The sequence below is a fragment of the Ursus arctos genome, unplaced genomic scaffold, assembly GCF_023065955.2.
Source record: "Ursus arctos isolate Adak ecotype North America unplaced genomic scaffold, UrsArc2.0 scaffold_19, whole genome shotgun sequence".
Classification (NCBI taxonomy): Eukaryota; Metazoa; Chordata; class Mammalia; order Carnivora; family Ursidae; genus Ursus; species Ursus arctos.
This window is the reverse complement of record NW_026622863.1, coordinates 54461644-54695868: the sequence shown is the minus strand read 5'-3', so window position 1 is coordinate 54695868 and position 234225 is coordinate 54461644. Positions and strand designations below refer to the sequence as shown.

The window sequence follows — 234225 nt, the reverse complement described above, 5'->3', positions numbered from 1 at the left end:
ATAGGCAAATCCACACAGATGGAAAGTCGGTTAGTGATTGCTTGGGGCTAGGACGGGCTGTGGGGGGCGGTGGGGGACGGCGACTGGCTAAGGGGTGTGTGGTCCCTCCTCAGACTAACGAGCATGCTCTGAAATGGACCTAAACTCGATAGTTGCCCTATTCTGTGATTATAGCTAAAAGCCACTGAGTGGTACACTTTCCATGGGTGAGGTACGGTATGCGGATTCTATCTCAACAAAGCTGCTGAAAAGAAACCAGATATATGCCCTCTGAAACAAGCAGTCACAACGTAAAGTCTATCACTTACTGCCACAAAATTAACCAATAGAACTAAGAATATTTGTAGGGGGAGGAAGGGAGGGAAAAGAGTGAGGTCGACAGGAGTTAAATCGTTATCTGTCAGAGGAAAAGAATCTGTAATGTATAAGGCTGACGCATCCAGGAGGTAATTATCATTTAGGGATGGAAAGGCAAGTAAGAGAAGAAACAGCTAACAACGTTAAGGGGCTTTTCCAAAAAGGAGCAGGATTTGAGGTGGGACAGACTGAATTCTTTTTTATCATAACCCCTTGCCCCTGGCATGCGGCGGGTGAGGGCAGGGTGCTGGACATCCCACAGCGCGCAGCGTGGTCCCCACCACCGAGAATTACCCCGCAAGCGTCACTAGCTCCGAGGTTTAGAGACCCTGGCTTGCTTTATTGGCCTTGTGGTCGTTTTCACCCTTTGGAAGTTTCTGGTTTTGTTGTTTATTTTTAGCAGAGAAAACAGCACGGGCTCTAGGACCTGAAGCCTCGGCCCTGATTGCAACCACTTCCTACCTTGGGGATGTGCTTCCCTCTCTCAGTCTCAGTCTCCACATCTTTAAAATGGGGGCTAATAACAGAAGCTGGAAGACCGAGTCAATGCCCGCAGATGACTCCGAGTCTGTAATATTCGGCGCTCGACTGATACCGGTTACCATTACTGTTTGCAGCTGCGTCCCTCTCCCTGGCAAAAGAGCAGAGGCGGAACAAATAGTTCTCGAATGAATGAATTCCAGGCCCCGTCCCCTGAGGCTGGCGTTTCTTTGCTTCCAAACAAGGGGTGTCAGAATGCTTCTCTAAACTCCTTTCCCCGTGGGCCACGGTGAGAATTAAATAAACTGACCTTTAGAAACTCCAGTGGAAAGGAGAGATGCCGGGTACAGAAGGGTATGGCTCCTGCAGGGGGCGGGGATTGGATGTGTGGGGAATACAGGTTTTCTCTGTCTCTGCCAGTCCCCCAAGGGAGGAGCTGGCCCCAAAATGGCATGTTAAGTGGCTCTAAAGTTCACCTATTGCTGTCCGCCCGCCCCTGTCAAGCCCCACAAAGAGGCTGCTTCGTCTCCAACTCTGCCTTTTATTCCCTGAGCGATCTGGGTACATGGCGATACATCTCTGAGCCTCAGTTTGCTCATCTGTAATATGGGAACATCAGTGCCCACGTCGTCGCAAGGATTCTGTTAAGAATTCCACAAGACATCGAAGCATGCAAACTACCTAGCCCAAGTCTGTGGTCATGGCTAGCTTTCAGTTTTGGTTAGCATTTGCAGGAGGACGCAGGCTTGAAGTGACTGCCTATCTAGAGCAGCGAGTAAAGACCTTTTCTCCGTTCATTAGAGGCAGCTTTTGTTCCCATTACAACTGAGTCTAAAAAGGAGGGAATGTTTTGCCCAAGGTCACACGCTGGCTACAGGCATCTCTAAGATTTGAATTCAAAACCAAACTTTCTGACTCTCATCTCAGACTTTCTGCCTCGAGTTTTCCCACCCCCTGCCCACTGGCTAGTTCTGGAACTCCACAATCATTGTTCTGAAAACTTGCAGAGCTGTCCCGCCCTGCCTCAGGCAGATTTCTTGAAGACTTATTTCCACCAAGTTTCTCACCTCTTATTTGCCCCGCTCCCATTCCCATCTTGGGGGACTCTAACTCCTGGAGTAAGGGGCGGCGGGTAGGGTGGGGGGGAGGTGAAATGTCAGTGAAACTAAGGGCTTGCTACCCTCTTAACTTGAATAGAAGAGAATTTCATTCTCAGGGGCTCTTTGCCCTTAGCAGTTGTGGGGGGTGGGAAGGCCCAGGGAGGTGGAGCTGTCCCTTGGATTTGGGGAAAGGGGACAGCTCCTGGGGTCCTTTTGGAAAGGCCCTCCCCTCATTTCCGGCGCTGCTGCCAGCCTTGGCTGGGCGCCTGGATCCTGTTGCTATGACGACAGGAAGAGGCGGTGGCGGCGGCAGGCGATGCTGTGGAGAGATGGAGGCTAGTGGGGGTGGGGTGGTGGCTTTGAAATGGGGATGGGGGTAGGGATCGGGGCAAGGGATGTGGTGGGGGAGGGGGCGCGGGTGTCCTCAATCTCTGACCTCCTTCATCCATCGGAGCCTGGCCCCTCTCCTGTTTTCCTCCTGCTTCCTTCTGATGCCTCCTCAGTGTCTCTCTGTGTCTCGTTCCCGGGGTCTCTCCCAGTCAGGCGCTCTCCACCTATCTCTCTGTTTGGGTCTCTCTCCCTCCTTCTGCACCTGCCTTTCCGTGTCCAGCCACCTTCTGCCACTCAGAGCCTTCTCCCCTAAATTTCTCTTATTATTTACTCTCGTGTCCGTTCTCTCTCTCTCTCCATCTTTTTCTCTCTCTAAAGCATCCTTGTCTCTAATAAGACCTTGCCCCCACCCCCCCATTTCTCTCTCCCTTTCTCCCTTTTCTCCCCCCCCCCAGTCTCTGTCTGTCTCTCCCCATCTGTCTCTCCTCCCCCTCTCTGGATGACTCTGTCCCTGTCTCTTCTTTCCTTCTGTTACCCATTCTGACCCCCCCATCCTCTCCCTTACCCCATCCCCCATCTGTCCCCCAGTCTCTTGGTTTCTTTCTTTGTATCTCTGTCTCTGTCCCCTTCTCTCTCTGGATATTTCTCTGTGTGTGTCTCTCTCTCCAACTTCCTTCTGCTACCAGCCGCTGCCTCCCCCAAATTTCTCCCTCCCCCATTTCTGTTTCACAGTCTCTGGGTTTCTCTCTTTCCGCTTCTCCTTGTCTCTCTCTGTCTCTCTCCCTCCCTCTCTGGGTCTCTCTCTCTCTTTTTCCTCAGCTTCGTTCTGCCACCCAGACCCTGCCCCCCAATCCTTTCCCTCCCCCCACCTCCTCTCCGTGGCTCCCCCATCTTCAGCGGCTCCCCTCCCCCTCCCTCCCTCCTCCCTCCCTCTCTCGTCCTCCAGCTCCGCACTTTACCCAGCGACACGAGAACCAAATTGTCTCCTCACCTTTTTTTTCATCCCGACCCCCACTCCCTTGGGGCCCGGGCTCAGAGCTGCCCCTCAGCCTCCCCTCCCACCTCCACACCCTCGTTCCCCATACGCCTCCTCATCTCCACCCCCCCAACCAGGTCGGACGCCTGGGTCCCTCGCTGCTGGGGGAGGGGGAGCAGTGAGAACTGGGAGCCACAAGGGTTTTTCTGGGGGGGTGCAGACAGGGGGGCTCATCGTCCCCTCCCCAGTGCATCGGAGAGTTGACCTATCGTTAACAGAGGTGAGACAGATCTTTTTATTAATCGGAGGTGGGTGGGTGTAGAAGGAAGGTTCTGTGACCCCCCCCCCCAATTCTGGAGGAAGGAGCCAGCCCCTTCAGAGGGAGAAGGGCTGGTGACCCCTCTCCTATCCGGAAGCTTTAGAATTGGGGGTCCCCTGCTCCCTCCACCTTTGCTGCCGCTGACAGATGGACTAAAGGAAGAGTCCCTAAAACCAAACAGATTGCCCCTCAAATAGACAAAATGAAAAAATCTTCAAATCTTTTTTTGATGGAGAATTTCCCTCACTTACCCCGTTTCCATCCCCTGCTTATCTTGGGTTGTGGGGGGCCCAGCAGGGGAGGGGTACAGCTCGGGGTCATGGGCTCACCCCGGGGTGGAAACAGAGATTTGCTAGGACAGTGGAGGTGGTGGTGCTCGTGGTGAGGGGTACAGATGGAGGGGAAGAAGCCAGGAGATGAGGAGAGGAAACTCGGCATTTGTCTGGAGAGGAAAGAGGAAGGGGCCAGAACCGAGGACAGGGGCTGGGGGATGTCAGTGTCCAGTGGGCTGATGAATGGGGACCGGTAGGGGCTGTGTGTGGGCAGGCTAGTGGAGGTGGGGGAGGGAACACATGTGTGGGGCACTAGGCCCAGTTGCCATGGAGACACCCCCCATAGACAACCTTTTCAGCAGCCCCTCCTAGGAGCAGACCCAGGCAGGGCCAGCTGATGGAGGTGGAAAAGGCCAAGGTCACCCTGGTACTAGGACCCAGGGGGGGGTTCTCCTTCCAGGCTCTGAACTGTCACAGGGGGTTTGGGGAAGAAGCCTAGGAAACAGTGAGTGGTGGAAGCAGGTAAGGGTCGTGTGCCTCGAAGGAGGGTTGGGGTGGAGAAGGCAGGGCTGGGGGTGTGGTGGTGGGCATGCTATGGAAGTGGGAAATGAACAGACACGGGGGTTGCAGAGTGGGAAATTGTTCCCAACTAAAAGAGTTTGTAGCCTCGTGGATGAAATTCTTCTGAGGGGCACTGTCTATGGGGGGCTCCCTTTACCTTTGGAAGAAAGTTGGCTGCAGAGCGTGTCTGTGCACAGGTGGAAGAGTAAGGGGAGTTGAGGGGGTTCCCAAGAAGGCGAGTTGGTGGGGGCTCCTGAAGGGAATTCTCCTGAGTAGAGGAGATGTTGGTGGAGGAAGGGGATTCTTGGTGGTGTAAGAGAAGTCAGGTTAGGGGGAAGGAGGGAGGCTCTTGTAAGTTGAAGAGAGTGGGAGGTCCAAGTGAGTTGGGGAGATCTAGAGTTGGGGGGTTCATCGGTGTAATGAAGATAACAGGGAACCAAGGCTACAGTCAGGGGGTCTGGAGGCAGTGGAAGACGGTGGAAGGGCAGAGGAATGGGGCAGGGGGGATGCTGGGCAGAGTGGGGGGCTTTCCCTGGACAGCAGTGGGAGTTTGGGTCAAACATCGGGAGATTTCTGAATGGAGAGGAACTGGGGGTCTGGGGGAAGGGATTCCTGTGAGTAGCTCCTCCGTGGAGCTCATGGAGGAAATTTTTCTTAATGGAGGAGGAGAAAGTGATAGTTATGATGAGTTTGCCTAAGTTGTAGAGACAGTGGGGGCCAGATTCAGAAGACTTCTTTAAGCAAAGCGGAGGATGGGGGATTTTGCTTGAGTCCAAGATGTAGTAGGGGATTGGGGTTGGTCCAAGGGAGACAGTGTGGGCTGTAGAGTGAGTATGAGGGAGCTGGGGGCATTCTTCTAAACCACAAGGTCCGGCGTGTTGCTTGCCCATTAGAACCCCCCAGGGAACTTTGAAACACCTAGATGCTCCGGGGCCACACCCCAGACCAATGAAATCGGCATTTCTCTGATAGGGCCCAGGTGGGGCTCAGGTGGGGCTCAGGTGGGTATCCTAAAGATCAGGTATCCTGATCTTTAAGGTCCTTTGGTGATTTCAAGATGCGCTTGAAGTGGAGAACCTTGGTCCAGAGACATAGGGGTCTGAGAAGGGAAGGGGGTTCCTACCCAGAAGAGACTGTGGGGGGTGGGGGTTGTAGTCGTGGTAACCATGTGGTTCCCCTTAGTTGTGCAAACAGTAAGGATTCCTTGGGAAGATTTTTGTTAGCAGAGGAGAGATTGAGAAATGTATGTTTCTCATACATTTAGACATAGTAGGTGAGGAGGTGAAACTTGCAGGGGACGTGGGGATCCGGCAGAACTGGGAGAGATAAGAATGGTGATAGGGATCTTGTAGGTTTCCTTGGGAGGAGAAAGCCCTGGGGCCAGAGGGGGGGGTGGCCTTCCCGGTGGGGAAGACTTGAGGACCAGGGGGAGGAGCGGGAAGGCAGGGGAGGAGTGTCTACTGTGCCAGGCCACGGTGGGGGGGGGGGGGTAGTGGGAAGACTGCCTGCCCCGGGCCGAGGGAGACTTTTTCAGAGAGAGGGAGGCAGTGAGAACCCGAGTGTAAGGAGTTTCTTCAACCCAGGAAATAGTGGGGGTTCTCTGTGGGGCGGGGGCGGCGGTGGGGGAGGCACGGAGCTCCTTGACTAATCCTTTATCTGCTCCCCGCCCCCACCAGCCGGCGACCATGGCCGCCCTCTGACCCCCTCCCGGGCCGCGCGTCCTCCTCGCCGCCCCCGCCCAGCCCGGCCGGCCCCGGGCCCCCACTTCTGCCTGCGCTGTGCCCCCCCCCAGCCGCCGGCACGGCCCCGCCCCCGCTGCCCCGGTGGTGGCCCACGGCCCCCCGGCTGCCCGTGGTCAAACTGGAGTCGCTGAAACGCTGGAACGAAGAGAGGGGCCTTTGGTGCGAGAAGGGGGTGCAGGTGCTGCTGACCACGGTGGGCGCCTTCGCGGCCTTCGGCCTCATGACCATCGCCATCAGCACCGACTACTGGCTGTACGCGCGGGCCTTTATCTGCAACACCACCAACCTGACCGCCAGCGACGACGCGCCGCCCCACCGCGGGGCCGGCGGCTCCTCCGAGAAGAAGGACCCCGGCGGCCTTACCCACTCCGGGCTCTGGAGGATCTGCTGCCTGGAAGGTAGGGTGCGGGGGGGCCCCCGCCTCGCGCCCCTCCTCCCCTCCAGACTCGGGGGCCGCCCTCCTGCCCACCGCTGCCCGCCCGCCCTCCCCCACCCTTTCACCTCTCCGGGGACCCCGGCCCCCTCTCGCATCCCCCGCCCCGCACACTCTCCCCTCCCCTCTGGCCCTCGCGTCCTGTCCTGCCTCCCGGGCGCCTCCTGCCCTTTCCCGTCCCTCCCTCTGCCTCCTCCCTCCAGGGCGCCCTCTGCGTTCTGTCTTCTTTCCTTCTCACTGTTCCGTGGACCCTCCCCTCCTCTCCGGGGCAGTCTCGCCTCCTCCAGTCCCCTCTCACCTTCTCTCCACAGACACCCTACCCCAGCCAGTCCCCTCCGTTCCCCTGCCCCCTCTTCCTCCTCTTTGGCTGTTTCTCCCGCAAATGTCATGGTCATGCCCTGTCTGGTCAGAGCTCCTGACCCTCTCCTCTCTTCCCTCTTGGAGTCTCCAGTCACACTTGGCTCTCCCTGTTAGATTTCCTCCAGCCTCCTATCCTGGCCCTAGGCCTCTTCTGCTTCATCTTCTGTCCACTCACACCTCCTTCCACGTCTTCCTCCTCCTTGAACACCTCACTTCTGGACCCTAAGGCCACTGCCTCTTCCAGTCTCCATCTCTGGTCTGCCCTTGGGTCCTCTCCCTCTTGCAGCCCTTCTCCTAGCTCTGGCCCTCCGCCTCAACCTCCACTCACCTGCCCACTGCTGCCCTCTCCCTCCCCAGCTCCTCCTCCCTCCCACTCAGCTCTGCTTCGCCTTTGCACAGCCCTGGGCCGCCTCTGCACAGCTCTGGGCCACGGGGCTGGAGGCAGGAGACCTGGGTCCCAGGCCCACCATGCCTCGGTCTCCTGTGTGATCGATATCTCTCACCTCCCTGAGCCTCACAGCTCCCATCTGCAACTACACAATCCCAAACCTCTCCTCCAGCATCAAAAAGACCAAGATCCCTCCACTTCTTCATCCCTCTCTTTTCCCATCCTTTCCTCCTCTCTTTTGCTGAGCACTCGCCGTGAGTGAGGAGTGCAATTGTCTCGTTTAATCCTATGAGGCAGGTGCACCCTCCTGTCCGGGATGAGGAAACCAAGGCTCAGAGAGGTTAAGCCACTTGCCCAAGGTCACCCAGCTGTGATTGGGGCAGAGCCAAGAGAACTCAGGTCTGAAGGATGGGATGTGCAGATATGCTTTGTCTGGTGTGCCAAGTGTTTAAAACTGAAACCAAAATCTGAATCAGTTGCCAACATTTAAAAATAGGGAGACTTCACATTGAAAATCTGATTTCCGGCTTTTTTTGAACTAGCAGAAGATCTGACAACGCAGGGCCTCATTCTGCAGTGGCCACGACTGGCCAATTCAAGCAGCAGCTGCTCCTTCAGATCAGGCATGCGGTCTGCCGGTCCCCACTGTCGCCTCTGCTCCCTATGGCCTCACACCTGTCCACTCTCTCATTATGGTACTTCCTTCCTCCTGTGGGCATTCGAGTCCACGTCCATTCACTGGTCTGACCAAGCGCCAGGCACCAGCCACGTGTGGGGGCTTGCCTCCCGAAACTCCTAGGACAGCGCACAGCGTATAGTAAGAATGCCATCCACCATCCATCCTTCCATCCATCCATCCACACGACCGACACTTATTGAGTTTATACTATGCACCAGGCACTGTTCTTGATTGCGGGGCTATGGCAGCGAAAAACGAAAGATCCCTGTTTATATGTGTTCTATTCGGAGGGAGAGATGAATAATAAGAAAGATAAGAAAACAGAACGCTTAGGGTGTGAGCTGGCATGAAGTGCTAAGCAGGACAGGGGAAAGGATGCAGTGTGTTAGGACACACTGGGAAGTGGCAGGCGAGGAGACCAGGATGGGCTTCACTGAGCCCGTGACCTCGGAGTGGGAGATCTAAAGCAGGAGCTGGAGCCACACGGCTCTCCGGAGGAAAGCCGGCCGGCCGCAGCGAAGGCCCTGAGGTGGGAGCCTGTGTGTCTGGCCCCCCGCAGAGTGAGTGAGGGGACGTGGGGGGAGGTGCCATGGAAGAGAGGACAGGCCTGATTTCACAGGTTCTCGGTGCTGGCATGTGACTTGACTCTCCCGGCCAGAGCTCCTGAGCCGAGGAGTAAGGAGAGCTGACTTGCATTGTGGACAGGAGTGCTCTGGCCGCCCTGGAGAGAGACTAAGGGGCAGGCAAGAGGGAGTTCGGGCGGAGGCTTGTCTGGACTGGGGGCGGGTGGAGTTGGAACAGTGATTTGAATTCAGAGCGTGTCCCAGAGCTAGAGTGGGGTGGGGTTTGCGGCATCGCTGGCAGCGTGGGTGTGGGAGGTGAGAGAGAGAGAGGTCGGGGTGTCTCTAAAACCGCATCTCTCAGCCTCAGCGCTGTTGACACTTTGGCGGGGACGGTTCAGAGCCGTGGGGGCCGGCCTGCGCATTCTAGGGGGCTTGGCAGCACCCTGGCTTCCACCTTCTCTTCTCTGTGCCGGGAGCAGTCCCCATGTTGTGACAACCTAAATTGTCAACTGTCTCTGGTCCGGGAATAAATTCGTCCCCGGTTGAGAGTCACTGCTCCCAAGGCTGCGGCCTGAGCACCTGAGAGTGGTGCAGGGGTGGGGGGGTGAGGGAGGAGGCCTCCGGAGGATGGCAGAACGGGCGTTTTCTTTTATTTATTTTAATTTTCTCTGATCTAATGTATTGTGAGGAGAGCTATCAGGAGCTCAGTTTTGGACGTGCTACATTTAGGATGCCTATCAGAGATCCCACCTAGGACAGGGGTGGGCATAGCAAAGTGCCACACAGTCAATATTTTAGGCTCTGTGGACCTGTCCCTGTCACAGCCACTCCTGAAAACGACGTGAGTGAATGAGCGTGGCCGCGTTCCAGTTAAACTCGTGTATGGACACCAACCTCTGAATTTCGTATCCTTCTCACATGCCACGAAATACTCTCCTTTGATATTTTTTTTCAATCACTTAGGAAATGTAAAACCCGTTCTTCGCTGGATTTGGCAGGCTGGGTCTGGCCCACGGGTTGTAGTTTGCTGACCCCTGATCTAGGCTGTGAGTGATACGATGTACGAGGCCAGAGTTCAGGGGACAGTCTGGGCCGGAGATATAAATTGTGGGGGGGTCACTGCATATGGATGGATGAGGTCACCTAGAGAATGCGGAGAGAGAAACATACCGAACAATTAGTGGAAGGGCTGCAGCCTGAGCTAGTCCACTATTATGAAAGAGATGAGAGAGGCCAGCAAAAGGAGCTCAGAAAGCAGGAGCCACAGAGTTTTAGGGAAAATGAGGTAAGTGGGTGTCCCGGAAGCCAAAGGAAATGTTGTATACAGGAGGGTGTAAATGAAGGCCGGCTTCATTGTTACTGTCATTGTCATGTATTTGCCACAGAATGCTCACAATAGCCCTGTGTAATCTGTACCCCTATTATCCACCTTCTAGAAATGGAATCGAAGGCTCTGAGAAAGTGAAGTGACTCCCCCAATGTCACACAACTAAGAGGTGGTAGAGTCTGGATTTGAATCTAGGTCTGTTTTATTTCCTAGGAGAACAAAGCAATGCATCCACCAGCCTCTAGCCCACGGGGGACCCAGGCATGTAGAAACTGAGCCCCGTGAACCATTGCCTCCTGATGGCACTGTATCCCCGGGGATTTTCGGGTTCCGTCTCCATGTCCCTGTGAGTCTCCCTGATAGACGCAGTAGGTGTAATGACTGAGACCCAGCCTTTGGGACAAGACTGGGATCGGGTTTGCCTCCTGTCTGCCAGGCACAGCAGGGTGACCTCGGGCCACACAGTGAACCTCTCCCTGCCTCATTTCCATCCTCCAAGGACTGGGGATAGCAATAGCCCCTAACCCATAGGGATTGTGGAGGATTCCGTGAGCTGCAATTGAAAGGCATTTAAAAGGCTTGAAGGCACAGAGTAAGGGCTAGATCGTGTCGTTACATTTTGTTGTTGTTGTTCTTCTAAGTATTCCGAACTCAGGTGACTGCCCTGAGCAACCCCTTCCTTGATCACCCAGAAATCCCAGCCTCTTACCCAGCACTGCCCAATACAAACATCACGCAAGCTGCATATAGGATTTAAATTTTTCCAGTAGCTACATTCAAACAAGGAAAGAAGAGAAGGGTCAATGAATATAATTTAATAAATAGAATTCATACACTATAATAAATCAATATAAAGGTTAATAGTATCTTTTATTTAACCAAGCATAACCAAAATATTATCATTTTAATATGTAATCAATATAAAAAATTATTGACGGAATATTATGCATTGTTTTCATACTAAGTCTGAAATTCTGTGCGTATGTTATGCTCACACCTCATCTCAATTGCCATGTTTCAAGTGCCCAAGAGCCCCCCAGGGCTAGTGACATCTGCTTGGGTGTAGCCCCCTCCTCAGGAATCAAGACTCTGGACCCACAGCTCCATTTATTCAAGCCAGTCATCTAAAGCCCCTGTGCTCAGCACTTTGCATATCTTATTATCCTGAATCTCCCAGTTGTGCCGAGGGGAGTGGTATGAGGAGGAAGCTGGTGGCCAGCAAGGGAAGTGAGTCAGCCACATGGTCACCCAACATGTGAAAGGCAGAGCCGGCTGGAACCCACTTCCCCATGCACCCTCACTGCAGCACACCCCCCCCACCCCCGCCCCCGCCTACCCTGGTCTGTGCTAGGCAGGCTCTGGGGAGACCCAGGGACACATTACTGCTGTCCCTGCACATAAAAAGCTCCTGGCTCAGCCCAGTCAGGCCAGATAATATGCAGAAGCATGTGGCATAGTCCCCTGTATCCTGCACTCGACTCCGTGTTTCATCGAACTCTTACCAAACCCCGTGAGGTCATGTCCTTGTCCTCATTTCCCCAGTGAGGAAGCTGAGGCTCAGGGGCATTCAAGTCCCAAAAGCCACACAGCTGGGAAGTGGCCGTCCTGGCGTGTGAGTCCAGCAATATGATTCCAGGGACCACGCTCCACGGTCTTAAATACGCTCACCTCTGAAGCCCAGCTGCACTGCGTCTCCTCCCCGCGACTTACCGTCTGCATGGGACTGAGCAACTCCTTGCACTCTCTGCTCAGTGTTCTCATCTGTAAAGCAGGGACATCATTATTGTCCAGTATCCCTAGGGTTAGTCATCATGATCGAGAGCATTAATCCCAGTGAGAGGCTCAGACAGGTGCCTGGTGTGTGGTTAGCCCTTGGTAGCGGGTGCTCGTTGTCACTACTGCTGTCGTCACTAATCTGGGTGCCATGCGCTTTACATGCTCAACTTCATTTAATTATGGTTAATGTTTTGAGAGACGTACTGTGATCCCATTCAAGAAAGGAGACGGCTTGAACCCACGGTCTTACCGACCGCACCGTAACGATGTGCTGATGGAGAAGAGTTTGCATGCATTCATTTTTTAAAAATTGTGGTAAAATAGAACAAACCATAACATTAAATGTATCATCCTAACCGTTTTTAAGGGTGCAGTACGGCAGTGTTAAGTGCACTCGCACTGCTGTGCACCCGTTGTCCAGACGCTTCATTTAGCAAAATGAAACTGTCCCCATTGAACGAAAACTCCCCATGCCCTTCCCCCAGCCCTGGCACCCACCGCTCCACCTTCTGTCTCTATGAACTTGACTCCTCTAGATGCGTCATACAATATTTGTATTCATGTGACTGGCTTCCTCCACTCAGCGTGATGTCCTCAAAGTTCATCCGTGTTGGAGCACATAGTCAGAATTCCCTTACTCTTTAAGGCTGAATAATACTCCATTGTATGTATAGACCACATTCTGTTTATCCGCTCACTCACCAATGGACACTTGGGTTGTTTTTGGCTGTTGTGAATAATGCTGCTACGAACATGAGTGTACATGTGTTTCTTAGAGACCCTGCTTTGAGTTCTCTGAGTACATACCCAGAAGTGGAATTGCGGGGTCATATAGTAACACTGTTTTTAATTTAAAACATTTTTAATTAGTTAATTTATAAAAGGGTAGGAACTGGCACCATTTTCTGTCCCCACCAACAGTGCACAAGGGTTCCGGTTTCTCTACTCCTCATCAATGTTTGTTATTTTCTGTTTTGCTTTTTTTAATAGTAGCCATTCCAGTGGTATGCGGTGGTAGCTCATTGCAGTTCTGATTTGCATTTCTCTGATGATTAGTGATGTCGAGCAGCTTTTCGTGTCCTTGGCCCATTCAATCATATGCTCATAAAAATATTTATTAAGCACGAAGTGCTAAGCACTGTTCTAGATTCTTGGAAGACAGTGGTGAACAGGCCATAGCCTTATATGCCAGTAGGGCAGACTGCTGTGTGTTTTAATTCTGCTTTCACCACCCATCGGCTGTGAATTGATGAATCCTTTCTGTGACTCTTCTTCCTCATCTGGACAATGGGTAGATCGACTGATATCAACTGAGCACTTAAGTATGTTCCAGGCAAAGTGCTCAGTTTCTTTACCTGGATTCAATCCTCACAACAATCCCATGATGTAGGTCCTATTATCCCCTTTTATAGGTGAAAGGACTGAAGCAAATTGGCCTAAGTAACACCAATGAGGTCACAGAATCGGGACATGATGGAGCTGGGTTTCATTATCAAGCAGTATGAGTCCAATTCCCAACGTTTGGTCACTGCACAACACCAATAGCATTCTCTATTTCATGGGACTCTTGGGAGCTCCGGATGAGTTAATCTACCTAGGAAGCACTTAGCAAATGTTAGCTGTTAGTGGAATTACTCACTGCCTTATATTCCTTCTTCCCAATCCTTTCCTTTATCCTTATTACTTTCCCTGTCATCTTCTGCCTCCAATCTCCCCTTCTGCTACCCCTATATTCATTCATAATTTCACTCATTCATTCAACACCCATTTCTTGAGGCCTCCTTTGTGCCAGGCAATGCTAGGGACACACAGAGGAATTAGACTCCGTGCCTTCCCCCTGCAGGAACTCCCAGCTTGCTGAGGAAGAAGAAGCTTATAAAGCAACCCTATGCATGCCAAAAAAAAAGGGGGGGGGTACTGCAGGGAGCTGTTCCACCCTGGAGGGGGATACTGACCCACCTTTGGGGGGAGGCGTGTGCGTGCGCGTTCACGCGCACCCGCACACTGGGAAAGCTTCCTCAAGCAGGTACCCTGTGAGCTGCCCATTTGCAGGGTGAGTTTTTCATCAGTGAAGAATGTGAACGGAATCCACAGCATAGGCAAAGGCCTGCAGGTTGGAAGGAGCCTGGAGAATCAAGGAAACTAAGTGTGTTTATATTTATATTTATTTACATATCAATCTCCAGTTATGTGATAGAGGTAGTAGAATAGGAAATGTCCCCAAAGGTGAGAAGATGGGTCCCCAAAGGGTGTGAGGATGAGGATTCTGGGACGGAAGAAGGGGGTGAGACTGCATGACGCCTAGAGGCATACCTCCTCACATGCCTCTACTTGCTCCAGCCACTCCATCTCCTTCCAGAGGATTCCAGGTAAGAGACAGAATCTCTCTCCCTATAGGCAGAACAGAAGAGACTACAACTCCCATGGTCCACTGGGGCTGCGCTCTCACAATTGGACTCAAGACTTCATAGGGCCTCATGGGAAATGTAGTCCTCGCCTTCTGTGCGCTCCTTCGTTTTCCCACGCATTTTCAGACCCGTCGACAAGCTCAGAGTTGCAGAGCGCCTTGACATTGCTGAAACCAGCGCCTTCTTTCTTATAGCGGGGGGGAAAACAGAAGGCCAGAGAGGTTGAGTGTCCTAGCACGGGTTACAGGGCAAAGGTCTTTGTGGCCTTTTAGTGAGTGTTGCATGGGTTTCTTTCTTTCTCTTTCTTTCTTTCTTTCTTTCTTTCTTTCTTTCTCTTTTTTTCCCCTTTTTTCTTTTTTCTTTCTTTTTTTAACTGATGGGAAAACTGAGGCCAGAGAAGTTTAGGGTTTGTCCCAGATACTGACAGGCTCAGGAGCCAGGATTTCCTGTCTCCCAATAGGCCCAGAGAGGAGGGGTTTGGGGACGGAAGGGGTCTTCTCTCACTGGGGGTTCTCCCAACTCTTAAGTCCCCCCCCACCATCACCCCCATCCCCCTCCAGGATTGAAAAGAGGCGTCTGCGTGAAGATCAACCATTTCCCGGAGGACACGGACTACGACCATGACAGCGCGGAGTATCTGCTCCGTACGTGGGGATCTGAGTCAGAGTGGGGAGGAGTGCTGGGCCTGGGCCGGGGGCCGGAGCGCGGAGAGGGGACTGGGGAGCAGCCCTTAGATCGACACGCAGGGATGAACTTGCCGGCCAATCCAAATCCAGATGCTGAGATCCTCTGGACCCCAATTCGTTCGGTGATCCCTCGCCCGCCCCCTCCTCTCACCTTGGGGCGGGCCGAGGGGCGATCCTGGGAGGTAATTGGCCTCCGTGCTGTCCCGGGCTCGCGGCAACACTGCTCCGTGACTGGTTGTCGGTTTCTGGGCTGGGATTGGCCACTGCGCCCTGGGCTGTGGGGCAACCTGCGGCGCGGACTGGCCACTCTCGCGAGCTGGCTGGGGAAGCCGGTGGTGCGATTGGTAGCTACCCCGAGAACGCGGCAAATCCTGAATTATGATTGGCTGCGGCCTCCGCGGGGCTCAGAAATCGCAAAATCTCTTTGCTGGGGGTCTGGAGGGTGGGTGGAAAGGACTGCAGAGAGACAGACGGACAGACAGACACACACACACAAGCGAAGCCCAGAGCAATAGATGGAGCCGGGCAGAAGGACAGGGGGTGGGGCACAGAGGGAGGAAGGGCGGGGAACCCAGAGAGATAGATGAAGCCGGGCAGAAAGGGGGTGGGTAAGATACTACGAAATTTGATAAATCTAGAGAAAGGAAATAAATACGCGGAGGAGAAGGAAAAAGAGAAAAAGAGGGAGGGTCCACAGAGAAGTTCAGAGAAAAACAGAGAGGGAGAGTGATTTTGAGAAATAAAAAGGAAAAAAAAATGTGCCAGGAGAGAGAAAGGCCGAGGGAGAAAGAAAAGAAGGAAGAAAAAGGCGGGAGAGAAGATCAGACCTAAAAATTGAGAAATTTTAAAGAGGAGAGAGAACGAAAGAAAAAATGAAATGACCAGAACACAGAGAGGGAGAATTGGAGGAGTCTAGCGAGAGAAGCGGAGACGAAAGCGGGCAGGAGGCGCAGCTCCCGAGAGGCGCAAAGGGCAGCATCTGACGCCCTAGCTCCCATCCTTTCTCCCCTCCTCTCCTCTCCTTCGCAGGAGTCGTCCGGGCCTCCAGCATCTTCCCCATCCTCAGCGCCATCCTGCTGCTGCTCGGGGGCGTGTGCGTGGCGGCCTCCCGGGTCTATAAGTCCAAGAGGAACATCATTCTGGGCGCAGGGATCCTGTTCGTGGCAGCAGGTGAGAGGCAGAGGGAGGGGGCGGCCGGATGGGGCGGCCACCTGCGCGGGTGCACGTGTGTGTGTGTGTGTGTGTGTGTGTGTGTGTGTGTGTGTGTGTGTGTGTGTTCGCGCGCGCGCGCGCCGCGCGTTTGCAAAGACACCCTGCCCCAGGCGCCTGCTGGGGCCTGGAGCCTTCCTAGGCTCTTCCTAAGCTCCATCGCCACCCGCTGGGCAAGGTAGGTGTCGCCTTAGCGCCGTCTTTGGGGGGAACAAGCCCAGCACTGACACGTGTCTAGCGCGGAATCAGGGGTGCGGGGAGCTTAGGTTCCAAAGCCCGCCGTTCTGCAGACGGAAGGGGCGGGGCTTAGGGGAGGGGTGGGGCCTGGAGACAGCTGGGGTCTTGAAGATAGAAGGGCGGGGCTGGCATCCCGGAGACCGAGCGGGAGAGGGAGAAAGATTTGGCGGCAGATGGAGGGGAGGAACCTGTTTTAGGGGGCGGGGCCTCGTGAACTCTGGTAGATCCAAGAAAAGGCTGGTCCTTGGGAACCATCTAGACGAACTTCGAGTGAGGTTTCCCCACTCGCTCCTCCCCACGCACCCCTCTTCCCCGCTTTTCTACATGAAATGAGTAGTGCTGGGAAATTCCAGGGGACAGAATCCAGAGAAGGGGGAGGATTTAGCATAAAGAGCCGGGGGTGCTTTGGGGATGGGTCAAGATCTGCTTTTGAGCCAGAAGACTCAAAGGCGGGGGACATGAGAGGAGCCGCGTCTGGACCTTCAGAGGGCGGGGCTTGATAATTTGGAGGCGGGGCTTAGGGTTGAAGGGGTCCTGATCCAGTAAAGGCGAATTTTAGACCAGCTGGGGCAGGGCCTAGGCTAGATAACCAGTCTGGATTGATCTCCTGAAAGGAAGAGTTTAGATCAGCAAGGGACCGAGCCTAGAGAATCAGAGAGGAATTAAGACATAAACAGTTTAAACGGGTGTAGGACTCAGGAGAAAACCCAGGTTTATAACGTTAAGGCTTGAGTTACACTAGCCAGGGTAGGGCCTGGAAACCCACGGGCAGGGTTTAGACCAGACCAAACAAGGCGTGGACCAGCTGGGGCCTGGTTTACACCAGACTAGAGGAGGTGGGGCCTGGGCTAGCGGGGAGTGGGGCTTCGACCTTCTAGGGGTGGGGCCTACGTCAGGTGGGAAGGAGTTTAGACCGTTAGTGACAAGGTCTGGGCCAGCGGGGCCTGGACCACTGACTGGGGCTGTGATCCAGAGTAGGCTGTCTTGGGGCAGGGCCTGGATTAGCCAGAGAGCAGTTTAGAGCACCAGGGAGGGGACAAGGACCACCCAGGGAGGGACGCAGAGTATTTGGGGGCGGGGCCTAGATCACCCGTGGGTGGAGCTTAGACCAGAGTGAGGAGGAGGCTGGGCCAGCTCGGGAGGAGTTTAGAGCGCCTGGGACAGGACAGGGCTCGTTTGGGGCGGGGCCTAGACCACCCAGGGGCGGAGCTTAGACCAGCGCGGGGCGGGGCCTGGGCCATCTCGGGAGGAGTTTAGAGCACCTGGGAGGGGGCTCGGACTGTCGGGGCGGGACCGCGGGGCGGGGCGGGGCGGGGGCGGGGCAGGGGGTGGCCTCCAGGCTCCCGTCTGACCGTCCCCCGCCCAGGCCTGAGCAACATCATCGGCGTGATCGTGTACATCTCGGCCAACGCGGGCGAGCCGGGCCCGAAACGGGACGAGGAGAAGAAGAACCACTACTCGTACGGCTGGTCCTTCTACTTCGGCGGGCTGTCGTTCATCTTGGCCGAGGTGATCGGTGTGCTGGCTGTCAACATCTACATCGAGCGCAGCCGCGAGGCGCACTGCCAGTCTCGCTCGGACCTGCTCAAGGCCGGCGGGGGCGCGGGCGGCAGTGGCGGGAGCGGCCCCTCGGCCATCCTCCGTCTGCCCAGTTACCGCTTCCGCTACCGCCGCCGCTCCCGCTCTAGCTCCCGCTCCAGCGAGCCGTCGCCGTCGCGGGACGCGTCTCCCGGCGGCGCCGGGGGCCCGGGCTTCGCCTCCACGGACATCTCCATGTACACGCTCAGCCGCGACCCGTCCAAGGGCAGCGTGGCCGCGGGGCTGGCGGGGGCCGGCGGCGGCGGCGGCGGCGGTGGCGGCGGCGCGTACGGCGGCGCGGGCTCGGGCGCGGGCGGCGGCGGGGCGGGCGCCGAGCGGGACCGCGGGGGGGCGCCCGGCTTCCTCACGCTGCACAACGCCTTCCCCAAGGAGGCGGGCGGCGGCGTCACGGTCACGGTCACCGGGCCGCCCGCCGCGCCCGCGCCTGCCCCGCCCGCGCCCGCTGCGCCCGCCCCCGGGACCCTGGCCAAGGAGGCCGCCGCCTCCAACACCAACACGCTCAACAGGAAAACCACGCCGGTGTAGGGGCGCGCGCCGGGGGGCGCCGAGGGGGCGTGTCCGGGGCGCGTGCGCGGGCGCGCGTGCAACGAGGCTGCCGGGGGGCGGGGGCGCCCCTCCCTCCCCGCGAGCGCGCTGGAGACTGCTTGGCCTTCCCCGGCGCCCCGCGCTCCGATCGGGGACCCCCCGAGGGAGGGGGCCGCTGGGAGGGGGCGTCGTGTTTTATTTTTTTGTGGGATGGGGGGAGGGGGGAGGGCCGTGGAGTTTTTTTGCAGTTTTGAGATGTTTTCTTTTTAATGTTTTGCTGTGTGCATGTGGGGGCGGGGCGGGGGGAGGAGGGAGGGACTCCCAGCCCAGCCCAACTCCTGGAGAGGGGCCCATAACACATGAATATATAGTTATGCCTACAAACTATATATATGCCCTATGTAAAGAGACAGAAAGGTAAAGAGAAGGCTTGCAGAAAGGCAAAGTAACAAGGAATGGACGTGGGCATTCATTCACTTTTTCATTCATTATTCCGCAAGGGTTTATTGTGTTGTGTACCAGGAAGGTACTGGGGAGGGAACATAACCGGCACAGTTACTCGTTCATTCGTTATCCGAAATTTATTTGTATACCTAAGCACTAGGCATTGTGCTGGATGCTGAGCCTACAGAGGGAAGGAAGACAGACAGGGTTCCCCAATGTCCTCATAGAGTTTGCATCTTGTGCAGGAGACAGACGTTAATCAAAGAATTGTATATACGAACAGTAAGTTACAGTTAGAACACAAATGAGCAAAATGCTTTGAAATGCCCTGCCAGGGAGGTGTAACCCAGTTTAAAAGGAAGGAATATTTTAGCTGACATTGAAAGGATGACAAGACACCAGCCTGGTGAAGCTGGGGGATGTGTCTCAGCCAGGGAACACTCACCCAGGGCATATGCAAAGGCCCTGGGGCAGGAAGAGCTTACAGGGAGGGCTAAGGTATAGTGAGTCAGGTGCAGATGGGGCAAGACAAAGCTGGGGATGTAGACAGAGCCAGACTGCCCAGGGACTTGTACCTTAGGTCAGGAGTTTGGATTTCACTTGGAGGGTGGCAGGGAACCCTGGAATGGCTTTAAACAGGAGTATAATGTGAATAGAGTACAAAAGGGAGGCAGGAAATCAAAGAGGAGAGTGAGAGGCAGAGGCAGGCTGAAATTCAGCATCAAACACAGGCACTGGCTCTTGAAACTCACATTCCTGGGAGGAAGCAGGTAATCACACAAAGTCCTAAAGCACAGGCAGGTGTCTGGTATACAAGGGAAGCTCAGTGGGACTTAGATATTTGTGTTTCATTCATTCATTCATTCAGCCATTCACTCGTTGACATTTCTGTGTCTCTGCTAACATCCCAGGCCGTGTGTTGGAATCAGGATCCCCCGAGATGAAACAGACCCTACGCCTGCTGTTGAGGAGTCGTTAAAACCCGTAATGCAGGCAGGGTGATTGGTGCCGTGACAGGGACCATCGATGGGTAGAGAACAGAGTGACCGAGCTCCAGCAGTGGGCGGTACTCAGGGACACTTCCTGGAGAGGAATGCCCAGCATAAAAAGGATGCGTAGGAACCTGTCAAGTGATGAAGGGGGTGACTCAGGCAAAAGCCAGGGGGAGTGACATAGTGCGCTGTATTTGGGACAGAGTTCAAAGTTCTAGCATGCTGGAGGACAGGGTGGGGGTGGGAGGTCAGGTCAGAGAAGCAGCCAGAAGCCAGAGTTGAAAGGTGCTGGAGTTCCAGGCAGAGGAGTTTGGGCTTTATTCTGAGGGTAGTGAGGAGAGACGGGAGAGCTTGGAGCAGCAGAAGTCCAGGACCGGATGTGGGTGTCAGAAGGAGCCACTTGGGAAAGTGGTGAACAGGAGGCTGACACTGTGGGATAGGGGAGAAGAGGGTGGCAGGCGAGCTGAGCAAGGGCTGTGGGGGTGGAGGGGGATGGATCCGAAGACCACTGAGGATATAGAAGGGACGGTGCTTAGTGGACGTGCCTTCATTTGCTCAGTAAACAACTCCCCAGGTCTCCTGTGTGCCAGGCCCTGTGCCTGGCAGTGCTGGGGGTTGGAGATGCTTCAGACCCTGCCCTGCCCTCTAGGGCTCCCAGTCTGGTGGGAAGACAGCGTCGGACATGAATGGGGAGGAAGGGGTTATTGGTGGTGCCAGGGACTTCAGCAGCCTCTGTCCTGATGATGTGAGGCAGCAGAAGGAGGGATGGGGTCAGACTGGGTGTTGGGAGTTCCCCCCAGAGGCCCTGTGGGTGGACTAGAAGTAGGGAGAACCTGGAGGGCAAGGGACCAGGGAGGAATTCCCTGGGAGCAGTTTCAGGGAGAGTGGATAGAAAATGTGGGGGAAGGAATACAAGCCGGGAGAACAGAGTGCAGGGAAGCTAAATGGAGAGGCGAGGACAGAGAGAGGCAGAGTCAAAAGAGACAAGCTGGGTGGGAGGGGGGGGTTCTTTGGTGGAGCAAGGGGTAGAACTGGTTGGGAGGAGTGGATTCTAGAGTCCAAAGGCCAAATATATAGCAAGAAAGAGGTGGAGTTGGGCAGAAGGGGGGGAGGGGAGATGGGGAGGAGTGGAGGGATGGGAAGAGGGGGGATGGGGAGGGAAGAGGATAAGGACATAAGAGAAAACGGGGTGAGTCACAAAGACAGGGAGAGTTGAAGACACTGAGGGTGACCCAGAGGGGCAGAGAGAGAGGGGCAGAAGTACACAGGTCAGAGGAGGGATGTCTCAGAGACACACAAAACCACACAGACACGGAGAGGTGGAACCACAGAGAAAGATCCAGAGATCTGTCCAGAAGCAAGTGTGGAGCAGACAGGATAAGAATGACCCACTTCTTTTGTGTTCAGTTCTAGTATGCAAGAAGTATTTATCGAGCGCCAACCTGTTCGGGACCCAGGCTAGGCCTAAGGAATGTATCAAGGTCCTGCTGTCCTGGATTCCCAGGAGAGACAAACGATAAATACCGCGGTTACCGAGAGGTGCTTTAACACTAAGCAGGATGTGGTGACAGTGACAGTGATGGGACACAGGTGACCTCAGACGAGGTGCCCTGAGAAGACCTCACTGCAGTGGCACCATGTGAACAGATACGGGACTTGTGACAAGGGAAGGGGTCAGGACTAGCATCCAGGCCACCCAAGGCAGCACAGAAGCCCCGGGGGTCACAGGTTTGGGAGGAGGCCTGGTGGCAGGAGGATTAACAGGGGTGAGCACATCGGGGCGAAGTCGGAGTGTAGGCTGGGTGCCCATCCTGCAGTCCCGGGAAGAAATTCGCATTTTTCTAGATTTCGTGTGAAGCCTTCGGAGGGTTTTGAGCACAGGCATGACGTCACATTTTTATTTTTAACAACAACAACAACAACAACATAACAGAACTGCATGGTTGTGCTGAGACTAGGAGTGAAGAGTGGAAACAAAGAGCTAGTAGCTGTTGTCCTTGTCCAGTCGCGGCTGACAGTGGCCTGGACCGAAGTAGAGTCAGTGAGGATGGGGAGAAATGGAGGACAGGGTCTGGGAGTTTGGAGGCAGAGCCTACAGCGGTGGCGAGTGAAGAGTATGCAGCAGGACGCGGAGTGAGAAGCCCAGTGACAGAAAGAGGAACTCTTTTTTTTTTTTTTTTTAAGATTTTATTTATTTATTTGACAGAGAGAGACAGCGAGAGAAGGAACACAAGCAGGGGGAGTGGGAGAGGGAGAAGCAGGCTTCCCGCTGTGCGGGGAGCCCTACGCCTGCTCAATCCCAGGACTCTGGGATCATGACCTGAGCCAAAGGCAGAAGCTTAAGGATTGAGCCACCCAGGCGCCCCAAAAAAGAACTCTTAATTGGGCTTGCGCAGCACACGGTGTGTTGCCTGGAAGGGGGCTCCCAGAACAAGGAATCAGGATTTGGGTGGGAGGGACCAAGCGTTCTCCTTTGGATATGTCAACTTGGAGATGCCTGCCAGAAACCCAGGTCAGGGTATCCGGTAACCCGTTGGATATGTGAGCTTCGGGGAGAAGCCATGGCTGGAAATATAAGTTCTGGAAACGTCAGCATATAGGAGACATGGAAAGCCACAGGGGCTGGACGGGGTGACCTAGAGGGAGAGTGTCGACAGAGAAGTGACCCTGGCTAGAGGCTAAGGGGCATCTGTGTCAGGGGAGAAGAGGATGTAGCAAAGGGAGCCACAAGGGGTGACCACAGGGTAGGCAGAGGCCAGGAGGAAGTGGCCAGTGGGGCTGAGAACTGCGGAGAGAGCCCAAGAGGCAGAGGGCGCGAGGTTTGACCTGGTAAGAGGTTACTTCAGTGCAATGGTGGAGACCAGAGCCCTGCTTGTGTGGAAGGAAGAGGGGCAAGCCATTTTTTTGGCATGAAAACAAGAGCTTTCATATCAAGGGAAGTTCATACTCTTTCTGGGAAAAGAGTGCAAGGGGAGGGAAGACAGACTGTGCACTCTGAAGTAAGTTAGCGCAGGCGAGGTACGGATGGGTGGGCAGGTGGGCGACTGGGCCAGGAGGGGAAGATGGAGTTGCGATGGCCAGTGTGCTGCAGGGGGTGGTGTCTGCTCAGAGGCTCTGGTTCCCCTCTGGGTCCTGTCAGGGCTGGGGAAGGAGAGAACGGGAGTCACTCATTTAAGAAGGAGTGCCAGGCCTTCCAGGAGCCTGGCCGTGCAAGCTCACAGCTGCTGGTCCGGAGAAGTGTAGCAAGGCCGGTTAGGATGCAGAGGGAGGCACGACCCGATAGGGGCACCTTCCCCTCGCTTGGGAGGACCTGTCTGTGTGTCACATCTCGCTTCATCCATCTGTCCATCCTTTTGAGTCACCTGATGCACATCTCCCAAGGCCTGTGCTCCCAGTCCTGGGCTAGGCGGTATGGAGGACAGACATGAGCTCCTCCTGTACCCCGGCCCTGCCCCAGGCTGGGGGAGAGCTGGACACATGCACACACACACACACACAAGCCACACAGGGTGCTGTGAGCGTCCACAGCAGGGTGGACAGACAGGGCCACGGTGCACCGGAGCAGCCACGGACGAAGGAGGTGCTGGAAGGTGGGTCCCACCTGGCCCGTCTGCACGAGGGCTGAGGGAGGGGGTGAAGGGGTGAAGTTCAGGCCCTGCTGCCATTCCACATGGCTGTCCCGTCCCTGCCCCCGGGGAGCTGAAACTGCATGGACAGTCCCCTGGGGGTGCCCTGTCTAATAAACTCAACGACGAGGACTGTGGCTCTGGTTCTAGTGCCCCTGACACCCCACCTCTCCCTGAGGCCTGCCCTTTCCACTTCTGGGGAGCTGAAGATGCCAGCACCAGAATGAGCTCTTCCATCCATCAGGACCCAGGGATCTGGGCCCAAGTTTTCTGTCCCAGGGGTTCCGGCTCCCAGTCCCCTCCTCCCTCCCATCCAGGAGTCCAGGCCCCTGGCCCCTCCTCCCTCAGCCCCAGGAGTTCAGACCCCAGCCCCCTCCTCCTTCAGACCCAGGAGTTCAGACCCCAGCCCCCTCCTCCCTCAGACCCAGGAGTCCTGAACCCCAGCCCCTCCTCCCTCAGACCCAGGGGGTCAGGCCCCCCCAGCCTCTCCTCCGTCAGACCCAGGAGTTCAGACCCCAGCCCCCTCCTCCCTCAGACCCAGGAGTCCAGACCTCTCAGACCCAGGAGTCCAGTCTCCCAGGCAGGCCTTCTCCGGACCCAAAATCCAGGTGCCCTGCCACCTTGGAGATGGGACCCTTGGCTCAGACGCTTGCCCCTTAAGGAAATAAAAGTCCCCTCAGGCTCCAGTCGGGTCAGGACCCCGCCCCCAGGCCCTCCTCCCGGGGCAGCCTCCCTTCCTCCCCCCGCGTCCCCTTAAAATACCCGGGGTCCCTATGGCAACAGGCGCGACAGGTGCGGGTGTTATTTACGGGTCGAGCCTGAAATAGCCCGGGAGGGCGAGGGCGTGGGCGGGGAGGGCGAGGCCGCAGCGAGCCCAGCGGCGCGTCCGGGCGGAGCGGGCGGCTGCGTGCAGGACCCGACGGCTCGGAGGCTGCGCGGAGCTGGGGCCTGCGCGGTGCGGAGGCAGGAGAGCGAGAGGGGGCCCTGCCCGGGAGACCGGGGTGGGAGGCCTGCGGGAGGCAGCTGGCCTGGAGCTGAGCCTGGAGCGGTCCCGGCCCGGCAGGCCCTGGGAGCCCGGGGGAGGGGGAGCCGAGTGATCCCAAAGGGACGCAGAGTCCCTTCCGGGTCCCAGTTGTCCTTCGAATCCTGGGGGATTTAGTCCCTGTTTCCTGAGCCTCAGTGGGGACCACAGCCCCTCCCTCTAACCCAGATAGAGACCCCAGGTCCCCCTCCTGAGCCCGGGGGGCGTCCCCTTGCCCCCTTCTCTGGACCCCACTCTGTCTCTGAGCCACTAGTCCCCTCTCTCAGACCCACGGAGACGTTCTCCGATCTCTCTTCTCTAAATGGCCAGGGAGACACCCACCCCCTTTTCCTGAAGCCAAGCCAGGACGCCACTGTCCCCTTCTGTGAATATTGGGGGTCCTATTGCTTTTCTGAGACTCAGAAGGAGTTCTGATATCCTCTTCTGAACCCCAGAGGGAACCCAGCTTCTCCCTCCTCAGACTCTGAGCCCAGAAGGAACCAGGAGGCATCTCCTCTCAAACACTCCGAGGACCTCAGTAACCCTCCCTGGGTACCCCAAGCTCTGAGCCTTAGTGGGGTGCTCAGATCCCTTTCCCCAGGACACCCAGTGTCCCTCTGGTGATTTCTCCCCGTGGGGACCCAGAGCAGCCCCTCAGAGCCTCAGTCGGAGGTTCTCCTTCTTCTGGAGCCCCGAGGCCCCCCTCCTAGAGACACAGCTTCTAGCTCTGGGCCTTGGGGGTACCTTGCTTTTCTTCTGGGTCCCCCCTTCCTTGCGGAGTATCTGTGGCCTCCCCAGGCCCTCCTCTGAATTTAGAGGGTTTCCGGGCCAGAGGCTCCTTTTTTTCCCCTTCTAAGCTCCAGAGGCGACCTCGACTCCCCCACTGGAGGTTTCAGGGAAGATTCAGATCTTCCTTTCTCAGAATCGGGTGGAAACTGAGCCCCTAACCTCCTTCAGGACCCCAGGCGCTCCCCTCCCCCCTCCCGCCCTCAGGACCCCTCCTCAGCTCTGCCACCTTTGCACCTGTTTTGAGCCCCATCGGCTGCTGCGGCCTCTAGGATGATGATGTGGTCCAACTTTTTCATGCAAGAGGAGGACCGGCGGCGGCGGGAGGCTGCGGGCCGGCGGCGGGCTCAGGGGCAGCACCAGCTGACGCCGGAGCGGGAGGGAAAGATCAAGCTGGGGCTCCTGCTGAGCGCCGTGGGCGCCACGCTGGCCGTGCTGGCGGTAGGCACCGAGTTCTGGGTGGAGCTCAACACCTACAAGACCAATGGCAGTGCCATCTGCGATGCTGCCCACCTGGGGCTGTGGAAGATGTGCACCAAGCGACTGTGGCAGGCCGACGTGCCCGCGGACAGAGACACCTGCGGCCCCGCAGAGCTGCCTGGAGGTGAGAAGCCACGCCCCCAGCCCGGGGATTGCACCCCAAGATAGCGAGAGTGGTCGGGGTCAGGGGAACCCATACCCCAGAGGGAGCCTGAGCCCCAAGAAGAAAACTTGCACCCTCAGAACCAGCCCATACCCACATCAACTTGTGCTCCCCAGACACTTACTGTGTGTGTGTTGGCGGGGGAGTAGGGGGTAAGGGAGAGAGAGAAGAGAGAGAGTTTGTACTTCCAGACTAGCTTGTAACTGACAATCCTGTACCCACCTGCCCCCCAAGCAGCCTGTCCCAGTTATTTCCTGTGCCCCAACCTGCCTGTACCCCCAGACTTGTCTGTGCCCAAAACTAGCCCATACCCTTAGACCAACCTGCACCCGCAGGCAGCCTCTGCCCCCAAACCAGCCTGTACCCTTAGACCAGCCTGTACTCCTAGACCAGCCTGTACCCCCAGACCAGCGTGTGCCCCTAGACCAGCCTATACTCTCAGACCAGCCTGCACCCTCAGACCAGCCTGTGCCCTCAGACCAGCCTGTACTCTCAGACAAGCCTGTGCCCTTAGACCAGCCTGTACTCTCAGACAAGCCTGTGCCCCCAGACCAGCCTGTGCCCTTAGACCAGCCTGTACTCCTAGACCAGCCTGTATTCTTAGACCAGCCTGCACCCCTAGACCAGCTGTACCCTCAGACCAGCCTGTAACTTTAGCCTGTACTCCTCAGACCAATCTGTACCCTCAGACCAGCCTGTACTCCTCAGACCAGCCTGCACCCTCAGACCAGCCTGTACCCTCAGACCAGCCTGTTTCCCTAGACCAGTCTGTACCCCCAGACCAGCCTTGTCCCTAGACCAGCTGTACCCTCAAACCAGCCTGTACCCCTAGACCAGCCTGTACCCCTAGGCCAGCCTGTACCCCTAGGCCAGCCTGTACCCCTATACCAGCCTGTACCCCTAGGCCAGCCTGTACCCTAGACCAGCCAGTACCCTTAGACCAGCTTGTATTCCTAGCCCAGCCTGTACCCCCAGACCAGCCTGTACCCCCAGACCAGCCTGTACCCCTAGACCAGCCTGTACCCCTAGGCCAGCCTGTACTCCTAGACCAGCCTGTACCCCTAGGCCAGCCTGTACCCCTAGGCCAGCCTGTAACCCCAGACCAGCCTGTACCCCTAGACCAGCCTGTACCCCTAGACCAGCCTGTACCCCTAGGCCAGCCTGTTCCCTAGGCCAGCCTGTACCCTAAACCAGCCTATACTCCTAGACCAGCCTGTTCCCTAGGCCAGCCTGTATTCCTAGACCAGCCTGTACCTCCAGGCCAGCCTGTACCCCCAGGCCAACCTGTGCCCCCAGGCCAGCCTGGACCCCTAAGCCAGCCTGGACCCCCAGGCCAGCCTGTGCTCCAGATCGTGCTCTGACCTCCAAAGCTCCTGTACGTCCAGCACAGCATGCGATCCCGGACATTTCTGTGTCTCCAGACCAGCCTGTATCCCAGAGAGAGCCCGTGTTCCCTAGCGAGATCTCGTACCCCCTGCATGCAGCCTGTGTCCTGACACGCAGCCTGAGCTCCACTCACAGCTGGTAACCTCAAGCCCGCATTCCCCAGAAGCACCCGCACTTACCAAGACAGCCTGTGCCCCTGGAGAGGGAGTTTGCGCTCCTGGGGTCAGCTTGCTTTTCCCACACTGGAGACAGGCCGCACTCCCATCCTGCGGGCCCTGGGGAGACAGACCATTTTGATGCCAGCCCCCAGATGGAATCTGTGCCCATTCCCCACCACCGATTCCGCCAAGCAGAGCCCTCTCCAAACACCCCCCAACATCCTAGCGGAGACCTCGTGCTTCCGGGAAACGTGCTTCTCCATTTCCTGTCCCTCCCACTCTGGAATGTCCAGACTGGACCCTCCGGTCTATCTTATTTTCTCTTACAGACACCCCACAGCCCTCACTGTCCTGCCGAATGGCCTTTCACCCCTGGCGGTGCCAGAGAGCTATCCCACACCTCTCTCTCTCCCCGACAGGACATGCCATGCCCTCCACGTATACCTGCGGGACGTCCTCCACCCCTCGGGGGCAGGAGCGGGCTCTAGCTCCACATCTGACACCCCTCACCGCCCAGCCGGGGTGTCACAGGCTTGATCACCCGCATGAGATCTCCAACGCTCCACTCTCCCGATGATGTCCCGTCACCTCTGTGCCCCTCAAAGAAGATCTTCTGTCCCTCTGGGCTCCAGATGGGATTTCCCTCCTCCCTTATCTAGATATGATATCTTACATCCATGGGTTCCCAAATAGGATGGCCCAAATCCTGATGGCAAGGTGGGATGCCCAGCACCCCTTGTTGTGTGAGTCCCCCACCCACCCAGGGTCCGGATTAAACACTCACTTCTGCAGATGGGCTAGATTTTTTTGCCCCTCAGAGCCTCTGGCAGGAAGTTCCCAAACTTTTGCAAAATGGGATGCCCTGGTAACCACACGCTTGTGTAATATGTTTAGATGCTTCTGTGGTACCCAGGCTCTGTTCGAAGTACTTCACGTGCCTGAACTCATTAGTCCTCACATCCTCATAGCAACCTTCTGAATAGTTATTACTTATCATCCCCATTTTGCAGAAGTGAGAAATGAGGAGTGAGGAAGGTTGAGTGGCTTAACCTACGTACCGAGGCTAGTCATACGGGATTCGAATGCCGGTTGTCTCTGTTCTTAACAGCCGCACTATATCGCATCTCCTTAGTCTGCAAAGATGTCCCAAAGGTCCTCGCTGCCCTGGAGGGGATGCCCCCTGCCCCAGCCTCACTGCATAAGGCAGATTCCACATCCCTCGATGTCCCCCTATCGTTCAGCAAGGACTTCAACCTCCTCATTGGACCGTCTCCATCATCCCCCAGTCCTGACCCTCCAGGGGACCCTCCAGAAGCTCACAACTTCCATTATCTCAGAAATATCCCACATATTGCCCTACCCATCGAAGGACATTCCATATTTCCCCAGGTGGCATGGGGAGAGGGTGTGTGACCCATCCCACTCTTTCCCAAATGGGATATGCCATCTGGAGTCAGAGGCGAGCTGTCCTCAATCATCAGTAGCCAAAACGGGAGCCCGGACCCCCCACACTCTCTCAGACAGATGTACCCCACCTTCTTACTCTCTAGACGGGACTCCACATTTCCCTCATGGATGAAGACCCTGGGTCCCCCCCCCCCTCCGACCGCCACAAATAGCATCCTCACCCTTTGCTCTGCTGCATGAAGCATCCTTTACTTCTTGCTGCCGCAGGATTGCTGCTGCTGCGGAGTAAGGACTCCCGTCCCACTGCTTCTGATGGGACCCCTCCGGCCCCTCTCCTTCCCTTAGGCCACGGCTGCGGCGTCCCCCCACCTCGCCCGACTCACAGTCTATTTCTTGTCCCTCCACATCCTCTTCAATTTGGAAAGTTCCTTTCTCCTTCTCCAGACCAGCCGGCCCCTCTCCTACTTCTTGTACCCCTCTTACTGTCTACCTCTCTTCCCCCTTCCTGTGCCTCAGTTTCCCCATCTGTAGACTGAGAGCACGGGGCCAGGTGAATTTTGTGGGAAGTGCTGGCTTTGAAATGCAGTTCAGAAAGTGCCCCCGCCTTCTTGAAGTTTAGGTTTCTTTGCACCCCAGGAACATAAAGTTGGATGAATCTTGCTCTTTGGTTTACACGGCAGTTGTCACCGGCCTTCCCAAGATCCTTCTCGTGCTTTATTTTACGTGATATTCTTTTCCCCCTTCCTTCCTAACTCAGCTCTTTCATGTGTTTGCTATGCATCCACAAATATATATGTTAACTTGGAAACATGTAGCATTATTTATATCTGTCTGTTTTAATTTACATAAATGATATCACGCTGTGGACTTTTTCCTGTGGATGATTTCTTTTTCTCAACACTTGCTCAGATCTCCCCACATTGCTTTGTTATTCTTTTTTTTTTTTAATAATGATTTTTTATTATATTATGTTAGTCACCATACAGTACATCCCCGGTTTTCGATGTAAGGCTCGATGATTCATTAGTTGTGTATAACACCCAGTGCACCATGCAATATGTGCCCTCCTTACTACCCATCACCGGTCTATCCCATTCCCCCACCCCCCTCCCCTCTGTAGCCCTCAGTTTGTTTCTCATAGTCCATAGTCTCTCATGTTTCATTCCCCCTTCTGATTACCCCCCCTTTCTTTATCCCTTTCTTCCCCTACTGATCATTCTAGTTCTTATGTTCCATAGATGAGAGAAATCATATGATAGGTGTCTTTCTCTGCTTGACTTATTTCACTAAGCATTATCTCCTTCAGTGCCGTCCATGTTGTAGCAAATGTTGAGAACTCATTCTTTCTGATTGCTGAGTAATATTCCATTGTATATATGGACCACAACTTCTTAATCCAGTCATCTGTTGCAGGGCATCTCGGCTCCTTCCACGATTTAGCTATTGTGGACATTGCTGCTATGAACATTGGGGTGCATATGGCCCTTCTTTTCACTACGTCTGTATCTTTGGGGTAAACACCCAGTAGTGCTCCACATTGCTTTGTTATTCTAGTTCACGGCTGCTATGTGCTGCAGAGATCTGCCCAAGAGGGCATCCCTCCCACTTACGAGATCCCCTAGGGATGGATGCTTGGGTTATTACGAGCCGTGTTGCAGCGAACACCCACATATATGTTCCTGCTCGTAGTTTTTGTCTGGAAACACACCCAGAGATGGAATTGTTGGGTTATTGGGTCTAAACGTACTTCATTTCATAAAGTACGTCAGAGTGCTTTCCAAAAAAGACTAGTGTATACTCCCAGCTGTTTCCTCTTCTCTCCAGTGCTTGCTATTATCCTTTTAATATTTGCCAGTCTAATTGATGGAAAGTGGCGTCCCCTGCTGAGTGAAGCTGCATGTCTGTGATCCCTGGCGAGGTGGGGCATCTCTTCATATGCTTGTGAGTCATTCAGACTTCTTCTGCTATGAATGGACTATTCCTGTCCTTTGCCCATTTTTCAATTGGTTTCCCTCTCTTTTCTTGCTGACCTGCAGGAGTTCTTTGTGCGTTCCAGCTAGGAATTCTCTCTGAGATTGTTCCCTGTATCTTGGTGTCCTTTGTTGAATAAAGCGATCGTGGTTTCTAATCCCACTTGACCCTCAGCAAACCCATACGGTGGAGTCAGGAATGAGACTATTATTTTATAGACAAAGATTCAGAGGCCCCGGAGCGGTCAGTGGCCCTCACAAGGCCACAGATCTGGACCTCAGAGCTCCAGACTGGAATCCCAGCTCCTGTAGAGCTGGGGGACTGCAGGTGGTTTTTGCTTCTCCGAGCATCGTGGGTCGCCTGGGTACGTCAGGGATGCGGATGTCCTATTTTTACGCTGCTGTGAGTGATGGTAAATGTCCGGTCCTGCGCTTACCCCAGCAACTTCCATATAATCACCCGTTTCTCTCTCCTGCTCCCACAGAAGCAAACTGCACCTATTTTAAATTCTTTACCACGGGGGAGAATGCACGCATCTTCCAGAGAACTACGAAGAAAGGTGAGAACGGCACCGCGGGGAGGGGGAGGCGGGGGGGGGGTGTGCCGACCGCGCCAGAGGAGTTCTCCATAGCATTGTCTTCTCTGCTTTGCCCTGGGAGGGTCCCATCTTTGGGGGCAGGCGGTTCTGCCGAGCCCCGTGCCCGATGCTCCTGCCCCAGCTTTGCCTTTGCCGCGTGCTGTGTGACTTTGGGAGAGTCGCGGCCGCTTTCTGGGGACAGTACTTAAGCGTCTTCAAGATGCCACGTGCTAAGGCGTTTCCTTGACAAGATCTCCAGTCCCTTGCACGACCCTGCGGGGCACCTGCTTTATCTGCATCATCCACACGAGAAAACGGAAGCCCAGAATTGGTTACATTTACTTTTCCTGGGAAGTGGCAGAGGCAGAGTTCAAACCCAAATAACCCTGACTATGGTCTCCTATGGAATCTTCCGTGAAATGGAAATGCTGTCTATCTCTGCTGACCAGTGGGGTCGCCACTGGCCCCATGTGGCTGCTGGGCACTTGCAATGTGGCTAGTGTGTTGGAGAAACTAAGTTTTTTTTTTTTTTTAAAGATTTTATTTATTTATTTGACAGAGAGAGAGAGAGAGCATGAGCAGGGGGGAGGAGCAAGGGGAGAGGGAGAAACAGGCTTCCTGCGGAGCAGGGAGGCTGATGCGGGACTCAATCTGAGGACCCCAGGAACATGACCTGAGTAACTGACAGAGCCACCCAGGCGCCCGAAACTAAGTTTTTAAAATTTGAGGTGTTTCTTTGTTCTTAAGTAGGCTCCGTGCCCAGCATGGGGCCCAATATGGGGCTCGAACTCACGACCCTGAGACCAAGACCTGAGCTGAGATCAAGAGTTGGATGTTCAACCCACTGAGCCACCCATGCACCCGTAAATTTTGTTTTAATTTCAATCCATTTAAAATTAAAAGACTACACATGGCTAGTGGCAACCAGACTAAACAATGGGACTCTTAGGACTTTACCCTTTCTGCTATACCCGCAGCCTCTCCATCACCCCAGGATCTCAGTATCCCTCCCCACCAGTAAAGGGATTGCGATCATGTCATGACTCTGATCTGGTCTTTGTAAGGATTTGGTGAGATGGTGCCGCTACAACAGACAGTGTGGCTCCTGGTACATAGTAGAGCGGTCTCCCTCTTTCTCTCTCGTTTCTGTGCTCAGCGAGCCCGGGCAAGTCTCCGTGCCTTTCCGGGATCACAGTGAGCGTGTTTGGCACATCTGCTGTGTGCCAGGTGCTGCCCTGGGCACTTTACATAAGCGATTTCTAATCCTCACAACAGCCCAATCAAATAGGGATTTCGATCCTGATTTTCTAGAGGAGGAAACCGAGGCTCAGAGAGGTTTGGTGACTTTACTACAGCTTTCCAGCGAGGAAGTGGCCGGGGAGAATTCAGACTCACACCGTTCCGCTGTAACACACCGTCTTCTCTGCTCTCACCCACACACCCACTGCCTCAGCGGCTTCACCTGTAAGCAAACAGGGACCGGATCACAAGTAGTGATGGGCAGTTCCCATTCCCTTCTCATCCTGGCTGTGTCTCCTCTTTGCTCTGTGGCCTCAGGCAAATCACTGACCCTCTGTGAGTCTTAGTTCCTTCAACAGTGTAAGCAAAATACTGGACTGGATGATCTACCTGAAAATCCCTGTCTCGTTCTGAATCTGCCATCGTCCCGGCTCCTATAGGGGAGTTCCTCCCACTGCCTACATCCCGTGTTCTCAGCTTCTTCCCCTTCCTCTCCTTGCAGAGGTGAATCTGGCAGCTGCAGTGATAGCGGTGCTAGGCTTGGCAGTCATGGCCTTGGGGTGCCTCTGTATCATCATGGTGTTCAGCAAGGGTGCAGAGTTCCTACTCCGAGTTGGAGCCATCTGCCTTGGCCTCTCAGGTGAGGGTTGGGAGCCTGGAGACTGAGGGAATTGCATGCTGAGAGGTAGGATCTCCAAGCATGTTGCATGCTGGGAGGTTGGATCTCCATGCACTGTTGCATGCTGGGAGGTTGGATCTCCAAGCACTGTTGTGTGCTGGGAGGTAGGGTGTCCGAACACTGTTGCATGCTGGGAGGTTGGATCTCCATGCACTGTTGCATGCTGGGAGGTAGGGTGTCCGAACACTGTTGCATGCTGGGAGGTTGGATCTCCAAGCACTGTTGCATGCTGGGAGGTAGGGTGTCCGAACACTGTAGTATGCTGGGAGGTAGGGTTCCCAAGCACTGTTGCATGCTGAAAGTTGAGGGAAACCCATGGGCTATGTGGGCTCAAAAATGGGACAATTCCAAGCTTTGTTGTTGCCCAGGGATTAAAGGGTCTCCAAACACTATATTAAATTTGGACCACGGGTCTCCAAGGATTGTTGCATGTTGGGTTGTACGCTGGTGATTGGAGGAAGCTCCAGCATAGAGGTCTCAAACATAGGAGAATTCTGAGCCCTGTTGTTGGTTAGGAATGGGGGGGTGCGTCTCCAGTTTGAATCTAGGGTCTTCAAGCGCTCTTGCATGCTGGGAAGTTGGAAGACATCTCCAAGCACTGTTGCATTCTGGGAAGCACAAGGGCTGTAGTAGGTTCAAATGTGGGAATTCTAAGCCCTACTATTACCTGGGAATTGGAAGGTCTCCAAACACTCTTTTAGATTTGGAACTGGGGTCTTCAAGGACTATTGCATTCTTGGAGTTGATGGTCCAGAAAAAAAAAATAGTGCATCTTGCTAATGCAGTCCTCATTGGATCAAATGTTTTCTAAGGTATATAGAAAGGTCATCAATTATATACACTTCATTTATTTATCCTTTGTGTATTTACTGAGCATCTGCTATGTTCCATGTGCTGTGCTAAGGGCTGGAGATACAAGACTAACAAGATAGTGTCTGCCCCTCGCAGAGCCTAGATTTTGACAGAATTAGACAGTATCCAGGGGCACCTGGGTGGTTCAATTGGTTAAGCATCTGCCTTCAGCTCAGGTCATGATCCCAGGTCCTGGGATTGAGCCCCACATTGGGTTCCCTGCTCCGTGGGGAGCCTGCTTCTCCCTCTCCATCTGCTGCTTCCCCTGCTTGTGCTCTCTTGCTCTGTCAAATAAACAAAATATTTTTAAAAAGAACTAGACAGTAACCAGTAATTACACATATAATAATTCAACCATAATTGTGATGAGAGTTATGATAAGGCATATTAAGGGTACGCTTTGCGGTGAGAGTGTGTCCGGGAAACTCAGAGAAGGTGATATTTAAGCTGGTAATTGAAGGATGAATAGGAATCATCCAAAGTGTTGTGGTGACAGTGGTGGGGGCAATACCGGTGATGTTTGTTGCGGTGGTGATGGTGACAATGATGGTGGTGATAACGGTGATGTTGTTGGCGATGGTGGTGGTGATGCTGGTGATGCTGGTGATGATGGAATAGCACGTACAGAGGCTGTAAAAGACTTAACAAGTTTGAGGAACAGAAGGAAGATCAGAGCATAAAGCAGGCCAAATCTTGCACAAATGTACATGGTAGCCTTAACCAACAAGGGAGTTAGAACCTGGTGCAAGATAAGAGAGACACGCCGAGTCTTCAAGAGCACGGACACATGAATGGAAAAAATAAGGACCGATTCTTATTATTTCGTTGCCTTAGACATCTTCCTAAATAAGGGGGAGAATTCAGTCTTCCCCTTTCCTTTCTTTCGTTAATTCACGTATTCGTTTTATTCATTGGTACGCACACAGTTATCCGCAACACATTTGTATGTGACCGTAGATGTCATCTCAGAGTGTACCAGACAGAAAGGTGCTTTCCCGTATGGAGATTATCATCTGGTTAAGGACACAGAAGTATCACAGGTCGCCCCACAACTACAGACTTCTAGGTGCTATAGAGGACAAGGAGAAGTAGATTTCTAGGAGAGTACATAATGAGAGCGCTTGACTCGAAGCAGAGAGTTAGAGAGGGCGTCCATGCGTAACCAAGCTAGACAGAGTTTGGTGAATTTAAGGTCTTGAAAGAAAGCCTGTGTGGCTGGAGCATGGAGAGTGAGGAAGATACCGGTATAAAAGATGGAGCAGGAAATCAACCGGGAATCAAAAGATCTGGGTTGGAATCCCAACTTTTGAAGAGTTGTGTGATCTTGGGCAGATCTTTTTTTAAAATTATTTTTTAATGTTTTCAATCTCTGAGCTTAAGTATTCTTATATCCCTGAACTCACTCATCCAAGTATCCATTTGTTAAATATCCATCCCGCTCATCCATCTGTCCACCCCATCCATTCATCCATTGATCCATTAATTCCCTCCCACTCTCTTCTCTTCCTCCTTTGCCATTCTCCTTCCCTTTCTCCCTCTCTCCCTCCATCTGTCTGTTTTTCCATCGGTTCATCCATCCAATTATTCGACAAGTATTTTTGATATTTAGTTAAGGGCTAGATGCTGTGCCAGGTACCACTGGGGATGGAATGGTGAATGAGGGTTAAGACGTGGAATTTATAGCGTGGCAGGGATCTAGTGCTGCTGTTATTACTGAACTCACACCCGGGTTATTCCTGGGGGTGCCATGAAGGTGTGGATATAAAAGTGTTTTATGGAAGTCTCAGGCATGACATTTTTCTGCAAATCGTACAACCAAATGAAAGTGAGGGGTGGATTTCATGCTGTGAGGACTTTGGTTATATGGGGTATCAGGAACTGGGCAGATTGTGCTTTTAAGGTCTCCGTAGATAAAGGGACATATTTGGATTATATAGTTTCTCTCCATAAAATACATACATCAGGTGTTGTTCATGTTCTAGAGATATGAGACGGACAAGCTTCCTGCCCTCGTGGATTTATGGTTTAGTGAGGGAGATAGTAATCGGCCAGACAGACAGTGCTGATATAAATTAATATATGTTAATAATTCCAGCTGTGATAAATGCTAGAAATGAAAAGAGTACGAGGGACATGTATAACAGGGAGATCTGATATTGACTTAAGTGGCAGAGCTCAGGGAAGGCTTCTCAGAAGCAGTGTAATGTAAGTAGGGGTGCACACAGCTCTCCAGGCTTGAAAGAATTTGGTGCATTTAAAGGTTGGAAGAGGGGCGCCTGGTGGCTCAGTCGGTTAAGTGTCTGCCTTCGGCTCAGGTTACCATCCTGGGGTCCTGGGATTGAGCCCCACATGGCACTCCCTGCTCAGCGGGGAGCCTGTTTCTCCTTCTCCCTCTGCCCCGCCCCCCACTCCTGTTCTGGCATGCTCTGTACTCTCTCTCTCAAATAAATAAATAAATAAATAAATAAATAAATAAATATCTTTAAAAAAAATAAAGGCTGAAGAAATTCCTCGTCCCTACTCTATTTATTTGACAGAGATAGAGACAGCCAGCGAGAGAGGGAACACAAGCAGGGGCAGTGGGAGAGGAAGAAGCAGGCTTCCAGTGGAGGAGCCTGATGTGGGGCTCGATCCCAGGACCCCGGGATCACGCCCTGAGCCAAAGGCAGACGCTTAACGAGTGCGCCACCCAGGCGCCCCACTCCCTACTCTTATAGGGTGGGAAGAGCAGCTGAAAGGAGGCTGAAGAAGTTGGCAGGGGCCAGGTCATGTGGGCCCTTCTGGGTCATACCAGGGATGTCAGGCTTGATCAGGGAGGAGGTACAGAATGGTCTACGGAGTAGGTCTGGCTGGGCTCAAACCCAGACTCCCCTTCTCCAGGCTTTAATGTTCCCATCTATATAGTGGGGATGATAATAACATGACCTCATACGGTCTAGTGGGAAGAGATGAGATGTGAGAGCGTCTGGTTAGATTCTTGGCACAAAGCTAGTGTGTCAAGGCCAGGGGTCTGCAGACTACAGCCCACGGCCAAATCCTACCTTCCTTTGCTTTGACGTTAGTCATATTTTTAAACCATAAGTCATATTGTGGCTCCTGCCTAGTTCAAAAGCCAATAGAATGACAATAAATTATGCCACTAGAATAACATGGCTCCAAGGTCTTATATGGCCTGGCTCCTGGCTACGTGGGACTTCATCTCTTACCGCGTGCTCCATCCATTCTGGCCACGTTGGCTTCTCCGCAGTTCCTCAGATACTCCAAGCTCATTTCTCCCTCAGAGCATTTTGAACTGCTGTCCCCTCCGCCTGGAATGTTCTTCTCCTAGATATCCCATGTCTCATTTCTTCATATCATTAAGTCTCTGATCAAATATTACCTCCTCGGAGAGACCACTATTGACCACCTTGTCTAAAGTAGGCCCATTACCTGCTGTGTCCCTACCTTGTCCTTTTTCCCTCCATAGAATCGATCACTACCCCAAAATTACACATTTACGTATGTGGTCGTTTGCTCAGGCTGCCATAACAACGTACCATAGCCTGGGGGTGAGGAGGGGGCTTAAAGAACAGAAATGTATTTTCTCACAGTTCTGGAGGCTGGAAGTCTGAAATCCAGGTGTGGGCAGGGCTGGTTTCCTCCGAGACCTTGAGGCCTCTCTCCTTGGCTTGTAGATGGCCGTCTTCTCCCTGTATCCTCACGTGGTCATTACTCTGTGTGTCTGTGTCCCGATCACCTCTTCTTGTAAGGACACCAGCCATATTGTCCTCCATATGGGATTCGGGCCCTGTTGGCCTCATTTACACTTAATTATTGCATTAAAGACCCTATCTTCAGGGGCGCCTGGGTGGCTCAGTTGTTAAGCGTCTGCCTTCCGCTCAGGGCGTGATCCCGGCGTTCAGGGATCGAGCCCCACATCAGGCTCCTCCGCTAGGAGTCTGCTTCTTCCTCTCCCACTCCCCCTGCTTCTTGTGTTCCCCCTCTCACTGGCTGTCTCTCTGTCAAATAAATAAAATCTTAAAAAAAAAAATAAAGACCCTATCTTCAAATATAGTCACATTCTGAGAAACCGCAGGGTCAGGATGCCAACACATGAACTTTTGGGGGCACGATTCAGCCCACAACAATACATTTACCTGATTATCGTCCAATTCTCCCTCTGGGTTGGAGCTCCAGGAGAACAGGGCCTTTGCTAGTCTTGTTTATATATTTTACAAGGAGAGCTCAGTTAAGATTTGTTGGATGAATGAAAGGTGCATGAATTAGCAAAGGAAGAAAGGGGACTGGAGAGTGAGCGTCTCCTCCTTGTCTGGATGCTCTTGCCCCTCCAGTGCCCTAAGCTGAGCTGCATGGGAGGCCAAGGAGGCCTCAGAGGGGAGCCAGGAACAGGACACAGATTCCTGGCTGCATTCCCTAGGACCCTGATTAAAAACCACATGGGGAAGTGGAGTGCCAGGAGGAAGGAGGATCTGGGACTGAGGTTGGGGCCAGAATCTGAGACAGGAGACAGCTAGGACCCATGACTCATGGATGACCATCAGATGGTCCTACATGATCTGACCCCAGCTTCCCTCTCCACTTCCATCACCCACCACTCTCCCCTCCCCACTCTCTTTGCTCCAGCCACACCGACATTCTTTCCCCCAAACACACTGTATTCATTCTACCACAGGGCCTTTGCACCAGCCATTCCTTCTGCTTGAAACAGCCATCTCTTAATTTGGTGCGTGGCTGGCTTCTTTTCATCCTCCTGGTCTTACTCAAATGCCTTTCCTGGTGACATCATCTTAAAGTCCATGCTCCACCCCTGGATGTCACTCCCCTTCCCATCACCCTGTTTTTATCTCCTTTCCCAGCACACATCACTCTCTGAAATTATCTTGTCTTCTCATGTGTTTACTTTGGAAGTTAGAACCTGGCAGCCCGCAGCCAGCAATGACCCATAAACGTACTTTGGCAGACAGTGCATAAGGATTTCTCTGAGCAAATATTTAAAGGTTGGGTGAATTTCCATAAAAATCATCATCATTAAAAAACTCCAGCTATCCTTGAAAAATCAGAAGGTCTGGCAATGTAAGTCCCCATTTCTGAAGGGCTGCCATTGGCCGAAGGTGCGTTTTGGCCACTCTCTGTCGTGTTTCCTGCCTCGTTGATTTATGCTTTCTTGTCGCCTCCTGCAGGCATCTGAGTTTGGCAAGCTTGGTTTCTGTCTTGTCCAAGCAGCATATAAGCTCCCTGAGGTTAGGGTCTTTGTCTTGTTTTTTCTTCTTTTCTTGCTGTTGTTGTTTTTAATCAAATTGCACTGCACCTTGACTGCCTTTTTTTTCGTTTTGTGACCCCTCATCTTTATTGCGGTGTGATTAATGAGCTTTACTGGGGGATGATTGATGAGCGGAGATTGTAGATCGTTAAGGAGTATAACCGGACGTGTTGGTGTACATGCACGCCCTGAAATGATCGCCGCAGTCAGCCTCCTTAACACCATCCATCACCTCACATGGCTGCCTTTGTGTGGTGGGAACTCTGAGGATCTAGTCTCGTAGCCGATTTCCAGTGTATGATACAGTGTTGCTAACTATAGTCGCCCGGCTGCACATCAGATCCCCACAACTCATTCGCAAGGCCTTGCGTGGTTGAATTCTGTGCCCTTTGCCCCACGTCTCCCCATTTCCCCTCCCTCCAGCCCTTGGCAACCGTGTTCTACTCTGTGCTTCTATGAGTTGGGCTGTTTCAGATTCCATCATCACTCTTTCCAAAAGCCTTGATGGAGTTGTTGTTGTTGTTGCTTTTAAGTAAGCTCTACACCCAACATGGGGCTTGAAATCACAACACCCCCCACCCCCAGATCAAGAGTCGCCTGCTCTACTGACTGAGCCAGCCAGGCGTCCCTTTTATTTTTTTTAAATATGTATTTTTCTATGGAGTCTTCATTTGATTTTTGCTATGCTTGATTCCAGGGTTTGCTTTATTTATTTATCTATTTATTTGAAAGGGGGGGCAGAGGGAAAGAGAGAATCTTAAGCAGGCTCCATGTCTAATGTGGAACCCATTGTGGGGCTCGATCCCACAGCCCTGAGATCATGACCTGAGCCTAAGTCAAGCCGGATTCTTAACCGACTGAGCCACCCAGGCGCCCCTGCGTTTTTCTTTTTTAAGGCTATAAAATGCACATAACGTAAAATTTACCCTTTCAACCATTTTTGGGTTCGGTGCCGTGACGTGAAGTATGTTCCCGCTGTGAGGCAGCCAGCCCCGCCGTCCAGCTCCACGACTCTTCCACTTGCGTGTTTCCCCGGCTGCTCTGTCCCCACGAAGCAGCAGCCCCCGTTCCCCTGGCCCCTCGGCCCCCAGCGGCCACCATCCTGCTTCTGTCCCTATCCGTTTGGGTTGTGTTCCTTCTTTGTCTCCAGCTTCCCAACTGTGCGTGCTGCATAGTAGGGTTTAGTAAGGAGCTGTTGTTGGCATGAGGTGGGGCGGTTGCTGCTTGAGCGAGCACGGGATGGGGTGTGTGAGGGGAACGCTCAGACCCGGGCCGGGTCCCCAGGGGCCTGAGCACCGCGCCTGTCCTCTCCCCACAGGCCTGCTGCTCCTGGTGAGCCTGGAGGTGTTCCGGCATTCCGTGCGAGCCCTCCTGCAGAGAGTCAGCCCTGAGCCTCCCCCGGCCCCAGCCCTGGCTTACGAATACTCCTGGTCCCTGGGCTGCGGTGTGGGGGCCGGCCTGGTCCTGCTGCTGGGGAGTGGGTGCTTTCTCCTGCTCACCTTGCCTGCCCGGCCCTGGGGCTCCCTCTGCCCCAAGCAGGGGCACAGGGCCGCCTAGAGCCACCACCGTGCCTTCTGCAAACTCCTTCTAAACCCTTCTTTTTCTCCATTTTATCTCCCCAAATCTGCCCCCCCCCAGCCCCCATCCCGGAGAAAGTGTTCTCCTTGTTGTGGGGCACATGTGGTTTGCACAGACCTGCCTCATCTTTTCCCTCTGTGAATGTGTTCTTCTCCGTGGCTGAATTGGGATGCTTGGGGGTAGGATGCGGAGAGGCTTTTTGCAAACGAGGTTCCCCAGGGAAGGCTGGGGGGGACCTGATGGGGTTACTAGGGAGTGGGGTGGGGGGGGTCTTGGGAGGGAGTTGGACCGATTCATTGCCTGGATCTGGATGTGTTCAGTTGTGGGAGAGACCTCTTCCAACTAATTTGAACCTTGGGGAAACAGGGGAGGGGGCGGGGAAATCTTTGGGTCTGACCTTGCTATGGTCAGTTTGGGATTAAAGGTTTGGAAATTTAACAGCTTTTATTTGGAGTCTGTTTGGGTGTGATTGTGCGTCTCCAGAAACCTGTGGCATGCTACTTGGCGGCCCCGGAGTCACATGTCCAGAAACCCAGATAGTGTCAGGAAAACGCAGCAATTCAGAACACAAACATTGTGGGTGGAACTGCATCCCTCCCAAATGTCTGTGTTGGGCTCCCACCTTCCAGGACCTCAGCACGACCCCTGATCTACAGAGAGGGTCTGCCCAGAGCTGATTAAGCCCTAGTCCAGTGCCTGGTGTCCTCCTACGGAGGGGAGATTATGACGCAGACAGGCCCGAGGGAGAGAGGGGGAGAAGGCGGCCAGTCACCTCTGAGCCCAGGAGAGCGCCCGGGGCAGATCCTCCCTCATGGTCCTGGGTCCTCAGAAGGAAAGAGCCCTGAGACATGCCAACCCGGGCTCCCCGCTTCCAGAACCCAGACAGTGCTCTGTGTGCTCTGTTAGGGTGGCCCCAGCTGACCAGCTCGGAGTCCGGGACCGGGGAACGGGTGCTCAGCAGGAGCATGGGGCTCTGGGACGGTCCGAGAGAGGCTGAGGACCGCCGAGGTGCAGGACGGAAAAGCCTCCATTGTCTCCAGGAGACTGTGGGAGGGGATGCGCATTCCCAGGGCTCCGAAGAAGGAGGCAGGAGAGCTGTCCTCTCGGGGAATGCAGGGATCACATGGACAGAAGGCTGGGAGAAGCTGGAACAGCCCCTGCGGACAACAGGGGGGAAGGAAGACCTGGGTCCAGGGTTCCCATCCTGCCGGCCAAAGGGCTGGCCTTGAGCCTTGTGAAGACCAGGTATGTATCAACCCAAAAATCATGCCCCGAGGGCATTCTTCAGTTACCCAGGAATAGCCGAAGAAGTTATTTCTCAATGGCCAAAGTCTCTTAAACATTTAAAAATACTCAGGGATTTTTAAATACATAGGGATGCCTGGCTGGCTCAGTGGGTGAAGCATGCAACTCTTGATCTTGGGGTGGTGGATCTGAGCCCCACGTTTGGTGTAGAGATTACTTGAAAATAAAATCTTTTTTTAAAAGATTTTTATCTATTTGAGAGGGACAGAGCGAGAGAGAGCGAGCACAAGTGGGGGGGAGGGCAAAGGGAGAGGGTTCTAGAAGCAGACTGTGGGTCGATCCTTGGCCTCTGGGATCATGACCTGAGCTGAAGGCAGGCGCTTAACCAACTGAGCCATGCAGACACCCCTAAAAATAAAATCTTAAAAAAAAATTTTAAAATCGGGACTGTGTGCTGGCTTATGAATACAAATGTGTTAATATCCAAAGTTTGATTCTCTTAAATGTTGCTATATTTAATAATAAATTATAAATACGATTACATATATAATATTTATAGTATACCAGTATTACATATAGCATATGATTTTATTATAATCACTTTGTTATTATATTAATAATACTATGGATATTGTATTTAATATGTTAACACTCTCTTAAGCATTTCTATATTTAATTATACATTGTAAATACAATTATATATTCTATAACTATATAATGTAACATCATCATATACTATACTCGACTTTATATAAATATTATATTATTAGCGTATCATGTTAAATACAGCATTCATAATATTACATATATGGAACCTAATATATAATATGTAAATATAATATTTATAACATGTAGCATAATATTTATATAGCATGACGTGTTATAGGACATAAATAATTATGCATATGTAATTACAATCATCCCAGGGTTCCCAGCAGCCTCCTCACTGGCGAGATTGGTTTCCGTCCAGGAAACGTGGGGTGGCCTGTTAATTCGCTGAGACTACACCCCGTCTCGGACTCAGTGAGGCACTCTTTGGCAAGACACTCTCTTCATTTCTTTATGTACTGACGTCAGCATCATGCTGAGGATGGGGGGTTCCTGTCCTCTTTCGACAGGTAGAGGAGGCGTGGGACAGTGGTCGGGGGAAAAACCCTCGCTCCACCTCCCACCGCCTGAGCAAGCCGATGGACTGCTGGGTTTCCACTGGTCATCCCTTCAGAGAGCTCCTCTCAGGGCTTACCTTCTAGAGCCATCACCAAGCGTCGTGCTGTCCTAATCCCTGCGGAGCCTTGGCACCCGGGCATGACTCGATCAGCCCTGCTGCTCTTATTATCGAGTGGTGCTTTGGGCACGGCATACAGTAGAGAGCAAAAATGGGACCCCCGAAGAGTTGACAGTCTGGTGATGGAAACAGATATTAATCGCATAATCACACTAATGAACGTGTAATTATAAACTCAGATAAAAGCCAGGGAACAGGATCAGCAACATGTTTTTTTTTTTTCTACTTGACTTTGAGCCCAGCCTGCTCGGGGCGGCTCTGAGAGATGTCCGCCTTCAGGCGGAGAGACCTCTGGTCTGGGGATGGCTCTTTGCGCAGGGGTCCGTATTCTGCACCCTCTTTCCTACCCAGAGTGTCCAAGACCAGTAATTGGAACCACATCGTACTCTGGGATAAGTTGCCAGAACATTAACTTGCATCTCTTCACCTTATATTTTTTGCAGTAAAGGAAAATAGAAGCTTCTTGAAATCTACAATCCTGTCCTTTCTAAATACATTTTAAAACTTTTTGAACATCATTTCAAAGTGACAGAGAAGTTGCAAGAATCAAGATAACGCGCAGAAGACCCACATACTCTTCGCTCGGTTTCCCCTGTTGCTAACGTTTTACCCTACGTCCGAATGTGTCTTTTTGAAATTCAGCAAACATTTATTTTTAAATGTGGAATGCATCCTATATGCAAAAGCGTGTGTAAGAACCCAACATCCCATTTAAAGAATCAGAATAAAAAACACTCGCTTTCTCAGAACCCTGGCTGAGAAAAAGAACTCGGATCTTGAAAGTTGCCCTTATGTTCTTGGCTGAGCTCACTCTCACCTCAGTTCCCGGCTCCGAGATTACGAACCACAACCTGGATCTTGTGTAAATCCCTCCCTTTTCCTTGTAGTTTTGCAAACTATAATTCCGCTCTTTAAAGAAAGCGTTGTTTCATTTTGCTCATGTTTGAACTTCATGTAAATGGAATCTAACCCTGTATATTTTTCTGTGTAATGTTTGTCTTTTTATTTTTTTTAAAGCCCGAAGAAGATTCAAGCTCATGGCCGGAGGGACAGACAAGACCCACAGATGTATTTGTTTAGCCTTCACGATGTTTACAAGGTTATTTACTTATTTAATCGAGGGACAATTCATACAATGTAAAATTAACCATTAGCCATTTTTAAGCAAACAATCTGTCAACATTTAGTACATTCTCGGTGTTGTTCCAAGATGTTTTATGCCCCCAAAGGAAACCCTGTCTGCGCCAAACAGCTACTCTCCGTTTCCCCCGTCCTCCCGGTCCCTGACAGCCGCTCAGCTACTTTCTGTCTCTGTGGATTGACCAGTTCCGGGTGTTTCCTGTAACTGAACACAGGTCTTCAGACTACGGCTTGTACGTGAATGTTGTCTGCGGGGAGTCAGAGGAGGGCACCATGCAGAACCTGATGAGATCAGCTCTAAACATTCTTCACTACCTCCTGGAGGAGAAACAAGGAGCCCTCAAGGGTGAGATGGGAAAAGCCAAAGATAAGATAAGGAGGGCTTAGGAATGTGCTTGTCTTCCTTCTCAGTGTTGTGAAGGCATTTTCCATGCTCTACTTCCTTTTTCACTTGGGTAAAAATTCAGATTTCTCATGAGTCTGTGTGATCTGGCTTTGTACCTTTCCTCCTGTGCTTTGTTCTGACCAGCGTACTTTGCCCCAGCAGCACTGGCCCCGTGCTCAGTTTTTAGAGCTAGAACATGCCAACTCTACCCTGCCTCAGGGCCTTTGCACTGGTTGAAATTCTGACGGAGTGGCATTCCCTTTACATTCCTCATGGCTGGATACTTTGCAGTCTTTAAGTCTTGTAAACACGTTTCTTCCAAGCCTTCCCTGCCTCCCTTCCTGAAGGGAAGATCTACCCTCCCCACACCCATTATGTGACATTGTATCACCCTGCTTATAGCCAGCCTAACACTCATCACAATCTATAAATATTTACTTGGTTATGCCTGTCTTTCCAAGCAGAATATAAGCTCCATGAAGGTGGGGATCTTGGCTACTTTAAAACAAAACAAAACAAAACAAAACAGTAATAGCTCTTCCAAAAAAAAAAAAAAAGCCTGGTATATCGTAGGTGCTCAATAAATGTTTGTTAAATAGATAGCTGGATAAATAAACAATTCCAGAAATGGGTGGGGCTTGCTCAAGACAGGGAGCCTGCCCCAGGCTTCTGTCTCCTGCCTCCCAGACCAGGGTCTGACCGTTGCAGGTACAATGCCTGCCTAGAGCAAAGAAAGCCCTAAAGTGGACTGACTCAGTGTCATAAAGTCCATTCATGTCGTTGTCCACCTCCAGAACTTTGTCTTCCTAAACTGAAACTCTCTATCTATGAAGCAGTCACCCCCACTCCCCTCTCCCTCCAGCCTCTGGCAGCTACTTTCTGTCTCTATGAATCTGACAACTCTAGGAACCTCATCTAAATGGAATCATCCAGTGTTTGTCCTTTTGCGTCCTGGCTTCTTTCACTGAGCATGGTCTCGAGGCTCACCCATGTTGCAGCAAGGGAAATGTACAAGTTCCTTCCCTTTTAAAGGCTGCGTAATGTTCCATTGTGTGGTGTTACGGACTGGATCTGTCAGCCCCAAATTCATATGTTGAGGCCCTCACCTCCAATGTGACTCTATTTGAAGATAGGGGCTTTAAGGAAATCATTAAGGTTTAATGAGGTCGGAAGGATGGCGCTCTAATCTAATGGGACTGCTATCTTTATAGAAGAGACACCAGAGCTCGCTTGCACTCTCTCTTTCCTCATACAGAGTACAAGCCACATGAGGACACGGTTGAAAAAGTAGTCATCTGCAAGCCAGACAGAGAGCTCTCCCCAGAAACCAGCCCTGCCGGCACCTTGATCTTAGCTTTCTAGCCTCCAGAACTATGAGAACACGAATTTCTGTTGCTTCAGCCACCCAGCTATGATATTCTGTGATAGCAGCCTGAGCTGATTAATACCCATGTACATGCCACATTTTGTTTATACATTCATCCGTTGATGGGTTGCTTCTACTTCCAATGCTGCTGTGAACACGGGTGTGCAAATACCGGATACAAATATGCCCCTTTGAGTCCCTTGCTTTCGATCGTTTCGGGCACATGCCCGGAAGCAAAGCAGCTGTAGAACACGGTGATTTATTTTATGAGTTGGAATCTGACGGTCTGAATTTTTGTTGTGTCAGTGAGGACTCACAGCGAGAGCTGCTCGGGGGGGGGGGGGGATGGCTTTGGGGAGCGTGATGTTGTAATAAACTATATTTCATTTCCTGAAGGGTCAGCAAAAGACCAACTGTGGGGCAGAAAACAGAGCAGGAGAGAGAGTGTGAGCTCCCCAGCTTCCCTCCCGTTCTCCAACTGCAGAACCGGAACCGGGGGGCTTTGGAACAGGGCAAAGGGACCCCTGCGTGTGTGATCCCTGCTGCGCTTTGGGGAGCCCCGTGCGGCTGAGCAAATGGCGTGAGGCTGGAAATGAGGGTACTGGGGTGGAGACATGCAGGATGGGACTGGGTTTCTGTAAGGAAATCACCATTGCAGTGCTCAGCGCTGTTGTGTTGGACATTAGACTTGGGGCGAGAACCGTGGGTGTCTTGCTTCTTCTCCATCTTTCTTTGGCTGGAGACAATCATTGGCCGCCACCTAGCTGCAGAAACTGGCAGCAAGTGGGGGCCATGGGAATAAAGGCTTTCACCACCTCATCGGCCACCCGCTCCTGGAGCTGATTCTCTGTTCTGGTTACCTATCGGTTTATGGCAAAACCTGAATGACAGAGAGAGATGTGGGTGGCAGGGTCCGGGCATCCAGCCCAGTCATCCTCTCCCTGGTCCCAGGCTCTGCACTCACGCTGCTTTCTCTCACCCTTTAACAAGTAGACTTTTAATTTTAGAAGGGTTTTAGATTTACAGGAACATTGCAAAGAGAGTACAGAGATGCCCATTTATTCTATGACCTGCTGCCAATCCCCCCTCTTGTTAATATCTTATGTTAGTGTGATGCATTTGTTACAATGATTGAGCCAAGCTCGATACATTGCTGTTAACTGGAGTCTGTGCTTTGTTCAGATGTCCTTAGTTCTTACTTTGTGTCCTTTGTTCTGTTACAGGATTCAGGACACTGATACACCATGCCTCCTCTTGACCCCAACGGTTTCCGGACTCTTGTTTTGAATGACCTTGATGATTTGAATGACCTTGATGGTTTTGAGGAGTGCTGGTCAGGTGTCAGGGGTGGGGTTCATGTTCACCGGAAGGTGTGGAAAAGCCGTGTCGCAATTGGAAGAGTTGTGTTGTTTTCAGGAGCTGTGAGTCCTCACGTAGGAGGGTAGCAAGCATGCCAGTTTCTCACTTCAAGCTTTGAGGGGGAAAGCTTCCACTGGAACTCAGAGCATTTGGTCATGGGGTCAGGGCAGGCTCAGAGAGGAATGGAATCCAGTTTCAAACATCTCCTAAGGGCTCCAGATCGCCGCCCACAGCTCTGGAGACGTTTGGGACCGAACGGATGAATCAAGTGTCTTTTGTGCTTTCTACCAGCGCCACCTGGAGGTGGAAGGTGAACCTTGCAGCGAGGCTGGAAATGGACTGATGGACCCCAAAGACAGAGCAGGAGGTCCTTCCGTGAGCACCCGGAGGAGACGCGTTTACAGGCATCGGGGGACTGCAGGTGAGAACAGTGGCCTGGGGAGGGGGAGAGGGGAGCAGAAGCTCCAGGTGGGGAAATGAAGAAAAAGCTGACCATGCCCACTGCAGCTGCAGGCAACCTGCCAAAAGCATTTCAATTACTGAACTGACACTATTTTTCCCTTGCATGTGACTAATTGGACACCTTTATTACCTAAGATGACTGTGAAGGTCAGGAGACTCGCCTTAGATGTCTCCCAAGGGCACAGACCTGTGACGTGGGTGTGTTAGGGTAATGGGGGCGGGAGGAGAGAGCCGATGTTCTTATCACGCCTGCTTACCGCTCCCACGCTTACAATGAGGGTGAGGAACGAACTCGTTCCCGTTTGCCCAGGGCTCTCTCAGTTTTCGCCCTGAAATGTCCATGTCCTGTGAAACTCCTCGTTCCCACATCCTGGGGCAGCCCCCGCCCCAGCCCCAGTCCTGGGGAAACTGGGAAGGTGGGTCCTACTACTGGCACCAACCCTATCCGATATCTGCCTCTCTTTATGGTGAGGACGCGGAGTCCTGGCGATTTTAAGAAATCTTCCTTAGGTTCACATAACCCGAATGTATACCCAACGAAATTTTTTTTTTTTAAATTTTATTTTAATATTAATTTTTTATTCTAATTTTTTTTGGAAAAACATGGAAAGACACAAGTTAGGAAAACACCAGTGGGCGACCCTCGTTATACTGCGTTTGGAATTTTAGCAAATATGAAAGATGCACTGTCGTGACTGAGGGTGAATACCAGAGTGGATGTCCGTAATGATATGTGAGGAGCCGCGATTTTAACGGTATTTGTCCAGACTCTGTTCAAAACAAAATCCCTTCTCCGACTAGCTCCGACTCAAAAAACTTTTACCAGCGCCACCTGGTAAAAACACTTTTTTTTTTTTTTGGCTCAGAGGGCTCCCAGAATGATGGAACAAGAAAGCTGCACGGAGAGGGGGGATGCTGCGTGTTGGAAGCAGTCAGAAGAAAACAAAAGCTGCAGGGCTCCGTCTCCTCCACCGAGGCTCTGAGTCATCTTGGTGTTTCTCGTTAAAGACCGGCTTCCTCCACATGGTGAGACAGATGGCCACCAAGAGCGCCCAAGTTTTAAAGAGAATGACTTCCCCGACTAGAGGAACAGAGGTAGCGCTCCCCCGCCCACCGACTCCCCCAGGGGCTTCAGCGCCTCGTCAGTGGCGGGCTGTGCGGGAGCGGAGGGCAGCAAAGGGGCTACGCAGGCAGGTGCACGGATCCCTGGAGCTGCTGGCTGGTGCTGGCCGCCCGCTCTGCCAGCTCCCAGGCCGTGCAGGCCGTGCGGCCAGGGCCGCGGGGCCTCGCCTTCAGCAGGGACCCTGTGCTTGGGGCTTCATGCCCGCACTCACCGTCTTGAAGTTCTTAGTCATTTATCTTGGGATCTGTGTTTTGCTGATGAATTCCTACGGGACAGCATAGCATCTGCCGGGGGCTTGGAACCATGCTCACCTCCTGCTAGCCGGCCTCCTGCTGCCTCCCTAGTTCCCTGGGTTTGCCTGTTCTCCCAGCTGCTGTCACAAAGCGGCACAGACCGGGGTGGGGGGGTGGTGCTTAAACAACAGAAGTCTATTCTCGCTCAGTTCTGGAGGACAGAAGTCCAGAATCGAGGTCAGCAGGCTTGGTTCCTTCTGTCTCAGGCCTCTCTCCTGGCTTCTGGGGCTTCTCGGCTTGTAGATGCATCACCCCGATGCTCACATGGTCTTCCCCCCTGCGCATCTCTGTGCCCAAAGTTCCCCTTCTTAGAAGGGCAGAGTTGTATGGGATGAAGAGCCCGCCCGCCTTTTTAATTAGGTCTGCAGTGACCCCATCTCCACATAAGACCACCTTCTGAGATACAGGGGGGTTAGGCCTCACATGTATGAATTATGGGAGTAGACAAAGTGGAGCCCACAAGAGTGTGAGTTGGCGTGTGTGATTGTGCACGTGTAGAGGGTCTGTGTAGCTCTCTCTGGGGGTGTCTGCATAGAAGAGTGTGTACGTGTGTGTGTGTTATGGACTGAGTCTCTGTGTTCCCCCAAAATGCATTATGTTGCAGCCCTAAACTGCCATGTGGCTGTATTTGGAGATGGGCCTCTAAGGAAGTAATTTCGGTTAAATGAGGTCCTAAGAGTGGGGCCCTGGTCTGATAGCATCAGTGTCCTTATGAAAAGAGCCACCAGGGAGTTGGCCCTCTCTCTCTGTCTCCGTCTCTCTCCGTCTCTCTCCGTCTCTCTCCATCTCTCTCCATCTCTCTCCATCTCTCTCTGTCTCCACCCACCGCACGAACACAGAGGGAAGGTCATGTGAAGACACAGTAGAAAGGTAGAAAGAGAGCTCTCACCAGAAGCTGAGTTGGCCGGCACTCCATTATGGACTTCCAGCCTCCAGAACTAAGAGAGGATAGATTTCTGTTGTTTAAGCCCCTCCCCACCCCCCATGTTTTAAATCACCCAATCTACTGGGTGTTACTGTGGCTGCTGGAGGGATCTAATAGTGTGTGCGTGTGTGTGTGTGTGTGTGTGTGTGTGTGTGAGAGAGAGAGAGAGAGAGATACAGAGAGAGAGGGAGTCAGAGAGAGACTCTTTGTAGAGCAGAGGCCCCTGTAGCTTCATCCTGTGGGCCTTTCATGGAAATCCAGACTGAGCCTCCTTTCCCTTCTTCCAAGCTGACTGACCCCTCACTCTCCTCTGCTTTCTGTCCTCACCCCCAGAGTGCCCCCCCAACCACACACACGTGCGCTGAGAGCAGAGAGACTGACACACCCAAGGGGGAATCTGGAACAGGCCAGGGCCCCAAGATACAGGTGGCCTCTCTGTTCTCGGGCCCCTTCACCCTCTTCCCAGCCCAGTTGCCTTGACTGCACTTTACAGACTGACTCAGGCTATCGAGGTGAAGCCACAAGCTGCAAAGTTCCTGGGAAACAAGCCCCATCCTGGCTGCAGAGCCAGCTGGGTCTGTACACAAAGAGATGTCGGTTGGGCCCCCTCCCTTAGGTGAAGCCACCTCTGCAGCAGGATGGATAGTCCCAGAAGGTCAGCACCCCAAGCAGAGAGGACTCCAGAAACCATCCTATCGTGCTTGTTTCCCACTTTTACAGATCTGAAAACTGAGGAAGGAGCAAAAAAAAAGCCTTCCATTGCATCCTAGAGTACGTATTCCCTGGCTTAATTCAATTCTTATCCTGGTGATTCATTCAGATTTCAAAAAGCGTTGGTCTAGAATGGGTGCTGGCAATAGGCCCATTACTTGTGTTTGTAAATAAAGTTTTATTAGAATACAGCCCCACCTATTTGTTTACATAACAGATATGGCTGCCTTCATGCTTCAGGAGCAGAGATGAGTTGACATAGAGATCTTATGGTCCGCAAAGGCTGAAAATACCAGCCTCTGGTCCTTTTCAGAAAAAGTTTGCTGACCTCTGGTCTAGGACTTGGCAGGCCTGGGTTTTCTGTCTACCGTGTAGACACATAGATGAAAGATGCTAAACCATATCCTCTTATTATTCCTAATCAGGTGGGCATGCATTAGCCAAAGATAAGACTTGGAGGTTTTCTTCTTTACGTATTAGTTGTAGTAATGTATGAGTTGAAGCTTATCCTCCTCAACTCTGTGGTTGTGCTGAGGTCCAGGTTATAAATGAAAGGCAAGATAAATGCTTGATTTCTTTCCTCTGTGCTTAAATCTTTTGTGAGTGAGTTTCTAGCATGTTCCAAAGGTAGCCAGTAATATCTTTTTCTAAATTGATCCAGTAAGTGAAAGCCCGCCTTACCTCTTTGGCTAAAAGTCTGCAAGGCTGTGAGCCTAGAATTGTCACTGTCAGTCCCAGACTCCTCAGGACAGCTGGTCTGAATAATAATGATAACACAGAAATAGAAACAGGGATGAGAGATACAGAGAGGAAAAGTCTAAGTGATATTTGAGCCTGTGGATGCAATTGTCTGAGATATCTCTAGCTCTTTCTTTTCCTTAGTTAGGTTACATGACTCAGTTTCTTCTTTCTTTCCCTCCCTCCCTCTCCCCCCCCAGCTTTTTTTTTTTTAATGTAATCTCTAGGGGCATCTGGGTGGCTCAGTTGGTTAAGCATCCGACTCTTGGTTTCTTCTCAGGTTATGATCTTAGGGCCTTGAGATCAAGCCCAGTGTCAGGCTCTGTGTTCCCTGGGGAGCCTGCTTGAGATTCTCTCTCTCCCTCTCCCTGCCCCATGTGCATGAGTGCTCTCTCTCTCTCTCTCTCAGATAAATAAATAACTCTTTAAAAAAAATAAATGTAATCTCTACAGCCAAGGTGGGACTTGAACTCACAACCCCAAAGTCAAGAATCACATGTTCTATCAATTGAGCCAGCCAGGTGTCCCACCTCTTCTTTATTGTTTTCAAGTCTTTTCAAATCAGGTTTCTCCTTTTGTCACTTCCATCCAAGAGTTTGAAGTTCACTAATAATGGAAGGCAGTGCAGATGAAATAGAAGTGAGCATATTTCATCAGATTAAAGACACAATTTGAGTGAAAAAGAATGGGTCTTTCAATAAAAGGTACTAGGGCAATTGGTTATCCAAGTGGAAAAATTAGATCCCTACCTCACACCTTAGACAAAAATTAATATCAGGTGCATTACATATGAAAAGCAAAATTAAAACATTTTAATTTAGAAGATATGAGAGAGTATATTCATCATGTAAAGCCAGTCAAGATGATGAGAAGTCCCTCAACATATAAATTAAAAGATGAATTATCTTAAGTAGCTAACATTAGAAGATACAGAAGGAATGAAAATAAGTCACAGTCTTCAAGGAGATGTTCGCAGCATACAGCTTACAGAGGAAAGGTATGCCTGCTATATATATATAAACCAGAAAGGAGAAGACCAACAGTTCAGCCAAAAAGTGAACACTGGATAGAAATCATCAATTTACAGAAAAGAAACCCCAAATGGTCAATAAGCCTCACTCATAATCAGGAAAATGAAAATTAAAGCAACCATGAGATATCTTTATATAGGCAGCTTAAAGTGGGTTATGAGTTCATCTATTTTAATCAGCAAAAATTATCAAGTTTAATATATTTCTGAATTGGCAAGGACGTGGGGAACTGGGAACTTATACATCCCTGGTGGAAGTATAAATAGGGAAAACTACCTTACTTCTCAGTTTGGCTCTCCTAGTGGGATTAAAGGCGTGGACATCACAAAAGACAGATTTTACTTCTAAATATGCCATCGAGAGATCACACTTGTGAAGGGAACGTCTACTGTAACATTTTGCTGATAGCACAGCCCCGGAAACAGCCCAAACATCTAGCCGTTGAGGAAAGAAGGAAAGACAAGCCATGGTTGGTCCATCCAACCAGTTCTTTTTACAAATTTGGATTATTGAGATATAATTCACATACCGTAACATCTATGCTTCTAAAGCATTACAAGTCAGCATATTTTTAAAAAGGTATATTCACAAAGATATACAACCATCACCAGTTTCTAATTCCACAACATTTCTCTCACCCCCGGAAAAGAAGCCCCATGCTCATTCTCCCTTCCCTCCACCCGTTGGCATGCATGAATCCGCTCTTTGGGTCTGAGGGTTTGCCTGTACTGGGCATTTCACAGAAATGGAATCCTACAGTATGCGTGTCGCTTTTTGTGACTGGCTTTTTTTACTGAGCGTAATGTTCTCAAAGTTCATTCATGCTGTGGTGTGTCACGGGGCTTCTTTCCCTTTTGGGGCTGAGCAACGTTCCAAGGTACGGCTAACAGCCGAATTCTGTATGGCAGGAAATGAGCTAGACACACAAAATTCACCTGGATGATTTTCAACAGCATAATATTGGGGAGAATAAAAAGTCACAGAACTATAATATATAATAGGATTCCATATATATGTGTGTATGTTAATAGCACATCGAATATTGCTGTATATTGACTATCAATACATGTCTGTGTAGTAAAAGTATGAAAAAATGCATAAGAATTACATATAACAGGGGCGCCTGGGTGGCTCAGTCGTTAAGCGTCTGCCTTCGGCTGGGGTCGTGATCCCGGCGTTCTGGGATCGAGCCCCGCGTTGGGCTCGCTGCTCAGCGGGAAGCCTGCTTCTTCCTCTCCCACTCCCCCTGCTTGTGTTCCCTCTCTTGCTGTGTCTCTCTCTGTCAAATAAATAAAATCTTAAAAAAAAAAAGAATTAAATATAATAACATGGGTAAAGCTCACCTCTGGGGAAGAGAGAAAGGACAACAGATTGGGCGTGGTAGAGGTGAAACACAGCTAAAAATGTCTAGATTTCCATTTATATAATGTGGTGTTTTCCTTTATGGTCAAATTAGTTCATAATTAAAAACCTAAAAAGAGACAAGTGACCCAGCCATGTGCTTGTGAGTTAAGAATATTTATATGTGCATCCCAAATCCTTATACTTTCGTTCATTCACGTATTAAAAAATGACTTTCAGTCCTGATCGGGTGACATGACTTTGGAAGCAGAGCTCATTTATTTGTGTTTGTATGTAGCTGGCCATTCTGTGTCATTGTCACAGAAAAAAAGTCCACGCTCAGAAAAATCCTTACAGGGACGTAATAACATCAATTAATGAAGTTATGGGTGCCAAGTGACAAAATCCACATGTTTTTGGATAACCAAATATATTTGGAAGTCTAGCTTCATTGCATCCTTTGATTTTAAAGAAATAATATGAACAGCAATATGATGTCACTGAGAAAACTCTTGCATTCATGTCAACAAGGAAACTGGTCTTGGGTTTAAGACTAGAGGGCTGCCCAGCACAGCTTGGAAGGATCATGAGCCCAGCACCGCTAGTGGCTTACCCTCGTGCACGCCACTGAGGGTCGCTTTGCTGGTCCACGGTTGAGTGTTCATTTTGTGGCTTGTATCTTGTGCTTCTTTTCTTTTCTTTTCTTTTCTTTTCTTTTCTTCTCTTTTCTTTTCTTTTTTCTTTTCTTCCCCCTTCCTCCCTTCCTCCCTCCCTCCCTTCCTTCCTTCCTTTCTTTTTAAGATTTCATTAGTTTATTTTAGAGCGAAAGAGAGCACGAACAGGGGGAGGGGCAGAGGAAGAGGGAGAGAGAGAATCTCAAGCAGATTCTGCACCGAGCGAGGAGCCTGATGTGGGGCTCGATCCCACAACCCTAAGATCATAACCTGGGCTGAAACCAAGAGCAAGACACTCAACTGACTGAGCCACCCAAGTGCCCCTGCTGTGCTCCTTTTCAAAATCCCTCTGTCTGTGGGAGGCCTCACCCAACAGCAGCCAGTGGACTTTTCTGGGGAACAATCTTTCTACTTATCGGGTGCCATTCAGAATCCCCTAAGTGGGTATTATAGTACCATCAGCCCATAGACAAAGGACATGTTTTAAGTCAATCTGTACTAAAGTCACACTCCGGACTTTAGGAAAACCCAGCCAGTAATTCTTGAGAGGTGTTGAAGCAAAAAGTTAGAAACTTAATTTTATTACTATGAATTAATGAGCCAAGGACGCGGAGTGACCTGATTTCCATGTGTCCAGTCATCCCACCATCTTAACCCCATGTTCTCCTTCCTCCAGGGCTCCGGCTGTCCTCCTTCACCTGCCTCATTGCACATTCACAGATCCTGGGGGCTCCTCGGCGGGGGACAGAAGCTGCCTCAGGTATAGATCAGCATGGCTCACTCCGTGGGGGTCTTTCAGTCTTTGGGGGAAAGAGATGGGCATTTAGAGCTTACTGTTCAGTATGGTACCTACAAGCCACATATGGCGACTTACGTTTAAGTGAATTAAAATTACATTTAATTCAAAACTTGGGTCCTCAGTCGCACCAGATGCATTTCGCACGTGGAATAGCCACGTGTAGCCAGGGGCTGTTGCATCGGACAGCACAGCCGTAGGGCACGTCCATCATCGCGGGCAGTCGTACTGGACAGCGCCACTCCAGGAATGGCTGTGTCCCGGGGGGGATGAGGGTTTTGACTCCGGTTTTAGTAACACGATACGAATAACTACGACCTGTGCTAAGAACAATCATTGCAAATGTATGGTGTTGAGAATAAGAACCACCATCCCAGAAGAATACCTACTGGTTATGTAATATTAAGCTATTTTAAAAACAATTTTATTGAGATATAATTTATATAGCATGAAATTCCCCCAATATAAGTGTGTGATTTGATGACATTTAATGAATTTGCAGAATGATGTAGACTTCACTACAATAAGTTTTAGAACATTCATCACTAAAAAAGTTCCCATGTGCTCTCCTGGCTCCTGCCATAGATAGCTATTGATTTTTCTAGAAATTTTCCATAAATGGGACAATAGACAGTCTCCTGTATCTGGCTTTTTTCATACCTTAGCAGTGCATCCATTTACCGCATGGATCTGTCACTCGTTTCCTCCTTTTTTAATTGTTGAATAGAATTTCAGTGTATGGAGGCATCACTTCATAATATTATGTTATTATAATATTATTATTATCAACAACTTGTTAATCAATGTCATTTATCCAACATTTAAAATAGACTAGATTTGTTCATTGATGGTTCATTTGCGAACCCGCAAACTATGTTTTTCCATACCTTTAAAAAATATATGTATCTAAATGCCATGTGCATAGATATTTTTAAAATACAATAGTGAACAATTTGCACCTTTTGCTAATGCCTCTTTTTACTTTCTTTGGCATAAAGAATGAACCAGTGAACCTCTGTATCCTATGGAAAGACGCATAAATGTCACCTGATAAAGGTTCTTAGAGGTAATGGTAATTCATGTTAAATCACAAAGAAGCAGTCTTTTAAATAGAAAAAATTGATTGATGTACATTGATTAACATTGGCTAACTGATGCTTTCATGCCATCCATCTGACATTTAAAATTTGCCAGAAATTCCAGCAAACCCTTTATGTTTCGTGCCTCCCTGGATTCACACAGCCCTTTTCATGGGGTATTTTGATCCCCATTAGATAAGGGAGGGAATGAAGGGTCCAAATCACAGGGGTCTCGTGAGCTGTCTCAGCCCAGACTGGTGATAAACAGTAGCCATGGGGAGTTGGAACCCAGCTACTCTGGAGTACGGAGCACATATTTCTTTGTTGGATTATTGAGATATAATTGGCATGTAACGTTGTATGGGGCTAAGGGTACCGCGTGTCGATTTGGCACATCTATATGTTGCAACATGACCGCCACCGTGGTGTCAGCAAACACCTCTATCCTGCTGCATCATTACCATTTTTTTTTTTTTTTTTTGCAATGAAAACAATTAAGGTCTAGTCTCTTAGCAACTCTGAGGCGTGTGATCCAGCGTCGTGAACGACAATCACGGTGCTGTGCGTTACGTCCCTACGACTTACTTATCTACTTGTTGCAAGTCTGTGTCCTTTGACCAACATCTCTCCAGTTCTCCCACCCCTGGCAACCACCATTCTCCTCTCTCGCTTTATGAGTTTGGTCAAAGCACGTGTTTTTAAACACCATGTTAATTGGCCTCTTGTTGTGTGAGCTGGGGGTATCCAAGTGACTAGAGTATGGGCTAAACCAGGGGGCAGACGGGGTCACCTGTGGTCTTAAGTGACCTCGTGGGGAGAACTCACCGAGACAGATATCCTATCCAGGTTGGATAAATCTGCATGTGAGTGAAAGGGGAAAAAAAAATCAGGTCTCAGATTGCGGGAAGGAGACTTATTCTTTCCATCCCACAATTCCCTTGTGGTTTCTTCCCTTACCACTCACCTGTAGCCTCCTGCTTGGGAAATTCAGAATGGCTGGTTCTGAGAGACAGAGACACATTAAAGTATGGGATCTGAAGACTGAGGGAGAGGAGAAGGCTTTGGAGAGAAGAGGCGTGGGAATCACAGATGTGCGAACAGGGTCTCTGAAGAAGGGAGGGGCACGAGATATGTCAAGTATACCTACCTCCTGGTGGATTCTTCATGTGACGAGCCTACAAAACAAAAAAATACAGGGAGGAATTGGTATAACGAGAAGATCCTTCAATTCATTCCCCTTCCCCAGCGTTTAAAACCGGTGCTTCCCTGGGGCGCCTGAGTGGCTCAGTCGGTTAAGCGTCCGACTCTTGATCTCAACTCAGGTCTTGATCTCAGGGTCTTGAGTTCAAGCCCTGCGTTGGGCTCCATGCTTACTGATGAAACAAGCCAACAAACCAACAAACCGGCGCTTCCCTGAACTCACCGTGCTGGGCGCATCTGTTGATGAAGACGACAGAGAGGAAGAGGATCGAAATGGAGAGGCGGCTGAAGGTGGCAGCAAAGATTAACCCATTGGCTGGTGGGAGGGGAGCAGGTCGGAGAATCAGCTTGGCCCCTGAGACACCCTGATCGAGCTGAGCCCAACAGGTGTGAGCAGCCAGACAACTTGGCTCCCAAAACTAGCAGCTGCCACTTCTGACCTGGAACTTGCAGTGACTATGGGAATTTCCTTAATCTGTCTGACCTTCTGTTTCCCTGTTCAAAGTGAGGGTCAGAACAGTAGCTGCTGGCCTGGATGGCAGGGGGTTAACTGGGTGGGCGCTTGCAGAGAGGGCCTCGCACGGGGAAATCCCCAATAAACCTTTCAGCCATACCAATAATTCTGATTATTTATCGTGAGCCTCTCTGTGCTAGACGCTTCATGCGTGTTCTTCTCATCTTGACAAGAAGCACATGAGATGCTGGGAATGTACGTTGGTGCAGACACTCTGGAAAACAGTGTGGAGCTTCCTCAAGACGTTAAAAATAGAGCTACCTACCCTGCGGCCCAGAAATTGCACTACTGGGTATTTACCCCAAAGATACAGATGTAGTGAAAAGAAGGGCCACATGCGCCCCAATGTTCATAGCAGCAATGCCCACGATAGCCAAACAGTGGAAAGAGCCCGGATGCCCATCCACAGATGACTGGATAAAGAAGATGTGGTTCATATATACAATGGAATATCACTCAGCCATCAAAAGAAATGAAGTCTTGCCATTTGCAATGACGCGGATGGAACTGGAGGGTATTATGCTAAGTGAAATAAGTCAGAGAAAGACAATTTTCATATGGCCTCCCTGATATGTGGAGTTTAAGAAACAAAACGGAGGGGGCGCCTGGGTGGCACAGCGGTTGAGCGTCTGCCTTCAGCTCAGGGCGTGATCCCAGCGATCTGGGATCGAGCCCCACATCAGGCTCCTCCGCTGGGAGCCTGCTTCTTCCTCTCCCGCTCCCCCTGCTTGTGTTCTCTCTCTTGCTGGCTGTCTCTGTCAAATGGATAAATAAAATCTTAAAAAAAAAAAAAAAAGAAACAAAACGGAGGAGCATAGGGGAAGAGAGGAAAAAATGAAACAAGAAGACACCAGAGAAGGAGACAAACCATAAGAGACTCTTAATCATAGAAAAACAAACTGAGCGTTGCTGGAGGAGAGGGGAGGAGGCGTGGGGTGAATGGGTGATGGGCATGAAGGGGGCACGTGATGTAATGAACACCGGGTGTTATGTAAGACCGATGAGTCACTGACCTCCACGTCTGAAACTGGTAATACATTGTATGTTAATTAATTGAATTTAAATAAAATAACATTAAATTTAAAAAAAAGCACACAAGATAGCTTTATGTTCCCATTTCATTCCAACGTGAACCAAGTATCCAGAAGTTAAGGGAACTGCTCAAAGTCACACAGCCGGGATGGACTTCACATCCTGGTACGTGTAACCTTTTCGGCCGGTCGGCCACAGATCCGGGCAGCTCCGTGCTGGCCTCTGGGTGTGGAAACCCCAGAGAAGTGACCTCACGATCTGGGGAGATGCACGTTTACCCAAATAACTGTGATGCTGCCGAGGGAACAGTAAGTCCCATCCGAGATGAACGAAAATCCAAATTCTCTCCCAGTTCAAGAGTAGTTTAAATGGTATATATACTGGAATATTATTCGGCCATAAAAAAGTAGAAAATCCTGCCATCCGCGACAGCACAGATGAGCCTGGAGGGCGTTATGCTAAGTGGGGTGAGCCAAAGGCAAGTACCACGTGATTACATTGCACTTACACACGGAATCTAAAACAAAATAAAAAAAAAATTGAACTCGTAGAAGCAGAGTGGAGTGGTGGTGGCCAGGGGCCGAGGGCAGGGGGAGGAGGGGAGAGGCTGGTAAAAGGCTACCGGCTTCCAGTGAAGAGATGAATGATGTCTGGAGATCCAGTGCACAGCATGGTGATAATGCTTGACAACCACAACTGAAATTCGCCAAGAGTCGGTCTTACACATTCTCATAAAACCAAAGGTAAACCCGCGAGGGGAGCGCGCGTTCATTAACTGGATCCTTCCACGGCGTGCACATGTATCAAACCAACACAGTGTACGCTTCCGTCAGTTATAGCTCAAGCAGACGGGGTGAGAAGGAGAGGCGCGGGGTGAGAGCACCGAGCTTGCGGGGCTGCGTGGTGATGGAAAGCGCTGGCTTCAGAGCACAGAGCCTAGAATCTGACTCATTGTGTAGGATAATGAGATTGCAGTGGTAATGATTATTTTCTCCCCCGATATCCCACCCACACCTGTCTCCCTCTGTAACAAATGATGCCAGCGCGCCTCCACCCCTGCTCCCCCAGATCCCTTTGCCATTTTTATGCACTCGGATCATGGTTTCTTTCACTCCGCAACGTGAACATTTGCATCTCTTTGGCGGGGGACTGCCAGGAAGGACCCCAAAAGCCTCAGGATCTACGTATCGCAGGGACTCTTCTTCACCGCGACTGCCATTTGTGGGAGCATGGATGCCCTAGCCCGGCACTGAGCCAAAGACACCGCGGAGGGATGCGCACATGCCACTCTTGCTCCGTCCTTTTCTTCTCAGCCCTCCTTCCCCTGCACCCCTACAATGTCCCTTTCACATTAGTACTTATTGGAGTCTTCTGGAAGCACTGAATCCAAGAGACCCTGAAAAGCAGCAAACTATCAGCGCATCTCCAGGGACATAAGAAAGCAGGGTGGGAGCAGCTGTTCCCAGACTAGGGGACCCCGCAAGGCCCTGCCTTACCCTTCATCTCGCTGGTGGCTTCTCTCACACAGCAACTCACTAGAAATGAGAAGTAAGCTATCACAGGACTTTCCCCTTCATACGTCGCCACAGCCTGCTGATCTGAGTTCACCCCGAGATGTCCCCATTTCCTGGCCAAATTTCACATCGGTCTTTGCAGACTGCCAGAATAGATTACAAAGAGTCTCTGGTGTCAGTGTGAAGGAATCACACGGAGCAGTGGGATACAGCTTGCCAGGGGGTCAATGAGGTCACAGGCCACAGAGAGGAAGCCTGGCCTCGTGTGCCCATACACATCTGTGTATACGGCTGCGGGCATCACGTCTGCGCTTAAAGACTTTATTCCGTTTAGAATTGCTATAAATAATATAAATATATTTCAAATATAAATTTGAACTCAGAAAGTACATCTCAAGAAATGATCTACACGCCCACTAGGATGTCTATAATAAAATAAAAGGAAAATGAGGGTTGGCAAGGATGTGGAGATATTGGAACCCACATGTATTACTGGTGGGAATGTAAATTGGTGTGGCCACATTGGAAAACAATCTGGCAGTTTCTCAAAAAGTTAAACATAGAGTTACCATATGTCCCAGCAAATCTACTCCTAGGTGGATATTCAAGAACATCGGAAGCAGGGACTCAAACAGGTGCTTGCCCACCAATGCTCAGAGCAGCATGAATTGCGATACCCGGAAGGTATGAACAACCCAAGTGTCCATCATGGGGATGGGAATGGGGAGAGATTGCTTATGGGGAAGGAGATTTCATTTGGGGGTGATGAGAATGTTCTGGAATTATAGAGTGGTGATGGTTGCACAACGTTGTGAACGTACCAAATGCCACTGGATTGTGTACTTTAAAAGGGTGGATTTATGGGATGTGAATTATGAATCCATAAAAAAGAAAGAAAATAAGTAATGCGAGAGCTAGAAGCATGAACGCTCCTCTTCCCCTCTCACCCATCACTAGACGCCTTATTTCCGATACTTCCACCATCTTTGACTCTATCAGATTTCAGATCTCTCCCAGAAAACAGTCCTGGGGTGAATTATGTTCATAAAGCTGCAGTAGAAATCATTTCCCAAGTCTGCTAATACTGCATAAAAACATCTTCAAAGGCTAGTACTTAGGCGAGGACATTTTGGGAGATACCTTTAAAAAAACAAAACTGGTTATGCCAGCATAGACTCTAATGACAGCCTTGAACAATTTTGGCTCTTGGAGCAGATTACAGGGAGGTTATGAGTTGCAGAAATTAAGGATGAGTAAGCAACTAGATGCCAACTTACATTATATATTTGGCCATTAAAATCTGGATGAGCTCCTGTTTTTATCCAAAGATGCCAAAAGCTCGAAGTTTTACAAGCATCTCCGAGGATAGACTCTTAGTCAATTCCTCATGGAAAAGCAACATCAGAGACAAATAACTTCATATTCGCCTGTTTTTGAGAACTTTAAAGCTTTAGCAAACCCTTGATCACACACGTTCCCAAAGTGCCTGGGCTCCATGGGTCCCCATCCCATTGCCCAAACCAGACACACAAGCTCATCCCCATTCTTCACAAAACTCCGCCATGGTTTTTCATTATGTGAAATAACAAATGACAACCTCTAGTCGTTTTACTCATCAGCTTTTCCTTAACCCATGAGGAACTTGGGGGTCATCTTCCCAGAAAGGCAGTCATTCTCCCAGTCACCGTGAGAAAGCAGGCGTCAAGAATCTTCTGTGCCTTTTAATCAAAAGGGACTGCCTGCCTTATAAGGTGGATATAATTTGGAAAAACACCTCTCAAATTATCTTACCATTTTTTACTTCAGTAGCTCCACGTCCATCGAGGTCATCTAGAAAACAGGATGCAGGGGGAAAAAGGTCACAATGATAGAGTGGAAACCTTGGGGACCTAGGTCCTCATATTCTGTTTATGGACTGTAAGCCCTCTTTGGGAAGCGGAGAATGTCTTTTCCACTCTTGGGATGCTCACTGAGTCCCCAAACCAGGGCCAGAACGTTAGATGGCTCTTTTTTTTTCTTTTTAAAGATTTTATTTATTTATTTATTTATTTATTTATTTAGTTAGTTAGTTAGTTAGTTAGTTAGTTAAGGGGTGGGGAGAGGCAGAGGGAGAGAATCTCAAGCAGACTCCATGCTGAGCATAGAGCCTGACACGGGGCTCGATCTCATGGCCCTGAGATCATGACCTGAGCCGAAGTCAAGAGTCAGATGCTCAATGACTGAGCCACCTAGGTGCCCCCGGACGGCTCTTTTTCATACTCCTGGAGTTTGATATTATTTTTAATAACAAGAACATTTATAAATGATCCCACTAATTTCCCCCTTCCACTCCTCTTCTTTGCCAGTCTTCCCTGTCCCAGGAAGGAGCACCCCCATTTTGCAAATATTTTCTCCCATTTGGTAGGTTGTCTCCTCATCTTGCTGACTGTTTCTTCTGCTGTGCAGAAGCTTTTTGCTTGATGCCATCCCACTTATTTATTTTTGCACTTGTTTCTTGTGCTTTGTGTATCATATCCAAAAAAAAACTATTGCCAAGATCACGCAAAGGAGCTTTTCCCATTTTCTTCCAGGAGTTTTATGCCTTGGCATCCTACGTTTAAGTCTTTAATACATTTTGAGTTAATTTTTGTGAGTGGTGTAAGATGAGGGTCCGATTTCGTTCTGCGTGTGGTTATCCAGTTTCCCAACATCATTTATCGAAGAGACTGTCCTCTCCCCACTGAGTATTTTTGGCTCCCCTGTCAAATATTAGTTGACTGTATATGTGAGGGTTTAATTCTGGGCTCTTGATTCTGTCCCATTGATCTGTGTGTCTGTTTTTATGCCAGTGCTGTACCGTTTAGATTACTATAGCTTTGTAATATAGTTTGAAATCACGATGTGTGATATGCCCAGCTTTGTTCTTCTTTCTCAGTATTGCTTTGGCTATTCAGGATCTAACAGTTTTTTTGTTGCATCTTTAGGATTTTCCATATATGAGATTATATCATCTGCAAATAAAGACAGTTTTACTTCTTCCTTTCCAGTTTGGGTGCCTTTTATTTCCTTGTCTTGCTTGATTGCTCTGGCTAGGACTTCTAGTACTATGTTGAATAGGAGTGGGAAGGGTGGACGTCCTTGTCGTGTTTCTGATCTCAGAGGAAAGATTTTGACCTTTCACCTTTGAGTATTAGGCTAGCTGTGGGCTTGTTGTGTATGTCCTGTTATGTTGAGATGCATTCCCTCTATACCTGATTTGTGGAGAGTTTTTAATCTTGAAAGGACGTTGTATTTTGTCAAATGCTTTTTCTTTTTCTTTTTCTTTTTTTTTTTTAAAGATTTTATTTATTTATTCGACAGAGATAGACACAGCCAGCGAGAGAGGGAACACAAGCAGGGGGAGTGGGAGAGGAAGAAGCAGGCTCATACGGAAGAGCCTGATGTGGGGTTCGATCCCATAACGCCAGGATCACGCCCTGAGCCGAAGACAGACGCTTAACCGCTGTGCCACCCAGCGCCCCTGTCAAATGCTTTTTCTGCATCTATTGAGATGATCATATGATTTTTGTCCTTCATTCATTAATGTGGTCTATGACATTTATTGTGTATGTTTTTGTTTTTTTTGTTTTTGGTTTTTTTTTCATTTATTGTATATGTTGAACCATCCTTGCACCCCAAGGATAAATCCCACTTAACCATAGCATATGATCTTCTTAATGCACTGCCGAATTTGGTTGCTAATATTTTACTGCGAATTTTTGCATCTGTGTTCGTCAGGAATATTGCTCTGTAGGTTTTTCCTAGTGTTGCTATCTGGCTTTGGTATCAGGATAATGCTGGCCTCATGAAATGAGTGTAGGAATGTTCCCTCTTCTTCAGTTTTTTTTTAAGTAGGCTCCACATCCAACGTGGGGCTTGAACTTATGACCCTGAGATCAAGAGTCACATACTCTATCAACTGAGCCAGCCAGGCACCCCCACGTCTTCATTTTTTAAAATAAGAGTTTGAGGAAGATTGGCATTATTTCTACTTTATTTTTTTTTAAAGATTTTATTTATTTATTCGACAGAGATAGAGACAGCCAGTGAGAGAGGGAACACAAACAGGGGGAGTGGGAGAGGAAGAAGCAGGCTCATAGCGGAAGAGCCTGATGTGGGGCTCGATCCCACAACGCCGGGATCACGCCCTGAGCCGAAGGCAGATGCTTAACTGCTGTGCCACCCAGGCGCCCCTGGCATTATTTCTACTTTAAATGTCTGGTGGAAATCACCAGTGAAACCCCTGGGTTGTGGGCTTTTCTTCATTGGACTTTTTGATTATTGAGGCAATCTCCTTAACTGTTATTCTTACCCATTTCTCTATTTACCACATATTTTCTGAATTTGACACTTTGATATCTTGGGACCTTGCTGACCCTGGAGAGATCCCCCCCCCCAAGGGTATCCACTTCCCCAGGTGCACCTCTCAAGTGCAAACCAACCAATCCAGAGCTCATACTCCCAACCACCTCCTCTATGGCTCTCATATCTGGGTCACCATTCCCTTGCCCTAATCACTCCAGGGCCAGATACCAGACAATCAGGGATAGCCTGTATACCCCAGAGCCAATCCTAAGCCTGTTCCTTCCCATAGAAACCACAGTAAAGGCGTTTGTCCTGTCTTATCCCTCCCTCTGCTTCCTGACTGACCCTGGTGCTTCTCTATGGGGTCCTGCATGCCATGGCTATACCCCTCTTCTTGGGAACGCTAACAGACTATCTCTCTCTCTCTTTTTTAAAAAAGATTTTATTTGAGAGAGAGAGCACAAGAGAGAGCACAAGCAGGGGGTGGGGCAGAGGGAGAGGGAGAAGGAGACTCCCTGCTGAGCAGGGAGCCTGACACGGGGCTGGATCCCAGGACCCCGGGATCATGATGCAAGCCAAAGGCAGACACTTAACTGACTGAGCCACCCAGGTGCCCCCAAACTATCTTTTTCTCAATGACAATCATCTCTTCATCTTTGGCTGTACTCTACCTCAAATTTTCTACTAATACCTATATTCTTTTTAAAAAATATTTATTTATTTATTTGACAGAGAGAGAGAGTACAAGCAGGGGGAGTGGCAGGCAGAGGGAGAGGGAGAGGGAGAAGCGGGCTCCCCGCTGAACAGGAAGCCCAATGTGGGGCTCAATCCCAGGACCCTGGGACCATGGCGTGAGCTGAAGGCAGATGCCTAACCAACTGAGCCACCCAGGCGCCCCTAATACCTATATTCTAAAACACTCTCCCACATCCACCTCATTGATACACACTCAGAATCTCCGATGAGAGCCTGTCCCCACACTCATTTCCCATTTCCCCCATACTTTACGCTCGAGTGGTCACATCTGTCTGTTTCCTGGACTCTTCCTTCCCCAGCCAACTTCCATCACAGGAGAAGGGAGATGAGCCTCAAGAGCAAACCTGAAGCTGCCTTTCTCACCTTTTTTTTTTTTTTTAAGATTTTATTTATTTCTTTGACAGAGACAGCGAGAGAGGGAACACAAGCAGGGGGAGTGTCAGAGGGAGAAGCAGGCTTCCCGCCAAGCAGGGAGCCCGATGCGGGGCTCGATCCCAGAATGCTGGCTGGGATCATGACGTGAGCGGAAGACAGATGCTTAATGACTGAGCCACCCAGGAGCCCCTGCCTTTCTCACCTTTGACCTCCAGCTGGAGGTAGTCACTCTCCCCTGACCACTCCTGGGAGTCCATTGTCTTGTAGGCGCAAAAGTACATCCCAGCATCCTTCGGCTCCAGGTGAGTGAGGAGAAATTCAGCCTTGTGTCCTGTGGATCTCTGTTCCTGCCTGTACCCGGAGTCCTGCAGCTTCCCCAGCGTGAATGTCACATTCTGGAAGTGAGACTGGCACCTCAGGGTCACGTTACCTCTGTGTCCAACCACTGAGCTGGACAAGGCACTGAGGGAGGGTTTGGGAAGCGTCTCTGGAAAGAATCGAGAGTTAGTCTGACTCTTCTCATGATGACCACCAGTACCCTCCCAGAATTCAGAGGATTAAAGAGAAAATTTGGGTTGCAGGAACAGATAGAGTTTATGCAAGAAAACTCACCATTCTTTTTCTCATCTCCAAAGCCCAGGCTAAGCCCTGGAAGAGAAACCCTTATGAGACATGGATTATAGACTCATCTTTGAGTACATATCAGGCAGAGAATGCACGACTGATTTGTTCAAGATCCATCCTATTTCTTGAAGATACGACCTTGGATTGATTTTTTTACCTTTTACTTATGTCTCGTTGTTTCTCATTCAGGAGCTATGTTTACGTACAAAATCCCAGCAACCTTTTCTGATTTACCACGTTGCTTTCCCGAGCAAGCTTTCTTTTACCATCTAGACATCATTGCATGTTTACCTGTATTTTCCTCTCCTGCTTTCTATGACTGCCCTTTTCCCCCTTTGCCACTTCAGTAACACACTGGTTATTTACTGTGGAGTGTGAGCAGAGGGTTTCCTCCCTGATTCAAACGGAGAGAAGTCGCTCTCTCTGATCAGGTTCTTTTCACAAGGAGTTCAAGACATCCGTGGTCCTAAAGCGTGCGGCTTCGATCTTCACACACGTCAGGCCCTACCTCTCCTGTGTTCTGTTCTGTGTGTTTCATCCTGGGATAGGAAGGTCATCCCTTAGATGGAAATAATGGGAAACCAGTCTTGGGTCTGTCAAGAGGTGAAGCTAGAATTTCTCTAGATGCAAGAGTATCAGGGCGTCTGGCCCTTGTTTAAACTCAGGGGTCAACTCACAACACGGACCCCCCAAGTTTCACCCAGAAGGAAGGAGGTGGGGGCCTGAGGGAGGCACTTTCAGTGACGGTGGCTGGGACTTGTAGGTAGGAAGTCATCCCCTGGGTGGTCAGGGGGTCCTAGGTCTCATGGTCCCTTTTTAGGCCTCTCCCCACAAACCTGCTTTTAGACTCATGTTGTCTCAGCTCCGGTATCAGCCAATATTCTGCTCAAACAGTGATTCTTTTTTTTTTTTTTTAAGTAAGCACACAGGTGACGTTAGTTCATTTTGCCTTACCATACTGGAGAATAGGGTATAAACGTGATGGAGAGGTTCTCTTTCTTTAACAAATAAAGCTGTATCTACTTGAGTTTCACAACGTGATGATCTGTATAGACACATGTAGAATGATCGCCACAACCAAGCCAGTTAACACGTCCCTCAGCTCAGAGACTTACCCTGTATGTGCGTGTGCGTGTCTGTGATGAGAACACAGAATTATTAACTACAGTCTCCACACTGTGCACTGGATTCCTCAGAACTTGTCCCTCTTTCCCAACAAGGGACCCCCGTGGACGTAGACAAGGAGGACTGGCCACACAGAGGGAACTGTCGTTGAGGGGAATGCAGGATAACTTGCAAAACACATTTCTCCGGAAAGAAGTACAATAAACACCCACCAGTTATCAAGTGTCTGTCATTTGGCTGACCCTTTACAGACAATGACCACTGACATGCTTGTATTCTTGTCTGCGTTGGCAGACAGCTGTCATCTACCCTGCGGCTCCCTGCTCCGAACAGTCTCCAGCCTTGTTAGGTGCTAGCACCTTCCCTGAGATAGGAAGGCATGGGGACACTGGAAACCACAGCTCCCTAAACACTAATGTGATACTGTGATTTACGATAAGAAACACACATTTGGTCCTTGTCCTGGTTCCTGGCACACGGCTGCTAAAACCCTTGGAATTTTCTTAACCATGCCTTTTTTAAGTCTATTTATTTATTTATTTTAGTAACCTGTACGCCCAACGTGGGGCTCGAACTCACGATCCCGAGATCAAGGGATCATGCTCTTGTAACTGGATCAACCAGACACCCACCCTTGGAATTTTCTAACCTGTTGAATGCAACGCAAGTGTCTTTCATTATGTTAATGAAGGGAGTTTTGGATTACACCTAAGGATGAGGGCTGGTTGCCAGGGGCACCAACCATCTGATGACAAGGTTAGAACATTCGATTCTACCTCCTGGACCTCTGGGAAAGAGAGAGGGGTTGGAGATGGAATCAATCATCAATGGCCATGATTTAATCAAGTGTGCTTATGTAATGAAGCCTCTGAAAGGGTGGGTTCAGAGAGCTTCCGGGGTGACGAACAGGTGGAGGTGCAGGGAGAGCGGTGTGCCTGGAGAGGACGTGGAAGCTCTGCTTCCTCTCCCCATACCTGGCCCTCCACGTCTCTTCCATCGGGCTCTTCCTGAGTTATACCCTCTTATAATATACTGCTAATCTATTAAGTTAAGTATTTCTGTGAGTTCTGTGAGGCTCTCTAACAAATTAATGGAACCCAAAGAGGGGGTCATGGGAACTGCTGATATACAGTCCGTTGATCAGGTGACAACCCAGATGTACCGTTGGCATCTAAATTGGGGAGGCGGCAGTCTTGGGGGCACTGAGCCCTTGCCTACAGGATCTGACGCCAACTCCAGGTAGATAGTGTCAGAAGTGAGGTAAGTTGCAGGACACCCAGCTGGCGTTCAAGAGCCGCTTGGTGGTGTCCGGGCCCCACCCTCACACTTCGGAACTGGGCGCCAGAACTGGATCCCTAGGTTACTGTTAAATCACAATTTAACTCATCTTTTGAACTTGTCATCTGGAAAGCTTAAACATTTTATGTAAAACCTTATTGAGATTATGTTATATAAAATATCCTATTCTATTTTAGAAAGAAACGTAGCAGTGATACATCATGGATGGACCTCAAGAACATCATTCCAAGAGAAAGAAGCCGGACAAGAAAGGTCACATGTATGGCTCCATTTACATGGTGTACCCAGAATAGTGCATCTGCAGAGACGGAAAGTAGGTGGGTGGCTTCCCCTCCCAGGGAAGGGGGACGGCGAGTGACTGCTTTGTGGGCACAGCATTTCCTTTACGGTGATGAAAACATTTGTGGTGGTTACACAACATTGTGGATGTCTAAAATGCCACTTGATTGTCTCCTTTAAAGTGGTTACTCTTATGTGAACTGTATCACAATACGTTTTTTAAATTTTACGTAAGCTGGATACACGTACCCTCTGTACTAAAGATGTGTAAAGATTCACATATCAGAAGCGTGCCCGAAATAGGATGAAGTGGAAATGACTAGTTATGTGAGTTTAGGCAAGCAGACTGAGTTAAGTGCAACGGTGGCTCTGGCCTCCAGAGCAGCCTGACCCAGGGATTCAGTGCTGTTGGGGTCTTTTCTCTCAGCTGCCAGGTACCATTCCCTCCGAATATATTCAGGACAGGACCAGGAGCCTGGAAGCAGGGCTGTAGGCAGCTACACTCTAGCATCTTTGGAAGCTCACACTCAGACCAGAATTTATCTGCATCCCAATGCCAGTTTGAGAAACTTCCTGAGAGAACTGGACAGGCTTGCTTTTCATCATGGACCCATCCCTGGAATAATGAGTATTTGTGTTCCCCAGAAGGGTACGTTCCAAGTCCTCAACCCCAGAACCTGTGAATGTGAAGTTATTTGGAAATAGCATTACTTGGGAGTAGGCTGGTGCCATAATTCAGTATGACTGGCATGCCCGTAAGAAGAGGTGGAGAGGTGTAGACAGATGCAGAGGGAAGCTGGCCACCCGAAGCCATGAGGCATTGCAGCAAAGCCTCTGCAAATAAGGAACCCAGGGACCGCCTGCCATCCCCAGAAGCGAGGAGAGCCTGGGACAGATTCTCCCTTGGGGCCTCAGAGCCCTCAGAAGGAACCAACTGTGCTGGCACCTTGATCGTGGGCTTCTGGCCTCCAGAACTGGGAGAGAATAGATTTCCGTTGTTGAAGCCACGTGGCGTGTGGCACTTTGTCATGGCAGCCCCGGGAAATGAATACGGGCAGGACGAGGTCAGTCTCTTGACTGCCCAACTGATTCTCCCGTGCAGCTGGAGCTTTGCGGTATAGTGACTGACAGCCACCCCCAGAGCTCAAAAGTCTGGGTGGGAGCAGCATTACCCCAAAGGAAGGGCTGCATTCCAGAAGAAGGAAGAAGGAACTGGGGCAGATGACAAGTCCTGATTTCCTCTACACGCACCGCTCAGCCCCACCTCACGAAAGAGGAACTGGGGCTTGGTCAGTGGGGCTGTTGGTGTACAGTCGAGAGCTCCTATGAGACCAAGCCAAAGTCATAATCCCGGGTCTTCCTTTTTACAGGCTGAGGTCCCTTTGATGACATCATGTTCAAGTTGAGGACAGTTAAAATCAGGAGAGCATAGGGCTGATCAGAAAATTTTCTTTTCATCCATTGTCTCCAGACATAGCCATTCTCTGTAATCTTGGTCTGTACCCAAACCCACAACTCCACAGCCTACGTATCTCGCCCTCCTCTATGCCCACAAACATTTATGGCAAGACCGGTATGTGGATTAATCAGGTTTGGAGACCTCATGGGAGCTCTGCATTTCTCAGCCGAGTAAACGAGGGTGTCACCCCACATCTCTGAACCTCACCTCCCTGTGTCCTGTGTGCGAGCACCAGAACAGAGGCGTGTCATACCACAGCCCACGAAACTCTGACAGGTAGCATGTGTCCAGTACAGAGAAGACATCATTTCACATCAACCCCCGCTTCACCGTGAATTTTCTCATCCACCCAAACCCATCTGTCCCAGTCCTGGAGACTTACCAAGGCAAAGCAGGGACAGGAATTCTGTGAGCATCGTGTCCCTTCCACCCAGACCAAGATCCCGTCTTCGGTTTTACAATTCAAAGGAAGAAGGGGGACTGGGCCATCTCAGGTCCCTCCTGCTCACTTTGTCCCCAGGTTGTGTTGGTAGAGGTTTTACTCTGACACTTTTGTTCTCCACTGCCTGGTGTACAGTTGCCTTATCACAACCAAGCCAGGAAACCATCAATGACAACACCTCCCTCATAAATCTGGGGAGTGTGTCTCTAGCTCCACCCGCCCTGAGATCTGTCCTATCTCATCTGAAGTCCTGACCAAGACATTTTCTTTAAAAAAATAATAATTGTTTTGGAAAATGTTTTATTAGAGTTGCAAAAAAAAAAAAAAAGTAGAGTTCCCATGTACCCATCAACCAGCTCTCCTGATGGTAATAGTACTGCGGTACACTACGAAAACCAGAAAGTTCGCATGGGCACAATACGATGGCCAGGCAAGCACATGGTAACATCTAAAACATCCTGTGGGAGTCTCTGGCAAAAGCTGGGCACCCACTGCTCCTGAGAGCAGGGTGGCCAACAAGAAAACAGAAATGGATGTCTGTCTTTGAGGCTAAGCAACTTGTCTTTTGGTAAACCTTGACAAATTGGTCACACTACATCAGATTTTTGCTGTGCATTCTTCTACAGAAGAGAAAGTAATCAAGGGAAATTGGAAAACTTCCATTCAATTTTTTTCCCAAATGGGAAGAGTATAATCCCATTTTCCAGGAACAAAGGAGGAAATATTGGTGAATTAAGGGAGCAAATTACTATCTAGTAGTACAACACTCATCTTTCCTTCCCAGCTTCTCATTTCTTCCCAAGTCCGTTAAGAACTCTTGTTGATTAATGATTGCCTCACATAACTGAACACTAGAGTTGTGATGGGTTCAAGCATGGGTAGATGCAAATATTCAAATAATGGTACTGGGAATCTGTCTTTTTCCATGTCTAGGTGCCACTTTCCACTGTGTAGACTTAACTCTCAGATTGGTTCTTTTCATATGCTGGGAAGATATCCACCAGCATCTCCAGGCAGAAATAGTGTGCTAGCACTAACACTTGCAACAAAACTCATAGGGCAGACTCAGCATTGCTTGCATGTCCATTTCTAAATTGATCAATGTAGCCAGGGTGATGGATTGCACTAATTGGCCTTTCTGGGACACGTGAGCACACCTGCAGGTAGAAAGCTGGATTAGTCTCATTTAACCACCAAGAGTAAGTGACAGGTGGCTAGTGTCCCAGTCAAGATAGTCATACCAGGATATACTGCATGTGAATAGCTGGACATGCAAGAAGTCAATACTGTACACTGTGTGCTTTCATCTGCCCATGTAGGCTGTGCCCAGGCACATCGAGTCCTGATTTTTATTAAGATTTGAAATCACCAAGGTTCAACACTAGCTAGTAATAGGAATGTGTGTGTGAATGCACACGTGCACACATGCCCTCCCCATCTCCCAGACCCATTCATTTCTGGTCCAGCTCTTTCTGCATTCAGATGGGGCGACTTGGCTCTAGTTCACATGTCCTTCATCTTCCCCCTGAGAACAACATGCTAGCTTTCACATGTTCTTCTCGTGGAAATGGAAGATGCACAGGGGCTAAGTCAAAATATGCCGTGCCCCTGAAGACCTGGGCTGGAGTTAAAATATTGCCATTTGCATCTTATCCTGTTGACCAAAGAAAATAACACAGTTGAATCCATAGTCAAGGGGTTACTAAGGCGTTGTACTACTAGAGAGTAATTTGCTCCCTTAATTCACCAATATTTCCTCCTTTGTTCCTGGAAAATGGGATTATACTCTTCCCATTTGGGAAAAAAATTGAATGGAAGCTTTCCAAGTTCCCTTGATTACTTTCTCTTCTGTAAAAGAAAGCACAGCAAAAATCTGATGTTTGTGACCCATTTGTCAAGGTTTACTAAAAGGCAAGTTGCTTAGCCTCAAGGACAAACATCCATTTCTGTTTTCTTGTTGACTTCTTGGCCACAGTTATTCATATCCATCCCATGTACAAAATATGCTCACTCCCATCCCAGGACATGCTCCCCCGGATTTCCATCCAATCATAGCATCAGGCTTTAAATCCAGGATCTAGTGATCATTATCAAGTCTATAGGTGGCTCTGCTGGATCCAGGACTCATGAACTAAAAACACAAAATAGATGGCCCATACATCTGCCATATGATGACAAAGCAGAAGTGGGGTAACCACAGGACTCTCACTTGAAGAAGCTTCCTCCTTATGTTTGTAGGTGACACAAAGCAGTCACTGGTTTGCAGCAACTTCAGAAATCACTCTGGGAAAGTGCTGCTAAATGCCACAATTCTGGAAGTGGAAATGTTCCTTCATAAAGTTTCAGTTCTGTTCTCTATGAGGAGCTCCTCAGCCCACTCTCCTGTGAGGTCTTGGTTCCTCCCTCTGAGATGTCTTTGTTTTATCAATCTTCCTGTCCACTTCTGAAGACGATCTTGGAGAATATGGCCCTCTTGATGGATGGCCCAGTTTTTCTCAGCTTGCTTTCTGCACATTGAAGGTTGAGCCTTCAAGTCTTTGTATAATTTCTTTAAGCTTGTGATGGCAGCCATTTTGCCAGCGTAGCTCTCAAAACTGTTGTGGCTTTCGGGGCACCTGGGTGGCTCAGTTGGTTAAGCCTTAGACTCTTGATTTTGGCTCAGGTCTTGATCTCAGGGTTTCTGGAGCAGAATTCAGTGATCACTTACATACAACACCTAGTGCTCATCACAACAAGTGCCCTCCTTAATCCCCATCACCCATCTAGCCCATCCCCCACCACCTCCCTCCATCAACCCTCAGTTTGTTCTCTCTCATTAAGAGTCTCTTATGGTTTCTTTCCCTCTCTCCTTTTTTTCTTTTCCTCCTTCCCATATGTTCATATGTTTTGTTTTCTAAATTCCGCATGTGGGTGAGATCATATGGTATCTGCCTTTCTCTGACTGACTTATTTTGCTTACCACAATACACTCTAGCTCTATCCATTGCAAATGGCAAGAATTCATTCTTTTTGATGGCTGAGTAATATTCCATTGTATATATACACTACATCTTCTTTATCCATTCATGAGTCGATGGACATTTGGGTTCTCTCCATAGTCCAGCTATTGTGGACATTGCTGCTATAAATATCGGGCTATGTGTGCCCCTTCACATCTGTATTTTTTTAAAGATTTTATTTATTTATTTGACAGAGAGAGAGATAGTGAGAGAGGGAACACAAGCAGGAGGAGTGGGAGAGGGAGAAGCAGGCTTCCCGCTGAGCAGGGAGCCTGATGCAGGGCTCGATCCCACGACCCTGAGATCATGACCTGAGCCGAAGGCAGATGCTTAACAACTGAGCCACCCAGGCGCCCCTCAAATCTGTATTTTTGTATCCTTTGTGTAAATACCTAGTAGTGCAATTGCTGGATCATAGGGTAGTTCTATTTTTAATTTTATTTTAGATTTTATTTATTTATTTGAGAGAGAGAGAGCACACGCGCGCATGAGTGGGGGGAGGGCAAAGGGAGAGGGAGAAGCAGTCTCCCTGCTGAGAAGGGAGCCCGATGTGGGGCTCAATGCCAGGACCCTGAGATCATGACCTGAGCCAAAGGCAGACACTTAATCGAATGAGACACCCAGGCACCCCTATTTTTAACTTTTTGAGGAACCTCCAAACTGTTCTCCAGAGTGGCTGCACCAGTTTACATTCCTAACAGTGCAAGAGGGTGCCCCTTTCTCCACATCTTTGCCAATACCTGTTGTTTCTTGTATTGTTAATTTTAGCCATTCTGACAGGTGTGAGGCGGTCTCTTATCCTGGTTTTGATTGATATTTCCCTGATGATGAATGATGCTGAGCATCTTTTCACGTGCCTGCTGGCCATCTGTAGGTCTTCTTTGGGAAAATGTCTATTCATACCTTCTGCCCATTTCTTATCTGGATTATTTGTTTTTTGGGTGTTGAGTTTGGGGAGTTCTTTATAGATGTTGGATACTAACCCTTTATCAGATATGTCATTTGCAAATATCTTCTCCCGTTCTGTAGGCTGCCTTTTAGTTTTGTTGACTGTTTCCTTCACTGTGCAGAAGGTGTTTATCTTGATGAGGTCCCAATAGTTTATTTTTGCTCTTCTTTCCCTTGACTCTGGCAACATGTCTAATAAGAAGTTGCTGTAGCCAAGGTCAAAGAGGTTGCTGCCTGCCTTCTCCTCTAGGATTTTGATAGTTTTCTGTCGTACATTTAGGTCTTTCATCCATTTGGAGTCTACTTTTGTGTACAGTGTAAGAAAGTGGTCCAGTTTCATTCTTCTGCATATTACTTTCCAGTTTTCCCAACACCATTTGTTGAAGAGACTGTCTTTTTTTCCATTGGATATTCTCTCCTGCTTTGTCAAAGATTAGTTGACCATGAAGTTGAGGGTCCATTTCTGGGCTCTCTATTCTGTTCCGTTGATCAATGTGTCTGTTTTTGTGCTAGTACCAGACTGTCTTGATGATTATGGCTTTGTAATACAGCTTGAAGTCTGGAATTTGATGTCTCCAGTTTTGTTTTTCTTCTTCAGAATTGCTTTGGCTCTTCAGGGTCTTTTGTGGTTCCATACAAATTTTAGGATTGTTTGTTCTAGCTCTGTGAAAAATGCTGGTGGTATTTTGATAGGGATTGCATTATAAGCGAAGATTCCTTTGGATAGCATAGACATTTTAACGGTGTATCTTCTTCCAATCCCTGAGCATGGAATGTTTTTCCATTTCTCTGTGTCCTCTTCCATTTCTTTCATTTCAGTAGGTTTATTACTAGGTATCTTATTGTTTGGGGCGCAATTGCAGATGGGATCCATTCCTTGATTTCTTTTTCTGCTGCTTCGTTGTAGGTGTATAGAAATGCAACAGATTTCTGCACATTGATTTTATATCCTGGGACTTCGCTGAATTCATGGATCAGTCTTAGCAAGTTTTTGGCAGGGTCTTTGGGTTTTCTGCAAAGAGTATCATGTCACCTGTAAATAGTGAAAGTTTGACTTCTTCCCTGCCAATTTGGATGCCTTTCCTTTCATTTTATGATCTGATTGCTGAGGCTAGGATTTCCAGTACGAATGTAATGATAAGAGTGAACATCCTTGTCTTGTTCCTGGCCTTAGGGGAAAGGCTCTCAGTTTTTCTCCCGTTGAGGATGATATTAGCTGTGGGTCTTTTGTATATGGCCTTTATGATATTGAATTACGTTTCACCTATCCCTATTTTGTTGAGGGTTTTTATCAAGAAAGGGTGCTGTATTTTGTCAAATGTTCTGCACCTATTGAGAGGATCATATGGTTCTTATCCTTTCTTTTTATTAACGTAAGGCTCACCTTCTTTAGAAATATTTGGGGGTGATATATCTTATACAGGATATCTGATACAGGATCATACGAACACACACACATATGTATTTCTCAATTAAACATTCCCTTTAAACACAAGGAATGAATTCTAAATATTCATAAAGATGAATTAAAAATGAAATCCCTTGGGGCGCCTGGGTGGCCAGCGGTTAAGCGTCTGCCTTCAGCTCAGGGCGTGATCCCGGCGATATGGGATCGAGCCCCACGTCAGGCTCTTCTGCTATGAGCCTGCTTCTTTCTCTCCCACTCCCCCTGCTTGTGTTCCTTCTCTCGCTGGCTGTCTCTATCTCTGTCAAATAAATGAATAAAATCTTTTAAAAAAATGATTATGGACAACCTTATCTTTTGGACAACCTTAATTATTGTAAATCTTTTGGAAAACCTTAATTATCCTCAGGGTAACCCACTGAGATTTAAACTCCCAGATGGAAGGCTATGAATGTTGTGTGCAGTGGTGAGGGGAGGGAGATAAGCTTCATAACTTAGTGGCCATTTAGTAAAGAATATTGATTTGTCATCCTAAAAACTGATGATGCCCATGTAATTTTTCCAGATTCTATTCAACAGGACATGTTAGCATTAAAACCTTTTTATCAAATAGAGAGTGAAAAGGCATCTTTTACCTTTCCTGGGTTTGATTGCTTGGGATGTGAATGTCTTTCTTTTCTTTCTTTGTTTTGACTTATTATTATTATTTTTTGACGTGGAATGCAGTTACTGAGAGAGATGTGTTAAAAGATAAAATGTGATTATAGGTTTAAGTCCTTTAATAGGTCAACAATTCTTTTATGGATTTTTGTATCTATGTTAGTAGGTGCATACAAAGTTAGGATTATTATGTATTTCCCTTGTATTGACTCTTTTATCATTAGGAAGTATCCCTCTTCATATCTAATGCTATTTCTTGCCTTAAAATCTACTTTACATGGGGGCGCCTGGGTGGCTCAGTCGTTGGGCCTCTGCCTTCGGCTCAGGGCGTGATCCCGGCGTTCTGGGATCGAGCCCCACATCAGGCTCCTCCGCTGGGAGCCTGCTTCTTCCTCTCCCACTCCCCCTGCTTGTGTTCCCTCTCTTGCTGGTTGTCTCTCTCTGTGTCAAATAGATACATTTAAAAAAAATCTACTTTACATGATACTAATATAGCCATATCACTTTTCTTTTTCTGGTGTTTGCATGTTATGTCTTTTTGGACTTTTTTTTTTTTTTTTTTTTTGCTTTCAACTCATCTGTGCATATACTTCAAGTGTTTCTCTTTATTTTATTTTTTAGAAGCGTTTCTCCTTAAAAGACAGCATATATTTAGGTCTATTTAAAACACCTAGTCGAATAGTCTTTTAATTGCCTTTTTGAGTCCATTTACATTTCGTGTAATTCTTATTTGTAGGATGTAAGTTTATCATCTTGCTAATCCTTCTGTCTGAGCATCTCTGTTATGTTTCCTCATTTCCAATCTCTCTCTCTCTCTCTTTTTTTATTAAAGATTTTATTTATTTATTCGACAGAGAGAGAGAGACAGCCAGCGAGAGAGGGAACACAAGCAGGGGGAGTGGGAGAGGAAGAAGCAGGCTCATAGCAGAGGAGCCTGATGTGGGGCTCGATCCCAGAACGCCGGGATCACGCCCTGAGCCGAAGGCAGGCGCTTAACCGCTGTGCCACCCAGGCGCCCCATCTTTTTTTCTTTTTTAGAGAGAGAGCACGTGAGTGGGGAGGAGGGGCAGAGGGAGATGGAGAGAGAGAAAGAGAGAGCGAGAGAGAGAGAATCTTAAGCAGGCTTAGTGTGGACCCTGATGCCAGGTTCAATCTGACGACCCTGATAGCCATGACATGAGCCAAAAATCAAGAGTCAGATACTTAACCAACTGAGCCCCTCCAATATCTTTGTTTAAAAAAAATTACTGTTATTTTTAATAGGCCATTTTAACTCCCCTATTTTTTTAACCTCTATTTGCTTTTTGTACAATTCGTTTAGTGATTACCCAATGGATTGCAACATTTATGCTGGACTTACCAATAGCTGTGTTGAATTTTCCCACTTGAAACAAAAAACTTTACACCGTGTAACTCTCCAGATTAAATTTGTTTTCAAATGCATAAGCCATAGTCTTACTTTTTTTACGTTTTACACCCAGCGTGGGGCTTGAACTCACAACCTGAGATCCAGAGTCACACACTCCACCGACTGAGCCAGCCCAGGCGTCCCTATGAACCATTGGTCTTGCTCCTTCTCTGCACATTGACCTCAGATAAACACCTCATCCGTTACAGTCACTCAAACATAGTCGCTAACACTGACTCCTTCATTCATTCCCCAGCCCAGCATCTTTCCCATAGACCGGAGAATCTCCAGTCTCTGCACCAACGTGTTTCCATCTCAGCAGAATCATTTGGATCTGGGTGTCCAGCACCTGTGGCTTTTCTAGGTGGGTTAGGATTTGAGGCCTGAATTCACCGTGTTCATATAAAGAGTTTGCGTAAATGATGATCTCATGGGGCGTCTTATTCCTTCTTGTTTCCTGAATGTGGTTGGAACATAAAACCTGAAGGTCACATGAGAGGAAGGAAGGGAAGGGTTGGTCAAAGATGCCCCCACCCACATCCAGCTTCCCTCCCTGTCGTGGATGAAACCGGAGAGGGGCCCCTAGAGTAGGCTGTGGGGCCAGTATGATCCCCGAATTCCTCTGTCTCTTCTGCTTTGGTAAGTCTCTTGGGCCGGTCTACTGGGATTAGAGGTGAAGGTGGGTGCAGACAGATGTGGCCACTAGAAATGGAAAGAGAAGTAGTACCATCTGCTTGTGTTTGTTGACTGCTTTATGGGGGTCAGGGACCTTGGGGAAGGCTCTAGATACCATTTATCCATCAAATGTTCTCCAGTGTGCGAATGCATTTCACGTCTGTAACCTGTCCTGTATGCCTCTATCATTCCTCTTTTCTTATAATTCTGACTCAATATCTTAATTTTATTTTGTTTTATTTATGTTTTCAATATCTTTATTTTAAACACGCACCTTCACCTGGAGGTGGAGATTTTATGCATATAGCTTAAATGAAATATTAAAAATAAAATTTAAAGAAAAGCCAGGGTCACTTAGCAAAAAATAGAAGGTTAATGTAAACACATATACAAAGCAAAGGAAGAAGACATTAGGACATTCTAGCCATGGGCTGTTGGCCATTACATTTCTGAGCCCATGGCCAGCTACTTCTTTATTACAAAGGGCAGCTGGCGAAGACAGATGTGTAAGAGGTTGATCTGTAGCTTGAGAAATTCTTTGTTGTGCTGAAAGGAGTGGAAGTCATTTAAAAGGGTAATACCTTTCTGATGCCTTGATCAATGCTATAGAATACTGTGACGCTGCGTCCCCGGAAAGCATCTGTAGAGCCCCAGGGTTTGCATTCCACTCCATGGGAAATACTGCTCTGACCCTTGCAAACAGTCCTGTGTGATGGGAATCAGGCCTGTTTCGATAAACGAGGACCCTGAGACTGATAGCTCAAGGTTCTTGCTCAGAGCCACACAGTGAGGGAGCAGAAACCTCAGCATTCAAACCCAGGCCTGTCTGGCTCCAAAGTCACTGTTGTTTCCACTTGGGCATAATGGGATATTAAGAATGAAGTGCAGGGTCTTCATAATGGGAAAGTCCTTGGGGTGAGTGAGCAAATGCCAGGTTGGGAAAATTATAAGGCGAAGAAAGAAGAGTGATTCAAAATGTCCTTGGGGGGCACCTGGGTGGCACAGCGGTTAAGCATCTGCCTTCGGCTCAGGGCGTGATCCCGGCGTTATGGGATCGAGCCCCACATCAGGCTCTTCCGCTATGAGCCTGCTTCTTCCTCTCCCACTCCCCCTGCTTGTGTTCCCTCTGTCGCTGGCTGTCTCTATCTCTGTCAAATAAGTAAATAAAATCTTTTTTAAAAAAAAGTCCTTGGACGTAGAGGTGGGGGCATCTCAGGATGTCTGTTTGCTGGTGCTAAGAAAGCCTGCTTTCCTATTCATGGAAAGCAGTGTAGGTCTTAGCTTGATTGGGTCCCAGCGATGTGATTGGTCTTCACAATAGTCTCTGATCCCTAGATTCTAGGGTCACCTATGGGGCTTTCGTTGCCTTCATGCTGGCCTATCTGGTGAAATGAGGAAAAGATGTTATTATAAGTTTGAATCTTTCTACCATCCTTGACAAATCTGAGCCATGCTTAATTTGGGGCATCTCTTCAGTTGGCCACGTGCTTTTGTTGATTCTTGCTATGTCCCAGGATTGTGTAGACACTGGGGATGCTAAGGAGAACAGACTAGAGTAGCTACGTTCCAGGTATTGACGGGACAGTGACGCCTTGTGTCTCCCATGGCATGACTACATAAACTCTCTTAAGAATGAAGGGGCTTGTGGACATCTGTGGAACCAGGACAGGTCCTGGGGCCGTGGGAGGAGTGAGCCGCACAGGAGACCTTCTGGGAGACATGGGGCAGCAGCTGAGAGCAGAGCTGCACTCGAGTCCGGTGTGGGGAAACGAGAAGCCCCAGTGGCCTGACCTCCAGCGTCCGAGCTCAGAGGCCACCCCCGGGAGGCCCCTCAGGATGGGGCTCCAGGTGGCCGCTCATGTCTCATGGACGGTTCTCTTGCAGGGCTGTGTGCTGGCCAAGGAAGCAGGACGGCTGATGGTGAGTTCCTTCGGTCAGACCCTCCCTCTCCTTCACTCCGAACTCCCCGTATCCCTTCTCTTTCCTTCAGGGGGTTTCCTGAGAGCAGACAGGCCACCAAATCCCATCCTGAACTCTGCTTCCTTCCAGACTCCTTTCCCAAGCCCTCCCTCACGGCCTGGCCCAGCTCGGTGATGCCTCCCAAGAGTAATGTGACGCTGCAGTGCCAGACTTCTACCAAGAATGTCAACTTTGCTCTCAGAAAGGGAAAACATGTTTTGGAGTCCGTGCAATCACAGTATTCATCAGTGGGCCTGGCTGAATTCCGCCTTACTGACCTAAAAAGCTCCAATGCTGGAGAGTACACCTGTGAGTACTACAGACAAGGGCTCCCGTACGTAAGCTCACAGCCCAGTGACGTCCTCCTACTGCTGGTGACAGGTGAGGAGGGTGCCTCAGAGTGACACAGGGTCTTGCAGGGACAGGTGTGGGGGAGGAACCCGCAGGAGGGAGGGGGCAAGGGGAGATGGAGAAACCCAGAACAGAATGACCTGGCTCAGGTTCAGCCAGGGTTTGTAGGGAAAGTCTCCTTCCTGCAGTCAGAGTGGGAAGACAGTGAGACCAGGGAGCTGTTGTTCCCCCACTTGGCGGGAAGCCCTGCCGGGAGAACAAGGTGGGTGGGGGACCCCGGGCTTCTCCCCGTGACCTTGGGGCCCTCCTTCTCTTCCAGGAGATTTCCCTAAACCTTCCCTCCAAGCCCACCGAAGGGGTGAGGCAACCGCAGGAGACACCGTGACCCTGCAGTGCCAGAGGACAGACAATGTTTTTGGGCCTGTAATGTTCGCTCTACTGAAGGCGGGAGCAGCGGGGCCCATACAGGTCCAGACTCCAGCAGGGAAGGAGACAGACTTCTCCCTCCGGACTGTGACAGTCGGTGACACCGGGAACTACAGCTGCGTGTACTTCCTGATGAAGGCTCCTTTCTGGGCCTCGCACCCGAGTGATCGTCTCGCGGTCCGGGTGACAGGTGAGGCTTGCATGATTCTTAGGACATTTAAAATTTAATTAGTGTCTTGATAAGCTTGTTTTTATTTTGGCTATTTTATTGCTTTCTCCAGTTTTTTGACCTATAACGACTTGTAACACTGTATTAGTTTAAGGTGTGCATGTTTGTTTTTGAACTGAAGAGCATTTCTTCTGTTACTTTCTGATCCCTGTCTCTCCTTCACTTTCCCGATCATCTCCTTTTTAAATCTCTCCTTCCCGTTTCTAGTCTTTGGCCTTGGTTGCTTCGCATTCTTGGAGAATTTCTCAGGTTGTCCTTCCAAACGTGCATCCCGCCACCACCAGCGCCCCTCCTGGGCATCCCTGAGAGCGGCGGGTCCTCCTGCTGACGGCACCTTCACGCGGTCCCGTTCTCACTCTCAGGACACGCTGCTCCCCCAGCCGCCTGCTTCTGTGGCGCAGATCCAGTTATCTTCTAAACTGATCTGTGTTTGGCGGAACGTTGCTTCACTGGGTGCTACACCCCGCTTCCTCAGTGTTGCAAAGGTCTGCGCGTGCGCTGTGGTCAGCGAACGTTCTTAGTTAGGAAGCAAGGTCCGGGCGGGCAGTGCCGAGAGGTGTGGAGGGCATCCTGGGCTTGGTGGGGTCATCACGGTCTGTCCCCACGGACTCTGTCTCCAGGGAACCTTGTCGCTGATGGGTTCGGACACGAACTCTGCACTCACGGCACGGGCGAGCGGGAAGATTCAAACGCAGGTTCTCTAGGAACCAGGGCCTGTGGCGAGCCCTAGCTCTTCTTGGGTGAAGCTGAAATGAAATGCACGTGGTCCCCAGGCTCGGCTACTAAGCCTGAATTTTCTTGGGCTCACTGGCGGCACTAAGTCTTCGCTATGAGGAGGGGAACAGACGCAGTCACTGAATGACTTGTATTCTCTGTGCAGCAACTTTGGGTTTGGGGATTGCCCCTAAGCCCGATTCCTACCACAAGGAGGGAGAAGGGGAAAGGGCAGTGCGGGAGGGTGGAAATGAGATGAAGAGCAAAGAAATGAAGGAAGAGCGGTAAGACGAGAGAATTCAAAGGAAAGAAGACAAAGGGAGACCCACTACAACTCTCAGGAAACCCCACGTTGTATTCAGTGATTACAACGTCAGTGACGGTCCAGCTGACCACTGGCCAGGAAGCACAAGCAGGTGCAGGAGAGCCACAGTGGGCAGATCCACGGGAGAAGGAGGGGTGCTCCTTCCCGCCTGGTGCTCATCCTCTTCTCTCTCCCAGCAACCCCAGGTGCCACGTCGGGGGATTACACCACGGGCAACCTCGTCCGGCTGGGTCTGGCTGTCATCATTGTGGTGATTATGGGGGCTCTTGTGGTGGAAGCCTGGTGCAGCCAGAAGGAGTCTCCACGTGGATGTGCATAAAACAGCCGAAGGCCTCTCTTGTTCATGGGTAGGCGTAGTGACACAAGGTTCTCTCAACCCCAAACTCTACCACGGGACTTCTTGTGTTTCTCGACACGGGCACAAACGGCATTTTTGTTGGGATATTTCACCATATGGGACTGTCCTGTTCATTGTGGGAACATTTAGCACCGTTTCTCTTTCCCATCAAAGAGCAAGTGAAGCCCCGATCATTTTGGAAGAAGATAGCAAGCAAGTACTACTGTACTTTTGCCAACACCCTTGGACGTGGAGGAAGGGAGTCGGGTGGTGTCCCCTGGAGGAGAGCCTGTGTTTGGAGGCCAGGAAAAATATTTCTTGTCTTCCTCCCTTTCCTGATGTCAGGTCTGTCCTTCTATGCATAGGCTCCACAGCTGTCCAGGGGAAATGATGCGTCCTTGATCAAGTGAACAGCTTGTGTGAGACCTTCTGGTTCTCCTCCACGCTGGGAGGTTTGGGAAGCTTGCAGATGAGATGTGATCTCACTTGTTTCCTGACATCATCTAAGACCCAGAGTGGCCCTAGCGTCTCCTGAGAGTGTCATCTGGGATAGAGTGGCCAGGAACTGTCCTCCATATCCAGGCCTTCTTGGTGCTCAGGATGACATAAACTAAGACAGAATCATTTGGTTGTAAAATTTGTTGTGTGTCAAAATCAAAGTTAATAAAGTATATTGCACCAGCTCACTTGTGCTGGTACTAGGATATGGAGAAGGTGGACTTCAGCCAAACAATTCCACACTAGTTAAGAGTGATACAGCATTCCAGTGTTTTGTAAAAGTAAAAGCATCATGATTCCTGTCGTTCCATTACCTGAGAAACCTGAGAATAAGTATCTTTTACTTCAGTGTGGTCTTGGGTTTCCGCAATGAAAAGCTACAAACAAGTGGCCTCGAAAAGGATTTTCTGAACTGTGGGTTTATGTGTAAGCCCTTGAAAGGCATCAAAACCGCTCTCTTAAATCATCCGTTGCTCTCAGGACCAACCCCAAAGCATCCACACGCTCTTTTAGGCCAAGAAAGAGTTGAGTCCGCGTCCCTTGGGACTTCCGGGACACAAAAATGGAATACATGCCAAAACAGTTTACAAAAACAGCAGCATATTTTGAGAGCTTATATCTAGCACACACACAACTCAATCTAATTTTGCTACTCAGAAGTTAGTGATAGGGTTTATATACGTGTGTCGAGTCTTAGAGCAACAGGGGCCTCGAGGTCCAGAAACTGGAAACTAGCGGTGAGATGTTCGCTTTTATTTAAGCCTGCAGATGGATCTCCCTGCTTGTGCAGATAGTCTCCCTTGGAGGGAAACCAAAACGGAGGCCCTTCCTTTTCTGTAAAGAGGAGTGGTCCCCAGCCCTACTGATTCCCAGAGGGGTCGACGGACGCGGCGGGCCCGCCCTGGGGACTACAAGTCCCAGCGGCCCGTGCGGGCCTAACCCTGATCCCGGGGGCGCCGCGGGTTTGTCCCCCTGAGCAGGCCTGCAGTCGGATGACATACTGGGGCCTCTCACAGGGCAGAGTCCGGGGACAATTCGACATTCCCCCGGATGCGCAGGGCGCTGCGGCTAAGTCTGGACAGGGCGGGGAGCGGGAGAGGGCCCCTAAGGCCCGCGCGCCCCCGACCCGCGCGCCGCCCGCTGCGGGGCCGCAGGGGGTGGGGCTTCGGCCGGACGCCCCTCCGTCCGCCGCCCGCCTGCGCGCCGCGTGCGCCTTCGGGAAGCTTCGGTGCGTGCTGTCTGCGCCCGAGCGCCGCCCGCGTCTGTGGTGGGAGAGGCCTGCGAGCCGCGTTCCCGGGCGGTGTAGCCCGCGCGTGTCCCGTGTGGTGAGGACGAGCGGTGTCCCCAACAGGTGAGTACAGGCCGCGAGCTCCCCGGCGTCGTCAGGTGAGCGGGCGTTCCCGGGCGGGCGCTTCTGAGCCGGCCCTGGGGTGTGCTCCGTAGACCCGGGCGCGAGGGCCGGGCCCCCCGCGGGACCCGCCTGCGCTTCCCCCGCCTCCGCCTCGCAGAGGAAGGGGGCTTCTTGGATTTCGGGCGCTTTGGCTGTGGCATCTCAGAGAGCGCCCGGAATATGCAACGGGGTCGTCTTCTCTCCAGAGCTCTCCCTTAGTGTAACCGACTTAATACTTGGAGGTCTTCAAGGAGGGCATGCTAGGCTTTTTGTAATCATCTTGAATAAATTCGTCGTGTACCTTTGTGTGAGATTTGGGGTACAGCTGTTATTTTGATACGTTTGTGTGTTGTAACATTGTTGGAGCGACATTTATCCCATTGTATCATTACAGTATAATTTTATTGTCTATATTTATTATGCGGTGCATTAGGTCTCTGAGGTTTACTATTCGTTACATTTTTATACCCTGAAAAACGTTGGTCTAATCCCTGCATCCCCTGCTAATCACCATTTACTCTCCGTTGTTTTATAGGTTTGACTTACTTAGATTCCCGTATAAGTGACAGCATACACTGTCTGTCTGACTGACTTCGCTTTGCATAATGTGCTCAGGGTCATCCGTGTTGTTGTAAGTGGCGGGATATGTTCTTTTTTTTTTTTTTTTTAAAGATTTTATTTATTTATTCGACAGAGATACAGACAGCCAGCGAGAGAGGGAACGCAAGCAGGGGGAGTGGGAGAGGAAGAAGCAGGCTCATAGCAGAGGAGCCTGATGTGGGGCTCGATCCCACAACGCCGGGATCACGCCCTGAGCCGAAGGCAGACGCTTAACCGCTGCGCCACCCAGACGCCCGGGATATGTTCTTTTAATATTACATTGTATATATTGGACTCCCGAGATCCAGAGTCACATACTCCAGGGACTGAGGCATCCAGGCACCCCTGTACCATATTTTTTTAATCCGTTCATCAGTTGATGGGCATTTGGATTATTTCCATATCTTGACTCTGGTGAATAATGTTCGATAAGCATGGGTGTGTGGAGATCTCGTTGAAATCCTGTTTTCATTTCATTTGGGTATATTCCCAGAAGTGGAATTGTTGGATCATTTTATAGTGCTATTTTTAATTTTTGAGGAATCTCCGTAGTGTTTTCCATAGTGGTTGGACCAATTTTCATTCCCACTACACTGAACAGGGGTTTGGTTTTTGGTTTTTGGTTTTTTCCCTACATCCTCACCAGCATTGTTATCTCTTGTCTTTTTGATGATAGTCATTCTGACAGGATGAGGTGACATATCATTGTGGTTTTGATTTGCATTTCCTCGATGATGAGTGATATTGAGCATCTTTTCATGTGTCTGTTGACCATCTGGATGTCTTCTTTGGAAAAATGTCGATTTACTTCTGGCCGTGTTTTAATTGGATTGTTTTTGTTGTTGTTATTAAGTTGTGTGAGTTCTTTATGTATTTTGGGTATTAATCCTTTATCTGATACTTGGTTTGCAAAAAATTGTCTCCCATTCCATAGGTTGTCTTTTCATTTTGTTAACTGTTTCTTTTGCTCTGCAGAAGCATTTGAGTTTGATGTAGTCCCATTTGTTGATTTTTGCTGAGAATTTTTGCATCTATATTCATCAGGGTTATGGGTCTGTAGTTTTCTTGTGGTATCCTTATGCTGGCTTCATTGAATGAGTTTGAAAGTATTATCTCCTCCTCGATATTTTGGAAGACTTTGAGGAGGGTTGGCAGTAATTCTTCTTGAACTATTTGGTAGAATTCACCAGTGAAGCCATCTGGTCCTGGAGTTTTCTGTGTTGAGAGTTTTTTGATTGCTGTGTCGATCTCTTTACTTATTATCAGTCTGTTCAGATTTCAAGTTTTTTCCTGATTCAGTCTCGGTAGGTTGTGTGTTTCTAGAAATGTATCCATTTCTTTGAAGTTATATAATTTTTGGCATATCATTTATAGTAGTCTGTGATTCTACATTTCTGTGGTGTCAATTGTAATGTCTCCACTTTCATTTCTGATTTTGAGTCTTCTGTTTTTCTCTGTCTAGCTAAAGGTTTGTCAATTCTGTTTAACTTTTTAAAGAACCAGATCTTAGTTTCATTGATCCTTTCTGTTGCTTTCTGGTTTCTATTTCATTTACTTCTGCTCTAATCTTTATAAATTCCTTCCTTCTGTTCTCTGAGGCTTCATTTGTTCTTTTTCTAGTTCCTCCAAGTGTAAAGTTAACGTGATTATTTGAGATCCTTCTAATGTCTTAATATATGCATTTCTTGCTATAACTTTCCTCTCAGAACTGGTTTTGCTGCATCCCACAAGCTTTGATGTGTTGTATTTCCATTTTCATTTGTTTCAAGCTAATTTTTAATCTCCCTTTGATTTCTTCTTTGACCCATCGTTTAGAAGTGGGTTGTTTAGTTTCCACATATTTGTAGATCTTCTCACTTTCCTCTTGTTTGTTTCTGTTTCATATCATGGTAGCCGAAAGAGATAGTTGGTGTGGTTTCTGTCTACTTAAATTTGCCAAGATTTATTTTGTGGTCTATCACATGATCTGTCCTGGAGAATGTTCCACGTGCACTTGAGAAGAATGTGTACTCTCCTGTTGTGGGATAGAATGTTCTGTGTATGTTCATTTGTTCCAAAGTGTGGTTCAGTTCCAACATTTACCTGTTGATTTCCCATCTGGGTGATCTATTCATTGCTGACGGGGGGTGTTGAAGTCCCTTGTATTGTGGGCTATTTCTCCCTTAAGATCTGTGAGTATTTGGGGCGCCTGGGTGGCACAGCGGTTAAGCGTCTGCCTTCAGCTCAGGGCATGGTCCCGGCGTTCTGGGATCGAGCCCCACGTCAGGCTCCTCTGCTAGGAGCCTGCTTCTTCCTCTCCCACTCCCCCTGCTTGTGTTCCCTCTCTCGCTGGCTGTCTCTCTCTCTGTCGAATAAATAAGTAAAATCTTTAAAAAAAAAAAAGATCTGTGAGTATTTGCTTAATGTATTTTGGTGTCTGGGTGTTGGGAGCATATGTATTGATGACCGTTACATCTTGTTGATGTATGGACCCCTGCGTCATTATATAATGACCTTCTTTGTCTCTTCCTCATCTTTCTGGTTTGAAGTCTGTTTTGTCTGATGTAAGTATGGTTTTACCTGCCCTCCTTCTTTTGGTTTCCGTTTGCTTGGAATATCATGTTCCATCCTTTCACCTTGAACCTGCCTGTGTCTTTAGAGCAGAAACGAGTCTCCCACAGGCAGCATAGAGTGATTGGGTTTTGTTTGTTTGTTTTTTAATCCAGCGGGTCTGGGCCTTTTGATTAGTGAGTTTGACTGATTTACGTTTAGGGTGATTATTGTTATGTAAGGACTCACTGCTGCCCTTTTATCTTTTGTCTTCAGGTTCTGTTGTCTATGCTGTTTCTTTCCCCCTGTTACTGTCTACCTTTGTAAGTTGGTGGTTTTCCATTGTGATTTGCTCAGTCTGCGTTTTTTCATGTTTCTTGTCTTTGCTCTAGATTTTTGCTTTATGGTTACTGTGAGGTTTGCATCAGACATCTCATAGATAACATAGTCCCCTTTCTGCTGATAGCAGTTTACCTTCATTTGCCTGTCAAAGTCCCATTCTTTTACTCCTCACCTTGTGTATTTTTGACACCACAAATGATTTCTTTTTTCTGCCTTGATTTCATTATCGAATTGGTGATTTTTAAGGCCCTTTTGTCTTTAACCTTCATGCTATATTTAAGTGTTTAATATACTATGCTAAAAACGTTACACTTTTTCTTTTTTTTAAAGATTTTATTTATTTATTTGACAGAGATAGAGACAGCCAGCGAGAGAGGGAACACAAGCAGGGGGAGTGGGAGAGGAAGAAGCAGGCTCATAGCGGAGGAGCCTGATGTGGGGCTCGATCCCATAACGCGGGGATCACGCCCTGAGCCGAAGGCAGACGCTTAACCGCTGTGCCACCCAGGCGCCCCAAAAACGTTACACTTTTCTAATGCTGACTATCACCTTAATCAGAATTTTGTGTATTTTTGTCTTTCTGTTTCAGTTTGGAGAACCCCTTTCAACATTTATTGTAAGCTGGGTATAGTGACAGCGAGCTCCCTGAGCTTTTGTTTCTCTGAGAAGGTCTTCACTCTCCTTTTATCTGAAGAGTTTCCTTGGTGGGCAAGGAAACTGTCTTTTAGTATTTTGAATATGTCATTCCACTCTCTCCTGACGGGTAGAATTTCTGTGAGAAATCTGCTTATAGCCTCAGGGAGGTCCTTTATAGGTTACACCTTTTCCCCTGACTGCCTTTGCAATTTTTCTTTATCACGGCCCCTTGACAGTGTTGTTGTAATGTGTCTTGGAGAAGGTTTTTTGCCTTGAGATAATAAGGTGTTCTCTTAGCTTTATGGATTGATTGATTGATTGATTGATTTTTGTCAGAGAGAGAGAGACTGAGCACAAGCGGGGGAAGTGGCAGGCAGGGGGGAAGCAGGCTCCCCGCTGAGCAAGGTACCTGAACCCAACCAGGACTCAAACCGAGGACCCTGGGATCATGACCTGAGCTGAAGGCAGACGCTTAACCAACTGAGCCACCCAGGTGCCCTGGCTCATGGACTTTTATGTCTAGTTTCTTCCCCAGGTTTGGGGAATTCTTAGCTTTTGTTTCTTTAAATACAGTCTCCTCTCCCCTCACCCTCTCTTCTCCTTCTGGTATACCCTCGAACCTTGTGCTCTTTCCTCTGACGGAGTCTGATGGTTCTTGTAGGGTTCTTTTTTGTTTTCAAGATTTTATTTTTTAAAAGTAGTCTCTAAACTCCATGTGGGACTCAAAACCACAACCCCAACGTCAAGAGCCACATGCTCCACCGACTGAGCTGGCCAGGCGCTCCTCCTGTTGGGTTTATTCACTTTACAAGTCTTAGTTCTCTCTCATCATCCACCTGAATTATTGCTAGATCCTTATATTCAGGCTCACCTATTCTCTCTTCCAGGTGATTTGCTCTCTTTCCAGTGTTTGCTAATGTATTTTCCATCTCATTTATTGAGTTTTTCAGCTCCAGAATTTCCATTGGCTCTTTTTTAGAATTTCAATCTCTTTGGTAAAATATTCCTTCTATTTGTTAATTTCATTCCTGAGATCATTGTACTGACTTTGATTTTTTTTGTAGCTCACTGAATTTCTTCAGAGCAGCTCTTTCGAATTCTTTTTTTTTTTTTTTAAGATTTTATTTTTAAGTAGGCTTCATGTGCAATATGGGGCTCGAAATCACAACCCCAAGATCAAGAGTTGCACACTCTACCCACTGAGCCAGCCATGTGCCCCAGCTTTTTGCTTTTTTTTTTTTTTAGAGAGCACGAGAGTGGGGCTAGGGGGTTGGGGAGGAAAGGGGCAGAGGGAGAAGGAGGGAGAATCTTAACCAGATGTGGGGCTTGAGCTGAAATCAAGAGTTGGACGCTTAACCGACTGAGCCACCCAGGCGTCCTACCCCAGCTCTTTTGAATTCTTTATCAGACCGCAATGTTGTGTCTTTGGGTTTGGTTGGTTACTGGAAAATTGTCATTTGCTTTTCATGATGCTCTGCTGGCGTGATTTTTCACAGTGTTTGATGAGAAGTATCCCTGCCCCTGCACTTGGAGTAGCAAGCACTTTCTTACTTGGCTAAGGTTCTGTTCACTTTGATTCTAATGGTTCACAGGTGGGTCAATGGGAGCCTTTCTCCAGTTTTCCAGAAGGTGGCGCTAGGGCACAAGTCTTGGTTTCTCTTGCCTGCACTGCCTCCCAGCTAAGGTTGGGAGCTTGTGAAGAAGCAGGTTGGGGGGAAACGGTGGGGTGGCTCAGAGGGCGGGAGGTGTGTGCTTAGCACTGCTGCTTCGGGTGTGTCCCTGTTGTAGGGAGTCCTCGAATGGGGGGGGGGGTCCCGGAGCTCTTTCTGGGCAGACTGTGTGAGACGGTTCCTTCAGTTCTGTCTGTTCAGTCTTCGAAGTCTCTCCTCTGAAATGGGGGTGTTGCTGAGGAGTGGGGAGCCTCCAGCTGCAACCAGGCTGCAGACTTTCACTCCTCACTTCCCTGCCCCCTCTTCCACTGCAGCCACCTGCCAGTCCCAGCCACCCACCGTCTGCGCCCACAAGGATGGATCTCTGGTGTCCTACCAAGCTGTGCAGAGGTGCTTTTGTTCAGTTACAAGCGTGGATTTGTTGTGCTCGAAAGGGAGAGAGAAAAGGACTGCCTCTGTCACCGTGACGCTAACATTCCTCTGGTTGTAAAATCTCAAACAAGTTTATAGAAATGTGTGTCCTTCATGCCGTGGGAGACACCATGTCACTCTCCCAGAAAGCAGGGACTGTGTGCTGTCAACCTCGGCATTTCTCTGTGTACTCAGGTCCTGGCACACAGTAGGGCCTCAACAAATGCGCAACGACTGGCTGACACGATGCCCAGTGTAAATGCAACTTACAGGGTTTTTTTCAAGGATGTGAGAAGATGCAAAATCACCACAGCTCACCATCTTCCTCCCACCCAGTGAAAGCCACTTCCAACACACCCCCCCCGTGGTCACCCACACCCACTCGAGGGGAGAGGGGCTGGCTCAGAGATGGAGAAGACCCTGTTCTTGCAGAGAAATACATGAGACAGCCTTAGCTCCGGCATTGAGAGGTTTTTGAACCGATCTTTTCCATCATCTCTTTTCATTCCCTGATACTCCAAACAGGACAGGGCTCACTACTTGGTGCCCTAAAACCTCAAAATCCCAGTGGATATTCCAGAAAAGGGAAGACATGCTTTCCTCCCCTGTCCCCCACGCAGGTGGCTCTGTAGGTGTCTTGGTCCGCTCAGGCTGCTCTAACAGAAGACCAGAGACCGGGCGGCTTATCCAGCAGGAGTTTATTTCCCACAGGTCTGGAGGATGCAAGTCCGAGACCAGGGTGCTAACATGTTTGGATTCTTAGCGAGCACTTTCTTCCCGGTTTACAGACTGCTGCCTTTCCCCGTCTCCTCACGTGGTGAAGAGAGATCATCTTTATTGTGTCTCTTGTAGGAAGAGACTAATCCCATTCGTGAAGACTGCATGCTTATGACCTAATTCTCTCTCAGAGGCCCCGCCTGCCAACACCGTCACGTTGGGGGTTAAGGTTTCCGCACACGAACTTTTGGGAACACGTACGTTCAGTCCGTAGAAGAGGGTAATCCAACTCAGGCGTTCTTACTCTTGGCTTCTCATTGGCTCCCGTGTATGCGTGCACTTTCTCTCTTTCTCAGATAAATTTAAAAAAAATAAAGTTTTTAGAAAAAAGATGAAGACCCAAACATAGAATCTAGAACTGTAATAGTTACATAAGAAAACATAGGAAAAAGATCTTCGTGACCTTGAATTAAGCAAAGATTCTTCAGGACACAAAACCTTAAGCCATAAAAGAAAAACAGTTCATAATTGGTGAACTTAACCAAAATTTAAAACTTCTGCTTCTTAAGGGAGGTTTAAAAATGAAAAGACAAATCACAAACTGTAAGAAAAATAGTTGTAAAGCAGATGTTTGTTAATTGACTTGTGTCCAGAATATGTATATATTCTTGCAATTCAGTATTAAGAAGACAAACAACCCAGTCAAAAATGGGCAAATATTTAATCCGATACTTTATCAGGAATTAAAATAAACGTTGAATAGTGACAGATGGTGACTGGGCTTACCATGAGGATCTTCAAGTAACGTAGAGAATCGTTCAATCAATACGTTGTGTGCCTGAAACTAACATAACATTGTGTGTTGATTGTATTTTGATAAAAAAATTTTTAAAAGGTCAGTAGCACATGAGAAGATGCACCACATCATTAACTACCAGGAAAATGTGAAAAAAAGACCCACCAAATGACTAGAGTAATGGTCCCAGAAATCGGTTCATCCTAGTGTGGAAATTTGGGTTATGACCCAAGTGGCATGTCCTACTGATGTAGCAAAATGCAGAGTGTCCAAGATTGCGTAAAGTAATCATTTGCTGGATGAATCTTTATGCCCCGTCCTGTTCTCTGCCCCAGGTGAGGCGTACAGAAGAGGAAACATCATCTTGTCTTGGAGCAGCTCTCAGCAGAGGTGAGAATGCACGTTCCACTGAAACTGTTCAGGGTCAGTGGGTCCAGCTTCACCAACACCCAGCATTCCGCTCAGCAGCTGTGGGACCTGTAGGTGGAGGAGGACAGAGAGAGATCAGAGGAGGGAGGAAGAGGAAGATAGGATTTCTCCTGGCCTCCAAACACAGGCTCTCCATCAGGGGAACTCCACCCCGCTCTCCTCCTCCGTATCGAGGGATGTTGAGAGGGCATGGGAGTGTTAGTCTGTCTACACTGGGGCTTCACAGACTTAATGAGATATGAAGGAGATGCTGAATGAATATGCAGGGAACCAGACAGTCCTACGTGGTAAGAAATAGCTCACCGGGAATGCCAGTCATGCCACTGTTGACAAACACAGGCGGTCCCCGCAAGGAAGGCTGGGTGTTGACATGCCCCCTCTCACTAGGACAGCCCATGAAAAAGAAGCGTGCTCAGTTGTTTACTTGGGTCCACGTAGAGACTCCCTGTGGCTTCAGCCAGGAGCTCCCATAATAATCAGACACGGAGCTGCCAGACCCAGTTGGAGGAGGTTGGTCTTGGTGTGATTTCCTGGTGCCACATCTGAGGAAATAGAAAGAGACAGGCATTCAGCGCTGGCCACAGAGCACCGTCCCTCTCTCCTGCTCTGCCTGTCAGAGGTGAGAGCCCACTTGTGCCTCCCGGTCAGGGAGCTACCGTCCTGAGTCATCGGAGAACAGAAACAGAAGCATTGGGACGCAGAACACACTATATCCGTTGCCTCTAGGACGATGGTGTCTTAAAATTCCTAATCAATTGAAAATAGATAAATGTACATTGGTGAGGGCCAGGGGAGAGGTCTACTCCACGCACGATGCATCGTGACAAAGGAGAAATAATGCAAGGAGGACACTGAATGGGGAAAGGGGAAATCTTCAAACCCCCGAAGGCAGAGATCGCTGCTAGTCAGAGGTTAGGGCACATGGGGGAGAAATTTGCTGTCTACCTCCCACTCTGTGCTCGAGGGTCCCCCCCCCCCAATGTGATTTTGGGCTCGTGCTGGCTCCCAGGGCCTCGGTTCTCCCACCCTGACACCGACAACGACAGCTCTGCAGAGAGCATGCATTTGCACACGTGCCCTCTGAAGACGGAGACCCTGGAACCTGAGCAAGATGGAGTCCCTGATCCAAGGATTTCCCCGGATGACCGAAATCTTGGCTTCCAGTTTCTGGTTGTGCATGGAAGTCACCACTCCACAGTAATAGTGAGTAAAAGGCAGGACAGGCTGAAAAGTCTACAACTCTTGTTAGCTCTGAAATGGCAGTGAGGTCACAGAGCAGCCCTCTGCCCCCCCCACTGGAGAGGCCAGCCCGTGCGTCCAGAGAGTCAGTTTGCGAAGAAGAACCCACAAGCTAATAACCTGCAAGGGAACCGGTGCCGGGTGGGGATGCTTGGCTTGGACAAGTCTGAGAATTAGGAACTCCTGGAAGCTGGTCATGGGGGCTCAGTCATGCGGTCTGGGAGTTTCACCTCCTGGAGCTCTACCAGGTTGAACTAGTGAAGAGCCAAGAAAAATCCCTTCCTGCTTCTGGCAGGGAGGGGGGAAAAACCCACTTTGAAATACAGCGGAGCGCTGTGTTCTTAAGGCCAGGGGAAACTGCTTAACCGAGCCTGACCTCCTGGGGTTTTATCAGAGCCTAACTGACCTGGAAGAAAGAACCACCCAACTGCAGCCACTGTGTCCCACCACAGCAGGGGGACTGAGAAGCCCTGTGAGGGTCACGGCCCAGGGCACAGGCTCCCTGCAAGCCAGAGCCATTATCCTAGGACCATCTAGGGCTCTCACCCCCTCCCACCGAGTCACTAAAGGCCAGTTTCCCGCAGTTGCTTTGCCCGGCACATCATGGCCGGCCATCAAGAACAGGGACAGGGGGGCGCCTGGGTAGTGCAGTCGTTAAGCGTCTGCCTTCGGCACAGGGCGTGATCGAGTCCCACATTGGGCTCCTCGGCTGGGAGCCTGCTTCTTCCTCTCCCTCTCCCCTGCTGTGTTCCCTCTCTCACTGTCTGTTTCTCTGTCACATAAATAAAATCTTTAAAAAAAAAAAAGAACAGGGACAGGGTGTACCAAAAGCCAAAAAACAGTTTGAAGAGACACAGCAGCAGCAGAACCAGATGCAGATATGGTAGAAATGTTGGCATGGTCATCTCAGGGACTTAAAACCACTGCGATTCATATGGTGGGGCCCTCGCAGGTAGACAGCGTGCAAGAACAGGTGGGCGATGGAAGCAGGGATGTGGAGCTCCTAAGAAAGACTCACAAAGAAGCTCCAGAGACCAGAGACGCTGTAGCAGAAATGACGAATGCCTTTCGATGGGCTTGGTGGTGGCCTGGGTGCGGCTGAGAGAGGAGCCTCCGTGCCTCAGGATTCACCAGCAGAAGCCTCCGAAATGGAGAAGCACACAGAAGCAAGACTGGAAGAACGCAGAAAGGAGCGTCCAGGGACTGTGGACGGAGGCGTAACCCGTGCATCATCGGATCAACAGGAGGAGAGAGAGAGAGAGAGACAGAAACAGAAGAAATATGAGAAGTAACAACCGAGAATTTTCTCCAAATTAATGTCAGACACAAAACCGCAGATCCAGGAAACTGAGAGGACAGTAAGCAGGATAAACATCAGAACTAATTCAAGAACTACCTGTGTGCATACCCTTTTCAAACGAGAAGGTCAGAGGTTAGGAAAATCCCGAGGGAAGCCAGAGGAGACAGCACCTCAGCGAGAGAGGAACAGCCGTAAGAATGACATCCGACTTCCTGGAAACCGCGTGGGAGAGGAGAGTGGCGTGAAATATCGATGTGTTGAGAGGGAAACCACCGACCTAACATTGTGGACTCTGAGAAATTATCCTCCAAAAGTGAAGATGTAAAGCCTTCCTCAGACAAACAGAAACGGAGGGACTTAGTGAGCCACATTGCCTGATGGTCTCCAGGCGTCTGTAGGCTCAGGAAGTTCCTGCTTCAGCAGGGCCACCGTGATAAATGCAATCACGCGGTCTGTCTTCCGGCAGGCATTGAAGAGTCACAGTCTCTCCTGGTGTCACCGTAAGCCTCGTCTGAGTCAGGAAGGAAGGCTTAGGTAAGCTTCCTGGAAGAGAAAGAGGGTCAGCAATAATGGGGAGAAGCTCGGGGTCCCCCTCGTCCCCAGTGTCCCCAGTTTCCTCAGGACGTGTGAACCTAGGATAGCAGACGCACGTTTGCCCAACTGTGGGCCAAGTCTTGTCAAGGAATTAGGATTTCCCATTCATTAATCCCTGATCAAACCAGTGTCCTCAGACTGCTCCTGCTGACCTCAAGCCCCTGTGTGGGAGAGGAGACCACTTGATGTCCTCTCCTCTGGGAGGGGCGGATGGGTCAAGCTAGACACTTTCTGGGACACTTCCTTCTGACCTGTAACCATGAGAAGGGCAGCTCTGGCTGGGGAACACGGGCAGGGGCCTCTGTTCGGCAACATTTGCGGGTATGTTTCCCCGAGTCTTGCTGACTCAGGTTAACGAGGGGCACTTCAACCATTCTTCCAGAGTGATCCACGGACACCATGGACTTCGAGGGTAGCGGGATTCTTCCTTTGCTGAAAGTAAACTCTACATTCCTGACAGGAGTCCAGTATATCTCAGGGTCGCATTACTCTGGGCAGGTACCAAAAAGCTGGGCAAGGCGCTGAGGAAGGGCTTGGGGAGCGTCCCTGGAAAGAAGCAGAGCGTGGGGCTGGATCTGATGAGCTCGCCAGTTCTCAGGGAGCCCTTCGATGAGCTGTCACCTCGCACCTGCCAGCATGGCGCTCATCCAGAAAACAAGAGATGACAGGTGTCGGCGAGGACGAGGAGAACAGGGAGCCCTGTGCGCTGTTGCTGGGGATGTAAGTAGGGGCAGCCGCTGCGGAGAACAGTACAGCGGATCCTCAGAAAACGAAAAGTAGATCTATCCTACGATCCAGCGACCCCACTTCTGCGCATATAGCTGAGTGAAATGGAAACACCGTCTCGTAAAATGGGCTGCACCCGCATGTTCTCCACAGCATCATTTACAGCAGCCACTTGTCTGCTGGTGAGTGAATGGATAAAGAAAATTCGGTGTGTGTCTGTGAATAATGGAATATTATCCACAGGAAGAAGGAAATATTGCCCCTTGTGTCAACATGGATGGATCCGGAAGTATTACACTAAGTGAGACAAGTCGGATGGGGAAAGACAAATACTGTATGATGTCCTTTATGCGTGGAATCTGAAAAAAAGAAGAAAAGAAGGAAAGAAATCGTAGATATAGAGAACAGACTGATGGTTGGCAGAGTGAAGCGGGTGGAGGGGGTCAAAAGGTCCAAATCTTAGGTTATAAAGTTAGTCCTGGGGATGTAACGTGCAGCATGGGGACTGTAGTTAACAATAGTGTAGTGCTTATTTGAAAGTTGCTAAGAGACTAGATCTTAAAAGTTCTCGTAACCAGAAAAAAACAACAAAAAATTGTTAACTGTGTGGTATGGGTGGTAACTACATTTATTGTGGTGATCATTTCCCACTATATACAAATTTTGACTCATGTTGTGCACCTGAAACTAATAGGATGTTATATGACAATTATATCTTTAAAAAAGTGGGGCGCCTGGGTGGCTCAGTCAGATTTGGATAAGCGTCTGCCTTTGGCCCAGGTCATGATCTTGCGGTCCTGGGATCGAGCCCCATGTCGGGCCTCCTGTTCAGTGGGGAGTCTGCTTCTCCCTCTGCCCCCCGCCCCCCACTTATGCTCTCTCCCTCAAATAAATAAAATCTTTAAAAAAAAAAAAAAAAGAGAGATAGGAGAAGCCTCTGCCCCTTGACGAGACCCGGAGAAGAAGCATCACAGCTACAGAATGAAGGTGAAGAGAGTATCACCAAGAAACACTGACCGTTGGTCCCCCTGCTTCCTTGGCCAGCACACAGCCCTGCAAGAGAACCGTCCGTGTGACGTGAGCACCCATCTGGAGCCCCATCCCGAGGGGCCTCCCCGGGGGCTGCTGCTGAGCTCAGACCCTGGAGGTCAGGCCTCTGGGGCTTCTCGTTTCTCCACACTGGACTCGGCCCCGTGTCTCCCAGAAGGTCTCCTGTGCGGCTCACTCATCCCACGGCCCCAGGACCTGTCCTGGTTCCGTAGATGTCCACAAGCCCTTTAGTTCACATCCTCTGTCCAAACCACCCTTCTTCTTAGGGTTTGCTGCTAAAGTCCGTGTTCTAGTTCCTGGATTCCCCATTCCCCAGGGAAGAAGGCAGGACCGGCCAGCGATTGGTGAGCCTGGGCTGGGCCGTGTGGCCAGCTTAACTCCTGATGACGTCCAGACCCTGAGTGCACCCGGGAGCCCCCAGACAGTCTCCTCTGTGATAAGAGTATCCCCGTAATGAAGGCTGCTTGGGGCCCTGGGCGGCATGAAGTAAGACGGAAATGACTTGGTCATAACGTCTTAGAGTTTATAAAAGTCTCCACCTCATACCACGGGAGACAGAAGATGTCATGACCTGTGAGCAGCTGGAGGCAGGGACTCTGCGTTCTTCACCTCAGCATCCCGTGTCCGCACAGGCCCTGGCACGTAGTAGGACGTCAGTGAATGTACACTGACTGGCTGACGAAATGCCCGTGTAAGCATGGCTCAGATTTTATAAGAATGGTGAGAAATGCAAACTCGTAGGGCTGCTTAAGTCATATCTTAATCCTCAGGGACCAGAGAATGACAGGCCTTTCCAGATAGATGCTGACTCCATTTGTGAACCTGACTGATGCTGGGTCCTCTACTAAATGGTCATCTTTTTTGGAGATGCTGGCTATCCGTGCATCCCGTTATATTCTTGGCACCATCCAGAAGTCTCCACACAGTAGACGGTCAGTTCGTTCAAACAATGCAAACTTAAAACGACTGCCCGCATTCCTCCCTCTAGCTGCCGGGATGACATCGTCATCACCCAGGTCCGTGTGGCTGGAAGCTGCAGCGTGCCCCTTCGTGGGAAGGAGCTAGTGAGGCAGCCTCAGCCTTCAGTGCTAAGACGTTTCTGAGCCCATGTTTTCCATTATGTATCTTCATTCCTTATTTCTCTAAGCAGGACGGAGCTCATCGTGTGGCACCCTAAAACAGATCTCAGGAGCAGACCGTGCTTCTCCCCTATCCCACACAACACCGTCCCACACAACAGCTGTGTGTGTAGGATACTCCGACACTGGGTACACATTGGGCTCCCCGGGGGACTGTGGAAACTCCCAGCACAGATGGTGACATCAAGCAAGGTGGTGGGCTGTGGGGGCCCCAGTGCTCAGGTCCCCCACAAAAACAAGAACAATTAAAAAACACAGCTACAAACGGATGGAAATAGCTCTGGGAAATCTCTGGACTGCAGCGGAAAAGCAGCAGAAATGCTGAGAGCTCAAAAAGCAGGTGTGGCCATGGAGAGACGCGAGGATAGCCTTTGACCTGCAGGCCTGCATCCCCCAGTACAGAGCAGCTGGGCACCCGGGGGGAGACCCCTCGGAGGGGTTGCACCCCTTGGGGGAAGGGAGGATAGGAGAATCCCAGCAAGCCTCACAGTGTTCACCCAACAGTGGTCCCAGCTGCCAGTGGCCCACAGTCTCAGCCACTGGGGTTCGTGGGACTGGAGCTGTCACTGCTGTGGGACTTGCCACCAGGAGCCCCAGCTGCTGCTGTGCCCTGTCGTCTCAGGGCCTGTGCCGCTGCTGTGTCCCCCTCCTCCGAGGCTGGTGCCAGAGACCCATACCCCGGCTCATGGGAGACCTGCACGTGCCCACACGTCAGACGCTTCTGTATCTGCTTTCAGGGCAAAGGCTCCACCACCGCCAGACTAGAAAGGCCGCGAGAGCCCACCACTCCCTCAAACGTGCCCGTATGGTATCGATGTATCAAAGCAGTGCCACCAGAAGCAGCAGGAAAAAGCCAGCAAACACCATCAGGGAACGCGGTAATTTTCAGGAGCGGACTCCAAGCAGAGAACTCTAAGTTACCAGAGAAAGAATTTAAAGTAGTGATTTTAAGGACGCTCCCCAGCATTCAAAAGAACACACGTTGGCAACTCTGGAACTCAGGAAAGCGAGGCATGGAGGAGAGACGTTGGGCAAGAAGCAAGACCCCTGGCCGGACAGAGCCCGGTCTCTGTGCATCCGAGCGCCGGGGCCTGGAGCCTTGTCCCTCCTGCCCCGTCCCTGCAGACAGGCGGTGCCCCCAGGCAGACCCATCTGCGCTGTAGTGACCCTGCTGGGCGGGCAGGGTGTGCGCCGTTTCGGCTGTTGCCCTAACTCTCTGTAAAGGTGGAGGACACGCACCACACTTGGAGCAAAGTGAGCAGATAGGCGGTGAGAATGGGGCCTCCGTGCACCAGTGTGAAGGCTTAGAGAAGGTGCAGACTGCTCTTTGCCCAGAGCTGGTGGAGGATGAGGGTGGAGGAGGGATTGAGGAGTGAGAGTCCAGTTCATATCTGTTGAAAAAAGGTTCTCAGCATCGTGAAGCAGGTCTTACAGGATTCCCACTGGAACTTGGGCCCTTGACCTCCCATCTCCTGCCTGAGGACCACGCAGGGTTCTGAAGCATCCAGACCTCTTCAGTTCCTGCCTCCTCAAGAGCCGCCCTCCTCACCCCTGCAGACACTGCTGGGGGGACCCGGGACCCTCTACTGCCTCCCGAGTGGGGTATCCCTCTGAGGCTCGAGGGCTTCACCCAGCGTGGTTGGAGGAGCATGTTGGTTGGATACACACTTGACCAGCTGGCTTCTTACCTAACTGGGATCTCATGTCAACTGTGCACGTTACCTATACAGTGATAAGAGAGACCATTCTCAGAAGTCTTATCTCACAAGGGGTGGGTGCCTGGGAGCCTGATAACAGGGGCATACGTTCTGTCAAGGACAGAAGAAAACAGGGACCTGCCGTCTTCACTGACCGATGATGGAGAGTTCTCTGTGAGCGATTTCCAGCAGAAATAGCACTGAGCCAGCGAAGGGAGGGATGGTGGAAGGATTCATTCCCCCATGGAAGTAACAGTGATCTTCCCATGCATACACAGCCTCTAATCACTGGGATGGCCCTGCAGATGGTCCTGATTATCCTCACTGCATGGATAAGGAAGTCAGGCCCCAGTTCCTTGTGATGTATTTCAAATGCAGTCACCCGGCGTGTGTAGGAGCGCAGACTCCAGAACACACACGGGGTTCACTCCTGTCCTGGAAACACAGAAGGCCTAAGAATGGAATCCTTTTCATTTTCCTAAGGTGGGGGTCTGACATAAAGAGAGCCCTCTAGACTGTTCTAGAGTCTGGGGATCGGAGAAACGTGGTAAGAACTCAGATCTAGTCATGGTGCCCAAAAACAAGGGGATCGGAGAAATGTGGTAAGAACTCAGATCTAGTCATGGTGCCCAAAAACAAGCTGAGAACCACACACTGTCCTTGTCTGAGGAAACTAGGGTTTTTGGCACCTGCAAGCAGACATCCTGAGCTGTACCCCGTTACATACCCAGGAAATTTTAAAACAACTTTATCGAGATGTAATTCACATAGAATATAATTTGCCCATTTACTGTGTACAATTTATTGGCTTTCCTATATTTGCAGATATGTGCAAACTTCACACAGTCAAATTTAAAACACTTTCATGGCTTTAAAATGACACCCCATTACTCTTCAGTTTTTGTTGCATTTCCCCACCACCACCATCTCCAGCCCTAAACAACGACTAACCTACTTTCTCTGTGGGTTTCCCTATTCTGAATGGAATTGTCTACTGTGTGGTCTTTTGTGACTGGTGTTTCACTTACCATGATGAGCTACTCTTCTTTCACGTCTTTAGAATTTCCCCTACTCGGCATCTGTTCAGTCATCCCAAGGACATTTCTGTTTTGAAGACGCCATACTTGTATACATCTTAATTTCCTGTTATAACACAGGGGAAACAGTCATGACTTTAGAGGGAGACGAGCTGGGCTTGCATTTTGACCGTTCTGCTCATTCTCTGGCCTTGAGCAGGAACCCTCAGCTGTTGGTCTCAGGGTCCTCATTTAACCCTGTGGGCCTAATTCCCACCATGCAGGACTGTTTGCAAGGGTCAGAGTGGTAGTTCCCACAAGGTGGAATATGAACCACAGGTGCTCAAGGAGATGATTGCAGACAACACAGTGACACAGTATCCTATAGCTTTGATCCCAGCATCAGAAAGTTATTACTGTTTCAATCAACCCCTTCTGATTACATCAAGGAGAGAAGATCCATTTACGGCAGACTTTAGAACAACTTTATCTCTGGCTCATCACCCTTTATAGCTAGGAAGTAGTTGGCCATGGGCTCAGAAACCTGACAACAGCATAAGGCTAAAATGCTCTAACATTTTCTGCCTTTCCATAGTATTATATATTTATATTCTCCTTAATCAGGTAGGTGACACTGCATTATTAAACTAGTGCTAAGTAGTTTCCATTTTCAAATAAATAGCATATTATTTAAAGAAAAAATGTTGACTCACTGTCAGTAAATTATCAAATAAGTAAAGGTGGTGTAGGCTTAGCATACCATCATGAATGTGGAGTGTACATATTTGAATATTGGAGAAAACTTGAGTGGTGGATGGGTGTATAGCCTTCAGCATGGGTCCTGACGTGTGAAGCAATCATTAAAAACAAGCCGACGTTATTTCTTTTGTATTCTTCATACCTCTTAATCTGTCAGTCCACCCTCATCTTGAATCCCAACACACCATCCTAAGGAACTTACCAAAGTAGAGGAGGAAAGGAGTTCTAGGGTCATACTGGCCCTGCAGCCTGCTCTAAGGGCCCTTCTTCAGCTCTGCAACCACGGGGCGGAGGGAAGCTCCGTGTGGGTGGTGACCTCTTTCCTCCAACCTTTCCCTTCCTTCCTCTCGCATGACCCACAGTTTTTGTGTCACACCCACATTCAGGAAATGAAAACCAGGTAATGTGACATAAAACATTCTGAAAATGACAGAATTTTAAGTATGGAGAACAAGCCAGTGGTTGTGATGGTGTTGGGGAGAGAGGTTGGGTAAGGGACACTGTGAGGAACATCTTTATGGTGATAGACTACCTCAGTATGTTGATTGTGCCAGTGGCCAGATGAATCTAAACGTGATAAAATGATGTAGAACCCTACACACTCTACTAGGGTCAGCTTTTTGGTTTTGATATTGTGGTGGACATTTCATGCAACCATTGGAGAAGCTGAGTGCAGGGTACAAGTATCTGTACTGAGTTTGCAACTTCCTGTGAATCGAATGATTTCAAAATAAAAATAGTATCTGACTGAAGAGGAAACAGTCTAAAGTAGACGTGCGCAGTCACACGTTACGGAGCGGGAACATCACGAAGGCTCTTCCATGCATGGCCAAGGCAGAGACTGTAGCAAGAAGTGGTTATAGACCGAGCAGCTGGGATCTGTTTGCTGTGCCACACCCGTGCTGGCTCTAAGTCCAGAGTTCTGTCCATTTCAAGCACTCTTGACCAAATAGCGATGAAAGGGGTCTGTTCTCAGGAAGAACCATGAGTGTTACTACTCATTGGGTGGAAGGGACAGAAAAATTCTCCTGTAGCCTGAGCCTACCAGAGTGTCCACACTGAGAAAGCCTGCCACAAGATATGCAGCCCAGGAGAAGCTCCTGTCTGCCTCCAGCACCCTGAAGCAAGACTCATCTACCATCTGATGAAAGCCAGTCTAACAAGGAAGCAGATGAAATGAAGAATTAACATCGGCAAGAATCGTCTCTACTGCGATCAGACCTGGGTTTTTATAAGTGTATTTCCTGGGTTATTGGAGAGGAGAAAACAGTTCTAAAATAAGAGTGAGTATTTGTGAAAAAGAACAAGGTTATTAACAAGCAACAACAGATCTTGAAAATTAAAATACTGAGGATCACCTTTTACACCTGCACCAGAAGATGAGGACACACTGGGTGCACCTCGGGAGCACTTGATGCTATGGAACGGAGAGGAGGTCTCCCCAAATTAGGTAAAATGTTGGGACTATGTGAAATAAAATTTAAAAGATGTGTGTGATAAAATGGAACTTTAAATGCTTGACTAATTGCTGGTCCAGAAGCACAAAATAGACAATGGAGAGAAGTCAATAATAAATATGCAGAAAGCAGTGTTTTCCCCGCTTTTCAGTGGAATAACGGTTCCTACGGAAGTGACTACACAGGTTACCCAGCCAGACTCTGAAGCTTTAAGTATTTTTTCAAGTCATTCACATTTATTAGGTGTGTCTTTATGCTCCAGCTTGTCCTCTGCCCCAGGTGAAGCTACAGTGGGAGGGAAGCCATCTTTTGTCCTCGAGTGGTTCTTCATAGAGCTAAGAATGCAGGTTCCACGGGACTGTTAAGAATCAGCAGGGGGGGGCGCCTGGGTGGCACAGTGGTTGGGCGCCTGCCTTCGGCTCAGGGCGTGATCCTGGTGTTATGGGATCGAGCCCCACATCAGGCTCTTCCGCTATGAGCCTGCTTCTTCCTCTCCCACTCCCCCTGCTTGTGTTCCCTCTCTTGCTGGCTGTCTTTATCTCTGTCGAATAAATAAATAAAATCTTAAAAAAAAAAAAAATCAGCAGGGCTCTCCACCGACACTCATCCTTCCCTGGGCAGCCAAGGGTAAGGGTAGTACAGACCTAAGGTAAGGAGAAGAAGGGAGAGGAAGAATACTATGTCCTTGGCCTCCAAACACAGGCTCTCCACCAGGGGACCCACCCCACTCCCTTCCTCCACATCCAGGGGTGTTGGCAAAAGTACAGTAATGCTTGCTATCTTCTTCCAAAATGATTGGGGCTTCAACTGCTCTTTAATGGGTAAGAGAAACGGTGCTAAATGTTCCCACAATGAACAGGACAGTCCCATATGGTGAAATATCCCACCAAAAATGCCGTTTGTGCCCGTGTCGAGAAACAAGAAGTCCTGTGGTAGAGTTTGGGGTTGAGAGAACCTTGTGTCACTACGCCTACCCATGAACAAGAGAGGCCTTCGGCTGTTTTATGCACATCCACGTGGAGACTCCTTCTGGCTGCACCAGGCTTCCACCACAAGAGCCCCCATAATCACCACAATGATGACAGCCAGACCCAGCCGGACGAGGTTGCCCGTGGTGTAATCCCCCGACGTGGCACCTGGGGTTGCTGGGAGAGAGAAGAGGATGAGCACCAGGCGGGAAGGAGCACCCCTCCTTCTCCCGTGGATCTGCCCACTGTGGCTCTCCTGCACCTGCTTGTGCTTCCTGGCCAGTGGTCAGCTGGACCGTCACTGACGTTGTAATCACTGAATACAACGTGGGGTTTCCTGAGAGTTGTAGTGGGTCTCCCTTTGTCTTCTTTCCTTTGAATTCTCTCGTCTTACCGCTCTTCCTTCATTTCTTTGCTCTTCATCTCATTTCCACCCTCCCGCACTGCCCTTTCCCCTTCTCCCTCCTTGTGGTAGGAATCGGGCTTAGGGGCAATCCCCAAACCCAAAGTTGCTGCACAGAGAATACAAGTCATTCAGTGACTGCGTCTGTTCCCCTCCTCATAGCGAAGACTTAGTGCCGCCAGTGAGCCCAAGAAAATTCAGGCTTAGTAGCCGAGCCTGGGGACCACGTGCATTTCATTTCAGCTTCACCCAAGAAGAGCTAGGGCTCGCCACAGGCCCTGGTTCCTAGAGAACCTGCGTTTGAATCTTCCCGCTCGCCCGTGCCGTGAGTGCAGAGTTCGTGTCCGAACCCATCAGCGACAAGGTTCCCTGGAGACAGAGTCCGTGGGGACAGACCGTGATGACCCCACCAAGCCCAGGATGCCCTCCACACCTCTCGGCACTGCCCGCCCGGACCTTGCTTCCTAACTAAGAACGTTCGCTGACCACAGCGCACGCGCAGACCTTTGCAACACTGAGGAAGCGGGGTGTAGCACCCAGTGAAGCAACGTTCCGCCAAACACAGATCAGTTTAGAAGATAACTGGATCTGCGCCACAGAAGCAGGCGGCTGGGGGAGCAGCGTGTCCTGAGAGTGAGAATGGGACCGCGTGAAGGTGCCGTCAGCAGGAGGACCCGCCGCTCTCAGGGACGCCCAGGAGGGGCGCTGGTGGTGGCGGGATGCACGTTTGGAAGGACAACCTGAGAAATTCTCCAAGAATGCGAAGCAACAAAGGCCAAAGACTAGAAACGGGAAGGAGAGATTTAAAAAGGAGATGATCGGGAAAGCGAAGGAGAGACAGGGATCAGAAAGTAACAGAAGAAATGCTCTTCAGTTCAAAAACAAACATGCACACCTTAAACTAATACAGTGTTACAAGTCAGTTATAGGTCAAAAAACTGGAGAAAGCAATAAAATAGCCAAAATAAAAACAAGCTTATCAAGACACTAATTAAATTTTAAATGTCCTAAGAATCATGCAAGCCTCACCTGTCACCCGGACCGCGAGACGATCACTCGGGTGCGAGGCCCAGAAAGGAGCCTTCATCAGGAAGTACACACAGCTGTAGTTCCCGGTGTCACTGACTGTCACATTCCGGAGGGAGAAGTCTGTCTCCTTCCCTGCTGGAGTCTGGACCTGTATGGGCCCCACTGCTCCCGCCTTCAGTAGAGCGAACATTACAGGTGCCAAATTATTGTCTGGCCTCTGGCACTGCAGGGTCACGGTGTCTCCTGCGGTTGCCTCACCCCTTCGGTGGGCTTGGAGGGAAGGTTTAGGGAAATCTCCTGGAAGAGAAGGAGGGCCCCAAGGTCACGGGGAGAAGCCCGGGGTCCCCCACCCACCTTGTTCTCCCGGCAGGGCTTCCCGCCAAGTGGGGGAAACAACAGCTCCCTGGTCTCACCGTCTTCCCACTCTGACTGCAGGAAGGAGACTTTCCCTACAAACCCTGGCTGAACCTGAGCCAGGTCATTCTGTTCTGGGTTTCTCCATCTCCCCTTGCCCCCTCCCTCCCGCGGATTCCTCACCCACACCTGTCCCTGCAAGACCCTGTGTCACTCCGAGGCACCCTCCTCACCTGTCACCAGCAGTAGGAGGACGTCACTGGGCTGTGAAGTTATGTGCGGGCGCTCTCGTCTGTGGTACTCACAGGTGTACTGTCCAGCGTTGAAGCTTTTTAGGTCAGTGAGACGGAATTCAGCCAGGCCCACTGTGGATGCCTGTGATGGCACGGACTCCACAAAAGTGCTTGCCTTTCTGAGAACAAAGTTGACATTCTTGGTAGAAGTCTGGCACTGCAGCGTCACATTACTCTTGGGAGGCATCACCGAGCTGGGCCAGGCTCTGAGGGAGGGCTTGGGAAGGGAGTCTGGAAGGAAGTAGAGTTCAGGATGGGATTTGGTGGCCTGTCTGCTCTCAGGAAACCCCCTGAAGGAAAGAGAAGGGATACGGGGAGTTTGGAGTGAAGGAGAGGGAGGGTCTGACCGAAGGAACTCACCATCAGCCGTCCTGCTTCCTTGGCCAGCACACAGCCCTGCAAGAGAACCGTCCATGAGACATGAGCGGCCACCTGGAGACACGTCCCCAGGGGTCTCCCTGGGGGCTGCCTCTGAGCTCGGACCCTGGAGGTCAGTACTCTGGGGCTTCTTGTCTCCCCACACTGGACTCAGTGCAGCTCTGCTCTCAGCTGCTGCCCTGTGTCTCCCAGAAGGTCTCCTGTGCGGCTCACTCCTCCCACGGCCCCAGGACCTGTCCTGGTTCTACAGATGTCCACAAGCCCCTCTGTTCTCAGCTTCTGTCCTGAACCACTCAGTCTGGTGTTTCTGTCAAGCTGGTATTACAGTTTGTGGACCCCCCACCTCACCCTGGGGTATAGAAGGCAGGAATCTTGAGAACGATGTGGGAGCACAGGACTTGAATGTAACCCTAGGCCAGCTCTGAAGTTGTTTGAGACCCTGAGTGGACCCTAGGATCTGCTGACAGCCTCGCCTGTGCCGGAGGAACCCCCTTGCTGAAGGCTGCTTGGTGCTTTGAGTGACATGAACTAAGATACATTTGTTTTTAACTGAGAGAGCTCATAGAAGCTTATGGACCTCATGCCATGGGAGACACTGGATGTCACTATCTGTGAGCAGCTGCAAGGTGGAGACTGTGTTCTTCACCTCCGCATCCCCATTGTCTGTGCAGGTCCTGGCCCATAGTAGGACCTCAACAAATGCACACGGACCAGCTGACGAGATGCCCGTGTAAGCACAGCTCAGCTTTTACAAGGATGTGAAAAGATGCAACGTCACCCTAACTTCCCCACCCCCCTCCCGCCATGCCAGCTCCATTTCCAGACCTCACCAGGTCACCCGTGTCCACTTGTGAGTGAGGGTTGGCTCAGAGATGGAGTGAGCTCTGTCCCTGGACAAGGCTATTAAGTCAACCTCAGCCTTTCATCTGATGACTTTCTGAGCCCATCTTTGCCATGATCTTTTTTCCTCTTTTGATACTCCAAGCAGGACAGAGGTTACTGCTTGGTCCTCTGAAACTAGCCTCAGGGAATCCATGTGGATGTCCCAGAAAGGGGAAGACATCCCCTCCTCCCCTGTCCCCCACACAGGTGCTTCTGTAGGGTACTCCAGCCTGGTTGTCCTTAGCCTTGGTTACACATTGTGCTCCCCTGGGGGGCGGCGGTGGTTCAGGAGCCCTGGGCACAGCCCAAACCACAAAAGCCTTGAATCAGAATCACTTGGAATGGGGCTCAGGCACCAAACTTTCGAAATCTCCTGGGTGATACAAGTATTCAGCTGAGTCACCAAACCGAGAAAAACATTTCTCAAGGCTGCAGCATACGTATTTGAAATCCGGTGGCATAGAAAGCAACTTGCAAGTGAGAGTGCATATGTGCATCTCTGGCCGTCACAGACGTCCTGCCATTAATGCCCAGCTGCGGTAGAATCAGTTTCGCCTGAGTTCTAAGATCTCTTTAAAAATAACATCAAGCCTGTTTATAGAATTTATTGGAAGAGAGAGATTTCTCTAACTCCACAGATACTGGTTGGACCTATGTTTCTAAGAAATTTACTCTTTTTTTTTTTTTTTTGGCCTCTGTGAATGAAACAGTTTTGTGTCTTAGTAGTGAAGGGGGGGGGGGAGTTACCAGGCCTTTGTGCTAAGATTGCACGGGCCAGTCAAAAATATTATACTCCACGGTTTTGAGAAAGAAAAGTGATAAATAGCCAAAAAGTGGAAAGACCCACGTGTCTCCCAGAGGATACATGGATAGAGACCAGGTAGGTGGTCTGTGTAGACAGGCAGTACTATTCTGCCATAAAGAGGAATGGAATTCTGATACATGCTACAGCATGAGTGGACTTGGAAAACATTATTCTGTGTGAAATTAGCCAAAGGCAGAAGGACAAATACTATATGATTCCACTTACACGAAGTACCTAGAATAGGCAAATTCATGCAGGCAGAACATAGAGGTTATCAGGAGGCTGGGGAGAAAGAGAGGAAAAACGCTTACTGATTAACGAGTACAGCGTTCATGTTGGGGAAGATGAGGAAGCGTGGGCGAAGGCTGCACATCATTGTGAATGCATTGAAATCCCACTGAACCAGATACTTGGAATTAAGAGGATAAGTGTTATTTACATGTATTTTACCACAATAAAACGGAGCATAATGGATGTGTTGAAGTTATTGAAACGAAAACTCTCACAGTCAGTGAATCCAGAGAGAACGGAAGAAGGAGAAATGTGGGCAGAGCACATGTCCGTGGACACCTGAGTGCATTAGAAGTGCCCGTGCCTGGGAAGCAGCATGGTCTGGAGTCTGGATGGAGCCTGGTCTGTGAGCACTGAAGCCCTGGGAGCCCAGATCTTTGTTCATCCTGCCGTGCTTGACAAAGAGGAAGAGGAACCCACAGCACAGAGCCTGTCCCCTGCTGACTGACCACGCTGAGTGGGCAGTAGGAGTCACTTCTCTCTGCATAACAGGTGACAGACCGTCCATGAGTAGCAGTCTTGTGTCGTGGTGAGGAGCAAAGTGAAGGGCGAGAGCTCAAGGACTTCCCTGCGAGAGCCTGTAAATTCTCAGGGACTCAGAAAGTCTCTGGGCTGTGTGAGATGCCCAGAGAAAGTGGGAGTCTGCGAATAAATTCTCGATGGCATGGAACACCTGACGAGGGGATTGGGATTAGGGCTAAGAAGTCCTCGTGGGCGCTCTCTTGGCTCACGGGGCATTCTGGGGCCTATGAAAATTTGGAGCTTTTGCAGTCCCAAGCCCCTCCTCCATCGGCCCTCTCCTGCACTCCCCCAGACAGTCGGGTCGGAACGGCTTTGAGGGGGTGTTGTGAGGGATGTCGGGGGGGATGTAAGGAATGCTCTGTGGGGCAGCCTGACATCTTGGGATCAGAGAACTGTGGTGGTAGGTAGGCAGGTTTAGCAAAAAGACCTGGTAATGTCCGCCGTTTCACTGCTAAGAAGCAAAACCTATTTCACATGGGGTAAAAAAAGAAATCTTTTAGAAACGCGGGTCTAATCCCTTCAGTGGCCTGTGCTCTGGTAGCATGAGGCGGGTTGAGGGCTTGGTAGATAGCAGTGGGACACACACTCAGGTCACAAGGGACTTAGCATCTGCTCCCAGGCCCCAGCACATCTCCTGTGATCTCATCTCGGTCTTCATCAGGACACTGCTCGGAGGCCTCGTTGCTTAGGGGGGAACAGGAAGTCCACTAGGAGAGACTCACTATCTCTCAAAGACAAACACGGAGAAGAGAAGGTTAATCTGGGACGCCTGGGTGGCTCAGTCGGTGAAGCGTCTGTCTTCGCTCAGGTCATGATCCCAGTGTCCTGGGATTGAGTCCTGCATCCAGCTCTCTGCTCAGTGGGGAGCCTGCTTCTCCCTCTGCCTGCTGCTCCCCTTGCTTGTGCTCTCCCTCTCACGCACAAATAAATAAAATCTTTACAAAGAGAAGGTTAATCTCACTGACGTGAGGAAGATCAGGAACCTTCGAAAGGTGGAAACAAGCCAGGGGACCACCCACAGGTGCACAGATAAACAAAACGTGATCCCTACATAAGCAGAATAGTACTCAGCCATGAAAGGAGTGAAAATCTCATGCGCGTGTCCAGGGAACTCTCTGGAAGGGGTGCTAGTGGAGTCGTGCCTAACTCAGCTAGAGGAGGTTGGATGTTGCAAGTAATAGCAAACAGGAAAAGATCATGTTTTTGAGCATGGACGGTCATGCGTGCTTGAACCTGACTGTGAAAGTAACTCTGAAAGATGAGGGAACTTGAAACTAGGGACATGCGTTCCCCAAGGCCCCGCAAGGACTGTGTGCAGGAGCAGAGTCCTCAGAACTACGCGGTGTTCACGAGTCCCCGCATTCTCTGTCAGCACGCTCAGGCGTGTCTTCCCAAGGCGAGCCTCTGACGTTAGGGGCGCTCTGGGGAGGAGCCTGAAGTCTCTGGATCAGAGCACAGTGGCGTTAGCAAGAAGCCAGGTGCAGAGGGCCTCGTGGAGGCGAGACCTCCTCCCCTGACGTTTTGTGGATATCGAGCTTTGCTGGTTTCTGGAAACCAGTTCATTCTGAGGTACAATTCTGCACCGTAACTGGGGACATTCTGAACCACTCCTGTCTACCTCCTCAGGCTTTTTCCAACCCGAGTCCTTTCAAACACGCCTAGAGGGCTCCATACCATGGACCCCGTGTAGGTGTCCCTCTTGATTTAACACTGTGGCTGAGTGGAGATGTTTTTGGAGCTCAACAGTTCTGGGTTGAGATTTGGCTCCCCGTGAGACTGGCACAGGGGGTAAACCTGTGTAGTCCGAGGCAAACCTCTTCCCTTTGCAGACTCAAATTCAATTCCTCATCTATAAAAGTGGACCCCATTCTTTCTTGCGGGGTTTCTTTCTTTCTTTTTTTTTTGAAGGGGTGGATCAGAGTGGTAGTTCCCAAATGTGGAATACACCCCATCTTATGTGTGATGATTTTAGGTGGAAGGAAGGACGATCAGAGCACTACATGGGGGCGCCTGGGTGGCACAGTTAAGCCTCGGGTTCTTGGTTTCGGCTCAGGTTGTGATCGCAGTGTTGTGGGATCGAGCCCCACATAGGGCTCTGTGCTCAGGGTGGAGTTGGCCTGAAAGCCCTTCCCCCTCTCCCCTCCACTCTTGCGCATATCCATGAGGGGTCTGTCTCTCTCTCAAATAAATAAATCTTTAAAAAAAAGTGCTACGTGATCACATGCAGTAAGCACTCCTGTAGAGCCTCTGGTTATGTCACCAAGAAAGCCCCCTTGAAGCTAGCCTCTGATACATATGGATTGTGGCTAATTGCCTCTATTTTATTTTTTTAAAGATAATATTTATTTATTTGTTAGAGCATAAGCAGGGGGAGCAGCAGGCAGAGGGAGAAGCAGGCTCCCCACTGAGTGAGGAGCCCATGTGGAGCTCTATCCCAGGACCCTGGGATCGTGACCTGAGCCGAAGGCAGACGCTCAACCAAGTAAGCCACCCAGGCGTCCTGTGGCTAACTGTCTTTACAGCAAAGAACTAGCAGGTCTCAGGCTCAGAAGCTTGACGAGGACCAGGGTATAGTTATAACATCCTAACATTGTTTCCTTATCGCTGCACTTTCTTTATCATTCTTGTATTTGACCTGGATTTTTATTCATAGTATGGAGAGTTTGTATTGTAAGCGCTTTTCTTTAAGCTGAGTCTGTATTAAAAACAAAACGCGTGAAGCCTATAAAGTACAGGTGGCAGGGGCGCCTGGGTGGTGCAGTCGTTAAGCGTCTGCCTTTGGCTCAGGGCATGATCCTGGTGTTATGGAATCGAGCCCCACATCAGGCTTCTCCGCTAAGAGCTTGCTTCTTCCTCTCCTATTCCCCCGGCTTGTGTTCCCTCTCTCACTGGCTGTCTATCTCTGTCAAATAAGTAAATAAAATCTTTAAAAAAAAAAGTACAGGTGGCAAAGGCGTTCAGCAGAAATCATGAACTTGGAACGAGAGTAATTGAAATTTCTAAAGCATTGGTTTAGAGGTAACCTATGCATTGCCCTCAGGGAGATTTCTGGTATATAGTATGCTGTCGATAAACCAAAGTCGATGTTATATTTTCTCTCCCCATCCCCAGTCCAGACCTCTTACCAGCTCTGTTCTCTGTGGTCCCAATGTGTTGCCCCTGGACACTTACTGAGACAGAGGGGTGGCAGGAGCCTAGGGATCATGGCAGCATGTCACTCTCCGGCGCCTTTCTTGGGTTGTGTCGTCCGCAGGTGGGCAAGGAACTGGGCTGGCCACAGCCTGGCCCTGTATCTAGAGTGTAGGAAGTAACAGTTTTTCTGACTTTTCAGTTCCTCCTTCCGCACTGTGTTCTGAAAACGTTGTTGATGCTGCTGATTGCAACATAGTCCTTGCACACTGGGCTTCAAGGATGTGGTTCACAGAAAGTCCTCATCTGTCTCAGATTTCAGGCATCAAACATGTGACTCCCCCCGCAGATGCCTGAGGCTTGAGCCTGAAGGGTTCCTCGGAGGAGATGAAGGTACTTCACTGATGAGAGTATTGGAAAATCCTGGATGCTCAGGTTGCTAGACATTGCCCACTGTCTTTTTTTTTTTTTTTATTTAAGATTTTATTTATTTATTTGAGACAGAGAGCAAGCGAGCAAGAGAGAGCATGAATGGGGGGGGTGGGGTGGGCAGAGGAAGAAGGAGAAGCAGACTCCCCAACTGAGCAGGGAGCCTGATGTGGGGCTTGATCCCAGGGTGCTGGGATCATGACCTGAGCCGAAGGCAGATGCTTAACTGACTGAGCCATCCAGGTGTCCCAACATTGCCCAGTGTCTTAAGAGCTGAGGACTACGGCCAAATAGTTCCTTTTTTTTTTTTTTTAAAGTGAACTCTATGCCCATCGTGGGTCTCAAACTCACAACCCCAAGATCAAGAGTTGCATGCTGTACTGACTGAGCCAGCCAGGAGTCCCACCAAATAGTTCTTTTACTAACTATACCAGTGAGGTTCAGTTGCTAAAGCAGACTTGTAGGACCCAAATATTGTATGTTGCAGCAGAAGAATGTCTAGCATTACAATGAGTGTGTGTATCCCAGGCGAAAAGGATCTCTCTCCTTTCTCACAGTGTCCTAGACGGGCTTTCTCTCTTGAGTCAGGACTCACTGGCATGTTCACAAAGCCCCTCAGAACCAGGAAACCCAAAACAGATCCTTGGCTGGCGTTTCTTATTCCGTGATGGGCCTGTGGCAGAGCCCTCTGGAGGGTCTCACAGGAGCCGGTGTAAATCAGCATTCCCACATTTACCGGTAAATAATGCTGAGAAGCTGGCACAGAGCTCTCCAGAGCTGCCTGGACCCATGGTTACAGAGCAACACTATTAATCAGTAGGTTTCATTCCATGAGCCGAGGTTGGTGTCGTGGGGTACATTTTTATGTCAGCAAAATAGCTCAGACCAATTCCTGCCAGAATGAACCTCGCAGCACGCTGCTTGAGTAACCATCATGCATGGGCACTGTGCCAAGTTCTTCAGGATTTGCAGTGACTTGTGGGAAGCCATGGTCTCTATACCCCAAATCATTTTTGTGTCCTGGAAAAGCTGTGTGTGACTCATAGGCTCTTACTTTGCTAGGAAATGAAATTATCAGGAAGTCTGAAATGACCACATTCTATTCTTTTTTCACTGCCCTCACTGATTTTGTCTCTAGGTAGGAAAAAGTGTCGCTGCAACTTAAAAATGTAAATTCTGGTTACCTACATTTTGACCAACTTGCTGAGTTCACGATGCAGGTGAACCGTTGTGCTTCCTGCCAAGTTGTAGTTGGTAAAATTCAGGCACAGGGGCAGATTAACTGGAAATACAATAAGTGAGGGGCAGCAGGGCTGGTTCCCTTGTGCAAAGACATAGAGGTGGGAGAGGCAGGTGCAGGAGTTGGAACCCAGCTCTGTCTCAGAAGCCCATTCCCTTTCCAGAAAACCATCTGAAGTGCCCCCAGCAGTGGTGAAGGTGCCTCCTTGTCTCAGGTCTGTTGTGTGGAAGGGTGCACACGAGGGCGTCAGCGTTTTGGTTGTCTGTTGCTGTGTAACAACATTACCACAAACACAGTGGCTGTAGCAACACACCTTCACTGTCTCATAGTTTCTGGGGCCAGGAAGCCAAGCTCTGCTGAGCAGGATCCTCTGTGGACTGCAGTCAGCATGTCAGCCAGGGCAGGGGTCTAATCTGAAAGTTCAGCCGGGGAAGGAGCCACTTCCCAGCTGCAATGCAGTTCGGACTCGAACCACCCAGAGTTAGCACAGACTTCACAGGCTGCGGGCCCTCAAGCCTGTCCTCACTGCAGGCACTAGCTGCAGGCTTGGGTGTTTCCGAGTCACCTGCACCTCTGAACCAATGTCCTAAAATTTTGGAGGGCCCTGCTACTCCTGTCAGGTTCATTAATTTGCTAGAATCACTCAAAGAATTAAGGAAAGCACTATACTTAGATTATAGTTTTTATTACAAAGTATAAAAAATCAAGACCACCTAGATGAAGAGATGCACGGGGGGAGGTCTGGGAGGACGCCCAAAGCAAAGTTTCTTATATTCTCAGGATGTGTCACCAACCAGGAAGCTACCTGAATGTCCAGCGTTTTCATCAGGATTTCCTCACATAGGTGTGATTGATTGAATCATTGCCCTCATGACTGACTCTGTCTCCAGCCTCCTCTCATCCCCAGAAGTCAAGGCTGTAACCCTGTAATCACATGGTTGGTCTTCCTGGCATCTCCAGCCCCCATCCTGGGTCGTCTCACTGACATAGACCCAGGTGTGGTACAAAGCACTTACCGTGAATAACAAAGATGTTCCTTTACACCAGAGATTCCAAGCACTTGGAGATTACCTCCCAAGAACCAAGGGCAAAGACCAGCCACATTCTTTATTATACAACACAAGCCCACATGCTTGTTGGCAGGAGTCAGTTCCTTAGTGGCTGGAGACTATTCTCGGTTCCTTGCCAAGTGGGCTTTTCCAAAATGGGGAGCTCATGTCATCATGCCAGTGCACAATCACGAAGGCAGGAAAGGGCCTGCTGTCTGGATGGTATTCGTCATTAACCGCTGAAGCGACACCCTGTCTCCTTTGCTATATTCTGTAGGTTAGAAACAAGTCTCCAAAACCAGGGGAGGGGATTACACAGGGCCACGAGTACCAGGAGTGAGAATAATCGGATGTCACAGGCCACAAGGAAGGCTCACTCAAGCCCACAAACTTGTGTAAGGTTATGGGGGCAGTTTTGTGGAGAGAAGGGAGTGGGACAGAACAATGGCAGTCAAGAAGGGCACTGAGCACTTGTCCAGAAGGAAGCAGGAAGTGGGACAGCCCCTCTGGAAAACTGCTCAGAAGTGTCCAATGAAATGAAGCATACACCCGTTCTTTGACCCAGCCGTCCCATTATTTATAATCCAGGGAAAGGCCTGCGTATGTGCCTGTGTATACAAAGACATAGCTAAGAGTGTGCACGCAACTTGACCCATAGAAGCCTCAGCCTGAAAGCGACCAAATGTCCTCCCACTGGAGAGCAGATCAACAAATTGTGGCACAGGCTTGCAATGGAGTAATACTCAGCAATAAAAAGGGAAGAAGGCATGAATGCAAGTAATATCCAGGATGAACCTCAGAAACGATGTCTTTGCATGGAAGCAGCCCACACAGAAGAACGCACGTGGTTTACTGCGTGTATGAGTGCATATGAGAAACGGGCAAAAGTCATCCGAGGTGATACAAGTCAGAAAAAGGAATGATCTCAGGGGAAGGGTGGTTAGCTGGAGAGTGGTACAAAGAAAGCTTCTGGAGTGCTAGAAATACTGTTTTTATTTGGACAGTGGTTATACCAAAGGGGATAGGTAGAAATAGATCATGTGTATGCAAATATATGCAAATGACACATGCATCTGATCTATGCAAATGATACCTCTCGTTTTTAAAAAAAATAAATTTTTGGAAGGGAACAAGTCTTCATTGGAGATTTGAGGAAAGGGATCCTCATTTGCCTGGTGCCTCCAGGGTCCTCTCTCCATCGTCCATCCCCTTGGTGGAAGTTCTTCCTTTCCAGACTCCAACTGTTCTCCTGGCTATGCCTTAAGGGTCGAGTACACACAGGTTTCCAGGGGCTGCTCTGTCTGGCTGGAGGGACCCTCACTTAGGGCTCTGGTGTTCAGCTCAGCGTAAGTCACTCCTTGGGGTTCCTCAGCTTCTGAGACCTGGGATGCTTTATCCTGAAGGGAAGCAAGGAGAAAAGGATCAAGTATTCCTGGGAAAGGAATGTTGGATTGTGAAGATTTAGCGTTTGTAACAACAGTGTGGTAGACAGTTGTGTTAGAAAGAGCCTCCTGCTCTTTGATTCTTGGTGCAGTCTCCTACCCTCTGGAAGGTTGGTGGGACCTAGGGATGTGCATCTGTCAAACAATAAGTGAAAAGGATGGGCTCTCCTGTGTCTTCCTGTCCAAGACTAGGTGATGAAAGACCGACTTCCATCTTGTTCACACCTGTCTATTTTCAGGTCTCTCGCTCATGCTGATCAAGCCAGCTGCTGTGTTACGAGCTGTCCTATGGAAAGGCCCATATGGTCAGGTGGTCTCTGGCCAACAGCCTGCGAGGAACTGAATCTCACCAGCCACCACCTGAGTGAGTGAGTGTGGAAACAAATCCTCTCTTACTCAAGCTTGAACCAGCCCTGGTCAACCGTTTATCCCTGCCTATGAGACCCAGTGTGAGCCACACCCAGATTTCTGACCTGCAGACACTGTGAGGTGGTAAGTGCTGCCTTAAGCCGTTGCATTTGGGGATGATTTGTTATGAAAGCATAGATAATTCATACAAACAGCCATCAAAGAGAGTGTTAATATGAAATGTCCAGAGTAGGTCAGTCCTTAGGCACAGAAAGCTAGTGGTGGTCAGGGACTTGGGGTGGGGGTGTGGGCATGCGGAGAGTGCTTAAATGCTCTGGAGTTTCCTCTGGGGTGATGAAATGTTCTGGAACTAGATAATGGTGATTATTGCACAACATTGTAAGTATTCCAAAAGTTGCTAAATTATAGAGGTTAAATCGTGAATTTTATGTTATATGCATTTTGCCGCAATTTTTAAAAAATTGAAGCGTAACTGAAAAAAACCAAGGTTACTATTGATAACTGCAGGATGTACTCTGCAGGTACTTCATGGTAGGTGGTTACCATATTTTCATAAATAGCATGAAGAGGTGGGGCATATTATCCCCATTGTCCCGATGAAGGAACAGAGGCTCGGTGGGAAAGTCACTGGCCCGAGATTATAACAGATAGTTTATAGTAATAGTAGCTTCAGGGGCACTGAGAGCTTACGCCATGCCTGGGATCCTACTGATCATTGTGTGGCTTTGAGCTCATTAAATCATCGCATTCATCCTAGAAAGATGGTGACGTACATCCCATGTCACGTGGGGAAATGTTCCCAGAAAGGACAAGTCATGGGATGAACGTCCCCCGGCCAGAGAAGGCACAGAAAATTTCAGACCAGATTCTTCTGGAAAGTAGAGCAAGGGCGGGGGTGGAGGAAAGCGGAGACCCAAACCATTGACAAAACCAGAGGGAGTGACGGAGAGCCAGGGACGATGGGGGGTGACGGGCAGTGGCCACAGAGGAAACTCACCGAGGCAGGTGAGCAGCTCGTCGTAGCTGCGGATGGGTCTGGGAAGAGAGTCTGCTGTTGCTTCACCTCCAGGCTCCAGGGGTTAAGTCTGCGCACACACCCCCATTCACACGCACGTTCACCATACATACCCTCACGTGCACACACCTACACCCATGCATGCTCTCACACACATGCACGCACATGTGTGCACACTAGAATACTCACATGCACATGCACACGAACATACAAACCACGCGTACACATGCACACACACAACCATACACGTCTACACACACACAGCCGCTCACACACATGCATGTGTGTGCATACACAAATATACATGCATATGAACATACAGACCACACATACACATACAACACGCTCACACACGTGTCTACACATGCATGCTCTCACACACATGTTCACATGCATGCATACATCCCCGCACACCTACACGTGCAGACTCACATGCACACTCAAGCACACATGCTTACGTGAGCACAGGCAGCACACGTGGATGCACACACCATGTACACATAAATACACACACACATGTACCCACCACCACTTTCTTTCTCAGGCTGAATACTTGTTCCCACTTCTTCAGGTTCCTTAGGGTAGGAGCTAAAAGAGAGAAACAGTGAAGCACTGGAGGTAAAGGAAATGGGAGTGAGACACTGGGATCATTGTGGGCAGGTGGAGGTGAGGTGCCAAGCAAGATTATGTGTAAACCAAAGTCCCCCCCACTTCCTCCACACTCATATGCCCCTCCCTGGGGTCCCCAAGTCGTTCAGGTGCTCAGCAAAGTCTTGAGAGCTGAGGAGGGGAAGTGGTTGGGGGCAGTGTGGTCCATGAGGAAAGGATCCAAGGAAAGAACACCGAGTGAGAAGTGGAGGGTGGTCGTAAGAAGAGAGGACGCGGAGAGACACTTGGGATGGTCGCTGGGGCTGGTTGGGGCCACGTGAAATGTTGAGGTAAGAAAGAAGGTCTTGAGTAGTCAAGGCAGCAATGGAGGAAGAGTTGGGTATGGGCTGATGGGATCCTCTGAGTAGCCCTACCGTTTGGTCATCTTGTCGGGAGCTGCCCCTGGGGATAAAAGACACAGGATCAACCCTGTGGTGTTACTTTCCTGTTCTGTTTCTCCTGTTTCCTCCCAAATATTTAGCTGTTGTTTTCCTGAACCCACCACACCGGGTGTATTTGCAGATGACGAAGGCTCCAAGGAGGAAGAGAAAGATGAAGATGACGATGAGCGCGATCCCAGCGGCCCCTGGGGAGAGGAGAGCGGGTAAGAGGGCCCATGGTTTCCTGAGGCACGTTCTGTGCCTCAGTGTGTCTGCCGCCGATCGAGTTCCTACCATGTGCTGGAGATCTCACTACGTTATTTTCATGCTTACAGGTGCCCCGGGAGAGAGACAGCGTGATGCCCGTTTTACAGATGCAGGAGTTGAACGTCAGAGGGTTGAAGTGCCATTTCCAAAGGGCCCAGCTACTGAGGAGGCAGAGCTGTGCCTCTGGTCCTCCCCACCCTGAAAGACCTTGCACTGGGCCACAGCCTTCAGGCATCACCAGAAGATAGACAGACATCCTCGAGAATTTTCCCAGAGGTGGAAAACTCATGGCTTCACAAGGACATCTCATCCCACAGGTGAATGATTGTAGGTCCCGGGAAGCTCTACTCTCTTACCTATTCCTGTTTCTGCCATCACGGGAGACTTCTTTTCAGTTTTATCTAGAAGACAGAATTCTTGAGGTAAGTTTTAAATTTAAACAAACTTAAATAAAATTTAAAATTCTATACATTATTTACAAAGGCATGCCCATGTAATAAAAACATATAAAAACATGCACAGAAATAACACCAACTTCAGGGCAGAGGGTTCTGCTGGGAAGTGGGGAAATAACGGGAATAATGTTGAGAAGGAAAGCGGACTCTCTTTTTTTAAATCTTTATTTGAGGAAAGAAAACAGCTTGGGGCAAATATGACAGACTGTAAACAAGTCTAATTCTGGGTGGTGGATATGTGACTATCTGTTATTTGATTGTTACTTCTATTAGGGCGTATTTTTCACATTTCTCAAAAGAAAGGAAATTCTTATCAGTTCTCTTGCTGGTTTGTGGGAGGAAGGTTTTCAGAGTTTTGGGTCTATCTAGGGAACAGAATTAAGTAAGATAGACTGCAGAAAGAAAAGGCGAGTGTACTCTGGAAGTGTCTGGACCCGACTCAGTTACCCCAAGACTAGCATGTAGGCAGGTGTGATGCTTAAATTTATGTGTCAACTTGACTAGGCTATGGTACCTAGTTATTTGGTCAAATACCAGTCTAGACTGGTTGCCAGGAAGGTGGCACCTGCCACTAATATAACACTGTGTGTTAACCACACTGGAATTAAAATAAAATAGAATAAATGCAATCTTAACTATAAAAATTCATTTTTTTAAAAAAAGTTGTGATTAACGTTGAAGTCAGTAGAGTTTGAGTAGAGCTGATTACTCCCCATAATATGGGTGGGCCTCATCCAATCAGTTGAAGGCCCAAAGACAAAGACTGATCTCCTTTGAGGATGAAGGAATTCTGCGTCCAGCTTCCTCCAGACGCAACATCAGCTCTCTCCCGGGTGTCTAGCCTGCTGGCTACATGAGTTACCCGGGGTCGCACAGCTCTGAGTAGCAGAGCCAGGCTGGGACTCCGGCTAATGTCATGCTGCTCACCACCTCACTCTTCTTTGCCTTTACCATCCACAGCTGTGCTGGCTCTGCCTCTACGAGCTGACCCCTGAGACCTTCTGAAGACCCCACCTCCTTCCCCAGTCCTGTGCTTCACAGAAGGCAGCAGGCCTGGGAGGTTTGTTCGGTCTGGACCGCTGTTTCCTCTGTTCCCTGTGGTACCACCTGTAGCTCTTCACCTCCGTGTCCGTGGGGCCACACCATCAGGAAGTGGGACACTGTTCGACTCAACCACCTCCTGCCTACTCACCCTCCCCTCCCACGCCCTGCCAGCTGCATTCTGCTCTCCTCCGAACCAAAGACTGCACTGATCTCATTCCGACTTCAGAAATGCTGAGGAAACCCCACACACCATCAGGCTTCTAGGGTCTGGCTCTGAAGAAATCGCTGGGAAACTGGAGATGAATCAAACTTCGGAATAAAAGGGAACAAGAAAACCCGAAACACCACAAGTGACCTTGAAGGAAGACAGTGAAGCCGGTATTCTGGTCAGTAGTTTCTAAAACAGCTGCTGGTCCGGGGCACAGAGGGGAAGTAATTAGAGGCTTTGGGAATTGGAGGAGAGTATGGTCTCCACCCTTAAAATCCCTGCAAGAACTCTGGTGTCTACCTGGAAACGACACAGTGGTCTAGAGCAGCGTTTCCCAGTTTGGGCGCCGTCGATATTTGGGGATGGATAATTCTTTGGGGGGGGGGGTCTGGGCATCACAGGGTGTTTTGCGGCTTCTGCGGTCTTGACCTCCTAGATGCCGGGAGCACCCTCTATCCCTCAGCCCCAGCCGTGACCACCAGAAACGTCTCAGACGTTGCCATATGCTGCCGAGTGGCAGAATCGCCCCCAGTGGAGAACCAGTGGAGGGAAATAAGAGGTGAGCCTAAGATGAGTGGCTTCTCTTTCCTTGTCCTCTGTCAGTATTCCTACCATCCAGCTTGTCCCTGCCTCCTGCCGTGGCCAGTCAGGTGGCCCTCACATCCCCACCAGTTAAACATGCTGGCGTAGCAGCAGCAAGTTTGGGGATCTGGCCCTATAGGAGCTGTGTCAGACTGTAAGGTTTATAAAAGGCTCTGGCGAATCCCGTAGGGAAACTCTTGGGCTCCATTTGCAGTAATCTGTCAGTGCATCTGTATCCAATCATCTCCTTGGTACACGCCTCCACCCAAGACACCCTCCTGTCTTTCTCAGCCTGTTGCCCTTGGCAACAGTTGTCAGGATTTGAACAGTGGCTGGAGGAACACGGGAAAGGTGGAGATTGGGCTTGAAGACAGCTTCCTGGGTCCTTCCAGGTGAGATGTTCTGTCACTGATGTATTCATGCCAGGAGCAGCAGTATGTATGACCATCACCCAAGGAACTCAGAAGGTTCCTTATATGCCAAGGATAAAGAAGAGGGAAAAAAAAGATTCACCAATTGTCGAATAAACCAAAATTATTTAAAATTTCCGCCATCTACAGAGAGCAAATCCAGCCTACAATATATTTCTTCCAGTTTTGTCTCTTTCAGCCTCATGTTTTGAAAAGACCATCTCCTCTGTGCTTAACCTTGTCACATGCAACAGTTAAAGACACAGACATGCACCCTCAGCCGTTTTAGAACCTGGAAGACCTTAGGAGGTCATGTAATTGTCCACTAGTATTTGTAATTCTTTGCAACAATGAAGATCTCGACTGTTGTCGTTCGAGGGATACACACGTTCTCTGTTTCCTGGGAAGTCTCCCGTTAGGAGCGTAGCTCTCGACAAAGCTGTTTGGCATGCAGAGGGAGAAGTCTGCCGTGTCCATATTGATAGTAACAGTAAAGACTTAGATGACTTAGATGACACTTGCTGTCACAGTTTAGAAAGGATTTAGGTAAATTAACTCCTCAAAATCTAAGCACTGAGTCCCTTGTGGAGGTACTGCCGTCAGCCCCGCGCAACAGATACAGAAGCCGCGGCAGACGGGCTAAGTACTCTGTAGGAAGATAGCTTGTGAACTAAGTAAAATCCAAACACTTGGAATTATTTGCAAAACAAGAGTGGGTGCACACCCTTCCAGACAGGGGGGCCATCTACCCAAGGGACAGGTGTGCACCCCTGTTTAAATGGCTAGGGTTGTTTCAGTGTTCTTCCCTTTCTCCCAATTACCTGACTTATCCCTGGGGGGACTGTGCTTCACGTTGACCTGGAAAACAATGGAGTAGCTGGGTCTTAGAGGCAGGAAGGGTGTCCCTGGGCAGCTGAATTCCCTATCTCACTCCTGGGCTCCGTGGTTCGAGAGAAAAGCCCTGGGTTCGAGAGAAAACTTCTGCTTTGCCCGGTGCTGCTGCCATGGTCTCCAGATCAGCATCAGGGCCTCGGGATTTTCTTGCTCTGTAATTCTGTAGCAAACACCCTTGCTGAGCAGATACCTTGCCCTCATTAGCTGTCTGAGTCTCTTTGGGCTGCCCTAACAATGCCACAGGCTGGGGGGGGGGGCGGTGATGAACAACAGACATCTTTTTCTCACAGGTCTGGAGACCGAAGTCTGAGAGCAGGGTGCCCGCATGGTCTGGGAGGCAGAAGGGGACAAGGGAGCTTCTGGGGTCTCCTTTTATAAGGGCACTAGTTCCATCAGGAGGGCTCCACCCTTATGACCTAAGCACCTCCCAGAGGCCCCCACATCCTAATGCTGTCACATTAGGGGTTAGAATTTCAACATGAAATTGCAGGACGAGGGGATACAACTTTCAGACCATAGGACGAACGGTAGCACCTCTCCTTCTTTCAGGACTGCTCATTCCCTCCCTACATTCGAGTCACCTTGGATAGTCCTGAGTTTTTCTTGCATAACATCCTGTGGTGGGCATTTCCTAGGATCGCTCTGGAGGCTGAGCTGACCAGGACTATTCACAGCCCTCCCCGGTCCCTTTGTCTGTCTGTCTCTGTGTCTGTCTCTTTTGAACTGGGCCTGGGAAGGAGGGCCAGATGCTTCTCCAGGAGTAGAATTTATGAGCTGCTCATAAATTCAGCTCTTTTTTTTTTTTTAATGTTCAATTAGTCCTTAAAAGTGATGTTCTCTTCCCAAAAGAGGGAGCTGGTCCCCACTAAAAGAGAATGAAATGGGCCCAATAAGGACACGAGTGTCAGAGACGAAAAGAATCCAGGCAAGACTCCGGTCCTTCATTCTAGTTTCTGAAGCCAGGTGGCATCCCCGTGCTTCCCACGATTTACTGGCCCGCGATCCCAGGGGTTTCCAGCCAGGCGTGGTCCGGCCTCCATGGGGCACTTGGCAATATCTGGAGACGTTGTGGTTGTCACAGGCAAAGGGGACTTGTAGCAGGTGGAGGTCACAGATACAGCTGAACACCCTCTGATGCACTTTTCTCTCCCCCTCTCCCCCCCCAAAAGAATTATCCAACAAAAAATACAGTAGTGCACGATAGGGAGACCCTGGATGACCTCTTCAGCTCCAAGGACTGATCTATTTATTCCCTTCACTTTCCCTAGGTCACTTGAAGGTAGGTGTGTTTCACTTGCAGCCAAGGGTCTTGATGAATACAGTCCTCAGAGCTATTTGTTGTAATTGATCACTTATGTTCTCAGAGAAGTTGTGCGGGTCGGAGGTGTGCCTTGCTGCCCCCCACTTGACAGATGAGGGAAGGCATACGAAGAGCTGAGTTGAGGAATACTCACAGACAGTGAGGGCCAGAGCTGTAGTTTTAACTCAGGTCCACTGACTTCACCTGTTCTCCTGTCCTGCGTGGCGTTTCTCAGGAGCCCCGAATCCACGCCCCATGAGCTTTTGGGAAAGTCCGGCTTCTCTGTTTACTGCCCTGTGCAGGTATGACTGGTCCTCATGTCAGTACTTGGGTGCTCAGCCCCCATCCAGGAGGATGCCGGGTTCCTACTCACCTCTCTTCTCCCCTTGTCCTGGACAAACTCAGTTGTCAAAAATAGCCCTAGTGCACAAGGGTCAAAAAACATCCCTTTCCTGAGCAAACCAACAGAACCCTTGTGCACTGTAGGTAGCAATGTAGAACGACGTGGCCACTACAAAAAAACAGTATACTGGCGGGTCCTCCAAAAATTAAAGGTAGAACTATCCTAAGATCCAGCAATCCCATTTCTGAGTATACACCCAAATAATTGATAGCCGCTGGGTGGCCAGGAGGGGCTAGGCCAGTAGCCAAATAGGTGGAAACGACCCAGATGTCCATCAGTTGATGAATAGGTAAACGAAACGTGGTCTGGCTGTAAAACGGAACGTTATCGGCCTTCACAAGGAAGAAAATCCAGCTCTATGCTACAGTATGGCTGAACCTTGAGTACATTTTTCGGAGTGAGAGAAGCCAGTCACAAAATGACAAACAGCGTATCGTTCCAGTGATGTGAGGTTCCTGGGTTAGTCAGATGCATTGAGACAATGTAGGATGGTGGGAGCCAGCGGCTGGGAGCGGGGGGTGCAGAGAGGCTGTCTGATGGAGACGGAGTTTCAGTTCTGCAAGACGAAGGGCGTTCTGGAGGCAGCAGTGGTACAACTGCTCTTAACACTACTGAGCTGTGCACTTGCAAGTAAGATGGTAACTTTTACGTTATGCACTTTTGCCATGGTGTGTCAAAGATCTTTCCTCTTGAAAGAAAGGGCTCGGCAGGAAGAGAAAAGCTCGCCTCACCTGAGCTAAAAGGCAGGAGTGCTAGAGTCCCAGTGAAAATGGAACACAGATCTTCCTGGAGTCTCTGAGTCTTTCTCAGGAAGATGCTCTTGGGCTCTGTTATTCTCTCCCTCCTCCTCTGCCTTTTTGCTAGAGCCTCCTCCTGCATAACCCCAGGAGGTGTCATTCACACTTTAGTCTGAATGAATTGTGCTCTGCCAGGAGATGTGCAATGGTTTTGTGGCTACATCTTATTTTCTTAGTGGGAGTCAATTATTGCAAATCCCCCCTCCCCGAAGCCTGCCCCCCGCAGCACGTCTGGCCACCTACAGTGGGAAGCCCCCACCCAGCCTCCTTTTATGTGATCCTCCGCCATCTGCGCTCCCTCTCTTGGCGGGGGATCCTCTACGCTGTTTCACAGAATCCTCACCCTCCCTTGTTTCTTCCTAAAGGGTTTCTCCAAGCTGCAGAGTCTTGTGGAGACAGACTGCGCCTGCACCGCACTCCCTCAGGTCCCAGCACCTCGGCAGACAGGTAATCCAGCTGCGGTCCCCCTGACAGTGCAAACCTCACCTGTCACCCGGACCTCGAGACGATCACTAGGGTGCGAGGCCCAGAAAGGAGCCTTCCTCTGGAAGCACACACAGCTGTAGTTCCCGGTGTCGCTGACTGTCACATTCTGGAGGGAGAAGACCGTCTCCTTCCCTGCTGGCGTCTGGACCTGTATGGGCCCCGCTGCTCCCACCTTAAGTAGAGCGAACATTACAATGTAGTAAACATTGTCTGGCCTCTGGCACTGCAGGGTCACATTTTCTCCTGCAGTCACCTCACCCCTTCGGTGGGCTTGGAAGGAAGGTTTAGGGAAATCTCCTGGAAGAGAAGGAGGGCTCCAAGGTCACGGGAAGAAGCCCGGGGTCCCCCACCCACCTTGTTCTCCCGGCAGGGCTTCCCGCCAAGTGGGGGAAACAACAGCTCCCTGGTCTCACCGTCTTCCCACTCTGACTGCAGGAAGGAGACTTTCCCTACAAACCCTGGCTGAACCTGAGCCAGGTCATTCTGTTCTGGGTTTCTCCATCTCCCCTTGCCCCCTCCCTCCCGCGGGTTCCTCCCCCACACCTGTCCCTGCAAGACCCCGTGTCACTCCGAGGCACCCTCCTCACCTGTCACCAGCAGTAGGAGGATGTCACTGGGCTGTGAAGTTATGTGCGGGCGCTCTCGTCTGTAGTACTCACAGGTGTACTGTCCAGCGTTGAAGCTTTTTAGGTCAGTGAGACGGAATTCAGCCAGGCCCACTGTGGATGCCTGTGATGGCATGGACTCCACAAAAGTGCTTCCCTTTCTGAGAACAAAGTTGACATTCTTGGTAGAAGTCTGGCACTGCAGCGTCACATTACTCTTGGGAGGCATCACCGAGCTGGGCCAGGCCCTGAGGGAGGGCTTGGGAAGGGAGTCTGGAAGGAAGCAGAGTTCAGGATGGGATTTGGTGCCCCTGTCTGCTCTCAGGAAACCCCCTGAAGGAAAGAGAAGGGATACGGGGAGTTTGGAGTGAAGGAGAGGGAGGGTCTGACCGAAGGAACTCACCATCAGCTGTCCTGCTTCCTTGGCCAGCACACAGCCCTGCAAGAGAACCGTCCATGAGACATGAGCGGCCACCTGGAGCCCCATCCTAAGGGGCCTCCCCGGGGGGCTGCCGCTGAGCTCGGACCCCTGTCATCACATGCAGCAGCAGTCCCAGCCTCCTGCTGGAGAACCCATCTGGCATGGCTGCTGGTCTGTCCCTTATGTTAATTTCCTAGGGCTCTTGGTGTCTCAAATTGTCACAAGTTTAGTGGCTTGTGACGACACAGAATTATTCTTTTGCTGTTCCTGTGGGTTAGAAAAATCCAACAACACAGGTCCCACTGGCTCAAACCAGGGTGTTTTCGGGGCTGCGTTCCTTCTGGGGGCTCTAGATGACAACCCATTCCCTGGCCTTTCCCAGCTTCTAGAGGCTCCCGCACCCCTTGGTGGTGGCCTCTTCCTCTGGCTCTAAAACTAGCAATGGTTGGTGCATTGACACCCTCTTCTGCGTCTTTTGCTACCGTAAGGACCCTGGGGTTACGCTGTGACCACCCAGATAATCCAGAAGAAGCTCCCTACTTTAAGGTCAACTGATAAACAACTTCAGCTCCACCTGCCACCTTGCATTTCCTTTGCCATGTAAAAGAACGTATCCACAGCTCCCAGGAGTCAAGCCACGGACATCCTCGGGGGGCTACCACAGTCTCTCTGTCATTTCTCACATTGTCCCACTTCACCATCCCAGGATCCTCTCTCCTCACAACGGCCCCAGGACTTTGGATGGCCTTGCCATCTGGCCTCAGAGCCCAGTGCTTTCCCCCACCACCCACCCACCCTTTATCCACTCACCTTATGCGTCTGTGGTATCCTGTGATGTCATCTCTAGATTTGATGGTGAAGAGAGGATAAGGGACACTACACTCAGCTCCTGATCATCCCTGTACCCTAAATGTGTCTGTCACTCACGGTGTCTCCTGAGCGTGTCATCTTTGTAGAGGGCACAGGACCCAGCCTTCCCCTCCCTGGTGCCACGGCGTCTCGAGTGTGAGAGATCTTAATAATGACAAAAACCATTTGGCTGGGGGGAAAAGAAGCCACTTAGGTTTTAAAGACACTATTATTCCTGCTGCTCTTGGGTCCATAAGAGATCTGGAGTCACTAGAATTTAATCCCCTTGAGGGCAGAGAACACACCCTCACTACCTAGAAGGCAGCGCAGACATTGGCAGTTGTTCAATAAATACATGTTGACCAATGGAGTTTAAGTCTTATGTAAAGAAAGTCATTTGCAAAGATTTCTGAAGCTCAAGAAATAATGATGTCCCAAATTCCCTGCGAACGCAGCAGCATAACCATCCGCGTCAACGGAGAACAGGGGAAGGAGGTGGGGAGATCCCTGTCCTGTGCTAAGGGACTGGCTGCTGAGAACGCTGTCTTTTGCATGGAGAAGCTTTTGTCTGCCCTTGGGGAATGGCCTAAATGCCTCCCTGACGTTCCAGTTGGCCATAAGTCACCTCCTTGGTGCCCAGAGTAAATTTCAAATATCTAAGATTGGTATTGCCTGGAAGGGTGATGTGTATGTTCCCCACCTGTCCCCTCTGGTGGCCTTACTCTCAGATGTAGACCAAACTGACCCTAAGAAAAGTGAGGTCATACAGTATTTATCTCTCTCTGTCTGACTTGTTTCACTTCGTGTAAAGCCCTCAAGGTCCATCCATGTTGTCACAAATGGTGGGATTTCCCTCTTCCTCACGGCAGAATAATATCCCGTTATACACACAGACCACATCTTCTGTAACCATCATCCATGGATGGACACTTAGGTCATTTCCATGCCTTGGCTGCTGTGAATAATGCTGCAGTGACCGTGGGGGTGCAGACATCCCTTCAATTTCTGTTTTCATTTCCTTCAGATATATAACCCCAGAGTGGGGTTGATGATCATATGGTAGTTCTCCTTTTAGCTTTTAAAAAAACGATTATTAGAGAGAGAGCACGAGCACGTGGGGGAGGCGCAGAGGGAGAGAGAGAATCCTAAGCAGGCTCCACGCTCAACAAGGAGCCCAACCTGGGGCTCGATCTCACAACCATGAGATCATGACCTGAGCCGAAATCAAGAGTCAGACACCCAACCAACTGAGCCACCCAGGCGCCCCTACTTTTAACTTTTTGGGGAATCTTCATACTATCTTCTGCAGTGGCTGCAGCAGTTAGCATTCCCACCAACGGTGCATGAGTCCCTATTCTCCAGGTCCTCACCGACACCTCTTGTCTCTTGTCTTCTTGGTGAGAGCCATTCTGACAGGTGTTGAATGGTAAGCAACAGAGACCATGCAACCCGCAGAGCCTGTCTGTCGGGCACTTTACAGGAGAAGGATGCTGGCACCTACTAAGATCATTGGATCCGTTGTTCACTTAACCTTCTTGAGGTTTTTCTAACCATGACTCCGTTCATCCACCCTCCAGACACTTCTGCAAACCCCCAAATTAGGACCTTTTTAATTCCTTCATATAGCCCGATGGAAAATTATGGTCTTTGGCACTGTGCAGACCAGAATTTGAATTCACCTTCTCTGCTTAGTAGCAGAGCGACCTTGGCTCGTACTTCAGCTGTGACTGTTGGGTACCTTGAATGCAGTATGGGGAAGAGAACTAGTTTGGAGACGTTCTCTAAGAAATGTAAGATGACTGAGGTCATACAATGATAGGAGAGGAAGTGTCACTGAGCCTGTGTGATCAAGTCTGTCTTCTCAGTTCTTGGCGCTCTCTCGGATCCCATGGGAGAACCGCAGCTGGGTGCTAGTCTGAGGCCAGCTTCCTGCATTCACCGCCACCTCTCAGAAACAAGACTGGGGGAAACTGTGGCCCAGAGACGAGCAGGGTCCTTTTTTGATGAGGGACACTGATTTCCCATTAATAGAAGTGTTTTATAGCTTTTCTTTTAAAATAGAGTTGAGTACAAAAATAATAATATAAAAACCCGGGGAATTTGAAGAGGGAGATCACATAGGAAAGATAAGGTCACATACACAGGGAAAAATGTCACGGGGAAGTTCAAGGATGACTGAGTTTGGGGAAACAGGAAAATGTGTGTAAAGCACCCAACACGTCCCTTGCACATAATTTGTATTCAGGGAATGGAAGGCTCTAGTCTGTGTTTTTCACCACATGCCATTACCCGCCCCGCAGGCCCCACCACCTCCAGCTGCTGCCGCAGCCCAGCCCCACCCCTACAGTGGCTGCCTTCTCCCACGACTTACCGGCGCAGAGCAGAGCCAGGAGTTGGGGCATCATGGTAGCACCCCCAGGCCTCTTTCAAGGATCTTCCTTCAGTCTTGTTGATGAGAAGCCAAGATGTTCACTTGACTCCAGGACGTGCAGGAACAGCGTGGCCCCCCGTTTTTCAATCCTCTGCTCTGCACACCCAGAGTTTCTGTCTTCTAGTCTCTATCAGGAAATGACTATTGCAACACACTCTCAAGCCACTTCCCATGGGCTTGACGCACTGAGTCCTCCCAACAGCACAGAAGTCAGTCACCTGCTTCTAAGGCATAGCCGTGAATATGCAAAGCATGGGAAACACTGCCAGTTCACCATCGTCCCCTTCTGCATGGAGACAGCAAATACCTGGGCTCCCAGCGATCCGGAATAAGAACTACATTTCTCTACGGGTGCCTGGGTGGTTCAGTCAGTTGAGCATCTGACTCTTGGGTTCAGCTCAGGTCGTGATCTCAGGGTCATGAGATGGAGCCTCCGTTGGGCTCTGCGCTCAGCGGGGAGTCTGCTTCTCTCTCTCCCTCTTCATCTGCCCACCTCCTCAAATAGAAAATGCAACAACAACAACATTTCTTTCCCTCAGGGAACTGTGGGTCCTTTTGGTCACAGGATGTGAGCAAAGTAACTTCTGGGTTATGTTCCAGGGACCCTGAGGGCAGGAATGGGGTCAGAGCTGAGGGCAAAGAGGTGGGAAGTCATAGGGCATCGGAGTGGGGGGGGGATCTGGGAGAACAAGACAACAGGCCCTATAAAGAGAAGGTAAGACAGAAGAACCCTCACTGGCAGGCACATGGCAGAAAAGGAATTTGAAGGAGAGAAATGTCTGTGGTGGGTTGTAAGTGGTTTGTTGTGGGGACATGATGTGAACTGTCTCCTCAGTGAAATCTCTTCTGTGAAATCTCCTATCATTAGATCTCTGGTGGAAAGAGGCTCTTCAGGAGAACTCAAGGAGCTGTGTTCTGCATCTGATTGAGATGTAGACGGAACGAGAGACAACCGGACAGTGGACCCGGACAACGGGCAGGGGCTGACGTGCACATGGAAAAATCTAGAAGGTAAATCTAGTATATTTAAAGTATTATTCCCTGAGTAGTAGAATTGTGCTCAATATTTTTTGCTCCTTTTGCTTATATGTGCTTTCTCAATTGGCTGAAATTGATATGTTAGATTTTATCCCTTTAAATGTTATTGAAGTTTAAGCCTTTAGAAAGTTTAAATGAGGTGCTGTGGGATGCAAAAAACTCAAAAGTTTAAAAAACAAGTGAACTCTTGTAAAACTTAGAATTTGGGACTGCGGAATTTAGGGACAGATACGAGGACTTCCACATAAACATGCAAATGGGACATACACATTTCTTCCCAAAACCTCATTGAGAGACAGTAAGGAGATTTATGAGGAGGACATAAGCTAAGAAGGAAAAAAGGCAATGAGAGAGGAGCAAATGTAGGGCAAGAAATGTTGATACAATTACAGAAATTGGAAAACAAGCACGTGCATGCCTGTAGCAAAGGGGCACCAAGAAGCAGCATCCCATCCCCTGACTCTGGAGCCGGACAGCAGCTCGAAAACCAAACCAAATTAATTACCATCCAGCAATTCCACTTCTGGGTATATGCTCAAAAGAACTGAAAGTCGAGTCTTAAAGAGATACTTGTGCATCCATGGTTCAGCAGCACTATTCACAGTAAACAACCCAAGTGCCCACTGACGAATGGACGGACAAACAAAATGTTGCCTATACACACAACAGAATATTACTCAGCCTCCGAAACAAAGCACATTCTGGCACCTGCCACAACGTGGGTGAACCGCAAGGACATTACGCTCAATGAAATGAGCCAGACACAAAAAGACAAATACTGTATGAGTCACTTCTATGAGGTCCCTAGAGCAGTCAGATTCATAGAGACAGAAGGTAGACGGGGGAGCCAGGGGCTGGGGGAGGGGAGTCGTGGTCTAATGGGCACGGAGTTCTCGTGGTGCAGGATGAAGAGCTCTGTGGATGGCGGTGGTCCCTGCACGACGGTGTGTATGTCCTTAACGTCGCGGAACCGTGCATCTAAAAACGGTTAAGATGGTACACGTTATGTGTAGTTTACCACAGTGTTTAAAAAATAAAGTTTCCGGGGGCACCTGCGTGGCTCAGTTAAGCGTCTGCCTTCAGTTCAGATCATGATCTCAGGGTCCTGGGATCGAGCCCAGTGTGGGACTCCCCACGGAGCAGGGAGTCTGCTTCTCCCTCTCCCTCTGCCCCTCCCCCACTCGTGTGCTCACACATGTTCTCTCTCTCTCTCAAATTAAAAGAAAAAAAAATCTTAAAAAAAAAAAAAAAGAAATGGACCTGCACCAGGTTATGGTTGCGTTTAGGGATGGAGGGGAAGTGGATCAGGGCCATGCTTATGCCTGATAGTAGATTTATTACTTTGGCTATTTTGGGGTCTTTGTGGTTCCATTTAAATTTAGTATTATTTGTTCTGGTTCTGTGAAAAATGCTGTTGATATTTTGATAGGGATCACATTGAATCTGTAGATTGCTTTGAGTAGTATGGACGTTTTATCAACATTGCTTCTTCTAATCCATGAGCATGGAATGCCTTTCCATTTCTTTCATCAGTGTTTTACAGTTTTCAGAGTACAGGTCTTTCACCTCCTTGGTTAAATTTATTCCTAGGTATTTTATTCTTTTTGGTGCAATTGTAAATGGATTGTTTTCTTAGTTTTCTCTTTCTGCTACTTCATTGTTAATGTATATAGAAATGCTACCAATCTCTGGTTATTAATTTTATATCCTGCAACTTTACTGAATTCATTTATTACTTCTAATCGTTTTTTGGTGGAATCTTTAGGGTTTTCTATGTGCAATATCATATCATCTGCGAAGAGTGAGAGTTTAACTTTTCCTTACCAGTTAGATGCCTCTTATTTCTTTTTCTTGTCCGATTTCTATGGCTAGGACTCCTAGTACAATGTTGGATAAAAGTGGTGAGAATGGACATCCTTGTCTTGTTCCTGATCTAAGAGACCTGAAACCATAAAAATCCTAGAAAAGAACACAGGCAGTAATTTCCCTGACATCAGTCATAGCAGCATTTTTCTGGATATGTCTCGTAAGGCAAAGGGAAAAAGGCTGAAATAAACTATTGAAGCTACATCAAAATAAAGATAAAGAGCTTTGGCGTAGCAAAGGAAACCATCGACAAGACAAAATGGCAACCCACTGAATGGGAGAAAATATTTGCAAATGATCTATCTGATAAGGGGTTAATACTCAAAGAATATAAAGAACTTATACAACCCAACACCAGAAAAAAATACAAACCATCCAATTAAAAAGTGGGCAGATGATCTGAATAGATGTTCTTCCAAAGAAGACCTACCGATGGTCAACAGACACGTGAAAAGATTGATCACTAGTCATCAGGGAAACGCACATCAAAACCACAATGAGGTACCTGTCAGAATGGTTAAAATTAAAAACAAACGAACAAACGAGAAACAAAAGTATTGGCATGGGTGGAGAAAAGGGAGCCCTCTTACACTGTTGGTGGGAATGCAAACTGGTACAGCCACGGTATGGAGGGTCCTCAAAAAGTTAAAAATAGAAATACCTTATGATCCAGTAATTCCACTGCTGGGTATTTATCCAAGAAAATGAAAATTCTCATTAAAAAGGTATATACAACCTGTTCATTGCAGCATTATTTACAATAGTCAAGATATGGAAGCAACCTAGGTGTCCATCAGTAGAGGAATGGATAAAGAAGAAGTGATACGCACGTGCGTACACACACACACACACACACACACACACACACAGGAATATTATGTAGCCACAAAAAGGATGAGACCTTGTCATTTGCAACAACATGGATGGACCTAGAGGGTATTATGCTAAGTGAAGTAAGTCAGATTGAGAAAGACAAATGACAAATACTGTATGATTTCATTCATACGTGGAATCTAAAAAACAAACGAATAAACAAAAAGTAGAATCAAACCTGAGACTATAAAAGCAAACTGATGTTTGCCAGAAAGAACGGGGGTAGGGATGGGCAAAATGGATGAAGGGGAGAGGGAGATACAGGCTTCCAGCTATGAAATGAATAAGGAATATTCCAGAATAAAAGGCACAGCATAGGGAAGGTAGTCCCTGATACTGCGATAGTGTCGTGTGGGGCAGATGGCCACTACCCTTGCGGTGAGCACGGCGTAACGTAGAAGTTGCATCACTCTGTTGTACACCTGAAACAAATGTAACATTGTGTGTCAACAATCCTTTAAAAAAAACTTTAAATAATAGTAGCTATAAAGTAATAAATTTTACTGAGTGACTTCTCTTGTGAACTCACCTTTTTAATCCCCAAATATTTCAGTACATAGCTGTCTTTATCAGATGAGAGTCTTTTTAAACCAGACATAACCATCAAAGCAGTATCATCCCAGGAAAGCTGGTGGTACTTTCTCGATACCGTCTACTCTCCAGCCAGTATCCAGATTTCCTCCATCATCTCAAAGATGCTCTCTTTGTCAGTCTTTTTAAAAACCAGGATTCAAATCTGCGAACTACAAATCTACAAACGGTATTTGATAGATATGCTAATTTAAATAAAACAGAATTCTCAGTGTCTTCGTTAAGAAACCAAACACATCATAGGTTTTTATTATTTTTTCCACCATTCATTTGGAAGAAGAGCACCATGCCCCTGAGACTATCGTCTTGACAAGGCTTACTCGTCTTTCCATTTAGTGATACAGAAGAATCAACACGGCAACGAATTATCAAGGACAGAAACCAATTATAATCACAGGCGTTTCTTTGAAGGTGATTTTCAAAAGACGTGGCAGTGATTTTTAAAGTCTTGAGATTCTTATACGACTCTTGTTTAAATAACACTTCTGTGTGTAGATTTATTTCAACAGAGTACAGGTTAGTAAAAGTCATGGATGAATATTTATGTAATTCTCCTAGTTGCATCAGAAAACGAAATTGATACTTTTGGCAAAATGTTCACCTCCACACTTTAACCAGATTGATTGATCTTAAGGAGGCTTCACACCCAGCGCAGAGCCCAATGCGGGGCTTGAACTCACAACCCTGAGATCAAGACCTGAGCTGAGATCAAGAGTCAGATGCTTAACCACCTGAGCCACCCAGGTGCCCCTAATCAGATTTCGTAAATCATCTTTATGACTCAGAAAGATCTTTCTCCTTCATCTAGGGGGTTTTATGGAGGTTCCATTACAAAGGCATGATTGATTAAATTGTTGGCCGTTGTGTTAATCACTCAATATCGAGCCTCTTCCCCTCTCCCCAGAAATGGGGGTAGTGCTGAAGGTTTCAAGCTCCTAGTTTCATGGCTGGTCTTTCTGATGACCAGCCCCCATCCTGGTCAAGTCTCTTTCTCTCCCTCCCTGTCCTCCCTCCCCCCTCCCCCTGCCTTCTGAGGGTACAAGAGGCCACCTGCAGGCCAGGGAGAGGGCGTTCACAAGAACCATGCTGACCCTCTGATCTCTGGGAGCAGCCTCCAGAATTATGAGAAGGAAGTTTCTGTTGTTCAAGCCACCCAGTGTATGGCTTTTTTTAAAAGCCTGAGTTGACCAAGACAGGTGGACAAAAAGATGGTCATATTGATGGGCTCCTAGGAGCAGTGCCTAGAGCCGGGTGGGGCTGGGAGACTATAGTAGAAACAGCTGGCAGGGGGCCCGGTTCATCCTTGTCCCTCAGGCACCCAGACCAGTGGAGCCGCCACCATCTCCAACGTTGCTGGTCACTGTGTCTAAGAGAGGAGGGAGTGCGGAGTGGGGAGGAGGGAGTTCTTACAGTTAAATGCTCCAGCTTGGAAGTGACACTGGTCATTGCCATTCACAACTCAATGTCCAGCCAGAATAGGATGACTACAGTCCTATGACGCACCTGTTAAGGAGTTCAGGGATTTCAAGGAAAAAGGTGTGACCACAAGATGGCAGTAGGACACAACTTCCGTCTCAACCACTGTCACCTTGCTTCCTCCGCCGGGGGTGGGGGGGAGGGCCTTAGCACATGCTATTCCCTCTGCTTAGAACACCCTTCCAGCACCTTCACCTAGTTAAAAGTCTGCTCAGCTTTCAGATCTCACCTCTGCAGTTCAGCAAAGCCATCAGAGATCTCCAAGCCTAGATCAAATCCTCGATTATAGGCTTTCAAATCTCCCTCTTCTTTTTTGCTATAGTTGTACTGATGGAGATGGCTCACGGTTTCCTAGCATCCACATTTCCCTTCTTCCTTTAAGTAATAGAAACCCCCCTCCCATTTTTAGAAGGGCACATGCTATATAGCCTAGCCACTTTTGCAGCTAGACCTGGCCATGTCACTGAGTTCTGGCCAATGGGATGAGAGCAGAAGAGACATGTTCAAATCCTGGGTCCTACTCTTTAGAAACGATTGCATGATCTCTCTCTCTCTCTCTTATTCTCTCTCATTCTCTCTCACTCTTCCTTCTTTTGTGCTGGCTCAGAACCACACAGGAAAGCCACATTTTGACAAAAGCAAAGCTATTGATAAATGGCCCTAGACTGTTTCAACTATATACTGTTAAGTGAAAGAGAAATAAATTTTTTAAAAAGATTTTTTATTTATTTGGCAGAGAGAGCACAAGCACGGGGAGTGGCAGGCAGAGGGGGAGGGAGAAGCAGGCTCCGCACAGAGCAGGAGGAGCCCGATGTGGGACTCAATCCCAGGACCCTGGGATCATGACCTGAGCCGAAGGCAGACGCTTCACCGACCGAGCCACCCACGCACCCCAAGAAATAAAATTACATAGTTTTCTTCCTTGGAGGGGGTCTGTTTGTTACAGCAGCTTAAAATGTTCCCTAATCAATACAGTTTGTAGCAGTTTGGCTAATGCTTTCCTCCGCGAGCTTCATGAGGGCAGGGTTTATGCCTGTCACTCCCCGCTTGTCCCCAGCGCCCAGCACAGTGCCCCACACGTGGTCGGCATATGGAATAAATGTGTGCCAAGTGGATGAATGGGAACTTGGGGCAAGCAGGGTTGGGGACAAAAACGGAAATCCTTAGGGTGACCATGCCTGGGTTTGTGAGAAAAGGAAAGAGGTTTCATTGAAACTAATAGGATTTGTTTTGCTGTTGCCGTTGCGACAAATTGTCACAAACTAGTGGCCTAAACATAAATTTGTTATCTTTCTGTTCTGGAGGTCAGAAGTCCAAAATGGGTTGAGAGGCTGCCTTCCTTCTGGAGGCTCTAGGGGAGAATCCAATTCCTCGACTTTTCCGGCTTTAGAGGAGCTGACGTTTCTTGCTTGTGACCCTGCGTCACGTGCCCTCTGCTTCCGTGTCTACACTCCCTTCCCTGGCTCTGACCTCTTCCCTCTTACAGTAAGGACCCTCGTGACTGCATGGAACCCACCTAAATAATCCAGGATAACACCCCCCACACACCAGCTCCTGATGCTGAATTTAGTCACACCTGTGAAGTCCCTTTGGCCATGTACAACATTTTCACAGGTTCCAGGAATCGGGACATGACATGTTGGGGGGGACATCGTTCTGCCCCCTGCACAGAGCTCTCTTAGATCATCTTCAGCGTGCTGAGCTCACCCAGCCACACTGTGCCTGTTTCCTCAGGCCCGTGCCAGGCCCCGGACACACACAGAGATGCAACGACCTGGTCCCTCCTGGGAGGAGCTTGCGGTCTAGTCTGGGAGAGAGAGAATCTGAATACAGTGCACATATTCAATTCGGGTACAACAGGGCACTGTGGGAACACAGACGGGCCAGGCAGCAGTTTGCAGTGGAAACGGCATCTAATATGAGACCAGAAGGCTGAGGGCGGTAGACCAGGCGCGAGCGAGTAGAAAGGAGAGCTGGGAGCAGACCTGTCACCGTCTCATTATGAACACCCTGCAAGTGCTGAGCATTTGTGGGTGACAGGTAAAAGGAACCACGGCCTGGGAGCACCTGGGTGGCTCAGTCAATGAAGCATCTGACTCTTGGTTTCGGCTCAGGTTGTGATCTCAGAGTTGTGGGATCAAGCCCCACATCAGGCTCCATGCTTAGCAGGGAGTCTGCTTGAGATTCTCTCCCTCTCTCTGCCCCTCCACCCTCTCTAAAACAAATAAATCTTAAAAAAAAAAAAAAAAGGAACCACTGCCTCAAGAACGGTAAATTCTTTGCAATAGTTGAATGTGATAATATCCCCCTTTCTCTTCCTCATTCAAAAGTGGAAGTGACAGGGGCACCTGGATGGCTCAGCAGATTGGGCCGCCGACTCTTTGTTTCTGCTCAGGTCATGATTTCGGGGTCCTGGGATGAAGCCCTGTGTCAGTCTCCACACCCAGTGGGGATTCTGCTTGAGGATTCTTTCTCCCTCTTCTTCTGCCTCTTGCCACACTTGCATGTGCTCTCTCTCTCTCTCTAAAATAAATAGGGACGCCTGGGTGGCTCAGTCAGTTAAGTGTCTGCCTTTGGCTCAGGTCATGATCCTGGGGTCCTGGGATCAAGTCCCGCATCTGTTCCCTGCTCAGCGGGGAGTCTGCTTCTCCCTCTCCCTCTGCAGCTCGCTCCACTTGTGCATGCTCTCTCTCTCTCAAACAAATAAATAAAATCTTTAAATAAATAATCTTTAAAAATAAAAACACTAATATTCTACTAATAATATTATCTACCAGGTGCCTGGGTGGCTCAGTTGATTAAGCATCTGCCTTCAGCTCAGGTCATGAACCCAAGGTCCTGGGATCGAGCCCCATATCAGGCTCCCTGCTCAGCATGGAGTCTGCTTCTCCCTCTCTTTCTGCCTTTCCCCACTGCTCATGTTCTCTCTCTCTCTCACTCACTTGCTCTCTCAAATGAATAAATCTTTAAAAAAATTTGTTTTAAAAATAATAATATAGGGGTGCCTGGGTGGCGCAGCGGTTAAGCGTCTGCCTTCAGCTCAGGGCGTGATCCCGGCGTTGTGGGATCGAGCCCCACATCAGGCTCCTCTGCTATGAGCCTGCTTCTTCCTCTCCCACTCCCCCTGCTTGTGTTCCCTCTCTCACTGGCTGTCTCTATCTCTGTCAAATAAATTAATAAAATCTTTAAAAAAAATAAAAATAAAAATAATAATATTATCTGTCAATAATATTGTATTTTTCATCTGGCTAACCTTGATTCCTTTCTCATCCTCATACACACATTTTCCACCTCAGAGCACTTCTCACCACGCCACACTCATGTGTTCCTTTCCTGATTTATGCCTAATTTTGATGGAGCATACATCCTCTTCTGTTGTTACTGAATTTTCCAACTCCCCCTCCCCCTCTCCCCTCATTATGAAGGAGAGATCTTCAGGCTTGTTGGATAAATAAATGCAAAGGTTGGTTGATGGATACTGAGTGAGTATAATAAATAGGTGAGTGGATTAATAAATTGATTAACTCATTAATAAAGGGAGGAACGGATGAATGGATGTAAGAATGAATGGATGATGGGTAAGGGCAAAAGGAAGAATACATATTCAAATAAGAGCAAGAGGAAAGGGGATGGATGGATGGATGGATGGATGGATGGCTAGAAAGAAACAACGATGAGAATCAGTGAACAAATGGATGGATGAGTGAGTGGGATGAGTGGTTGAATAGTAACGGAACCAATGAATGAATACATGCAGCCGAGTTGAAGTACAAACTCACGGGGAACCTCCCTGATGTGCCCCTGACTTCCCGTATTACTATGGGGGAGCTGCATGCCACCCCTGCATTCCACCATTTTCCCATCTGCAACATGAGAAGACTGGATTTGATGATTTTGCAGCCCCATCCAGGTCTGGTTCCCTCCTGGGAATCTGGGTCCCTGCTTCTCCCTTGACTTCCACATCCACATGCAGTTCACAGGGAGATTGCCCAGGATATGCTCCACGGGAGTCCCACATTGATACTAAGTACAAACCCAGAACGTCCAGCTTGGAGCCTCTCCTCCCATCTCTTCAGCAAGTCAGTGAACCAGGTGGCTAACTTGACTTCAAATTTCAGTTCTGCTTAATTGCAGTACCCAAATCTCAACCACTGGAGAACTGGGTGTTGAAATAGCATTGTTTAATGCTGTTTATCCGTATTTTGAATTTCCCAGTCTTTATACAAGTCCAGAGATCAGTTTCTGTAACCAAAGAACACCAACAAATATTGCTCAACTTCCTCAAGTCGTGTTTGACCGTGGGTGTTAGGGAATTGTTCCATCAATGAAAGGAGTCACGATCAGAATTTTTAATAAAATAGATTATAATGAAGGAGAAGAGAATATTGCTTCATAGAACTTGAATTCTAGTTTATAGATGTAAATGGATGTGTGTAAGCTTTGCTTCCTACTCATGGGGGGTAGGTTGAAACTGCTGATCTGAGCTTTTATGATCTCTCTGCACATGTTGGGGACAAGTTACCTTGTTTATCTTGAACCCACATCGTAGATATTTTTAGTTTCCTCTTTCATGGATAAAAATTCAGGAGGGTCTGGGACGCCTGGGTGGCGCAGTCGTTAAGCGTCTGCCTTCGGCTCAGGGCGTGATCCCGGCGTTATGGGATCGAGCCCCACATCAGGTTCCTCTGCTAGGAGTCTGCTTCTTCCTCTCCCACTCCCCCTGCTGTGTTCCCTCTCTCACTGGCTGTCTCTCTCTGTCAAATAAATAAATAAAATCTTAAAAAAAAAAAATTCAGGAGGGTCTATAGATTGCTCAAGGCTATCCCCCTAGTGGGTGCTGGAGCTGGAGCTGCCCAAAAAAATGGAAGGCATCCTCTCCTTCATAAAGTGGGGAGAGGAGGAGGGGAAGGTGGAAAATTTAGTAACAATAGAAGAAGATATATGTTCCATCCAAAATTGGGCATAAAGCAAGAAAGGAACACAAGTGTTGAACGGTAAGAAGTGCTTAGAGACAGAAAATGTGTGTGTGAGGATGTTAAAGGCATCCAGGTTACCAAGATTAAAATAGAAGTTAATAAACTCAGGAGAAACTGAATGTAGTCAGGCCTTCCAGAAAGAGAGGGGAGAGCAAATGGGCCGCAAGGGGGAATGGTTTGCATTATCTTTACCACTGTGAAGGCAGCCAAGACCCCGTGGGAAGCAGGCCAGGTGCCATGTAGAAATGTCCAGGTCACAGCTCTGCTGCGCACACGGCATTTGCTGTTGCCTTGGCAATGGACTCCACTTAATCATAATGGCGGTTCAAGAAAGCAGCCTGCACTGCCCACCAGTGAAGCTTTAACTAGGGAAGAATGTTCTCCTCGATCAGATCTTGGTCTACCTTTGGGGAAGGTCTGAGGAGGAGTTTGGAAGAGGTTTGTTTGGCGACCAAGAACGATGTCATGAAGGCAATGGCAGTGAATTGCTTAAAAGTTCAGCGGGAGCATGCACGATGGGATGGAGAAGCGCTAACTTCATTCCGGCCCCGAGCATCTGGTAGAAACCGCAGTTACAGGATAGCTAACATTTATTGAGCATTTACTATGGGCCAGTCACTTTTAAGGGCTTCGTGTGTATTGCCCTCTTAATCCTACAACAAGATTATGAGGTGGGTCTTATCAGTGAGCCCATTTTACAGTCAAGGCAGTTGAGACTTGGGAAGGTTTCTTTCCTAATAACCCAGTGAGTGAGCAGTGGCACTGGGAATCGAACCCAGGCCTCGTGACTAGGAAGCCTTAACCATGGGTAGAGCCTTCCCCTGATCCACTAGAAGAATGACCCAGAAGGGACCTAGACACAGTAGAAGCTTATTATGACCCAGAAGCTGGGTTTAGCCAGGACTGTGGGGCTCTTGGAAGGTCCAGTCGAACCCCAAGAATCCCTGTTTCTTCTTTCCATCTCTGGGAGGTCTTCTCACACTGTGAAGCATCTGTATCCAGTCTTCCTGGCCTCAGGGCCTGACACTGCGTGGGGCGTGACCCTGGCTGCGCCAGTCAAAAACGACCAGTGTGCCCAGGGAGATGAGCACCAGACCAGCCAGCCCCAGGCGGACAAGGTTGCCCTGCGTGTAGTCCAAGGAGCCTGAGCCTGCAGGACAGCGAGAGAGAGAGGCCTTCAGCTCCGGAACCCACAGTCTGGGCCTGCCCTCTGGGTCTTGAACCTCCAGGGTGAGACTGGGGACACAGCTCCCAGTCTCAAAGTGTGGTGGGTCGATGGGAGCAGGGGTCCTGGACTCCTGGATTTGGGGTGGAGAGGGGAGGGTCCTGACCCCTAGATTGGGGAGCAGGGAGGAACGGGGGGGGCACGGGCCCCCGGGCTGAGGAGCAGGGAGGATTTGGGGGCCCTGACCCCCAGGCTAGAGAGCAGGGAGAGGCTGGGGACCCGGACCCCTGGGTTGGGGAGCAGGGAGAGGCTGGGGATCCAGACCCCTGGGGCTGGGGAACAGGGAGAGGCTGGGGATCCAGACCCCTGGGGCTGGGGAGCAGGGAGAGGCTGGGGATCCAGATGCCTGGGGCTGGGGGGCAGGGTGGAACTGGGGGCCCGGACCCCCGGGGCTGGGGAACAGGGGCTGGGGCGGGGCGCGCTGCCCTCACCGTCGGCGCTGATGACCAGCGGCTCGCTGCGCAGCGACAGCACGTACGGGGAGGACGGCGTGTGGTAGTAGCAGCTGTAGGTGCCGGGCGCGCTGGCGCCGGGCAGCGGGAAGTCGGCCCACGGCTCGGCGGAGTCGCGGTACTGCAGCGGCGCCGCCACGCCCACCCGGTACAGCGCAAAGCTCATGCCCCGCAGGCGGCCCGCGCAGCGCAGGCTCACGTTGGTGCCGGGAGCCACCACCGGCCCGGGCAGCGCCACCAGCGACGGGGCCGGCAGCTGGTCTGCGAGGGGCACGGACCGGGACGAGCGCTGGCGCTGCCCTGCCGCCGCCTCCGGACCCGCTCCCTCTGCTTCCCTCCTGCCCTGTCCTCCGCCTCCACCGGCCTCCTTCCCGCCCTCTCCTCCATCTCCCTCTCCCTCCCTCACTTCTTCTCCGCTGTCCGCCGGCCCCCCAGCCTCTACCTCTCTCTCTGCACTTCTCTCCCCCACCCCGTGTCTCTCTTTATCTCTGCCAGTGTCTCCCACAGTTTCTCCGCCTCCGGGTCGGTCTCTGTGCCCTTTGCTCGTTATCCCTGACTCCCCCTGTGTCTTCATCCCCCAGGACACGCCTTTCTCTGTGTCTCTGTCCTCCCTCCCTGGATGTCCCCTTGTCTCTCTTTGCCGGAGCCTCACTAAAATTCTTTCTGTGTCCCTGTTTTAATCTCCCTGTCCTATGTTTCACTACCCTGGATCCCGGAGGCAGCGTCTCTGGAAGTGTTTGTTCTGGCGTTTCTGGCTTTCTCCCAAGGTTTCCTAATCTCAGCACTCGGGACATTTGGGATAAATCTGGATAATTCTTTGTTGTATGGGTGAGGATGGGGGCTGTCCTGTGCATTGTTGGATGTTTTGCAGCATCTCTGGTAGTAGTGACAACCAAAAATGCCCCCAGATATTGCCAGAAAGGTCACCTGGGGGGCACATCGTCCCTGGTTAAGAACCACCCCTGTTTCTCTTTCTCTCCCCACGTAGCTGTTTTTGCTCTGTACAAGCCTGTCTCTATATGTCTCTTTTAGTATCTCTTTCCCTGTATTTCGCTGTCTCTCCTTCTCCCTCCCTCATCACTCCCCAAAGTCCCTTCTTCTCCCCCCCTCCCACCCCAGGACCTCACCTGTCACCAGCAGTTCCAGCGTGTCACTGGGGTGAGACCAGACACCCAGATTCCAGCCTGGATTCCGGTAGCAGCAGCGGTAACTGCCCCCCTGGGCTGGGGTCACCTCCTCCAGGAAGAACTCTGCTAGCTCCATGGACACGTCCCGGTACAGCACAGGGGTGATCTCTCCAGACTTGAAGAGTGCAAACCTCCAGGCAGGTTGAGGTGCCTGGCACCTCAAGGTCACATTGACCCCAGGGGTTACAATTGCAGCAGGCTGAGCCTTCAGCCATGGCTTGGAGTATAAGGCTGGGGGGACTGAATAAACAGGGCTGCTAGGTCCCTGGGTTTCCTGGGAGCCTGAGGAGATGGGGTGGGAAGAGAATCACCTGGGGCAATCCCTGCCTCTTTCTCATCCTTAGTTTCCTGCTTGTAAAGTAGGGGAGATGCTGGACCCTGGTTAAGGACTGTAAGGACTAGCTGCAAATTAGAGTAGCAGGGCAACTCCTGAGCTTTACTGCATGGTTTTTAAACATAATGTCAAGGGATTGGGTCCCAGAAATCTGTAATTTTAAATTGCTCTTCAGACTATTTGTAACATTTTCAACATATTTCAGTAGTTGCCAAAACTTGCTATTTGGGAGAAAGAAAGGAAAGGAAGGAAGGAAGGAAGGAAGGAAGGAAGGAAGGAAATAAGTTAGTTGTATCCCTACCGCAGACTAAATTCCCCAAGACCAATTCCAGGTTAATTAAAGACCTACATTGTTTTGTTTTGTTTTGCTGTAAAAGTAGTAAAAGAAAATATAGGAAAATATATTTATCTTGGGGGTAGAGAAAGCCACCTTAAAATATAAAACAAAAAATTCAGAAGAGACAAGGTTAATTAATTTGATGTCGGCAAAAGTTTAAAGTTGTGTATGAGAAGGGACAGATAGGGCTAGAAAACCAGCAACAGCACTGGCAGAAATGCCTTATTCATTAATCACATAGATTAAGAGTATAGAAAGAAATCCCAAACCCAGCAGAGTTGAAAACTGGGCAAAACCTATGAATCAGGCAGTGCACAGAAGAGGAAGTCCAATGGATGAAAACACATGGGGAGGGGGGAAGTTGCTTAATGTTACTAGTAATCATTAAAAAAAATTAAAACAACAGTAAAATTTGTTGCCTACCAGGTTGTCAAAAATTAAAACGATGGTTTATACTCTGTTTGGGTGAAGATACAGTGAAACGGGTAGTTAGGTTCCCTTGAGTGTACCTTTTGAGAACGCAGTTCATCCTTTCTGTCTAAATACACAAAGGGCATGCCCTCATAATTCCACTGTTTCACCCTAGACAACTGTACGTACATGGGCAACAAAGCTCACACTGGAGTACTCCTTGAAGCATTGATTAGGGTGAGGCTGGGGAAGGACACTGGAAACAACCTAAATATACACCAAGAGGGCCAAGTGAACTAGAATCCAGCCATACAATGGCAAATGTTGTATCGCAGTTTAAAAAGTTTAGTTAGTTATAATAAAATGGAAACGTCTCCAAGAGAGATTGTAAAGTGAAAAAATGTAAGATGCAAAACAGTATGAGTCATGAAAAATCAATTTTCCCTTGGCGAGAAAACAAAGGAGTATATAAATACATGTATGTGTCTAAATGCATGGAAATTTTTTGTAAGGATTCAGAGCTTATTGAAGGAAGATGAGGAAGGGGAAAAGGGAGGTTATATGTCCTTTGGGAGTAATTTTTTAAACCATGAATATATGTTAGCTTTATCATTTTAAAAATAATAATTAAAATAAATTGATAGCTAAGGTATCAGTGGTTTTCCAGACGATTCTTAGTTGAAGTTGTAGTGTAATGGGGGGGGGGGGTGGTGAGAGAAAGAGGTCTCACCAATCAGAAAACCTGGAAAGAAACTCAAGGCTGTCTCAGCGTGGAGGATCGTACTCTTGTGGAAATTGGTTTCCAAACGGGGGGATAATTAGCATTGCCAGAGGTCCTGTTTCTTGAGACCTGCACTATGCCATGCTTTGAGTCAAGGGTTTTATGTGATTTTTAAATTCATTTTTAAATACTTTTATTTTTTAAAGTAATCTCTGCACCCAACATGGGGCTCAAACTCACAACGCCAAGATCAAGAGTCGCGTGCTCTACCGACTGAGCCAGCCAGGCACTCCATACACATGGGCGATTTTATTAAATCCTCACAATAGCCCATTTTACAAAGAAGGAAACTGAGGAGCAAGCAGTGGTTTGTTCAAAGTTGTAAATGAATAATATGGTGAAAGTGGGGTTGCAGCTTAGGTCCCTTTAGCTCCAAAGTTTGGTCTTCACTGCTCACCTATGCTGGTCACTAAAGGGAGTAAGATAAGGAAAGAAAGGAAGGAGGGAGGGAAGGAAGGAAAAGATGAAAGAAGGGAGGAGTGGAAGGGAAATCTGGAAATCTGGGGTGAGGCTGAGCACCAAAATAAAATCTGAGTAGTTGGAAATGGGCTGTCGGCAGCTTACAGGTGAATGGAGGGGAGATATTACTCACCAGTTGGAGTGATGTCTGCATGACACAGAGGCCCTGTAGAAGGTGGACAGGCTAAGTCTTTTCAAAGCCCTAGGCTTCTCCCAGTCCTACCTCACTGCAAACTCAGGAATCTAAATCCTTCCTCTTGGAAACAGGAATCTTACCCATGTGCCCTCTGTCAGTAGCCATAACTCGAGGTTCTTACTCCCCACCTACTTCAGAAGCCTGAAGTCTGGCCCCAGCCCTCTCTTGCCTCTACACCCAGTGTTCAGACCCTTGGACTCCATATTTTCCAGGAGACAGTGCTCTGAGCCCACAGTGTCTCCTCCCTGGGGGTCAGGAGTCTGGGTCCCCAGCTCCCTCCTTTTCCAGAGACCCAGGTGTTCTGGCTTCGTCGTCTTCCTACATCAGAATCTAGGACTCCACACTTGCTATCCACAGGAGTTCAGGTCCTTAACACCCTCCTGCCTCAGGACCCAGAGAATCCTGCCCCCACGCTCTCCTTGTCCAGGAATAGGAATTCAGGACCCATGTGTCCTTCTGTGTGAGGGCCCAAGGATCTGGGTCCTGTCCCCTTGTTCTGGTCTAGAATTCTGAGCCTTCAGCTGGTGCTGCCTGACTATCCTGCATCTGCCCTTAGGGAGACTCAGTAGCCCTCTTCCTTTCCCCCTCCCTACTCAGGGTGTCCAGGTCCCCAGAGCCTCTCTCTCTGCGCCCCAACCAGCCTGGGACCCAGGGTGAAGGGGGTGGGGTGGCTCACAGAGGGTCAGCAGCTGGAGGGTCAGCACCAGAGCCATGGCGGGCAGATCTCGGCTGGAGCAGAAGGAGGAGCCAGGGCTCAGCTGTGCCCGCTCACCTCTCAGGAAATGCAGTGTCAGAAAGCCAGAGCCAGAGTTCTGTTTAAGGAAGGGAGGAGGGAAGTGGGGGCCTCTGGCTGACTGTGTCACAGCCCCATGGTGCTGTGGAAAACCTGGGAGAAGGGGCAGTCATAACCACTTGTGTTCACCAATTAAACTTAAAAAAAAAAAAAAAAGACTAAAAACTAGCACCTATTATGTGTCGGACGCTGTGCTGCGCTATTCTGGGAGCACAGAGAGGAGTCAGACCCCATTACTGCCCTAGAGCAGCTCCCAGTCTGATGTAAAGACAGAGGCCAACCAGCTGAGTTAAAAAAAAGAAGAAAGAAAAGAAAGAGAAAAAGAAAAAGAAGAAAAAAAGAAAGAAAAGAAAAGCGAGCTACCATAGAGGTCACATATGGCACTGCGAGAATCCACGGAAGACCCCTAACCCTTCTGGGATGAGAGGTAAAGCTTCCAGAACGAACTGATTTTGAGCTGCGACCTCAAATGATAGCTGTCCTTTGTCCTCTCCCGGCCTCCGTTCCTCCATCTGTAGAATGGGCTTTCATGAGTAAACTCTAAAATGAAGACTGTTGCGTTCGGCCTTGGATGGGTCGCAGCTGGAATCCTGGGAGTGCTCCTCAGGCCTGACTCCTAGGCGGGGAGACAGGTTTGCCCTTAAATCTGCAGCGCCGCCTGCGTTTCCGCGGCAGCTTGACAGCTGTTCTGCGCTAGTGCGCACGCGCGGACTCAGATAGCTGGGGCTCGCGCGCGGGGACCACAACTCCCAGACTGCTCCGCGTCCTCGTCCCCGCCCTGGACCGCAGTTCCGTGCCAGGGTGCACGCGCAGACTCAGAAAGCGGAAACTCCGGCGTCTGGACCACAACTCCCAGAGTGCTCCGCGTGCTTGCCGCCGCCGCGACCAAGATGGCGGGCAGTAAGTAAGGGCCCAGCCGTCGCACGGGGTCCGCTGGTTCCGGGAGCCCCGGGGGGTGCCGGGGCTGGGGCGCGGCAGAGCCTCCGTGGAGGTGGTGGGGTCCGGTTGGGAGGAGGACGCCAAGGTCACGAGAGGGTTCCTCCAGGACAGGGGCGGCGCGAGAGGGTTAGAGGTCACCGGGGGCGTCCCCTGCAGGACTGACCCTCTTCACCCGCCCCTCCAGGACTCGCCACCTTCCTCAAGGATGCCTGGGCCAAGGAGCCGGTGCTGGTCGCGTCCTTCACCATCGGGGGCCTCGGTGCGTGAGCCTGCATCGCCCCACCCTGCCCCAAGGCCCCGTCGCTCCCCACTAGCGTTCCATCCTGTCCCCCTCAACGTTCTGTGGCTCCCTTGTGTGTCAGCGCCCGCACGACGACCCCTTGCCCGCCCCATCCCCGATATTATGACCCCTTCACCAGACCCTTCCACCTCGTACAGACCTACCCAGAAGGTCCATGATCCCCCAAAGGAGAGGTTATCAGCCCCGGCTGTGCATTAAAAACACCTGAGCGACAAAAGTAAATGTCCGAATCCTACCCACTTTCCAGCCTCGCCCCCCACCATGTTCAGTGTGGAGCTGAGTGGGGTGGAGGTGGGGCTGGGGAATCCTGTGAAATCCCTCAGTGATTGTATTGACAGCCTCTGTTCTAGAATGTGTGGCAGATCTTGTTGAGATGCAGGCTGCCGTTGCATAGGTCTGGGATGGATGGGGCAGGGAATGCAGCATTTCTCCCGGGTCCCCAGATCTTGTCAGTACTGCTGGTCTGTAGGCCACACGCCGCGGGTGAGGTTCTAGAGCAGTTGTCCCTTAAGACAGCCACGGGCCACACTGGCCACTGAGCGCCTGAGACGGAGCTCATATGAGCTGAGCTGGTACCCGTTTCGGTCGTGTCCCGTACACACTGGATTGCAGAGTATATGACAAGTCTTTAAAGTATCTCCACTCCTTTCATGTTATCTGTTGAAATGATGTTTTCAATATACCAGTTTAAATAATTTTAAAAATTAATTTGTATCTTTTATGTTTAATGTGGCTGTTAGAAGGTTTGAAGCTAAGTATGTGGCTCTTATATTTCTATCAGACAGTGCTGGCCTGGAACATTGCTTTTACCCTCTACCCCTGCCCCCCAGACTCCTGGCTCCCACCTGGGTGGGCTGTAATTTCCCAGTGACGAATCCTTGTACAACCCTCATTTCCTCAGTTTGAAACAGTTCGTGATTCCTCTGGAAGATTCCCAAACACTCCTCTCACCCACCACCTTGTGCTCCCTGACCACCTCTACACTCATGCACTCATTCCGTGACCACCCCCATGTCTTCCCTCCCCTGTGGCCTCTAGGTTCCATGTTTCCTTGAATTGCTTGCTCCCACCCCCTCTCCTGCTGATAAATGGGGATCCCAGAATGCCAAGGGGTCTCTTGGAGGGGCAGGACCTCCCTGCTCCCCTCCTCCCATGTACTTGACTCCCAGTTTGCCAAGGCTCAGCTTCTTCTTCTTTTTTTTTTTTTTTTAAGATTTTATTTATTTATTTGACAGAGAGATACAGCTAGCGAGAGAGGGAACACAAGCAGGGGGAGTGGGAGAGGAAGAAGCAGGCTCATAGCGGAGGAGCCTGATGTGGGGCTCGATCCCATAACGCCGGGATCACGCCCTGAGCCGAAGGCAGATGCCCAACCGCTGTGCCACCCAGGCGCCCCCAAGGCTCAGCTTCTGCCCCTTCCTCTCCCACCCCTGCCTGAAAGCCACCTTCCCCGGGGCCTCACCCTGTCTCTCCACAGCTGTAATTCTGCCCACCCTCAGCCCCTTCACCAAATACGCCACCATGATCAACCAGGTCACGCCCTACAACTATCCAGGTGAGTTGGAGCTGGAGGGCTGGCCCCAAGCGGGAGTGGGGTCCGGGGGGGTAACCTCCCTGTGCTGGGGGAGGAATAATCATGGCCAGGTCTTTCCTCTGCAGGGGTCTGCAGTGTGGGCTGGACTTTTTTTTTTTTTTTAATGATTTTTTTATTATATTATGTTAGTCACCATACAGTACATCCCCGGTTTCCGATGTAAGGCTCGATGATTCATTAGTTGTGTATTGGACTTTCTTTTTTCTTCTGAGATCTAATCCATGTGCCATGAAACTCATTTCCTGTCTGTTTTGCACTTGTGAGTTTCTCTTGTTCCAGATTTGTATTCCTTTCTGGATTTTTGTCATTCTGTCTCTCTCTGTGCTTTTCCATGCCTCTGGGTCTCTATCTCCCTGCTTCTGTGTCCCCTCTTTCACCTTTTCCCTGGGGTCCCCATTCCCTCTTTGAATATGAACTGACAGACTAGCCTTCATGGGCCTCCCAAGATCTGCTGGTCTTAGTGGCCCACCCTCCTGCCCCACAGTGCCCCTCCGAGATGATGGGAGCATGCCCGACGTGCCCAGCCACCCCCAGGACCCCCAGGGCCCAAGCATGGAGTGGCTGAAGAAACTGTGAGCACCCCGGTGACATGGAGGCGGCCCTCCCCTGTAGCCAATAAAATTCAAAAAGCGACCCCAGAATCTGAGCTTGTGTGTGATCAGCCGTGGAAACAGACAGTGGCCAAGGCATATCTGGGGTGAGTTTATTGGGGGTGGGGGTCAGTCAAAAGGGGGGCTGGCTAGGGTAGGGTAGGGCAGCAGTTTGTCTGGCCCCCGAGAAACCCAACTGGAGTCCAGGGTCTCATCTGCTTCGAAGCCAAAGTCTTCCTCCACCTTAATCTGGGGGAGAGAAGGAGCAGGCGTGAGCAGGCCCACCGGCCTCAATTCTGGCTCCAGACAACTTCCTCTGGGCACCTGGGCGAACACCCCAACACTCCTGCCTTCCCTTCTGCCTGTGGTCTCTGACCCTCCCTCTCCCCTCTGCTCCAACCTTCTCTAGTCTCTTTCCTGCTCCCCCAGCCTCCTCTAGGTCTCTCTCCTTCCTTTTCCACCTGAGCCCTCACCCCTCACCTGGCTTTTTCCGGCTCTTTCTCCTTCCCTACCTACCCCCAACCCTTCCAGCCCCACCTCCTTTCTCCAGCTGTCCCCAGCCCAAGCCTGCCTGCTCTGCTAGGCCCAGCCCCCACAGCACTGTTGCCAAACCCAGGAGCCCTGGTCCCACCTGCACCGGGGCCAGTTCTGGAGTCAGCACAGCTCCTGCTCGGCGTCCTTCCCGGGGTGCTCGCCGCCTCTTGCGTCCACTGGGTCCCTCACCGGGGGTCGGGCTGCTGGGTTCTGGGGGTACGGGCGTCCTTTGGGGTGGAGACAGCCCCTCTTTCTCTGGAGGCTCGTTCTCAGCATTGCCGGGAGTGGGAGCATCTGTGCCCTGGCTGCCCTCGTCCTGGTGGGGAAAAGGGGCAGCAGGTGAAGACTCTGTCCTGGTACCCAGCCCTCCCCTACTGCCCCGCCCCAGCCTGCCAGGAGGCCGTGCTCACCTCCAGGACGATGGTGAGCTGGCTGGTGCGGTAGTCATCGCCGTAAGCGTCCAGCACTCTCATGAGGAACCTGTGTCCGGAGAGAGGCCACCAGGGGCACAACCTCAGCGTCTGGTGGTTGGGGAAAGGGGTACCCCACAGCCTAGCCCCAGCTCTGAAGCCAAGGTTGCCCTGGAACTATAGAGCCAGAAGATTCGGAGCTCCCAAATCTGAGACCGTGATCTAAGTACTCGAGCATGCAGTGGGACCCTGGGCCAGACGGGGACCTCTCTGCACCAGTTTCCTGCTCTGTCAACAGGACAAGAGAACCCTGAGCGGGCGGATCGCCGTGAAAGTGACACTGCAGCTAGCAGTGACATCCCCTAGTGCTCTGCCAATGTTCTGGTGTACGCTGGTGTCTTTATCAGAACCAAAGGGCAAGAGAAAGACGGCGCAGAGCACTCCTGCCTCCCCTAGTCCCTGCTTCTAAGAACTTTGGGGTTTTTAAGGTCTGAATGCTACCTGGGGGCCAGCGCCTGGGCGGAGCGCTTTCCATGCAGTCTCTTTCCAGGTGTGTGTCCGCACTGGCTCTGCACCATGTGTTCTCAGTGCTAGCAATACTTCGGGGATCACACAAAAACCCCTGTGCCTACTGAACTTGGGGCACAGTCAGCAAATCCACAAAACAGTACGCTGGAATGTAGGAAGACGCAGGATTCCTGGAAGAGGGCTGGAACCTCAAAAACATGGTGGGGGACGCCTCATGAGAAAGTGAGGGAGCGGCAGAAAAACATTTCTGGTGGAAGGAACAACCTGTGCAAAGGCCCTGAGGTGGGAGCAGCATGTGTGCTGTGTTCTTGGTAGAGCAAGGTGTGACAGGCCCTCTGACATAGGGCCTTGTCTAGGGTAAGTCTTGCTCTGAGTCACGGGGGACCCCCGGCGGGGTTTTGAGCAGAGAAGTGACTTGGTGTGTCTTGCCTTTTATCCCTTCTTTTTTTTACTTTTGAAAAAAGAATCTTTAAAAGTTTGTGGTAAGATACACATAACGTACCATTTGCCAGTTTGAGCATTTGTCAGTGTCCCGCTCAGCGGCATTAAGCACATTCACAGTGTTGGGCAGCCATCACCATCTGTCTCCAGGACTCTCTTCCTCTTCCCCAAGTTAAGTCTGTCCCACTGAACAACTCCCCAGTTCCCTGCCCCTAGCAGCCACCACTCTCCTGTCCATCTCTGAACGCAAGTCCTCACAGGAGGGGAATCACGGTATTTGTCCTTCCGTGACCGGCTGACTTCACTCAGCACAATGTGTTCGGGGTTCGTGGTGTAGCACCCTTTTTAAGACCAGATGGTAGTCCCACGTGTGGGCCACACTGCTCACCCGCCCATCTGCAGACAGACGCTCGGATGCGTCCACGCTGGGCTGCTGTGAACACGGTTATGATCGTGGGCGCGCACGCATCCGTGAGTGGCCCCGCTTTCAGCTCTTCTGGGGGTATACCTACAAGTGGACTTGCTACCTCCTATGGTAATTCCGTCTTTAAATTGAGGGGAACGGCCATACTGGTTTTACACAGTGGCATGTCTTAACATTTTAGAAGATCTCCCGACCACCCCCCGAATTTCTGATGCGGTAGGTTTGGGGTGAGGTCTTGGAACCTGGGTTTGTGGCAAGTTCCCAGGTGGTGCCGAGGCTCCTGGTCCACGGGCCACACTTTGAGAAGCATGGGGCCGAGCTCCAGATAGACAGTTCAGAAAGCGCGATCACCGTGGCTGATCTGTGTGGTTAAGGGAAGTTTAGCATGTGCAGATCCTTTCCCGAACTCATGTTTCAACCGTAAAGGCCGGCCTTCCCTTTCACAAACTCTCTTGATTTTACTGTAAAACAGAATCTTGGCTAATGGTGCAACCGGGGGAAAAAAGGTTCACACCCAGGGTGTGGTGGCAGGAGCCTCGGGAGGGGTCAGGGAGGCCAGGGCGAGCAGGGCAGGCATCGGGCAAGGAGCCGAGTCCCTTGGCCCAGGGTGCTGGCACCCTGGGTCTGTTCTGAGGGTGCATCAGACGAGGAGGTGAGACAGAGAAACAACTGGGAGGGTTCACTCTGTGACGTGGAACAGCCTGAGGGGGAGCAGACCGGGGGAAGGGGGCGAGGTCAGGGTTAGCTTTGCATACATGTGAGGTGACCAGAAGTCACTGCCCAGCGGGTGGCGGACAAAGGGGACACAGAGTTCAAAGAGCTGCAGACAGGATTCAAAGGCTGGCAGTGTGTACGTGGCCCTTCAGGCCGTGGTGCTGTGAGACGTTCCGGAAGTGCACACAGAACCTTCTGTGAGGACAGAAGCGTCCTGTACCCCTGCTATGCGCTACTAGCCACTGGCCACCTGTCGCTGTTGTGGAGCCCCTGGCACGTGGCGACAGCCACGGAGGAACCAACTTTTTGAGGTCATTTATTTCGGTTTTGACGTCGGTTGCCACCTGTGCTACTGAGCCGTGCGGTGAGCACCACTGAGGAATGGATGTTTTTAATTTCATTTACTTTTAGTTAGTTTGGGTGAAAATCGTCACTGGTGGCTGCCAAGCACGTGAACGGAGGCCAGTGCAGCTGAGGAACTGAATTTTCTGTTTCACTGCAGTGAATTAAAATTTATTTTGACTAATGTTAACTTTCAACTTTAACGAAGTCTCGGGTTAAGTCGCCACCTGTGGCTGCCGTGCTGGACAGCGGAGGTGTGGACACGGGGGGACCCAGGGCCGAGCCCTGGGTACCGGCGAGGAGGAATGCCCAGGAGGCAGGGGAAAGCAGGCGGGTGAGGGACCTGGACGCCAAGGAAGGGCTTGAGGGCGGGCATGTCCTGTGGGTCAGGTGAGTGCGGGGCTGAGGACTGACCGGGGCTGAGCACTGTGCACGGTCCACAGACATGGGGACACAGTGCATGGCGGGAGGCTCCAGGCTGGGCTCTCCCCTTGAGCTCCTGTTCGGTCCTCAGCAGCCACGAGATTTTGGCATTACCGAAATCAGCTGAGCCAGGAAACAGGCTCAGAGAGGGATGTTGCTTGCTCAGAGTCACACAGCAAAACTGCTTGAAACCAAGTGTGCGACTCTACTTCCTGATCTTCTGTTCTGTGCCTCCCCTTCAGAGGGAGCGCACCCCCCGCCCCAGCCTCCCTCAGCCCTTCCGGCAAGGCCAGGGCAGGTAGGAAGCGGGCAAGAAGTGCGAGAGGTGGCGGACACGGCCGCTGGGGAGCAGAGGCACGGGACGCAGGGGGCATGCAAGGGGTTACCTCCGCTCCTGCTGGAGTCTCCGTGTTATCCTTTGCACCTGATGGAGCCTGTTCAGGACCCGCTCATTCACCTGCAGGGAGGCAGGAGAAGGCACAAGTCACCTGGACTCCACTCACTTACTCTGCATGTGGTGAGTGGAGTCCTGGCAGGGACCCAGGGAGGCGGCCACACTGCCCCCCAGCCTCCGGGGCCTGCTGCACCCACTCCTTCCCTACTCCCGGCCCCTCCTGCCCCTCTCCCTCGCTTCCGCTGCACCCCAGTGGGCCTCCTCCCGTCCTGGGGGCCTTCCCACGTGCCTGCAGAGCTCCCTCCCTCAAGTCTGACCCCAGAGGTTACCTGCTCAGGGAGTCCACCCAGACCTCCCACTAACTGCAACACCCCCTCCTCAAGCCCCCCGCCGTGCTCCCCCATGCCCCCAGCCACTCCTCTCTGCCTCAGTTTTCCTTACAACGCTCCTCACTGCCTTCTAGCCTATCCACTTCTCTTGCTCACTGTCTGTCTCCCCCCACCAGACTAAGCTCCAAAGGACAGGGATCGTGCCTGGGTCCCATGCCTTGAGCAGAAGCTGGCGGGGGCAGGGGGAGGGTGCTCCATCAGTATTGCTGAACGCGTGACCCCCTGTCGTGTAAGGTGCGAGGGACACCGCGCCTACTTGCCAGATGTTAGGCAGGTGGTGGCTACTTCAGGAGCATCAGAGGTGTGTGGGCCAAGACACAGATGAGTAGGTAGGACACCGGCTCAGAAAGATCTGGGTTCAAACCCCAGCCGCCCCTTTCAGCTGTGTGACCTGGGGCAAGTTACCTAGAATCACTCTGGGCCTTACGTTTGTAAACAGGAATAACACCACCACCTATTCCTAATGGGGTGGACAAAGCAGAAACTCAAATGCCGGCTCTGTGTGAGCAAATGACTGAATCCCTTTGGACCCCGGTATCCATGTGTTAAAGGGGGCTCGGGGTCCTGCTGCCAGGTGGGGGAGTGAGGGGGGGCGGGTAGAGGGAGCAGGGTGTCCTGAGACGACACCTGTGTAAAGCCCAGGGCAGGCCTGGCACACGGTGGGTACTCCACATGACGGCGGTCACTCATGTCACCACCCGTGTACTGAGAAGCCCTGTGAACACAGAATGCTACGGATGAAATGTTACTGCTGTTGTGGAATTCACGTGAGCAGTCTCCAGGGGAGCAGAGGTGAGAGGGGTGAGGAGGGAACTAGGTTGGGGTGAGCTAAGGACGGGGTGGAGCCAACAGTCCCTAGTACAAGATGTACAGTGTCTGGTTTGTGTACATCACATCTGATTGGTCCCCTGCCGTCTTACAGCTGTGCACGTACGCATACACGAAACCACGAGGCAGAGAGCATCCTGCGAACGTCCTGTCACTGGGTGCGTGGGAGCGGCTGGCCACAGGGCACACACCTTCAGCTCTGGTGCAACTTCCAGGCAGTACATTTTAATACACGGAGCTGACCTGCTCCAAGCACTCCCCCTGCTCCCACTTCCCAAGGGGCCCTCTCCGACATCTGTCAAAGCAAACGTCTGTCCCGCTCCAGGCAGCCTAATGTGCTCCGCACCCGAAGAGGGCTTGAACGTCCGTCCTTGCTGTCTACGTGCTCTGTCTCCTGACCCCCGCTCCAGCTCAGACCATGGCACCAGCCTCCCCTTGTCCCCAGTGCCCCAACACCACCGTTAGGGGTTGGATGGTGTCCCCAAAAAAGGTGTACAGTCCTAACTCCCAGTACCTCAGAACGTGACCTTTGGACATAGGGTCTTCACAGGGATAATCAAGTGAAATGAGGTCAGTAAGTGGGCCCATGTCCTCATACGGGGAGGAAATTGGGGCACAGCCAGCCACACCCAGGGAGAACGCGTGACGGTGAAGGCAGAGATCACCAGTCGGGGACACCGATGATTACCAGCAACCACCAGATGCAAGAAGAGAGGACGTAGTAGACCCTTTTCCACACCCCTGCCACCCCCCGCCCCGCCCGGGGCTCAGAAGGAACCAGCCCTGCTGACACCTGCTGACAGCCTGATCTTGCACCTGCAGCCTGCAGAGAGCTGTGACAGTACATTTCCTTTCCTGAGCACCCAGTTCGTGGTACAGCGGGCCTAAGAGACTAATACGACCAAGCTCAGTCTTCCAAACACCCAGACCTGACCCTGTCCCCACCCTGTCTGAAACCTTCCAACAGCTCCCCCTCATTTAAACAACAAAACAAAACCCAAACTTCATGCCCTGGTGTTCCTGGCCTTCGAAGATCCGGTCCCTGCCAACTGTGCGTTCCCCTTTCTCACCCAGGAAGCCGATGCAGTGATGCAGCTGATAGAAACTGCATCTGGGGCAGGAGCCGTGGGGATGGAGAGAAGGCTCCAAGGGAGATGCAAGCAGCAGAGCGGACAGGCCGTGAGGGCCCGATGTGAGGGGTATGGCAGACCTGAAAAGCCCGATCAGTGGGGAACAGGAGAGGCACCTGCAAACAGTGAGCTGATGTGGGCCGTCAGGGACGCTTATAGAGCACCCGGCTCTCCAGGGGCCTTGCATGGTGCCTGGCACATAACAGGTACAGAATAAATGAATGAAAGATTCACTCAGCTAGGTAAGGAAGGCTGGCACGTGGACAGGCAGAGACTGGGAAGGGGTAATTTTGGCCAGGGGACCCCGAAAGGGGGGAATCCGCACTCACCTACCTGCTCGATCTCCCGGCAGCGCCGCCCTAGCGCCTGGTACTTCCTACGATTTAGTTCCCGCTGGCGCCGCCGCTGGCCGCGGGCGGCCTCTTCCTCTTCATCTCGCTCCCGGAGCCCCGAGCCGCCCAAACCCCCAGACACGAACTCCACTTCCGTCTCCAGCTCGCTCTCCAAGATGTGACCACCGAACAGCGGAGGCAGCGCCAACTCCGAGCCTGGCGGCGCTGAGAACTCTTCAAAGCCCACAGCTGCCATGGTCCTGTAAGGTCAGGGGGTTCAGGGACCCTGAACCCTCGGCCCCCAGCTCCCTCCTCCCTCAGACCCGGGAGTCCCACAGGTGTTCGAGCCCCGACCCCTCCTTTCAGGATCCAGGAGTCCAGACCCCCAGACTTGCTCCCCGAGGATAGCAGGGACTTCAAGCCCCCAACACCTCACTCAGACCTGGAATCCTGCTCCCCAGCCCCTCCTCCATCATACCCAGGCCCCTGCCCTCAGCCCCTCCTCCATCATACCCATACCCTGCCCCCAGCCCCCTCCTCCCTCAGACCTAGGAGTCCAGGCCCCCCAGCTCCTGCCTCAGACCCGGGAGTCCAGACTCCCTGCCCCTTCTCCCTCAGACCCAGGGATCCAGACCCCCAGCCTCCTCCTCCCTCAGACCCAGAAGTCCAGACTTCCAGACTTGCTCCCCGAGGATCCCAGAGTGTTCAAGCCCCCAACGCCTCACTCAGACCCGGGAGTCCGGGCCTCCAACCTCGTCATCTCTCAGATCCAAAACTCCAAATCCGTGGCTTTCTCCCCCAAGATGTCCGAGTACAGACCCTAGTCCCTAAGAGCGCTGAACGAAAGCAGTTGCATGAACTACAATCCCCATCCGCCCTCAAGTAAAAGTGCAGAGGGCTGTACGTGATGCAGCCGCAATGCCTTTTGGGAGTGGTGGTTTCCCCCCAAGCCACTCACCCCTCTCTCTGCTCCAGTTCCATGTCTCTCTCTCTCTCCAGCTCCGGGCGCCGCGGGTCTCAGAACGTTCAACCTCGCAAACCTCTCGGTTAAGTCCTTCGCAAAACTACCTGTCCCATCGGGCTTCACGGCCACGGCATCCGGGACTTAGCCGCTACGCCTTCTGGGAGTTGTAGTTCCCGGCTTCCGGCTTCCCTCCCCACCCCCTCCACCTCCACCCTGAGTCCCACCCGGCTTAAAGGCCTTGCTTTGTGGTCTCACTCCTTCCCCAGTCGTCTGAGTTGCCCCCGTCTTTATTCTTGTCTCTGCACCTTCTCGCCTGGTTAAGGCGATTCCCCGCTTGCCAGGCTCAGTCCTCGGCGGGCCGTCAGGCCGACAAGTCCCCTCGCCTCTCCTGCTTACCGCTTCTGCGCCTAGCGGCAGGAGCTAATAAAGTTGTTGTTCCAAAGGCGGCCGAGAATGACGGACGGCGGGAGCCAATCAGAGCGCGGCTTTGCAGCAACGCCGGCGCGAGCCGCAGACGTCATCAGTGAGCGTCGACCGCTGTTTGGAAGCGACTTTTCCTAGAAACCGTCGTGCGAGGCGGGGAGAGGTGCGTGTGAGGGAGACGAGGGGAGGGCGGGAGGCTAGGTTCCTGGGTCCGGGGGCGGGCGTGTGCAGGGAGAGAGGCAGGCCTTAGTAGATTGGTTACGCAGAGGTCCTGTGCGCTCCTACAGCGTCAGGGCTCTGGCGGTGTGGCGGGAGCCTACACTGTCCCTGTCCGCTCAGCGCTGTGCCGGGTCCCTGGGGAGACCGGCTTAGTCAGGTAATGATTATGTAATTACGTAATTACGGACGCGCGGAGCGCCGCGGGGCGCGCCCGGGGTGGCGGGAACACGGGAGGAGAACTAAGGGCTGAGGAGGGCTCGAGGCAGGAGGAAGGAGTGCGAGGACTCGAGGGCGAGGGGCGTCCCGGCGGCGGTGCAGCCGGAGACGTGGGCTGGCATGGAGCGAGCTCATCGCGGGCATAGTGAGCCGTGAACCAAGAGGGCACGGCCCCTGTTCCTGCAGAAATGTCAGCGTAACGGGGAAGATGGGCATTTGAAAATGTTAGAAATCCGAACAGTTTTAAGTGTTGGGGTGAACGAAAGGGCTCGTAAGATGTATTAACAGCGGGATAGGTTCTAGTCCGGGGCTCGGGGATGCACGCTGCAGGAAACAATGTTTGTGCCCCTGCCTGAGGGACTAAAAAATAAAACAGAGACCTGGAGAAAGAGCGTGATGTGGCCGACGTAAGGATTAGATAAAGTCGTTCCTTCGTTTAGCGGATAGTACCAACTACGCGCTAGACCTTCGGCTAGATAGTGAGGATGTAGCTGCGAACAGATACATCTCTTGCCCGGATCTGCTGACAGTTGAGTGGGGAAACAGAGAGGACCTGCAGAGATACCCGTCTTATATGTATGGGGAATATTCTATAAGAAAATATTCTATAAGAATAGAGGGGCGCCTGGGTGGTTTAGTCGGTTAAGCGGCTGCGTTCAGCTCAGGTCGTGATCCCAGGGTCCTGGGATCTAGCCCAGCCTCGGGCTCCGTGCTCAACAGGGAGTCTGCTCCCTCTCTGTCTGCCCCTCCCCCTTTGTGCTCGCTTGCTCTCTCTCACTCTCAAATAAATAAGTAAAGGAAAGAGAGCTTCCCTTGTTCAGAGAAGGTGAGGAGGGGAGTTTCAGAGGAAGGCACATGTGAGACCACGCAGATACGTTAAAGAGAAGTGGGAATAAAGGGGATAGCGCATCCAAAGGAGAGAGGAGGGAGTGAGGGGAAACTGATCTCATATGGACAACTGGACACCCAGGGGTCCCAAACTGCCACCTCAAGGGCCAAATCTGTCCTGCAACTTGTCGGGTTTGGCCTGTGCTGTGTGTGGTGGTATGGGGGGGGGGGGTTAGTTTAATTATCCATTTGAATAATTATAAGGAAACATGGAAAGTGAGAGGTTCTGTGTGAAAATATTGAATCTTTTGAAAAAAGAAAAACCTGGCACCATGCAACTGACAATCCCACTTGCAAAGCGTGTCTGTAGCTGTGCATCGGCTGTGCGTTTACATTGGCCAGGAGTTCTCTGCTCTCCCTGTTGCCCAACCCCCAGCATGCTTGAATCACCCGGCAGATCACCTGGGAAGCTTCTGATTTTACACTTCCAGGGAGGGTGGCCTGGAAGGGAAGGAAATGAGGGAGGGGATTTGTTTTATGGAAAGTGGGAAGGAACAGGAAGGACAGGTTTCTCATTTAAAAAAAAAAAAAAAAAAGTAAGAGCAGTGGGGAGGATGGTGGGATTGTACCTTGTTGAGTAGTCCTTCCCATTCTTTTCCATTTCATGGGACTCAAAGAAACTCATTTTGTCCAGCACCTGGAGTAGATGAGGAGGCTGCTCATGGCCAGAGGGGATCAGCCCGGGGACTCTAGATTATGTCCCACCTGGTTGCCCTGATGGCTGGGGAGATCAGTATTTTAGGCTATCTGACACTCATTTGGGAGCCAACAATTTTGGGGAGGAGTCTCTGTTATAGGACAAAAAAGGGTCTGAGGAGAGGTCCCATCTCATCAAGGGGAGGATGTCCATTTTTTAAGTCTTAGTGAGGCGGTGGCGTGAGGGCGTGCTGTGTGTTTTCCAGTGAAGTGAGCGTGAGAAGGGCGAGTGGTGTGAGCTATGACCGGAGACCACCTGCTTCCGGGAGGGTTGTTTGCAGAGCGATTCGCTGGTCATTGAGCACCTGTTAGGTGCCAGGCACAGTGAGGCTCTGAAGAACAAAGCACGTGAAAATATTTGTCTTTATGGAGCCTGCATGCTTGATCCAAGAAGCACCAGGCCCTTCTGGGGGGAGAGGCCCCTCTCGTTAATGAGGGGGACCCTGCTTTCCCCCCCCACAGGCCTCAGCATGTCTCTGGCGGATGAGCTCCTGGCTGACCTTGAGGAGGCGGCCGAGGAGGAGGAGGGAGGAAGCTATGGGGAGGAAGAAGAGGAGCCAGCAATCGAGGATGTGCAGGAGGAGACACAGCTGGATCTTTCCGGGGATTCAGTCAAGAGCATCGCCAAGCTGTGGGACAGCAAGATGGTGAGCGGCCTGCAGAGAGAAGCTGCCGGGAGGGGTGATGTGTGCGGTGGCTCTTCCTCAGAGTCCTGAGTCCCGACTGTCTGTCTTCCCCGAACAGTTCGCTGAGATCATGATGAAGATTGAGGAGTATATCAGCAAGCAGGCCAAGGCTTCGGAAGGTACCTCTCCCCTCCCACTCCCCCTCGCCCACCCAGCCCCTGGGCTCTTTCGCTGCTTGCAGCTTTGAAAGTTCGGTCTGTCGCCCTCTCGGTCTTTTGGAGAGCCCTCTTTTTCTTTTCCATCCCACCCCAGTCTTCTCCCCCGAGAATACGTCAGGTTGTAAAGCTGACACTCCTTACGTCCGTGCTAAGCACTTACTAGCTGCAGTAGGACTCACCTCAAGTCTGCTCAGGCTCCAGGGTCTTGCCACATCCCTAAACCACTTGTTTTATTATTTACTTCACGTTTTCCTTAAATCAGCATACTCCTTTCCTTCAGTTTACCTAGGAAGGGAAATGATTGCTACTGTGAGTGGGTAACTGGTGTCATTTGGTAAATAGAGAGTAATCCTAAGATGTACAGTTATCGCATCATCAGCTTTGGGGAACGCTAGGTTGTCTCTTGAATACAGAGCCCACCTCTGGGATCCTGCTCCTGTTGCCACCCATTCTTCTTGACAAGGTGGAGCTCTGGGCTGGAATTCGTTGGCAGAGGTTGTGGGCACAGCAGCAGCATGGTCAGAGCAGAGGCGCCCCACGGCAGGCCTGTGTGGGCCCTCGGTGCCCTGGGGTATCTGCCCAGCTCTCTGCTCTCAGAAGGCTCGGGGTCTGGCAAGGCAGACAGGCCGAGTCTGGACAGTTGTGGGCGGTGCCTGCTGGGTTCAGGGGGGAGCATGGGACACTGGCGCTGCTAGGTAGGGGCTGATCCTGCCTCAGAGGCTGGGAAGAGCTGACTGCTGAAATGGGCTTTGAAGCATGAGTATACACACCAGGTGAAGAACAGCAGCCGTATGTCCTGGGAAAGGGAGCTGTGTGTGCAAAGCCTCGCACATCTGGAGTGGCAGAGGTGGTACAGGGAAGTGTCAGATCCTGCAGCGTTTTAAGCGCCAGGCCAGGGAGCTTCTCCATCTGGAGTGCTGTGGGGAGCGGAGGGAGGGACACTCCCCGATGTCGGGTCAGGCTCCAGGTTAAGGCAGACCTGATCTCACCTGGTGCGTGGTCAGGGAGGTGGACACGGAACAGCTACAGTCTGGGTGGCGGCTGTGTCTACTGGATGTGGTCGGAGTGTGGCGGGAGCACAGAGGAGACCTCTAAGCCTCCTGAAAGGAGGGGAGGACCCTGAGGTGCCGCTGAGTCATCAGGACGAAGAGACATTTGAGCCATGGGGACTAGAACGCGGACGCTGGGGCCAGATCTCAGCTCTGCCATCTGCTGGCTCTGCAGCTTGAGGCTGCGTCCATCCATTTCTCTCTCCGTGTCACTGGTCTCATGTGTAACCCAGCCTCCCTGGGTGGTTGTGGGAAAACAGAGCAATACCTGTGAGGCTCCTGGAGCAGCGGCACACACGTAAGTCCTGTGTGTCAGCCACTGCGCCTACGGCTTGTGATAACGCCCTCAGTGTGTCATCCTTGTTACGATCACTGTTAAAACCTGGTGGGGAGCCTTTCAGAAACAGATGTGAGGAAGGGACGTGCCAGGGAGGGGAACAGCATATGCAGAGGCCCAGAGGAGACTGAAGGAGCCCTGAGTGCTCGGGCACTGCAGCGAGTCCTTCCTGGCTGGTGTGATAAGACGGGGGCGTCTCAAGGTGGGGGGTGCCTGGGGCAGGGCAGAGGCCAGACCACGGAGCCAGACAGTCAGCATATACCCAACCAGGCACTGTTCTGGGCACTGGGGGCATAGCTGTGGGAGACAGACGAAGTATTTGTCCTCATGGGGCTTCCTGTCTGGGGAGCTTGACCCTCAGCCACAAGTGGGGAGCCGCTGGAGGGGTTCCTCCCGGAGCGAGATGGGGTCATGTCTAGACTGGCCTGGAGGGAGAGTTGGGAGGTGGGCCAACATGTAAACCTACCTCCAGGTTTTCTCCTCGGCCCCCCAGCAACCCTCCAGCCACACCCCACTGCCCCCTGACTCCCCCAGCTGTGGGGGCCTAGACGCACAGCCGCCCACCCAGGCTGTTTGTCATCCTCACAGTGATGGGACCAGTCGAGGCAGCCCCCGAATACCGGGTCATCGTGGATGCAAACAACCTGACCGTGGAGATCGAGAACGAACTGAGTGAGTGCCGGGAAGGCGAGCAGAGACGGCCCTGCCTGCTGGCCCTCACACCCTCCTCCCGTCCCCAAAGAGGGGGCGGGCAGGATCCCACTGGCCTTCCCCGGGGTCCTGCCCCCAAACTCCTCACGCTAGTTCAAGTCCAGGGTTAGCTGCTGGAACAGAGGCTTAAAGGAGAAGGAAGCGTGCTCTCCTCTGATGTGAGAGTCTGGGTCAGGCTCTTGTTGACCTGCCAGCTGCGTCAGGGTACAAGGTGACTGCCCACCTCCAGCCATCAGCTCCGCATCCCCAGCAGCAAAACAGGAAAGAAGAGGAGGGCATGGTTCTTTAAGGGGGTGACCTGGAAATGGCATGTGTCACTTGAGATCACATGTCGTAGACCAGAACAAGCTCACATGGCCACATCCAGCAGAACGGGCAGCAGGGAAGCACAGCTCTTTTGCTGGGTGTCCATAAGCCCAGCTGAATTCAGGGGTTCAGTTACTAAAGGAAGAAGGGGAGATGGGTGCTGGGGACAGCCAGCAGAGTCTGCTGGCCCGCTCATCAGATATCTGCCCTCCCCGTGTGCCTTAGACATCATCCATAAGTTCATCCGGGATAAGTACTCAAAGCGCTTCCCTGAACTGGAGTCGCTGGTCCCCAACGCACTGGATTACATCCGCACGGTCAAGGTGAGTGGAGAGAGGTCAGGACTCAGGAGGAGCTGATCGCCCCTCGTGTGAAGGTGGGGGGCGGCGGCGCAAGGAGCAGGTGAATGACCCGGAGTGAGGATGCCCGAGCCTCAGCTGCCTTCCTCGTTCTCCTGAGGCCTGGAGATACTGGAGGGGATGAGCAGTGGTTCAGCTGCTCCAGGCTTCCCAGCAAGAAAGAGACGAAGCCTGGAAAGGATGTTCTCGGGACTCCTCTGCCCCATCTCCAATCCCGCCACTTCCCTGGATGGGTCTCCCAGGAACGGCTGGGAGCTGCTTAAGGCTAAGGAAGCAGGGAGGGAGATGAGGGGTCTCTCATTCCACCAATAGTGGTTGGAGCAGGTGGCATTTGAGTCAAGATCTGAAGGTTGATGCAGGGGCAGCCGTGCAGAGATTTGGGGGAAGAAGTCACGAGTACCAAGACCCTGAGGTTGTCACCAGCCCTGGTGTGTACAGAAATGAGGAAGTGAGGGGCACGGTTGATGAGGTCGGGTCCCATGTGACCTCCAAGGCTTTGGCCTTCTGGGAAAGCTACGAGAGGGTCAGATGCTAGTGAGGGCAGGGACAGCAGTGAGGAGTCTCCTGTGTGAGGCCAGGAGAAGGTGAGGATGGTGGCAGAGGGCGTACGTGCAGGGAAGTGGCGCGGTCAGGTTTGCACCCTGAGTTGATGGCGGCAGTGGCTCTGCCCGGGTCCAGTTTGGACCAGCTGCGCAGGACAGATGCTGCTCGTGCTCTGAGCGGTGAAGTCCCCGGAACTGGCAGGCACCCTATGTACAGACACCAGCTGTCCCTGTGTCCCCAGAAGAGACCCAGGTAAGTGCAGGAGCAAGAGAGGGTCTAGGGCCTTCCTGAGTCTCTGCACCTCCCCTCTCTTGCCTTCTCACCCCCAGGAGCTGGGCAACAGCCTGGACAAGTGCAAGAACAACGAGAACCTACAGCAGATCCTGACCAACGCCACCATCATGGTCGTCAGTGTGACAGCCTCTACCACCCAGGGGTGCGTGCATGGAGGGGGGAAGTCACCGGGGCCCCCCAGGCCCATTTGATGGCAGTTGAGGACCTTGGGGTCCCGGTGGCACAGGTGTCCGTCTCAGGAGGACAGTTCATTTCTGTCCATGTGTGTTTGACGAGCGCCTGCCGTGACCCAGGCGCTGTGCTGGGCCCGGGGATGCTCGGTCAGCGAGGAGCCTGTAGTTGGGAGCGGCGAGGCGGAGGGCAAACCCGGAGTAGAAGCGTTTGTCTCGGGCGTGTCGTCCTTCACTGCAGTGCGAGTGTCTGTGAAGGCAGGGACTTTGTGTTGGCCCCTTGGTCTCCAGCTTCCCCTCTGGCATCTGTGACCCCAGAGCAGAGTCCTGTGGAGTGGAGACCTCCCTTGGGCTGCCATTCTGTTCACTGAATAAATGCTGGCCAAGCACCGAGCACTGTTCTGAGGGCAGAGGTTAGAGAACCCGGCAAAGCAGAGGCTGCCCTGCCCTGCCCAAGCTCCCGTCCGGGGGACGCAGGTACATACACAGGTCGAAGGCTGGAGGGCGAGTGTCAGAGTGCACACGGGGTGCCAAGGGACGTGCAGCACAAGAAGAAGGGCACCTATCCTGCTGGGCCGGATGGCTTCCTGGAGGAGGTGACGACTCAGCCTCAGGCAGAGACCAAGCTCTAGTGGGAGAGCAAGGGGGCTCTTAGCTTGCCACTGCTGGGGGCAGCCTTGAGCATCAGCCCACCGGGCTTCGGTTGCAGGGGCCTACAGCCGGCTCCGTGATCGCTCCTCTGTGCACCGTACAGCACGGATGGGGGGAGGGAGGGAGGGGTATGGCTGGGTTTGGTTACCGGTTCTTCAGGCCAGTCCCCTTCACCGTCTGGCCCTCAGGTCCCCCCTCTGTAAAATGGCAGTGATAACAGCCCCCCTTTGTGGTTTCCTGCCACAAGTCCTTACCCACCATCTTCCATGTGGTGGGGACGCATTCTGCTGAGAGTCAGACAGCGTGGGGTCCCTCTCCTGGGGCCAGCCAGTCTGGTCACAGGTGGTGACAGTGGGCCTCCATGGCCGGCAAGGCTGAGACCTGAAGGATGAGGAAGGAGCTGGTGGGGGCACATGAGCAAAGGCTCCGACGCCAGCTCGCACCTGGCAGAGACCAGCATGGGCACCGAAAACTAGGATTCCCAGCAGCCCTTGCTTCCAGGCCTCAGGGCCGACGGGACTTGGAATTGCCCAGACGTGCACACGTGTGTACGGACGTGCACACACACAGCTGGGAGGACACGGGCTCCTATGCCAGTCAGATAGGGTACCCTGGAGGGCCGGTTCTGACTCAGCCACGTGCCTCACCACTGCAGGCAGCAGCTGTCCGAGGAGGAGCTGGAGCGGCTGGAGGAGGCCTGTGACATGGCGCTAGAGCTGAATGCCTCCAAGCACCGCATCTATGAGTATGTGGAGTCTCGGATGTCCTTCATCGCGCCCAACCTCTCCATCATCATCGGGGCGTCCACGGCCGCTAAGATCATGGGTGAGACCCTGGGGCAGAGTGGGGTCAGAGGGCTGTCCTTGGACAGTGCGACCTCGGGGACGCTTCGTCCCTCTGTAAGATGGGACACTGGGCCCAGGGCCCCAGCACCACGTCCCCCTTGCCCTCGCCGTGTCAGCCCTGCTAGAGATCACAGAGGTCAGCCACCCTGCTTCTCCTGCAGACATGGAGAAAGGATGGCAACGCTGAGCTGGGCCGGACGAGACAGGCCAGAGTAGAAGGTAGTGTGGCCTCTGGAGAGGCTGGCCCTCCTCGGCCAGCACGTCCCAGCAGCTCCTGGCTCTGTGCGGACACCTGGGCTGCCCGGCTCTAGCAGCGTCAGCCCCCCGGGACCTCAGGCTCACCCACGAGATGGGGGCTGCAGTCCTGACGATGTGTTAGGACTGAGGGTGGGCCCTCATGCCCGACCCCCTGCAGTCTCAGAGCGCCCTCTTGGGCTCTTCGCCCCTTCAACCGAGAGACTCTGCCGGGTGGTTGGGTGAAGCAGCGGTGCCCGGCTGCTCGGGCTGCCGTAACCAGGTTCCACAGATGGGGGCAGTGGGGACTTAAATACCGAGGCTCACTGTCACACAGGCCTGGACGCTGGGAGGCCGGGAGCAGCATGTCAGCAGGCTGGGCCCTGCGGGGGCCTCTCTCCTCGGCTTGTAGGTGGCCGTCTGCTCACGTGGCCTCCCCTCTGCGCATCTGTGTCCTCATCTCTTCTTACGAGGACACTGGTTGTCCTGGATCAGGGCCCATGCGATGATGTCCTTCCACTTTAATCACCTCTTCCAAGGCCCATTTCCAAACACAGTCCCATTCTGCGGTACTCGGGGGTAGAGCTTCGACATAGGAATTTGGGGGAGACAGTTCAGGTTGTAGCACAGTGTTGGGTGGCAGGTGTTTGCAGAGTTGCAGTGTAGAAAAAAGAAGTGGTTTCAGGGCAAGATAAACTCAGGTGTGGATCCTCCTTCTCCCCTCACTGACCTCACAACTTTGGGCAGGTGACGTCATGTGCCTCGGTTTCCTCAGTGGTGATAGGGCTTTGCTGCTGTCCTATGACTGCTGGGCTGAAGTCAGGGTGTCGGCCAGTTCCTGCGTTCCTTTATATTTATGGAGCTTCTAGGAAGGAATCCGCTTCTGGCCTTCTCCAGCTTCTAGAGACTGCCTACATCCCCCCACCTTAAAGTCTCCTGTCTCACCTCCCTGTGACTTTCCGCCTTTCTCTTCCGCTTACCCCGTCTCAAGTCCTTCACGTAATCGTGTCTGCGAGGGGTCGCAGGTTGCGGGGACTGTGATGTCAGTGTGTGGGGTTGCCATGCTTGTACAGGCGTGTGATGAAACAGTTGACCACCCAGCATGGGGCCTGGCGCCCAGCAGACCCCCGTCAGAAGAGGCATTTTTACCTGCAGCTCCCCTTCCCTTCCCCAGGCCTGCAGACATGCTCACGGGATCGCAGCGGGGATCAACCTGCAGCTCCCCTTCCTCTTCCCCGGGCCTGCAGACGTGCTCACGGGATCACAGCGGGGATTGACACAGAGCCCGTCCTCAGTGGGTCCCCAGTGTGGTGGCAGCTGTTGTGAGACGCACACAGCAGGGGCCGTGCGGCTCTGCAGACTCTGGGGGCACGTTCCTGTTGGGCTGTCTTCTCACTGTGTGTCCTCAGGCAGGTGCTTTCACCTCTCTGAGCCCCCTCTGAATCCTCCCTCTGAAACGGGACTTGTCAGCCCTCCCTGGCAGGGTCAACTCAGGAATCCAGCCAGAAACTCACATAAAGGCACAGAGCACGCAGTAAGCCCCCAGACAAACGCCCTGGGCTGCTTTTGACCTCCCTTCATCTCTCCTTCCTTCCTCCCCACTGTTGCAGGGGTGGCTGGGGGCCTGACCAACCTCTCCAAGATGCCTGCCTGCAACATCATGCTGCTGGGCGCCCAGCGGAAGACGCTGTCTGGCTTCTCGTCCACGTCCGTGCTGCCCCACACCGGTTACATCTACCACAGCGACATCGTGCAGTCTCTGCCCCCGGTGAGTTGCTGTCGCCCCCTGCATGTGGCTCCCTGTGGAGGTTTCTGCCGTGCCGGAAGCAGCCTCGTGCAAAGAGCAAGTGCCCCCTCTGCTCCTCAGTTCCCATTGGTCAGAACTGATGAGCACGGTCAGGAGCTCAGAGGACAGGGTCACATGGGGCACTGGAACAAGGACCCCGGAGCTGATGTGCTGGAGTTGGGATTCTAGAGCTCCTCTTGACCGCTGGGCAAGGGGCGTGAGCTCTGTGCCTCAGTGTCCCTCTCTGTAAACTGGGGGGAATGGAACCTGCTTCATGGGGTCATGATCACAACTCCTACATATGAAACTCCTTCAGGTCTCACTTGTATGTAACAAGCGATGTCAGCATTAGCTTGCAAGTGGCAGGGGTCCCCAGACCATCCCCAGGTTCAGTAACCCACTAGAGGGATGTACAGACTCCAGGCTGATCCACTTGGGTGATGAGCTTCCAGTCCTCCTCTTCTTGTCAGGACACGTCACTCCTGGCCTCCACATGTGATATGGTGCACAGAGACCCGCCTCCAGGGAAGCCCAACTAAGCCTCCAAGTTCAGAGTCTTCATGGGGCTCAGTTGTGCAGACGTGACCGCGTAGCCCAGGTGGCTGGTCTGGGCTCCAGGCTGAGACCCCGTAACCCAAAGACCCCACCCTCAATCCCGTGGTTGGTCTCTGCCTTGTCCAAGGCCCCCAGGCCAGCAGAGATCACCACCCAGGAGCTGAGGGCCGAGGGGGGCCCTTTTAGGGCAGGGTTTCACACAGTCGCTGCTGACTTCGTTACCGTTACCGGTTAGACTTGTGGCTGGGGGATTACACGTACCGTCTTGGCATATCTCAGAATGTGGGTCACCGCCCTTTGTTTCGAGCATGTGACAGTCTTCTCCTGCAGTAATGCAGCTGTTGATGCAAACGGTTCAAGTTGTTAGAAAGCCAGTGGAAAGAAAACCGTGACAGTGGTGCTTTGTTGCCATAACACGTTATTACGGTAACGCGCAGTAGGAATGGGGAACTTCTGACCTGCGGAAAGTGAGCTGGTGGCGGTTGGGGTTTGGGAAATGCTCTGTGCTGGCGAAGGAAGCCTCCCATCAACTCTGCCCCCTCTCCGCTGCTTCAGGATCTCCGGCGGAAAGCGGCCCGCCTGGTGGCCGCCAAGTGCACTCTGGCAGCCCGCGTGGACAGTTTCCATGAGAGCACGGAAGGGAAGGTGAGGCACGGGCAGGTGTCCGTCTGTGTGGGTCTCTCTCCTCTACCAGACTTGTCAGCGTTCAGTTCATCTCTCCTGCCTTGGCAGACTTGCTCCATGAAAGTGGGTATGTTTTCTGTCTTGGGCATTGGCATCCAAACACCCAGCCTGGCACAACGTTCGGGGCTTCGTGTCTCTCTCTCTCTCTCCATTCCTCTTTTCCTGTCTCTTGACCACTAGTCGAGGTGCTGGGGGGACAGCAGTGAGCTACTCAGACCAAAGCCCTGCCTCCGTGGCATTCATGTTCTGGCTGGGGGCGGTGTGAGGAGATGGGGGACATCCATGGTGTGTCCAGGGGGGCTGCGTAAATGCTGAGATGAGATCAGAGGGTGCTGGGCTGGTGAGGGAGGGTGGGTGCTGGTTTAATCAGGACTTTGGGGAGGGCTTCTCTGAAAAGGTGAAGGTCTAACATGCACCCAAGTGAGTGCTTGGGGGAAGAGTCCCAGAAAGAGGAAATGGTTGGTGCAAAGGCCCTGAGCCCGGCACGCAGCAAGCTAGGGAGAGGAGGCTGTGGGATGGGCCAGGTCATGCAGAGCCTGTGTTCCCCGGAGAGACCTTGGTTGTAGTAGAGGTGCTGATGGGGGGCTGATTTGGGGTCTTCCCTAAAGGAAGAGCCCGGTGGGACAAAAACCACAGAGGTGAGGTTCCCAGGTGACCCCCTTTCCTCACCTGTGCAGGCCAGGCCCGAAGGTTAGGAAGGAGGCACAGGTGTTGGGTTGCATTTGGGGGGCTGCTCACATCCCCCATCAAGGAGACAGTTATGTGAGGGGTGCAGGGAGAGGTCTGAGCGCAAGACATGAGTCTGAGGTGGGACTAAACCCCGAGAGAGGATAGGCCTGGGGACAGGTGCCACACTCAGGCCAGTGGCCGGGCAAGGCCCTGATGGGACCCTCCTGCCCTCCCCAGGTGGGCTACGAGCTAAAGGATGAGATCGAGCGGAAGTTCGACAAGTGGCAGGAGCCACCACCCGTGAAGCAGGTGAAGCCACTGCCTGCGCCCCTCGACGGGCAGCGCAAGAAGCGAGGTGGCCGCAGGTGGGCCCTGAGGGCCGGCCAGGGAGGAGGGGAAGGGAAGGGAGAGGGCTCATGAGCCCCAGCTGACCCCTGGCGCCCATCCCCAGGTACCGCAAGATGAAGGAGCGGCTAGGACTGACCGAGATCCGGAAGCAGGCCAACCGCATGAGCTTCGGGGAGGTCAGGCCTTTAACCCTGATGTGCCTTTCACATTTCTTCTTCTCCGTGCTGGGGCAGCACCCCACCTCCAGTCTCTCCCCCACATCCATGCACCCCAAAGGGACCGGCGTAGCACTCAGTGCTGGCTCTGTCCCCCCTCCCCCTGCCTTGCCCTTCTGTACGAGCCCTTCCCCAGGCCTCACCTCTGCTAGTCTCTCATTATCTGAGCGTCATCCTGCTGGTCCTGCAAGAACTAGCTCACATGCCCTTTCGTCAGCAAGCCCGGTTTCGGTTGTTGACTCCCCCCCCCCCCAACACACACACACAGACCCACACACAGCCCCTCTCAGCTGTCAGCTCAGGGGCCAGTAACAGGACTGCACGCCTCACTGGGTCCCAGCAGGCACCTGAATCGGGTGAACGCCTGGGCATCTGGCTGATGGAGGGTGGCTAACTCTGGGAACCCTTCCCCTCCCACCAGATCGAGGAGGACGCCTACCAAGAGGACCTGGGCTTCAGCCTGGGCCATCTGGGCAAATCGGGCAGCGGGCGTGTACGGCAGACACAGGTGAACGAGGCCACCAAAGCCAGGATCTCCAAGACACTGCAGGTATGGGCCTGGCCTGGGTGGGACCAGGGGTGAGGGAGCTCTGATGGGAGAGCCCAGGCCCAGCCCAGACATCCTGTCCCCTTCCCTCAACACAGCGGACCCTGCAGAAGCAGAGTGTGGTATACGGCGGGAAGTCCACCATCCGAGACCGCTCCTCGGGGACCGCCTCCAGTGTGGCCTTCACCCCACTCCAGGTACTGTGTGCTGAAGTCAGGAGGCCCACTCTGGGGCGTCTCCACTCCCAGCTTTCTGAGTGGCCCTGGGCAAGCCCCTTTCTCTCCCTGGGTTCCAGCTTCTTTGCCTGTGAAGCAGGCACATGACAGAGTTCCTTGCAGGGCTGTTGTGGACTGTGTATCAGGGAAGCCCCTGGAAGGCATGGCCCAGTTCCTGGTGCTCAGGCTCGTGGGGCAAAAGGGAAACTGTCGTGCCTGCAAGCACAGGCTGGCTTTAGGATCGGGCTGGGACTGCAGGTGACCAGTTATTCCCTGTGAGCTCGAGGGGACTCAGCCCCTCCCTGAGGCGCTGGGTGGTCGGCACAGTGTCAGAGCTCCACGTAAGAAAGTTCATAGCTAGCAGGCTGGGAAGTGGAGGTCCCAGCCCAGCCACTGATGCATGGGATGGAGCCATTGCCTCTGTCCATTTCTCGGCTTACCCGCAGAAGAGGGCCAGCGTGTCCTATGGCACCGTGCTGAATAACTGAGCTCATTCGCTGTGCCAGCAAGGGTGTACTGAGCACCCGAGTTCCAAGCGCTGTTGCAGGAGCTGGGGATAGAGCCACAAGCACGAGACAGGAAGCCTTGCCCTCATGGAGCTTATGGGGTGGCAGGGGTCAGATAAGTAAGATACAGAGCCTGTTGGAAAGTGGACAGTGCAGGGAGGAAGAGGGGAGAGGGAGCAAGGCGTCAGGTTGGAGCCGCTCAGGGAGGCCTCAGCGAGAAGGTGAGAACTAGCTATGGAAGATACTAGGCATGGTGCCAGCCAGTGTGGGGCCCCCAGAGCTGGTCCCTGTGTCACCAGTGGGGTTGGTATGGTTTGCACTAGGGCCGCAGGCGAGCCACTTAGCTCTGTGACTCAGTTTCCTTATTCAGGAACCAAACCTGGTCGGCTGTTCTAAAACATTGGTGTTTTTAAAATCACGTGGAGGACCTGTCAGAAATTCAGATGCCCAGGTCCTCCCCACTCTCCCCCCATCCCAGACCCACGGAGTCAGAATCTCCCCAGGTTTGGGGTGGGGGCAGTTTGGTGACTGGTAAACTGTTCTCATATCTACCTGGAGCCCGAGGACCATTGAGAAGGGCCTCCTGGACATTTCATAGTTCTCTTATTGGGGGAGGGACCTTGTCAGGCCAGCCCATGTCCCCACCCCATCATCACCTCCCTCACCTGCCCAGGGCCTGGAGATTGTGAACCCGCAAGCCGCCGAGAAGAAGGTGGCTGAGGCCAACCAGAAGTATTTCTCCAGCATGGCCGAGTTCCTCAAGGTCAAGGGCGAGAAGAGCGGCATCATGTCCACCTGAGGGGCTGTGCCCTTGGGGGCTGCCCCTGAAGCTACGCGGCCCCTGCCCTTGTGAAGGGATCGGGGTCAGGATGGGGCTGGGAGGTTCCATCCTCAGCCCGGTGCCAGGACTGTCTGGGGAGGCTCGGGAGGAGGCCCGGTCCCCCAAGCACCAAGATCGCTCCCCATTGCAGGGGAGCAGAGCCAGTCTTCACCACGCTTCATCTTTTGTATTTTAACTAGGAAGGGAGATACTTTTGGAAAAAGTGCAATTAAAAGCACATTATCAGGTTCTGTTCCTGGGGAGTGATCATTTGTCAAAGACATGTGACGAGGAGTCAGAGCTGTGGGGTTTGGGGGCGCAGAGCTTGGGCTCCCGATCCAGGTGGTGTCTAGGCCCATCCCTGGCCTTTCGCTTCCCTGTCATGGATCCCAGGAAGAGAAGAGGCCTCTCTGTCTCCAGCCCACCTGGAGAACGTCACCCAAGTGATGTGGCTGCTGAAAGCCCCAGCTTTGCGAACAGGCCAACCTGGGCGTCTGTGGTGTCAGGTGAGTGGCCTTGCCTTTCCAAGCCTCCACCCGTAACACCACGGGCCACCTGGGAGGATGTGAAAGGTGCCCAGAAGGTTCTTAGCATTGGGTTCCCTGTCAGGGTCCAGTGTTTGTGGGGTGCTCCCTGCCCGCCCTGCTGTGCCAAGCCCTGATGGGGCCGAGCTGACCTGCTCCCTGCTGGCAGGGACGCAGTGTTTTAAGAGGTCCTGCCAGCTCAGTCTGTCCTGGAACTGGGCTCAGCCAAGGTCCCCTTCACTTTGGCTGAAAGGTGCAGGCTGAGGGGCACGTGGCCTGTAGGCAGGGACCAGGCTGTAGGCAGGGACAGTCCCAGGGGCTCCCCTGCAAGCGCTAGTGAAGGAAAACACCACCTGGGGGCCCACGTACTGTACTCTAGCGCACTGGGGAGGGAGCCCTGGTCAGTGACCTGTGAGGCCAGTCAGCGCCCCTCTTAGCTACCCAGGAGTTGGGTGCACAACCCGCCCTGTAGGAAGGTGATGCCTCCGACCTCTGCCGGTCTCCCACCCTCCAGTTCACTCTTTCTCCCTGGGGCTCTGGCTGGCTGAGTCCTGTCTGAGATCTCCCTCTCTGTTCCTCTTTCTGGGCCACTCCTGCCATACTTGCTCCAAGTGTGTCTCAGTTCAGGGCTTGCTCTGTGGACCTCAGCAGCCCTGAATCTCTCCCCTCACGTCAGAGTTTGCAGCACCTGGGAGATTCCTTCTAATGGCCACATTACCCCAGGTCACTGAACTCGGTTTCCCCAACTTTATCCCTGAGCCTTTAGGTCAGCCCTGTTGAAAAGTGACGAACTTGGCTGATCTCTGCCGATGGGTCTGCCTGGGAAGGGCGCTCTGTTGGCCACTCGTCAGAACCTCCCCCTCCCTGGCCGGAGTCAGGAAAGGATCTGACTCACCTCCTGCTGTAGTCCTGCATAGTCTTAGAACAGAGATGCTCAAAGCTTAGTATGCTTCAGAATTACCTGGGTGGCTTGTTAAAACCAGGGTTGCAGGGCCCAGGGGTTCTGCTTCAGTTAGTCTAGCGTGGGAACTCAAAAGTGCGTTTCTAGTAGGTTTCCAGGTGATGTTTCGGCTGCTGATTGAGACCTCACTTTGAGAACCACTTCTAGAAAATTCTCTATCAGATGAGCTGCATGTTGGAATCGTCTCATTAGGTTTAAAAATTACTGATTCCCATCCTAGAAATTCAGATTTCAGTGGTCTAGGTTAAAAAACCTGAGTAGCTGGGTTTTTTCTTTCAAGCCACCCAGGTGATTCTAATGTGCAGCCAGGTTTGAGAACCATTGCTCTGAGTCCTTGTTACTCAAAGTGCCAACTGTGGGGCGTCAGCATCACCTGGGAACTTGTCAAACAAGCAGAACCTGGGACCTCCTGAATCAGATTCTGCATTTTAACAAATGTTCAAATGGTTGCCGGATGTCTGAGCGGCACTGCCCCATCCAGGGCCCGCACTTGGAGGAGCGCGGCTCTAGATCAGTGAGTCTCCCAACCCCAGTGAGCGTGGGGATCACGCAGGAAGTGTGTCAAAGTCACCTCCAGGCTTCACGCCCCGGGTCTGTGGACCTACGAACGCCGCGCTTTTACAACCCTTTCCCTTCCTTGCCAGGCGATTCGGATGCAGCTCTCACTTGCATCTTCCCTGGATTTGCCTTGCTTTGCTCCACCTTCCCATCTTGACCGTCTGGCCCTGGGCAAATGCCTCGTGGTTCGTGAAAGCACCAGAGTCGTCAACCACAAGTCATCCCTCGCATTCACTCATTCATTCACTCATTCATTCAGCAAACAGTCACTGTCTTCTGCGGATGCCAACTCCGGAAGGGCAGACTGGAATCATGACGAGAGTGACGGCAGACGTGACAAAGCGAGAGCGGGAGGGGACAGCGTCGTCACAGCGCCGGAGAAGCGGACGTGCAGGGGAGAGCTGCTGTCCCACCGCCGCGGGACCAGGCGGAGGCACGACGGAAACTCCGCGCATCCCTCCCCCCACCCCGTGGGCGTGCGAGGGGCCAGTGACTGGGGGCGCTGTCCACTGCCTCCTCCCTCCCTCCAACAAGACCGAGTCCCAGACATGTGCCAAACACAGGCAGGTGCAGGAACACGACGCAGCCGGACACGAGGGACGCTGGAGGCTGCGCCCCGGGGCCGAGCCCACTTGCTACGCCCCGTTTCACACGCTCCACAGGCCGGTACCGCCCCCTCGCTGCGCCTCTGGACCCACCGCGGTGAACGACACCTGGCACGGCCAACGAGGGGACGGCTCCTCCCAGGGCTGCTTTGATTGGCAGGCGACGTCGGCTCGGCCCCCGCTCTGAGAGCACCTGTCCGCCTCTCATTAGGTGTGCGGCCTCTAACGCCCACGCTCCATGCCTTCCTCCGCTTTCCCCACCCACTTCCGGACCCAACCAATGGCTTCAGGGCAGAATATCCCTTCACAACCAATTAAAAACGGCTCTAAACTTGACGAACGACTTCCCGCCCCTGATCAGCCTAGCTCCTCCCCCTGGCCAATTAGTTTAAGGAGAAGGGAGAGGGTGTATCCAATCAGCACGACAGTGGCCTCGTGATTGACGTACGGGCCCTCGCGCTGGCGTGTTGTGTCCTGAGGCGGGGAGGAGGAGGAGCGGGGAAGAAAACCTGAACCAATCCGAGCAGCCTGCGCGGGAGGCCTATCGAACGCCGCGCCTTGGAGGGATTGCCCAATCGGCGAGAGGAGGCTGGCTGCATCCCTGCCAAGGACCAATAGGGCGCGCCCGAGGGGCAAGAGCGACATGCCGCAGGAGCAATCATAGGCCTATATTCGGGGCTCGGGGGCGGGTCGGCGCCAGAGACGAGAAGAGAGGAGGGGAGGCCTCCTCCGCCGCCGCCATCTTGGACCGGGCCCGGTCAGCTTCCGCGGAGCCATCGGCAGACGCCGCGGCCTCCCTTGAGCCCCGACCCCGTCGTCAGAACAACCCCGGGCCCACTTCCCCCCACCCCACTTCCGCTTCGCGCCGCTATCGCGATAGCGCCCGGGCCCGGGGCGCGAGAAAAAGGCGGCGGGCGCTCGCCTCCCCCGCCTGTCGCGATACGCTCCTCAGCGGCGGCGCCAGCTCCTGTGGTGAGAGCGTCAGGCTCAACTGGGCCGGACCCCTTCCCCTCCTCCCCCGGCGCCACCGCCGCCCTTCCCGCCGCCGCCCGCCCCGGCGACACCGCCGCCTGTCGCGACATGGCCGTCCCCGGCCCCCGGCTCCCCGCGCGGGCTCCCGGCAGGGGCGGCCCCGGCGCCCGCCGCCGTCCTTCCCTCCGCGCCCCGCGGCGGCGCTGGGGGTGCCCCCCGCGGAGGTGCGGGCGCGCGGGGCCGCCTCTCTCCGCGTCGGTGCGGGCGGCTGGGGCGCCGGCCCCCCGCTTGACTGCAGCGCCCCGTGGGCGTCAGGCCCGCAGGCGGGGCGGGGGTCTCCGTCCCCCCACCTCCCCCGGGGCCAGGCCCGTCGTCGCCTGCAAGCCTCTGCCAAAGTTTGCCCTGCAGCGGAAAGTCGGGGCCCAGGGACTTGCGTCTTCGGGGCGGGCAGGGCTGCCCCCGCGCTGCCCCCTCGGGGTGCGGGCCCGCCTCTGGACGCGGGCTATCTGCCGTCCGGGTGATGTCACTCCCACTTCACGAGCGCTGTGCTGGGCCCCTTAGCTCCCCTGGGTCTCAGGGACACCCCGTACAGCTCCTGCCCGCTCCGTGTTGCAGACAGTCTCCAGCGTGGGCCGTGCAAGCACCCCTGCCTCCCCCTGACGACGCCCCTGCCCTGTGGGTGTGGGTGTGCTGACACCTCCTCCCGCTGCCAGGAACGTGCCCCCGTTTACATCAGCCCTTCCTGGGGGCGTCCTCCTTCCAGAAGGCACGGGCCCGCCCCCTCGGCATCCGTGGTGGGTCTAGGGCTCACACGTCCCCACTCCCACGCAGTTGGAACCCCTGGGAGCGTAAGGCCTCCTAGATCTGAGGTTCCTGTACTGTGCCATGTGGACTTTGCTGGCTGGGGTGCGCTTTCTCCTCCAGGGTAAGGCAACTTTCCGGGTTGTCTCCCCCAGGCACAGGGTTCCTGCCCTTCTTGGCATTGGCCCCTGTCAGGTGTAGGTGCCCAGGGCTAATGCTTCTGTTTTCTTCTTGCGTGGTCTCCCTGTGTGGCTCTAAGGCTTCTACCCTCTCAGCTGAGGGGGTGTGAGGTGCCTGAGATTTGATGGACAGACCCCACCGTTGTCACCTTGCGGAGGACAAAGTTGGGGTTCCCAGTCCCCCATCCTTGGTGTTGGGCCTCCCAGTGGGGAGACAACTGTCTCCACCCCAGGCCCTCACACGTCCCTCTTCCAGAGTGTCAGGTGCTTTGTGTGGCAGTGTCAGCAGCCTCCTGGGTTAGGGATTGTCCTCCAGCATCCCTTCCCAGTGGGCCAGAGCTCCTTGGCCATGGCACGAGGCCTCTTCGTAGGGGCCGGTGACAGCCCCCAGGATTAGGACCACCTGGTGTTAGTTCCCAGGACTGAGCCTTCTACCCTCCTGCCCTGGTCTCCGTCAGACCTCTCTCTGACTGCGTCGTGTTCGCTGAGCTGAGGTTTGGGGGGCTGTCCTTTATTAGTTTGGTCCCTCATTGAAATGGCTGTTGGCTCCTGTGGGTCTGGCACACTGCTTACCCACCCCCAGAATGTGCTCCTTGAGGGGATGAGACTTTTGGTGAAGCCTCCTGGGCCAAGGTTCCCCGGTTCCTCAGTTCCGTTTGAGACCCCTTGCCGTGAGTGTGCAAGCTCTTGGATGCCTGTGATGCCCCCTGTCTCCAAGTGGGCCTACTGTGGTTCCTTTTCCCTGGAGGATCTTGGTGGATCCCCCCAGGAGCAGTGGGGGCTCCCAGCTCTTTAAGAATGGGGCTTTTCTGTGGTGGCACCTGCACCTAAAGGCTCAAGCTCCACCTTTCTGTCTGGTCCTTTGCTGGAGGGGGGTCTTTCTTCAGAGGGAGGGGCTGCTGCCTCTGCGGCGAGGCTCCTGCCCGCTGTAGCACCCAGCTTGTCTAGAGGGTGCACGTACCCCGGGCCCATGGTGCCTCCCACAGATCCAGTGTTGTCCTCTCCGGGCCTGAGCTGTTTCCCACTTTGCGGGTCTGAGACCTCACCTCCCTGGACCAGGGCTCTTGTTCGCCTGGCACTGTGTTTCTGACTCCTTCAGGACTTGTTGCTTCCACAGTCTGTTCCCCTCTTGGGGCCATCACCTCCTCCACCGAGCTGGGTGTCCTGACACCTTGCTGTGGTGTGTCTCATGTCCTCCCTCTCTGGGCTGGAGGCAGGCAGTGCAAGCCCTTGTGTCGCATCCCTGTCCCTGCCCCTGGGCAGTAAGAGGCGTTTCTGTGTTGGGGTCCTGGCCCTCTCCTGAGCTCCCAGGCCAAAGGCTCTTCCCCGGTTTCAGTTCGCGTCCCCTCTGTGCCACCGTCTGCTAGATCCTTTTTCTGCCTGCCTCTCCTTCCTGAAGCTGGGATCTTCCTTGTGTGGGGATTGGGCCCCACCTTGGTGTGTCAGCTGGCCCTGGGCCGAGGGTGGAGCTGTTCTTTTGGTTGGCCCTTTGTGGAGATGTATGCTCCCTCCAGTCTAAGGTGTCACACCCGCTCCCCACTGTCCAGAATGGACCCCTGTGAGGGTGCGGGTACACACAGCCTCGGGGCCTCTGGTCCTCCTCCAGCGTGCTCTTATACACTGTCCACCGGTAGCTGCTAGCCACGCGTAGTGCAATAATGGAAATAAAAATGAAGAATTGCACTGTTTCGTGCACGAGCCACATTTTCAGCGTTCAGGGGCGCAGCACAGGGAGGGAACGTTTCTGTTGTAGAAAGTGTTGTTGGACAGGACTGTTTTTGAGACGTTTCCTTCCCCGTGGGTGGGACCCTGTTGGTGCGACCTCCCTGTGGCTTGAGGCTCTTAGTCCTCCCTGGAGTTAGAGCAGCTCTGGGGCACCCTGCCCTGGGCCTCAGGGAGCCATGCTTTTCATAGAGGCCCCCTCTCTGGGGGGCGACCTCAGGCAGTGCATGAGTCCCCTTGGCATAGCACCTCTGCAAGGCTTCTGGAGCTCCCCCAGTCTTGGTGTCAGATCCTAAGTTGTGGCTTCCCCCTTGGCCAGAGTCCTGGTGACTCCCCTTTGAACCCAGTCTCCTCTGCGTTGCATATACTTTTAGGGTGAGGATGCCCCTCTCTCTAAGTATTGGGCACGTGTCCTGGTGGTTTATATTTCTCTGCATCTGCGTTACCATCGCATCTGATATGCACCTCCTGCGTGTTCACAGATGACTCCCTCAGGGCTGAGGTCCCCTTTCACTCTCCTGGCCCTCTCTGGGGTGACGCCTTCTGCCCCCTCATGTCTAATTCTTGGTGTCAGTGTCTTTGGGTTGGGTTGTCTCCTGTGTTTTAACGACTCTGCCATGGAACAGACTTGGTGGTGTACAGCCCTCTTCTGCTTGAGACCCAGCCCTGACATGATGGGTGGGTTTAGCTCTTCACGATTCCAGGCATTTCCCATCTCCCACTGTTCCCCCTCCATCCCCTACAGTTCTTACACACAGACAGCATCTGGCTCTTCTCCCCGCAGACTTCATCATCTGACCTGTCTGAGCGGTCCCCTCTCTAGTGTTAGGATTCTAGTCACTATGTGCCCCTCTGTGGGCCTTCATCCCCAGCACTCAGCCATGGGCTGCTTGACTTCTTCCTGCTCTAAAACGTCTGGAGTGTCATCTGGGGAGACGGTGTTCCACGCTCTGGGAATTTCCCACTTCCTGGGAAAAAGTACATGTTTCCTTGTTTCAGTTAACTTCCGGAGCATTCAGACCCCTGTGCTGGGCTGTCGGGGCAGCATAAGTAGAACTTGGCCTCCTCTCTGTCATCAGATAGTAAACGCGTCTTCCCTTTACCATCCCACGTACCCTCCTGTTCCTCAGTCACGCCTCTGTGTTTGGACCAGCCAGGGAATAAATGCATGTCCCTTCCTTCCCTCTCAGCAGCGTCCGTCTCCAAGAGAGTATGAAGAGAGCGCGTCTGTAGGGCAGGGAAGATGGCGGACAAGCGCAAACTCCAAGGTACTGCGTTCCTCGCCCGCTGCCTGTGTGGCCACATGCTCACTGTGCTCAGAACTCCTCCTTGGACGCCTGCTGCCTTGGCAGGTGCTAACTGCCTTTCTCCTCCCCGGCCAGGTGAGATTGATCGCTGCCTCAAGAAGGTGTCCGAAGGCGTGGAACAGTTTGAAGATATTTGGCAGAAGGTACAGGGCCTGGGGTCCTAAAAACCTGGGTCTCCAGGGAGGAGAGCATAGGAAGAGGTTCAGGGTCTCTGGGTATAGGCCAGCCAGAGTGAGGGGTTGTGGGTCCAGGTGCTGAGGACCTAAGAAGCAGCTCTGAGATGGATTGGGGGTGGGGGTGTTCCCAGAGTTCCCAGACCCGAGAGACTGGGGCTTTACTGCTGGAGTGGGCCCAAGGGCCCCAGGTCCCACACTAACGCCTGGGTTCTCTTCATCCCTCAGCTCCACAATGCAGCCAACGCGAACCAGAAAGAAAAGTATGAGGCTGACCTAAAGAAGGAGATTAAGAAGCTTCAAGTGAGGGGACTAGGGGTCTGGATTCCCGCATCCCAAGGGCAGAGGGAGGAGGGGGTTGGCGGCCTCGGTGCCCAGGTCCTGAGGCAGTGTGACTGTCTTCGCTTTTCCCCCACCTGCAGCGGCTGAGGGACCAGATCAAGACATGGGTAGCGTCCAACGAAATCAAGGACAAGAGGCAGCTCGTAGACAACCGCAAGCTCATTGAGACGGTAGGAGCCCAGAGTCTGGCACCTGACAGGTGGGAGGAGGCCGGTTCCCGGGTCCCCAGAAGTCCCTGGAAGAGGAAGGTTTCTCCGCCCCGGGGAAGGGGAGAGGCAATGGGCTGGGACCCCCTGCCAACTGCGCTGTCCACAGCAAATGGAACGGTTCAAAGTTGTGGAGCGAGAGACCAAGACTAAAGCCTACAGCAAGGAGGGCCTGGGCCTGGCACAGAAGGTGGACCCTGCCCAGAAGGAGAAGGAGGAGGTTGGCCAGTGGCTCACAGTGAGTCAGGGAAGAGAGGAGGAGGGGACCTCGGGGCAACGATCCCCTGGCATCCGTGGGGACGCTGGCTGACCATCTGCTTTTCCCTTCCCTCTCCCAGAACACCATCGACACCCTGAACATGCAGGTGGACCAGTTTGAGAGTGAAGTGGAGTCCCTGTCCGTGCAGACACGCAAGAAGAAGGGTGACAAGGATGTGAGTGGGGGGACCCTGCGCCCGGGGGACAGAGATGGGCTGGTGAATGGGGGGCTTTAGCAGCCATTGGGGGTGGTCTGTGTATGTTGGTGAGCCACTCTCAGGGGTCCAGCTTCGGTAAACAGTGGCACCGTGGAAAGGAGGAGCAGGTTGGGGGAACATGCTGGGTTCTGCTGGGGTTGCAGACGAGGCGAGAGCGGATGGCCACACAGGGTGGGGAGGTCCGAGAGCTGAAGCCATGGCCTCCTAGCTCTGAGAAGGCCCAAGTCCTGAGGCAGTAGGGAGAGGCGAGGCTCATTTGGGCTTAGAAAAGCAGTCTTGGGGCAAAGCCAGATCTAGGGACCCAGATGCCAAAACTCCAGGGTTGTAGGGTGTGGGTTTAGGGGGATGCAAAGCACATGTACTTATTGGCACAGGAAACACAGGCGATGGAGAGCTGGGTCTGGGGGCAGGCAGCAGTGGGAGATGTGCCCAATCTGGGCGTCTGAGACTCGGGGGGGTTTTGGAAGCCGAGCCTGGAGGAGAGATGCACTAGGTCCTTGTGGCAGGGTGGGGGATTTAGGCCTTGGGCAGGGGAGGTGCCTGGAGAGCCCAGGAGCTAGGGTGGGGTGTTGTGAGGACAAGGATGATGGCTCCCTGTAAACGGGCATTGTCACTCCTGTCATTAGAGTGAGATGCAGTTGGGTGGGCTGCAGTTTTGAAATCTGGGCTGTCGGGAGCTGCGGAGAGGGCCATGCTGTAGGAGGCATGGGGCTTTCTGGTCCTCTAGAGCTTTCCCGGGATGTCTGGGCAGGAGCTGGGGGTCCTTGAGGGGCCGGGGGCGGGGGGAGGGGGCAGACTCCACACTGCCCACGCCAGGAGGGGCTGGAGTGGAGCCTCTGGGCGTCTACAGGGGTCGGGGACTGAGGACAGGTTCTGTGGGGGCAGGAGGGGCCCGGGCAGGTGCCCTGCAGCCCCTGAGCCTGGCCCTGGGCTCGCCAGCAGAAGCAGGACCGGATCGAGGGCCTGAAGCGGCACATCGAGAAGCACCGCTACCACGTGCGCATGCTGGAGACCATCCTGCGCATGCTGGACAACGACTCCATCCTCGTCGATGCCATCCGCAAGATCAAGGACGACGTGGAGTACTACGTCGACTCGTCCCAGGACCCCGACTTCGAGGAGAACGAGTTCCTCTATGACGACCTGGACCTCGAGGACATTCGTGAGGCCCTGGGTTGGCCTGCGGGCGTGGGGCAGTGAGGGCCGGGTGGGCGGCGTCCGAGCCTGTTCAGCATGCCCCTCCCTGCCCCCACAGCACAGGCGCTGGTCGCCACCTCCCCCCCCAGCCACAGTCACATGGAGGATGAGATCTTCAACCAGTCAAGCAGCACACCCACCTCGACCACCTCCAGCTCTCCCATCCCGCCCAGCCCGGCCAACTGCACCACGGTGAGGAGGCGGCCTGTGGGAGGGGAACTGAGGAAACAGGGTCTAGGTATCCTGGGTCCGGGCCCTAAGGGCCAGCGAGGGCTGCGCGTGGGTCCTGGGCGTGCGGCGAGGGCTGGGCAGCGCGGCGGCTCAGGTAGGGATCAAGGGGTGGATTCCGAAGGAGAGCAGGCTCCTGGGTCCGTGAGCGGCTGGCAGGTGGTGCTGGCTCCCAGGAGACAGGGACCCTGGGTCCCCTGGTGAGGCTCAGGGCATAGGCACCACAGCGGCCCTGGGGCCTCAGAGATTGGCGTCTCTGTCGGGGCCCTAGAGGTCACACAGGTTTCCGACTGCATCTCTCCCACCTCAGGAAAACTCTGAAGACGACAAGAAGAGGGGACGCTCAACGGATAGCGAAGTCAGCCAGGTGGGTGTGACCTGGGAGTGCCCCCCAGGACAGGAGCACGCTTTAGGAAGCTCTGCTGCTCGAACCAGGGTGTCAGCAGCTGCTGGGAGGGCACTGAGGGGGCTGCTGTGGGACCCAGGCGAGCACCTGGGGCCGGGGAGGAGTTGGTCTCAGGACCCCTTGGTGTGTAGCGAGTGCGAGGTGCCAGGGGGCCGTCAGGCAGGCGGTGCCGGGGGCGTGTCCCTCCCGCTTTCTGGGGGTGGTGGTCATCAGCTGCCCCTGCAGTTGCCTTTGTGACCGTTTAAGTAACATTCAGAACTTCCGGGCAATTTTAGGCTATTTTTCCTTCTCCTCTTGGATTATTAGCTGGTTTCAGCTAATCTCATGTGAGGACATAGTTACCTACGTCCCTGACATCCAATGAGTTTCTGTCCCTGACAAGACCCCTATGGGACATCACAGGGAGGTGCCCACGCAGGATGTGGGAAGCTGGGTGTGGGCTGGAATGCACCTGAGTGTTTTTAGGTGGTGGGATTGAAGCTTTGAGGGTCAGGTCAAGGGGAGGGGACAGCTGGGGGCAGCCAGGTCCTGCGAAGACAGTGAGCCCGTCTTGGGGGAGGGGAGGTGGTGGCAGGAGCGTGTGGGGTGCACGTGTGGGAGGCTCAGCAGACCTCCTGGCCCACTGGGTCCTGACCGTCTTCTCTCCCACCCGCAGTCTCCAGCCAAAAACGGCTCCAAGCCTGTCCACAGCAACCAGCACCCTCAGTCCCCGGCTGTGCCACCCAGCTACCCGCCCGGCCCCCCGCCTGCCGCCTCTGCCCTCAGCACCACCCCTGGCAACAACGGGGCCTCCGCCCCAGCAGCGCCCACAAGTGCCCTGGGCCCCAAGGCCAGCCCAGCTCCCAGCCACAGTGCAGGCACCCCTGCCCCCTACGCCCAGGCCGTGGCCCCGCCAGCTCCCAGCGGGTCCAGCACCGCCCAGCCCCGGCCCCCCAGCGTCCAGCCTGGTGGGGGTGGGGGAGGCGGCGGCGGCAGCAGCGGAGGCGGCAGTAACAGCAGCGGAGGCGCTGGCAAGCAGAACGGCGCCACCAGTGAGCGAGGGCACTGCAGGGGCTTGGGGGGCCCTGGGGTGCTCGGCCCGTTTTCATTCCCTCTTCCTGCCCCAGGTTACAGCTCTGTGGTGGCAGACAGCCCGGCGGAGGTGGCTCTCAGCAGCAGTGGGGGCAACAGCGCCAGCAGCCAGGCTCTGGGCCCCCCGTCGGGCCCCCACAACCCACCTCCCAGCACCTCGTGAGTGTCTGGCCTCCTCCCACTGGTCAGGTGTCGTGTCCCCACTTTTTTCCACCCAGGACATTGTATGCATCAGCCCCCTAGCTTTACCCTTTGGAATGTTCTAAACATTCCTCTTTCCTGTGACCTGCCCCAGGCGTACCTGTCTCCCCTCAGCTGCCTCTCCAGATCCCAGGTCAGACCTTTCCAGTTGGTCCCTGTTTCTCAGCTTGCCCCAAGAGAGACTGTGACCTCCGAGGGACGTAGGGAAGACCTGCTTCCTGGGTCTGCCTCACCACCAGGCTCGGCGCGCGGCATCTGCCCTGCGTCCATCTGCCTGAGGCGTCCGTTCTGTGGGTGGAACGTTGACCTTCCTCATGCTCCCCTTCCATGGACCGTTGTACAGGCAGAGGCCTGATTCGTCCCCTGATCACCAGGTCCTCCAGTCCGTCCTCTGAGCCCTGTCCCCTTCTCTCCTTCCCAGGAAGGAACCCAGTGCGGCAGCCCCAGCAGGGGCTGGAGGTGTGGCTCCATGCTCAGGGAACAACACAGGGGGACCCAGCCTCCTGGTGCCACTTCCTGTGAACCCTCCCAGCTCCCCGACACCCAGCTTCAGCGAGGCCAAGGCAGCTGGCGCCCTGCTCAACGGACCTCCGCAGTTCAGCACCGCCCCGGAGATCAAGGTGGGCCGCAGGCTTGTGTGTTCTGGCCCTGCCGTCTGCCCTGCACGTGCTTGGTGTCCCCTTCCTCCAGGTCTGCCGGCCACCCCCACCCCTTTGTGGGGCTCTGGCTCGCTCTCCCCCACCACCTGCACCCTTGCCTGACCCCAGGCTCCTCTGCCATCCTGCGCTCTGGGACTCTCCTGGGCTTCTGGTTGGACTTGCTCTCCTCCACTCTGGGTTCCCACCATCATCTCTGTCCCCGTGTCTCCTCGCTCCTTCACACACCCCACCATCCAGCTCGCCGCCCTCTTTTTCCCTTCTGAGGGACCATCTAAGTTGAGAGAACACTGACGTCCACTCTAGGCCAGGTGTATCATGCCAGGTGCACACACCTAGGTCCCACCTTCTCTACGGGAAGCTGAGCGGGACTGCACGGGGCTGGGGGCAGCACGTGCCGTGGACCCGCAGAGGTGCCTCGGACTTGGGGTGATGGCCCAGCAAGGCCTTGGGGGGGAGATCAGAGGTGGGGGCCCGGTGGCAGGAAAGGCTAAAGGAGGAAGGAGTGGTTCCTTTGTGTGTCTCGTGCTGGAGTTCCGGGAGGGCTGCTGTCGGAGCGGAGGGAGAACGCTGGGGCAGGGCTCTGTAGACAGGAGGTGGGGGTGCGGGCTGGCTGCGAGGCTTTGATGGCAGGGTGTCCTAGAGAGGGCAGTGGGGTCCTGGCCGCCAGGGTCTGAAAGGGGGGCAGGATGTGGGGCTGACTTTCTGGGCCTGCGTTTAACCTCAGCTCCCCTGAGTAAGAGTCCGGGTCCACGTCCTGTGTGGCCGCCTCCGGACAAAGCAGGTGCTCGTAACTGTACCTCAGGTACGACAGGACGCTGGAGCCCTTGGAAGAGCGGGCAGCCCAGAGTAAGCCCACAGTTTAGAGGTACCATGGATGGGAATTTATAGAGTGTGTGTCTTTCTGGAGAAAAGGGTCCACCGGGTTGTGAGTGGAGAAGGGACAGAGAAGAATGTGGCTGGGAAAGTCCCCCTGGGGCCACTGAGAAGAGCACGGAGGGCAGGTGGCGTGAGGGTTGGGGTCAGTGAGGACGGGGAGATCGGGAGGCAGCACAGAGGCCTGGGGCCTGCAGGCTGCGCGGCGGGGCGGGCAGCCCTGACCGTGGCTCAGACACCGGCTCCGGGCATGGCTTCGGGCCTGCCCATCCGCCAGCAAGGAGCTGGGACGCTGGGGGTGGCAGGAGACTGCCCCATGGCCCTGCGCCAGCCGGACGCGGCCGGGGGGGGGGGCGTACACGCAGCCCCCCTGCCCCTCAGCAGCACCCCACGGCGCAGCTGCCAGCGGAGCGGGTGCCGGTGTGCGCGCGGACGCCCGCTCGTAGAACCGCGTGCTGCAAGTGCCGCCTGGCCGGTCCTGCACTGCCGTGTGCTCTGCCATCTGCCGCACACCCTCCTGGTCCCGCATGTGGGGGCCCCACCGCACAGGCCCTCTGATGCTGCGGCAGCGTTCCGCCCACTCACGACCTGGTCTCCGCCGACCCCTGCTGGAGGCCGGGAGTGTGGGCGCCAGCTCTCCTCTCTCTGCAGGCCCCGGAGCCTCTGAGCTCTCTGAAGTCCATGGCGGAGCGGGCGGCCATCAGCTCCGGCATCGAGGACCCCGTGCCCACGCTGCACCTGACCGAGCGAGGTGAGGGTCTGGGCGAGGCGGGGCGGCCCGGGGCAGGAGGGGCAGGCCCCACGCCAGCCTCACCGGAGGGTCTGGCCCCGCACTCCCCACAGACATCATCCTGAGCAGCACATCTGCCCCGCCGGCCTCAGCGCAGCCTCCCCTGCAGCTGTCGGAGGTGAACATCCCGCTGTCACTGGGCGTGTGTCCCTTGGGGCCCGTGCCCCTCACCAAGGAGCAGCTCTACCAGCAGGCCATGGAGGAGGCCGCCTGGCACCACATGCCCCACCCCTCAGACTCCGAGCGCATCCGGTGAGGGGCTGGGACCCCCAGGCGTGAGGGAGGCGGCCCTGGTGGGGATTTGGTTCCCCGGTCCGGAGACGCTACGTAAAGCTTGCTGCTGGCCCTCCTGCAGGCCAGGCGCCTGAGGGGCGGTCCGAGGCGTTCAGTGTGGGGGTGACCAGGCACCCTGATCAGTGAGGTGGGGAGGCTGTGATCAGATCCTCGGAGTGCAGGGACCGCTGGGCACGGGAACAAACCCTCCTGTCCCTCCACAGGCAGTACCTCCCCCGGAACCCCTGCCCGACGCCCCCCTACCACCACCAGATGCCGCCCCCACACTCGGACACCGTGGAGTTCTACCAGCGCCTGTCAACTGAGACACTCTTCTTCATCTTCTACTATCTGGAGGTACAGCAGGGCCCCCGGGGCAGCCTCGGGCCCCCCGGCTTCGCCGCCACCGCCGCCGTCCCCCCTCGGGCTGAGGGGTGAGGTGGGTGCCCCACTGCGGCCACCGGGACCGCACCCCCTCCCCACCCCCCAGTCCTGCCCTCCCTGCCCCCCCCCCCCCCCAGGCAAACCTGTCCCCGTTCCCACTTCAGCACAGATGCGTCCGTGTTGAGGTTGAGGGCTAGGTCGGTCCACTGCGGGGACCAGGGACCCCCGGCCCCGCTCCAGCCACCCACGCTGTCCCCACAGTGCCCATCCCCGTGCAGTCTCGCCGGCCCCTTGGAGGCCACTAGGGACCGTCCCCTCTGCATGACCCCAGGGAGTCGCAGCAAGCCCCACACTCATCCTGCCTGGGGAAACTTTCCAAACTGCCTGTTCTCAGCTCTCAACATGCAGTAGTTTCTCTTCCTTCTCAAAGCTTCTCTGAAAGCAATTTTCTGCTGACCAGCAGTGGTATGTTCTGTGCCCCGGCCCCTCTCCCACGGGACCATCCAGCCCCCCCTCGGTCTACGGCGGGGCCGGGGTCAGTCCTGTGCCCCTCGCCCCCGCTGATCCCCAGCTCCGTCCTTCCTCCCCAGGGCACGAAGGCGCAGTACCTGGCGGCCAAGGCTCTAAAGAAGCAGTCGTGGCGATTCCACACCAAGTACATGATGTGGTTCCAGAGGCACGAGGAGCCCAAGACCATCACGGATGAGTTTGAGCAGGTGAGGGCCCCGCCCTGCCCGCCAGCTGCAGCCCGCACTGCCCCCTCAGGCCCCCTCAGGCCCCGTGCTCTTCCTCCTCCCCTCAGCCTGCAGCTGTCATCCCTTAGGTCATAGTAGCCGCGGCGTCCCTGCACCGGGCAGGCTTCTTGCCACCTGGGAGCATGGGCTACTCCCCGTCCTGGCCCCCACGCCCCGCAGGGCAGGGGCTCCACACCAGACACGAAGGGGGAAGCCCCTTTTTCTAATGACTCCCCGCGCGCTGGTAATCAGAACCTCCCTCCCACATGCGGGCCCCACATGCGGGCTTGAACCCAGCTCCCGCTGGGTGACTTGGGCAAGGCACTTGGACCTGTCTCCGGTCCTTGTGTGTAAACACGGGTAGCAGACCCGTCGGTGCAGTTGTTACAGGAACTGAGTTAAGGACATGTGAGTACTTAAGGGCGCCTGCGCCGTAGTAAGTATCGTGGGGGTGTTTTGTTGCAAATAACTTTTAATTGCTATGTTCCACAGTGGTTTCTTCCACCAAACATTGGCCTGATGCCAAGTACCAAGCAAGGCCCTTGTCCTCAGAGAACTCGGTCCCCTCCCCTCGGTTCTTTCAGGTTCTTGGCAGCATTTCAGACATTCATGCAGACCCGGCCCCCTTCCCCGTGTCCTCTCGGACATGAACCAGACTCCCTGCCCCATGCTGGTTTGGGCCAGAGTAATCCTCCAAGTACATCTCAAGGCCTCACTCCTTCACAAATACCCACGCCACCACTGTCACCAATAAAACATCTGTCCCAACAGCGTGCCTGGATGTAGACTCAGCCTGTTCCGTTCTCTCAGATGGGGGAACGGCCTCAGGGTTGTGTGAAGACTAAACGCTAGGACACAGCTCAGTACCGAGCACCCGCTCTGTGCTCATGCGCCGCCGCCGCGAGAAGCCACAGACACGGTGTAACCCCGCCTGGGGGTAGAGGCCCAGCTGTGGCCTCTCCGCGCCTCCCCGTCTCCTCTACAGTGGGCAGCACTTTTCCTGCCCGAGAAGAGCCTGGTGAGGGTGGAGGGAGATGGCCTGTGCATGCAGGGTGCTGGGCCCGGTACCTGGCACATCCATGGCCCTGAGCTCTGTCCCCTTCATCTGTCGGTGCGGCCTGGATCCCCGGCCACCTCCTCGTCCACTCACTGACCGCCTTCTCCCCCGGCCAGGGCACCTACATCTACTTTGACTACGAGAAGTGGGGCCAGCGGAAGAAGGAAGGCTTCACCTTTGAGTACCGCTACCTGGAGGACCGGGACCTCCAGTGACACCGGCCCCTCCCTCCACCCTCCCCTCCCCCCCGCATGCTGACCCCCCTGCCCAGGCGAGGGCCCTGCCCTGGAAGACTGGGGGAGGCCCCAGGCCACGGGGCAGCCCTCTCCCCCAGGAAGCAGCCCCACCCTGGGGGCCCGGGGGCGAGGGCTGCCCCCTCCTCCCCTCCCCAGTGAGGGACATTTTTTGGTAAACCTATTTTCATTTTGGAAAATATTTATGAATAAATAGTTTTATATGACGGCTGGCAGCTGCGGCCTCTCCTCTCCCCCCAGGAGTCAGTGAGCGCTTGGGTCTTGCTGGCAGGACGCCGGGCCCACTGGGGGTTGAACTGGGAGTTGTACCGCCTCCGCCGTTCATCTGCCTCTTCTTCGGGCTGGTCCTCCTGGGGGGCTGTGCCCTGGACGCGGGCCAGCAGGGCTTCGGCACGAGCCCGTTCCGTTGCTTCCCGCCGAAGACGGTCAGCTCGAAGCTGGTCCAGGGATGGGGGTCTAGGGGAGAAGAGTCAGGTCAGAAAGCTCATGGCCCCTGGAGGCCCCACCCTCCCCCCAAGAAGGAGCTGCCACCTGGAACCCTGCAGTGGACATGCTCTGGTCTGTGAGGCTTGGGGGTGGGAAGCTGGCTTCATGCTGCGCACAAGGATCTGGGACTCCCGTTACCCCCCGCTTCACAAACAATCGGGTGCCCCCTCCAGGTCAAGAAAGCCCACTGTCCTCAGGTGTGACAATGAGCACACCCAGGGCCTCAGTTTACCCTTCTGTGGAAGACCAACTGCTCAGGGGCTTGTCCTGCTAGGGACACGAACCTGCTCTGGCCCCATGGCTCTCAAACTCTGGACCCCAGAAAGCTTTACGTCTTAGTGGGTTTTTTCACTATTTTGCATGAAGCAAGGAGAAAACCTCAAAACAAGGCTACGTCCCCGTCTGTCCTTGCAGTGTCTCCCGGGAAGCCACTGGACGCTTGAGACTGAGTGAACGTTCCTGGGGCTCTCAGGAAAGCAGGCTTGCCTCTGCGGACCGCCGGATGGGCACTGGGGTCCCAACAACACATGCTGAGAGCCGCCTCTCCAGCTGCCCAGCCCCAGACCTGGTGCCCACACGGCCGGCCCAGCTTCCTTACCCCTCTGGCCGCTGCTTCTCCGGCCCCTCTTTCCCCTTTCTGCTGCGGCCACCATCATCACCGCTGTGCCGTCTCTTCCTCCTCAAATGTTTTTGCATCTCCCGCAGAGGGTCCAGGCGGTTCTTGATCTTTTCATCTGGACCTGGGCCGGGCTGGGGGGCCCCTCGCCCCGGGGGGAGCTGGTACCAAGGCGGCTGGGTCTGGGCTTCCGCTGCACTCTGGCCCAGGTATGTCAGGATGCCCAGAGCTTTCTCCTGCCTCTCCTGAGGGGGACAGAAAGTAGGGAGGTGAGGATGTCAAGTAGGTCTCCCCTTTGAAGGGCCCCCCATGTAACGACAGGACACCCCAGGCACCTGGACAGGCAGAACCAGCGTGGGCCGGCTCTGCCATGTGCCGAGGACAGGTGGGGCTCCTGCCCTGGGCACAATGGTGGGTTCAGTAACGAGCACGGGGAAACACGGGATGCAGCTGCTTTAAGGTTCAGAGGCAGGCAACTTTGGGGAGATAAGATGAAGACAAACCTGAAAGCAGCCAACAAGGCAAAGGAGTGAGGCGAGACGAAGGCAAGTTCAGGTTTGGTGGGAATCCCTGACAGCAGGTGAGCGACAGGACCCCAGGTTGTGATTTACACGGAAAGAGCTCCTTAACACTTCTCAGACCTCTACAGTCAAGGGGTCTGCACCTACCAGTCCCACAGCAAGGGGAAGGGGGCTCCAGCACCCCGTTCCAAGCCCCTGGATGGCAATAACCCACACCCCTGAGTGCTGTGTTCCATACTGAGTTCTCTGTATTAGCTCATTTCGTCACCCCCATTCCCATCAGTCACCCCCAGGCTCTTCCCATGACTGACAAGGTGGGGGGCCAGCTTACTTTCTCCTGTCGCTTTTCTTCTTCGTACTCTTTATTGCCTCTGGTCACCCCTTTCCCTTCCTCCAGCAGTTCCCGAAATAGGTCCACAGGGCCAGAACTCGGGGCTCCCACCTCTGCTGCTTCGAGCTCAGGGAGTGAGTTCTGGTGCCTGGCTTTCTTCCGTAGGAATTCTGTGCGGGCCTGGGGAAAAGAAAGTTACAGGCAGAGCATTTAAACCTAGACGTGACTCCAAGAACTGTGAGACTGATGCCAAGCACAGAGAACCCCAGTGTCGGTGCTGGGGGCTGGAAGGAAGGGGGTGTGGGCCCTGGGAGCCCAGCAGAGGCACCTGTCCCGGCCCAGCAGACAGTAGGGGACTGAGGCGACACCTGGGCTCGTACACTGCCTCTCGATCAACCAGAAGGGTTCCCAATCTCCGGTGACACAATAAAAACAGCTAGGAAGGCAGCCCAAGATACGAGAACAGGCGACCGGAACTACAGGCAGGGCTCCAAGTCATTGCCCCCGAGATGATGTGCAACCTCTGCTGACAAAAGTGAACTTCAGAAGCCCAAACCAGCTCCCGGCCAGCGGTGAGGACCAGACTGGCTAGAGGACTGCAAACTAGGTGCAAACTAAGAGATTAGAAATTACACAAAGCCCCTGGGGTGTGGGAGGAAGCAGGAAGAGGGCTCGCCCCACAGCGGGATGGGTAAGCGTCCCACTGTCCCTTCCCTGCACCATGGAGGACAGCGCCCTCTAAGCACGAAGGGTGCTTGAGAGGCCACAGGTCAAGCGCTCTGCACCGGGCGAGCATACAGTAGGCGCTCAACAGGACGGCTGTGCAGGCACACTAAACGGGTTCCGAGTTTCCTTGAACTGCGCAACGGTTCGTTTCTTCACCAGCCCCTACTGTGCCAGGCACACTCTGGCCTCGCGAACGACACGGGGGCGGGGGGTGCGGAAACCAGGGCAAGGGGGCAGCGCAAGTGAAGGGATGGCCGTGCGGGGCGGCGGGGGGACGTGCAAGTGGGAACGCGCTTCCAGCCACGCCCAGCTCCTCCGGCCTCACAAGAGGCATCGCGCCTGCGCGCCACACCCGCTTCCGGCCCCTCCCCACACGCCTGCGCGCTCGACCCGGGAGTTCGGCCCGACCGAACTCGGAGTTTACCTCCTGCTGAGCGAGCAGCACCCTCCGCTCACGCTCTTTCTCCTCCTCTCGGGCCTGAGCCTCGTCACGCCGCACGCGAGCGACATTGTCCTTGTTCCGGACGTGCCAACTCTTCTTGGGCAAGATATTCATGGCGTCGTAGCCGTCCGCCGACTGGCAGGCCCGCCTCCGAGCACTTCCTATTGGCGAGACGATGCCCCTCCCTGTTGTTCCTGCCTCAGCCACGGATTGGTCCTGAGCTAATTGCCACGCCCCACCAGGTCCGTAGCAAGAGCTGATTGGCTGACACGCCGAATTCGGGCTGATGTAGCCTAGCGACCGCCTGTATCAAGGTTCTGAGCCCTTCACGTGTCCCCGCCCTGAAGCTACAGGATGTGGGCGCTGATTGGCTGGCATGCCCGTCATGTCTTCTCGAGGCCAATACATTTCATTGGCTTGTGTCCGGCTCTTCACCTACCCCCCCACCCGCAGCATGCAAATTACGAACAGTGCTCTGCAGCCTCAGCTGCGTTTATTGATACAGGAGGTTAACGGGAGAGTGAGGGACTTGGCAGGGTGGGGGAGATCAGGGCGTGGAAATGTCCGAATCCCAGGGCTCTAAGTTCTCCCATTTTACAGATGACGTGCCGGAGGCTTACAAAGGGTCGGGGGCAGGTCAGGACTGAAAGTGGGACATCGTCCTGACCAAGGCTAGGGAGCTCAAAGAGCCTCGTTGGCCGAGCTCAGGGCCACAGCGCGCTGTGCCAGGAAGACCTTATTCCGCGCCTCCTGAGTAAAGGGTAAAGAAAAGGGGAGGTGGTGAGACAGACCTTTCCCCCCTATTTCTTTCCATATCCAGGACCCCCTCCCATGAACCCGTTCTGGCTCACCGTCTCTATCTGGCGTTTGAGCTCAGAGATGAGACGTCCATAGGAGTTAGCCAAGGCCAGGGTATATGCCATCAGAATGCTAGAGGAGACAGAAATAGAAGCCAAAGTGCTCTTAGAATATCTTCAATGTAATGGCTCCTTAGAAACCAAGGATCTGGAGCCCCAGCCCCTCCTCCCTCAGACCCAGAGGTCCAGGCCCCCAACCCCCTCCTCCCTTATAAACAGGCAGTGGGGCCCCCAGGGCACACAAACTCGGACCCAGGAGTCTGGGCTCCCTCACCTGGAAATTAACAGAAGAGGCACAGCAAAAGCCTGGGTCCCAAGAAAAAAGAGAAAGTTCTGGACGGTCTGAGGGAGGCTGGAAATGGACTCCGGGATGGACGCCCAGATGGACGACTGCCCTTGGAATGGACCACACAGCTTAGAAGGTGGGATCCTGAAGAGGGGAGAGATAGGCAGTGTTCAAGGATGGCCAAGATTCAGAATCCTGGGTGAGGGCGGAAGGAGGGAGGGAGGGAGGGAGGCAGGCCCCTCTCACACTTACAGGAAGATGCTATAAAGCACGGGAACAGCGGAGATGGCCAGACCCAGGAGAAGGACCAAGGGGAAGAAGAAATTCGCTGTGGAAGCCCGAAAGGTGCGGGAGGCCGGGGAGCAGGTGAAGAAAAGGGTGAACTGTGGGGAGAAGGAGACACAAGACTCTGAGTCCTAACCTGTCCTTTTTCATCATCCAGGAGTCCTGGTCCCTGGCCCCTCCTCAGTCAGGAACCAGAAGTCCCTAGTCCTTTGCTGTCATCAGACCCAGGAATCCGGGTCCCCTCTTCCCTTGCACGGAAAAGTTAAGACGCCTTAAAGCCCTCCTCCCACAGCCAGGAGTCTGTCCTCCAGACCCCTCCTCTCTCAGGATCTAGTAGTTGGGGACCCTTGCTCGCATCCTCCTCTTTCAGGACCCAGGAATCCGCCATACTCCTCACCTTCTTCAAATAGAAAAGTAGCAGGAACTTGGCCGTGTTGAGCAGAGGTAGTAAAGGGCAGAAGAAACTCCCTACCCAGACCACCGTCTGCGCGTAGATGAGCCCGAGCACCTCGTCGGGCACCTGGAACTCCTGGGTTCCCACCACACGACCCAGTGCCCCAGGACAGAGGCCACAGAGCAGTCTGGGGGACGGGGCGGGGCAGTCAGAGGCGTGGCGGCCCCGTTGCCCCGCCTCTGCTGTCCCGCCCACCAATCAAGTGAACATATCTGAATAGGGGTGGAGCTTTCAAAGTCCTAGAGTGGGTGTGTCCAGAGGCCGAGGCCGGAGGGCTGATGGTAGGGGCGGGGCCGGCGGTAGGGGCGGGGCCAGAGGGAAGTAATTAGGTAATGGAAGGGGCGGGGTCTGCAGACAGGGCGGAGAAGCGGGCCTAGAAAAGGGGGTGGCACTGCGAGGAGCGGGGCTCTCACTTCCGAGGAAACTGGAGGAGCAGCATGACAGCCACGCCAGTCAGCAGATCAAAGAGCAGGAGTTTGTACATCTCCTGCCCCAGCCGAGTCTCCCAGCACTGAGGAAGGAAGTCATGGGGCAGAAAGACTTCAGGACCCAGGCACCTAGAGCCCCAAGCATCCCAGTCTCCAAAGTACAAGCATGTGAGAGTCTAACAATCCTTCCTCTGAGAGGGAAGGAAGGGGTCCTCAGTTTTTTCGAACATCCCTACCCTTGTCCTCAAGGAAAGGGTGTTCTAGCACCTTAAGCTCCTCCTTCCTCTCAAACCTGGAATCTGGACCCGCCTGGCTCCTCCTTGCTGTCAAAGACCCAGGATTTGGGGCCCCTCTCCTTCTCACCGGCAGTTCCTTGTAATTGTAGCCACAGGTTTTGCACTCTTTAGCCTCGGCTTGGCCCCCGCAAGTGATCTGATTCCAGAGAGAGAACAGCAGGACTAGCAGGGAGGCCAGGCGGAGAAACACAGTCCTGGCAAGGGGAAGGGAAAGGGAATCAGCACTGACCAGGACTCACCCTGCCCCCCACACCCCCACCCCCGTGTGGAACACGCTCACAATTCTTCCCACTTCACAGATCAAGAAATCTAGATTCTGTGAATAAGAGGCAGGATTTGAATCCAGATCTCACTGGGTCCCATATTCTGGGGATTTCCGAACCTTATGTACTAGAGGCAGTGTCTTTCAGACCAGACCAGCCATCATCCCCAGCACACCCCCAAAGGCTAGAACCTGAGCAGGATAAGAACAATCTGGTGGCTCCTGGTGTAGCCCTCCAGGGGGGCAATGAGCTTGAACACGGGTGGCAGCAAGAAGTTGACCCCAGAGATGAAGATGGACGGAAGGTAATCCACTCCGAGCTTTAGCAGTGGCATCTGTTGGACAAGGGTCACCTCCTAGGAGAGAGAGCGGACCAAGCAAAGAGAGCCTGGGGTTCTGGTCCTCCACAACCTTGCTAAACATCCTCCCCCAGCCTCTTCCTCCTTCAGCACCCCTAAGTCCAAGGTCCAAACGTACACCCCCATCCCTCCTCCCTAAGATCCCAGGAATTACAGACTTCATTCCTCTCCAACCTTGGAAATGTAAGTTGCAGGGCCACAGGACCCTCCTCCCCCAGGACCCTCCACACCTGCAGCTCCACAGTGGCCCCTGTAGCCCAGTAGACTCCATAGAAAGCTGCTCCCAGGAGTGCAATCACCAGCAGATTGAGCAGGATCCGCACCGACCACACCCTGGCTTGCTGGCCCAGGGTCCGCACCGCAGCCTGGCGCAGCACCACAGCTTCCTCCAGCTCCACCTGAGGCCAGGAAAGATGTCCATCTGGGCTCAATTCCCCCAGGCCCTGCAGGTGGTTCAGAGCCCCCTGCTTGACCTAAACCGATACAGCAACACCCCTCTAAGGACTCCTACAGTCCTTGTCCCAGTTCCTCCATGGTCTTCTAGGGGACGATTTAGATCTCCCGGCCCCACCCCTCCACAGCCCCACCCAGCACCCCCAAGCCCCGCCTTCTGAAGGCTGAGCCAGTGCTCCACACCCTGCTCTCCCACGCCACGCCCCTTCGAGGCCACGCCCGCTACCCCATGCCCCGCCTTCTGAAGGCTGAGCCAGTGCTCCACACCCTGCTCTCCCACGCCACGCCACGCCTCCAACCCCCGCCCAGCCCTCATGTCGGGGGCGGAGTTCCAGTTCTACTTTATCAAGCCCCTTCGGGCCCTGCCTATCCCTTCACCTTGTACGGAGGAGCTTCAGGCCCCGCCCCGTCCCCCGCCGCTTGCTTTTTTCTGTTCCCTTTGACATCAGGTATCCCTACAGGGGCGTCCTCCCAGCCCTCTCATTTCCCGAGGCTCGCCTCCTTCGAAGAAAGCTCCACCCAGCGTCTCCGAGCTCCGCCCCTTCGGGGGGCCCTCCCTGCTTGTAGACCCCACCCCTACGCGCACCTGCAGCTCGTAGAGGATGATGCGCTGGCGCAGCCGCACGTGCACGTCCCCGCAGAGGCCGAAGTCCCAGGCGGTGAACACCCGGTGGCTGTAGCTGGTCAGGGCCCCCGACTCGGCCAACAGCGTCTGTTTCAGTCCTGACACGGAGCTAAGGGAGGGAAGACCCAGGGCACGGGATGTGGAAGGTCAGCCGCGAGTGCGGGGACACCCCTCTTATGGGACACAGGGAATTGAACCCTAGGACCTTGGGCGTTTGGCGAGCTGCCACCTAGCAGAGAGTCAGAGACGTAGAGATAAAGATCAAGAGAGAGCAGACTCGGGAAGACAGCAGTACACAGCGACAGAGCTCCAGGGAGAAGGGCACGGGGACCCAGAGTGAGAAAGACGAAGACCCTGGGCAGAGACAGACACTTAGAGGGGAGACTGAGAGCCCGAAGGGGAAGGATTCAGAGAAAGGGGGACAGTGAGACGAAGGCAAGAGGACTAGAGAGAGGGGTCGGAGACTCAGAGGGAAGGACAGACGTCCGGAGAAGGGGGTGGGGAAGGCAGGCCCAGAGAAAGGAGGAAAGGGACTCAAAGAAGTGGGGCAAAGACCCAGGGAGGGGACAGAGAAGCAGAGAGAGGGAAAAGAAATGGAGAAAATGGGGCAAAGAAGGTCCGTATCCACCCTCACCGCCCTGGCTCAAGCCCCCGCCATCTCTTGAGTGGACGATTACAGAGGCCTGCCTTCTGGTCTACTTCCACCTGTGCCCTCTTGAATCCCTTCTGCTCCTGGGCAGGCAGAACCTTCTTTTTATGCAGATTAGATGGTACTGCTGTTTAGGGGCGCCTGGGTGGCACAGCGGTTAAGCGTCTGCCTTCGGCTCAGGGCATGATCCCGGTGTTATGGGATCGAGCCCCACATCAGGCTCCTCTGCTATGGGCCTGCTTCTTCCTCTCCCACTCCCCCTGCTTGTGCTCCCTCTCTCGCTGGCTGTCTCTATCTCTGTCAAATAAATAAATAAAATCTTTAAAAAAAAAAAAGATGGTACTGCTGTTTAAACCCTATTTCACAGCTTCTCCTTGTTCTTGAAGTCTAGGCTCCTTCATAGCACAGCCAGCCAGCACGCACCTGATCTGGCCCCCAACACTTCTTGAAGCTCAAATCCTGTCCATCCTCTTCCTGGCCTTTCATTTCTCAGAACACTCCAAACCTCTTCTCACCACAGGGCCTTTGCATGTGCAGTTCCCACTGCCTGGAATGCCCAGGTCTTAGCTGCTCACCTGGCTGGTTCCTTCTCATCTTTCTGGTCTCTACCTACAGGTCACCTCCTCAGTCCTTTACTGACCGCTCCATTTACTGAGGATCCCCACCCATTCTCTATCACACCGGTGACAAACTACAGCACCAGTTTTTGTAAATAAAGTTTTATTGGAACACAGCCACGTTCACTCATTGACTTACTGTCTACAGCTGTCTCAGCCTTACAACAGCAGAGTTTGAGACAGAGACCGTATGGCCAGAAAATATGAACATATTTCCTATGTGGCCTTTACTTTATCAGGAAAAAAATTGCTGATCCCCGCTTATCATCTCTATCCTACCCCCCCCATTTGTTTTCTATGTAGTAGTAGTGATCCCAAAATGAAAGGGCTGATTTGCTTTGTAACATAAACGTTGCTTTTTCTCTCTCCGTTTATCTCCCCTCCCGGACTGTGAGGTGCATCAAGGTAAGGGGACCCCCGTCTGCTATCCCTGGCACAGTGCCTGGCATTTAGGAGACAGCCCACTTTTTAAGTCCTTGGTTTCCTTCTTGACCACAGCCACCCCCTCCCCCGCCACCCTCGGAAACTCCCCGTCTTGCCTGAATGCCAGTGTGTCCCAGATTTGTGTCTCCAGTCCAGACCCGTCTCCCGAACCCACGTCTGCAACTGCCTACTCACCTTTCCCTTCATTTGTCCAAAAGCCACTTCAGAATCCACCGGCCACAACGGCACCCCCCGCCGACCCCGCCGCTGCCCTGCTCTCTACGCTCTCCTGCTCTCCCCATCGCTGCGCGCAGCGCTGACCTCTGGGGGCTCCGCCGCAACACCTGGAGTGAAGCCTAACTACCCCCCTCACCACGCCCCACACCCAGTCATTAGCCCTCCGGCTCTACTCATCGTACATCCAGAGCCTCCCTCTTATACAAAGAACAAAACAGGCCGAAGCAGTCGGCGGTGTTAACAGAAAGGATGGGGCGGGGGAGGGTGGGAGCAGGGATGCGGTGACTTGAGATCTTGAGGGGCTTCTGGAGGCGCCATGTTCGAGTTCTTGATATGGATGGGAACATACCAAGCTCTCTTTTTCGCTTTCTGCATTTTTCCGGATAAGCGTGATGTTTTTAAAATGAAAACTATATATGCGGTCAACTAATATTTGACAAGGGAGCCCACATACTCGATGGGGGGGGATGGTCCCTTCCACAAATGTTGCTGAGGAAACTGGAGAGCCGCATGCAGAGAATGAAACTGGACCTCAGTCTTACACCACTCACAAAAATTAACTTGAAATGGATCAAACACTTAAACATAAGACCTAAAACTGAAAAAAGTCCTAGGGAAAAAAAAATGAGGGAAGATCCTTGACATTTGCCTTGGGGATGATTTTTTGGACAGGACACCAAAAGTACAAGCAACAAAAGCAAAATTAAGTGGAACGACACCACACATAAATCCTCTACAACAAAACAAGAAACAATACTCAGAATGAAAAGGCAACCTACGGAATAAGAGAAAATATCTGCAAATCATCTCTGACATTGGGGTTAACAGAAAAGTAAAAAGACCAAATACCATATTCAGCAGCAAAAAACAACTCAATTTAAAAACGGGCAGAGAAATTGAATAGACGTTTTTCTGAAGACATCCAGAGGGCCAACAGGTGCGTGAGCAAGTGTCCATCATCACTGATCATCAGGGAAATAAACACCCATCGAAGCCCCAATGAGCTATCGCCTCGCACCTGTCAGGGTGGCTCTCATCAAGACAACAAGAGGTGACACGTGTTCGGGAGGACGTGCAGAACAGGGGACCCTCGTGCACTGCTGGGAACGTAAATTGGTGCAGCCACTGGAAACAGTATGGAGGTCCCCCCCCCAAAAAAAAAAATTAAAAATAGAGCTACTGTGTCACCCAGCAATCCCACTTCCGGATATGTATCCAAAGGCGATAAAAAGAGGATCTCAAAGAGGCATGTGCACCCGCATGTTCACCGCATTATCAACAGCAGCCAAGATCTGGAAACAGTCCGAGTGTCTGTCCAGCGGTGGCTAACGACGCGATACACACATAACAACGGATTACTCAACCACGAGAAAGAAGGACGTCCCGCCGTTTGCAACAGCGTGGATGGACCTTGAGGGACTGCGCTAAGTGGGACAAGGCAGAGCGGACACACACTGTACGACACCACTTATTTGTGCCATCTGAAAAAGCTGAGCTCCTGGGAGAAGAGTAAAATGGTGGTTACCAGGGGATGGGGACACGGAGAGGTCAAAGGGTACAAACTTGCAGCTGGAAGCTCGGGGCACCCTGACTACGGTTAAGATCACTATCATGTACTTGAAAGTGGCTAGCAGAGGAGATCTCTAATGTCCTTGGGAAAGACGGTTGTGCTGGGGAGGGAGGCCCCAGCTAACGCTAGGGTGCTAATCACGTTGCGATACATAAGCACGTGTGCACCTTAGCTTACACGATTTATGTCAATTATAGCTCAAGAAAGCTGGGGGGAGGGGGAATAGAAATTCAATGGAAAAAAAAAATCCAAAATTGACCACTGCCACCACCCCGCTCCAAGCCACCAGCGTGTACTGCCTGGATGGCAACAGCCGGGGAACTATCCCACCTGCTGGGGGCTTGCCCATCCCGTGCGCGCTTCCCTCCCTTCTTTCCTTCTTGCCTCTCCCTCTCCCTCCCTCCCTCTCTTCCACAGAGCCAGACAGGAAGTAATCCTTTATAAAACCCAAATAAGATCAGGGTGATCTGCTCAAGAACCTGCAGCGAGTCCATGTCACCCGGAAAGCAGTCTCGTCCTGTACAGAGTGCGGGTGCACCCCCGCCGCGGCGCGCTCCCCGCCTCCCTCCGCTCCGGCCCCCTGCGGCTGCCTGGCGCGCCCTCCACCACCACCCCCTGCTCCTGCCTTGCACGGCTGCGCCCTCCGCCTGCACCGCTCTTGCCCTGGGTATTCACTTGACCGAATCCCTCTCGCTCTCAATGTCTTTGTTCAGAGGTCTCGTCTCAAGGCGGCGACCCTGGGCACCTACTAAGACAGCAGCCCGCCTCACCTGCGAACCCGCCACGTCGTGGACTCGTTTATGGCTTATTGCTTATCACCTGTCTCCCCCTGGTAAACTGCCAGCTCCACAGGACAGGACTCGGCCGGGTTTTTGTTTGTTTTTTGCCCTGTTTTGCCAACTGTCTACAACAGTGGCCGGCACATCGTAGGGGTTTGATACATACGTGTTGCGGGAATGAACGAATCACCCCTCTTCGTTTCCTACAGAGCACCCTGCCCTCCAGAAAAGACGGAGTCACTTTGCTTGGCTAATCGCTTACCTTCCCCTCCCAGCCTCTAAGCCGCAGGAAGGACAAACTGCCCACCTCTGTCACTGGTTTCTAGCACGTACGACGCATTTTTAAATTTGATTTCAACTCCAACCGAGAAAAGGGATCACAGAGCAAGACTCCGGATTCCGGGGGAGGGCTCTTCTCCCACCACTAGCCCCCCCTCCATGCTCCCGGGGGCCCGGGGTGCGGCCACTACTCACCGATGGAGGATCAGCAGCAGGTGCAGGAGGCCGATGACGAAGACGGAGCACAGGTAGGTGACTGCCAGGTGTGGGCGGGGCGGGTAGAAGCCATAGAAGAGAGGAGACCATTCTAGAAAACCCTGCAAAGGGAAAGTGCACTGTGCGGTTGGGTGATCAGAATGGGGGGGCACTGAGCCTTAGAGGGGGGCCTCCCAGGGACGTACCTCTCCTGAGAGCAAGTTGAAGAGATGGGTGGGGAAGGTGACCAGGCCTTGCGGGTTGGGATTGTAGAAGCCGCAGGGTGAGGAGGTGTCCGGTCCAGGGGGACCGGGGGGAGGCCCTTCCAGCCAGGTGGGCAGCAGCGTCATGCAGGCCTGAAGTAGGGACGCCAGCACGTTCAGAAGCAGCAGGAAGCGCAGCAGGGAGAAGTAGGACTCGGTGCCCGCGCCAAACTGGCCTGCAGGGGGTGTCAGAGAGGCCTGGGCTCCTTTCTGAGCCAGGAGTCCAGGCACCCCAGCCCCTCCTCCCTCAGACCTAGGAGTCCAGCCCCCCAGTCCCTCCTCCCTCAGACCTAGGAATCCAGGCCCCCAGCCCCTCCTCCCTCAGACCCAGGGAGGGGGGACCCCGCCCCAAGACACCAGCCTCAACCCCACCGCACCCCCGATTCTCTTCAGCGTCCACGCCCAGGGTTGCAAGGCATGCAGGCCTGCCTTCATCTTCTCCTTGGACCGCCGAAGCCGCAGGGCCCACAGCGTGGCTCTGGAACCCGATCCCTGAGCCACTTGGTCCCTGGCATGGCTCTGCCTGGTAGGGAAACAGATTCAGACACAGACTAGGAAGGGCCCAGCAGCCCCAACTGGACACCACGCAAATGTAGAGACAAGACAACGGTGAGACCAGGAAGTGAACTGCAGTATATCGGGAACTCAGACTATTCCAGAACAATAGGAAGAGACACAGCCAGTGCATAGAAGCCAGGCAGGATCCGCAGACGGCAGGGATGTGTGGACGGAGCTCCGGAGCCCACACACCCTGCTCTCTAGGGACGCACTCGCCGGTGGCAGGGCTCTACGGGACAGCCGGGGAGAGATCGGCAGAGAAGTCTGGGAGGGGATGCTGTGGGGAGAAAGGGGGTGATGGGGGGCAGGTGGGCTGCTCCCGGGTCCCGCAGAGCTGTGCCTCTTGCCCTACACGGAGTGGGCCTGGGATCCTGTGACGGGAATACGCTCGGTGTGTACACAGTGTCCTGTACACTCTTCTGCAGGCAAATATCAGAAGGGAAAAGTAAAAAAAGAGAAAAAAGGAAGGTGTGATCCTGTGATTTATAATAAGAAATATATATCTGGTTTTTGTCCCTGTTCCTGGCAAACCCTTGGGATGCCCTAAGTGCTGAGATAGAGGTGACTTTTGGGCCCCAACTAAGAGCGGGGGCTGGTTGCCAGGGGAACCAGCCCCGTGACTGGAGGGAGAGGAACAGGCTGGGGGCTGAGTTCCATCTCCAATGGCCAAAGATTTAATCAAGCATGCCTGTGTGACAAAACAGCCATAAAACCCCAAAACGATGGGGTTTGGCGAACAATTTCAAGACAGATGACCCATTTCTCGGAAGGGCCTTGCACTGGCTTCTCCTGGGTACAAATGCCTAACACAGGTATCCCACACGGCCCCCAAGTTCCAGTGCTGGGCCTTGTTTTTAGGAAAGACCCACACGACTCTTGGCTTTGTGCCCAGCAGGTTAACGAAACGGTTCGCAGGAACGCTGTCCTTCGGAGAGCGGGGGAACCTCTAATTGTTGACCGAGCTGCTCAGCCCATTCACCCTTCACCAGCCCTGCAAATCGTGTGGACCGTGTAGACCGGGAAGGGAAAGAAGAGTCAGGAGGCAGAGATGGACATGACACAGAGAGGAAAACATGACGAATGGATTTCAGGCACAGGGAGAAACAACCAGAGCAGAGAGAGAACGCGAACCCGGGTGAGGGAAGAGTCCAGGAGGCGGGGAGACAGGACTCCTTGGAGTCCGAGAAGCAGAGACACAGGCCGGGGGCAGAGAAGCCAAGAGAAGCAGGGAGAGACAGACGACTGAGCGAGAAGCAGACACAGCGCCCACAAGCCAGAGGATGGCCCTCGCCTGGAGGGGAAGCAGGAGGGGAGCCTCACCTGTGTGCCCGGCGGGCCTGCATGGGCCAGGGCAGTTCCCGGGACGGGAGGGGCTCCTCCAGCTCCTTCTGGGCAGCTTCTGCGATGGCCTGGATGTTCCTCTCTCCATCTTCTTCCTCCTCCTCCAATGCCCCCCACGGCACAACCCCAGGGCCTCGGTAGCGAAGGGTAGCAGCACTGGGGAGCTCATTCAGCACAGAGGAGAGCGACGGGCCTGGGGCAGGACAGCAGGGGGTGGGAGTGCGTGGGAGTCCAGCCCCCAGCCCTCCTCCCTCAGACCCAGGAGTCCAGACCCCCCCAGCCCCTCATCCTCCCTCAGACCCAGGGGTCCAGACCCCCCCAGCCCCTCCTCCTCCCTCAGACCCAGGGGTCCAGGCCCCCAGCACCTCCTCCCTCAGACCCAGGAGTCCAGACCCCCCCAGACCCTCCTCCCTCAGACCCAGGAGCCCTCTCCTCCATCAGACCCAGGAGTCTGGGCCTCAGGACCCCTCTGCAAGCACCCAAATGTGGGCCCTCTAGGCCCCTCCTACCTCAGGACTGAGGAGTCCACTCTTCAACTTCGTCTTCCCTCTTTTTCAGGAGTTTTTGACCCTGGCTCCCCTCCCCTGAGACTGGAGTCTGGACCTCCAGACTCCTCCCCAGGACACAGGAGTCCCAGCCCGGGTTCCCTTCTCCCTCAAAAAGCCAGGAATCAAAATCCCTCCCCCTTTTGCCCTCTGGACCCTGGAGTCCAGGCCTCCATTCCCTGCCTCCCTTAGGCTTTCCACCAGCCCGAGGGGCTGGACCCCCCTCCCACTCCCCCACCTGCTCTGGCCTCGCGGGGTGCCAGCCACACTCCAGGGGAGCCCCAGGCCTCCGGTTCCCACGTCGGTTGCTCTTCCATGGCCCTGGTGAAACTGTTTCCGTCTCTAGCGGCCAGCTGGGTGGGGACTGCCCCAGGGAAGTACGGGACCCGGCAGGTCCGTACCTGGCCGCCAGGTGGCTCGGGGCGGGGAATATCAACCACCAGGGCAGCTGCTCCGGAAGCTCTCCTGGGAACTGAAACCCCCAGATGCCGGTGTGTCTCCCAGGAGCCGGAGCACATCACATCGCGGCCCTGAGAGCCCACAACTGTTGATCACCCCCAGACACACGTACGGTCTTTGTGAAACATTTTATTGGGGGGGGGTTTTTCACACATTCTGACCCTATTTTAGGCCAGAGAATGACAAGCGGGTGACAGGAGCGCTGGGGCCCTGAGGCGGCTCTAGTGGAAGCTGCAAGAACCATGTCCAAAGGCCAGCTCCTCGGTGCCTCAGTTTCCCCTTTATGAAATGCAAGGGTTATGTTCCCTTCCAGGCCTGAAAGACTGTTCGACGAAAGTGCGGCAAAAGCGTTGAGAGGTTCCGCCGTCCCAGAACCTGCCCTGCAGCTCCCGCCCCACACCACGGAGCTGGAAAGGGGGAATTTGCCCCAGAAACCCTGTGGCCCAGTGGCCCCTGCTAGGGAGCTGCGGGATGCCTGGACACTGGAGCTTCTCCTCTGGACAACACCTTGAGTTTCCAGGAGGGAAACCGGCTTCTGAGCCCTCAGGGCAGGCGGCAGGGGAGCAGGGAGCGCCCCTCACTTGCTGCATCGGAGGCGGGGGACAGAGCTGAGGAATGGGAATCCTCTCCAGGCCCCCAGCCAAATCCAGCTCTTTCTGGGAAAGGCGATAGCAGCCTGGTTCACGGAATTCCCAGGGAAACCTTGGTGGCTGGACTGACGGGCAAAGGGAGAGTCAGGACAGCCAACTCCTCCCTACTCCCCTACTCCTCCCGGAGCTTTTCTGGGGCAAGGCTGGCGGCCTGGGGTGCCGTCTTCCTCCGGCTGGGGCTGCCCCCACCCAGAGCCAGCCCCAGCCCCAGCCCGGCCACGGCCAGAACGTGGATGCAGAAGTAGATGGAGGCCCAGTACCGGAGGGTGTCTCCCAGGGAGAGCAGCACAAAGCCCATGCACATGTAGTCGTAGGCGCGCATCTTCAGAAACCAATGCGCCCAGTCCCAGGCCTTCTGGCCCCCGGCGCTGAGCCGTCCCCGCAGCGCTGACTCCAGCCGGCCCTCAGCTGCCAGGCACAGCGGGATGGTCAGGAAGCTTAGGTAGTAGCCGGGGTGGAGGCCGTGCCAGTAGGCGCTTAGCAACATGGTCCAGGCGCTCCTGGGGGAGGGGCTGAGATTCAGGATCCAGGAGTCCAGCCCCCAGCCCCTCCTTCCTCAGACCCGGGGGTCCAGGCCCCCAGCCCCTCCTCCCTCAGACCCGGGGGTCCAGGCCCCCAGCCCCGCCTCCCTCAGACCCAGAGTCCAGCCCCCCAGCCCCTCCTCCCTCAGACCCAGGAGCCCAGCGCCCAGCCCCTCCTCCCTCAGACCCGGGGGTCCAGGCCCCCAGCCCCCCCTCCTCCTTCAGGCCCAGGAGTCCAGGCCCCCAGCCCCCCCTCCCTCAGACCCAGGAGTCCAGGCCCCCAGCCCCTCCTCCCTCAGACCCAGGAGTCCAGACCCCCAGTCCTGCCTCCCTCAGACCCAGGAGCCCAGCGCCCAGCCCCTCCTTCCTCAGACCCGGGGGTCCAGGCCCCCAGCCCCTCCTCCCTCAGACCCAGGAATCACTACTCTCTCTTCAGGAACCCAGTTAATCCCCTTATCACATCTCTCCTTCAGACCCATGAACCTGAGCCCCAGCCACTTCTTTTGCAGATCAGTGTAATTTCTGATTCATGAAGACTCAGTAATCTCTACCCATGTTCCCCTCTTTTTATGGACCCAAATACACTCTGTGTTGAAGACCCACAAATTCAGGCTCTGGTCCCCACTTCCGTGGAAGACACAGAAATCACAGCAGGCTCTGCCATGGACTGTGGCCTGGGGTAGGGCTCCTCGTCTGCGGGTCTACAGAAAGGTGAGCTTTCTTTCCGGTCTGGTCATCTCCCTAGGGGGTTACTTGCGGGCATGCGTCTCAGCCTGGTTTAACGCTAGCTCATGAACAAAACTTTTTTTCTTTTCTACCTATGGTGAAGAAAGAAGTCTCTGGGTTGGGAGCATTCCAAGGATGGTCCCCAACAGGGGGAAGCAGGGCAGTGGGGCGCACAGGAATGGCTCCTGGGCACCCAGAACTCCACACGGGCCCACCCGAGCTCTGGGCTCGGGTCCTACTCTCCTCGCCCCGTCTGGCCGCTCCTCACTGTAGTGAATGCTCTCCAAAGACCGATGCCCCCCTCAGCCCTTCCCCCTCTCTGTCCTGCATCTGTCCAGCCCCTCCAGCTAGCTTTCACTTCCGCCCTCAAGGTTGCTAGAGACTTCCTCCTCCCAACCCGCCCAACCCGCGCCTCCGTTGGACTGAAGCGTCTGACATCATGTGACACAAGAGAGCCCTCCTTCCTCTTCGAAACACTTGGTTCACTTGGCTCCCTTCTGGGAAGGAGCACGTTCCTGACTGTCCTCCGGGCTCACAGGCTGTGTCTCTGCCGGCTCGTCCGCGTCCCTAGACCACACCAGGGTTTCTCAGTCTCAGCACTGCGGACATCTGGGGCTGGATCATTCTGTGCTGTAGGCGGGCTGTGCCGGGCCCCCCAGGATGGATGCTAGTAGCCCCTGCCGGTTCCAGACGTTACCGGATGCCCCCGGGAGTGTGGGACAGTCGCCCCCAGCTGAGACCCTCTGATGTAAACACCGGAGCGCCCCGGGCTTTGCCCGGATGCTCGGCCTCTCCCTGATGCTACCTGCATGTCCCTTCAGATGCCGACCTTCGGCAGAGGCGCCAGCGTCACATAAGAACGGCCTGGCCAGTAGCCCCAGGTCACCGACACTAGACCCGTCAGGCTCCCGCACCCGACCTACTCCTGCCGCATCTCCCGGTCCCAGGAATGGCCCTTCGGTGCCCTCCATCACCCACAGCCACCCCCGGGCGTCCTGCTTCATCCCTGCGCTTCTCATCGCCACGTGCGCTCCGGGCCAGACCCCGACCTGGCGCCTGGCACTCGGGCTCCCGAGCAGCCATCAGGCCCGGCTTCATGACAAGGCTGTGTCGGCGGCACCCTGACCTCATCTGCTGGCTCTGGGAAAGCTGAGGGACACTCGGCAGGTTACCTGACCTCTCTGCGCCTCCGTTTCCTTGTCCTTAAAACGAGGATAGTAAGTCCTATGTCCTAAAGCTGCAAGCATCACGATGTCTGGCACGAAGCTCCCATCAAGAAACACCAGATGAGTGATGAAAGAAAGCTAATGTATCGTGACCACTCACCTGGCGGGCCCCACAGTGAGGACACGTCCCACTTTATCTCGCTTCGTCCTCACATCAAACTATGGAGCAGGTAACAGCATTACCCCATTCAAGAGTGGAGGAAATACAGGGCAGCTAACTCATTAAGGTTTCTCTGTAGCTGGCAGGGCCCGGATTCCAAAAAGTCTGGCCAGAGTCCATAGGACTCAGTACACTGCTTCTGTCGAAGGAGGCTGACTTTACAGAGGTGGAAACGGAGGCCCAGAGAGGGGGAACGATTTACCCCCAGAGCAAGGTGAATCCATTGCGGGGCAAGAGCCTCCAGAAACTACAACTCCCAAGATCCTCAAGGGCGGAGGCCCGGCCTGGGAGCCGGTGGGCAGCCCCAGGCGCTGCCGGGAGGTGCAGTTCCGTGGTTTCCCCGGGCAGGCGGCTCACCTGAGCACATAGGAGCGGGCGGGCGCGCTCTTGTAGACGTACTGCGCCAGCCACCACTGCACCGTCATGTTCCAGTACCGCATGCCGTCCCGCACCCGCACGCAGAAGTCCGTGCCGTAGCAGTCGATGTTGCGGATGGTCTCATAGTCGTACTCCAGGGAAGCCGCCTTCTCCGGACTGGGGGGGTGGAGGGTGAGGGTGGGGGACAGACATGCAGCTCAGCCAGGCCCCCTCCCAACGCTGGCTACTGTCCCAGCCCCGCCGCTCAGGAGGGGATCACGGCCAGGCAACAGCTCTGGCTGCCACGTTTGCCAGGGCAACAGGGGAGGGTAGCCCAGGGGGAGCCTCTTCGGGGAGGAAGACGGGTGGGGGGCACAGTTCACCGACAGTGGAGTCCTTCTCCTTTTGGTAACAGGGCTGCAACAGCAATGAAAGGCCCGGAGGGGCTACAGTTGCTAAGCTACCAGTCCTTAGCAACCTGGCCCTTCACTGGTCTCAGATGTTAGAGAAAGGCCATTCCTTAGCAACCAAGCTCACTACATTCCACGAAGCCTCCAAGTGTGGTCCCTTCTAAGTTGTCAAGACACTGTTGTTGCTAGCGAAGTAGCATCCCTAACAATGAGGGGGTCTGTGGTTGCTAGGGAGATGTTCTAGACCCATGTGACACCTGGATGGTCTCTGTCGCTAGGGAAAGTGCATTCCTTAGCAACAAGGCCTAGGATGTTTAGAAATGCTTCCAGAAAGGGCCCTTCCTGGCTATTGGTCCCTATGATTGTTTAAGAAGTGTCATCTCCAGCAATACGGTGGTTCCTGGATCACTGGTGCCAACAGCCCCTGCAGTGGCGAACATCCCGCACCCACCGGTACTATTGGTGGCTTCTGTTAATGGGACAGGAGCCATCGACTAAGAGTGGCACCCAGCAGATTTAGAAAAGCCTTCAATTCCTGCTTGACATTTTCTGGGAGGCACCCACTCTAGTAACTGGAGATGCACCCGTGGTCATTAGGGCAGTGGCTGAAATTCGTGTGGAGGTGCCGCTTCTCCCTAATGGAGCGGCGGTCTGTGACTACGAGGGGATGGACCAACCTGAGCAAGGAGGAATTCATAATTTACATCGATGGGCTGCTCCCCCCAGCCTTAGCCCCAGGCAGAAGGCCACCCCTGGTTGCCAGGAACAGTGGGGCAGTCCATTCCCAGCTGCTGGGAGCATCATTTCCCTAGCAACACAGGCGCAACACTTCCTTAGCAACAAGATGCCCCTAGTTACGCAGTGTGACCTACCTAGCAACTAAGAATGGGGTGGGAGGGGGGTGTAGCATTGCTAACAAGGTCAATCCATAGTTACCAGGGTACGTCCTTGGCAACGGTAGGAAAGTGACCTGCAGTGGCTAGGAATGGTGTCCCCTCTGCTAGAGGACAGCATGATCAAGGATGCCATTTCTTTAGAAAATGCAGGCTGCTAGGACATCCCATGGTTGGGGGGGGGCGGAGGTATGCGGGCTTCTAGCAACAAAGGGCAGTCTAGGGGGTGCCATTTACATAGCAATGAAAAGCCAGTCCTGTGGCAGGAAGGGGCAGGCCCTGGGTGCTAGGGAAGCGCTTCCCTAGCAAAAAGGGGCAGTATAGTTGCTAGGGAACCATTTCCCCAGGTGGGCCCCAGCACAGCCCAAAGATGGTATCCCAAGTAACCAGGAACAAGAGTTACTGGGGTGACACGTCCACGGTAACAGAGCAGTACGTGGTCGCTAAGAGACCACCTTCTTTCTCCTAGCAACAGAGAGCAGTCCGCCATCCCAAGAGCTGACAAGCAGTAGCACAAGGGGCAGTGGGAGGTCCTGGGAGTGCCACTCCCTAGGACAGGGGAAGGTGGGCTGTGGTGGCCAAGGGGCGACACTGCACTGACAAGACGTGGTGACCCCGCCCCCCCTGCTCCCCGCTCTCCTCCCTGCTAGGGGCAGGGCCAGCCTGTGGTGATGGGGCCTGCCGGGTCTCGGGAAGCCTCCCTCCCACTGCCTGACCTGCTGGGGGGTGGGCATTGGAGGGTGGGGCCGCCCCCGGCCCGGGCTTTGGCGGCCACGGGGTAGGCCCCGAAGCCGGCAGCAATGCAGCCGCACTCGGCTGCAATCCAGGCCACGTAGAAGCGCATGCGGAACGCGAAGAAGACGGGGACCATGTAGAAGAGGCGGGCGGGCAGCGGGCGGGCGTAGAAGGCGTCCTCGCGCACAGCCTCCAGCGGGAAGAGGTGCGAGGACAGCAGGAAGAGCAGCCCGAAGAGCGGGGCCGGCCAGGCTCGGCGCAGGAGGGGCCGCAGGCTGGGCACGGCCCCCGGGAACGGCTGTTCCAGCCAGTCCAGGTACGTGCGGTAGCGGAAGAACGGGCCTGTGCGGGAGGGAGGGAGGGGCAGCTGGTCAGAGACGCGTCCGCGGGAGGGTGGCCACAGCCCGGGGTCTGGAGGCCGCGGGCCTGAGACTGCGGAGCGGGGGGGGGGGGGGGGGGGGGGGGCAGGGGAGAAGCAGAGACTGGAGGGGGTGAGGGTATGAAATCCGGAAAAGGGGAGGGAAACTCAGAGAGAAAGGGACAAGAAGCCCGTGAGTCGGCAGGCTCTTGATCTGAGGGGTCCTGAGTTCCAGCCCCACGTTGGGCACTGGGTGTAGAGGTTACTTAGAACTACAATCTTAAGTGCAGTGTGTATACACAATGGAGTATTACTCAGCCATCAAACAAAAAAGGAAGTCTGGCCATTTGTAACGATGTAGATGGAATCTGAGAGTATTATGCTAAGCGGAGTCAGTCAGTCAAAGACAAACGCCATATGATGTCACTCATTTGGAATTTAGGAAACAAAACAGATGAACAAAGGGGAAGGGGAAAAAAGAGAAGGGAGCAAACCGTAAGAGACTCTTAATGATAGAGAACAAAATGAGGGCTGATGGAGGGAGGGGGTGGGGGATGGGCCGGATGGGGGGGCACGAAGGAGGGCGCTTGTTGGGACGAACACGGGGTGTCGTACGGAAGGGAGGAGTCACTGATTTCTACCTCCGAAACCAGTATGACACTTTGTGTTTAACTAGAATTTAAATACGAGTTTGAAAGAGAAAAAACTAAAAACAGAAAATAAAATCTTGGGGCGCCTGGGTGGCACAGTGGTTAAGGCGTCTGCCTTCGGCTCAGGGCGTGATCCCGGCGTTATGGGATCGAGCCCCACATCAGGCTCCTCCGCTGGGAGCCTGCTTCTTCCTCTCCCACTCCCCCTGCTTGTGTTCCCTCTCTCGCTGGCTGACTCTATCTCTGTCAAATAAATAAATAAAATCTTTAAAAAAAAAAAAAAAAAAAAGAAAAGAAAATCTTAAAAAAGAGAGAAAGAAACCAGAGAGGGGAAGTTCACGGGACTGAGAAAGAAAGAAAGAGGACAGCCAGCCAGATCGACAGGAACAAAGACCTAGAGAAGGGGGGCTCCGGAGACAAGTCTCTGAGAAAGACGGGGACGGATGAGCCAGACCCCGAGGGCAGGGGGAGCTCACGAGGGAGGCGGTAGGACAGTGCTTCTGGAGAGGAAGAGGGTGGTGTGAGAGTCAGAGGGCCGCGGGCACGAGGTGCCCAGCCTTGCAGGCACTGAGGCCTGGGGGTTCTGTTCTAAGAGCTAGGAAACCACCACAGGCTGAGAAGTGCTGGACTACGGTTTCTTTGCATCCGAGCAGGGCAGGGACTGCGGGGGTCACTGATGGAGAACAGCAAACAGCTGGAGCGCCTGAGATACGGTGATGACCTGGCCTGGGGAGGGGGCAATGGGATTCACAGAAGTGACAGCCTTCCAGATCACGCAAGACCGGACAGAGTAGGATTCTATTCGCAAATGATCAGAATGGGCAACTCTGTAGAGACAGAAAGCCGACCAGCGGTTTCCAGGGGCAGATGGAGGTTTGAGGGAGGACAGCAGAAGGGCCCAGGCTTTCCTTGTGGGGTGACGACCTGTCCGACAATGACGTGGTGTTAACGGCTGCATGACTGCGACCGCACTGGAAACGAGTGAACAGGATGTAGTTTCCAGGGGGTGAACATATCGGTGACAGTCCGGTAAAGCTGCCATCGAAAAGAACCTTCTGGGAGGTCAACATGAATAAACAGTATTCCCTGAGGCCAAAGTGGGAGCGTAACGTGAACAAGAGTACTTGTTCTCCGGGCGGCAGAAACACCAGGGTCGTGCAGACCTCTCTGCCCCACCTGCTGCGCGCTCCCAAGGAGCCACACGGCATCTCCGAGGCCAAGAACAGCCGTGTCTACTCTGGACGGCCAGTGCGAGTGTGAGCTAGAGCCAGGCCTCGACGCTCGCCCTCAGAGCAGCAGATGCCAGCACGGAGGCAGGAACACCGAACGGACACCAAACTCGGGGTGCGGAACGGAGACAGAGGGTGACGAGGGGCAGGGAGGCAGGCCCGGGGGGGGGGGCACGCTCACCTGTCATGATTCCCACGTAGCAGTAGCTGTAGCTGAGCGTCTCCATCAGGGAGGGAACGTCGGGCAGGAGCCCCAGGCTGGGCCCCTTGCTGAAGCCAGAGGCCATTTCCTTCCTCTGGGCCAAGTGCAGGTCCTGAACTTCACTGGCCAGACTCACCAGCTGTGGGGGGGGGGGGGGGGGCACGGGCGGGGGACAGATCAGATAGAGGCCGGGCCTTCCTCGCCCCCACCTCTTAGGAGCCAAGGGATGCTGTGGCCAGCATGCCCCTGGGAGTGAGGTGCGTTCCCGTGGGCAGCTCTGAGCACCGGGAGGCAGGAGTGCCAGGGCGGTGGCTTCTCATCAGTGGGTGTCCCCAACCCTCCCTCCTGGGCCCTTCCATCTCTGTGCTCCCCTTTTTGGGTTCTTCTGCAGCCTGTGGCTTCATACCACTCATGCTCTCATGATCTCCAAACTGTGACCTTGGGCTGGGCTCGTTCCTCCAACCCCCAAACCCCTCAAGGTGCCTCTTGTCATTAGTCGTCGGATGCCTACAGGGGTCCTCAAACTTCACACATCCAGAGGGGAACAGTGTCCCCACTCCCCAGAGTGGGTCCTCTTTCAGCCCGTCTCCTTAGCAGATGTCCCCAGCAGCCATTCATCGCTCAGGCCAGAAACCTTCCTGACTCCCCAAATCCAATCCCGTAGGTCTCCAGACTCGGTCACGTTTGTGTTGCTCCCCACCCCCCCCACCGGGGGCCGAATGTGTGTGGCTTGCCCGCCCCCCACACCCACTCTCTACCCGTCTCCGCAGACCCTGGGCTGAGCCTACAGCAGCAGGCCTCAGCCTGGCTTCCAGCTTCCCAGCGGGTTCTGCCGTTCGAGAGCCCCAGGCGGAGAGGGGGCAGGCAGGAATACGGGCTGGGCTTCTCCTCCCCTGTAAGATCACCTGGGGCTGGCTGTGCCCCTAGATCGATCTCAAGGTGGGGGCTCCCCTGCTGCTGGCCCAGGATTCCCACACTGTCCCCTCTGGCTCCTCAGATTATCCCCAGTGCAGCATTTCCGGCTGGAGCTCTGACTGGGTCAGGCCGCCAGTGCTTCTCAGCAGGACTCTGAGCAAGGAGGCCGTCTTCATCTTCTTGCCCCTTCCGTGGCAATTCCGTCAGCATCCAGAGCCTATTTCCAGACACGTAAGTCTGGTCACTTTACCTCTTGGGGCAACAAACCAAATCACCACTTCTGGTGGATCCTGGGCCACACGGGAAGCTCAAACCCCTCACCGCGGCCCCGTTCCCCTTCCTTCTCCTGACGAACACTCGCTATGGCTGGCCCCGGCCCGCTCCCTTCCACACGCTGCTCCGACACCCTGAAAGGCTCTTCCCCTCACTCCTGCCTGTCCTCGCCTTCCCGGGGAGAAGCCAGGATGCAGACGAGACCCGGTTCGCTACCTCGCCTGACTGTCCTGGCGCTCAGCACCCAGCAGCTCCTGACTTTTCGGGCCGGGGTGGGGCCTGGGACTCTGCTTTCACCCATCTTCCCAGGTGATCTAGAGCCAGACGCAGGCGTCCTGCTTTTGCGCCCTTAGATAAGTGCCTTCTCTCCAAAGCTGTTTTTCCTACTTTGCTAAAAGGCTCGCCACCAACATTCACTGCTTGAGAACACGGTGGTGGAGCGCTTAGCTCACGCCCCGGCTCACTGCGAACACCAAAGGACGCCCGACAGTTATACTCCGTGGGTGCTGGGTGGGAGGGGAGGTACTTCTCTACCCCAGAGGATAGCTGAGAGGTGAAGACCGGCCCCAGAGCAGGAGAGAGGTGAAGTCCCACCCCTGGGGTGCGTGGGAGACAAAAGCCCGCCTTCCTTGCTCCCCATGGGAGTGGGCGAGGGGGAGGTGGGGCTGGGGAGCTCATCTGACACAAAGGGACGGCTGGGGGGGGGGGGGGAGTCCGACCTTCAGCGTGAGCAGCAGCTGGACGGCATTGGTGAAGGGCGTGGGAGTGGGCAGGCCCAGCAGGCTGAGTGCGCGGAAGAACAGGAGGTAGGAGAAGGTCCAGGCGAGGGCGAGGGCGTGGCAGGAGCTGGGGCAAAGGCAGAAGGCCGGCTGTGCTGGGTACAGGGCCTTCGCCTCTGCCTCCCCCAGATTCTAGCTACAGATCCTCCCCCACCTCCCACACAAAATGGGGGGGGGGCGTGGAAGAAGGGGCACAGCTACACAAACACGCGCCACAACAGAGAAGAGAATGAGGGCTCAAGAGAAGCTTTCGGGTGAAAACCCTCCGGTCCTCCATTTTTTCTGCGGGAGGCAAGAAAAAGGGAGAGAGACATAATAGAAACGAGAATGGCGGCAGGGCCAGCACAAGTCCTCCTGTCTCCTGAATATGTGTTGGATATTAAGGACCACGTCAAACACACAGGGATGAGACCCAGAAGAAAAGGCAGGAGAGGAAGAAAAACAGACCAAGACACAGAGAATTCAGAGATAAACAAGAGACACCCAGAGACAAAAGCAAAAAGGAGGAAACAGGTTGCTTCCTCATCCCCCTCTGCTCCCCCCTCCCCACGCTCCCCCACCAAATCCTCACCAGGGCTGGGCCTGGATGAGGGCCCAGGTCCCAAGGATGGTGATCAGAGAATGCAAAGTGTGGGGGCCACAGGTGAACAGGGTGAGCCCCAGGCCCACAGCTGCTGCCCCCCATCTCTTCAGCCCAGGTCCTGCAGGGAGAAGGGACAGCATAAGCCTGGAACCTTCCAAGGGAGTCCCCTGCCCAGTCTCCCCCACCCCCCCAATTTTCCACTAGGGAGGGAACCTGACTCACCAGCTTTCTTAAAGACGAAGCCGATGGGGATGGAGATAAGAAGAACCACTAGATAAGTCCACTCTTCAGGCGACATGGTCTGGGGAAGGGCAGAGATTCGTAGTGAGAACCCAGGAGTCAGGGCCTTCAGCCCCTTCCCCTTGGAGTATTCAGGAATCCACTCTCCCTAGTCCCCAGTTGTTGAGGATCATGGACTCCTACCCTCAGCTCCTCTCCTCTAAGCACAGGGGAATCCGGACCTCCAGGACCTTTCTCCCTCTAGAATAAAGGAATCCACACCCAGCCCCGCTTTTTGCAGAACCCAGGCCACCAGTCCTCTTCTCCTGTAAGAACCCAGGAATCCAGACCTCTCAGCCCCTCTCTCCGCGCTCGCAGAAATCAAAGCTACTCCCCCTACCCTCACGGAGGACCCAAAGAGACATCTCTTTCTGAGAACCCAGCAACAATCTTCGTCCCGGGCCCTTCCCTTGGAGAGCCCAGAATTCCAGAGCTCCCAACCTCCTCCTCCTTCGAGGACCCACGAAATCGGTCCTCCCTTTCCAAGAACCCAGGCTCCAGCCTTCACCTCCTCCCAAAGCACGGAGAACGCCCCCGCCAGCTCCCCCCCAGCGCAGGTCAGACCTCCCCGGCAGAGCCACAGGCGGTTACGCCACTCCCCGCTCGGTCTCGCTCTCGGCGCCACGCCCGACCCGGTCGGCCGGCGGGTCCGCAGCCCCCCGCCTCGCTCCCGCCCCGGCCCACCTGGGCCCGGCTCCGCGCCGCCCGCCGGTCAGGAGGCGGCCGAGCAGTCCCGGCCCCACGGGCGCCCCGGCTCCGGCCACGCCTCCCCCGCCCAGCGCGCGCCGCTCTGTCGCGGTCCGGGCCCGGGTACGCGGCACCGTCAGGCTGCGGGCCACGCAGGGAAGCGGCCGGCTCCGGACGCCCGCGAGGACCACTCCGCCGCCGCACCTGGCCCTCACGGCAGCCGAGCCCAGAGCACGTAAAGAGGCGGGGCCTCGGGCTTGGAAGGAGGAGGGGCCCGAAGCTTCGGACTCCGAGGGACACGGCCGGACAGGGAGGAGGCGGGGCCTCCGCTTCGGGTTCCTTCGGTCAGAATCGGTGGCAGTTTGGAGGCGGGGCCACAAGCTTCGATGTACTTCGGAGGTCCCTGTTCGGATGTAGGCGGGGCCAAGAGCTTCGGCCGGATGTGGGCGGGGTCACGTCGCCTGTTCGACTCAGATTAGGAGATATGGGTTTTTTTCTGGGGGGTTTTTGAGAAGGAGGCGGGGCCACAGACTTAGGCAACACGAAGGAGGCGGTGATCTGGAGCGTTCCAAGGGGACGGGGCTAACAGCCACAGGGGCGGGACCAAGGTAATTAGCCTCACTTTCCCTAGAGGCGGAACCCAAGCGGCGGTGGGAGGTTCGCTTCGCGGGGGCGGGGCCAAGGTGTTCCTCTTCACGGGAAGGCGGGGCTACGGCGCCCTGGGGGCGGATCCCAGACTTCCCGCTTCGCTGAGGTGGCGGCGTGACGAAATTGACGCAGGGGGTCGGGATGGGGAGGGGTGGAGGAAGCAGCGCGTGGCGCGCTACGTAGGGGGTGGCTCCGCCGGGTCTGCTAGCTGGTGTTTACGAGGTGACTAACTGGTTCTATCGGAGGACGGTGCCGCATTCTGAGGGGAGCGCTCACGAGGGGGTGAGCCCTCGAGCGGGGAACGGAGGGCGGGTGTTCAGTGGGAGGGGCCTCCGGCTGTGGGGTTCGCTCAGTGGGCCGGGTACTCACTCCCCAACCGGGAGCGCTGGCGGCCGGAGGGGGCGGGGCCTGGCTACGGGGTTGACGGGAGCCGAAGGCGCCCGAACGCCCGGCCGCCCGTCTTCGGGAGGGGGCGGGGCTGCGAGTTCGGCCGAGTCGAGAAGGTCCGAACGCCCGAAAGCCTTGCGCCGGACGGGGGCGGGGCTTCTACTGTGGGCGTCTGACGCTGCGCGAGGAGGTTCTGAGGCCACGCCTCGGTGGTTTGGAAAGGGGAGGGGCCGAGTACCGAGTCACTCGAAGGGGGCGTGGCCCCGCGCTAAGGGAGGCTTCTCTCCGACCGGAGAAGGCGAGATGGCCGGAACGCTGACCTCAGGGTCTGGAGGGCCGAGCGGCGCCCCAGCGACTCGGCGAGGGGCGGCCCCTTGTCTCGGCGGCCCCGGGGCCTGGCGGGATTGCCCGGGGGCGGGATCCGGCGCCCTGGGGGCGGGGTCCGGCGTCCGGGGGGCGGGGCCTGGTCTGGAGAATCGACAGGTGGCGAACGCGGCCGGGCGAGGCTCCACCTCCCAGGCTCGGGGGCGGGGTCTCGCTGAGACCCTCCACCCCCACCCCAGGCGGTGAGAGCGTTCTGTCGGTGACCGCTGTGCCCCCCTGGTTCCCGCAGGAGGATGCTGGTGGTGGAGGTGGCGAACGGCCGCTCCCTGGTATGGGGGGCCGAGGCGGTGCAGGCACTGCGGGAGCGTCTGGGAGTGGGGGGCCGCACGGTGGGCGCTCTGCCCCGCGGGCCCCGCCAGAACTCGCGCCTGGGCCTCCCGCTGCTGCTGATGCCCGAAGAGGCACGGCTTCTGGCCGAGATCGGCGCCGTGACCCTGGTCAGCGCCCCGCGCCCGGATCCGCGCCAACACAGCCTGGTAAGGGGCGGGCCGGGGACGCGAAAGCCCTGGACCTGCGGAAGTAGAGGCAGGACACCCGGACTCTGGGTCCCTGCGGTGGGAGGGGTCTGGGCGCCCTGGATTGTGGAATACTGTGAATGTAGGAGACTAGGATCCCCTGGTTCGGGCTTTGGGGTTGGGAGGAGTCACCGAGTCAGGGTTCCTGGTTTCCTAAGGCAGGGCAGACTTGGATTCTGGGATTCCCTCTGGTTTACTTCTCAGGCTCTGGCATCCTTCAAACGCCAGCAAGAGCAGGGCTTCCAGGAGCAAAGCGCCCTGGCAGCTGAAGCGCGTGAGACTCGTCGTCAGGAGCTCCTAGAAAAGATTGCGGAGGGCCAGGCTGCGAAGAAGCAGAAGCTGGAACAGGAATCAGGGGCCAGCGAGAGCCAGGAGGCCGGTGCGAAACCGGCTGCCTCTGAGAGTGAGGCCAGCGCCAGCCAGGCTCCTGGAGAGCCAGAGGAAGCAGGTGAGGGTGGGAGTGGAATCCAGGGACCAGCAGGAGGAGGGGGGAGATCTTTTGGGAATCCTGGCCAGAATCTAGGGCCTGGGACTGTCTGGAGGATGGGAGACCTTATCCTTGGATTCACTAAAGTCTCCTGTATTCACCTCCCCCAGGTTCCTCTTCTCCACAGCCAGGGCCTTCAAATGGGGTGGCCCCCTTGCCCAGGTCTGCCCTGCTGGTCCAGCTGGCCACTGCTAGGCCTCGGCCCATCAAGGCTAGGCCCCTGGATTGGCGTGTCCAGTCCAAAGACTGGCCCCATGCTGGCCGTCCTGCCCATGAGCTTCGCTACAGCATCTACAGAGACCTGTGGGAGCGAGGCTTCTTCCTCAGTGCCGCTGGCAAGTTCGGGGGTGACTTCCTGGTCTATCCTGGTAAGTTTTCTTGGGACCTCCCGTTGTTGCCCCTTTTTTCACAAGTCCACCACCGTCTGCATTTTCCTTTTTTGTCTTTTCTTATCCTCTGGAACCCGTGGAAGGACAGGAACACTTGGGAACCCAAGGCCATCTGGAGGGCAGCTTAGCAAATTTGATTAAGCACTTTCTTTGATCCAGAAGTTTCCCTTAGAGACACTTAGATATGTGCACAAAACATGCAGGAAATCGTCATTGCAGGGTTCTTTACAGTAGCGAAATATTAGACAGCAACCAGAGTGATTGTTAATAGGTGAGCGGTTACACATTGGTGTTAGTTGTCAGAGATTAATGTAGGTCCACATACGTTTGTGAAAAAATGGCCAAATGGGGAAAAAAGAACCACTTGTTGAAAACAGGTATGGTAAAAAGTGGATTATGTCTTACGCTGTTATCCAGTTATATACACATTATTTAAGTAGCCTTAAAAATCATGGCTCTAGGGGCACTTGGCTGGCTCAGTGAGTAGAGCACGCTACTCTTGATCTCAGGGTTGTAGGTTTGAGCCCCACGTTGGGTGTAGAGATTACTTAAAAAAAAAATGCATGGCTCTAGTGAAAGAACATGAGAAGAACTTAAAAGCGATGACTGACTAGAGAGTAAGTAGCAAGTGGAAAAAGGCCTTGAAGGGATGTCCTCCAGCCAGAGTAAGTGGCTACCTCTGGGAGGGAATTTTTATCAGGTGTAGGTAAAGAAGACTTTTGATGTATCCGTTAATTTTTGACTTTGTAGTATGAGCGCCTTTATTGTCTAAAAAGTTAAAAAAGTAAGTCTGCAGGAAAATCATCTTTTTTGTTCCTCCTGAGAACGTAGAAGGATAGAAGCACCAGATAAGTCTTCCGCAGATGAGCCGAGAGCTTTCGTCTCTTCTCTAAGGGAGTGACTTAGGAGCTGAGGACAGTTTACCTGCCCAGTGCTTAACAGATAACCACACCGTCACTACCTCGCTACTGTTTTTTTGTGACTTCTGTATGTAAAAGATTATTTGAGTTTTGAAAATGAACGTTGGACTTACCAAACATGCGAATACTAATATTTAGTTCTTTTCTAAGCTTTCAGTTCAGTGTACCAATCTTTTTTCCAATCTAGCAGATTTTAAGGGGACCATTAGTCCATGTTTGATCCCACTCGTGAAAGGAGTTACGTAATTTTCAATCTCGTAAGCTGCATTTTAAATTTTAATATGTTTATTTTCCTTTTTAAGTTGTGTGGTGTTCTGTTTATGGAACTTGCCAAAAACTCAGATCTAATAAATTGTAAACGGGGTGAGTTTTAAGTTTCTACGTTCTAATACCGTTAACAGGCTTACTAAAACTCCCAGTTAAAATAAGATTAAATCCACCGATAACTCAATCACATCCGCAACTGAACCACATGCTGATCTGCTAGTTCTAATGGGTCACTATTTCTAAAACAGTACGTACCCGGTATGTGAGATACATGTAGCTTCCTTGTCCCCTGAAGATTAAAACAGTCAAGGACTGAGTCCCTTAACTGTCTCTAACAGTCAGGCTTCCCGGATTTAAAAGGCACGAGGCCTCTCGGAGCAGTTCTGGGTCCTTCTCGAGTACTCTGCTGCTTCCTTCTGAGCCGGCAGAGGTGTCAGGGCAGCCAGAGCGACGCCTGGCTCCTGGCCGGAAACCCAGCTGCCGGTCCTCTCGCCGCCTTCCTCTTGTAGACTTGCACTGGCTGGCACGTAGCCTTCTGGGTGCTGCCCCACTCTGGCTCCTGCTGTGCTTGATCGGATTGCCCTGCTCCAAGGCCAGAGCGCAGCCCCGGGTTTTAAAGGTAGAGTGACTGGGAGGCAGCGCCGTCCGTTTGTTTACATATGGCCTGTGGCCCCTGTGGTGCTAGGGGGGCAGAGGGGAGTATGGTAACGTGGCCCACAAAACTGCAAATACTTACCGTCCGGCCCTTTTCTGAAAAGTTTTGCTAACTCCTTTATCCCATCTATTTGTTACTCCATTGTATTGTAAGTTCTTTTTTTAGTCTGTTAGCGTCACTGCTCCTTGGATGGTCACATGACATCCTTTATGGTCCTCGTGGCTTTGATGGACTTTGTGGTCCTGGTTCTTACGTCACGATAGTTAATTGTTTTGTCTTGTTTTTTAAGTACAGTTGCGCTGTACGTGTGTGACAGCTTGCTCTACCCCCTCTCCCCACGCCGTGTATCGACTTTGCCACACTGGTACATTCTTTTCATTTTAACAGCTGTACAATATTCAGTCTTACGGAGAGACCACGAACCTGACAAGTCCGTCGTTTAGTTGTCTCCGTCTCTTAGCAGTTGTAAATGATAACAGAGTGAACATCTTCATAGGTACATTTTAGTGCTATTATCCTTACAAGTAAAAATTTCCAAGAAGTGGAATTGCTGGGTCCGAGAATAGCTATTTTGAAATGTTCATAGTAATTACTAAGATGATTCCCGTCTCCTGCCTGTGGACATTCCAGTGTCTTCCAGCCACTGGGAACTGCTACGTGTCTCTCTCTCTCACCCAGGTGACCCACTCCGTTTCCACGCCCACTACATTGCTCAGTGCTGGGCTCCCGGCGACCCCATTCCACTGCAGGACCTGGTTTCTGCCGGCCGCCTGGGAACCAGCGTCCGAAAGACGCTGCTGCTCTGTTCTCCTCAGCCTGATGGTAAGGTGGTCTACACCTCCCTGCAGTGGGCCAGCCTGCAGTGACTCCAGAGACCCGCGGGGCTGTGGCTGCGGCTGTGGACAGAGCCGCTCTAGATGGTCCCAAGCCCATCTCTGCATATGGGAGGCTGCAGACCCTCCTGCCTCCCTCCGCAGTTAGGTTGCGACTCCGGATTTATAAACACTACATCCTTCTTATTTCCCTCCCTGTTTCAAAGCACTTACTGGCTGTGATGTTTTTGTAGTTACCTGTTTCCAAACCGTGAGCTTCTTGAGGGTAAAGACTGGGTTTGATTCATCTCCAGTTTCTAGAGGGCTTAGTTCTCAAGAGGTCTCAGTAAACTTGTTGAATAAACGTGGAGTCTGTGATTTGAGTCCTGATGACAGTCCTGGGGAGTGTGGGTGTTTGCATTTGCGTATACAGACGGCGGAAAGGCCCGGAGGAGGGCGCAGCTCTGGTAGGTAGCCGGCCGGGCTGGGATTTAAGACCTGGTCTTTCTGAGTCTGCGCTCTTCCCACCACACTAACCTTCCTTTTGAGAAGATTTTCACAAAGGGTTTCAGACACACACAGAGACGTCAGTCAGTAACACGTGAAGAGAAGGACGTGAGTGCCGCAGTTTCGGGACGGGCTCGGGATGGGGACGGGAATGTCAGGAAGGACACCTGGGGCTTGTGGAATTCCGGTGGTTGTCTTTTTCTTGGCCTGTTTATCCGGGTGTGTAGAATTATGTTTTGTACCATACATTTATGGTCCAGATCCTTCTTTTATACATATATTCTATTAAAAGTTGAAACACATATGAATAAAATACACATTTGTGAGATGATTCATATAGCTGCCTTTCTGCTTAAGAAATTATTTGAACATTATCAGTACCTATTTCCAATATTTATATGTATATTTTAAAAATGTGTAGTTTTGTCACAGAGATTTTGTTACTGAAGTACAGTCACATGGTCACGATTCTGGGGCTGAAAGTGTCTATCTCTAGTTTCTCAGTTTCTGTGGTGCCAGTTTCTTCTTTCTTTCCTACCCTTCTCAGTAAACAAATTTGCTAGAACCTCAATTTTCTGTAAGCTTAGATTCATTTAAAACAGGACACTAACCCCTGCCCGGTTAACACTCTGTTCTTTGTGTCTCTTTGGTAACTGGCTTGCAGATATATTCTCCAGGCTCTCTCCTCTCTACAACAGAGTTCTTAGCTGACTCAGTACTCAGTACTCAGTACCGCTGGCTTGAGTCTTCTCTCAAAAATTCCTCATTCAAAAACTTGTGGATGCGGGCGCCTGGGTGGCTCAGTGGGTTAAGCGTCTGCCTTCGGCTCAGGTCATGGTCCCAGGGTCCTGGGATCAAGCCCAGCGTTGGGTCCCCTGCTCAGTGGGGAGTCTGCTTCTCCCTCTCCCTTTGCCCCTCCTCCTGCTCATGCACTCTTGCCCTCTCTCTCTCCCTCTCAAATAAATAAAATCTTTAAAAAAAATGCAAATACAGACCTTCACCCTATACAAAAATTAACTCAAAATGTACCATAGATCTCAGTATAAAATGCAGGGCTATTCAACTCACAGGAGATAATAGGAGAAAACCTAGATGACCTTGGGTGCGGCAGTGACCCTTGAGACACAACACCAAAGGTGGGGCCAGTGAAATAATTGTTAAGCTGGACTTCATTAAAATTAGAAACCGAGGGGCGCCTGGGTGGCTCAGTCGGTTAAGCATCTGCCTTTGGCTGTGGTCATGATCCCAGGGTCCTGGGATCGAGTCCTGCGTGAGGCTCCCTGCTCAGTGGAGAGCCTGCTTCTCCTTCTCCCTCTGCCTCTGGCCACCCCTGCTTGTGCACGCTCTCTCTCTCTCTCTCTCTCTCTGTCAAATAAAAGTCTTTAAAAAAATAAAACTGAAAACATACTGCTAAGTACACAGCTGATAAAGGACTGCTGTCCAAAAAATATAAATCATTCTTAGAACTCAATAAGAAATAACCTGACCGGGAGCACCTGAGTGGCTCAGTTGGTTAAGCACCCAACTCTTTTTTTTTTTTCCAAGTAGGCTCCATGCATTGAGCCCAGTACAGGGCTTAACTCCCAACCCAGAGATCAAGACCTGAGCTGAGATCAAGAGAGAGACACTCAACTCTCTGAGCCACCCAGGCGCCCTACACATCCAACCCTTGACCTCTCAGGTTTTGATCTCAAGGTCATGAGTCCAAGCCCCGTGCTGGGCTCCACGCTGGGCATGGACCCTACTTAACACAATAACCTGAGCCCCCCACCCCAAAAATAGGCCTAAAACCCAAGCAGAGCCTCCCCGAAGGAGTTCTACAGACGGCAGGTGAGCATGTGAGTAGGGGCCCCACATCCGGTGCCGTCTGAGACGCGCAGATACAGCAACAATGAGAAACAGCGCGCACCTATCAGAGTGGCCAGATCCCAGAGCACCGGCACCCCCAAACGCAGCTGAGAGGTGGGGCAGCAGGAGGTCCACTCCTCGCTGGTGGGAACGCAGAGTGGCACAGCCGCTTAGGGAGACCGTCTGGAGATTGCTCATAAAACTGAACATGCCCTCACCTATGCCGTTGGTGTGACTGTCTCCAGCAAGTATGTTCCCTGGTATTTACCCAGAGGAGCCGAGTATGTATGAGCCCACAAAAACGTGTGCATGGTGTTTATAAGGGCATTATTCATAATCGCCAAAACGGATGCAACCAAGATGTCCCTCGTAGCGGGACGAATAAACAAACCGGCCCATCCAGACAATGGAGTATTTCTCGGCACTAAAGAGAGCCAAATACCAAGCCATGAGCAGACACGGAGGAACCGTAAACGCACATTACTGAGTGAAAGCAGTCAATCCGAAAAGGCTGCGTACTGTATGATTCCAACTGTATGGCATTCTGGAAAAGGCAAAACTGGAGACAGTAAAACGATGAATGATTGCTAGGGGTTGGGGAGGTGGGATGAACGGGAGGAGCAGCGAGGATTTGTAGGCCAGTGAAACTACTCTGTGTGAGACCATAATGGTGCATACGCGCCGCTCCACATCCGTCCACACCCACAGCAGGCACATCACCACGAGTGACCCCTGCGCAAACTACGGACTCTGCTCATGACGTGTGGATGTAGGCTCATCGGTGGTGACAAATACACCGTGTGGTGGGGGGTGTTCATAGCGGGGAGACTGTGCATGAGTGGGGGTAGGGGCGCATGGGGAATCTCTGTACCTTCCTCTCAATTTTGCCACAAACCTCAAACTTGTCTAAAAAAAACCCCAAAAACCCCTATGGGCGCTACCTTGCAAACGCCGTAGACCCATATGTGACCACTCCACCCACACGGCCAGCGCGTCAGCAAAAGCAACGACATTACTCACGGGGATGACTGCAGCGGCTTCCTGACTGCTCATCTCCTTGGACTCCATCCTTGCCCCCTAGCCTCTGTTTTCAACAGAATGGCTGGCATAATTGGGTTAAAGTTGGGTCAGCCCGCGTCCCTCCTCTTTAGAATTCTCCAGTAGCTTCCCATTTTAAAGTAAAAGCAAAGGCCCCATGTTGTATGTTCCTTGTCCCTGCCTGTGCCTCTCGTCCGTGCTTACGCTGTCCCCATTACTCTACCTGGGTTGCTCTTTCCCTCATGGCCACATGGTCTTGTCCCCCAGTGCCTGCTGATCTTTCCTGCAACATCACCTCCTCGGGCCTTCCATGGTAACCCTACCTTAAAATTTAACACCCCTCCTAGATGCCCCTTCCCTTTTGACTGATTTGCCTTACCACTTATCACTGATGTGACTTACAATGAGAAATACACATTTGGTCTTCATCCCTTCCTGGCAATTTCCTTCCTAAAACCCTTGCAATTCCCTAAGAGCAATAAAGGTGTCTGGGTATTCCTAACAAAGCCCTTTCAACAAACCCTGGGTTTATATTAATTAGATGACCTCCAGGGAGGGGAGAGGGGCTGAAGGTTGGGTCACTCATGAACTGCCAATGATTTAATTCATTTAATGAGTTAAATGTAACGAAGCCACCATATAAACCCCAAAGGATGGGATTCTGGGTGGACGAACGTGTGGACATGCGGGGAGAGTGTCTCCCTTGGAGAGGACCTGGAAGCTGTGTGCCCTCTCCGCATGCCTGGCCCTCTGCAGCTCTCCCGTCTGCTGTTCCTGACGTACCTTCTTCCGCAAGAAACCAGTGATCAGGTAAGTAAAACGTTCCTCTGAGTTCTGTGAGCTGCCCTAGCAAGTTAATGCACTGGAGGAGGGGTCTGGGAGAAACTTCAATCTGGAGATGATGCATACAGCTAGTGATTCATATATTTACCGATTTAGTGACTGTCAAGTCTAGTCGAGCCTCTGCTAAGACGTGGATAAGTGGGAAAGATGAGGCCCCCGCCCTCCTAGAACTTTTTCGTCTGGGAGTTAATCTGTAAACAAGAAAACAAAAATGAACAAGGGGGCTTGAAAGACCTCGCAGACCACGGCGAGAGCAGCCACGATGCTGACGGACAGTGAGAGCCTCCCTTGCGCGCCGTCTGTCCTCACCGTAACCCTGTGAGGCGGGCACCGCCAGCAGCCCCATTTCACAGATGAGGACGCGGACGCCGAGAATGGTGGAGACATTCGTCCAAGGGGTTTCGGTGAGCAGGGGCTGCAGGTTTCAACCCAGGCATCTGGCTAGAGTGGAGCTGCCTCTGTGAGGGCATCGCGGCCCGCTGGGAGCCCAGGGCAGCAGGAGGGCAAAGCGGGGCTGCAGAGGAAGGTCCCAGCTCCAACCCTGGCCCGCCCTCCTGTTTGGAGAGACTGCACGGGCGAACGGACGATGGCCACACCGGGTCCGAAGACGGAGTCCTGACCCACGGCTGCAGCAGCATGCCCGGGAGGCCAGCCTGCTACCTCTAGGAGCGGGGCAGGAAGCCACACGACACCCCCGGACACGATCGGTCCAAAAGGGCCAGGACTCGACTAGTAACTGACGGCTGCCCTAATTTTTGTCCCTGGCTTTAATGTAAGACCAACAAGAGAAGGCCAAGTATGTTCCCCTAACCGATAACATAGGACAACGACTTCTAGCGAGCCTGCCTCCGGCTTCCCTGGGCACACAGGCTCTGGTCAAGGCTCGAGGGCAGATTTCCATGTTTTCCACGGCAGGCCTTCCCCCTCCTCCGCCTGCCTTTGAGTTTCTGCCACAGTAGCCTCCTCTGCTCTTTTTTTTTTTTTAAGATTTATTTCTATTTATTTATTTAAAAAGATTGTTATTTATGTATTTTAGCGAGCGAGAGAGAGAGCACAAGCTGGAGGAGGGAGAGGGACACACAGGCGCCCCGCTGAGCATGGAACCCCATGTGGGGCTCCGTTCCGTGATACCGGGGTCACGACCTGAGCTGAAATCAAGAGTCGGCCGCTTGACCAACTGAGTCACGCAGGCGCCCCGTCACGTCTGTTCTCACTTATTTCCACATTGTGCAATCTCGGGCAAGCTCTGGAGCCACTTTTTGGGGCCTCAGTATCTGCCCCCGCACGCAGGACTGATGATAGTGTTAGCGCTCCTTGGGTGTCTACAGTGGTGTCCTCCTGAGGGAGGGGGCTCCTCTGAGAGGACTCCGGGGGCGCGTTTTGAGAACTAGGTAAGTTAATACATGCAAAATTCTTAGCCCAGCACATTTAATGTGCTCATTAAACATTATCTAACACTGATAAGTGAAGCCCTTGGGGTGAATGGCGTTTCTCCAGACAGGAAGGGGCTGGAGAAAATACAGGCACAACTCTAGGGTGCTTCGCAGATAACTGTGATTTTTACAGATCGAAGGTCTGTGCCAACCCTGAGTCCGGCAACCCTATCGGTGCTGTTTTTCCAACTTTTGCTCACTTCGTGTCTCTGGCTCACATTTGATAAGTATCCCAATATTGCAAGCTTTATCATCACTATTGTATTTGTGACAGTGATCTGTGATCAGTGATCTGTGATGTTACTACTGTCGTCGTTTTGGGGCACCACAGGCCACACCCACATAAGATGGCAAACTTAATAACCGTGTGAGCGCACTGCTCCACCAACCGACCACTCCCCGTCTCCCTCCCTCTCCCCGCAACCTCTGTTCGATGAGAAACAGCAGTATTGAGAAGAGGCCAGTTAATATCCTACGGCGGCCTGCAAGTGTCCCCGTGAAAGGAAGAGCTGCGTGGGTCTCACTCTCCATCAAAAGCTAGAAGTGACTAAGCTTAGGGAGCAGGGCGTGTGGGAGGCCCGCACAGGCCCAACGCTAGGTCTGCGGTGCCGAACAGCCCAGCTGTAAATGCAGAGGGAAAGTTCGTGAAGGATACTGAAAGAGCTCATCCAGAGCCGGCCCTGACTCCCTTCAATCCTGCGAAGGCCGAGAGAGGCGCGGAGGCTGCAGAAGACCAGTTTGAGGCTGGCCCAGGCGGTTCAGGAGGTGGAAGGAAAGAAGCCGTCTCAGGGAACGTGCGAGGTGAAGCAGCCCACGCTGGTAGAGAAGCTGCGGCAAGCTACCCAGAGCGAGCTGAGATATCCGGGAAGGTGGCTACACGAAACACAGATTTCCAGTGTAGACAGAACAGCCTCCTACCACATAGGATGCCGTGTGGGCTCTCATCACTAGAGAGAAGTCAGTGCCTGGCTTCAGAGCCTCAGAGGACAGGCTGACCCCTGTCAGGGGCTGAGGCAGCTGCTGGCTTCACGTCGGAGCCGGTGCTCGGAGACCATTCTGAGAACCGCAGGGCCCTTGAGCATGACGCAAAATCCCCTCTGCCTGCGCTCCGTAAATGGCACAGCAAAGCCTGGAGACGGCACAGCTCCTCACAACACGGCCACTGACTATTTTAAGCCCGCTCTTGAGACCTACTGCTCAGAGGAAGAAAAAGAACCCTTGCACCTGGTGACGATGCCCCTGGTGACCCAGGAGCTCTGATGGGGATGCCCGACGAGACGGATGCTGTGTTCGGGCCTGCTAACACAACACCCGTCCTGCAGCCCATGGATCAAGGAGTCATTTCCACTTCCAAGTCTTAGCATAATAAAATACATTTTGTAAGGCTGTAGCTGCCTTAGACGGTGGGTCCTCTGATGGATCTGGGCAAAGTCAACTGAAGACCTTCTGGAAAAGATTCAGCATTCTAGACGCCATCAAGAGCACTTGTGATTTGGGGTGCCTGGGTGGCTCAGTCGGTTAAGTGTCCGACCCTTGATCTCAGCTCAGGTCTTGATCCCAGGGCCGTGAGTTCAAGCTCTGCGTTGGGCTCTAAGCCTGTGGGGCCTACTTAAAAAAAAAAAAAGGAACATTTGTAATTCATGGGAAGAGCTCAAAATATCCACATTAACGGGAGTTTGGGAGAGTGGATTCCAGCCTCATGGATGACTTTGAGGGGTTCAAGACTTCAGGAGAGGAAGTCGCTACAGATGCGGTGGAACCAGCAAGAGAAACTGAACTGGATGTGGAGCCTGAAGAAGGGACTGAATGGCTGCAAGCTCGCGGTCAGACGTGAGCCGATGAGGAGCTGCTGCTGGAGGAGCAGGGGAAGGGGTTCCCGGGTTGGAATGTGCTCCTGAAGATGCCCTGCGGATTGTTGGCATGACAACAGAGGCGTCAGGATATCATATGCACTGATCGGGCCGCAGCAGGGTTTGAGAGCATCGACTCTGATTCTGAAAGCAGTTCTCCTGTGGGCAAAACGCTATCACACAGCATCACCTGCCACAGAGACGTTGTGACAGGAAGAGTCAACCGATGTGGCCAACCTCACTGTTATTTTAAGAAGTTGCTGCAGCCCCCTCGTCTTCAGCACCCACCACCCTGACCAGACAGCAGCCAGCAACACGGAGGCAAGACCCTCCAGAAGCAGAAAGATTAGGACTCACTGAAAGCTCAGACGATGGTTAGCATTTGTTAGCAATAAAGTATTTTTAAGATTAAGGTGTGTACATTGTCTTTTTAGACATGTTATTGCACGCTTAATAATAGACTACAATATCATGTAATCATAACATTTCTTTTTGAGAGAGAGAGAGAGGGAGTGAGGGGATGGTCAGGGGAAGAGGGAGAGAGAGTCCTAAGCAGACTCTGCACGAAGCACAGAGCCTCATGTGCCGCTCGGTCTCACGACCCTGAGATCATGTCCTGAGCCTCAAATAGGAGTCCGCTGCTCAACTGACTGAGCCACCCAGGCGCCCCAAGCATAACTTTTTTCTATCCATCAGGACCCTATGGCCATGGCCGTGACCTACCAGATCATGCTGCTAGCAGGAGGCGTGTGTGTTGGGATGCTGTGTGACCCTCTGCTGAGCCTCAATGGGCTTTGGGCTCATGTCATCACATCACCTGCACAAGAGAGTTAGGTACCATTTAAAAAGGTGCCCCTGAAGTGCCACTGGTCCCAACAGAAACGGAGTGACAAGAGACATGAGCATGTACACAAACGGAACCATCCACGATGAGCTAGGTATGCTCCCTTCCATTCAGTCATAAGTTCGCCATCCACCGTTGAGTAAGTGGTAGGCCTGGGCCCATGAACAGGTTCAGAGGACAAAGATGGGGGTTGCAGGCACACACCTACATACCTACCCTGTCACAATGATGCCTCTCCTTGGTGGTCAACAGCTTCGCAGCCTGGGTCCTGCCTGGGCAGGGTGATGTTTTGGAGTAGTGTTGCCCCCCCCACCATACCAACAGGACTCTGGAAAATAGCAGTGAGCAGGTGTTCTGGTAATGAACAGGATAATACATTTTTTGTAGAAAGAGATCCGACTAGGTGTGAAGATACACACAGACTCCCGAAGAGTAGCTACTGCCTCGCCTAAGCGATCAGGGGACTGGAAGGAGCAGCAGCAAGTGGGGAGACAGTGTTACCCAGGACGGAGGCATGTGTATGCATAGACGTATAGGACTGGGTGCAAAGCACTTGGACCTTTGAATCAGATAGAAATGTCCCCAGCATGGGTGCCTGGGTGGCTCAGTCAGTTAGGCGTCTGCCTTCAGCTCAGGTCATGATCCCAGGGTCCTGGGATTGAACCCAGCGTCAGGCTCTCTGCTCAGCGGGAAGACTGCTTCTTCCTTTCCCTCTGCCCCTCCCCCTCTGCCCCTCCCCCTGCTCGTGTTTTTTTTTCTCTCTCTCTCAAATAAATAAAAATCCTTAAAAGAAAGAAAGACAGAAAGAAAGAAATGTCCCAAGAAAGTTCCCTGTAGACATAGTCCTTAATGGCCAAGGAGACTGGGTGGCTCATTGGGTAGAGGTAGCCAGCCTCCGTTCTTCCTTATCCCAGTGTTTACGCAGTGGGCCTGTGGAGGAAGTAGCCGTGGTGGCAGAAATGGAGGGTGCTCGGAAGTCTTGTAACATGGACTGCCTTCATTGAAAGTGACCTAACTA

General features: G+C 52.7%; 15 protein-coding genes across 28 annotated transcripts; 8 read left to right on the top strand and 7 right to left on the bottom strand.

Annotated features, from left to right (window-relative positions):
- Positions 1 to 6342: 6342 nt before the first annotated feature.
- On the top strand, positions 6343 to 18327 carry CACNG8 (calcium voltage-gated channel auxiliary subunit gamma 8). The gene is made up of 4 exons (XM_048224214.1): positions 6343 to 6535; positions 14632 to 14715; positions 15787 to 15927; positions 17570 to 18327. Exons 1-4 carry the CDS (start codon positions 6358 to 6360, stop codon positions 18325 to 18327), a joined length of 1161 nt encoding a protein of 386 aa, XP_048080171.1. The 5' UTR covers positions 6343 to 6357.
- A 5914-nt stretch (positions 18328 to 24241) lies between these two features.
- Positions 24242 to 45094, top strand: CACNG6 (calcium voltage-gated channel auxiliary subunit gamma 6). Its single transcript, XM_026488506.4, has 4 exons — positions 24242 to 25800; positions 31246 to 31320; positions 33080 to 33217; positions 40687 to 45094. The coding sequence occupies exons 1-4, from the start codon at positions 25470 to 25472 to the stop codon at positions 40923 to 40925; spliced, it is 783 nt and encodes a 260-aa protein (XP_026344291.1). The 5' UTR covers positions 24242 to 25469; the 3' UTR covers positions 40926 to 45094.
- Positions 45095 to 47113: 2019 nt separating this feature from the next.
- Positions 47114 to 71815, bottom strand: LOC113247428 (V-set and transmembrane domain-containing protein 1-like). Its single transcript, XM_057314657.1, has 9 exons — positions 71782 to 71815; positions 67226 to 67261; positions 66816 to 67100; positions 59822 to 59867; positions 58323 to 58504; positions 58047 to 58074; positions 57864 to 57901; positions 57725 to 57756; positions 47114 to 47227 (listed from the first exon to the last, which is right to left on the bottom strand). The coding sequence occupies exons 1-9, from the start codon at positions 71813 to 71815 to the stop codon at positions 47114 to 47116; spliced, it is 795 nt and encodes a 264-aa protein (XP_057170640.1).
- An 8000-nt stretch (positions 71816 to 79815) lies between these two features.
- Positions 79816 to 135846, top strand: LOC113247411 (T-cell-interacting, activating receptor on myeloid cells protein 1-like). 4 transcript variants are annotated; one of them, XR_008960068.1, is made up of 11 exons: positions 79816 to 79900; positions 81821 to 81856; positions 81986 to 82276; positions 82566 to 82862; positions 94202 to 94256; positions 118726 to 118978; positions 121041 to 121122; positions 121234 to 121482; positions 122581 to 123050; positions 127624 to 127705; positions 132919 to 135846. XR_008960068.1 is itself a non-coding variant. In XM_048224204.2 (6 exons), exons 1-6 carry the CDS (start codon positions 79867 to 79869, stop codon positions 101106 to 101108), a joined length of 741 nt encoding a protein of 246 aa, XP_048080161.1. In that variant the 5' UTR covers positions 79816 to 79866; the 3' UTR covers positions 101109 to 103758. The 4 variants fall into 4 exon arrangements, 3 of the variants coding, with proteins under 3 accessions (XP_048080161.1, XP_057170040.1, XP_048080160.1); XM_048224204.2 differs by lacking the exons at positions 118726 to 118978; positions 121041 to 121122; positions 121234 to 121482; ... (1 more) ...; positions 127624 to 127705; positions 132919 to 135846 and adding an exon at positions 101081 to 103758; XM_057314057.1 differs by lacking the exons at positions 118726 to 118978; positions 121041 to 121122; positions 121234 to 121482; ... (1 more) ...; positions 127624 to 127705; positions 132919 to 135846 and adding an exon at positions 100355 to 103758.
- On the bottom strand, positions 105487 to 114489 carry LOC123000116 (T-cell-interacting, activating receptor on myeloid cells protein 1-like). 2 transcript variants are annotated; one of them, XM_057314060.1, is made up of 5 exons: positions 114369 to 114489; positions 108680 to 108715; positions 108260 to 108550; positions 107673 to 107969; positions 105487 to 106417 (listed from the first exon to the last, which is right to left on the bottom strand). In XM_057314060.1, exons 1-5 carry the CDS (start codon positions 114400 to 114402, stop codon positions 106275 to 106277), a joined length of 801 nt encoding a protein of 266 aa, XP_057170043.1. In that variant the 5' UTR covers positions 114403 to 114489; the 3' UTR covers positions 105487 to 106274. The 2 variants fall into 2 exon arrangements, with proteins under 2 accessions (XP_057170043.1, XP_044236041.2); XM_044380106.3 differs by having other exon boundaries at positions 108260 to 108715.
- On the bottom strand, positions 118019 to 132195 carry LOC113247408 (T-cell-interacting, activating receptor on myeloid cells protein 1). Its single transcript, XM_026488477.4, has 10 exons — positions 131991 to 132195; positions 128753 to 128788; positions 128332 to 128622; positions 127745 to 128041; positions 121522 to 121566; positions 121021 to 121104; positions 120893 to 120920; positions 120397 to 120458; positions 119853 to 119890; positions 118019 to 118441 (listed from the first exon to the last, which is right to left on the bottom strand). The coding sequence occupies exons 1-10, from the start codon at positions 132022 to 132024 to the stop codon at positions 118298 to 118300; spliced, it is 1059 nt and encodes a 352-aa protein (XP_026344262.3). The 5' UTR covers positions 132025 to 132195; the 3' UTR covers positions 118019 to 118297.
- A 7325-nt stretch (positions 135847 to 143171) lies between the features above and the next one.
- OSCAR (osteoclast associated Ig-like receptor) lies at positions 143172 to 149080 on the bottom strand. Its single transcript, XM_057314068.1, has 5 exons — positions 148929 to 149080; positions 148190 to 148222; positions 145675 to 146016; positions 144527 to 144808; positions 143172 to 144020 (listed from the first exon to the last, which is right to left on the bottom strand). The coding sequence occupies exons 1-5, from the start codon at positions 148963 to 148965 to the stop codon at positions 143884 to 143886; spliced, it is 831 nt and encodes a 276-aa protein (XP_057170051.1). The 5' UTR covers positions 148966 to 149080; the 3' UTR covers positions 143172 to 143883.
- A 775-nt stretch (positions 149081 to 149855) lies between these two features.
- NDUFA3 (NADH:ubiquinone oxidoreductase subunit A3) lies at positions 149856 to 152512 on the top strand. The gene is made up of 4 exons (XM_026488535.4): positions 149856 to 149945; positions 150169 to 150243; positions 151763 to 151840; positions 152364 to 152512. The coding sequence occupies exons 1-4, from the start codon at positions 149936 to 149938 to the stop codon at positions 152453 to 152455; spliced, it is 255 nt and encodes an 84-aa protein (XP_026344320.1). The 5' UTR covers positions 149856 to 149935; the 3' UTR covers positions 152456 to 152512.
- Positions 152513 to 152565: 53 nt separating this feature from the next.
- TFPT (TCF3 fusion partner) lies at positions 152566 to 160756 on the bottom strand. 2 transcript variants are annotated; one of them, XM_026488502.4, is made up of 6 exons: positions 160317 to 160756; positions 159360 to 159618; positions 156672 to 156742; positions 153414 to 153483; positions 153101 to 153319; positions 152566 to 152718 (listed from the first exon to the last, which is right to left on the bottom strand). In XM_026488502.4, exons 1-6 carry the CDS (start codon positions 160337 to 160339, stop codon positions 152599 to 152601), a joined length of 762 nt encoding a protein of 253 aa, XP_026344287.1. In that variant the 5' UTR covers positions 160340 to 160756; the 3' UTR covers positions 152566 to 152598. The 2 variants fall into 2 exon arrangements, with proteins under 2 accessions (XP_026344287.1, XP_026344288.1); XM_026488503.4 differs by lacking the exon at positions 160317 to 160756 and adding an exon at positions 160111 to 160231.
- Positions 160757 to 160808: 52 nt separating this feature from the next.
- On the top strand, positions 160809 to 175700 carry PRPF31 (pre-mRNA processing factor 31). Of its 2 annotated transcripts, none has more exons than XM_026488435.4 (14): positions 160809 to 160908; positions 163227 to 163411; positions 163509 to 163569; positions 165583 to 165666; positions 166237 to 166334; positions 167243 to 167349; positions 168684 to 168853; positions 170718 to 170875; positions 172004 to 172093; positions 173039 to 173166; positions 173253 to 173325; positions 173786 to 173914; positions 174010 to 174108; positions 175306 to 175700. In XM_026488435.4, exons 2-14 carry the CDS (start codon positions 163235 to 163237, stop codon positions 175429 to 175431), a joined length of 1500 nt encoding a protein of 499 aa, XP_026344220.1. In that variant the 5' UTR covers positions 160809 to 160908; positions 163227 to 163234; the 3' UTR covers positions 175432 to 175700. The 2 variants fall into 2 exon arrangements, with proteins under 2 accessions (XP_026344220.1, XP_026344221.1); XM_026488436.4 differs by having other exon boundaries at positions 160867 to 161121.
- An 87-nt stretch (positions 175701 to 175787) lies between these two features.
- On the top strand, positions 175788 to 178434 carry LOC130544092 (uncharacterized). The gene is made up of 2 exons (XM_057314064.1): positions 175788 to 175958; positions 177582 to 178434. Exons 1-2 carry the CDS (start codon positions 175899 to 175901, stop codon positions 178251 to 178253), a joined length of 732 nt encoding a protein of 243 aa, XP_057170047.1. The 5' UTR covers positions 175788 to 175898; the 3' UTR covers positions 178254 to 178434.
- Positions 178435 to 178795: 361 nt separating this feature from the next.
- On the top strand, positions 178796 to 192589 carry CNOT3 (CCR4-NOT transcription complex subunit 3). 3 transcript variants are annotated; one of them, XM_026488406.4, is made up of 18 exons: positions 178796 to 179072; positions 182968 to 183042; positions 183157 to 183224; positions 183483 to 183557; positions 183677 to 183766; positions 183912 to 184040; positions 184141 to 184236; positions 185218 to 185440; positions 185534 to 185667; positions 186014 to 186070; positions 186765 to 187140; positions 187216 to 187339; positions 187803 to 188001; positions 189565 to 189664; positions 189757 to 189955; positions 190201 to 190333; positions 190951 to 191076; positions 192268 to 192589. In XM_026488406.4, exons 2-18 carry the CDS (start codon positions 183018 to 183020, stop codon positions 192364 to 192366), a joined length of 2253 nt encoding a protein of 750 aa, XP_026344191.1. In that variant the 5' UTR covers positions 178796 to 179072; positions 182968 to 183017; the 3' UTR covers positions 192367 to 192589. The 3 variants fall into 3 exon arrangements, with proteins under 3 accessions (XP_026344191.1, XP_026344190.1, XP_026344194.1); XM_026488405.4 differs by having other exon boundaries at positions 182965 to 183042; XM_026488409.4 differs by having other exon boundaries at positions 178797 to 179072; positions 182965 to 183042; positions 185221 to 185440; positions 192268 to 192586.
- Positions 192590 to 195993: 3404 nt separating this feature from the next.
- Positions 195994 to 207819, bottom strand: TMC4 (transmembrane channel like 4). Its single transcript, XM_026488413.4, has 15 exons — positions 207527 to 207819; positions 206723 to 206936; positions 205222 to 205367; positions 204788 to 205020; positions 204582 to 204703; positions 199794 to 199941; positions 198985 to 199152; positions 198588 to 198751; positions 198201 to 198327; positions 197823 to 197920; positions 197353 to 197536; positions 196923 to 197053; positions 196659 to 196814; positions 196379 to 196457; positions 195994 to 196277 (listed from the first exon to the last, which is right to left on the bottom strand). Exons 1-15 carry the CDS (start codon positions 207804 to 207806, stop codon positions 196209 to 196211), a joined length of 2319 nt encoding a protein of 772 aa, XP_026344198.3. The 5' UTR covers positions 207807 to 207819; the 3' UTR covers positions 195994 to 196208.
- Positions 207820 to 207861: 42 nt separating this feature from the next.
- Positions 207862 to 219708, bottom strand: MBOAT7 (membrane bound O-acyltransferase domain containing 7). Of its 5 annotated transcripts, none has more exons than XM_026488449.4 (8): positions 219585 to 219708; positions 218637 to 218715; positions 218403 to 218532; positions 217772 to 217898; positions 215844 to 216003; positions 213407 to 213767; positions 211388 to 211564; positions 207862 to 208897 (listed from the first exon to the last, which is right to left on the bottom strand). In XM_026488449.4, the coding sequence occupies exons 2-8, from the start codon at positions 218710 to 218712 to the stop codon at positions 208510 to 208512; spliced, it is 1419 nt and encodes a 472-aa protein (XP_026344234.1). In that variant the 5' UTR covers positions 218713 to 218715; positions 219585 to 219708; the 3' UTR covers positions 207862 to 208509. The 5 variants fall into 5 exon arrangements, with proteins under 5 accessions (XP_026344234.1, XP_026344232.1, XP_026344233.1 ...); XM_026488447.4 differs by having other exon boundaries at positions 219378 to 219693; XM_026488448.4 differs by lacking the exon at positions 219585 to 219708 and adding an exon at positions 219258 to 219360.
- Positions 219709 to 220166: 458 nt separating this feature from the next.
- On the top strand, positions 220167 to 225690 carry TSEN34 (tRNA splicing endonuclease subunit 34). 2 transcript variants are annotated; one of them, XM_026488495.4, is made up of 5 exons: positions 220167 to 220250; positions 221029 to 221275; positions 221519 to 221762; positions 221912 to 222169; positions 224711 to 225690. In XM_026488495.4, exons 2-5 carry the CDS (start codon positions 221033 to 221035, stop codon positions 224896 to 224898), a joined length of 933 nt encoding a protein of 310 aa, XP_026344280.1. In that variant the 5' UTR covers positions 220167 to 220250; positions 221029 to 221032; the 3' UTR covers positions 224899 to 225690. The 2 variants fall into 2 exon arrangements, with proteins under 2 accessions (XP_026344280.1, XP_026344279.1); XM_026488494.4 differs by having other exon boundaries at positions 220167 to 220310.
- The last annotated feature ends 8535 nt before the right edge of the window (positions 225691 to 234225 follow it).

Coding starts and splice junctions, on each gene's coding strand:
- LOC113247411 (XM_057314057.1), top strand. CDS start 79,867: ATGATCCCCGAATTCCTCTGTCTCTTCTGCTTTG. Junction 79,901..81,820: donor CCTCTGTCTCTTCTGCTTTG/GTAAGTCTCTTG, acceptor GTTCTCTTGCAG/GGCTGTGTGCTGGCCAAGGA. Junction 94,257..100,354: donor TGGAGCAGCTCTCAGCAGAG/GTGAGAATGCAC, acceptor TTCTCTAAGCAG/GACGGAGCTCATCGTGTGGC.
- LOC113247428 (XM_057314657.1), bottom strand. CDS start 71,815: ATGCTCACAGAATTCCTGTCCCTGCTTTGCCTTG. Junction 67,262..71,781: donor CCTGTCCCTGCTTTGCCTTG/GTAAGTCTCCAG, acceptor TTTCTCTTCCAG/GGCTTAGCCTGGGCTTTGGA. Junction 67,101..67,225: donor TGGAGATGAGAAAAAGAATG/GTGAGTTTTCTT, acceptor GATTCTTTCCAG/AGACGCTTCCCAAACCCTCC.
- MBOAT7 (XM_026488449.4), bottom strand. CDS start 218,712: ATGTCGCCTGAAGAGTGGACTTATCTAGTGGTTCTTCTTATCTCCATC. Junction 216,004..217,771: donor AGCTGCTGCTCACGCTGAAG/GTCGGACTCCCC, acceptor CCCCCCCCACAG/CTGGTGAGTCTGGCCAGTGA. Junction 211,565..213,406: donor CAATGCCCACCCCCCAGCAG/GTCAGGCAGTGG, acceptor CCACCCCCCCAG/TCCGGAGAAGGCGGCTTCCC.
- TSEN34 (XM_026488495.4), top strand. CDS start 221,033: ATGCTGGTGGTGGAGGTGGCGAACGGCCGCTCCCTGGTATGGGGGGCC. Junction 221,276..221,518: donor ATCCGCGCCAACACAGCCTG/GTAAGGGGCGGG, acceptor TTTACTTCTCAG/GCTCTGGCATCCTTCAAACG. Junction 222,170..224,710: donor TGACTTCCTGGTCTATCCTG/GTAAGTTTTCTT, acceptor TCTCTCACCCAG/GTGACCCACTCCGTTTCCAC.
- OSCAR (XM_057314068.1), bottom strand. CDS start 148,965: ATGGCTCTGGTGCTGACCCTCCAGCTGCTGACCCTCT. Junction 148,223..148,928: donor CCTCCAGCTGCTGACCCTCT/GTGAGCCACCCC, acceptor CACCTTCTACAG/GGCCTCTGTGTCATGCAGAC. Junction 144,809..145,674: donor GCTGGAACTGCTGGTGACAG/GTGAGGTCCTGG, acceptor TGCCCCTCGCAG/ACCAGCTGCCGGCCCCGTCG.
- TMC4 (XM_026488413.4), bottom strand. CDS start 207,806: ATGTGCTCCGGCTCCTGGGAGACACACCGGCATCTGGGGGTTTCAGTT. Junction 199,942..204,581: donor CTGCTGCTGATCCTCCATCG/GTGAGTAGTGGC, acceptor TCCCTCCCTTAG/CTCCGTGTCAGGACTGAAAC. Junction 196,815..196,922: donor GTGCTTTATAGCATCTTCCT/GTAAGTGTGAGA, acceptor TCCCCTCTTCAG/GATCCCACCTTCTAAGCTGT.
- LOC113247408 (XM_026488477.4), bottom strand. CDS start 132,024: ATGATGCCCCAACTCCTGGCTCTGCTCTGCGCCG. Junction 120,921..121,020: donor CTGCAAATACACCCGGTGTG/GTGGGTTCAGGA, acceptor TTTTATCCCCAG/GGGCAGCTCCCGACAAGATG. Junction 118,442..119,852: donor CGAGCTGCTCACCTGCCTCG/GTGAGTTTCCTC, acceptor GCTTCCCTTCAG/GATAAAGCATCCCAGGTCTC.
- LOC130544092 (XM_057314064.1), top strand. CDS start 175,899: ATGTGGCTGCTGAAAGCCCCAGCTTTGCGAACAGGCCAACCTGGGCGT. Junction 175,959..177,581: donor CTGGGCGTCTGTGGTGTCAG/GTGAGTGGCCTT, acceptor CTTCCTTGCCAG/GCGATTCGGATGCAGCTCTC.
- NDUFA3 (XM_026488535.4), top strand. Junction 150,244..151,762: donor CTTCACCATCGGGGGCCTCG/GTGCGTGAGCCT, acceptor GTCTCTCCACAG/CTGTAATTCTGCCCACCCTC. Junction 151,841..152,363: donor CACGCCCTACAACTATCCAG/GTGAGTTGGAGC, acceptor CCTGCCCCACAG/TGCCCCTCCGAGATGATGGG.
- LOC123000116 (XM_044380106.3), bottom strand. CDS start 114,402: ATGATCCCTAGGCTCCTGCCACCCCTCTGTCTCA. Junction 108,716..114,368: donor CCTGCCACCCCTCTGTCTCA/GTAAGTGTCCAG, acceptor GTTCTCTTGCAG/GGCTGTGTGCTGGCCAAGGA. Junction 107,970..108,259: donor CCTCCTACTGCTGGTGACAG/GTGAGGAGGGTG, acceptor CTTCTCTTCCAG/GAGATTTCCCTAAACCTTCC.
- CACNG8 (XM_048224214.1), top strand. CDS start 6,358: ATGACCATCGCCATCAGCACCGACTACTGGCTGTACGCGCGGGCCTTT. Junction 14,716..15,786: donor CAGCGCGGAGTATCTGCTCC/GTACGTGGGGAT, acceptor TCTCCTTCGCAG/GAGTCGTCCGGGCCTCCAGC. Junction 15,928..17,569: donor GATCCTGTTCGTGGCAGCAG/GTGAGAGGCAGA, acceptor TCCCCCGCCCAG/GCCTGAGCAACATCATCGGC.
- CACNG6 (XM_026488506.4), top strand. CDS start 25,470: ATGATGATGTGGTCCAACTTTTTCATGCAAGAGGAGGACCGGCGGCGG. Junction 25,801..31,245: donor CCCCGCAGAGCTGCCTGGAG/GTGAGAAGCCAC, acceptor CTGCTCCCACAG/AAGCAAACTGCACCTATTTT. Junction 31,321..33,079: donor CCAGAGAACTACGAAGAAAG/GTGAGAACGGCA, acceptor CTCTCCTTGCAG/AGGTGAATCTGGCAGCTGCA.
- TFPT (XM_026488502.4), bottom strand. CDS start 160,339: ATGGAACTGGAGCAGAGAGAGGG. Junction 156,743..159,359: donor GCTGCCGGGAGATCGAGCAG/GTAGGTGAGTGC, acceptor GCCTCCCTGCAG/GTGAATGAGCGGGTCCTGAA. Junction 153,320..153,413: donor AGCTCACCATCGTCCTGGAG/GTGAGCACGGCC, acceptor TTTCCCCACCAG/GACGAGGGCAGCCAGGGCAC.
- CNOT3 (XM_026488406.4), top strand. CDS start 183,018: ATGGCGGACAAGCGCAAACTCCAAG. Junction 183,558..183,676: donor AGGAGATTAAGAAGCTTCAA/GTGAGGGGACTA, acceptor CCCCACCTGCAG/CGGCTGAGGGACCAGATCAA. Junction 189,956..190,200: donor TCAGACTCCGAGCGCATCCG/GTGAGGGGCTGG, acceptor GTCCCTCCACAG/GCAGTACCTCCCCCGGAACC.
- PRPF31 (XM_026488435.4), top strand. CDS start 163,235: ATGTCTCTGGCGGATGAGCTCCTGGCTGACCTTGAGGAGGCGGCCGAG. Junction 168,854..170,717: donor CACGGCCGCTAAGATCATGG/GTGAGACCCTGG, acceptor CCACTGTTGCAG/GGGTGGCTGGGGGCCTGACC. Junction 170,876..172,003: donor TCGTGCAGTCTCTGCCCCCG/GTGAGTTGCTGT, acceptor CCGCTGCTTCAG/GATCTCCGGCGGAAAGCGGC.